Consider the following 287,535-nt stretch of genomic DNA (forward strand, 5'->3'; position numbering starts at 1 on the left):
GATCTTCTTTTTTGTCTTTTTAGGGCCGTACCCACGGCATATGGAGGTTCCCAGGCTAGGGGTCCAATCAGAGCTGTAGCCACTGACCTACACCACAGCCACAGCCATATCAATGCCAGATCCAAGCCACATCTATGACTTACACCACAGCTCACAGCAATGCGGGATCCTTAGCCCACTGAGTGAGGCAGGGATGGAACCTGCGTCCTCATGGATATTAGTCAGGTTTGTTTCGGCTGAGCCACAGTGGGAACTCCCCAGATGCTGATCTTGAGGCCTGAGGTATGCTCGTGTAGATGCAGTTTGACCAAATTAATTGGTAAGTTATTTGCCAAGCTACACTAAAAGTTAAGATAAGCCAAAAGTAAGGTAAACCAAAAGTAGGATAGTCCAAAATCCACAGGCTAACGCCTGAGGCATAATGTCGCAGGGGATTTCACACTGGCTGCAGTGCAAAGGAAGACGAGGATGAGTGATATCTTCCACATCACCAATATTTCTGCAGGACTTGCCAGTGTGGGAGGAGATTAGGAGTAATCTCAGAGATAAAATCTCCAGACTGGAGTCTGCTGGCATCACAGAAAGCTAAGGAATTAAATCCTGTTTCCACCGAAGGGAACAGTAAATTTAGAGGAAGCAATAACGTCTGGAATGAGGGATGGAAGATTAAATAAACTATTATTGGGTCAAAAGGTAGAAGTGAAGCAGAACATCCAAAGAGAGAAAGTACTTCTGCCAGATTTTCATCAGGTAACCCCAGATGACTTCTAAAGTCAAGGTGAGGAAAGGGACAGAACCAGAGGGTCAGAGGCTCTCAGGGTAGGAAGGGGCACTGTCCTCCTTCACACTTTAAACATTTGTGTACACCAGGCATTCTTTTGTTAAAAACACAATCATGTGTATTATTATTTAGCCATGCCCACAGCATGTGGAGGTTCCTGGGCCAGGGATTGAGCCAAAGAAGCAACCTGAGCCACAGAAGTGACAACACCAGATCCTTAAAGCTCTGAGCCACCAGGGGACTCCTATACCAGGCATTCTTAACTGGGGGTTCAAGGACACGTTTCACAGTAGAATGTAAAGATATGCATCAATGTGTGTGTGTGCATTAGAATGTAAAGATGTGCATTAGCATGTGTATGTGCATCAGTGTGTGCATTAGAATGTAAAGATGTGTGTGTGTGTGTGTGTGTGTGTGTGTGTGTGTGTGTATCTGTGAATTTATCTGGGAAAGAAAAAAGATCCATAGGTTTCATCACATTTTCAAAAGGCTCCTTGATCCTAAAAATGTCCACAATAGCTGTTCTTAAAGTTCATCCTTGAACAAACACTTTGGCTCCTTTCCTCAGGGGTGGTTGATTAGAACATCCTTCCTCATACTGATCTGGAATCTATCCTCTAGAAACTCCTACCCCTGGTCTTGGTTTTGCTCCCTGGAGCAACACTGGGTAAGTCTAATCCTCTTTCATCTTTCTAAATGGAAACTCATTTCTCAGTGTATTGAATTTTTTTTTTCTCATATGAGCTTAGTTGTTAAAGGAAATCCTTGGCATTTTTGATGGCTTCAAAGATTCTCATGAAGTCAGCAAATATTCTCATATTTTGAAAAGTCTGTAGGTTTAGCTACCTGGACCTTAAAAGTAACAGATGTTACTACTTTAACCTCATGTTTAACCCTGAGGCTAAATTTCCATGTTTGCTAAAATACTGGAGAAAAGATACAGAACTCTGTCCCTTCTCACTGTATGGAAAATAATGACTAATGATAGCTTCAAAGGTCTGATTTTCAGGCGAAGGGGTTTAAATAAGGAGGACATAGGAATTCCTGCTGTGGTACAGTGGGTTAATATTCTGACTGCAGCATCTTAGGTCACCTTGGAGGCACAGGTTTGATCCCTGACCCAGCTGAGAGGGTTAAAGGATCCAGCATTGCTGCAGCTGCAGCTTGGATTCAATCCCTGGCTCAGGAACTTCCATATGCCATGAGTATGGCCATTAAAAAATAACAAACAAATAAACATATAAATAAATAAAGAGGACACACATCCTGATTGTAAAAACAATAGAGCTCCCAAAATGCAAAATAAAAACTATTTACAAAGGCAAGGAAGAAGAGAGCTTTCCTGTCATAGAACTAAATTTTTAAAAAACTGTAACCTCAAACTTCTCTAACTTATTTACACATTTATTATAAATTATCCTATATATAGCCTTTATAACTCTACTTTAACCATTTTTGTGGATTTCTCTTCCTTTTTCTTTACAATCATTTTGATTTAGTTACCATATTGGAAATCAGTTCTCTGTCTCTTCATCCAGTATGGGGACTGCTCCAATTGAAAACAACTTCTAGGTCAGTTATCTGGAGCACCCTGAGCAGGTAATCACTAAATGTTTGTTGATACAAGATGAGAAGTAAATGCTCACTCATTCAGTGAGTATGTATTGAAAACCTACTGTGTACAATGCACACAAAGTCCAAGTGGTCAAAGAACTTACAGTTTAAGTTTGTACCCAAGTTAAGGCAAATACTTAAACTTATACAGTGACAAAATAACACAACAAAGAATTACAGCTAGCAAGGCAACAATGTAGATAAAATGGACTCATGAAATATATTCTAATGAATCAAGATAAGGCAGAAAAAAAGAAGAAACAAAGAACAGAAAGAACAAATATGAAACAAAACAATGTTAGATTTAATCTCAACCATATCAATAATCACATAAACTATAAATTGTCTAACCACCCCAATTGAAAAACAGAACTTGTTAGATGGCAGGGCGGGGGGAGACTCAACTATATATTGCCCAAAAGAAACTCATTTTAAATATAAAGACATAAGTATGTTAAAATATAAATTTTTTAAATGTAAAAAGAAATAACATGCCAATAGTTGTGTGTATTAGATAAAGCGACTTTCAGAGCAAAAAAATGTTACCAGGGATGAAGAATTCATCTTACAACAATAATGGAGCCAATTCACCAAGCGGACATAACAATCCTAAACATTAATGTACCTAAAAACAGAATCCCCAAATGCATGAAGCAAACACTCATAGAATGGCAAGAGGAAACAGACTAATCTGCAATTATATTCAGAGATTTCACCATCCCTCTCTCAATAACTGATAGAAGAAGCAAAATGAAAATCAGAGAAGATACAGAGTAATATAGTATACCTGAACATCACTATCAATCAGCTCAACGTAACTGACACAGAAAGCTCCCTCCAACAGCGGAGAACACACTCTTCTCAAGTGCAAATGGACCATTTACCAAGATAAGTCATATTCTGAGCCATAAAAAAAGTTTCCAAAATTTTTAAAGGAGTCAAGTCATACAAATCATGTTCCCTGAACACAATGCAAGAAAATTAGAACTTGATAACAGAAAAATACCTGGAAAATCCTTAAATATTTGAAAACTAGATAATACACTTCTGAATAATGCATGAGGCGAGGAAGAAATCAAAAGGGAAATTAGAAAGTTTATTTAACTGAATTAAAATGAAAGTCCCACATATCAAAATTTGTACAAGACTGCTAAAGCAGTACTTAGAAATTTATAACAACAAATGTCTGTTTTAGAAAAGGCGATGGCCTCAAATCAACGACCTCAGCTTCTACTTTAAGAAAGTGGGGGGTAGGGAGAACAAAAGAAACAAAGCAAGCAGAATAAAGGAAATAATAAAGATCATAGTGGAAATCAATGTATAGAACATAGAAAATCAATAGGGAAAAATCAATGAAAACAAAAACTGGTTCGTTGGGAATATCAATAAAAATGATAAACTTTTAGCCAGACTAATCAGGAAAAAAGAGAATGAGAGAGAGAGAAAGATGAAAATTACCAATCTCAGGAATGAGAAAGTTGGCATCACTATTGATTCTATGGATAGTAAAAGAATAATATGGGAGTATTATGAACAATCTTATGGCTATAAATCCAATTACTTAGATAAAATGGTAATTCCTTGAAAGACATGGCTACGAAAGTTCACTCAAGAAGAAATAAAAAATCTGAATAGCCCTAATATTAAAGAAATTAAAATTGTAGATAAAAACTTTCCCACAAAGAAAACTCCAGGCCCAGATGATTTCACTAGGCAAGTCTACCAAATATTTGAGGAAGAAATAATATAAATTTTACACAAACTCCTCCAGAAAATTGAAGAGGAAGGACTACTTCCTAACCTGTAAGAGATCAATATTACTCTAATGCCAGAAACAGACAAGGTTTTTAAAGAAAACTACAAACCAAAACACTTCATGAACACAGATGCAAATTTTTCTTTTTTTTTGTCAAGCCTGCACCATGTGGAAGTTCCTGGGTCAGGGACTGAACTCCTGCTACAGCAGCGACCCAAGCCACAAGAGTGACAAGGCTGGATCCTCAATCCTCTGTGCCACAAGGGAACTCCATACAATTTCTAACAAAATGTTAATAAATCAAATTCAACAATATTTGATAGCATGCCATGATTGATACATTGTCCTAGGTTGGTTTAACATTTGAAAATCAGTCAATATAATTCACCATATTAACAAACTAAAGAGAGAAACCAGGGCAGTGCTGACGCAGAGGAGGAGATCAAAGGACCCCAGGAAGATCCAATGGAGGGCTTCCAGGTGACCCTGATGGACAAGGGTGACCAGTACAACTGGGCAGCAGCCATCTTTGGGCCTCCCAACAACTACTACGTGGGTAGCTACTTCAAGGCTGCCTCATGTTCCCCACTGACTACCCTTACCCTCTGCTGGCCTTTTGGTGTCTGACCCAGAGGTGGCACCCCAACATCTATGCAACTGGGAACTTGTGCATCTCCATTCTCCACCCACTGTGTGAGGAGCTGCCCTCAGAGCCGTGGAACCCCACCCAGAACATAGGGACCATCTTCCTAAATATCATCTCCCTCCTCAACAAACCCAACATCTTCTCCCCAAAGAATCTGGACACCTCTGCGAAGTACAGGAAGTGGAAAGAGCAAAGGCAAGGACTGGGAGTACATGGACATCATCTGGAAGCACGTCCTGGGGACCAAGGTGGAGGTGGAGTGGGACACCATGAAGGTGCCCCCCATGCTGGCCAGAGTATGTGAAAAGACAAAGGACCCCGCACTGGACGAGGGCTTAGACTTTTCTAGGACATTACCATGAGGACGGCAAGGCCAGGCCAACAGCTGCTTCCAGGATGAGCTCCAGATGACTGCCTCTCTTATTGGCTGGAGCCAGAGACTTGGGATCCCAGCTCAAGTGGAAAGAGTAAATTAGGGTCACTCTTGGCTTTGCTTTGGTTTGTGTGGCATCTAAATTAAGTGACTTTATGAGAAACCAAAAAAAAAAAAAAAAGACAAGAAAAGAAAGGAAAGAAAAAGAAAAATCATATGCAGAAAACAGACTGACAAAATTTAACACTCATCTCTGAAAAAAATTCTTGGGGAAGTGGGAAGAGACCTTCCTCAATGTAATAAGGAATATCTAGTAAAACCTACAGCTAACATCACACATAATGAAGAAAGATTGAATGTGTTCCCCCTAAGATGAAGAAGATATTTGCTCTTACCACCTCTATTCCACATTGTACTAGAGGGTCTAGCCAGTGCAATAAGGCAAGAAAAAGGAATAAAATGCATTTAGATTGGAAAAGAAGAAACACAACTGTGTTTATTTTCCAAGGACATAATTGTCTGTAGAAAATCTGATGGAATCTACAAAAAAATCTATGAGAGCTAGTAAGTGAATTTAGCAAAGTTGCAGCATATACGATCAATATATAAAATTAATTGTACTTCTATGTAGTACCAATGAATAATCAGACTTTAATATAATTAAACACTAATTAAAATATGAAATACTTAGGAATAAATTCCAGAAAGGTGGATAAGACTTCTATCCTGAAAACTCCAGACCATTGTTGACAAAAATTATAGAGAACTGAAATAAATGGAATGATACACTGCATTGCAGTTAAGATGTCAAATTTTCTCCAAATTGATCTATAGTCAATGCAATCTTGAGCAAAAGCCCAGGGGGATTTTTTTGCAGAATTTGACAAGCTAATTCTAAAATTCACATGGAAAAATGCAAAGGACCTAGAATAGCAAAATCGATACTGAAAAAAGAAGAGCAAGTCAGAGGGCTTATACTATCTGACTTCAAGATTTATTATAAAGCTAGAGTAATCAAGACAGTGAGGTATTAGTGTTAAGATAGACAAAAAGATCAATGAAACAGAATAGAGAGTCCAGAATTAGACCCTTAAGACACCTGATTAATTGATTTCTGACAAATGTGCAAGGGTAGTCAGATAGTGCAGGAATAATTAGATATCCACATTAAAAAAAAAAAGGAACTTATATACAACTCCAAAAGCATGATCCATAGAAGAGTGAAAAAAATAAATCAGACATCATAAAAATTTCTGCTTTTTAAGAGACATTAAGAGAATAAAAACAACTCTCAAAACTGTATAATAAACAACCCAACTTAAAAAAATAGGCCAAAAAACCTGAAGCCACTTCATCCAAGAGCATTTCTTAATGACAAGCCCAATGCTCAATATCTTTAGTCATTAGGGAAATTCCAATCAAAACAACGAGATTACACTATTTATCTGTTAGAATGGCTAAAATGAAAGACCGACTATACCTAGTGCTGTCAAGAATGTGGAGCCACTGAAATTCTCACATACTGCTAGTAGGAATGTACAATGACACAGCCACTTTGGAAAGCAGTTTGGCCCTTTCTTAGTATGTTAAATATATATCTATAATAAGACTCAGTCATTCCATTCTTAGATATTTATACCCAAGAGAAATGAGAGCATATGTCTGCACAAAGACTTGCACACAAACACTCATAACAACTTTATTTTTAATGGCAAAAAACTGGAAATAATCTAAATGTCATCAACAGGTGACTGGATAAACAAATTTTGGTATATCTCTGCAATGAATATTACTCAGCAATAAAAGGGAAAGAACTATTGATAGACAACTGAATAATCCATAACAAAATAATTTCAAAATAATTATGTGGAGTAGAAGAAGCCATACCAAGAAAGTACATACTGTATGATTCCATTTATTTAAAATTCTGGAAAATGCAAACTAATGTACAGTAATAGAAAGAAGATTGTGGTTGCCTGGAGAGGGAGTGAGTGTGGGAGAGTGATGCATGGAGGCCTGGGGAAATTTTCGGAGGTGATGGGTTTGTTTATTGGTGGTGGTGATAGCTTCATGCATGCATACATATGTCAAAACTGTTCTCTCTAAACTTGCATTGTGTATCCTATTTCAAATATACCTCAATTAAGCTATTTAAAAATGTGTGTAGTGGGCACACTATTATGTGTCAGATTTGTGCTCTAAATGTGTGAAATGCTTTCTCCTCTTTAATCCCACAACAGACTTATCAGGTCGGTCCTATGAAAGGTCGGTCCCTTTCACAGACAAGAACACTGAAGCTTAGCGTTGTTCCCATCCACGGCTACCCAGTTAGTAAGTGGCAGCCCGACCATACTTTTTCACTCTTAACTGTGAATTCGTGGTAGAAATATGTAGAAGAGAGGCACAGTTAAAGAGCTGAGTTCTCACATTTATTACCTAGATCCTCGTAAGAGAGTGTGGAGTAAACAATTCAAATGCTCGTGCCTACTTTACAGATGGACAAACTGAGGTTCAAAAAGATTAAGGTGACCTTTACAATTTCAGACCTGGGGGAAAGGCTATCACCCTACTCCTCATACCATGGCCTTGTCCACTGAATCACAAGGTTCCTACTGCTGTTGATAGACTTAAGCGGTTTTTTTTTTCCACCCACAAGCGGCCAAAGATCGGATAAATTGAGTTCCTAGTGTTTACAGATGTCAGAAATCCCAACTGAACATTGCAATAACACTGGGCATTTCCTTCTGCAACTGCCGTTCAGAAGAAAGGAAAGATTTGGCATTTACAAGGGTCCCGGGGCCCTCGAGTCAACATAACACCTTTTGGGTTTCAACGCTCGGTCGCTGGCGGACCGCCCAACAGCGTCCCGCGGCCGCGGAGCGGAGCTCTGCCCGGGTGCCCCTCCCGCGCAGCTCCGCGGGGGCGTCGGGGAGGCGGGCCCGGGGACGCTCGCGCTGCTCTCCCGCGCGGCGCCCCCTGCCGGCGCCCTGCTCCCTAGCCCCGGATCCGGTCCGGGCGGCGCGGGGACGCCGGTCACACAGCCAGCGAGCGAGCGGGCGGGCGGGCGGCGCGGCGCGCTGCGGCCGAGCGGGCGCGCCCTGCAGGGGTAGGTGGGCCGTGGGGCGTGGGCGGGCGGGCGGGGGCGGTGCGCGCGCGGGCGGGGGCCGGGGGCGGGCGAGGGGCGCGCGCCGGGGGTCCGCGCGGGGGCGGGGCGGGCGAGGGGCCCGGTGGCGGGGGCGCGCGCGGCGGCGCGCGGCGGGCGCGAGTCATCAATTATGCAAGGCCTCGGGCGGTGCGGGGGGCGGGCGCGGGGAGCGCTCCAAGATGGCGCCCACCGCAGTCCCGCCCGCCGCATCCTCGGCGCCTCTGCAGTCCGGCCGCGCCTCCCGAGCCCCGCGCTAGGGCCGTCGCTGCCTCCCTCGCCGCCGCTGCCGTAAGTCGCCCCAGAGCCCCTGCCCCGGCGCCGCTCCTCGTCTGCGGGGTTCCCTTTCTCGCCTTGGGACCCTGCAGCGGGGCTCGCCCATCTCCAGTCAGGGGCTTTGCCGCAGAGTGCGCGGCGGGGCTCGAGGGACCGTGGAGCGGGGTTTCTGCCCTCCCTGTTTTGGACAGCCGTTTGGAAGTCTTGCTTCCTTCTACCGTGTTTACCGGGGGTAAACCTGAGGAGAATTGAGGACCACCGGTCCCCACCCCCATACACCCTCTCCTCCGCTCTTAGCTGCACTGGGGGACTCGGACACTGGCCTGCCCTCGGAGCCCCTTCCGTGGTGCAGCACCTCCACCCCCGTCTCGCAGGGCCGGAGCAGAGTCGGGACCCCTCGCCCGGTGGCACTGGAAGGGCAGCGCTGTCCGGATCTTCTCCAGCAGCTCCTCAGCTCTGCCCCCTCCCCCATGTCTTACTGCATCCTTCTCCCCCATCCGGCTCCAGCTTGTTACCAACTGCAGAAGCCGGGGGCTCCTGGGTTCTTAGGGCAGCCAGGACTCCCCTGTCCTTTCCTCGGATGCGTCCGTCCCCCTCTCGACAGGGTGTTCTGGGGCTGTGTTGCCCCCCCACCCCCACCCCGGGGACCTTCCTCCGCAGGCTAGGATTCCTGCATTAGGGAGTACATCACTTTCAGAATATCCCCTTCCCCCACCCCCACCCCTACGCCACCCGATGCAGAGCTTGCTCCTCTCCTCCTCTCTCCTTCCCTCCCCCACCTCACCACCAGCAGCACCCTGGGCTTCTTGTCAGTTTTGGGCTTACAGGACTGCCCAGCTCCACAGGCTTGGACCCCTCCTCTCTCCAGTTCTCTCTTGGTACTTAGCGGACCGCAAAGCCTCTGCATTTTTCCTGAGAGCTCAGCTCGACCCCGCTCCGTGCCAGCAGCAACCACCGGTGGAGACTTGGCTGTTAACTTTCAGGGGGCTTAGCCAGGGTTTTCAGACCCCTTCAAGGGCCCCAGCTTGGAGGTGGGATGGAGTGGGAATCATTTTCGAGCCTGATAAGTACGATTCTTCAAGCCATGCATCGCTTCCAACTACCCCACCCTGTGCCCTCTTTCTCACTTACACTGCAGTTTTTGAAACATGGGGAATACATTTCCTATCTGGAGATTCTGAGGGTCCATGGTTCAGCTTCAGTGTTCATAATAAAAGGATGTCATCTGTTTTGGGGTGGGAGGAGGGATAGAAGAAACTTTGTATTGCATCTGGCTTATTCAGGGGGAGGGAGAAATAATCAGCGTGGAGCAAGCTCTACCAAACAGGGAAAATTGCTTAGTGCACAGTGGGCACCAGGGAAGCTGAGATGGAAGCAGGAAGTGTGGGTGAGGGCTCTGGGGGCAAAGGAGGAGAGAGTGCTTTTTATAACTTTTCTCAAGTTTGAACCTGGAGAGCCTTTAGGGAGGTAGTGGTGTGTTAGGGCTGGGGGATGTTTTAGCTTTCCCAGCGAGATTTCAGGTGTGGTAGATTTTCAGTTTCACGGTCTTTCTGTACTTCTATTTTCCCCACGTGCGTTAGAAGATAATGGTGGTTGGGAGAGAAAAATTTTTTTGATGTGTAATGCAAATGGCTGGATAACATTACCACCTGGTACTCTCCTGGTAGGAATCTCTGGGGAATCAGACTTGAAATGCCGAAAGCTTTGTAGCACGTTGCCTGTAACCTGGTTCTTGAAATACTGCAGCATTTTTTCTTTGGCGCTTATGACCCACAAGGCCTTCAGTTCTCCCTGAAAGAGAATTTGATTGCTTGGAAGGGGGTGGTGGTGGGAGTGATGGTTTGGTATTCAGTGAACATTGACTGTCCTAGAAATTGGGGCTCTCCCTGGAGAGGGCTGCGAGCATGTTCTGTGTGTTCTGGACATCTGATTCTGGGCATGTGTAAATGTGTTATGTTTCTTAGTAGGGCTGGTGGTTGTTACTGCAACGCAGTTCTTGATAGTGCAGGCCAGTTAGTGGTTTCTCCAGTTCCGTTTGAGAGGCTGACTTAATTTGTTTTTGGCTTTCATTTGGAGTTTTCCAACTTTTTATCAGAATATTTGATGGATTTTATTTTGAGTTGATAAAGGATTATGAAGTCGAATACAGCGTACTTAAAAACAAGCAACCATACAGTCTCTTGTTGCTTTCTTTGTGGAAGCTTTAACAAATTTTTCTGAGGGCCCAGCTTTGGTTGCCTGTGTCCAGGCTTGCTCCAGGGTTTCTTGCCGTGGTGCTGAAAGGACAGTTCCCTGAACACTCTTGCCATAGAGTGCACACGGGCTGGACGTGATTTGGGTTTTTCTTGCTTTTTTTATCAGCAGGTTTTCCTGTAGATGTGCATGTGTGCATGCGCAGCTTGGTTTATACTTGAAGTTGAAAGCCTAGTTATCATATTTTATTACTCCCACATAACTCTTCATTTTGGCTGTCCCTCATGGAGACAGTGTTTTTACAGGCTGCAGCAGATCCATATGTAAGTCATTCACTGACATTTTGCTGACTGCATTATTTCAGCACATTTTGATAATTTCACATAGCAAGAAACTATTAATGTCACGGGAATTCGGTCTCCACAAGAAGTAATCGGATAGCTTATTAAGTTAAGCTGGATCAGAAGGGCATCTTCTTTGGGTTGATTTGAACAGTGAGCTGGGAAAACGACTTGACACAGCAGAGGCCAGTATGTGATCCATTGTTTCACTAAAGTAACTTGTCAAAAAATTATTTAAAATCCTAGAGCCATGAAAAGGCCATAAAATTTAGCTCAGACAAATCTCCCACCTAGCACAGGGATCCTCCTGTGCAGGTCACCTAAAGCAGCTCATTCTGTTTGGGTTCCACTGTGATCGAAGTACTTTTGTGTCATTGAAAAGGTAACAGCCATGAGTTAAAAGACCTATAAATTGGGGCTCTATCAGGGGCACATGTCATTCTTGTGCTTCTTACCAAGAAAAGATTGACATTTGGTCTTTGACAAAATGATTGACATTTCTATGGAGATGATATAAGAAATCTACACTTGCTTGAAAAGAATGCAAAGATAGAGACATAACCACCTAAATCAAGAAAAACATTCTTGAATGGAAAGAAAAATAATTATCTTAATGAGCTGAGATTATGTAATAAGTTCTTCTGGAAGCACATGCATGAATTAATGAATACCTAATTCCTATAGATTATATCTGAGAAAGAAAATAAAACCATACTGTGTAGAATATGTTAAAAATACAAAGTTTACCCAGAGTGAGATGTTTCCATAATTTTATAATTATGCGTTATAAGTATAATGGATGCTTATTGCAGAAATATTTTAATATGTAAAAAGCAGGAAAAAAGTCATACTTAGCAAAACAGTTGTTTTATTGTTACTTCAGTCTTTTTTTTTTTTTCTGTGGAGAGGTCAAGAAGCACTTGCACACGTTATTCAGAATAACAGTATTTTTAAATTGAGCCTTTTAAACTCTTAATTTTATTGTTCACTTGTGAGTCATTTAGGGACTTAACCACTAGGTTGTGATATTTCAACTTTTGTTTTCTGAATCAATTTAAAAAATTTCCAAGAAATTGTCTTTAAAGAATTCATACTTAGAATTGGTTTCCTTTAAAATGTTTTGGTCTAAAATATCAAGTTAGCTAGAGAATTAAGAACATTTTTCTCAGTCTGTGAATCAACATATATTCTCCCTCTGTACCTACCTTGTGTGAAGCTTTGCATTAAGCACTAGCACTCTTTAAATGGCAAGAACCAGCTTAGAAAATGATACCATGCTCAAAAACCATGGCGATTAAAGTATTAAAGGAAGGAAACAGAACTTTCACCCTTCATGAATAGTAATTGCTGAAATGTTACATGGCAGCCTATTGGGTTTAGCCCAGTGATTCAGTCTAAAAAGAATAATTTGTGGAGTTCCCGTCGTGGCGCAGTGGTTAACGAATCCGACTAGGAACCATGAGGTTGCGGGTTCGATCCCTGGCCTCGCTCAGTGGGTTAATGATCCGGCGTTGCCATGAGCTGTGGTGTAGGTTGCAGACGCGGCTCGGATCCTGCGTTGCTGTGGCTCTGGTGTAGGCCAGCAGCTACAGCTCCGATTGGACCCCTAGCCTGGGAACCTCCATATGCCACGGAAGCGGCCCAAAGAAATAGCAAAAAAATAAAAATTAAAAAAAAATAAAAAGAATAATTTGTGCAGGAATATGAAGCAAATGTACGTAAAGAAAAGGCAAAGAAGATGTCTTCTGGAAATTTTTCTCTTTCCCTTTGCGATATTATAGATGCACAACCAGAACATGTGGTTAAGTACATGTCAGGAATTAAGGTGAAATGAAAACCGTAGTTAGGCCATTGAGAAGAAGAACTCAGTCCTTGGCCATAACACCCTGAATGCGCCCAATCTCGTTTGATCCCAGAAGCTAAGCAGGGTTCAGCCTGTTCAGAACTTGGATGGGAGAAGAAAAAGTCAGAAGCGGTGTGGGCTTTGGAGGTAGGCCAAGCTAAGTTCGAGTCTTGACTCTGCTGCTTAACTGGCGTTGTGACCTTGGGCAAGTTATTTAATCTATCTGAGCTTCAGTGTTCTCATCTATAAAAATAGGAATAATAACACCTACATTGCAGGGTGTTTGTGGGGATTAAATGAAATCTCTGTTTCCTTATGGTTCTGACACATAGAGCTCAGTATATATTAGCTCCTTTCCCTTAGGGATTTAGCAGCTTAGTGTGTCTTTATACGTGTATTGTGATGGAGTATATATGTCCTGTGTTAAATTTCAGTAGTCTGAAAAGCAGGCACTTGCTTTATCTTCAGTCTGGCAGAGAGGATGTAATCTGTAGTTTCCTGACTGGATGGACATTGCTAGTCTGAAAGAAAATTTTTACTCTACAATTGCAGTGCTGGTCTCTACCACCATCACAGTGAAAGTGCAGTTACCAGAGTAACTCTTTCCACGTTCATCCCCAAACTATTCTAGACTAGGTCTCTTTACCAAATGGGAATGATCTGGCACTCACCAGTTAGCAGGTGTTTTTAGCGGTAGCTTGGGATCTGAAGGTGGAATGGGCCCAACGGTGGAGGCTTCCTTTTATTCTAATTTGAGTTGGTTGTTTTAATTGTGCTAAGTGATTCTACAAGTTTAGAGTTGCTTTTGCCATCATCACCATTCTGGGTTTTCCTATGATGTGGTCTTTTGAATGGCTTTATTTGAATAGGTCCCATACATTTAGGTCTTATGGCTGACCGCCTGTCTTTGGTAATTATTACTCTATGTTTGCTTGTTTATAAAAACTTTAAAATCCTTCTATCAGTTGATTTTTTTTAATATTGGGGTAAGACAAATATTATTCTACCCATTTTATAGCGTAGGAAACTGAGTATCCCAGAGCTTAAGTGAGTTGTCCAGGGCTACAGGACCATTAAGAGGTGGAATAGAGATGGGATCCAGGTTAGTTGACTCATGCTTAAAGATTTTTTCCTATCAAATGGTGTTATAGTCTGATATTCATATAACCGAGTAATGCGAACAATTTTGACTTCATTTTAAGAAATTAGGTAGCTAAACATATCTTAGTGAGTGGGCATAATGAAAGAGCTGGGATAGGCAGAAGGGAGGGCAAGAGTACCTTTGAAGGAAAGCATGTTGGAAGCAAGAAGGATGAGGGAAAAAGAACAGAAGCTATATCAATAAATAGAATGTGGATGAAAATTGGAGGCATTGAGGTAACACTCATTTTGCTTCTGCAGCTCTCCCAGCTACTTCTTTAAAGGTCATGATGCCTTGGTGTCTCTTATCTTCTTTCCTTTCTCTTGCACGTAAATACAGATACTTGGTACTCACACGTGCTTCCATGTTGCCAATATAGGTTATAACCAGGACCATAGAGGAATTATGGCCACTACCACCTGGGCTTTTTTGCTTATTCAAGGCTGAAATTGGTGTAGGACTCCAAGAAGAACTGGGGATTGGTGTTAGTGGGAACAGAGAAAGTTCTGGGAAGCTCTTGGTCTAAAAGAGCAAAGGTGAAAGAAAATAATAGTTCCAGATTTCCCTTAGGTTTATGGAGATATGTCATACTGAGGAGAGTGGAACAAAATAAAAGCCTCGGGGTCTAAAATGTGCTCTTCGCTTGGAACTGAAGCTCTCTTGACCCTGGAAGGAGTCAGTTGGGTTCGGAGAACTAACATGTTAGCTGGCGAAGTTTGGAGCACTTTTATGTTCACTGTTGGTGGTAGGGAGAGGGGTCTCCTGTGTTCACTGGGCTTGTCCCAGGATCTGGAAATAGAAAGCACTGAAATCCCTCTAAAGACACATTAACAGGCTCCTTTCATGTTCACTTGATTAGTGTGATTTTTATGCTGCAGAATCTTTTAAGTTCCTGGGGAGTAAGAACATTAGAGAAATACAGTGAATGCTTATTTATCCAGGGATGGATTACCTAGGCTATGAATTTTGCATGTCATTTATTTTCCTCCCTTTTTCTACATTTTGAGTATTTAACTGATCATTAGCATTTCCACCAGAGTGAACTCAGGAGAGAAAGTCAAAATGAAAATGTTCCTTTACATTTTTGGAGAGCAGTTGATAAAATAAGGGATCACAACTACTTTATCAACGAAAAGGCAACTCATTTTTTAATCTATTTTTATTCTCTCCATGTTTTAAATTTTTTAAAGTACAGTTGAAAGCTGAGCCTTCAGAAGCTTAATGTTCACTGGGAGCCGGTATGAAATAGCGTTTTTCCTTTCTTTTACTGAGTGACAGCCCTGTAAATAAATAGAGCTTAATTTATTACATGGTTAGTTTCTTGTTTCAAGAGGAATTCTTCTTCAGTTAAAGATAATGTAGCATGCTTTTGCTTCACATTCACTAGTGTCTTTTTGTCTCAGTAAGGAGCTGAATAAAATGCTTTTGAATGAAAACAAATTGATGCATTATTTTTAAATTGAAGAGAAAAATCGAGCAGGTTGCAAATGGGACTGGTAGAGCTTTCTTGGAGGTCAGAATACCCAGAAATCTCATTTGCTGCAGAATTCTCAATTGGATTTCCTGAGATTTTGGTGAAGACGAAAAAGGCGAAATGTCTTATTTCTAGGAAACATGCCTTGAAGAAAATGAAGCATTTAAAAAAGATGTATATTGTGATAGGGAAGAGAGTATTGGGAGTGAGGAATCATCAGAGTGGAAAGTGAGGAGGAAGTGAAAGGATGACTGCGGTGAAGACGAACAAAGGAATTTGGATGTAAAAACTTGGGAAGCTGCTTATATTTTAAGAGAAAGAGGTCTCTCTCCTTTGCAAACTCTTTTGGATGCATCTCCATGTTCCACTTACTGAACTAGAGTGATCTAGATCTTCTGGGCAGGGCACAGAGCCTTAGGAAGATGTTTTGTTTTAAGTGTTATTTTCTCTCTTCCTCTGCTAGAACTTTGCTGCAAATTGCTTACTTTATCTGATTTCTCCTTTGGAGAGGCTGGAGCATAGTTTCTTGCTTTGTAGCAAAAAAATTTAGGAACATTCTTAAATGTTTTTTTAAAATTTTCTTTTTTAAAAAAAAGATTTGATGTCATTTAATATATTTTATATAAATATTTGAAAATTTTTATATTTATATAAATAAAAATTTTTCTATTAAATATATATTTAGGTTATTGAATAGAAAATGGCTTTCTCAAAAGGCGCTATTGAAGATATCTCTCCATTCTATACATAACGTATATCTCTTGTTTGAATAGTTAACAGTGGCAAAGGGTTAAAAAAATCAGAAAGGTCAAAGTTCAGTCATCTTATACCATCACCCAGTCACCTAGTACACACTCCGTAAAGGCTACCGCTGTTGGCAGTTTCTCCTGTATCCTTTCTGCATACACATGCACGCAAACACATCCTTTCCCCTGCCTTCCAGACAATTATATATACCCGTTGTCTTTTGAGGAAGACTGTTAAAATAATTTGGAGATTTGAACTCTCATTCTAGATCAACTTAGATCACTTAATTCCCCCTTAGCAAAAAATTTAGTGATATTCTTAAATATTTTTAAAAACTTTCTCTTTTTTTTTTTTTTTTTTTTTTTAGGATTTTAAGTTGTTGAGTGTGAAAACATTCTCTCACAAAGCACTAGTGAAGGTCTTTTCCATTCATTGTTATAAATTAGGGGATCTGAATATAATTAGAATTATATCCAAATCAGAATAGAAATTTTGCTAAGAACAAGTCAGCTGGGCTGGGGTAGAATACCCCACTCCCTCCCTCTCCCAGGTGGCAGATGAGCCTGCAAAGATAGGGTTAGAGTTAGCCAAGGATTTTTTTGAAGTTGCGTTTGTCCTTGGCGACAGTGGAGAACGTAAGAGTTTTTCAGGGAGTGCAGAATGACGCATTATCAAGGCCATGCTCGATTTTAGGAGGATGGGGCAGCAGCGTGTATAAAATAGGATAGACTAGATCAAGGAGTGAAGATCCAGTTCATTGGCTGTTTGATTTGGTCAGGCTGTGTGGTAACAAAGGCTGGGACTCTGATAGTAGTGAAGAATATGGAAAGGAAGAAAAAGAAATATGATTTTGGGTATGTGGTCACGTGGATGTGTGTTTAAGTAACATTTTTGTAATGTAAGAAACAGTTTCTAGGAAGACTTCGTAGGAATTGGGGAATGACTTTAGTTGGGGAAAAGGGAGGAGGAGTTAAAGATTATTTAGCTGTTTTAAAATTTAGAGACAAAGCATCCTCTGTTTAGAAAAATCTGAGGAAGTAGGTTGTGTAATACATATTGGCCGTCTAGTCCATAGCATCTTGGTTATTAGCAAGCTACCTTAATTCCTAATTTTTAATTCTTTCTCTGCAGAGGATTTTTCCCCATGAGCTTTTCATATTTAAGGAAAACCTAAATTTTCCAACTTTTTATTCCCTGTACTTTGACTGATAAAGATTGCTTAATCTTTGTGGGTCTCTTTTTCTTATTTTGTGGTCTTTCATTCTGTCAATTTACAGACATTTAACTGGGTTTTTCCTTGATATTCTCAACTAAGCTTTAGTTTAGTGTATAAAGAAACAAGAATTATGTATCTTTTCACAGGTGGATGACTGATTTATCCTGACTGAAACTCAGAGACTTTCTTTCTTTCATCATTTGCTTATATTCTGTGTGCCTCATGGAAGCCATAGGAAGTTTGGAAATTTCGGGCTGAACTAAAGGTAGCAATTGAGAGGTGAAACCAGAGGGAAGGTGTTAGGCCCTATCAGCCAGTGATGCGGCTTGTTATTTCAGGTATTGATCTTGAGCTGTCAGTACAGAAGGTCAGACTTGACTTGCGTAAACTTCCTTGGTGTAGCTGGGGTCCAAGACAGTGGCCATTGAGCCCTAATGTGCAATGTAAATAAACAGTGATAATTGAGAGCCAAAGGTGAGCTCAGGGAGCTTGGGTTCTGTTCTAGCCTTTTGTAGTCAGTAAAGATCTTTGAATAAGAAAAAAATAAAGGGTGATTAGAACACTAGAACCTATACATGCAAAATAACAGAATTCTCCTAGAGAAAAGCAATTTAATTCAGTAAAATTTGTCATTTAATTTTCTTTCTTACCACCAAAGTTACTGAGTTTTTGCAAATTCCATTAACATTTGCTGCAGTTTGCATTCAGACTGTTGGCAGAAGTCCCCATGGTTTGTGTGGAACCAGTAGAGCAGGCAGAGATCATGTACAAGATGTTAATAAATTTAGCCCTCTATTTAGGGATGTGAAGCATCCTTACAGTAATCCCATTAGGTGGTTCTCTGTGCAAACACATTGTAAGTTTGTACCTGCTTCTTACTTTGAATGCTCTAAGCAACAGTGATTAAGAACAGTTAAATAACAGTCTCTTGGGAAGCCATTCTTAAAATAGTTTGGAATGAGGAAAGTCCATAAAGACCACTTAACTGAATGGTGGCAATCTGTTTTATTAATATAGATGCTCTAGTGCAAGTAATATTTTAGTGGGGTTATAGATTTTTTTTTTTTTTTTTTTTACTTTCCATCTAATTGTAATATTTCTTCTTCCTTGTCTCTGGAGAAAGGGGGTGGTGTGGTACCTAAAAAAGGCACAGACTGATTAATTGAGTGATTAAGTGTGGTGGGGAAACAAAGTAGAATGATCCAATGAGTATTTCACTTGCCTCATAAGGCAGTTTTTTGTTTTTGTTTTTTTTGTTTGTTTGGTTGGTTGTTTTTTTCTGACTCATGCAGGAAAATTTCAGCCCTAAGTACTGAAGGGGTAAAACTTGTTTTGGGATCTTAATGTAGATTCCTGGCATTAGAAATTGCTCAAAAGATTTATAGGTCAAGGAAAATAAGTCCATTTTGTGTGATGAATGGATATCAAAGGCTTGTTGTTAATTAGATGCCCGTGTTTTCCATCTTTCAATTTAATCAGCTTCTATCCAGCTTGACCGAGGTGGCGGGGTGGTGGTGGTGCTGATGTGTTTTGTTCCTAGCCACATGCTGCTTCCTGACCATTAGTAAGTCTCGGGTCTGTATTGTCCCTTGCAGTTTGTGGGAGTTGCACAACTTTTGCTTCCCACTCCTCAGCAGGCTGCCCCAGCTGATTCCCAGTGGTGAGGCAGAGCGGTCATATGGGAATGTGACTCCTCTGCTCTCTCCTTGGGCTCTGCTCTGCAGCCCTGCTTTGGCCCAGGCTAGTGCTCAGAGAAAGGGGTTTTTTGTTTGTTTGTTTGTTTTAAAGGAGTAATGCATTTATCACTCAGTGCAATCTGTAGCAAAATCTCAAAGAAAAATAATTCCTCCCCAGAAAGCAGTGTCACTTTTCTAGCAAGGAATCCAGAACCATCAGCTCCTTATAGGCACTGCTTCCCTTACAGATATTGAGTTGTCAAGGCCTTACCAGTTGTTGTTTTTTTTTTTTTTTTTTTTTTTCCTTCCATGATTTAAACTCAGAACCTAGTAAGAACTCTTATTTGTAAGAACTGAATGCTGACTTTTGGGGAAAATTATGAAAATCTAGTGGATCCATAGAGTTCAAAGTATTGGCTTTTAGACTGCATTTTGGGCAAGGGTGTCTGATGTTTTTATGGTAGAAATTTAGGCATCATAACCTCCAGTCTACTTGTGGCTTTGGGCCAAGACGCAGTGCCCCTGGGACAAACAGGGTCCTTTTCCCTGTTTGGAAACTTATTCCCGTTAGGATACTGTAACCAAATAGAGTACTCGCTCCTTCACAAGAATAAGTTCCATAGAACTAATATTTGAAAAGCTTTTGAGGTTCTAGCTAAGGTATGGCAAATGTATTTTTTCCTTTTTAACAGCTTTGGTTCTTTTTTATTGTTTTTTTTTTTTGTTGTTGTTGTTTTTTATAAATTTACAAGGAGTGAGTATAATTGAAAAAACTTTTGGAATATAGGTCTATGAGTTTTAACACATGTATATTCATGTAACTAGTGCTACAGTCAGGATACAGAACAGGTCCATCACCTCAAGAGGCTCCCCACTGCTGCCCCTTTGCAGTCAGACTCTCTCTAACCTGTAATCCTTGGCAACCTCTGATTGGTTCTCCATGCCTGTGGTTTTGCCTTTTTTAGAATGCCGTATGCATGGGATCATACTATAGTATACAACTTTTTGAGATAGGCTTCTCTCATTTGGCATGATACCTTGGAGCCTTATCCATGTTGTATTTACTATAGTTTTATTTTTAATTGTGGTATTCCATTGTACGGTTATCTAATAGTTTATCCATTCATTTGCAGAAAATTATTTGAGATACGGCTGATTTCAAGTGCCTATGAATACTGCTGCTCTAAATGTATAGGTTTTGGTATGAATCTAAATTTACATTATTCAAAGATATCCCTAAGAGTGAGATTGCTGGGTAATAAAGTTAAGTGTATGTTTACCTCTATAAGAACCTACCGAACTATTTTTGAAGTGGTTATACTGTTTTGCATTTCCACCAGCAATGTTCAGTTATTTAACATCCTCATTTGCACTTGGTATTGTCAGGGTTTTTTTAGTTTTATTTTATTGTGGTAAGAACACTTACCATGAGGTCTGTCCTCGTAAATTTTTATGCATAAAATAGATTATTGTTGACTATGGTACAATGTTGTATAGTGGATTTCTAGAGCTTATTCATCTTGCTTAATTGAAACTTAATGTCTTTAGTTAGTAAGTCACTATTTCTTCTAGCCCCTGGCAACTATCATTTTATGAATTTAACTATTTCATATACCTCATATAGATGGAATCATGCAGTATTTCACTTTTTGTGACTGGCTTATTACCTTTAGAATACTGTCCCCAAGTTTCGTCCATGTTATAGCATATGTCAGAATTTCCTTCTTTTTTTAAAAAAAGGCTGAATAGGGAGTTCCCATTGTGGCTTAGCAGTAATGAATCCTGTAAGTATCCATGAGGACGCGGGTTTGTTCCCAGGTCTCGCTCAGTGGGTTAAGTATCCAGCATTGTCGTTAGCTGTGGTGTAGTTCACAGATGCGGCTCAGATCCCAAGTTGCTGTGGCTGTGGTGCAGGTTGGCAGCTGCGGCTCAGATCCGATCCCTAGCCTGGGAACTTCCAAATGCCACATGTGCGGCCCTAAAAAGCAAAAGACAAACAAACAGAAATGGCTGAATGGCATTTCACTGTGTGTGTGTGTGTGTGTGTGTGTGTGAATACTACATTTTCTTTATCTGTTCATCTATTGCTGGACATTTAGGTTGTTTCCATATATTGGCTGTGGTTGAATAGTGCTGCAGTGAACATGGGAAAGCTAATATCGTTTTGAGATCCTGATTTTAATTCTTTTGGATAAATACCCAGAAGTGGGATTGCTGGATCATATGATAGTTCCATTTTTAATTTTTTGAGGCATCTCCATATTGTTTTCCATAGCATCTGCACCGTTGCCTTCCCACCAACAATGTGCAGGGGCCCCCAGTTTCTTCACATCCTTGCTAACACTTGTTATCTTTTTTTTTTTTTTTTTTTTTGGTCTTTGTCCTTTTTTTTTTTTTTTCCGGCCTGTGCCTGTGGCATATGGAGGTTCCCAGGCTAGGGGTCTAATCAGAGCTGTTGCTGCCAGCCTACACCAGAGCCACAGCAACGCCAGATGTGAGCCACATCTGCAACCTACACCATAGCTCACAGCAACACCAGGTCCTTAACCCACTGAGTGAGGCCAGGGAACGAACCTGCAACCTCATGGTTCCTAGTCAGATTCATTTCCTCTGTTCCACAATGGGAACTCCTGGGTTTTTTTTGTTTTTTTGTGGGTTTTTTTTGGTAATAGCCATCTGAGCATTGCATTTACTTGATGATTAGTGATAGCGAACATTCGGGTTTTTAATTTTAGCTATTTTAATGGGTATGTTGTGGTATCTCATTGTGGTTTCAATTTGTGTTTCTCTAATGGCTAATGATCTTGAACATTTTTTTTACGTGCTTATTGCCATTTATATATCTTTGGTCAAACATCTGTTCAGCAAAAGAGCCCTTTTTTTAAATTGGCTTATTTTCCTACTGAGTTTTGAGACCTTTTTAAAAAAACACATATCCCCATAGATAACTGAATCATAATTGCCCTACACCTGAAACTAACACACCATTGTAAATCACATATATTTCAATTAAAAAAAAACCCCACCAACCTCCCCCCATATATCCTGGATTCAAGTCTTTCATAAGGTAAATTATTTGGATATATTTTCTCCTCTTTCTTTTTCTCTCTTAACAGTGTCTTTTGTAGAGTTAAAGTTTTAAATTTTGATTAAGTCTAGTTTGTTAATTTCTATTGTGGGTCATGTTTTTGATGTTATAAATAAGAATTCTTTGTACAATTCAAGGTCACAAATATGTTCTTTGTTTTCTTCTAAAAGTTTTATAGTTTTATATTTTCAATTTAGATCTATGGTCCATTTGAGTTAATTTTTGTATAAAGTGTGAAATTTAGGTCAGCATTCATTTTTATTTTTGCAGATACATGTGTAAATGTTGTAGCATTATTACTGTTTAAAAGACTACCCTTTTTCTATTGAATTGACTTTGCATCCTTGTCAAAACTCAGTTTCCTATATTTGTGTGGGTCTTTTTCTAGATTTTCTTTTCTGTTCTGTTGACTTATGTGTCTATCCTACCACCAGCACCACACTGTTTTAATTACTGTAGCTTTGTAGCAGAACTTAAAATTATGTAGTATGAGTCTTCCAAATTCTTTTTTTTTTTTTTTTTTTTTGTCGTTGTTGTTCAAGATTGTTTTGGCTATTATAGCTCTCTCATCTTTCCGTTTACTTTCATAGTCAGCTTATTTATATCTACAAAAACTCCTGCTGGCATTTTGTTTGGAACTACATTTAGATCAGTTTGAGAATTGCCAACTAATCACATCTTCCAGTCAATGAACATGATATATGCCTTCATTTATTTATATTGTATTTGATTTCTTTCATCAACATTTTTGTAGTTTTCAGCACATAGATTTCCATATATTTTGTCAGATTTATACCTCAATATTTTTTAAGCTATTGTAAATTTTCCCTCACCCCATCCTGTACATTTTAAAGATTAGATTTCAGTTTCTGTCTCATTCCTAGTATATAGAAATATTATGGATTTTTGTGTGTTGAACTTGTATCTTACAACCTTGTTAAACTCATTAATTCTAGGAACTTTATTATAGATTTTTTGAAATTTTCTACATAGACAATTACGTTATCTGTACAAAGTGATAGTTTTATAGCTTCCTTTCTAATCTATATGCCTTTATTTCTTTCTCTCCTCCATCCTTATTCTAGACTTCCAGTAAGATACTGAATGAGAGTGATGAGAGTGGATGTTCATGCCTTCTTCCTGATCTTAGGGAAAAAGCATTTAGTTTTTTATCATTTTACCATTTTCCCATTTTCACCATGATGGTAGCTTTTAGTTTTTGTAGATATTTTTTCTCAGTTGAGTAAATTCTCTTCTATTTCCAGTATGTTGAGAGTTTTTTCATGAATGGATGTTGAATTTTGTCAAATGCTTTTCTGCATCAATGGATATGATTATATGATTTTTGATTATTTAATCTATTAGTGTTATGGATTATACTGATTTGTTTTCAAATATATTAACCTAGCCTTGCATTCTTGGGATAAACACTTGGTTGTGACATGTTATTCTTCTGTATTATTAGATTTGATTTCCTAATTTTTTTTTTTTTTTGGGCCATGTCTGCAGCATGGCCAAGGATGGAACTTCTGCCACAGCAGTGACAATGTCAGATCCTTAACCCATTAGGCCACCAGTGAACTTTTGATTTGCTAATATTTTGTTGAGGAGTTTTGCATCTATGGTCATAAGGTTATTAGCCTGTAGTTTTTTTCTTTCTTTCTTTTATCTAGTTTTGGTATCAGAATAATGCTGGTCTTATAAGTTAAAAAGTGTTCCCTTGAGTATTTGGGGGAAGAGAATTTGTAGAATTCCTTCTTTAAATATTCTCTGGTGAAGCAATATATGCCTAGGGTTTCCTTTGTGTGAGAGGTTTTTTTTTTTTGTATTTCTTTTATACAGGGCAATTCAGGTTGTGTGTTTCTTTTGGGCCGAGTTTTGGTACTTTGTGGCTTTTAAGGAATTGGCTCATTTCTTGTAAGTTGTCAAATTTATGTACATAGATTTGTTGGTAGTATTCCCTTATTGTCTTTTTGATGTCTGTGGATCTATAGTGAGATCCCGTCTTTCATTCCCAATATTGATAATATGTGTATTCTTTCTTTTTATTTGTTTGGCTAGAGGTTTATCAACTTTATTCATCTTTTCAAAGAACCAGTTTTTTTATTTTATTGATTTTTCTCTATTTTTTGTTTTCAATGTATTGATTTCTATTCTTATATTTATTTTCTTCCCTTTGCTTGCTTTGAGTTAATTTACTATCTTTTTTTAAAGGTAGAAACTTAGATTGTTAATTTGAGACCTTTCTTCCTTTCTGAATAAGCTTTTAGTACTATAAAATTTCCTCTAAGTACTGCTGTGGCTGCATTTTATGAATTCTGATGTGTTGAATTTTTATTTCCCTTGAAACTTATTCATTGACCAAAGAATTATTTAGAAGTGTGTTTTTTTGAGTGTTTGAAGTATCGAGAGATTTTCCAGAGTTTTTATTTTATTGATTTCTAGTTTAATTCCATTGTGGTTAGAGAACATACTTCATATGATTTCAGTATGTCTGAATTTGTTAAGTTTTGTTTCATGACCCACAATATGATCTATCTTGGTGAATATTCTTTGTGCACTTAAATAGATATGTATATTCTGTTGTTAGGTGGAATGTTCTATAAATGTTAATTATATGCAGTTGGTTAATAGTGTTGGTCTGTTTCTCTATATCCTTGATTTTTTTTTTCTCCCAGTTTAATTGAGATATTATTGACATGCGGCACTGTATAAGTTTAAGGTGACTTACATAATCATGGAATGATTCTCACATTAAGTTCAGTGAATATCTATCATCTCATAGAGCTATAATATCAAGTAAAAAAATTTTTTTTCCTGTGATGAAAACTCTTAGATTTACTCTCTTAACTTTCATATATTACATACAGTGGAGTTAATTTTATTTATAATGTTGTACATTATACCCCTAGTACTTATTTATGTTTTAACTGGAAGTTTCTACCTTTTGACTGCTTTCATCCAATTCCCCCTCTCCTCACCTCCTGCCTCTGGTAAACACAAATCTGATCTCTTTTTCTATGTTTGTTTATTTGTTTTTGAAATACAACTGACCTACAGCACTATGTTAATTCCTGTTACACAGCATAGGGATAGCTATTTCTGTACATTTCAAAATGATCATTATAAGTCTAGTTAGGATATGCCACCATTGACTATATTCCCCATATTGTATGTTTCATACCTGTGATTCATTTATTTTGCACCCAGAGGTTTGTTCCTCCTAATCTCCCTTACCTATTTCTTCCCTCCCCCCAATCCCCTGTATCCTTGATTTTTTTCTTTTTCCTTTTAAAAAATAAAATAAAATTGTGAAATTGAAACATTATATTCTGTGCTTTTATTTTCCAGCTTTATTGAGGTATTATTGATAAATAGGAATTGTATATATTTAACATGTAGAACTTTATGTTTTGTTCTTGATTACTATTTATTAGTTTTATTGATTACTAAGAAAGGAAGATTGAAATCTCTATAATTGTAGATTTGCCCATTTCTTCACTGAGTTCTATCAATTTTTGCTTCATATATTTTAAGACTCTTAGGTACATACACATTTAGGATTGTTTTATCATTTAGTGAGTTGACCCTTTTATCATTATTTTATATCCCTTTTTGCCCCATGTAATATTCCTTGCTTTGAAGTCTACTTTATCCAATGTTAATGTAGCACTCCAATTTTCTGTTGATTCATATTTTCTCAGTAAATATTTCCCCCTTCTTTTACTTAAAATTTTTTTTTGGAAATAATTCCAGATTTATAAATAAGTTGCATAAATAATACAGAGTTCCTATATGCCCTCACCTAGCTTCCCCTAATGTTAACATTTATGTAACCATGGTATATTTATCAAAACTAAGAACTTAACATTGGTACACTACTGTATTAAGTAGGCTACTTAGTAAGAGAATTTTATATGGATTTCACCAGATTTTATACTAATGTCCTTTTTCTGTTCCATAATCCAGTCCAGGCTGCTATATTGCATTTAACATTCTTTCTTTCTTTCTTTCTTTTTTCAGCCTTTATTTTATTTTATTTTTTTGCAGAATAAAATACATACATTTAAACACAATTACATTCACACAGATTATTATATCATGGATCTTAAGAAACAGGTTAAGTGACTCCCTCTGGAGAAGTGGAATGGAAAATATGCTGAGACAAATAGGAAATTTATTCTATACTTTATCCCATTTTGTATGGCTTTCATCTTTACTATTTAGTATTATCTATTACATTTCAATTTTTCTTTAAAAATTAGCATTATATTAAAATTGTGTACATTATGCAACTAAAATTTATAAAGAAGAAAGCCTTATATACCATTAAATATTTTATATAGCATAATAAAAAGAATAACTGGTAAGAATAACAAAAGTAACACACCCTCTGAAAATAAGTAAAATATAAAATGCATAAATTGGGTTAAAAAACTGTGTAACTATGTAAGTATGTCCTCACAATTTGTTACATCTTACTGATTCTTCAATATAGGCATTACACCATTCTAGGTGATGTGATAAACAAGACATTATAGATCTTACATTGTACCATGGAGAGAAATGGTTATTAATAATACAATTGTAGAACTGTATTATTTAATTGTGCAGTTGCGTTATTTAATTATAATTATCATAAATTCTTCGATGGAGGGGAAATCAGAATCAGATGTAAGACTTCAGCATTCCAAGAATGATGTCAAATGACCCCCTTCATGGTGGATCATGCACTTATTTACTATGAGATATATTTCCTCTCCAGAGATTCCTTGTTTGTGTATCAATTGCAGATTTTTGGTTTGAAGTTATTCTGAAGTTTTAATATAGGAGTCTATATGTATATGAGATTGTTTTAAGTTGTTGTTCTCTTAATTGCAAGTTCATCTCCAGTGTCCTGCATTTGTACCCACCTCTTCTCATCATTTCAGATTTGGTGGTATAATTGCGCATGGATGATTTTGTATCTTTACTGTATATATACCTTTACTGGTGGGCCTTGTCATTTGTGGAATTTTTGTTTCCTGTTGCTATCTTTTCTGCCTAGAGAAGTTCCTTTAGTATTTGTTGTAAAGCTGGTTTAGTGTTGCTGAATTCTCTCAGCTTTTGCTTATCTGTGAAGGTTTTGATTTCTCCTTCAAATCTGAATGAGAGCCTTGCTGGGTAAAGTATTCTTGGTTGGAGGTTCTTTCCTTTCATCACATGAAGTATATCATGCCACTCCCTTCTGGCCTGCAGAGTTTCTGCTGAAAAATCTGCAGATAACCTTATTGGGGTTCCCTTGTATGTTACTTGTTTCTTTTCCCTAGCTGCTTTCAAGATTTTCTCTTTGTCTTTAATTTTGGTCAGTTTGATGAATATGTGTCTTGGGGTAGTCCTCCTTGGGTTTATTTTATATGGTACTCGTTGTGCTTGCTGGATTTGAGTGAGTGGTTCCTTTCCCATGTTAGGGAAGTTTTTGGCTATTATCTCTTGGAATATTTTTTCTGTCCCCTCTCTCTCTCTTCTCCTTCTGGCACCCCTATAATACGGATGTTGGTGCGTTTAACATTGTCCCAGAGTTCTCTGAGACTCTCTTCATTTCTTTTCAATCTTTTTTCTCTTTTCTGTTCTGCATCCTCCGTAATTTCCACTCATCTGTCCTCCACCTCGCTTATTCGTTCTTCTGCCTCCTGTATTCTGCTGTTAGCTGCTTCTAGTGAATTTTTTATTTCAGTTATTGTATTTTGCATCTCTTCTTGTTTAAGTTTTATATCTTGTATCTCTTTGGTCAGTGTTTCCTGTAAGTTATCCATCTTTGCCTCCAGTTCATTTCCAATGTCTTGCATCGTCTTCAGCATCAACAATCTAAAGTCTTTTCCTGGAGGCTAAGAATCTCCTCATCACTTAGCTGATTTTCTGGGGTTTTTCCTTTCTCCCTCATCTGAGTTATAGTTCTCTGTCTTTTCATTTTTGTAGGTTTTTGGTGTGGTGACCTTTTGACAGATAATAGAGCTGTAGCCTCTCTTACTTCTGGCGTCTGCCCCCCTTGTAACATCCTTTCATTTTTAACCTATAATATTATATTTAGTGAGTTTCTGGTAGGCAAAATATAGTGTGCCTTTTAAAAAAGTTCTTAATCCTTTCCAGCAATCTCTCTGACAGTGTTGAGACCGTTTACATTTAATGTAAGTATTAATACTTTTTTTTGGTCTACCATTTTATTATAAGCTTTCTATGTTCCCCTTTGTTTCCCTTTCCTTACTTTTGGATTTTTTGAAATTTTTTTAGTTACTATTTTAATTTCTTTATTTTTTTTTAATTTTTATTTTTTGTCTTTTGTCTTTTTAGGGGTGCCCCTGTGGCATATGGATGTACCCAGGCTAGGGGTCTAACAGAGCTATAGCTGCTGGCCTATACCAGAGCCACAGCAATGCCAGATCCGAGCTGCATCTGCATCCTATACCACAGGTCATGGCAATGCCAGATCCTTAACCCACTGAGGGAGGCCAGGGATCGAACCTGCAACTTCATGGTTCCTAGTCGGATTTGTTTCCGCTGCACCATGACGGGAACTCCCTATTTTAATTTCTCTACTGAGTTTTTTACTATCTCTGCTTGTATAGTTATTTTAATGTTGACTAGGAATTATAATATACATATTCAAATGTTCAGTATACTTTGAATTAATATTTATCATTTAAAATGGAACATAGAAATTTTAGTACCATATAGATTGGTTTGCTCTGTTCCTTTTATGTTGTAATTATCATATGTATTACATCTGCATTCATTGCCCATTAGACATGTTATAATTTTTGCTTTCAATCATCTTTCATATTTTAAAGAGCTTAGAAGTAAAATAGGCTATTGCATTGACTTGGATGTTTACCATTTCTATTATTCGTCCTTCTTCCCTGAAATTCTGAGTTTCCCTCTTGTATCATTTTCCTTCCGTATGAAGAATTTTCTTTAGCATCTTTGGCAGGTCTACTGGTGGTAACTCTTCTTGGTTTTCTTTATCTGAGAATTTATTTCATGATTATTTTTGAAAGATATTTTCACTAGCTATGGAATTCCATGTGGGTAGTTGTTTTCCAGCACTTAAAATTCTTGTTCCATTGTCTTCTGTCCTCAGTGGTTTCGGATGAGACAGCCACAATTATTTGGATTATTTTTTCCCTGCGTAATGCATTGTTTTTCTCCGGCTGCTTTCAAGATTGTTTTCTTTGTTTTAGTTTTCACTGGGCAGAAATTTCTTTGAGTTTATCCTGTTTGCTCTTCATTGAGTTTCTTGAATCTATAAGTTTATGTCTTACCAAATTTGGGAAGTGTTTAGCTATTAGTTCTGCAGGTATTTTTTCTGCACCACACTCTTTCTCCTTTACTTACGGCCTTTAATGATACAAGTGTTAGACCTTTTGATTTTGTCCAGTGGGTCCTAATGGCTCTGTTCATTTATTCCCCCAATCTTTTTTCATTGTTCGACTTGGTTAATTTTTGTTAATTCACCTTCAGGTTCACTGACTCTTCTGTCTTCTCACTTACTCTATTGAGCTCATCTAGTGAATTATGAAATTTCTGTTATTGTATTTCTAGTTTAAATTTTTTCATTTGGTTCTTCTTTGTGCGTGCATGTGTTCTCTTTTATTGTTGAGATTGTCTATTTTTGCATTCACTTTAAAAGCATTTATCTTTGTTTCTTGGAGCATGAGTAGAGAGCTGCTTTAAAGTCTGATAATTCAGACTTGGGGTTGGTGTCTATTGATTATCTTTTCAAACCTTGCGAGATGTTGAAATTTTCAAGTCTTTTTGTACAGTCGACCCTTGAAAATGATGTGGGGGTTATGGGTGCTGATCTCTACATAGCTGAAAATCCACATATAATTTTACTGTTGGCCCTCCACATCTGCTGTTCCACATCTGCAGATTGAATCAGCAGGGGATCCTGCGGTATCAATGTACACATTTGTTGAAGAAAATAGGCGTATAAGTGGATCCGTCATGTTATCCGATAACAGTTCAACCCCATGTTATTCAAGGGTCACTTGTATATCAGTTTGGATTTGTATCCCGGACACTTTGAATATTATGTTATGAGACTTTGGGTCTTATTTAAATCTTGTGGAGAATGTTTTATTTATTTAAGCAGGCAATCAGTCCAGTTGAGTTCAAGCTGCAAGTACCTACCTGCTTTCTATGGGCTAAGGTTCAGTATCTGTTCAGTTTTCTTTCTCTTTTAACAATTTTAATTTTATTTTTAAAGTATAGTTGATTTACAATGTTGTGCCGATTTCTGCTCCATGTTCAGTTTTCAGAGTTGTGTTTGCCGTGCTGTTTGTGACTGTGGCATGTGCATACCAGCCAGTGGCTAGTCTCACACCTGGGCAGCACTGTACCCCATAGATCCAGACCCTCAGTATGCTGTTTAGGATCAGATACATGCCCGTGCAGCTTGGGAATGATTTCTGGAATTCACAGACAGCTTTATTGAGCTCCCTCCTTTTCCTCTTGTGCTCCCAGACTTTCCACACTCAAAAGGATTCACCTTCCTGCTCCTCTTGTTAGAAAGCTGAGAGTTGAATTTCTCTGTTCTGCCCTGCAGTTCCTGTGACTACATTTCCCTCGGGAACCAAATAACAAGAGGCTAGGGAGAGAAAACAATGCAACAGAGGTTCCCTCTATGCTCTTGGGATCGCAGTTCCTCTGGTCAGAGCAAAGGTTTTCCTTTCTGGCTGCTGTTACCATTGCTGCTGCTGCCTAACTGCCTTGAGGGCAGCGCTGGCGAGGACAGAAGAGAAACACAGGGACTGAATCAGGAGATTTCCTGCACTCTCTTTGACCTTCAGGGCCTGCCTTTGCTGCTTCTTGGGCCAAAAATGGAGATCTTCTCTTGGCGTTCTTTCTCTTTGCACCTGGTGCACACGTCTGGGTTTGGGCTGCCCTTGCATTCAGGCCAGGAGATACCAGAAGAGGCAAAAAGGGAAACTGCTGATTTCATGATACTTTGACTTTTGGTTTGTTTTCCCAACCCACGCTGCTGTCAGTCATCAGATAATGCGTGGAGCAGCCCTGACTATGCAGGTTCCCTGGCAGAGACAGGGTGGAGTGGACTTACTCCATCTTAGCTGGAACCAGAACTTTTGGTTATCTATTAGGTACATTCAAACAGAGGACTAAGGGGTGAGGAAGGTGGTGGCTTCAAGGCCTGAAAAATCAGTCCTGAAAGATCAAGTGACTGGGCTGACAAGCCTTAGGGTTCCTAGTAAAGACGATACCCCAAGGAAGGATGTTAGTGTTTTTGGTACAGAATGCTCTCTTCCTCCTTTTAAATTTTTACCTTTAATTTAAAAGGTTTTTTTTAAATACATTGTATTTGTACCCAATACCAAAATTGGAAAGATATAAAGGGAACAAAGCAGGAGAGGTAAGTCTCCCTCACTTACTTAACCCCTTGATACCCAGTTCCCTGGAGGCAGCCACTTACCAGTTTCTTGTGTGTCCTTACAGGAATACTGCACATGTCACCAAACATAAGATGGGGATAAGTGTGCATATAACAACAAAAATGGTAGTGTACTGTACACACTGCTCTCTGCCTTGCTTTCTCACTTAATATAAGCCCTGGAAGCCCTTTCATGGTGGTGTCTACAGAAGGCCTCTTTCTTCTTAGCAGCTGCATAGAATGTCATTAAATGAATGCACTGTGATTTATTTAATAAGTCCTTTATCGATGGTCATTATTCCATCAATAAAGGCCTATTCAGCAAATAAACATTTATTTCATCAATTTTAATCCTTTGTTATTATAGGAAAGTTGCATTGAATATCCTTGTACCTACATTTAACATATGTGGGAGAATATCTGTAGCGTAAATGCCCGTGAGTGACATTGCTGGGCTAAAAAGTATGTGTCCATTTAAAGTTGTCAAATTGTTAATAGCATATTGATATCTTATTTCCTATAACTGCCAGTAATCCATCAATTTTTTTAAGCCTTGGTAAGGAGAGGACTATTAGAATAGGTAATAGAAACCTTCATATAATCTTAAGACTTTTTTCAGATTCTGGTTAACATCTATCCCTGGTCCTGCCTCGTCCTTTACCCGAATAATGTGTGGAAAAAAGGAAAATGCACTAATGGCATTCTTCTCCCTTCTTACTCTGGTAAGGGGCTTGCCAACAGCTGTGAAGAAAACACGTTAGAAAATGACTACATAGGAAATAGCCAAAAGGAAGGCTCTGACAGCCAAGAGGATTTGGATAACCAGTTGACTGGACAGTTAGTTCCTAACCCTCAATTGCTGGTTTCCATGAAAGACTTTGTTCCAAGGAACATTTTGCCTATTGTGTTCTCACCTATGAGCCATGCAAATGAAAGCTATTCTCATTTACTGCACTGATGGTAGAATAGAAGCCCTACAAATAGAATAATCTTTTTTAAAAATTAAGCTTTATTTATTTTTTTTTTACTTTTTAAAAATTATAGTTGATTTGGGCGTTCCCATCATGGCACAGGGGAAATGAATCGACTGGGAACCATGAGGTTGCGGGTTCAATCCCTGGCCTCACTCAGTGGGTTGGGGATCTGGCGTTGCCGTGAGCTGTGGAATAGGTCTCAGATGCAGTTCAGATCTCGCGTGGCTGTGGCTCTGGCGTAGGCTGGTGGCTACAGCTCCGATTAGACCCCTGACCTGGGAACCTCCATATGCCATGAGCGTGGCCCTAAAAAGACCAAAAAAAAAAAATTATAGTTGATTTATAGTGTTGTGTCAGTGTCTGCTGTAGAGCTAAGTGACCCAGTCATACATAAATATACATTACTTTTTTTATATTATCTTTCATCATGTTCTGTTACAAGACGTTGGATATAGTTCTCTGTGCTGTACAGTAGGACCTCATTGCTGATAATCTTTTTTTGATCCCTAGATCAACACATCTCATGAAAAAGTTTAATGTGAAGTTGTCTTAGAGATATATTTAATATTATGGATACCAAAGAGTAGTCACTTAGGTGTTTTTTAATGGTTTATGATATTTATTTGAAAGCAAAGCTTTCTTGGAAAATCTGTGTATCAGATGGAGCATTTTACTAATAGCTATCCTTACAGCAGTACACCTGAAACCAGAAATTAGATTAGTGCAGTGCTTAAAAATTTTCATGTTTACTTGGCTTTAATTGTATTGGCATCTGCTTCAGTTAATTTTAATAAATAATAAGTAAAATTAGCTAGCTATAAAATTTATCTGAAAGAAAAAAGTTTTTTTTTTTTTTTTAAGTGAATTGCGTGTTCTTTCCAAGTAGGGCTCCTGATTGGGTAAATTACTAAGAAATAAAACTAGAGTTCCTGTCATGGCTCAGTGGTAATGAACCTGGCTAGTATCCGTGAGAATGTAGGTTCAATCCCTGGCCTTGCTCAGTGGGTTAAGGATCTGGTGTTGCCGTGAGCTGTGGTGTAGGTTGCAGATGCAGCTTGCATCTGGTGTTGCTGTGGCTCTGGTGTAGGCCAGTAGCTACAGCTCCGATTAGACCCCTAGCCTGGGAACTTCCATATGCCAGGAGTTTGGCCAGAAAGAAAGGAAGGCAGGAAGGAAGGAAGGGAGGAAGGAAAGAAGGAAAGAAGAAAAGAAAGAAAGAAAGAAAGAAAGAAAGAGAAAAAACTGGTTTGAATGGTTCTTCAAATAGTCATTTTGTTTTTAATTTTTTTATATTTAATCCTATGTTCAAAAAATTAGATGAGCATGTATTAGTTTTAAGAAATACAATGCAGTAGAGAATGTGAAACAAAGAAAAATAGTTATCTTGAAAGGCTGTGCACTTAATACGGTGAAGCAATCATTACACAAAAACATTGTTGGACTCTCTTGTTTGAAATTGCCCTTCAAACTTGTTCCATATCAGTCAGATTTTTTAAAAAGTCTCTAGGGTCAGACACCATTATGGGGCAAGTTGGAGAGGAAAAGTATCCGCTTGAGTGGAGCGGACTCATTGGAAGATACTGAAGTTGGCTCATGGTGTGTCTTTGGTCTTTCCTCAGATTGTGGCTTTTTTTTTTTTTTTTTTTCTTTTAATTTTTTTAAATGGCTGCACCTGAGGCATATGGAGGTTCCCAGGCCAGGGACTGAATCCAAGCTGCAGCTGCAGCAACACTGGATCATTTAACCCACTGTGCTGGGGATCGAACCCACAACTCTGCAGCTACCCGAGCTGCTGCAGTCCAATTCCTAACCCACTGAACCCTAACAGGAAACTCCAGATTGTGGCTTTACAGAGGAATAAGGTAGAGTAATACGGAGTTCCTTGGTGGTCTAGTGGTTAGGACACGGTGCTTTTACTGCTTTAGCATGTCCCATCCCTGGTCCAGGAACTGAGATCCCACATCAGGCTGCTGCACACTATGGCAAGAAAAGAAAAGAGAAACTTTTATTGCTTAAATGCTTTATCTTTTGCTTTTTATCCTCGTAAAGTTTTATGACCATCTCTTCTTAGCACATATATAGCAAGTTAATCAAGTGTGGCCCTTGCCAGCTCTAAACTTACTGTGTCTCTTTGGTTCTAGAAATTCTCTTTTGAATGCTATTTACTGAATTTGGATTTAGAGATCGGAGTCAGTGTACATCTTCCCAAGAAGACTGCTAATGAATTCTTAGGAGAGTGCTAATTTCATTTAGGAATACAAGATGCACTGTAATGATGACCTCTTTTAGATCATGAGCTCCTGAAATTGTGATAGTAGAGGTCACTGTCAGGCGTTACTCATCCGTTCTGTTTCCTTGTGCAGAGCCTGTGCCGTCATTTGGCTACAGACTAGGACGTTGCTATTATCAGTTCCCATGCAGAGGGATGCTTCTGGGAATAATCGAATCTGGACTTGGAGAGACTGGGATAGCTCAGATTTCTTTAGTACTATGTCAGACGCAGTCGTGAATAAGAAGGGAAGGGCAGAGTCTCAGCCACAACCCTAGACCTCTTATAGGCAGACCAGGGTCCAGACCAGACAAGGTAAGAGTCCAGGAGTGGTCAGTGTTTTGATATATAGACAGGAATGGCCAGGGAAAGCTAGTTCATCTCCTCTGGAGGTGTGGGAAGGAAGGGATTCTTGTCCAAGAAAGAACGTGTCGTCCTATACTGGGGGGGATTATTTCTACCTCTGGTCAAGAAGCATCTGACCATGATGGTGCCATGGAAATACATTTCTTTTCATCAGTGGAAGTATCATGACAGTAGATGCAGTTTACAAGACAGTATGTCAAGCACACTTCATTTGCTCTGTAAAAGGATGTGCCCGATAATGTGATCCTATACTTCTGTTGTACAGAAATCTTGCATGGTACTTTTTTTTTGGTCTGTCTTTTCTAGGGCCACACCCATGGCATATGGAGGTTCCCAGGATAGGAGTTGAATCAGAGCTGTAGCTGCCAGCCTACGCCAGAGCCACAGCAACGCGGGATCCGAGCTGCGTCTGCAACCTACACCACAGCTCACGGCAACACCAGATCCTTAACCCACTGAGCGAGGCCAGGGATCGAACCTGCAACCTCATGGTTCTTAGATTTGTTAACCACTGAGCCACGATGGGAACTCCCATTTTTAATTAGTTAATTTTTCCTTGCTAATTTGACCATACACCAGCATTGGATTGTTTAAAAAATCAACTTTTTATTTTTATTTTTTTACTTTTAGATGTACAGAAAAATTGCAGAGATAATACAGAAAGTTACTCTACATGCCTCACTCGGTTTCCCCTAATAGTAACATCTTACATCACGGCGGCGTATTTTTCCAAACTAAGAAACTAATGTTGGTGCATTATGGTCACATTGAAGACTTTGGATTTTGCTGGTTTTTACACTGATGTTCTTTTTCTGTTGGAGGATCCAGTTCAGTATACCACATTGCGTTGGGTGATCACATCTCACTCTGTAGTCTCCTCTGACCTGTGACAGCTTCTCAGACCTCCTCTGTTTTTTATGACTTTGGCAGTTTTGAGGAGTACTAGTGAGGAATTTTGTGGACAGCTCCTTAGTTTCATTTGTTTGAAGTATTTCTCATGATTAGGGCTGTGGGTTTTGAGGAGGAGTAGGTTGGAGATGCAGTGCTCCTTGTCATCCTAGCTGGGGATGTGATACTAACATGACTTCTCACTGGTGATGTTAGCTTCAACCGTTTGATTAAGGTGGCGTTGGCCAGGTTTTTCCATTGTCAGGTGACCATTTTCCCCTTTCGCGACTGTATTCTTTGGAAGTGAGCCACTAAGCGCAGCCTGTACCTGGGGGACGAGGGGTGAGAATTAAGCTCCACCTCCTGGAGGAGGATGTATCTGCATATCTTATTTGGAGTTCTTCTGTAAAGGAGGATTTGCTGCTTTTACCTATGTGCTTATTAGTTGTCATTAATTTATATCGATACGGACTCTGGGTTATAATACAGTACCATACTATTTATTTTATTGGTTACTAGGAACTATTTCTGATCGGCTTCTGTATCCCTTTGACATGCCCTCATCCTTTTGCCAGTTCCTTACTTTCTGGAACTAAAAGAAGGATCATCTTATATTTTCCCTTTTCTTGCCCTAGAATCAGCATTTTCTTCAAGAGCCTGGTTCTTTTCATTGAAGAAAACAAGATCTGAGCATTGGGTGTGTGCGTTGCTAGTAGGCCCTCAGTGGAGAGAGTTAGGAAATACACATCTGTATACTAACCCATGTGTGTATACATATTTATAATTATTTTTGTATGTATCCATCTACATGTTTATTAAGGTAAACATGGCTTCACACTGTTGTTTCCTTCTTACTTTCTTTTTTTTTTTTTTTTTTTTTTTTTTGCTTTTTAGGGCCGCACCTGGGGCATATGGAGGTTTCCAAGCTAGGGGTCAAATTGGGGCTGTAGCTGCTGGCCTGCACCACAGCCGCAGCAATGCAGGAACTGAGCCACGACTGCAACCTACACCACAGCTCATGGCAATGTCAGATCCTTAACCCACTGAGCGAGGCCAGGGATCAAACCTGTATCCTCATGGATGCTAGTCAGACTGGTTTCTGCTGAGCCATGACGGGAACTCCCACACTGCTATTTCTGACTCTAAGCCAGCACCACAGAGTTTATTCTAGCCTTCGCCTCTTATCTGCAGTCCTTCCCTGGCTGTGAGGTACCTGCCGTCACCATCCACCATAGCAGATGGTGGGTTTACTTATTTATTTAATTCTGTGTACATCTGAAGCAGGTTCAGATGTCCTCTGTAAGCAACCCATTTGCCAGCTGGAGTACAGTGTTTCCGTATAGTTCCTTTTGTCTTGAGCCCATTGAAACAGCGTTTCCAAGGTTACTTAGATCAGCTCCTTTTCCCTCCTCACTCCCTTCAGTGAGTTTATGTCATTCATTTATAGTATGTTAGAGTCATTCTTTGAAGTCCGCATTCTATCTTGGGATTCTGATTCCTTGCCGTCTTTTTGATTTTTAAAGAAATCATGTGTATTAAATTTCACTCTTTGCAAGGTATTGTTTTTTGGGTTTTGACACATACATAAAGTCATGTATTTGCCACCCCAGTACCATATAACAGTTCCATCAGGAGTTCCCGTCGTGGCGCAGTGGTTAATGAATCCGACTAGGAACCATGAGGTTGCGGGTTCCGTCCCTGCCCTTGCTCAGTGGGTTAATGATCTGGCGTTGCCGTGAGCTGTGGTGTAGGTTGCAGACGCGGCTCGGATCCCGCATTGCTGTGGCTCTGGCGTAGGCCGGTGGCTACAGCTCCGATTGGACCCCTAGCCTGGGAACCTCCATATGCCGCAGGGGCGGCCCAAGAAATAGCAAAAAGACAAAAATAAATAAATAAATTAAAAATAAAAATAAACAGTTCCATCAATCACCCTAGAAATTTCTGTGTGCACTGCCTCATAGTCGGTCACCTCCCATCATACTGTTTAACAGCACTAATCCATTTTTCACACCTGTAATTTTGCCTTTTCCAAAATGTTATATGAATGGAATCATACAGTGTATAGTCTTTCACTTAGCAAAATGCCTTTAAGATTCCTCCATATTATTTCATGAACCAGTGGCTTGTTCCATTTTGTCATTAAATAGGATTCCCTTCTATGGATATATCACAGTTGATCTATTTACCTGTTGAAAGACATCTTGGTTGCCTCCAGTTTGGGCCCTTTATAGATAACGTTGCTGTAAACCTTGTGTACAGGTTTTTGTGTGAGCATAATTTTCAGTTCACTTGTAAAAACCTAGGAGTATGATTGCTCGTTCATATTGTCATTTATATTTAACTTTATGGAAACTGCCACGCTGTGCAGCATCAGAGTTTAGTCACCCATTTTCAGGATTTTTTTTTTTTTTTTTTTTGATGGCAGCGAGGATAATTAGCAATTGATAAGATTTGGGCTAAAAAAAAGTCAACAAATTATTTATGTATCTTTGTAACATTCAACTTATCAAGTGACTCCTATGTATATAGCATTACATTTGGTGAGTGTCTGATGGAAGAGAAGGTCTTATTTAAGTCTTCAAAGGAGTTTACCACCTAAAAGGGGAGGTAAGATTTTGTAAACAGTGTTTTAAGCCAGAATTAGGCTTAAATATAGAATTAGGCTGGGTTGGGTTCTGGTTCTTTGTGCCTGGTGACATGGCAAAGATAGTAGCTGACTAATTTGTGCCCACGTCTTAATTTATCAAGGTGCCTGAGTGACAACATGGAGAGGTCAATGCCATTAAAAGAAGAATTTATCATTTACATTTCCCAAGAGAAGGGGACATGCCACATCACATGGCACCCCAGACGGAAGCATCGGGTTTGGTCAGGGGAAGGAATGAGGACAAAGCATGGCCCAGAGCCTTCGTGTCTTCGTGTCTTCCATGGGAAAGGAAAGGCAGGGCAGGGGAGGCAATTGAGGATTGGCTGGTTTGAATAATTCCTTGGGTCTCGGTGTAGGGGTTGTTCCTTGTTGCCAGGTACCTGGCTCTGGATTGATTTAGAGCAGGGAAAATACTGGCCTGGGGTGTGAGGTAAAGGAGGCGGTGGGCTCTTGCTCTGAAGAGGAGGTGTAAATAACGCTGGCCCTTCATTAGGCCCTGTGGTTAATGGATGCCAAATAGGCAAATACAGGCTCCAAGAAAACACAGAGTGCTAACACAACCTTCCCGGTGACACTCTTTCTACCCACCAGTTGCATAAGCTAATTCTGTGCATTACTGTTATTTTTATTATTATTATTTTTGCTTCTTAGGGCTGCACCTGTGGCATATGGAGGTTCCCAGGCTGAGGGTTGAATCAGAGCTACAGCTGCTGGCCTACACCACAGCCACAGCAATGCCAGATCTGAGCCATGTTTGCAGCCTACACCATAGCTCATGGCAACATTGGATCCTTAACCCACTAAGCAAGGCCAGGGATCAAACCCACAACCTCATGGTTCCTAGGGATTTGTTTCTGCTGTGCCATGACGGGAACTCCAATTCAGTGCATTACTGACTGAGTACTTTGAAATAGGGGTACCAAAGTGTATGTTCCGAGGTCTTTGCCCTCAAGGAACTCATGGCATACCAAGAGGAACAGATTGATTCATTCACTGACTTTTAGGGAACATCTGCCGTATGCCAGGCACTTGCTGGTCTTTGAAGATACAGGGTTTAATCTAACAGATGGAAAGTTCACAACCACATAGAACACATTACTCTCCTTTTTAAACACTAATATTTCATACAAAAATGCATCCTCCCATTTTGCTCTGTTTGGAACTTCTCCTTACCACCCCCTCCCCCACCCCACACTCCCATTGTTTTCTGAGTATACATTTACACTTAGACAAGCTTATTTTGTGGATTTGAGGTTTCCCATTGATGACAAATATAAGGAAAGGCACATGATTGACAGATTTTCTTTTAAGGATCTGGAGCAGTTATAAAAACTCCAAACTGTGTTGAGGTAATTGTCTTAATTTTTTGCCATTGCATCTAAAAAGCAGTTGTGGGGTAAGGAGCACAGTCATATGTGTGGGGGCAGAAGGGCTGTGGGAAGACAGTTAGAAACTCAGGACTAGGGGTCCGGAGACTTGTTCTGCTGCTGGGTTTGTTGTTAACATGTGCATCTGGGCAGATGTCTTCCTCTTTCTAAGCCCGGTTTCCTCGTTTATAGAATGATTATCTCTTTGCTCACCTTATATTGTTGATAAAGTTGAAGTGAGATAATAAGACAAAGTGCACTGCAAACGTAAGGAATGTCACAATGCCTTCTACATAAAAAACCTCAGAAAATATTGAGAGAATGAATGAAAGTATTTCTTGTATCTTTTTTTCTGACATTTACTCGAGGAAATGAGAACTGAGCGATCTTGGTCTTATTTTCTGAACTTTAGTGGTAACGGTCACCTATGGCTGTAATTCAGTAGTTATGTTTTTCTTATATTTAGTGCTTGTTTTGAATAAGTTAGTTTGGGCACTTCAAGTGGAGTAACTAAAGAATGTATGTATTTCCTATCTCCTACAGAATCTAGAGTGCACGTACATTATAGGTACTCAGTAAATTTTTGCTGATTGATTGATACTTGTTCAGTGTTTGGCATATTCAGGTAAACTGTTTGAGGACTAATTCTGAAGCATAATATATATGAGTGAGAAGTTGGTATACAGACTGGGAGAGCTCAATCTTGGAAAGGGTTTAATAAAAAAAGACTTGATAGAAGTTTTGAGGGAGAGCCTGATATAGACCTCAGAGGCCCTGGATGTTTAGTTTGGGAAACAAAAGAAGGGTGTGGCTGATGGAGGGTCAGAGATTGGAATGAGACTGGCATGATAGGAGGTGATTGACCTGGCGGAACAGTGGTAAAGACCAAGCTGGCAAGGTGTTCAGAATCATTTTTAAACTGCAGTTATTCACTCTGGCTGTAGATTCGTCAGAGTCAAAAAGCGATCTTCAGACTTTGTTCAGAAGTGAGTCCTTGTCGGTGTATAGACTCGCTCTTCAGGGTTGAGGCTTAGCTTCTGCAGAGCCAACCTCTCAGGCTGCTGATGTCTTTAATAATACAAGCCACATAGAGTGTCAGGGGTTTTTAGCAGTTTTGTAGCCCTGCTCAGCAGGTAAGTCAGGAATTAGCGGCATTTTATGGAGATGTTTGGATTACTTTCCTTCTAGAGGAAGAAGAGGATTCTTATTATATCAGGATTCTCACAAGCTGGGTGTGTGTGTGTGTGTGTGTGCATATGTGTGTGTACACATGCTGGCCTCTAGAGTAGACACTGTTTGAAGTGGAAAGAAAAGTTGAGTATTGGTATCAATAGGATTGTGTTGTGTGGGCTAGTGGCGGCACTTCTCCCCTAAAATAAAAGTACCTTATCCAGGATTTGAGGAGGTTGGCAGGTGTTGCTTCCTCATGTTCATCATCAACCTAATTATATATTAGTGAGTACTTAGCTGCTTACTACTAAGTACTTGTCTGGGTATTTTTACCGACAAACTGGGCAACACAATGTAGACATGTCACCTGCTCTGGATAATTTCAGTGCAGGACTCTTGCACTGAAATAATAACCTAAATAAACATCAAAACAAGTGTAGACAAGTATATAAATGTTCATCTACTATGTTGATATGGTAAGATGTGGTAACTATCTTCTGGTTTTGAGGAACTGCCATGTACAACAGGGACTTGGCTACCATGTGACCTCAAGCACGAGCATGAAGACTGAGCGCTTGCAGAGGCAAATTCTGATTCAATATGAGGAATATGCGTCTTTGTTAACAGAAGTGGATTGCCTCAGGTCACAGCCTCTGTCCACCATAACAGCAGAGGCTGTTGTCTCTTGCTAATTTGTAATGGGAGTGTGAGTGGCCTGGAGTTGGGCCGCCAGCATGTCTCAGCCTTGGCACTGGGGACATTTTGATTGCGGTAGTTCTTTGTTGTGGTAGGCCAGTCTGTGTGTGGTAGGATGTTTAGCAGCAACCCTGAACTACCACTAGATGCCAGTAGCACCCCCTGCCCCAAGTTGTAACACTCAAGCATGTCTCCAGGCAATGCCAAATGTTCCTTGAGGGGCAAAGCAGCCCCGTTGTAGGACCCCCGGGCTGGGGAAGTGAAGGTGCCTAGATCTCTGGGGATTTAAACTTTTTTTTTTCTTTTGCTTTGCAAGTGAATTCTGCAGTATAATTTTTTTCCAGCAAGTAAGGGTGATTCGAGGTTCTACATAATTGGACTGATTGGTATTCATTTACCTTCCAACTCAGGGAGGCTTTCAAGGATTGGAAGGTTTTCAGAATCTGTTCAGTGACGTTGGCGAGCTTGGCATATACAGGCCATTCCCGAAACAGGGCATAATCTTGGGAGAGGGCTTCGAGATGAAAATGAGATTAGACAAGATTTGAATAAAGATGCCAGAATGATTAATGTGAGGGAGAGCTGTGAATTAGTCCCTAGAGCCAGGGCCCCTGTGGTCAGGGGCCCATGGCGGTTCTCTTGCCGATGGCTGTCTTTGTCCTTTTCCTTCCCTCTGGAAGCCTGGATTTTCCGTGGTGGGGAGGAAGGAGTGCGCGAGGAAATGATAAGATTTAATCTTGGCTCCTTCATTTACTGGTTTTGACTTAAGTTTCTTAACCTTGTTTCTTGTGCTTTGTTTTTTTTCATTTTTAAAAAAATGGTGGTAGATAGATGTAACATAAAGTTTACCATTTTAACCATTTTCCCCCCTACTATTTATTTGTCTTATAACTAGGAGTTTGTACCTTTTGACTGCCTTCATCCAGTTCCCCTCCTCCCACCCCCTGCCTCTGGTAGCCACAAATCCGATATATTTTTTTATGAGTTTGTTTTGTTTTGACATTTAATTGACCTACAACATTATGTTAGTTTGTATTTCACAGAAGAGTAGTTCACTATTTCTATACATTTCATGGAGTTCCCCTCGGGGCTCAGTGGAAATGAACCTGACTAGTATCCATGAGGACACAGGTTCGATCCCTGGCCTCTTTCAGTGGGTTAAGGATCCAGCATTGCTGTGAGCTGTGGTGTAGGTCACAGACGTGGCTTGGATCTGACGTCGTTATGGCTGTGGTGTAGGCCAGCAGCTACAGCTCTGATTCGACCCCTAGCCTGGGAATCTCTATATGGCTGCATTTGACCCCTGGCCTGGGAACCTCCATATGAATGATCGTCACCTACCTCTAGTTGTATATGTCACTATACAAAGATATTCCATTGGTATTGACTATATTCCCCACCTTGTACATCGCATAAGAGTGACTCATATATTTTGCAGCTGGAAGTTTGTACCTGTCAATCTCCCTCACGGATTTCTTTCCTCCCTCCACCCCCTCCCCTCTGGCAACCCCCTGTTTGTTCTCTGTATCTATAATTCTGTTTCTGTTTTTATTGTATTTACTCATTTGTTTTGTGTTTTAGATTCCACATGTAAGTGAAATCATACAGCATTTGTCTTTCTCTGGACTTATTTCAGTTGGCACAGTACCCTCTAGGTCCATTCATGTTGTTGCAGACGGCAAGATTTCATTCTTTTTTATGATTGAGTGATATTCCATTGCATACCACATCTTTATATGTCTTTATCCATTCATCTATTGAGAGGCACTTAAGCTGCCTCTTTATTTTTAAGTGTGCTGTTCAGTGGCATTAAGTACATTCACATTGGTGTGTAACCCTCACTACCATCCCTCTCCGTTTCCTAGAACTGAGACCCCGTACCCTTTGAACAATAATGCCCCATTCTTCCTTTCCTCCAGCTCTTGGTAATTACATTCTACTTTCTGTCTATGAATTTGACTACCCTAGGTGCCTTGTATAAAAGGAAACGTGGTATTTGTCCTTTTGTGACTAGCTTATTTCACTTGGCATAAGGGTTCAAGCTTCATCCAAGTAGCTTGTGTCAGAATTTCCTTTTTAAGGCTGAACAAAATATTCCATTGTATGTATATGCTACGTTTTCTTTATCCATTCACTGTCAGTGGGCCCTTGGGTTGCTTCCACTTTTTGGCTCCTGTGAATAATGCTGCTATGGTAGTTTATTCCTTTAAAAATGGCAACAAATAATGCTTCCTTCATAGGATCACGGTGGCTGTGTGGAAAGACTTCTTGCAGAGTGCCGGGCATTGGCACATGATAAGTGGCACTTCCTTTCCTCACCTTTTTTTTTTTTTTAATGTCAGCTTCTTCACTTTTGTTCCTTTTATGTCTCCTTCCTAGTGCTTGTAATCAGTTCAAAGCAGGGGCTAGTGGATTTTTATCCTGCCAGTTGAAGTCCATTCTAGGACTGATACTTGCAATCACCATTCTCTGAACTCTTTCTGTTACTTCAAGGTTACTCAGTCTCTGGAAACTTGAGTTGATTTTAAGATTGCCTTAAGTGCTCAGGTTCTCCTCAGTGGTTCTGAGAGTCCTTCACCAAGCTCATTGTCACCTTTCCCCCCAAGACAATTTGTTCTAAAACTTTGCTAGTGGCAGCTTGCCATGCCCAGGATCCTGAGGTCCCTTCATCAAGGGTTTTGATTCATTTGTCATTCAAAAGACTGTTGATATCCTGAGGGTGAGTTTAAGATACACTTGGTGAATTTCATTGCTTTGTTGCTTTGACTCCTGCCTTTAGACACTCAGGCTCCCTCCCTGTGTGGGAAGGAATATTTTTGGCTGGCCCTTTTCTGTCTATACTGTGCCATCTGTCACAGGGGTCATCGCTCAGAGGCTAGCTTCCTCCCTGCTGGGAGCAGGTGGTCAAAACCAAGGGCTATTGACAGGGTCAGGTTGGGGCAGCTTACCAGTACACCCCCAAAGCTGTGCTCATAGTTGTTCTCTTCAGAGGAATACGAGGTCTTACTTCGGGGTCTTTTTTGCATTAAATAGAAAGAGATGCAGATGTGATCCTAAACTGTTAGTTAGTTCCTATGGTCCAGCCACTGATCCCCTGTCCTGTCTATACTCCTACCTCTGTCTACCTCAGCTGGTTCTGGGCTCTAAGATTACTACTGGAATCAACCTACAGCGTACAAAGAGGGTGACATCCATGAAAATTATGGACGATTTAATTACTCAAGCCGATTCATATCTAGGATGCGAGAGGAGACATCCTGATACTTGTTCAGACAAAATAAAATACCCTGAAATCTTTCAGTGCTCTCAGGTGGTAAAGACCTTGGTTTTAAGGTCTTAATTTAAAGAGATTGTGCTTCCAACCACTCAGGATTCTGGGCCTGACTCACAGGAGCGCCAGCCGGGTGCTGAGTCACTTAGCCAGCTTCATTCATTGATCATGTGCTCCTGCACAGCTTGGTTGCAAGGTGGGAGAGAATTACTATTTTCAAATGTTCCTTCCTGAGGTAGCATGGTCCAGAAGTGAACCAAGAGACAGGGCGCTGGAGTTCTATTCTGGGCCCAGCTATGCAAGATCCACCCTTCTCCCCACCCCTCCCCCCGTGTTAACATGGAAGGATCAGGGACATAAAACCAGCAAGACAGAGAAGAATACAAGAGTTTTTTATGGAATGGTTTCCCCAGTGGGGTTGAGGCAATACTGCCCCCCAGCCCGTGACTCCTGGTCGCCCAGGCTTTGTCCCCACCCTTGCTCAAGTCATTTCCAATAGCCCTCACTTGTAAGATAGTGAGGAATTTCTCCTTCAAGATAAAGCCCGACATGCATAGCCTTTGTTCTTTTTCAAACTGGTCTTGTCTCCTTCCCATAGGCCTAGCTGCATTGTGCTTGGGTACATTCAGCTGGTTTTTAAAAGTACAAATGATTTCTCTGTTAAGTGGGGAATTATTTTAGGACAATTTACAGAGTGAGTTAGTCCTCGGCATGTGGCCTTAGGTTACTGAGTCAGCTTGACCCAGTGTAGGGTGTGGCTGGATTCCTTGGCCTTTCCCCACTTCCCCTCTAGGTCTGCTGTTTGCATAATTCTCTTCTCTCCTGCTGGTGTACTCCTAGGTCTAACCTTGACCCGAGACAGAATTATACTTTCACCTGTTCTGATCCCCAGAGAAGTAAAACCTTTTCTACCTAGGCCTCAGGTACTGTCTATTCCTTGGCATCCTAACCTCAGTATTGTGGTATCTCTGAACTTTGCCCATAGAATTCTGGTGTTTTTTGTTTGTTTGTTTGTTTGTTTGTTTGTTGTTGTTGTTGCTATTTCTTGGGCCGCTCCTGCAGCATATGGAGGTTCCCAGGCTAGGGGTCCAATCGGAGCTGTAGCCACCGGTCTACACCAGAGCCACAGCAACTCGGGATCCGAGCCGCGTCTGCAACCTACACCACAGCTCACGGCAACGCCGGATCGTTAACCCACTGAGCGAGGGCAGGGACCGAACCCGCAACCTCATGGTTCCTAGTCGGATTCGTTAACCACTGCACCACGACGGGAACTCCCTGTTTGTTTGTTTTGTCTGCACCTGCAACATGTGGAAATTCCCAGGACAGGGATTGAACCCGAGCCACAGCAGTGACAATGCTGAATCCTTAATCCCCTACCCACCAGGCAACTCTGGAATTCTTGTATTTTTAATACAAGAATTTAAGTGTACAGCAAAGTATAGAGAATATTACAATATTTACTTCAGGCCTTTTTTTGAATGTAAGAAATTATCATGGGTTCCCGTGAAACCCAAGAGTATCCTGTGTACCCTCCCCCTGCCTCTTTTGAACCAATCTCCTTGGTCCCAGGCCCACTGCCGAGAGCTTGGCCTCCCCTCCCCGGAGGAGGTCTGCCTCCCACCACCCATGTTTGTTATTTGTTTCCTCAAGTGCTTTCACAGCTTCCCTCCCGACCCCTCGCCGTGACCTTGGGCAAATTGCTTGTGTTACCTCTGCGAACTTTATATTTCTCTTCTGTGAAATGAGAATAATAGGAGCACCCACCTTCTCCAGGTTATTTTGAGACTCAAACGTGGTGATGTATGTGGTAGTAAAGCTCCGTGTGTCGGTCATCTGTGTAGAGAACCCGCAGCGACGTTTTCAAGGCTGCAGGAGAGGGCGCCTGGGGAGGGGAGGCTGCCAAGGGGCATGGACGTCAGAATCCCCAGGGGCTTTTTCAGACTTAACATATCTGCCTTATACGTGTATGCGTGTACACAAATAACGGAAAGCCTTCGAAGGTAAAGGACAAGGGGAAATCAGCTCTCTGTTCCCGTCTACAGTTTTTAAGGTTCTTGGCTCTTTTCTGACCTTTCTCCCACATTGTTTTGCACTGGAATGTCTATTAAAAAAATCAACTTCTCTGTTGGCTCAAAAATCACATTTTCAGTAAGAATCTTGGCGTTCCTGTTGTGGCCCAGCAATAATGAACCTGACCAGTATCCGTGAGGATGCAGGTTTGATCCCTGGCCTCTCTCAGTGGGTTAAGGATCCTGCGTTGCCGTGAACTGTGGTGTAGGTCATGGACGCAGCTCGGATCCCTCATTGTGTGGCTGTGGTGTAGGCCAGCAGCTATAGCTCCAATTTGACCCCTAGCCTGGGAAACTCCATATGCCTCCGGTACAGCCCTAAAAAGACAAAAAGGAAAAAATGGAATCTTCACTATTTCTTTGCTAAGGAGGTTTGCTTTTACCATGGTGCTTTGCAAAATTCCTGCCACCAGTTTTTTATTACCCAGAATACTTCTTTGCGCTTTCTCTCTCTTGCTGAGTGTAGTCTGAAGGGAGTTCTCCCGGTATGTAAGAGTTAAGGGTGTCTCAACAATTCCTTTATAGTACATTCAACTGAAGATAGGTGTAATTACTGTTCAGTCATTTCTGTACCACTGCGTGTAGGTTCTCTGTATAGATCTGGTTGCTGGTCATTGTCTCTTAGTCTTCCCCATTTACTTAATTGTTTGATTTTATTTAATTTTGGTACCCTATTTTTAAAAAAAAAGTCAGACAGCGAAAGACAAGTACAAAAAAAAGAAAAATTTTTTTTGGTACCCTGGTCCAAATTAGAGGAGGGATACTTGGGTGAAGATATTCCTATATGATTGTATTGAAAACCTCTTCAGTTCTGTTATTTAAACTGTCTTTAAGATTCAAGTGTAGAGATTAAAAATGCTTATACTCTAGAACCCAGTAATTGAACTGCTAGACATGTATACCCAAGAGAAACTTTCCTGTGTGAGCACCTGGACAAGAGTGCTTAAGGCAGCATTGTCGATAATTGCACAAAATTGTTGGAAACAAAGATTCATCAAAGAAGAATGGGTGGATTGTGGTATAGTCCAACAATGACCCACTACTGTGAAGCTGTAAAAATGCATGAATTAGAGGAAAATATGTGAAAAGGAATAAATGTCAACCATAATGTGGAGGGAAAAATGCAAGTTTTAGGATATGATCGATACTTTGCATTTATATAAAGTTTCAGAACATGCAAAACAGTCCTTTATATTGGATATAGTTTGCCTGGTAATAGTATAAGAACAATATGTAAAATAATAACTTTAGAACACGCAAAATAGTCTTTTATGTTATAGTGGGTAGGTATGCTGATTATGTGGCAATATTATAAAATGATATTAAATGTGCAAGAATTTGGAGTTCCCCTTGTGTCTCAGCGGTTAACGAATGCGACCAGCATCCGTGAGAACACCGAGCGATCCCTGGCCTCACTCAGTGGGTTAAGGATCCGGCATTGCCGTGCGCGGTGGGGTAGGTCCCAGACGAGGCTCAGATCTCGTGTTGCTGTGGCTGTGGTGTAGGCCGGCAACTCTAGCTCTGATTAGACCCCTAGCCTGGGAATTTCCATGTGCCACGGGTGCGGCCCTAAAAAAAGAGAAAAAAGGCAAAAAAAAAAAAAAAAAAAAAAAAAGTGCAAGAACTTGAGAGATACCTAATTTAAAATAATGGTTGCCTTTGAGGAGGGAAAAGAGGAAGTGTATGGAAAGAAATACACAGAGGGCTTCAGTTGTATCTGTAAAGTTCTATTACTGTCTGTATGCTTTTTAATACCTGAAATATTTTCATAAAATAAGTCATCCATGGTAAAAAGGATTCAAAATGTATATCTTAGTTCATTTAGGTTGCTATAACAAAAATACCATAGACTGGATGGCTTATAAGCAATAGACATTTATTTCTCGGTGCTGGAGGCTAGAAAGTCCAAGGTCAAGGTGCTAGCAGATTCAGGCGTGGTGGGCACCTGCTTCTTGGTTCATAGAAGGCCGTCTTTTCACTGTGTCCTCAGGTGGCAGAAGGGGTCAGGAGGCTCTCTGGGGTTTCTTTTATGGGGGACTCTATCTGCTATAACTAACATGAATTTTGGAAGGAGACAGATAATCATTCTGTAACAATATATACAGAATAGGACCCCCAAGTTTGCAAAATTATGGACAAAGGAAAGAATGCGGAAGAACTTAACAGTCGTTTATCTCTAGATGGTTTTCATTTTTTATATTTTCCTGTATTTTTTAAGTTCTTTGCAGGAAAAATGGCAATATTTGTTATTTATTTAATATTCAGGAGTTCCCGTCATGGCACAGTGGTTAACGAATCCGACTAGGAACCATGAGGTTGCGGGTTCAATCCCTGGCCTTGCTCAGTGGGTTAAGGATCCGGTGTTGCCGTGAGCTGTGGTGTAGGTCGCAGACCCGGCTCGGATCCTGCGTTGCTATGGCTGTGGTGTAGGCTGGCGGCTATAGCTCCAATTCGACCCCTAGCCTGGGAGCCTCCATATGCCGTGAGAGCGGCCCTAGAAATAGCAAAAAGACAAAAAAAATTCATTTAAGAGGTCATAGGATAACAAAATAATATAGTAAAGTAGTATTGACAGCCACTCAAGAGTTTTTTTCCTAGTCTGGACCTGAGAGTGCATATCTTACAGTTACCTTAACTAGCTATAATTTTCAAACACTTTAATTTGATGAGTACTTTACTATTCTCTTTGCTTTAAAAAAAATTTTTTTTGTTTTTAAACAATTAGTTTTAGGGAGTTTCTGTCATAGCTCAGTGGTTAAAAAACCCAACTAGTATCTTTGAGGACGCGGGTTCAATTCCAGGCCTTGCTCAATGAGTTAAGGATCCGACGTTGCCGTGAGCTGTGGTGTAGGTCGCAGACTTGGCTTAGATCCCGCTGTGGTATAGGCCGGCAGCTACAGCTCCATTTCAGCCCCTACCCTGGGAACCTCCATATGCCTTGGGTGTGGCCCCAAAAAGACACACACACACAAAGAATTATTTTTAGAGGGGAAAACTCCTAGGATTTCTAAAGCCATTTAGTATTATGTAAAATCTTGTTAAGACAAGTAATGGTTTTCAAAGACTGAAAGCATGGTTAACAGGTTAACCATTTCCTAGTTAGAAGAGATTCTCATGGGGTCGAAGACAGGCTAGATCAGGCTGCAAAGAATTAATGTTAAGTTTTTATTCTTTTCTCTTTGTCTTATCCCTAGGACTTCATATTTCACATGTTCATAGAACGACCTTCCTTTTTCTTTTTCAGCTTAAATAATAGGAAGCCCTACCTCCACCCTATCCCTCACCCATGCTCATCTGCCCCTGATCATGGGTTATGTGGATCCCTAGTATTTTATCTTTAGTGCTGTTGTGTCACTACATTGTAATTGGCTGGTAATCTGTCTGTCTCTCCTAGATTTTAAGCTCCACAAGACTGGGATATGGATATTTTGTTCATTATTCAGTCAGCCCCCATATTTAGCACAAAATCTAGCACATAGAAAGCACTGGTAATACTTGAATGAATGAATGAATTGAATGATCCGATTAATAAGAAAGTCATAGTTGACGGGGACATTCTGGAAACTGAGCCCTTTGATAGGAAACTTTAAACTAGGTACAGGAAAAGTAATTAGGTTGAGTAATGAAAATTCCAGAATTCTCTCTGAAACTTTTAAGTGGAGAAATGAAAAGCCAGAGTTTAAATGCCAGTACCTTACTAGAAATAATGAATGAGGAAGTAGTAAAATAAAGGAAAGTATACCCAGGACTGAAATAAACAACTATTTTAAAAGTTTTAATTGGTTCCTCCTTCATCTTACCTGATTTTAAGTGTTGTTTTAAGATCTTGATTTAAATGATACAGGTTTTTTTTTTTTAATATCATGTAAGTGTTTTCATCAGCATTCATTTTATAAAAACTTATTATAGCATGTACATAGAAAAACGTGAAGCCATGGCTATGCTTGATAATTTTTCACTGAACATTCCTATATAACCAGCAACCCAGAAGTCTCCCCCTACTCTTCTAATCACTTGCCACCTTTCCCCAATGGAACTACAATCCTGAGTAATCCTTTTTTTAATAATACGGTTTTCATCGACTGCCTCAGCCCATCACACTATTGCTGTCTGGACTAAGTCAGCCTGTTGGGCCCAAGTATTCACATTGTTACCGTCGTCCACCTGGTGATCTGAACGTAGGCATTGCAGCTTTAGCCCAAAGGGGATGCTTCATTTTATTGACAATGAGTGCCATTTTCCCAAATGATCACTTAACTTTTATCACAGAGCTCTTAGCCTATGGGTATGCAGAAAGGTGATTAACAGAAATTTAATTATATAGTTGATTTGAGCCCTGGTTCTCTTGGATGTTGACAGTCTCAAAACTGCTGGATGCATTGTTTAAAAGGTCCTAGAGTCAATAAGCTTGCCAGTATAGCCATTGGCTTACTTAAGACAAAAACTGAATATCATTCTTTCATTTACGCCACAATTATCTGACATCATACTGTATTCCTCTTTGTGGGCAAAGCACAGTGCAAGGCAAGGCATTTGGAGGACGCAGTGATTAATAAGCATGGTCTTTGCCCTTGAGGTGCTTATGATCAAGTAGGGAAGATGAAACGTAGAAATACAAAACTATACCTTAAAGAAGGATTTTAGGAGTGACATAAAATACTGAGGGGAGGGAGAGATTGTTTTTGACCAGCGGGAATGTGAACAGCCATCCCAAGTGAGATAGCATTCTAGGCAAAAGGAGTGGCACAGCCAAAGGTGTGGGAATGGAAAAATACAGGAGTGAGGAATGCCTTTATGGAGCATAAGATACAAGCAGAGAATGTCTATTAATAGGCTGAAAAGGGCCCTGAGTGCTCATTTAAGGATTTGAAATTTTAATCAAAAGCCATGGAGAGTCTGATGGTTTCTGAGCAGAAGGAAGCCAGAGCCATCCAACCTAAACTCCACACCATCCGACTGTATCCGGCCAGTTTAGAATTACCGTACTGTCCAGAGGCTGCATGGGTTGTGCCAGATTTAAGGGTTAATCCAATTTATTTGTCATCACTGAGGTGGTTAACAATAGTCAAGGCCCTGTAACAATCGTGAATAATTTTCAGCTTTAGTTTTTCCTACTGGATTTTTTGCTTAGTCCCACAATCTCTAAGTAGATGAGAGACTGAACTTTGAACATTTTAGGGGAAAGTGTAAGATAAAGTTTTGTTAATTTACTACAGATGAGATTGGAAATAGATTTCTCATCTTGCTATCACTGCGCTTGTCCTATTATGACATTCTTTTCCTGAATAAGCACTTTCAACCTCCAGAAAAGCATACTGGATCAAGAGTCATATCCTGAGTTTAAGTCCTGGCTCTGCCACCTGCTATTTTTGTGACCCTGAAGGTGTCACTTAACCCCTGTGAGTCTGTCGTAGGGTGGTTTTGGGATTTCAGTTGGAAAGTAGTTGTGAAAGCATTACTAACAGGATTGGGATGCATGTTGCTGTGCTCTGTATTTGAAGATATTCATGGAGACTTCTTAAAAAACTGTCCATGTCATGTCCACGGTGCTTTGAGGCAGTGTGTTGTCACAGAAGAGCACCGGAGTAGAAAGCAGAAGTACCGAATCCCAGCCCACAGCCTGCCACATGCCTGTAATGTAGATGTAACTGCCTGCTTTTGTCAGCTATCCTGCTTTTTTCTTATGGCATCATAGAAACAAGATAGAATAGCAACAAAAACAGCAGGAACAAAACACTCAAATTCACCTCCAAAAGACTTGATGAGTAATGCATGTCTTTACTGACTGATTCTTGAGGAGATGAGCCAAGTGTGTTGGACATTAAACCACTAGACTTCCTAAAGAGTGTTCTTTAGCCACTCCATGTACTAGTTGGCCTATCTCCTCTTTTTATTCTCTCCTTTTCTTTCCGTCCCCAGACTCCCCAGCTGCGCTGACAGCCGTCTCCAGTAGCAGCCACATGCCCAGAGTTTTTCTTCCTGGCCTCTTTACCAGCGCCACCATTATTATTATCATTATTTAAAGGGTTTTCCCCTTTTCCCTTCTTACCTATTGTTCTCTTCAGCACAGGAAGATCGCTTGCTTCAACAGGAAAGGAACTCTCCCACCTTAGAAAATGGATCGGATGCATTTAGTAGTTTGTTCCTGTGTCACTGGCTGTTTGATGTGAGGCAAGTCAGTTAGCCTCTCTAACCCCAAATACTGTTTCTGTGAAGTTAGATCTAACAATATTTGCTCCTTGAACCTCACAAGTAAGGATGAGATGAGGTAAAGGATAAGAAAACGCTCTGTAAATGTTAAAGCACTATACAAATATGAGGTTGCATTAATTTGTAGCCTCAGCAACTGTTTGCAGAGTTTGCCACTCTGTCAGCTCAGTCTCCCAGGATTCCTGGCAAGTCTAAAATCTTGTTCAGGAAAGATCTGTTCTGTTTTCTAGTCATGCCGACCACACAGGATTGTTTGCTGCGATGACCTCCTCGCAATTCATAGCCAGGCTGCTGTGTATTGCTGTGTTTATATTTGTATAACACTTTGAGAGCTCTTGGCAGATATTCTCCCATCTGTTCTTGGTGGTAACCCCATGAGGAGGGTTTCATTATCCATCCCATGGTCGAAGCTGTACCTCAGGCCCCCCGTCGTGTGCGTCTCCGTGCTTGTAGTCAGTGTCCGAGAACCACAGCAGCGGCTTGGATAACCCATCTTCCCTTCCTGTGTACAACCTCATGAAAGTGTGAACCATGCTTTGGAGTTTGGTCAGTAGGTTATCTTCTCGTAACCATTTAGTGGATCTGCTCTGCTGCTCATTAGTGACTGACTCAGCAAGTGAAGAGCAAAGCCATGTGCAGTCAACGAGACCTTTGTGGTACCTGTGTTCTGACCTCCTGGCCACAAGCAGGGCTTTGGTGCACAGTGCTGCTTGAATGCCCAGGGCTTGATCCAGTTGAGGTGTTACCTTTTTTGACCAGTGGAGCAAACCAGTGAATTGCCTGAGTAGCAAAACTCCACACAAGCTATCCGGTCTTGTGTTGTCGTTCCGAATCTTCCTTTCATTTGTCGAGCTTCTTGGGAGTAGGCAAGTAATTGACCTAAGTCATCGTCAGAGGTTATGGGAAAAACTTTGTGGGTGTTCGAGGAAGGCTGTTTCCTATATGATCTTAGGAATTCATGTTTTTTCTTTGGGTCTCACTTTCCTCACTTGTAAAATGAAGCTGTCAATACCCGCCTGATTTGGTTGTTGTGAGGGTTAAAGGCAATGTTTATGAAGTGCCTGACAGTCGATCTTATCGGGATCTTTATAGACAGTGCACCAGTTTTGCATACAGACCCATAACCACTTTCATATATGTTTGCATCTCCATAGCAAGTGAACTTTATTAGTAAACCATCAAGATCCATTGCTGTAAGAAGGGCCCGTTGAATTCTGAAGTTGAAGGAGACCCTCTCATTGTTTTGCGTAATAGTTTTACAGCCATACTGATGCTCTGCAGGAATGTCGTTGGGGGTGACATGGGAGGAGCAAGATAGACTTCAGATTCACTCCCTGCTTCAGCCGGAGCAGAGATGCTTTTCACCATGTTGAAATTTCATCTGAAAAAGACTTCTGCTGGTTGAAAACAAAAAAGATTTAACATTTTCATCCAACTTTCTACCATCCAATGCAGGACTCTACAACATGACAGGCAGATAATGACTAAAGAAAATGTATTCTGCAGACTTGTGGTTGCCTAGAAAGAGGGGGAGGGAGTGGGATGGACTGGGAATCTGGGGTTAATAGATGCAAACTATTGCCCTTGGAATGGCTAAGCAATGGACTCCCACTGTATAGCACTGGGAACTATGGCCACGTGTGATGGAACATGATAATGTGAGAAAAAAGAATGTATACAGGTATATGTGACTGGGTCACCTTGCTGTGCAGTAGAAAATTGACAGAACGCTATAAACCAGCTATAAGGGAAAAAATAAAAATCCTTATTAAAAAAAAAAAAGGAAAATGTGTTCTGATATCAGCTTTCTAAGTTAGGAGCTTTTCAGTGCCTGCCAATAGGAGACACCTGAGCAGTGCTTACTGAATGAATGAATTTCTTTTTTTTCTTTTTCTTTTTTTTTTTTTTTTTTTTGTCTTTTGCTATTTCTTTGGGCCGCTCCCGCGGCATATGGAGGTTCCCAGGCTAGGGGTCGAATCGGAGCTGTAGCCACTGGCCTACACCAGAGCCACAGCAACGCAGGATCCAAGCCGCATCTGCAACCTACACCACAGCTCACGGCAACGCCGGATCGCTAACCCACTGAGCAAGGGCAGGGACCGAACCCACAACCTCATGGTTCCTAGTCAGATTCGTTAACCACTGCGCCACGACTGGAACTCCTGAATGAATTTCTTGGTGAAGGTTGTGGTAAGGACTTAACCTCTATGTTCATTCTTTTTTTTTTTTTTTTTAAGTTCTTTTATTATTTTATTATTTATTTATTTATTTTGGTCTTTTTGCCATTTTTCTTGGACCACTTCTGCAGCATATGGTGGTTCCCAGGCTAGGGGTCGAATCAGAGCTGTAGCTGCCGGCCTATGCCACAGACACAGCAATGCAGGATCTGAGCTGCGTCTGCAACCTACACCACAGCTCACAGCAACGCCGGATCCTTAACCCACTGGGCAAGACCAGGGATCGAACCCGCAACCCCATGGTTCCTAGTCAGATTTGTTAACTACTGCGCCATGACGGGAACTCCTCTGTGTTCATTCTTAATGGTAGATACTGAGTCAGGACACAATTCTTTCTGATTTAATCCTCCATACATTTAAAACCTTTGTAATTCTCTCAGAGAAGCCAACTTTGCTTAGGCTCTCAGAATCCACAGTAGCTAGTTTATTTCCATGGCATCAGAGTTGGAAGGGCTCTTAGAAGAGGTTCAGCGAAGGAGAAAGAGAGCCTATAAGAAGTAATAGAGTAAAAATGGTTAAGAACACAGACCCCGGAGCCATACAGCTTGGGTTTGAATCCCTCTCTGTGATCCACTTAATCTCTCTGTGCTTCACTTACCTCACCAGTAATATGGAATAATAACAGTACCTACCTCACAGGGTTGTTGGAAAGATCGAAAGAATTAGAATAAAATCTCTTAGGACTGTGCCTGGAGCGTGTGGTAAATGCTCCATATTAACTGTGGTGTTATGATTATTTTTAATACTAGTGGTATTATCATTATTATGATTATTATTAGTAGTAGTATGATAATCATTATTTATTTATTGAGACCTGCATCACAGACATCATCTTATATAACCCTCAAATGAGGAAACAGAGGCTCCATAATATTATGTAATTTGCCCTAAGTTGCTGGTAAATTGCAGGCCCATTTCTGTCAATCACTGCCCTCCTTTTATAAATAAGACTGAAGCTTGGGTAGGTGAATTGATTTATTATTAAGGGCCATGCAGCTGGTCAGTGACAGTATCTGAATTATAATATCAATTTCTTCTTGCTTGGCCTAGGATTGTATCTCTTAATTTTTTTAATGTCTTCGTGTTTTTAAAAGTCTATAGCAAAGGTGATGTCAGCTGTCCAAAATCATTATTTTGCCTGCAGGTTGTCAAACGTTATAGAATCCTGTGGGCTAGGGAATTACCAATTGTGGAGAGCAAAAACCTCATGATCCTTGTTATAGTCAAATGCCTTTTTTTTTTTTTTTTTGCCTTTTCTATGGCCACTCCCATGGCATATGGAGGTTCCCAGGCTAGGGGTCTAACAGGAGCTGTAGCTGCCAACCTATGCCACAGCCACAGCAACACAGGATCCCTGCCGCGTCTGCAACCTACACCACAGCTAATGGCAAACGACAGATCCTCAACCTACTGAGCGAGGCCAGGGATCGAACCTGCAACCTCATGGTTCCTATTGGATTCATTAACGGCTGCGCCACGATGGGAACTCCAAATGCCATATTTTGAAGATGGCAAAGTTAAGGATAGCCGTGAGAACTTCTGATTTAATTTCTGAATTCTGAATGCAATGAAAAAAGTACATGCGATGAAGTAATATAATTCTGTGATGTTATTGATGGTATCATAGGCCATACCTTCATCCTCGGTTGTGAAAGATGTTTTAAGTCCAACAAGCGTTTCTGCCATCTCTTTCTCTGATAGGAGTGAAATTGTCTTCATTCCTCTGTTGAGCTTGGCAAGCATGTCTCTGGCCGAGGATGGTTTGTGATGTCGTAGAGAATATCTACTACTTGTCTACGTTTGTCTTCTGTACTCATGATATATAATCATACCCCCTTAACTACCATTTTTACCCACATTTGAATTTTTTTGTATCAACTGAAAAGTGAACATTGATAGATCATGTTTCACGTCGCTGACTGCCTGCCAACAATGTGTTTCCCCAATGATGGCATCTTTGTTCAGCAGGATTTATGCAGTGATTTGCAGAAATTGTTACTGATTTTTATTTATTTTATGAAGGTTGTGCAGAATGGAAAAAATTAGACTGGTGATACAAGTGGTTATTAAGAGCTAATATTTGGGAGATCCCATTGTGGCTCAGTGGTAATGAACCTGACTAGTATCCATGAGGACATGGGTTTGATTCCCCCCTCCCCCCTGCTCTCACTCGGTGGGTTAAGGATCTGGCATTGCAGTGAGCTGTGGTGTAGGCTGACGACACAGCTCTAATAACAAATTGCTGTGGTTGTGGCTGTGGCGTAGGCCAGCAGCTGTGTGATTCAACCCCAAGCCTGGGAGGGTACAGCCCTAAAAAGACAAAAAAAAAAACAACTAATATTTATTGTGTCCTTTTTACGTGTGGGCACATGTTACATGGTATTAACCCCTGTGTTTTCTTTGTCGTATTAATGGGTCTTATATAGTAGAGGCAAAGGTGAAAACCATTGGATTTTTGGTCAGGAGCACTGAATCTCTCACTCAAATCATGTTTATTGAACTGAAGCTGATTAACTGTATCTAATTGCAAAGGAAGAAAACAACATTAGATAAGAAATTTGTCAATTTCCTCAGTTATAATTAGGAGTTTTATGGATTTTTTTTCTGCGTATGGCCACTTTCTTCCTTCATGCTCAACCATATTCCTGCATATGGAGGGACTTTTCTGTTTCCATCATGCCCAATACATGCTTATGGAAGTCCGTGTAAAGTGAGTTTCTCATCCAAGCTCTAGAGTAGTACCTAGAAGATACTTGAGATAAAAACCAGCTTCCTGGAGTTCCCCTCGTGGCACAGTGGTTAACAAATCCGACTAGGAACCATGAGGTTGCGGGTTCGGTCCCTGCCCTTGCTCAGTGGGTTAGCGATCCGGCGTTGCCGTGAGCTGTGGTGTAGGTTGCAGATGCAGCTCAGATCCTGTGTTGCTGTGGCTCTGGTGTAGGCCAGTAGCTACAGCTCCGCTTCAACCCCTAGCCTGGGAACTTCCATATGCCACAGGAGTGGCCCAAGAAATAGCAAAAAGACAGAAAAAAAAAAACCAAAAAACCCAGCTTCCTAAAGCCGTCTTTTGGTTTTGATCCCCCTTGAGTATGCACACCTATTAACTGACATGTCTCTTCTCAGTGTCCAGCATATGTCAGTGGTTTAGTTTAGTGGCAAATAAGACAACATTTGCTCTGTCTTTAGACAACTGCATAGAAATGGGAGGGAGAACTGCATAGGTGGGAGGGGAATCTCAATATTACTATGAAAGGAATGCAGGAAATTGAGGGTAAGCTCTAATGTGCAAGTTGGAATTGAGGCCAAAAGAGTCGAGAAGCACAAATGAAACCGTTTTCAATTATAAAGCAATGGGCAAGAAAAATTGTTTGCATCATAACTTGAATCAGAAGACTCTGAAGAGAACAGCCGTAGATGGGGCAACAAGCAGATTCCACAAAGGGTTTAATGTGTGGGATCGAAAGGGGAAAATCTTCTGTTCCTTGTGGAAGAAATAAGTGAAACATGGAGAGCCAGTTACATTTGAAAAAAGGAATCAGTGATAGGAGGTAGGTGACAAAATTGTGGAAAAATTTGACTTGTTATATCTGCAGGGCCAGGGAGATGGAATTCTGATGACCTCCTGATTGGGCTACATATTGAGAAGCAGATAGAAGACCAGGCTTGGCGGTTGTGTGGATACATAGACAAGATGGAAACCTATTTTCATTTTGGCCTTAGGGGACCTGCTCAGAGGGACTTTTGGATCTAATGATCCAGTGATTTAAAATCACTCTAATCACTGGTTTCACTTTCATTTCAAAGCATTTTTAGATCAAAATAGTCAAGTACTCTAAGAGTATGTGTCTCACATGTACCTCCTGATAGAGGTACTTATTTGTCATGGTTCATCTTAAGTTTATACCCGCATTTGAATAAACCATCCCTTCAGAGGGTATCTGTAGGAAGGCATATGTAAATCAACCAAGTGTGACTATCTCAGAAGGACTGGGAAGAGACCAGTTATTGAGAATCAGAGGTGAATAACTCAGCTTTGGGAAAGTTTGGTGGGTGTGTGGCTTAAAAAGAGCAGGCTTTGAGGTGGCCTCGAGGTGGAAAACCAGTAAGACAGAAGGATGCACAGGGCAGCTGTCAGTTAGCAGGGTGAGCATGGGCTGTACGGTCTTGTAGGAGGGAGAGCCAGATTATGATGTTAAGTAGAGAGGCTTAGGACTGCAGCTTTTTATGTTTCAAATGAGTAAAATTAAGGTTTGACAAAATTGTTTTTATTTCAATCTCTAGAACTGTTACATGATTTTCCGAAATGAAATCTGAAAGTGACAAAGTAGAAAATTGGCAGCCTAGCATCTAGTTGTCACTGGAGGAAGGAGGGGCACAGGGAGTGGGGACAGTGTAAACTCTATCCATCTGGCTGCATTTCTCTCTTCTCCTGTGATAAGAGCCGCCCACCTTCCTCCCAGTGCAGAGCTGCTCCTCTGGCTAATTCCAAATGAGCTATATATCAACATGCAGAGAGCTGCCTGGCAGTCCTCACAGCCTAGCTATAGTTCTGTACCAAGCTGCTCCTCTTCTTTTAGTTCTTGTTACGTCTTTCCCTTGAACTTCAGAACCACATAGCCACTGCCTATTCAGAGTCTCCACTGGGATGTACCAAAGAAGCTCAAACTCAACATGTTCAAAAGTGAAGTCATCATCTTAGCCCCCGAGCTGAGCATCACATCTTATTCCCTGTCTCCGAAGCTTACTACCTTCCATCCATTGCCCATGACAAAAACTGGGCATCTTTCTTGATGTTCCTTCTACCTTACCTCGCACCTCAGATAGTGGATCGTCCATTCCGTACATCATCCCTGTTGCTGCTGCCTAGTTCAGGCCATCATTATCTCTCAGCTGAATTATTTTAGCAGTTTTCTGCTCAGTCATTTTCAGTCTGATCTGGCTCCTCCTCATCTCATCTTCCTTCTGCCTGCCTCATTCTTTACACTGTAGCCAGAATAATCTTTTTAAAATACAACTTTGATCAAGTCTTTCAATTGCCTTTGGGATAAAGTCACAGTCACTTCCCATGGGAATGACTTTGCCTTCCTGATGTGGCCCTTGTTTTCCCATTAATTTTCTAAACTCTACCTCATACAAAACCGTTGCCAGTACCCAAGTGGCTTGATCTCCCTTGTCTGTCTTGGTCGTTTGTATATGCTGTTTTTCTTACTGCAAAGCTCTATGCATTTTCCTGCCATTGTCCGCTGCACCACCTCCAGGCTTTATTAGCTAAGATGTCACCTTATCAGGAAGCCTTCCCTGATCTCTCCAGACTAGATTAGGTGTCTTACTTGTGTATGTCTGTAGGAGCCTATTTTATTTTATTGGATCTATCACACTCTACATTGCCTGTTTACTTCTCTTCCACCCCCCGAAGACATTAAAGGTCCTTGAAGGCAGGGAGCTTTATTGATCATCAGTACAGTTTCTGGCATAGAGTAGGGGATACAGTAATAATCTCTTCTTCCCCCCCCCCTCAAAAATAATTATGGTAAAATATACAGAATACAAAATTTGCCATTTTACTCATTCAAATGTACAATTCCGTACACTGGTATTAAGTAGTACATTCACATTGTTGTGCAGCTGTCACTATTATCCATCTCCAGAACTTTTTCATCATCCCAGACTGAAATTCTGTACCCATTAAACAATGACTCCTCCATTGCTACCTCCCCCCTGCTCCTGGTAACCACGATTCTACTGTTTGTCTCTATGCCTTTGGCTGTAGGTACCTCACATAAGTGAAATCATGCAAAATTTGTCCTTTTGTGACTGGCTTATTTCTCTTAGCATAATGTCCTCAAGGTTCACCCATGTTGTAGTATATGTAGGAATTTCCTTCCTTATTAATGCTGAATAATATTCCATTGCGTTACATAGCACATCTTGTTTATCCATTCATCTGTCCGTTGATATTTGTGTCGATTCCACCTTTTGACTCTTGTGAACAATGCTGCTGTGAACATGGGTGTACAGATACCTGTTTGAGTCTCTGCTTCTAATTCTTTTGGCTGTGTACCTAAAAGTGGAATTGCTGAATCTTACAGGAATTCTATGTTTAACTTTTGAGGAACTGCTGTACTGTTTTCCATAGCAGTGCAAGGTTCCAGTTTCTCCACATTCTTACCAACACTTGTTGCTTTCTGTTTTGTTTCATTACAATAGCTATCCTAATGAGTGCAATGTGGTATGTCATTGGGGTTTTGATTTTTCATGTTTTTATTTGCCATTTGTATATCTTCTTTGGGGAAATGTCTATTCAGGTCTTTTGACCATTTTTTTAAATTAGGTCATTTTCTTCTTGCTAAGTTTTAGGAATTCTTTATATATTCTGAATATTAATCTCTTATAAGACACATGATTTGGAGATATTTTCTCCCATTCTGTGGTTTGCTCTTTCACTTTCTGGATAGTGACTTTTGGTGCACAAAGGTTTTTAATTTTGATGAAGTTCAGGTATATCTATTCTTTTGCTGTGCTTTTGGTGTCATATGCAAGAAATTGTTGCCAGATCCGATATCAGGAAGCTTTTCCCCTGTGTTTTCTTCTAAAAGTTTTGTAATTTTAGCTCTTATGTTTAGATATTTGATCCATTTTGAGTTAATTAATTTTCATATATGGTATAATAAGGTGAGAGTCCGACTTTATTCTTTTGCATCGGGTATCTGACTTTCCCAGCACAGTCCCATTTGTTGAAGACTGTCCCTTCCCCCATTGAATGACCTTGGCACCGTTGTTTTAAATCGTCTGACCACGTATGTGCGGGTGTGTTTCTGGGCTCTCTAATACATTCCATTGGTCTTTACGTCTACCTCTATGCCAGTACCACCCTGCTTTGCTTACAGTATCTTTGTAGTAATTTTTGATATCAGAAAGTATGAGATCTTCAGTTTGTTCTTTTTTAAGTCTGAGCCACATTTTTGATACTACTTGCTATTTGATCCTCCTCCTAACATTTTTTTTCTTCTGTACCCTTATCTGTGATATTTCCTTTAGCATCCCTCCTACATGACTTCTCTTCCTTCATCTCTGTTATAACATTACTCCAGTATCAGTTTTCCTTCCCTCTTCTACACCTTTTTCCTTAATTTGGGGTTACCTTCATCTGTATGTATCTAGTATCTAGGCCACAACTGACATTTTAAGGTCTTAATCCTCCTGGAAGACCAAGAGAAGGGAACTTTTTTTTTCTTTTAAGCACAGCCATACCTTTAGGAAAGTATCCTTTTATATATATATATATATATAGCATTGTTATTACTCAGTTACATTTATAGTTGTACAGTGATCATCACAACCAAATTTTAGAGCATTTCCAACCCAAACCTCCAGCACATCCCCCCACACCCCCATTTGGAAATCATAAGTTTTTCAGAGTCTGTGAGTCAGTATCTGTTCTGCAAAAAAGTTCATTGTGTCCTTTTTTTTTTTTAATTCCATATGTAAGTGATAGCATTTGATGTTGGTGTCTCACTGTCTGACTGACTTCACTTAGCATGATAATTTCTAGGTCCATCCATGTTGCTGCAAATGCCTTTATTTCTTTCCTTTTAATGGATGAGTAATATTCCATTGTGTATATGTACCACATCTTCTTTATCCACTCCTCTGTTGATGGATATTTCAGTTGTTTCCATGTCTTGGCTATTGTATACGTGCTGCAATAAACATTGGAGTACATGTATCTTTTCAAGTCTTGGTTTTCTCTGGATAGATACCCAGGAGTGGAATTGATGGATCAAATGGGTAATTCTATTTTTAGTTTTCTGAGGAATCTCCATACTGTTTTCCACAGTGGTTGCACCAGTTTACATTCCCATCAACAGTGTAATAGTGTAATAGGGTTCCCTTTTCTCCACACCCTCTCCAGCATTTATTGTTTGTAGACTTTGATGGTGGCCATTCTGGCCAGTGTAAAGTGGTACCTCCTAGTGGTTTTGATTTGAATTTCTCTAATAATTAATGATGTTGAACATCTTTTCATGTGTTTTTTGTATACCTGAATGTCTTCTTTGGAGAACTGTCTGTTTAGATCTTCTGCCCATTTTTCGATGGGGTTGTTTGTTTTTTTGGTATTGAGCTGCAGAAGTTTTTATATTTTGGAGATTAGTCCCTTGTCAGTTGATTCATTTGCAGATATTTTCTCCTATTCTGTGGGTTATCTTTTCGTTTTGTTTAGGGTTTCCTTTGTTGTGCAGAAACTTTTAAGTTTAATTAAGTCCCATTTATTTTTGCTTTTATTGTCATTACTCTATGAGGTGGATCTGAGAAGATGTTGCTCTGGTTTATGTCAGAGAGGTTTAGCCTATGTTTTCCTTTAAGAGTTTTATAGTATCTGGTCTTATATTTAGGTCTTTAATCCATTTTGAGTTTTTTTTGTGTATGGTGTTAGGGAGTGTTCTAATTCATTCTTTTCCATGTGGCTGTCCAGTTTTCCCAGACCACTTATTGAAGGGGCTGTCTCTTCTCCATTGTATATTCTTGCTTCCTTTGTCATAGATTAGTTGACTATAGGTGTGTGGGTTTAATTCTGGGCTTTCTATCATGTTCCACCGATCTATATCTCTGTCTTTATGCTGGTACCATATGGTTTTGATGACTGTAGCTTTGTGGTATAGTCTGAAATTAGGGACCCTGATTCCTCCAGCTCCATTTTTCCTTCTCAGGATGGCTTTGGCTATTCTGGGTCTTTTGTGCTTCCAAACTTTAAAATATTTTGTTTGAGTTCTGTGAAAAATGTCCTGGGTAAATTGATAGGGATTGCATTGAATCTGTAGATTGCCTTGGGTAGTATGGTCATGTTGATGATATTGATTCTTCCAGTCCAAGAGCAAGGTATGTCTTTCCATCTATTTGTGTCATCTTTGATTTATTTCATCAATGTCTTATAGTTTTCAGAGTACAGATCTTTTGTCTCTTTAGGTAGGTTTATTCCTAAGTCTTTTATTCTTTTCGATGCAGTGGTAAATGGTATTGTTTCCCTAATTTCATTTTCTGATCTTTCATTGTTAGGAGTATAGAAATGCAGTCAATTTCTGTGTATTAATTATGTATCCTGAATGCCAAATTCATTGATGAGCTCTAACAGTTTTCTGGTAGTGTCTTTAGTATTTTCTAGGTATAGTATCATGTCATCTGCACATAGTGATAGTTTTACTTCTTTCAGTCCAATTTGGGTTCCTTTTATTTCTTTTTCTTGTCTGATTGCCGTGGCTAGGACTTCCAAAACTGTGTTGAATAGTAGTGGTGAAAGCGGACATCTTTGTCTTGTTTTTCATCTCAGCAGGAATTCTTTCAGCTTTTCACCATTGAGGATGATGTTAGCTCTGGGTTTGTCATATATGGCCTTTATTATGTTGAGGTAGGTTCCCTCTGTGCCCACTTTCTGAAGGATTTTTATCAGAAATGGGCATTGGATTTTGTCAGAGGCTTTGTCTGCATCTACTGGGAGGATCATATGGCTTTTATTCTTCAGTTTAATATGGTGTATCACACTGATTGATTTGCAGAAATTAAAGAATCCTTGCATCCCTGGGATAAATCCCACTTGATCATGATGTTCAGTCTTTTTAATGTATTGTTGGATTCAGTTTGCTAGTATTTTGTTGAGGACTTTTGCATCTATGTTCATCAGTGAAATTGGCCTGTAATTTTCTTTTTTTGTAGTGTCTGTGTCTGGTTTTGGTATCAGGGTGATGATGGCCTCCCCTATCAGAGTTACAGTTCTCTGCCTTTTCATTTTTATTGGTTTTTGGTGTGGTCTCCCTTTTGCAGACAGTAGAGTTGTAGCCTCTCTTACTTCTGATGTCTGCCACCCTTGTGGCTGAAGTTGATACAGGGGCTTATTGTAGGCTTCCTGATGGGAGGGACTGCCCACTGGTAGGTGGGGCTGATTCCTATCCCTCTAGTGGGTGGGGCTGTGATCCCACCTGGATTATTGTTTGGCCTGGGGCTTCTCAGTGCTGATGAGTAGGGCCAGACTTTGCCAAAATGGCCACCTCCAGAGGAACATACAGTGATGAATATTCCCAAGAGCTTTGCTTCCAATGTCCTTCCCCCACAACAAGCCACAGTCACCTCCTGTTTTCCCAGGAGATCCTCCAAGAGCTGCAGTCAGGTCCAACCCAGATTCCCATGGAGCCTCTGCTTTGCCCTGGGACCCAGCACACACGAAAGCCTGTATGCGCCTTTCAAGAATGGGGTCTCCATTTCCCCCAGTCCCGTGGCGCTCCCGCACACAAGTCCCACTGGCCTTCACTGCCAGATGCTCTGAGGGCTCTTTCTCCCAGTGCCAGATCCCCAGGTGTGGGGACCTGATGTGGGGCTCAGAACTCTCACTCCTGTAGGTGAGTCTCTGTGATAGTTACTTTCCAGTCTGTGGGCTTCCCACCTGGCAAGTATGGGGTTGCTTATATCGCGTAATCGCCCCTCCTGCCTCTTGATGTGGCCTCCTCTTTGTCTTCTGGAGTAGGATATCTTTTTAGAAGTTTCCAGTCCATTTGGTTGAAGGTTATTCAGCACTTGGTTGTAATTTTGTTGTTTTTATGAGAGAAGGTGAGCTCCAGTCCTTCTATTCCACCATCTTTATCCCAAGAAGGGAACTTAACCATCTGTTTCTCCCAGTTTTGAGTCTAGTTCAATCTCTTTCAGAACTTTCAGGGCTAAAAGTCATTTTATTGTTAGAATGGACAAGGTGCATTGCCCTAGAGACTGTGTGATATAGTGAAAAGAGCATTATATTGGAGATCTGTGTCCCTAGTTCTGCATCTGTCACCAAGATGTTAGTAGTTAGACAACTCAGACTCTCTTACTTACCTTACTGGTAAGTTTTCTTATCTGTAAATTTAAGGAAAGCTGGACGAGATGGTCTCTAAGTTCCTTCTAAATCTAAAAGGTTTATTTTTACTTTTTGTGAGACAATTACCTCAGAAGGAGGAGGAATTTAAGGTGGCTTCATGGATGAAGAGAATTTAGATGAGAAGGAAAGAAAGACTTCAGGAGACTTAAAAAAATGAAAGTTTGGGGAGTTCCCGTCGTGGCGCAGTGGTTAACGAATCCGACTAGGAACCATGAGGTTGCGGGTTCGGTCCCTGCCCTTGCTCAGTGGGTTAAGGATCCGGCGTTGCCCTGAGCTGTGGTGTAGGTTGCAGACGCGGCTCGGATCCCGCGTTGCTGTGGCTCTGGCGTAGGCCGGTGGCTACAGCTCCGATTCAACCCCTAGCCTGGGAACCTCCATATGCCACGGGAGCGGCCCAAGAAATAGCAACAACAACAACAACAACAACAACAACAAAGACAAAGACAAAAAAAAGACCAAAAAAAAAATGAAAGTTTGTTTAGCCAATGAAAACAACTTCAGTCAATGAAAACAGCCTTATTAAATGATGCTGAGTCAGTTGGATCTCAATGTAGGAAAAAAAAGAACCTTGACCTCTATCTCACACAGTATACAAAAATCAATTCCAAATTATTTGAAGTCTAAATAAGAAAGGTAAGACAATAAAACTTCTAGAAGAAATATAGACTAATAGCTGCATGCATGACCTTGGGACAGACAAAAATTTGTTAGAATAAGACAACAAAAAAAGACATGAAAAGGAAGTGGATTTTTTTTTTTTTTTTTTTTTTTTTTGTTGGCTTTTTAGAGCCGCACTTGCAGCATAGGGAGGTTCCCAGGCTGGGGGTTGAATGGGAGCTACAGCTGGTGGCCTACGCCACAGCCACAGCAATGCCAGATCCAAGCTGCATCTGTGACCTACACCACAGCTAACGGCAACACCGGATCCTTCACCCACTGAGCAAGGCCAGGCATCGAACCCCGCAACTTCATGGTTCCTAGTCAGATTCATTTCTGCTGTGCCATGATGGGAACTCCAGGGAAGATTGATAGATTGGATTTCAGTAAAATTAAGAACTGCTGTTTATCAAAAGACACCATTAAGAAAGTAAAAAAGGTGGAGTTCCTTGATGGCTCAGCAGATTAAGGATCTGGTGTCACTGCTGTGGCACGGGTTTGATCCCTGGCCCAGGAACTTCCATATTCTGCAGGTGTAGCCAAAAAAAGAAAGTAAAAAAGGAGAAAAATATTTGAAATATATCTGACAAATGACTTATGGAGAATATACAGAGAAATCCCACAAATAATAAGGAAATAAAGATGCCCCATTAGAAAAAAGTGAGCAAAGACTTAAACTGACATTTCACCAAAAAAAAAAAAAAAAAAAAGAGGAAAATATATATTGACTAAGATGTGGAGAAATTGGAACTTTGCTTATATTGCTGCTGAGAATGCAAAATGGTTTAGCCACTGTGGAAAAATAATTGACATTTCCTCAAAAAATTAAACATAGAGTTACCATTTGATCCAGCAGTTCTACTCCTAGGTGTATATTTAAAAGAATTAAAAACAGGAACTAAAATAAGTACATGTGCATGCACTGTTCACAATAGCCACACAATAGATCCTGAATGTTCCTCAGTGGATGAATGAATAAACAAATTATGATACATACATATAATGAAACATTATTCATCCATAGAAAGGAGTGAAGTCTTTTTTTTTTTTTTTTTCCCCCCTAGGGCCGCACCCATGGCATATGGAAGTTCCTAGGCCAGGGTTTGAATCGGCGCTACAGCTGCCAGCCTGTGCCATAGCCACAACAACATGGGATCTGAGCCGCATCTGCAACCTATAGCAACACCGGATCCTTAACTCACTGAGCGAGGCCAGAGATCCAACCTGCATCCTCAGGGTTACTAGTTGGGTTGGTTAATGGCTGAGCCACAATGGGAACTCCAGATGAAGTCTTGATACATGCTACAATGTGGGTGAAAGAAGCCAGACACAAAACACCACATATTGTATGATTCCATTTATATGAATTTCCAGAATAGATCAATCAATAGATTATAGAGCTAGAACACAGACTGATGGTTGCCAGGAGCTGGGGGTGAGAGGCTTGGGGTTGGGGGTGCATGGGAGAGGAATCAAGAGAAACTGACTTACAGGTAAAGGGTTTTACTTTGGAGTGGTGGAAATGTTTTGGAACTAGGTAGAGGTAGTAGTTACACTATATCGTGAATATACTAATTGCCACCGAATTGTTCACTTTAAAGGTTAATTTCACCTCAGTGATTTTTTTTTAAACTATGAGATGTCGCTATATATATATATATATATATATTAAACTATGAGATATCACTCTCTCTCTATATATATATATTTTTTTTTTCTTTAAACCCACTAGAATGGGTAAAATTAAGAAGGCTGTCGTCTGTCATTTCCAAGTATTGTGAGGATGTGGAGCAGCTAGAACCCTCTTACATTGCTGGTAGGAGTATCATTAAAGTTAAATAAACACATGCCCAATGCCAAAACCAGCATTTCATTCCTGCCTATATGTTAAAAAGAGACGAGCATATATGGCCACCAGAAGACATGTACAAAAAGGTTCTTAGTACCTATTATTCATAATAGCCTTAAACTGTAAACAACCTAAATGTCTATCAGAGTAGAAGGGAAAAATTAATTGTGCTGCATTCGTACATGAACTATTACACAGCAATAAAAAGAATGAACTACTGCTCCACACACAATAAAGATGAATTTCACGGAAAAAAAAAAAAATGTTGAATGAAAGAAGTCAGACTTTGAAGAGTATATTTTTATTCTACTTATGTGAAGCCCAGGCTAATCTGTGGTGATGTCAGAACAGCTTTTGTGAGGCTGAGGCAGGGATGGTTATGACGGTTCTTCCTTTTTTTTTTTTTTTTTTTGGGCCACACCTGCAGCATAAGGAGTTTCCAGGCTAGGGGTCGAATTGGAGTTGCAACTGCCAGCCTACTCCACAGCCACAACAACCTGGATCCCCAGCCTGCTGAGTGAGGCCAGGGTTTGAACCCACATCCTCATGGATACTGGTTGGATTCTTTTCCACTGCACCACAGTGGGAACTCACACGGTGATTCTTAACAGAGGAGCTCCAATTGGTGTGCTGGAATTAAATCTTCTGTATTTTTTTTTTTAAAGTATCATTGATTTAATAATGTTAGTTTCAGGTATACAGCACAGTGATTCAATTATATATATTTTTTCAGATTCTCTTCCCTTATAGGTTATTGAGTTATAGTTCCCTGTGCTGCACAATTCTTCTGTATCTTAATCTGAATGATGGTTATGCAAGTGTGTACATATTACAAAATAGTCTGTGCACTTAAGATTTGTACACTTTATTGTTCTACCTTTAAAAAAAAAAAAAAAACTAGAAAATTAAAACAAAAACCAGTCACCAGAGTGGATATTCTTGTAGGGAAGCAGTAGAAAAGAATTTCGAGAAGTGTAAGGCTGTAGCTGAATATCTAAGAGAGGTAAGGTTGTAGAAGGCCTTGAATGGCACAAGTTTGGATTCTGTTCTATAAATCCAGGAGATTTGAGGGAGGGAAATGATGTAGTGTTTGTTTTTTTTGTCTTTTTAGGGCCGCACCCGCAGCATATGGAGGTTCCCAGGCTAGGGGTCGAATTGGAGCTACAGCTGCCAGCCTACACTTCAGCCACAGCAACCTGGGACCTGAGCCACGTCTGTGACCTACACCACACAGCTCACGGCAGTGCCGGATCCTTAACCCACTGATCGAAACTAGGGATTGAACCTGCATCTTCATGGATGCTAGTCAGATTAGTTTCCACTGAGCCATGATGAGAACTCCCAGAAGCAGATTTTTTAGGGAAACAGATCTTTGGAGATGTGTCTGGTGGATTGAGGACTGGTCCACAAGTGGGAGGCTATTGCAGTAGGACTCGAGTTAGGGTGATGCTGTTAAAAATGGAAACTCTGAAGGAAGAATTACTGAGGCTGGTGACCGGTTGGGCAAGGACAGCCAAGGATGATGGGCAAAGATGACTGAGGCTCCATGCTAGATGGCTAGAAAAATGATGGTCCCAGTAACAGAATTAAGAAAGTCAGGTGGAAGAATCCATTCTGGAAGTAAACATAAGTGGTTTTAAATGCTTTAATTGTGAAGTGGTGACAGGCAGTTGTGGGGCTCAGAAGAGCCGTCTGGGCTGGTGATAGAAATCTGAAAGTCATCCATATAGTGATCATTTTGAGTAGATGAGATCCCTAAAAGAAGGAGTTTGGCAGAGAGAGACTGCAGAAAGCCAGCCCATAGAGAAGAAAAAGTGGGTAGAGGAAGAGGAGATTGTGGACGTGGATAAAAGCAGGATACAAAAGAGAACCAAGAGTCTTGCTTGAGCCAAATGACAAGGGGCAGGGGGAGATGAAGATGTAAAGGGAAAAGCTAGAGAAGTAGGAGAGGAAACGTAGAGATTGAGACTCTGATGGAGGGCAGGGATCATTGAGGGAACGTGGTTTTGATGAAGGCAAAAGGAAACAAAGGCAGAGGACCGAGCCTTGGATGGTTTTACCTGTGAAGAGCCCAGGTGTGTACAGTCAGGTCACAGAAATTTGTCAGCCTCTGCAGTGACTTCCTCTTGCGGTATTCTTTGTCCTCAAAGTAGGAACCGAGGGTGACCCAATGAGTATGGCTGTGGGAGCCAGCGAGTCCCGGCTATTTGGACCTGTTGTGGGTTCCAGGCATAATCTGATTCTCTGTGAAAAGGACAGGAAACAAGTTTGACATCACTCATGCCCTCTGGAGACTTTGATGGTGCAACTGAATAATGATGGAGAGCCAGAGCAAGTGTGAAGAGGATGTTTTGAATTCTGATTTTGTCATTTTCTTGCGGTGTAACTTCGGGTGAGCTACATCAGGACTCTGGGCCTCTTTTTCCTCACTTGTTAGGTGGGCAGAACAATAATGATAATATCTACCTCACAAGTAGTTCTGCAGATTAAATGGGGTAGTACAAGCAAGGTGCTTGGAACAGTGCCTGAAACATAGCAAGTATGTGATAAATGTTAGATAAGATCCTGACAGCTCTGGGGATTCACAAGGGGGAACATTAGTAAAGGCTGGCGCTGATGAGAAGATTCTTTGGTGGAGTCAGAACTTACTGGAGGCAGTTGGGGGTTGGATGAGGGGAAAGGACTGAGAGGTTGGGGAAAACAATGCGAGTGAAGCCGTAGTGCAGTAACCATTGGCATTGGCCTGCGATTTACTCGAAGACCCAGACTCTTCCTCTGGGGGCGTAGTGGGGTCAGAGGCGGACAGGAAGGTGGGAGGCTGATACTGGTCGTGATAAAACAAGTCCAAGCTCTTTGGTTGTGGTCTTTTCTGGGCCTTGTAACTTTGGGCAGGTTGTCTTATCTCTTAGGACCCCGAGTTTCCTAATTCTTAAAATGAAAGGGACTGGATCTATAAAGCCCTGTGCCTCATACATGAAAATGATTTTTTTGACCCCATTATCTGCAGAACAGTGGTTTTTGTGTGAAGCATGGAGCTAACTTGTGGTTCTGGCCTCATCAGCGCCAGGCTGTCAGCGAGTGAGCTGACCCACCCGCGTAGATACCACGCACGGCCTCTGGCACCACCCGCTGTCTCCACCATTGGAGAAATCTGGGGTCTCTGCAGGGGTACTTATGGAAAGAGCCCTTGGGTATTTCATTCCCCAGTTATTTAGAGTTAACTCTACTACTGTTCTCTTGAATCGCCTCAAGTTTTATGGATACTCGCCTTGAAGTGGACCCTGAGGGCTAAGTAGAAAGGAAAGAGCAGCCTTTTAAAAAAAATTCCCAGACTGTCTTTGTGGCGCTCACAAAGCAGAAGGAGAAAGCAGCTGCACCAGTGCCAGGTGCACTGCCAGTGAAGCCCTAAAGCTTCCGTGGAAAGACTCAGCCGTCTGGGTCCTTCTGTGGCAGTAACCGGACACTGTTGCTTTGGCATTATGGAGTTTCCTATTCCAAGGTGTGTGTTTAAATAACCTAGGACTCTGTATAAACACAGATGGAGATGGGCCTTTCCGATACCGTGTCTGGCACTCCTTTGGTTTCTCTATTTCAAAGGGAATTTGCTTGTGTTTCTGTTCTCCTTCCTGTGCTTCTGGCTTGAGCCCCTCTCGGGCCTTTCCGCTGTCTTCACACTGCAGTGCTGCGGGGCTGTTGCCTCTGAGGAAGGTCTAAGGCCCCGCTCCCATGTGCTCTTCCCGTTGCTCAGCGGGAGGTGTGCAGAGCGACATCTGCCTTCTCCATGAGGAAAAGGGCTTTGTCTTCGCCCCTGGCGTGAGCTTGGTGGTCAGAGCAGGTACGCCTGAACTTTTATACCAGATGGATTTTACAACCTTGGTGAACTGAAAAAGAACTAGAAACGGAAGAGCCAAAGCATATGGAAGCTATTTTACCTCTATTTTCCACCTCCAAAGTCCTGAAGGGTTTTAGTGTTTTCAGAGACTAAAATTTAAAAAGAGTGATTTTGAGAACTATGTCTAGATACTTATATCACAACAGAACAAAGGGAGGGAAAAAAAGTACACATGTAAGTGTAACTTGGTCCCCATGCTGTACAGCAGAAAAAATAAATAAAATAAAGAGTCATAGTTACCCTTGTGTTCTTGGAAGGCAGAGTATTTTTTAGGGAGAAGAGGTCAGGAAAGGAAGGTGACTTGGGCATGTAAGGATTCCTAAGCTAATGTGTGCCCCGGGTATGTTAAATATGCCGTATTCGTTTAGAATAGAAGTTCCTTGAGGGTGTGGATTATATTTTTGTAGTTTCAAGTGGTTACTAACAGTGAGGTGCATCTAAGTCAGTAATAAAAGCTGGCGATTCAGTTTTGATCCCATGTTTTGATCTCCCTGGCTGCTCACTCCCCTCATGGGTGGTTATGAATATCACCTAGTCCATTCATGCCACAGATTTCCTGGAGAGGAAAAGAGCCATGTCATGGAAGAAACTATGTGTGGCGAAGGTTATGAATAAAGGTTGAGCGTGAGATGGTTTGGTCTGGCCTCTTTTTGGAGCAGTGATTGATTAATGCTGTCTGTGTTGCTGTTTCTTCCAGAGCTGACCTGTCCTGGACGCAGCATAACTAACGAAGCTGCTGCAGGATGAGAAGATGGCAGCGCGGCTGCTCGCACCACCAGGCCCTGATAGTTTCAAGCCTTTCACCCCTGAGTCACTGGCAAACATCGAGAGGCGCATTGCTGAGAGCAAGCTCAAGAAACCACCAAAGGCCGATGGCAGTCATCGGGAAGACGATGAGGACAGCAAGCCCAAGCCCAACAGTGACCTGGAAGCAGGGAAGAGTTTGCCTTTCATCTATGGGGACATCCCACAAGGCCTGGTCGCGGTTCCCCTGGAGGACTTTGACCCATACTATTTGACGCAGAAAGTGAGTTGGAGGAGGAGCAGCAGCAGCTTCAGAGAGTCCTTTCCTCACAGGCGTAGGGGAGATGGGGAGAAAGAGCTGTGTCTCTTTGCCAAAGTTTGGATAAGTAGTTAACGCTTTGTTTCACTTCTGGTTTATGGGGATTCTTTTTTGGCTAAATTGCTGCTAAGGGTCATTTGTGGATCTTGGCACATCTCGATCTGTTCATAAGACTTCTCTTTTTGGCTCCAGGCCAAATCAGAAAAAGATTGAAATAGATTTATTTTAAAAAGGGAGGGGGCATAAATGAAGCAATACGCTTTAATAGAGTACAAGAAAGATGGCCTAGTGAGAGATGGGACAGCCTTGAAGAATCTTGCTCACACACAGGTTTCTATATTTGAATATAGAAATGAGGTTACTGTTGCAGCATCAGCAGAGCCTGTTGTTAATGTAATGGAGATGATGGATTTGTACTCTTATCTAGCCCCCTTGGTGGCATTAGATCATAACTGTTGGGGACGGGAATAGAACAGAGTGAGCCAAACTGGGCCAATGAGGAGACTAGGTCTTTGGCCTTGTTACACAGTTGTCTGGGTTGAGCCAGCACTGAATCTTACATTAGAATCAATTCCTGCTGGTAAGGAGCATGAGTGAAAGAAAGAAATATATATATATATATATATATAATTTCCCTCCTCTTTCCTGCCCTTGTATCCATGGCTTTAGTAGAGGTAAAAAGAAATGACAAAACATAGACTTTAGGTTGTGCCTGTTTAGATCAATGTGGCCACCTGGTATAACTTTTTCAGGAAATACTCTTACACCAATGAGCAAATAGGTAAAGCCCTTTGGACTTTGGCCTTTCAGATGGCTAAAACCTCTTTGCTTTTTATTTGAACTATTTATTTTTTCAACTCAGATGCAAATTAAATTTCCTATTCTTAACCCTGACTTCATATATGAAAACTATTGGGATCTATTATTGTCAGAGCCTAGTACCTTTTCCCCTGGTTCCTGCACTGCAGACAGCCTGGTCCTAGCTTGGGAGGGAGGACCCAAGGACGGTGGGTCTCTGGCACTAATTAGTACCATTTTGGGGGGTAGGCCGGATGTTGATAGCACTCTAGTAGGGGGTTGGTTCTTCATGATAGAAAATCTGACTTCAGCCTTTGGCCTCACCAAAGGGACAGATAATTTATGGAAAGGATAACTTTATATTTTTTATTCCTTTTAAAATGTGAACTATACCGCCATGCAGAAAAGTTCATAAAACATAAATGCTGTAATGATTTTTATAAAACAAACACCTATGACAAGAAAGAACATTAGTAGCACTTTAGAAGCATGCATTGTATTTTTACATCAGGGTTTTTTCAGTTGATTAAAAGTAATATGCTTGCTGGAGTCCACCTGCAGATCTTTGCTGGCATTACTAATACTTCTTACTAACTAAGGCCTTTCACTAGGCCAAATGAGCAAGGTCTCCTTACACGGAAGCACACTGGGAATCAACCCACAAATCAAAACACACCGAGAGTAGAAATGACTTTAAGAGGACATTTCCTTCCATTTGTTTTTCTTTCTTTCTTTCTTTCTTTTTTTTTTTTTTTTTTTTGTATATGGTGTGTTTGTACCCTAATCCACTATTCACAAAATATGTTTATATTTGCAGACAACACAGGTTGGTTTGTTTGTTTTAATTGCCTGCACTTGCCATGAGTACCTATAATGTTTTATAGTTCCTGGTGTTGCTTTTTTTTTTTTTTTGGCTTTTGTCTTTTTGGGGCCGTACCCATGACATATGGAGGTTCCCAGGCTAGGGGTTAAATCGGAGCTACAGCTGCTGGCCTACACCAGAGCCACAGCAACACCAGAGCCACAGCAACGCCAGATCCGAGCCGTGTCTGTGACCTACACCACAGCTCACGGCAACGCCGGGTCCTTAACCCACTGAGCAAGGCCAGGGTTCGAACCCCGCAACCTCATGGCTCCTAATCGGATTCATTTCCACTGCTCCATTTGTTTTTCAAGGGCTGTCTTAAATAATCCTTGTAAAGTAGAATTTCTTTTCTTTGCTAAATGGTACAAGGGGCTTTCTTTTCCTCATAGGTCTCATTTTCTACCTGATTGATCACTTTCATGACTCATAGGAAACTGGTTTCTCATTTCCTCCCCTCTTTATTTTAGAGAGTGGAAAAAAAAACTTAAATTCACTCTTAGTAAAGTTCTGATTTCATCCCCTTGTGGCTCTCACACTGTCCACAGACACAGGGCCATAAAACATGTGTATCTCATCTTCAAGTTACTCTTAGACCTGGTGCTGGAGCTGGTTGGAGCTCGTAAGCTTCTTTGGGTCCTCAACAGCGGTGTCCGTGTTGCACTTAACCTGACTTTCAGATAGTACTGAAACCAATCCGGATCATCCTCTCTCTGGATTGTCTCTGACCTCTCAAGATTTCCTTTGCCTCTTGGTCCTTTATTCAAATGTCTCCTTTCTTTGACCTTCTTGTCTTTCAAGTATTACCTTCAAATACTTGAATTTAAAGGACATTTAAACTTTTACATGTATTTAAGTTTTAAAATAGGTACTATATTTACATGGTTAAAAATTCAGTAAAAAAGATATTCTGTGAAAAGTCTCCCCTTTACACCTGCCTACTTCCTGTCTTCCTGCACAGGTAACCACTGGTAGTAGTATCTTCTGGAGTTTTTTTATACTGTATTATGTACAAACAAAAACACATAGGTATTTTTAGGAACCTGAAGTGTCCTGAATGCCTTTGTGCTTGGTTTTCTTTCTACTCTTTTCTTAAGTCAGTTGATGTCTTAGTTTTGTGATTTGCTTTCCCTAGTTTTATACTACGAAATCTTAAGTTTTATCAGGATAAATCCTCAGTTCATTTCTCCCCCTTCCACACTTTTTTCTTTTTTTTTTTTTCTTTATGTATCATGATTTATTCATATTTCATTTAGGCAGGTGTAAGTGGGTCAAAGTTGAAAACAGCAGTCGTCAGTGTCTTTGACAGAGGGAAAATAAATACCGAGACTGTTTTTACCTTTGTTAATTACTGCACAGCTTACTTTATTTTTTTAAATTTTTTTTCATTTTTTTTTATTACTCAAATGAATTTATCACATCTGTAGTTGTATAATGATCATAACAATCTGATTTCACAGGATTTCCATCCCACAGCCCAAGCACATCCCTCCACCCCCCAAACTGTCTCCTCCGGAGACCATAAGTTTTTCAATGTCTGTGAGTCAGCATCTGTTCTGCAAAGAAGTTCAGTCTGTCCTTTTTTCAGATTCCACATGTCAGTGAAAGCATTGGATGTTGGTATCTCATTGTATGGCTGACTTCACTTAGCATGATAGTTTTTAGGTCCATCCATGTTACAAAAAATGCTGGTATTTCATTCTTTTTAATGGCTGAGTAATATTCCTTTGTGTATATGTACCACATCTTCTGGATCCACTCCTCTGTCGATGGACATTTAGGTTGTTTCCATGTTTTGGCTATTGTAAATAGTGCTTTTTTCTTTTAGTAAATCATATTAAGGACTTTTTCTCTTTTGTCCAAAGTGTCTTTCTATCTTCAGTACAAAAATACTCTCCAGTGCTTAATAATAACTCGTTGAATTTTAAATGGTCGTGTATTTTCCTAAGAACTGTCCTAAGTGGAGTAGCAAGAAAGTCTGTGGATTAGGTTGAAAAAAGGCCTTTTTCCTTTTTTTTCCTTTTTCTTCTCTTTTGTGTTTCTGAAAACCAATAATTGATATCTGTGTCCTTTTTGTTCAGTGCATATGCTCTCTTAAAAGAAAGTCCTATAAACAGAAATCCGAATTACAGGATTGATTATGTGCCTTTAAGTAGGCACATACTTAAATACAGTATGTATTTTTAATACATATTGTATTAAAAATTATATATGGTTTCCCAAGTTCATTTTACCTTCAAGTTTTCATATCTGTCTTTTCCTGCAATTGGAATCAGCCTAGAATCATAGAAAATTAGAATGTGGTAGTCTTAGACATCACCTAGTTTAACCTCTTCATTTTATGAATTTAATGGGGTGAAGTACTTGGTCAAAGCCAACACCTCCTCTCAGTTTGTTACAACATATTTTATTCGTTTTCCCCTTTTCTGATTTTTCATTAATCGATCCTCAGCCTCAGTTGGCTCACTTTTTCTGAAGCAAGGCACACAAATATGGAGACAAGAAACCTTGCTTTTTCATTCACATCCCTGATACCCCTGGGTTTTAGGTTTAGCTTAAGTTAGGTATGGCAGGGCACCCTGTTCCCAGCAATATTTACAATTTTTTCCTTAAATGTCTCTGTCTCTGTCTCTCTGTCTCTGTCTGTCTGTCTCTCTCTCTGTGTCACACACACACACACACACACACACACACACACACACACAAGTTCCTGGCAGAAAATCTTTGCTGAATCTATTTTCATACACTTTTAACAGGTGTGCAGAGCAGAGACAGGCTGTTAACGGAGAGTTTATGTCATTAGGTGTGATTTGAAGTATTGCTGATGAGGTGTTGCATTGCCTGTTTTTGCAGCCTAGATGCTGCTTTCTGTTGTGAATAAAAACTAGATGTTTTGGGGTTCCTGTTGTGGCGCAGCGGAAACGAATACGACTAGGAACCATGAGGTTGCAGGTCCGATCCCTGGCCTTGCTCAGAGGGTTAAGGATCCGGCATTGCCGGGAGCTGTGGTGTAGGTCACAGACGTGGCTCGGATCTGGTGTTGCTGTGGCTCTGGTGTAGGCCGGTGGCTACGGCTCCAATTGGACAAACCCCTAGCCTGGGAACGTCCATATGCCGCGGGTGCGGCCCTAAAAAGACAAAAACAAAACAAAAACAATTAGATATTTTAAAATTTTATTTTGGGGTTTGAAAAAAATATGTTATAACAATATGAAAAAATTAAATATTTCTATTATTTTACTCACCAAATCAAATTGGGGTAAATGCTTCTGAGCCATTGGGAGGAAGGCCATTCTCAGGGTAATGGGTTAATGATGTACGTGTAGGGGGTTCTTTTCCATTCTCTAAGAATTGTTGTCAGTGGAGTTCCCGTCATGGCTCAGTGGTTTATGAATCCGACTAGGAACCATGAGGTTGTGGGTTCGATCCCTGACCTTGCTCAGTGGGTTAAGGATCTGGTGTTGCCGAGAGCTGTGGTGTAGATCGCGGACATGGCTCAGATCTGGTGTTGCTGTGGCTCTGGTGTAGGCTGGCGGCTGTAGCTCCAATTAGACTCCTAGCCTGGGAATCTCCATATGCCGCGAGAGTGGCCCTAGAAAAGGCAAAAAGACAAAAAAAAAAAAAAAAAAAAAAGAATTATTGTTAATAGTGAAAGGAATTTAATTAACTTTTTTTTTTTTTTTTTTTTTTTTTTGTCTTTTTTGTCCTTTTAGGGCCGCACTGCAGCATATGGAAGTTCCCAGGCTAGGGGTTGAATCGGAGCTGCAGCTGCTGGCCTGTGCCACAGCCAGAGCAACTTGGGATCCGAACAGCATCTGCAACCTACATACACCACAGCTCACAGCAATGCCAGATCCTTAACCCACTGAGCAAGGCCAGGAATCGAACCCACAACCTCATGGTTCCTAGTCAGATTCACTTCTGCTGCACCACTATGGGAACTCCCTAATTAACATTCTTAAATCAGATTCCTCTCATATAGCCTTAGCAGTAGATCAGGAGTTGGAAAATCTTGCTTCTGATCCATTTCCATCTAATTCTGGATGATCTTGGGCATGTCACTTAACCATTCAGCATCTCAGTTACCCTAATCTAAAAAATTAAGATTATGCTAATAGCTAATATCCCATCTATCCTGAAGGTTGCGGTAAAAATTATTTCTTGCCTACGCTGTATGAAACAAAACAGCCTATTGTGCTAACCCTCCTTCATTTTTCTCCATTATACATCTGGCATATAATATATTTATTTGTTTATTATTCTCCCTCTTGTATGCTCATTAGCTGGAACAGTGCCCTCTAGTAAGGGTTCAGTTCATATTTATTGAATGAATGAGTCAATCTTATGAGATAATCCCTATGAAAATACTGTGTACGTTACTAAGTGCTTTGAACATGAAAGGTGACGTTATGGCTTTTTTTTTTTCCCATCTACCAAAGTGAAAGGAACTCTGGGGGGAAAAGACTGGTTACCAATATATTTTTTCCTTTTCCAAAGAATTAGTTTTCTTTAGGGGCTGAGGAAGTAGAGCAGGAAATAGGTTGTCTTATGTTTTAGAGATTCTTAGATAGGTGGGTTACTGTTGTTAAGTTCCACCAGTCTTATCTCTCCTCTTATGGAACCTTAGAATCAGAAGAGATTTTATCAAACATCATGGGATGGGAGTTCCCATTGTGGTGCAGTGGAAATGAATCCGACTAGTATCCATGAGGATGTGGGTTTGATCCCTGGCCTCGCTCAGTGGGTTGGAGATCCGGCAATGCCATGAGCTGTGGCGTAGTTCGCAGATGTGGCTTGGATCTGGTGTTGCTGTAGCTGTGGCTGACAGCTGTGGCTCCAATTTGACCCCTAGCCTGGGAACTTACATATGCCTTGGGTGTGGCCCTAAAAAGCAACAAAAAAAAAAAAAAAAAAAAAAAAAGGATAGTAGCTTCTACCTAGAGCTCTTCTTCTTCATTATACAAAAGATTTTATTTGCTGAATATTCTAAGTTGTTCTATCATGTCTACCTTTATTAAGTGTTTTGCTTTTTTTTTGGCTGTAGTTACACAGGAGTTGTGTAACCTTCCATATTAACTGACTATAAAGGAAATGAAAGAAGCTGACATGGAATATATATCAGTTTGGGTTGCCTCATCTAAAATATGATCTATTTAGGAGTTCTCATCATGGTTCAGGGGTTAATGAATCCAACTAGGAACCATGAGGTTGTGGGTTCGATCCCAGCCCTTGCTCAGTGGGTTAACGATCCAGCATTGCCGTGAGCTGTGGTATAGCTCACAGACACTGCTCGGATCCCGCGTAGCTGTGGCTGTGGTGTAGGTCGGTGGCTACAGCTCCTATTAGACCCCTACCCTGAGACCCTCCATATGCTGAGGGAGTGGCCCTAGAAAAGGCAAAAAGACAAAAAAAAAAAAAAAGAAAAAAAAAAGATCTATTTATTCAACACATACTTCCCGAGTATTTTCTGTATGTGATGCATTGGGGTATTGGGTTCTCTTGGGGGAATTAAAGATTAATAGAGTCCATTCTTTACCATTGCATAGCTTATAACATGGTAGTATATATATAGTGTGATAGTACTTTTGACAAGAGAGCTTCAGAAAGGGTCTCCATAATAAGAATAATGTTTGGGTTAGGCTTGGATTTTAGAAAATAGGGATAGACTGAAACATTCTAGGCAGAAAGAATAATACGAACAAAGATGCAGAAAACAAAGGCAAAGGCATAGGAAGAGAAAGCTGAGTAGTCTAGTTGGATTGGAATTTGGGGAGTGGGAAGGGAGTGCTGGAGCCACGTCATGGAGGACTTAGAGTGTTAGACTAAGAAGTTTAATCTTGGGGAGTTCCTGTCATGGCCCAGTGGTTAACGAATCCGACTAGGAACCATGAGGTTGCGGGTTCAATTCCTGCCCTTGCTCAGTGGGTTAAGGATCCAGCGTTGCCATGAGCTCTGGTGTAGGTTGCAGACGTGGCTTGGATCCTGCGTTGCTGTGGCTCTGGTGTAGGCCGGTGGCTACCGCTCTGATTCATCCCCTAGCCTAGAAATGGCAAAAAGAAAAAAAAAAAAGAAAAAAAAAAGAAGAAGAAGTTTAATCTTTACTTGGACCCAGAGGGACAGAGAGCCTGGCTGTGAAGTAAGGAGGGTCTCAGCTATGGTGCTGGAAGTGAAAAGTAAGGAGAAAGGGTGAAGTGAGAGTTACTGTAGAGGTAAGCTGATAGGAATTTGTGATTTTGGAGGCTTAAGGTAAGAGTTGAGCATTCATTTCTTCCTTTGATAGTTTGGTGAGTTGTTATTGAGTGTATTCTGTTCCATGCCCTTGGGAAGAAAGCAGGCAAGCTCTATACTCTTAGAACTTGGTTTTGGTCGAGGAGACAGATATTAACAAGTAAAGAAATAAGGTTTTTACAGATAACAAATGTTCAAAGATTTTGAAAACAAATTTATGGTCACCAAAGGGTAAATGTGGGGCAGGAGAGATAAATTGGGGCGTTGGGACTGACATATATACACTACTATATAAGTTTAATTAGGTCCCATTTGTTTATTTTTGTTTTTATTTTCATTACTGTAGGAAGTGGATCAAGAAAGGTATTGCTGCAATTTATGTTAGAGTGTTCTGCTTATGTTTTCCTCTAAGAGTTTTATAGTAGGTCTGGTCTTATGTTTAGGTCTTTAGTCTATTTTGTATTTATTTTTAGGCATGGTGTTAGAGAGTGTTCTGATTTCATTCTTTTATATGTAGCTGTCCAGTTTTCCCTGCACCACTTATTGAAGAGACTCTGTTTTCTCTATTGTCATGGATTAATTGACCATAGGTGCATGGGTTTATGAAATCTTTTTATTCTAGTAAGAATTAACTTGTTGAGTGGGTTATTTAATAATGACCATTTGAATGTTGGAGGGTGTTTCAGAATTACAGTGTTTTTTGTTTTTTTTTTTTTGTTTGTTTGTTTTTTGTCTTTTTAGGGCTGCACCCACAGCATATGGAAGTTCCCAGGCTAGGGGTCTAATTGGAGCTGTAACTGCTGGCCTATACCACAGCCACAGCAACACAGGATCCAAGCCCCATCTGTGACTTATACCATAGCTCACAGCAATGCCAGATCCTTAATCTACTGAGTGAGGCCAGGGATTGAACCTGCGTCCTCACGGATACTAGTTGGGTTCATTACCACTGAGCCATGATGGGAACTCCTACAGTGATTTTTTTAAATAATTTTTTATTGTAGTCTATTTACAATGTTCTGTCAATTTCTGCTGTACAGCAAAGTGGCCCAGGCATATACATATATATTCTTCTTCTCATATTATCTTCCATTATGTTCCATTACAAGTGATTGGATGTATTTCCCTGTGCTGTATAGCAGGACCTCATTGCTTATCCACTTTAAATGCAATAGTTTTCATCTACTAACCCCAAACACCCAGTCCATCCCACTCCCTCTTCCTCCCACTTGACAACCACATGTCTGTTCTCCATGTCCATGAGTTTATTTCTTTTTTGTGGAGAGGTTCATTTGTGCCATATATTAGATTCCACATATTAGTGATATCATATGGTATTTGTTTTTCTCTTTCTGACGTACTTCACTTAGTATGAGAATCTCTGGTTCCATTCATGTTGCTGCATATGGCATTATTTTGTTCTTTTTTTACGGCTGAGTAGTATTCCATTGTGTATATATATCACATCTTAATCCATTCATCTGTCAATGAACATTTAGGTTGTTTCCATGTCTGGCTATTGTGAGTAGTGCTGCAGTGAACATAGGGGTGCGTGTATCTTTTTGAATGAAAGTTTTGTCTGGATGTATGCCCAGGAGTGGGATTGCTGGATCATATGGTAGTTCTGAGATTACAGTGGTATTGATCATCTTCTCACTATAATTAACCATATTTTAAATCCTTTCTTAGTCAAGGAGAGTCAGACTATGACATCAATATACAGACGGATGCTTCTCTCAGATTGATTCCAAATTCACTTGAGTTGTGAATTCTTTACATATAACCCTTTTTGACACAATTCAAGATTAGGATTTCATCATTATTTGACAATTTCTGTCAGTTCTGATTCTAGCAGAATTTTTGCTGCCTGTTCTGAAGAAGCGCTCCTATTCCAGACACTTTGTTAAGTCTACAAAGTTTGGTCTATGGAATGAAGTTTAAATAAAAGATTCCTCCAGTTTTGTGGTGTTCCCCTTGTGGCTCAGGGGAAACAAATCTAACAGTTACGATGAGGACTCAGGTTCGATCCCTGGCCTCACTCAGTGGGTTAAGGATATGGCATTGTGGGTTAAGAATCTGGCATTGGAGTTCCCGTCGTGGTGCAGTGGTTAACGAATCCGACTAGGAACCATGAGGTTGCGGTTTCGGTCCCTGCCCTTGCTCAGTGGGTTAAGGATCCGGCGTTGCCGTGAGCTGTGGTGTAGGTTGCAGACGCGGCTCGGATCCCGCGTTGCTGTGGCTCTGGCGTAGGCCGGTGGCTACAGCTCCGATTCAACCCCTAGCCTGGGAACCTCCATATGCCGCGGGAGCGGCCCAAGAAATAGCAACAACAACAACAACAACAACAAAAGACAAAAAGACAAAAGACAAAAGACAAAAAAAAAAAAAAAAGAATCTGGCAATGCCGTGAGCTGTGGTGTAGGTTGTGGACATAGCTCAGATCTGGAATTGCTGTGGCTGTGGTGTAGGCCAGTGGCTACAGCTCCAATTTGACCCCTAGCCTGGGAATCTTCATATGCTTCAAGTGCAGCCCTAAAAAGCCAAAAAAAAAAAAAAAAAAAATTACCATCACCACCTACACTCCCTCACCCACCCCTTCATCCTTCCAGCCTGACTGCATCCTCACCTCTCTACCAGTACATTCTCAATGGAAGATCCTCTCAAATGGAAGATCCTCTCAAATGGAAGATCCTCTCAAACTGCCCTATTCTCCTTACATCTCCGGCTACTCCTTTTCTTTCTTCTTCATTTCCTCCACCTTTGCTTAAATGTTCACATTCTTTCGGGTTCAGTCCTCGGGCTGTGTTCCCCTCGTCTGGCGCAATCGCCCTGGCTCATCTCATCCATTCTCTCAGCACTCTTGAATCTGTATCTCTGGCCTACGATGCTCCTTAAATACTCAGTGCTTGCCAGGCATCTCTGTCTGGATTTCCCGTGGGTAACTCAGTGTATTCAAAATTGAACCCATTTTCTCCCCTCAAAGCTACTTACCTTCCTTCATCTACTATTTTCGTGGATGATACCACCCAAATTCGAGCTATCACTGACTCCCCAATTTTCGGTAGTCCTTGAGGATCACCCATATTAGGGTGCTGTCAGTAGAATGTTGCACATTTTCACAAGTGAGAGAAAAATGTGGGAGTTCCCGCTGTGGCGCAGTGGGTTGACGTGCCAGCTTGTCTCTCTGGAGGTGCCAGTTCAATCCCCAGCCCAGAGCAGTGGGTTAAGGATCCGGCATTGCTGCAGCTGTGGTATAGGTTGCAGCTCCGGCTCAGACTTGATCCCTGGTCTGGGAACTTCCTAGTGTGGCCAGAAAAGGGGGAAAAAAAGAGAGATAAAAAACTGTGGCTTAGATATGTTCATTTACTGCTCAGATTCCCTCCCCTCATGTGTGGTAGCGCCAGCTTTCAGTTCGCGGGATGCGTGAATGTAATATTCATGGTCTCTCGACTGTATCATACTGTCTCTGTCGAGTATATTTCAGGGCGATTTTTTTGATTTTGTGTTCTGCTCTCATTTTTAAATGATTTCTGTCATTTTTCGGTACATCAGCATGAATGTAGTACTCTTCAGTTTCTTTCTTTCATTCCATGTCTTTAGCATGATCTCTAAGGCATAGAAAAGATGAGAAGACTTTTCAGACTAAAATTAATGAATTTTTATGGGTAGATGAGCTGAAGAGTGGAAAAAGTAAGTCAGACAGCTGGCAGAAAGTTGGATATAGTTATAAGTTAGTTATTTTAACTGTACGATTTCCTCATGACTAGGAGATTCATTCGTACATTCAGCAAACATGTACGAACTACCTACCTTATACCAGATGGGCATCATCTTATATCTTCTGCTTGCTCAGCTGAAAACTCACCATAGTTGGACGATACACCCCTGCCTTTAAGGATCTCAGGGTCCAGTGAGAGGTACTGATGTGTAAATAAAAATGACCACACTATCTGAGGTGCTCTAACGGAAGTGAGTACAAAGCGTTGTGGGGACTCAAAGAAAGGAAGGATGATTCTGGATGATTCTGTTTGAGAGAGTTGAATGGAGGCAATATTTGAGCTGTACCTTGAAGAAGAACAGCGCCACTGTTGGAGAAGAGAAGAAAGTGCAGTGTAGGTTTAAAGAACAGTACCTGCTAAGGCAGAGAGGCGTGAGAAAAAAAGTTGAATTGCTTAACACCCTGAGTTTTGTTGTGGCTGGAGCTTGGGGCATGGTTTGGTGAGACAGGAGGTAAAAGCCAGGGAAGCTGGTTGGATCCCACTGTGTGCATACGTGGCAGTTTATATTTTCTCCTGTTTCTGGAATTCTCAGGTCTGAAATGACCTCTGGGCCCACTTTGAGCCTATGCAGGTGCTCCCTCCTGACTTTGGACTCTTGGTCTGGCTGATGCACAAGTGTCCTGCTGGCTTGTGCCAAGTGTGTGAATACTGAGTAACGTAATCATTAGCCCTTAGAGTCTTCTCCTGCCACCCAGTGTGTGGGGCCTGGAAACAGGAGCAGCAGACGTCTGTGTGCTGGCAACAGTGTCATCTTAATCGCATTGTTGAGTCTTTAGTCTGTGCCAGGCATGTAGTGGGGACTTTTTGTGAATTTTCATTTAATCCTCCTTTATCAGTAGTACTGATAAAGTACGTACTATCAGTCATTATCCCTGTTTTATCAATAAGAAAACGGAGCCTTAGCAACCCACGTTAATTGCCTAAAACCATGACAGCTAATAAGCAATGGAGCTGGGTCTTGCATCCACGTCTTTGTCACCTCAAAGCCTCTAAACTGCTCTACTCTGCTGCTTTCTAAGAGAGGAGAGGGAGAATAGATTCTAGAATGCGAGTGCAGTGAAGGGAAGCCTTCATATGCTTTACATAATAAACCTGCCTTTTGCTTTACCCTAGAGCAGCGGCAGGCTGGGTACCCCAAGAGCGGAAGGGGGAAGGAGATCAAAGGCAAACTCACACTGAAGGACATTGAGGAGGAATGGCCATGTAGGAGGTTCACAGTCGCCCTGCCTCGGGGAACGGCACCATGCAGGCTCAGTGCTGAAGCAGCTGCTGTCCTGCCAGGTGTGGCTTCCTGTCACCAGGATGTGGGCAGGAAGGGGGTGTCCCTGCTCCAAATGTGGGTTGGAGGGCATGGGGTTACAAGGTCAGATCAAGTGAGAGTGCATACAGAAGCACTAGAAAACAGAACCACAGACAGAATGTGATGCTAGCATTATCCTCATCGAGCTTAGCCTGGGAGAATTCTGTTAATAGCTGCTGGTGATCTCGGTGTCATACGCAAGGGCTGTTCCTTTCACCAGAGTTAAGGATATTAAGTAAACGAGATTTCTTCATTGGTCGGAGGTTTGGATCGGATGACCTGGTGTGCTGAAAAGAGTTCAGGACCAGAAGCCAGGCAACTGGACTTCAGGAACCTTCCGTTCCGGCTCCGCAGCCAGTGGTCTCGGCCTGGGCAGAGCCCTCTGTGCTTGCTTTCTTGTCTGCAAAGTGAGGAGTTAGATTTGATAAGTAACTTTGAAGCTTTTTAAAAAATTCCAGTGTAGTATAATAATTAAGAGGCTTTGGAGTTAGACTGCCTCAGTTCAGTTCTGAGTTTTACCACTGAATAACTTTATGGTTTGGGGCAAGTTCACCTTTCTGCCACTCTTTCATCATCTGTAAATTATACCTACCTCTTCAAGTGGTTGCTGCGAGACAGGTATTATATAAGGCATCTCAGCTATTAGTTCTTTAAACAGATTCATGGGTACAATTATTAGTGAGTAAAAGGAATAACAAAATAAATACAGGATTTAGAGGTCTCTCTTGCTCAATCCTCGGTGTAGGAAATAGAGGCTTGGAAGATGAGAGCTCTGAATATTCATTCGGTTCAAACAGAAGTATAAGCCTAAAGGGGAAAAAACTGCTTGCCTCCTGATGTCCTGCTTTTTAGTTGAGTATTTCTAAGCTGGCTACCAGGGCACAGATATTCTGGAAATTCAGGCCAGTTGTGCCTTTGTTGGAGCCTTTCCTGGGTCACATTGGGATTATAATTGTAATTTTATTTGAAGGACCACTAAGCTGATTAACATTCAGAAAAGCATCAGGACTCCCTTTAACTCGGTGTAGTCATTTTGACAGTGCAGATCATTTATCGAACAGCTTCCTAGTCTGAGATAGAACCTGTTTAGCATTGTGTTTCTCTTTATTAAAACAGGAAACTTTTGAAAGGACATTTATCTGTTGCCTGCTTTATTGGCTGCATAGTTACTCGGAAGGGAATGCCAAAGATCTGTGGATTTGTGGACACTTGGCTACTGCTGTTATCACTGCTAGAGCTGTTTTTCAGATCCACTTAATTTGTATTATTGTGTAGAAGAGTATTTCTCTGTGTATGTATGCTCTGTTAAACCAATAGGCAGAGAGGATTTGTCCTGGTAGACGGTACCAGAATTTATAGTTAGGCAAGAGAGAGCTAGCAGCTAATATAAGTCAAACTGGCCGGTTGCCTAGATCAGAAGAGGTACATGAGTCTGGAAGAATAAGATGTGTGTGTGTGTGTGTGTGTGTACACACATACATGTATACATATATATGCTTGGCAGGCAAGAATTTAAGGCTAGAGAGGTCAGCTAAAATGAGAGAGTCAGGCAATTACAGAGGTCAGAACAGTTAAGATCTAGGGTCCAAACCCTGGGAGACAGTCGTAAGTCAGTGTGGGTAACAGTTCTAGCCAGATAGAGCCAAAGGGGATTGGTTCCCAAATGCCCCCTTGTAGATCAGTTCCATCTCTGAGCCCCTAGGTGTTCATTACAGCAGAGGGTCATCAGATGCCTGCAGGTTACCTTTGCCCTAATTGAGATGATGACCTCTGAGGAGAGGGAGGGCTGGGTTGAGTGGAGAGCTGCTCTCCTGGGCCTTGTGTCCCACAGAAAACCAGGGGCTGGATAATAAACCTTTCTCTAAGAAGTTTTCTGTTCTGTGATGGGCTCCGCCTTGACTTCTCTGGAATGTCTTTTCATATTTATGCACCATTATTGTAATTTCTATATCTTGTATGATTTAAAAAAATTAATCCAGTCCTGGGGTGAGGGTGGAGAAATGCTTATGAGTCGGCTTATGGTAACTGTATGCGTTTCATGTATTGTGTTTGCAATGTGCTAGGATTTGTTCGGCATGAACGTAAATGTGCTCGTACCTGGCCTTGCACGATGTCCCTGCTCCTTGTCGTGGACCCTGAAGGGAAGCAAGGGCCAAGCGCCTCCATCATGTGCTTCAAGCCCCACAGTGCTAATTAGAGATGAAAAGCCTGTGCTTTTCAGAAAGCTCAGCTTATGCCAGCTTGACACATTTATTAATACTGCATGCCACGACTCGTTAAGAGCTGTTCCGCTGCTCCTAATGGGCTTCTGCTGGCTCACATTCAGTGGCTGTTGTTATAAACTGATATTTTCCCTTGGGCCATAAACCGCAATTCAATTTCCATTTCCCCTTTAACTCGTTTACCTCACAGAGATCTAATTTAAGACAGATGAGGTAAAATATTATTGGACTTCATGGGTACCAAATGATTGTTGATTAAAAAATATTCTCTTAAGAATCCAGAGCTTGCTGTCTTTCGCACTCCTCCTGGGCTTTAAAGGATGTGGTGTGGGAGCCCAGTGGCAAACAAGGGGTGTATCTCCTTTTCTGGATTCTTACCCACAGCTTAACGATGCGTACCGGGATTTTATCAGCCATGCCTATGACTTTAAAATGCTTTTGTGTATCTGTTTTTAAAGTCAGCCCATCACCAATCATCCCTATTCATTCTTTCTCCCATAGTCACTGCTCTGGCGAGAACGGGGATTAAGTAGGGGATGGGGGCAGGGAGAAGCAGCCAGTGGTACACGTCTTCCCCCATGCTGCCTCCTGCCCAGTAAGTACAGCTGTCAGGATAGTACTAGGCACTGTTGACCCTGGATTTGAGAGTTTCACTTGAGAGGGCAAAATAACTAATTCAGCAAGAGTCCTACCAAGATTGAATGTGAAAGAATGAGCAATGGCTGGCATTCCTCCTCCAAAGTATGGTTTGCCGCTTTGTTGCCATTAATATTGGATGCTTCTGCGTATTTTCTAAATTGTAGATTCATAGATGTCAGAGCTGGAAAGGACCTCAGCATGCCCACCAGGCAGCCCCCTGTCTCATGTTATAGATGAAGAAGATGAGATCCAGAGAGCTGTGGGTGTCCCCCCCCCCCGCCACCGCCCCGCCCTGCCCCCCTGCCCCAGGCCATACAGCCAGGTAGAGGCAGGTGAAGGTGGACATCTTAGGAGCCTTAATACCTGACAGGTGATGTGACAGTTCCCCAGTCCTGGTGAGCACATTCCTCTGTAGCTTATTTACAGAACCTCTGGGGTGAAAATTGTGAATCTGCATTGAAAAGAAAGAAAGAAAAGCCTAATCACATAAGTCTTAAGCAGCCAGACCAGTCTGGCCTAGGTCAGAACTGGTATTGGTGTATAACAGGGATCAGCCAACCATGACCCATGGCCTACATCAGCTCTGCCATTTTTGCTTTTGCACACGGCCTATGAGTTAAGAAGGGTTTTTACATTTTTTAATTGTTGGGGAAAAGTCAAAAGAATAATAATATTTGGGGAGTTCCTGTCATGGCTGTGGTGATGAACCCAATTAGGATCCATGAGAACGCAGCTTCGATCCCTGGCATAGCTCAGTGGCTTAAGGATCCAGCGTTGCCATGAGCTCTGGTGTAGGTTGCAGGTGCGGCTGGGATCCCACATTGCTATGGCTGTGGTGTAGGCTGGTAGCTGTAGCACCGATTCGCCCCCTAGGCTGGGAACTTCCATATATATATATATATATATATATATATATATATATATATATATGGCGATGAGTGAAAATTCCCTTGTTCATAAATAAAGTTTTATTGGTGCACAACCACTCTTATTTGTTTACATGTTGTCTGTGGGTTACTTTTGCACTACAAAGGCAGGGTTAGTTATTGCAAGAGAGCCTGTGATTTTTCCTATCTGATCCTTTACAAAAGAGATTTGCTGACCCTAGTATATACTCTTCTGTCTCTCAAATAAAGCACTATAAGCCCCAGTGTTAAAAAGGAGGTTCCTAAGCTTTGAAAACTTGTGTGGGTCCAAATACCATCTTGCTTTATGCAAAAGATGAAGTTATGAAAAACTGCATGTAAAGTAAGCATATGTAAATCTAATTCTTTTAACAATAAAGTATGTTTTATTGTAATACGACTTGCTACTTGCAGTATGGCAGATTCACTTTCATTTCTGGAGGTTTAGTATAAACTATATATTTATTTCTCCTTGAATAGAAAATAAAAGGTCTGTTTTTATACTTGATAAAAATATAAGATATAAATATTTAGAAAGGGGTGGTGATAAACTATTCTAAATGCAGTGTTCAGTACCTAAATTAATTATAAAATTTCTGCTTCACATATAAAACATCCTTAGGAAAGCCTTTATACCTACAAAACCATAGTTTTAAAATTCACTAAAGAGCCCTAGTTTCCCTCAGGATCATCGGTCCCCTTCTTGCCGACTCATCACTGTACTCATTCAGAATCCTAGCTGCCTCCTAGGTTTTTCTTCAGCCAAGGTCTAACAACTTCCGTTTCCTAACGTCTTCTTTTCCTTTTTCTCTTCTCTGTTCCCCTCACCTCAGACACACAAGCATTTGTTCGCTAACCAGGCAACAGGCATTTACTGAGCACCTGCTCTGGGCCAGGTCCCTGTAGGCGCTAATCCTCAGATAGGAAAGACCCTCAGTGGTTCCTCTAGACCCATCTTTCCGTCATGGCCAAACTAAAAGATGAGAAATTTGGAAAGTACAGAGGATGTTACTTTAAAAAATCCTGTTGCCTGTCTTCTTCTAAGGCAGGTAGGTGATTTCCTAGAGGCCCAGTCCTGGTTTTAGATCCTGGGACAGGGGCCAGTGCTTCTTTCATTCTTGCTTAGGCTTTTATGCAATGTACCCCAGGGGCTCAAATTTCTCATTCACCCGAGAATCCATCCCCCACACCAGGTTCATTCTCTGCCCTATTGCCATAGAATTGCCTCTCCATCTGGCACAATAGAAGCTGTAAAGAGGCTCTAAACTTGGCATAATTTGGTGCTCCTTGCTGCCTGACCTTTGATGGGTGGTGGTCCCTCTCCTGAGCTTTTGTGAAATGCATAGAGAATAATAACCCCTCCTTCACACATACTTCATGGGAGTATTATGAGGTTGAATGAGGAGGTTATTTAAAAGGCTTGGCATTTTCATAGAGAGGGTTGCTATAGAAACGCAGAGTACAAGTACTTCAGAGAGGGGACTTCGGGAAAGTCCTGGGCTCTTTGTTTCTTTGAGAAGCCAGAATATGGAAGAGTCTCAGTTTGGCCCTGGACCTCTTTCAGCCTCACCCCAAGTCTACCACTTCCTCTTGCTTTTGGAATTAGGCTTTCCCTGCAGTGTCAGTACTTTCCCACCAGAGCCAGTACCTTCTAGTATAGGAGGAATATTATCGCAGTGCAGTCTCACACACCAAGGTGGTGCATTGAGCATTTCCAGAATGTATATGGCTCAATACCGGCACTACTTTTCTACCATAGAGAGAGTGGTGTGACTCTGCCAGATCAAGAAAGGAAAGAATAGAAGATGAGAGGAGAGGAACTTTAAAAAAAAAAAAAGAGTCTGCCAGCAGCTGTTTATTGTGTTGAGCATTGTGTTGGAACTGTGGGAAGAAGTGTGAGATTGGTTCCTGCTCTCTAGCTTTAGGAGCAAGGGTAGAGGGGAGGGGAGGAAGAAGCTTGGAGAATAATGAAAGACACAAACTCTGAGTGTTAGTAGGAGTTCAGAAGAGGGGAGGCTCAGAGTAGTTGGAAATATATCATAGAAAAAGTGGAAGCTCAGTACCAAATTCAAAATAACGCTGACGTCTGTGGGAAAGAGGGCATGTGTTTGGAAAGAGGTGCAGAAAGGAGCAGCATTGGTAAGACATTATTTCTTAGGCTGACTGATGGGTACGTAGATGCTTGTGGTATCATCCTTCAGACCTTCTTCTTATATGCCTTACAGCTCTCATGTGGTTCATTTTTTGGTTTGCTCTTGTTTTTGTGGTGTTTTATTTTCGTTGAGGTGTGATTCACAAGTTAGAAAACCCACCATTTTAAAGTGTACAATTCATTGGCTTTTTTTTACAAGGTGGTGCAGCCATTGCCACTAATTTCACAACCTTTTCCTCACTATAAAGAGACCCATTAGCAACGACTCCTTAATCCATCCAGCCCTAGGCAGCCACTACCCCACTTTCTGTCAAGATTTGCCTATTCTGGACATTTTGTATAAATAGAAGCATACAATATGTGGCCTTTCGCATTTGAATTCTTTTATTTTAAATCTTTTCGGCCGTATCCAAGGTATGTGGAAGCTCCCCTGCTGGGAACCAAACCCATACCCCAGCAGTGACAAGAGCCACAGCAGTGACAACACCAGATCCTTAACCTGCTGTGTCACCTGGGAACTCCTTTTGTGTCTGAATTCTTTTCAAGATTTTCAAGGCTTACCCATGTTGTAGCATGTATAAGTACCTAATTTCTCTCTCTCTCTTTCTCTTTTTCTGGGCCCAGATATCTTTATTTTTCTATAAGTTGCTTAAATCAGAGTTCCCGTTGTGGTGCAGTGGCTAACGAATCCCATTAATAACCATGAGGTTGCGGGTTCGATCCCTGGCCTTGCTCACTGGGTTAAGGATCCGGTGTTGCCGTGAGCTGTGGTGTGGGTCACAGACGTGGCTCGGATCTCGAGTTGCTGTGGCTGTGGGTGTCGGCCGGCAGCCACAGCTCCGATTTGACCCCTAGCCTGGGAACCTCCATATGCCACGGGAGCGGCCCTAGAAATGGCAAAAAGACAAAAAATAAAATAAAAAGTAAAAAAAAAAATAAAAGTTGTTTAAATCATTCCGAAATTCACAATGGGTTAGGAACCACTTTTAGCTATTACTATTCTTAATTCTATTATTTGGCTCGGGACAAAGCTTATTTACAAAAAAAAAAAAAAAAATTAACAGCAACACTTTATTGGGAGTTCCCTGGCAGCTCAGCAAGTTAAGGATCTGGAGTTGTCACTGCTGTGGCTGGGGTCACTGCTGTGGCACAGGTTTGATCTCTGGCCTGGAAACTACCACATGCTGCAAGCATAGCCCCCCAAAAAGGACCTTACTGGACACTTTTCAGCTAATAATATACATTTGACTCTTGAATAATGCAGGAGTTAAAGGCATGGACCCTCAGCATAGTCAAAAATGCACCTATAATTTACTGTTAGCCCTTCATAAAGGTGGGTGTTTCCCCAACACCAATGGTTCCTTCCTTAATACCTGCGATTTCTCTGTATCTGTGCTTCCACAGCCCCAGACTCAGCCGACTATGGCTCGTGTATTACCTTGGTATTTACTATTGAGAAAAAATCTGCATGTAGGTGGACCTGCGCAGTTCGAACCCATGTTGTTCAAAGGTCAACTGTGTATATATATTTTTGTGGTAAACTACACATAACACAAAAATTACTATTTTGACCATTTTTTGTGCACGACTCAGTGGTATTAAATACACCCACCATGCTGTACAACCATCGCCACTATCCATTTCCACAACGTTTTCATCGTCCCGAACAGAAAGTTATACCCATTAAACCACAACTCTCCATTCCCCCGATAAACTCAATTCTACTTTCTATGAATTTGCTACATCCAGCGGAATCATATAATATTTGTCCTTTTGTGTCTGATTTATTTCACTTAGCATAATGTCTTCCAGGTTCATCCGTGTGGTAGTATGTATCAGAATTTCAGTCCTTTTAAGACTGAATATTATTCTGTTATATGGATATAGACCACGTTTTGCTTACCTGTTTGTCTCTTGATGGGCATTTTGGTTGTTTCCATTTGTACAGTGTTTTGAATAATGCGTTTGTGAATATTCGTGTATACTTTTTTTTCTTGGCCACCCCGCGGCACATGGAGTTCCCTGGCCAGGAATTGGATCTGAGACACAGTTTCGACGTAAACTGCAATTGCGGCAACACCAGATCCTTGAACACACTGTGCTGGGCTGGGAATGGAAACCCGCATCCTTGGTGCTGCAGAGATGCTGCTGATCCCCTTGTGCCACAGTCAGAATTCCTGTGTGTGCGTGTTTTTGTGTGAACCTGTTTTCAGTTCTCCTAGCTATATAGCTAAGGTCATATGATAATTCGATGTTTAACTTTTGAGGAACTGCCAAACTGTTTTCCAGAGTAGCTGAACCATTTTGCATTCTCACTAGTACTACATGAGTGTTCCAGTTTCTTTATATTCTTGCCAACATTGTTATTTTCCATGATCTTTTTTTTTTTTTAATATTACCACCCTAGTGGACATAAAGTGGCATCTCATTGTGGTTTTATTTGCATTTCCCCAATGACTACTAATGTTGAATATCTTTTCATGTCTTACTGGCTGTTTTTGTATCTGTGCTTTGTAGAAATGTCTTTTCAAATCCTTGCCCATTTTTAACTTGGATTATTTGTCTTTTTACTGTTGAGTTGTAGGTGTTCTTTATTCTGGCTGCTAAACCCTTTTTAGATACATGTTTTGCAAATATTTTCACCCATTCTGTGGGTTGTCTTTTCACTTTCTGAGTAGTGTCATTGTTGTACAAAAGTTTTGAATTTTGATGAAGTCCACTTTATCTGTTTCTTGCTTTGGTTGCTTGTGCTTTAGAAAGTGTCACATCTATGACACTATTGCCTAGTCCAAAGACGTAAAGATTTACACCTCTGTTTTTTTCAATGAATTTGATAGTTTTAGCCATTGGTCCATTTGAGTTAATTTTCATAGAGATGGTGGGATAGAGGTTCCAATCCATTCTTTTGCATGTGGTTGTCTAGTTGTCCCAGCACCATTTATTGAACTCTTTCCCCTTTGAATTGTCTCGGCATCCTTGTTGAAAATCACTTGACCCTAAATGTATGGATTTATTTCTGGACTCTCAGTTCTGTCCTATTGATGTGTTTGGCTATCCTTATGTTATTACCACAGTTTTGATTAGTATAGCTTTGTGGTAAGCTTTGAAATGGAAAAGTGTGAGAGTCCTCAAATCTCAAGTCTCTCAAGATTGCTTTGACTGTTTTGGTTCCCTTGAATTTATTTATTTTTTTCCCTTTTTTTTTGTCTTTTTAGGGCCACACCTGTGGCACATGGAAGTTCCTAGGCTAGGAGTCAAATTAGAGCTGCAGCTGCTGGCCTACACCACAGCCACAGCAACACAGGATCCAAGCTGCCTCTTCGACCTACACCATAGCTCATGGCAACGCCAGATCCTTAACATACTGAGCAAGGCCAGGGATCATATCTGAGTCCTCACAGATGCTAGTGAGATTTGTTTCCTCTGAGCCACGACGGGAGCTCCAGGTTCCCTTGAATTTCTATACAGATTTCAGGATCAACTTGTGAATTTCTACCCCAAAAAACAGTTAAAATTTTGATAGAGATTGCATTGAGCTATAGCAGTGTTGTCTCTCAATCCATGAGCACAATGTCTTTCCATTTATTCATTTTTTTGTTTTGTTTAATGATGTTTTATAGTTTTTAGTGTATAGGTCTTATACTTCTTTTGTTAAATTTATTCCTAGGTATTTGATTCTTTCAGATGCTCTTGTAAATAGGATTGTTTTCTTAATTTCATTTTCAGATTGTTTATTGCTAGCGTATAGAAATGCAGCTGATTTTTATATGTTGATCTTATATCTTAGAACTTCTTATGAGCTCTGATAGTTTTGTGTCTGCATACTCCTTAGGATTTTCCATTTACAAGATCATTTCATCCACAAATAGAAATAGTTTTACTTACTTAATTGCCTTGTCTAGAACCTCCAGTACAATGTTGAATGGAAGTGGTGAGAATGGAATTCTTGTCTTGTTCCTGATCTTAGGGAGAAATCTTTTAGTCTTATAACATTAAATATGATGTTAGTTGTGGATTTTTCATAGATGCCTTTGATCAGGTTAAGAAAGTTTCCTTCTATTTCTGGTTTATTGAGTGCGTTTATTATTAAAAAGCGTTGGATTTTGTCAGGTGCTTTTTCTGCACCTATTGAGATGATTATGCAGTTACTGTCCCTTATTTTTATTAATATGTTGCGTTACATTGATGGATTTTCATGTGTTAAAACCATCTTTGCATTTCCAGGATAAGTCCTACTTGGTTGTGGTGTATAATCCTTTTTTAAAATGCTGCCAGATATGGTTTGCTGGTATTTTGTTGAGGATTTTGTATCTATGTTCATGAGGGATGTTAGTTTGTAGTTTTCTTTTCTTGTGATGTCTTCGTCTGGTTTTGTATCAGGGCAGTACTGGCCTTACAGAATGAGTTGGGAAGTGTGCCCTTCTCTTCTCTTTTTTGGAAGAACTTGTGAAGAATTGGTATTAATTCTTCTTTAAACATTTGGTCGAATTCATCAGTGAGGCCATCTGGTTCTGGGCTTTTCTTTGTGGGGATTCATGTTTTTAATGCAAGGTGCAGAAGAGTATTTATAGTACAATCCCATTTGAGAGAGAGAGAGTGTGTGTGTCTTTTTAGGGCTATATTTATGTGCTTATACTTACACAGAAAAGTTTTCAAAAGATACACAAGAAAAGACATACAAGTAGCAAAGTTTATCTTTGGGTAAGAGATGAAACTTGTCTTCTCTCTTTTTTATACTTGTGGCCATGTATTGATTTAAATTAAAAAACAAAACAAAAACAAAAACCTACTTAAAACGGCTAGCATTTGTTTACTTTTTTACCCACACAGTGAGATACTGTGTACTTGCCCCTGGCCTTGTATCCTCAGGAACTCAGTCTCCTAGGCCCCTCCATCTCTCTCCAGCTTCATGGTCTGCTGCTCCCCCCCGCCCCCCACCCCAATTTTATCCTCCATCAACACTGAATTACTTGTCAATTCCCTGAACACACCCACAGTTAATGTGCCACATCCTTTTGTAAACCCTGTGTTGTTCCCTTTCCTTGCCAACCCTTCCCCCTTAATCTGCCCAGTTAATATCTCTTAATCTCTACTTATCCTTTATTTTTTTAATTTTTTAATTTTATTTTTTGCTTTTTTAGGGCTATACCCATGGCATGTGGAGGTTCCCAGGCTAGGGGTCCATTTGGAGCCACAGCTGCCAGCCTACACCACAGCCACAGCAACATGGGATCCACACCATAGCTCACAGCAACACTGGATCCTTAACCCACCAAGCGAGGCCAGGGATCGATCCCGCAACCTCATGGCTCCTAGTCAGATTCGTTTGCGCTGCGCCACGATGGGAACTCCTCTACTTATCCTTTAAAACCCCTTCTTGAATATTTAGTTACCTTCCTTTATCAGCAGCCCCCAGGTCACTCTCCTCCTGTGCATTCCCCACCCAAGGAGAAAAAAATCTCTCCCTCCTGCTGCCCTCATACATTACGCATATTTTTGTTATTGAACTTCGTATTTACCCTGCATTGTAATTATTAGTTCACGTATATGTCTTCCCTAAAAAGTACAGTTTTATTCCATCTTGTGTCCCAGGAGCTTAGCACAATGCTTGGCACATAACAGATGCTCAAATATGTTTTAATTGAATTGAATTCATGAGACAAGAAAAGGCATTCCATGTAGCATGAGCAGTGTGAGCAAAGGCCAAAGTTTGAAGGACTGTCACTTGCGCTAGTTTGTCAAGACAGGAGGATTCATGTTACGAATCATAGTTGAATGATTTTGGCAAAATTGATAATGGAAGCTCCTAAAAGTCAGGCAGAGTAGACTTGGTAGGTAAACCTTGGAATGAAGAACTCTTCTCACCTCCTTCAAGTCTTCGCTCCAGTCTCTCTTCTCAGTAGGTTTATCCCCCACCACCTCCCTTAAAACCGTCCTCTCTCCCTTCACCGTCCCCGGACCCCAGCCGTCTAGGACTCCCTTTCCCGGATCATCCTCCTTTTCCCACCACATGCCTCACATTCTGCGTAATTTACTTACTTATTATGTTTATTTACTTATTTATTTTTATTTTTCATTGTTTTGCTTTTTAGGGCCACATCCAACGGCATAAGGAAGTGCCCTGGCTAGGGGTCATATCGGAGCTACAGCTCCCGGCCTACACCACGGCCACAGCAACGCGGGATCCGGGATCCGAGCTGAGTTTGCAGCCTACATCACAGCTCATGGCAACAACGGATCCTTAACCCACTAAGCGAGGCCAGGGAGCGAACGCGCATCTTCATGGATCCTAGTCAGGTTTGTTAACCACTGAGCCACGAAGGGAACTCCTGGTTTTTATTTATTGTCTGTCTCCCCTTTTAGAATAAAAGGCTCTCACACTAGGGTAGCCTTGTTCACTGATATTTTCCCAGCACCTAGAACATTGCCTGGCACATAGTAGGCACTCAGTAAACATTTGTCAAATAAATGAATCCTAAACTAATAAATTTCAGCATCTTATCCAGAGCTGGCAGGGATAGCTTAGGTATAATCAAATGGCTTGTTTCTGAAAGAAAAGTTTCTGTAAAACTGCTGCAGTAGTGTCATCCGTTTGTAATAGAATCTGAGGCTGGGTGGGGGAGGGTGATGAGGGAAAGAAAAATATGTTGATTCTGGTTTCTTGCCTTCGACACCAAATTGGGGAATAAAACTTAGAAGTATATCTGAGCTGATTTTATTTCTCGCCTAGAAACATGTTGTTGCATATGGTGATTAATTTCCATGCTTTAATAATTTCTCTCTTTCTTTTTCCACAGACCTTTGTAGTATTAAACAGAGGGAAAACTCTCTTCAGATTTAGTGCCACGCCTGCCTTGTACATTTTAAGTCCTTTTAACCTGATAAGAAGAATAGCTATTAAAATTTTGATACATTCATATCCTTTTCTGCAAATGTGGATGAGTGCAGCAGTTGCATGGTTGCTGGTGTGTGTTTCTGAATGTTGACAACTTAATCGTGTATTAAGTATGTTACCAATAGTGTAGTGGACTATCCCACCAGTCAGGAGATTTAAGAGTGAACTTCTGCTGACTCCTGAGCTGAACTTCGGCAAATTATTTTTTCTTAGGATGATATCAGGGGAGTCTGGAATTTTGTGGGTATCATTAAGAGGGACAAATTAAGGTGGTAACCTTTTACTGAAATCTTGCTTTTTAAAGCACTCAGACTTTAGTAATTTCATAGTGAGTTAGGTTATTCAGTTTTTTAAACATATTAAAATCCTTTTTAGTATTTTTGAAATGCTGCTTCTTGAGTTACAAATAATTGAATAAATGTTTTAGTGATCTGCCTTCAGTATTTGTGATTTCGTGAACAGTGAGCTTAGGAAGTATCTAAGACAGTGTCTCAGACTAAATGGCCCCCCTTGGTACAGAGTCTTAGATCTTTTTTTTTTTTTTTTTTTTTTTAAATGGCCTCACCCATGGCATATGGAAGTTCCTGGGCCAGGGATTTAATCCAGGCCTCAGCTGTGACCCAAGCTGCAAGCTGAGGCAGGACTAGTTCCTTTAATCCACTGTGTCAGGTCAAGGATCAGCCCATGTCTCTGCAGTGACCCAGGCCGCTGCAGTTGGATTTTTAACCCACTGTGCCACAGTGGGAACTCCCAGAGGCTTAGATCTTGATTGCAGGATTGATATGAATCTTTTTTGGTATTTTTGCTCCCATTAAACAAAAAATGCCAATTTATTCATGTGGTTTGACTTCTATATGTCTTATTAATATAGGAGAGCATAAGACAGATTAAAAATTATGTGGTGGGTTTAGCAACTTTGCATAGTGACTTTAAACTTTCATGGTCGATATTTAATTTGACAGTCCTTAGTCCCGTGCTTCAAAGAGTTTTGTGTCCTTCAAGTAGAAGGAAGAAACCAGCAGATGCTACTTCATAAATAGGCGTGACAAGCATTTTCATATTTTATTAATGCTAGGAATTTAGCAACCTGATCTGAAATCTGTGATTTACAAGTAATGTAATTCTGACATCTAAAAGTTTATAAGGAAATAAATAATGCACAATGAACTTCTTCCCTTTTTGTTGGATCAGAAGATGGTGTGTTTTTTCCCTCTTCTAACCAGAACACGTTATTATTTCCTGAAGAGAAATCCAGCTATAGTAAGAAGAAAATCCAGCTATGAGAGGTATTTTCTCTTTTTAAAACTCCACTAGTCAAATAAAGATGGTGGATGCCATTAGCAAGAGAGAGTGAGTTAGCAGCAAATGAGATATGGTTTCTGTGCTTGTGATGGTGACACTGTGAGTCTGAGAACTCATGCTGACCTAAAGCAGTTTAATTTTTCTCAGTAGATAAGAACTAACAGCTGAGAAAGATCCTAGGTGGAATTGAAATGGCAACAAAATGGTTTGCTACTCTTCATCATTCCCAGGCATGTTCAGAATGATCAGCTGAAATTGCCTCGTTACCAAAGTCTTAGGACTATGATGATGCAGATGTCTTCGAAATCCTTACCCAAGGTACCACAACTGGTTTCCCAGATGGGACAGATCCAGCACACATTGGCCGTTGCCTTGCCTGATAAAGGCAGTCGGCTCTTTGGAGGACTAGTGAAAGTAAATTGTTGGTGACATGCACATTTCCACATAACTGGTTGTGCAAGATAATGAACAATAAATGACTACTGAATAATATAAATTAGATTTCATCTGTTTTCTCACCTGATGACTTTGGCAGTCTGGTTATCAGGCAGAGAGGTATTTAGAGGCATAAGTGGTAAGAAGGAGAAATGTTTTATCCAAAAGGAGAACAACAGCCACAGCCCTTCTGAAAGAGAGTGGTCATCCTGCTGTGTCCAGGCACATTCTTTGGCCGGGTGTGGGGACATATGGTGGCGTTGTGTGTTCATGGTGGCGGCCACAGTTTTCATTATCACCTCGCCTTTTCCTCCTCTCTGTGCTTGATCTCCTTTCAGGTTACTGATTTAATTCTTGCGATACCCAATGTGAAATGTGTTTGCTTCTTGAGGATAAAAACAAGCCAGATTTTGTGTATTCTCCCTTAACTCTTTCCTACAGTATTTAGCATGATCATTATGTGCACTATTTTGACCAACTGTGTATTCATGACTTTTAGTAACCCTCCTGACTGGTCGAAGAATGTGGAGTAAGTAGCTCTTTTATTTATTTTTCTGCTCGCTTGTTTTTACTGTTTTTAGTCACTGAATCTTGTTTGCACAGCTTACCCATTAAGGAAGAAAACTATTGCCCCCTTTTCATGTCACAGAGATGTGGCATTTAAGAAATATCCTTAGACATCAGCTCTAGAAAGAGAAAGTGTGCCCTGGAAGTTACCACCCTCACCTCTGCCCTTTTCTGAGTTAACCAGGGCCTGTGACTTGTGGCCCCATCACCTCCTCGTACCCTCAGTTCCTAACCATACCGCCTTCTTCCCCAGCATGAGCTTTCCCTTGCTTTTGGACTTGTCGAAGTTAACATTAGCCCAGGGGCCTCTTTGGCTGCTTCAAAATGATCATGTGCTCAGTGGCAGTAGAATTATTAATTTCTTTGCAATACCCTTCAGGGCCCAATGCAACATTGCAGAGCTCTTGGTGTGTGCGTTCCAGTGAGTTTCATTCACCACATCCTTTTCTCTTCCTCACTTCCTTTCTGCTGCATCCTTCCCATTTTGTCTGTGTTAGAGCTGAAGCCACACATCAGCGTTGTCTTAAAAGATTCATTTGAAGTTTCTGTCTGATCAGAAATTACCTCAAGCTGTCTATTTCTTTGACAGGTACACGTTCACAGGGATTTATACATTTGAATCACTAGTGAAAATCATTGCAAGAGGTTTCTGCATAGATGGCTTTACGTTTTTACGGGATCCATGGAACTGGTTAGATTTCAGTGTCATCATGATGGCGTAAGTTCTCTGCTTACATGATTGGTGTCCTGGGTGTGATTGTATGTGTGTGGTTGGACTCTTGGGTGTGTTCGTAAGTGTGAGTTTGTGGACATAGTGGTATGAGGAATTCATGAATAACCAAATAAGGTGGTATGGACTTAGGTCTGTGATTCTTGCTTATGAGGGCTTCTTATGGTTCAGGCAGTGACAGCATGTATGTATGGGGGAAGGTGAGCAGAGGTTTTATAGCTGGGACAGAAAGTAGGAAGTGATTTCCCATTTCCTCATATTTTATTCTCCCTTGTAACACTGACCAAAGTTTGCACAGTTATCACTAGGGGGCCCAGTGAAGAATTCAGATTTTTTAGATACAAACCTTAGGCTGGAAATCTATTTCCTAGGTATGTTATATCACATGATTTCATGAGGCTGTCCAAATGTTTCAGATTTCAAAGTCAAAACATGATCCAAGTGTCCAGTCTGTTCACTTGGTAAAGAATTACTGACCAGATCCTCAAACTATTATTATCAGAGAGCAGCGTAACGCCACTTTGGTATCCGAGCTACTCTCGATAATTTGTGTTGATTTGACAGTGAAAATGTATCTCTTTGGAAAGCTTAACTGGTGATAGAAGAGTTATAGCAGACTTTATTTTTATTTTCAAGTTGGGAAAGTGCTTTGTGGCTTGGTAGAGGGTAACAGTATAAATCGTGTGTGTGTGCGCGATGTGTAAGATTGAGTGCAATATGTATAAGATTGTGTAAATGGATGAGTCTGAGCATCAGATAGATGTATTTCAACTATAGAATGTGAATGAGTGCTATGCATTGAATATCTGAAACTGGAACTTTGACTTCCTGTTATATTAAAGTTATTTCTAGCTTTCTAGCACTGTGACACATTGGTGTTCACTTATTTGAGCTGGTGATTAAATGAGCACTTAACACAATATTTGCTCTGATCCCACGATCTGGATTTTTCCTGAGCCCTGCTTTTTGTATGTCCTGGGCTGAAATTTCATCTGCAGGCATAACTGCAAAGATATGCGTACAACTCCTGTCCCAGTCATCTATGCAGACAATTTGGGCATTTTTGCCATTGTCAACCAGGGAGTTATTTTAATGTAGATTTGTTTTTATGGGGTTCCTGCTGCAGAAATTTGTCTCCTGCCCCTAAGAAATTGTTCTCAAAACTTGGAGACATAAGCCTTTGATACCTCCTGGCCTGCCTTTTCACTAAAGCAAGGGAATGGATGAGAGTAGTCATTCTGGTTGGGATCTGCACATCACGATGCTGAGTAAGAGAGAAAGCCCAGGAACCTTCTGGTGGTATCACTTCTTTCAAATATACTTTTGACTTCTCCTTGTCCAAATGAAAACAAAACAAAACAAAACAGTATTCCCTAAATGTTTATATTTTGAAACTTTTCTTTTTTAAGGAAAAAAGTGAAATCATAACTTGTATGTCAGACCCTTTCTTACCCCCATTCTCAAACCCTCGCCCAGTGGTACCATTACAAGTTAACTTTGGTTTGATTCTGCAGGTATATAACAGAGTTTGTAAACCTAGGCAATGTTTCAGCTCTACGCACTTTCAGGGTACTGAGGGCTTTGAAAACTATTTCGGTAATCCCAGGTAAGATGGCCCGGGGTTGGTGTTAGGTGTTGGGTTAGGGCCCTGACGTGACGTATTGTACTTTTTGTTTTGCTGTGGTTTTGTGTTTTTTTCCTTTGGTGTTCGTGTTTGTGTCCGTGTTTGTCATTTGTGTCTGTGCGTGACCTCCCTTACTGCAGATATGTGACAGAGTTTGTGGACCTGGGCAATGTCTCAGCGCTGAGAACATTCAGGGTTCTCCGAGCTTTGAAAACTATCTCTGTAATTCCAGGTGAGAAAATTTAAACGCAAGACTGACTTCGCCTCATCTCCTCGTTCCCCTCCATTCATTTTGTCCACCATATTCTGAGCGGCGTCAGCACAGCTGATATGGCCTTGCATTCCGCATGTTTTTTTTCCTGGGAGACGTTCTCTGGAATGGCTCTTTGGTCCTTAGGCACTTTTTCTGACGGTGCTTGCTAGGCATGCAGCCCTCATTCCATCCATGCTTTGAAAAAGCACGTGCTTAAGAACCACTTGGATTTTACAATGTCTGAAAAAATGGTCACCGAGCTAGCTGTCTCTCTGAACATAAATCATTTGCTTCCTGGCCTCATGGAATTACAGTAATCTTAACATTCGCCATCATGCCACTGCTTGTGATTTCTAGGCTTCCTATAGCATGGTTTGCTGATGGGATGTTATTCGAAGAATTGTACTTTTATTGTTATTGTGTTAATGGAATTATTTAATCACAGAAGAGACCTTACTAGGTAAGGTCAACTAGTCCACTATTCCAGACAAATTTCAGAGCCTTGGTGTTAGTGACCTGAACTTTAATACTCACTGAGTATCAACGTTCTATTGCTCTCTGTTGGATTAGAATAAGAACCAGTAGACATCTACTACATGTAGATTCAGAGACCGTTCTCAAGCATAAATCCCAATGAAAGCTTATGCAGGTGCCATTTAAAAAAGAATCAAAGGTAAGATGCAACTAAACGCATGGGCAGACAAAACGTACAAAACCTTTAGATGAAAAGAAAGGAATTTGTGGGTGGTTGAGAGAGAGTTGATGGACAGTCCCTTTAAAATTTTTCCTTTTTCTTCTTGATTCTGGTTGGTAACCTTTTGAAGGTTTTGGATCATTTTGAGAATCAGTGAAAGTTCACAGACCCCACCCCACCCCCCACCCCTAAGCCCACCTATGGCCCTCAGGTGGGGAGCCGTTAATTGACTCAGATCTTTGCCACCGGCTAATACTTACCTATTTTTCTAAAGACCAGTCTTGAAATCTGGAAGAAAAGATATTTTAGTGAGTCTGCCCACTAAAATATCATTGCTGGGAATGTGGCAGAAGTCGGGACTGTGTTGCTGGATTGGACTTTGGTTGTGTTCAGAAGTGTTCAGGGAAGACTCCCAAGAGACCAGCTTTCCGTTACAGTTTTTGTAGAAACAGGGACATGAAGAACAGAGGCATCCTATTCCCGGCATCACATGGCTCTTCCCTTTGTGGCTGAACCAGAAATACTCCTCTTTTCCCCTTGTCAACATTATCTGGATTATCTGCTACAGAGAGAGGGAAAAACAGGGAGAACCCCAGAGGGGGCAGACTCTGTTGACACGTTTGGGCCATGAAGAGGGCCAGTAAATTATGGCCCTATCCAACAAGAATTCCTTTATTTTTAGCAGTAGTAGCTTATACCTTATCAACCAGAAGGTAGGTGTCAGAGTATATTCTTCTTGGCAAAAACACTGTACCCCTGACTTAGCAAGATTTAGTTCCAAGCTGTTTTAAATCCATCTGACCGAAAACCCAGCTCGTTCTCCAGGCGGCTTCATGAAGTTTGTTCATGGAAGCCTAACCCTAAGGCAGGGCCTGTCTTTTTTTTTTTTTTTTTTTAAGACAGCTGGAACACCAAATCTTTACTTTCATTTTTCCTTTGGTCTCTTTCCTCCTCTGGCCTCTTTTAAATATGATCCCATGTTTTCTGCTCACTTCCCCCAGCGTACTCTGCAAGGCATCTGTCTCTTTATGTGCTTGTGATCTCAGAACTTCTCTTCCAGAATTAAATTGGAAAGCTGCGTTCTGCTCACTAACTAGGGCAGCAGATGCTATCTCTGGTATAGCTCTTAGCTTCTGTCTCTGTCTCTACTCTGTGATTAACTTCTGACCACAGCATTTCTGCAAGATACCTCGTGCCTGACGTCACATTAGTTATCCTGAATACTCTCGTTTTATAGATACATATCAATATCTGATTTTCTATTATATATGTAAATATAGATTTATAAGCACAATGCATGGCCCGTAGCGGTCCTCCATAAGTGATTTCGGCAGAAGCAATTATTATTGCAAAGAAGAAACCTAAGCCCAAAGAGAGGGTTTGTATGAAGATTTGAACATCAACTTAACAGTTGGAAATAGAATCCTGGATTCCTGTTTTTAGAAGCACTCCCCCCAGTTGAGCTGGCTTTGGGAGGCTTTGAAAAATAAATTTAAAGGATAATAAAGCCAATAGTAGATCACTGTTAGTGATGATATAATGGGTACTTGAATTCAAGTGTGACTTTCAATCCCAAGTCCTTTTGCTTCTCCTTCTGCTCGTAGAGGACTATTGCCCTCTTCCCACCTGCCTGTTACCCTGGTCTCCTTCCAGGAGGGAACACCAGGATGTGAGTCAGTAGACCTGGGCCGGCTCTTCATTGGAAATCTGAGTTATTTTGTCTCCACTGTGACAGAGCTGGGCCACACTTCCCTCTGAGTAAAAGCCACTGCTTTGCATACCAAGTTTTCTCAGAGGCTACTTCAAGAGAAGTGAACAGTTCACTTCAAGAGAGAATCGTTGTTCTCTTGGCCTTCTCCTGTTCCCAGTTTGTTGTTGTTGTGGTTTGGGGCTGAACCTGTGGCATGCGGAAGTTCCTGGGCCTGGGATCGAACCCATGCCACAGCAGCAATCCGGAGCCTCGGCAGTGACAGTGCCAGATATGTAACCCACCGAGCCCCACGGGAACGCCATCCTGTTTCCAGGTGATTACAGGCTTTTGCCAAAGCTGTCAAAAACAGGCGTGAGAGCAACCGCAGAACTGACCTGGGACCTGCAAGATCTCACCGAGCTCAACTCCCTTTATGAGAGTTTCCCTTTTAGCACTTGCCCTGCTCACCTGGGCAGGTGCTCTCCTCCCTCTTAGCACCTTTGATAGATATTCTGAATGCGTTAGGGCAGCCAGGATTCCCTGAGGGTGGAGGGTACCTTGGTCGGTTAGCTCCAGCCTTTTGTGTAAGAGATGCTTTGATTTAGTGCCTTCTTAGAAAAGATCAAACCGAATGCTGGCCTTTTCAGTTCGCTAACTCAGGACCTGGATACCTATCCTTCATGGTTTCCCTTTTGCTTCAGGGGAGTCGAGTTGAAGAACAGAGACGCACAAACTGTGCTAAAGAGTCACTTACAGGAAAAGACCCTTTTATAATTTTCTTTGGTCCAGAACTTGTTGGATTCAACTTGGCATTGAAGTAGAAAGTCATATGTCTTAAGACTTGGTTTTTACTCTGTGTTTATCTAGGTACAGCAATGAACTTCTAAGTGACTCTGTCAGACATTTCATCCTCTGAGAACTTTGACCATGTGCCCCAGAGACAGGGTGACCATCTCAAAGCAGGCGTCTCACGGTTGTCCTAGAGAGTAGTACTTAATGGCGTAAATAAAACCAGTTGGCAGGGCCTCTCTGCCCGTCCCGTTTCATTTCCGTCGTCCTACCCATGGCCCCAAAGCACTACTTCGGTACGTCGTTTTGCTGGCTCTATAGCTGTGGTTTCTGGTTTTATCTTGGATTCATTTCTTTGCTTTCATTTCTGTCACCTTCCTCTCTTTCCTTGTGGTATCAGATAAGAAGCAGGGAAAACAAGAAGCCTTTCCCCCTTCCCACAAAGGGAATATTTACAAAGAAAGCATTTTCTTTCAGTGTGTCCATTGTGAATGTGGCAATTTCTGCCGAATAGCGAAGGGCGATAGAAAGTGTTGTAAAACTATATTCAGGCTCACTGTTTTCTTTTAAAATATTTCTGGTTATTAACCCAGTTGTATTTCTCCTTTTCCGCGTTGCTTCTCAGAAAAGACAGCTGCAGTTGACCACAGTGGCGGAGCTAAGTGGAGCAACACTGGAGACTCACAGGATCCCAGTGACCCACCTCTGAGAGCTAGTTAGTTTTGGTCATCCTTTGTGACACGAACCTGGTCTTGAGTAATAAATTGATGGCCCCCAAGTCTCTATCACATTACTCTTGATCTAAAGACCCTCCAAGAACTATCACTGTGGGGATTGAATCTGCAGCAGGAGTTGATTTGGCATGACTTTCCTTCCCCTAGGACCGGTCTGGATCAAGCCAGACTGAGATGGAAGCTGTTCTTTCCCTGTTGTGAGAACGCCTTGTTAATGCTGTGGAGGCCTGTTCTGATGTTAATTTTGTAAGAGAAGTAGCTGATGTTGCTTCAAACCACTTTGATTCTCAACCTGAGCCACAAACTAGGAAAGACAAACATACTTTATGTATGATCTGGCGTCAGCATGGGGGAAGGTGTTGATCCCAGTATGCGTGGCCGATTCTCTGGACTTAGCACATAAGCAGACTTTGTTCATTTCTTCAAGGGATTGCTGGGCAGCATGAACGGTGACAGGAGGCTCAGAGGTGCCTTTGGACACAGAGTGGGGTAAAATTCCGTGGCAGCGGCTTCCCTTGCTTCTCAAAATTCCTTAAGCGTCTGATTTCCTCTCTGTAGCTGACCTTTCTGTGCATTGGGTCGCACTGGCTTTTCTTGTTCTGTAATAAAGATATCAACTGCTTCTGCTCAGGCGCATCCCAGTGCTAGTTCGTGTTAGCCGTTTCCAAGAGTTCTCGCTGTCCAATTTGCCCCCACGTGGCTTCTGTCGCACACTCTGTTGTGTAGGAGTCGTATGAAGGAGCATTCTGCTGCGTTTTGGATGATGGTTTTCCTTGCTTGTTCTGGTATGCGGTGTTGTGAACCAGCAGAGGAAGTAAGACAGCTTATCCTCACAGCCGGAGCAGTGGCATTCTCCATTCTTGCGTGCATCGGGTCAGGAATTCTACCAGCTACTTCTTACTTTTTTTGACCTGTGTTGCTGGTAGCAGGGGGAGCGCTTTTGCCTGGCTGCATTCACATACTAGTCTGTGGCAGCCACTGCTGGCAAGACTGCGAAGGTTGAGCTTAAGCAAAGTGTCGATGGCGTCATCCCCATAAATTGGCATTGATGTCTGCAAATACGGTCCTTGGCAATTATCAACCCTAACGGAAGGAAGAAGAGTCTGGGCGGAGACCTGTGTATCATTCAGTGGCCATTTACATTTCACGCTGCTGAGTAATTGTGTGTCTGCCCTCACGTGCAGACATTGTTACGTCACCTTTCTTCTTCCCGTGCTCTCTTCTCATTTTCTCCCAACAATCCAGAAGAGGATCTTGGAGAGTGAACTTTTTGGATGCCCATAGTTTGTGTTATTTAGTGATTATTTTTGCTTAATTAAGATTTGTTTCGGAGTTCCTATCGTGACTCAGCAGAGACGAATCTGACTAGTATCCATGAGGACACAGGTTCAATCCCTGGCTTTGTTCAGTGAGTTAAGGATCCAGTGTTGCCGTGAGCTGTGGTGTAGATCACAGCTCGGATCTGGCCTTGCTGTGGCTGTGGCGTAGGCCAGTGAATATAGCTCTGATTCGACCCCTAGCCTGGGAACCTCCATGTGCCATGGATGTGGCCCTAAAAACAAACAAACAAACAAACAAACAAAAGATTTGTTTCTTTGCCTGTGAAATATAAGCATCCAAATACCATACCCAATTTAAGTTTCTACTTTAAACTTCTTGAAAGCTGAAAGAACTCCACCAAGATTTAAGCCTCTGACTTCAAAGCAAAACACTTGAGGTTTTTTTCCCTAGCATTCTGGACTCATATTTACCGATTTCTTCAGCAACAATGACCTCTAATTTCTGGAGGTGTTAAACCAGCTGATTGTGCATGTTAAAAGTGAGCAGTTCCACATATGTTTGGTGTATTTGTTGAGCATCCCTGGTTGCAAGTAAAAAGATACAGGAGTGCTTCAGGGAAAGCTAAGGGCTGGAATGCCTTGGGGCTTCTGGAAGCCAGTGAAACCAGAATGCAGATCCATAAAGCCCCAGGCACCAGGAAGTGCCTCATCTTCATCTTTCTCCTCTCCATACATCTGTTTCCTTTTTCCATCTCTTAGCATGCTGTCTTTATCTCTCAGACATATCCTAATATAATGATAAGATTTGGCTACCGCTTAGCTCCCAATTTTATGTATTATCATTCCCACCACGTGAAAAGATTACTGGACAGTCTTCTGTCCTATACCACATTCCTAGAGAAGAGGCTCTGTATTTAGGTCAGATGTCCATCCTGACATTCCTACAAACAAGGCTGTGGGGAGCCCCCCCCACCCCACCCCCCGCTTATGGAACAAATGATAGTTTGAGCTCATAGTCTGGCATGTCCAGTTATATCAGTTTGGAATGGTCCAGAGAGTTCCCAGGCCAGGAAAATCAGATTAGACTTAAAATTGTATGCTTTTTAAGAATTAATATCACAAATGTATTGGTTTGACGATTTTTTAGTATTTTCCTCTTGTTACTGGTAGAAATAACAGCTCCTTTCTCAGGTCATTAAAATGGAAATGGAAAGGGCCTTGAACTGTCGTCCAGTGTTCAGATAGGCGATTGTCTGAACCAGTCAGGAGAGATGGCTGCATAAGCTCTTCATAAACAAGTCCGGGAGAAGAAACTGTGCACCCATTCTTCAGTGAATATTCAACTACTCTTTAAAAAAAAAAATCTCTCTTGAACTTTGGAAACAGAACTGTGTAGTTTTAGGAGCTCAGAACTGACTTGTCTACCCAATATACACCTGCCTCCAGCCAGCCAAATATAGGGAAGGACTTTTCTATTCCTTAGCACCATATGAAATTCAGTTCCATCACACTGGAGCAGTTTTTCCTTCTTTATAGCTGCCTTTTGTTTTATACCACCAATATACCTCCTTACCTGGCTGTGTGATTATGCTACAATTTCCTAGGACTTTAGGCATAAAATATTGAAATTGCAACTATTTAATCACGAAGGAATAAATATCTCTCTGCCCTGTTGTGAAGGACTTCTAGAGATGATTCTTCAGCTTCTCCACTGCCCACTGCCAACTACTCCTGTGTGTATCCACATTCTGTGTGTGAGAAAATGAGCCTGGGAGGTGACCTTAAATTTGTTCCGAAATGCAGTGGGTCATAAATAGCAGCTAAGCTGGGACCAGAATTCCTGATTTCTGATTCCCTGTCTGGTGCTCTTTCTGCACAGCCCTATGAGGAGAAAAGCAATCACTAGAAGTGCCTTGTGTCCTCAAGCCCAGGCAGGCTCTTCCTAATCCCTTTGGGACCATGGTCTCCACGGAAGGCCCACCCTGTGAGAAACATAGGCCTCTGCATACTGTCATGCTTAATCCTCACCATAGCCCTGTGATAGTCGACTATAATTATCCCCATCTTAAAGATGAAAAAGCTGGGAGTTCCCATCATAGCTCGAATCTGACTAGTTTCCATGAGGACGCAGGTTCGATTCCTGGCCTCACATAGTGGGTTAAGGATCCAGCTTTGCCATGAACTGTGGTGGAGGTCGAAGATGCAGCTTAGATCCTGCATCGCTGTGGCTGTGGTGTAGGCCAGCAGCTACAGCTCAGATTCATCCCCTAGCCTGGGAACTTCCACATACCATGAGTATGGCCCATAAAAGACTAAATAAATAAATAAAGATGAAAAACTGAGATTCCAAGAGGGGTATTGCTCAGGTTACACAACTAAGTGGTATAACTTTTTAAGATTCCTAATTATCGGGAGTTTCTGTTGTGGCTCAGTGGTAACAAGCTCAACTAGTATCCTTGAGGATGTGAGTTCAATCCCTGCCCTCACTCAGTGGGTTAAAGATCTGGAGTTGCTATGGTTGTGGTATAGGCCAGCAGCTGCAGCTCTGATTTGACCCCTGGTATGGGAATTTCCATATGCCAGAGGTGAGTCCCTAAAAAAAAAAAAAAAAGAAAAAAAGAAAGAAAGAAAGAAGAGAGAAAAACAAATTAGTATTTATTAGTAGTTATCTACCCAGACTCACACTTCAGGGCCAGGATTAGGCTTTCTATAGACTTGCAGTCCAGTGTTACCTTAAGAAGTAGATTAGAGATAAGATCCTCTTGAGGCCCATGTTTCAGGGCTTATGTCTGCCTCCTGTCCATCCTGGTGTTTTGGTACCCAGAAAGAGCTCAAGGCTATCTTTGGCACGTCTTAGGGGTAGCTGGTGCCTGGACATGCCCAGGAGAACCATATGTAGACTGTTTTGATCCAGACATCATGAACCCACAGACATAATTTTCTTTGTCTCCTATCACTTATCTTTCCCTGTGCAGTTAGGAAATCTGTAGCTTCATATTTGAACCAGTGGCTTGGACTTAAACCCAAATATCAAGTGGATTATATGGAGTTTTTTAAATTTTTGGTTTTTTTGGAAGTTCTCATCATGGCGCAGTGGAAACAAATCTGAAACTAGTATCCATGAGGATGCAGGTCCCATCCCCAGCCTCGTTCAGTGGGTCAGCGATCTGGCACTGCCGTGAGCTGTGGTGTGCCACAGACACAACTCAGAGCCCCTGTTGCTGTGGCTGTGGTGTAGGCTGGCAGCTGTAGCTCTGATTTGACCCCTAGCCTGGGAACTTCCAGTTGCCGTGGGTGTGGCCCTAAAAAGGAAAAAAAAAAAAAAAAATTGTTTTTTAAGGTCCCTTGTGGAGAACAGGGCATATATATGATACAGAAGAAGGTACATTTTTTTCATGGAAAGACAAACCATAAATACTGGCTTGATAGTAATTAACCTTACTAAGACATCAGCATTTCCAGAGCTCTTGGAAAATATTATTGTCCTTGCTCACGTATTATCGGCTTCTAAACTTCCTCATAGTTCTCTTTCCAATCTGAAAGCCTCCTCAATTCCTGAATTTCCATTTATTTATTCAGCTCATATTTACAGAATACCTGCTGGGGGCTAAGCCATGTAGATAGAGCTATGAATCAGATAGACATAAATAATTAATTACAACCATGATAATGCCACAAAGGAAAGTAACAGGTGCTATTAAAATAATAATAGTAGAAGTTCCCATCGTGGCTCAGTGGTTAACGAATTTGACTAGCATCCATGAGGATGCAGGTTCAATCCCTGGCCTTGCTCAGCAGGTTAAGGATCTGGCATTATCATGAGCTATGGTGTTGGTTGCAGACACGGCGTTGCTATGGCTGTGGTGTAGGCTGGTGGCTACAGCTCTGATTCAACCCCTAGCTCGGGAACCTCCATATGCTGCAAAAAAAAAGCCAAAAAAAAAAAAAATTAGTAATAGTAGGGGAGAGAGAAGAGTCTCAAAGTCAGAGAAGGCTTTGTTGGAAAATCGGGCAGGGGGAACAAGAGAATGTGAGGAAGCATGTCAGGCAGAGGACACGGTGCATGAAGACCCTGAGGCAGGTGAGAGCTTGCTTGACTCCTCTGAGGAGCTGAGAAGCAGTCAGACAGGAAGGTACCTCTAGGAAGAAAAGAGCCACAGGTTGGAGAAGGAACTTTCTTTTACTTTTTAAAAAAGGATTGACCTGGGAGTTCGCATTGTGGCTCAGCAGTAACGAACCTGACTAGTATCCATGAGGACACAGGTTCGATCTCTGGCCTCCCTCAGTGCATTAAGGATCTGGTGTTGCTGTGAGCTGTGGTGTAGTTTGCGGAGGCAGCTCGGATCTGGTATGGCTGTGGCTCTGGCGTAGGCCAGCACTCACAGCTCTGATTAGACCCCTAGCCTGGAAACTTCCATGTGCCCCTGGTGTAGCCCTAAAAAGATAGCAGCAACAACAAAAAGCATTGGCTTAAAAATCGATGCTCCTGGAAAATGCTAATATCACCGCCCCATTATTATTCTCACGGCATAAAAGACAAAGTGGCCATGTGTCTGGGGGGCACCATGGGGAGGAGTAGAGGCCCTGGTTGGAGGGGGAGGCTGGGGGAGGTGGGGAGGGCTGTGGGGCGAGGCTGATTCGGGGGGCTCTCTCCCTTAGGCCTGAAGACCATTGTGGGCGCCCTCATTCAGTCCGTGAAGAAGCTGTCAGATGTGATGATCCTGACGGTGTTTTGCCTGAGTGTCTTTGCCTTGATCGGACTGCAGCTCTTCATGGGAAACCTGCGGAACAAGTGTGTGGTGTGGCCCATCAACTTCAACGAGAGCTATCTTGAAAATGGCACCAAAGGCTTCGACTGGGAAGAGTACATCAACAATAAAAGTAGGTGGCCCCTTCTCAGATGCCAGGGACGGAAGAAACGTCTGTCTCTGGTGCACGTGGTCAGAAGCCACCACTGGGCTGTGCAAAGCACGTGGGGCCAGAAAGGAAGGCCAGGACTGCTGGAAGTAGCCTTGTGAACTTACTCCCTTTCCTCGTGGTGGGATTATGTTCTCTCAACTGTCAGCCCTCTCTCCCTCCCTCTGTCTCTCTTCCCTGCCTTTAAAAGCAACTGTGAACCTTTATGTTTTTATCACATGTACCCCTAAATTTTGCTTTGAAAATCAGGCTTAGAAACTTGGTAAAAATCCTTTTTCCCTTGTTGAGTTACCTGAGATATTTAAACGCTTAGGTCAGAGTATACCGGTAAGCTTTCTTAGTACTCCTAAGACCTTGGTAATAACTCTGTTCTAGGGAATCAAGTCATCTCTAAGTAACCATTTGACGCTGTTAAGGAGTTTTATCAAGTTCATTTTAGGAACTTGCGTCTTACCCTTAGGGATGTTTGGTGTAGTGGTACTTCAGTAAAACAGTAGGGGACGTCAGCACTGTCACTGTTAGTCATAGAGGCAGTTAAGCAGCCGTAAGGAAGTGTTGCAAAGGGGATTTCAGGGACACAAACAGGAAGGGAAAACATGCCTTCTGATTTAAAGTAGAACGTGGTAACTAGTGATCTATATAATAGAGTGATCTTCTATAAAGATAGAAGGGTAACATTGCGTAAAGGGGTGAAAAACTCAGAAAACTCTCTTTTACACCCTTTGATTGAAGTACCAGAACATGGCATATGGATCTGAAGTACAAGTAGAAGCCAAGTGTCTGAAAAAAAAAAAAAAAAAAGTTGCATTAAAGGCTCTACAGCAGCACTTTTCATTTTAAATATGTATATATAGGAAAATAGTTAATGGGAAAGAATTCTTATCAAGTTTCACCGCTGTCAGAAAAGATGTATATGAGCTAAAATCAATAACTGTTTCTGCTGGGCTAGTTAGGAACAGTGTAACCTTATTCTCTCATTCACTGAAATCTGCCTTCTTCATTTCCTGCCTCTTCAAACTTTTCTAGCAAATTTTTACATAGTTCCTGGCATGCTGGAACCTTTACTCTGTGGGAACAGTTCTGACGCTGGGTGAGTAGCTCACCTAATTTTATTCTTCTAACTTAATGTGTCAGACAAAAATGGACAGTATTTGCATTCTTCTTTTTGCTCAGGTAGACGACCCTAAGTGGGTTCGGTGTATTGGTTGATCCAGATTTTCTTTCTAATTTATATTTGTCCATCCAAAGCTGACATTTCACTAGTAGGTGAAGGTGCCTAGCGTCTCAAGCCAAAATCCAAGATATAAAAGACTGAAGGTAGGATCTATAACAGCAGATGGCTTCCCTGTCCCTTGTAGACTCTCCTCATTCTGTCGTAACACAGTTAATAAAACGTAGAGTAAGAACACTGCCTTCGTGATAGGTTAGGACCCAAGGCTGACCCAAAATATACTGGGCCTGACCGCATCGGGGAGGGGAGAATGTTACAACATAACATCCCTTTCCAATTTTTTTTATTGTGGCAAAAATAGACATAACATAAAGATCTGGCCTCTTAATCATTTTTAAGGGTACACCTCAGTGGTATTAAGTATGTTCACATTGTTGCACAACCATCACCACATCCATCTCCAGAACTCCTCATCTTCCCGCACTGGAACGCTGCACCCATGAAGCAGTAACTGCCGTTCTCCTCTCCCTCCACCCCCCGGCAACCAGCCTACGTTCTGTTTCCGTGATATCAACCACTCTGAGTACCTTATATAAGTGAAATCATACAGTGATTTTCTTGCCGTGACTGGAGTAACACCATGTCCTCAACATTCATCCATGTGACATGTCCCAGTTTCCTTCCTTTGATACGTACATGCCACATTTTGTTTATCCATTCGTCTTTGGATGGATACCTGAGTTGTTTCCATATGTTAGTTGTTGTGAATTACGCTGCTGTGAACATGAATGTACAGCAACATAATGTGAGTCCCGATTCTGCTCCTTCTAGCTCGGAGACTTTTGGCAAGCCCTTTCACTTCTGTGAGCCTCCATTTCTTCCTCTAAAATGGATTTAATCATGGTCTCACTTTCTGAAAGGGCTATGAAGGATCCAGTTAGATAACACACATGAAAATGGTTTGTAAACAGGAGTTCCCGTCGTGGTGCAGTGGTTAACAAATCCGACTAAGAACCATGAGGTTGCAGGTTCGGTCCCTGCCCTTGCTCAGTGGGTTAATGATCCGGTGTTGCCATGAGCTGTGGTGTAGGTCGCAGACGTGGCTCGGACCCTGCGTTGCTGTGGCTCTGGTGCAGGCCAGCAGCTACAGCTCCGATTCGACCTCTAGCCTGGGAACCTCCATATGCCGCGGGGGTGGCCCAAGAAATGACAAAAAGACAAAAAAAAAAAAAAAAAAGAAAGAAAATGGTTTGTAAACAGAAGACTATATAAATGTAGGGTGTAGGGTTATCATTTAGAATATATTGGTCTCCTAGAAATTGGTGATTTAAGATGACACGGCTACTAGAAGTCCATTTAATTTCTGTATTGAAGTTAGACATTAGAAATTACATTGAAATAAATATCAGGGGACTATTAAAGCAGAACTGTTACAACTGAAGTCACTGAGATCCACAGTATGACACAGGTTGTCACGATGAGTGTTAAGAGAATAGAGATGACTAAGAGAAACTTCTGGCCATTTGTCATTTAGGATAGTAGCTGAGTTAAATTTGGTTGAATTGCACATTGATATGAATCTAGGACAGTGATTCTCAAATTTTGGCATGATAGGAATCATCTGACATGCCTCTTAAAAATGCAGATTCATGGATCTCATATCCAGAGCTTTTATTCCTAGGTCTTGGGTAGGACATGGGAATCCACTTTTTTAAGGTGACTGATCTGATCCTAAGCTGTACCCAGGACATCATTTTTTTTTTTTAAATGACCTTCTACTTTGTGTCTTTCTTTTTTTTTTTTCTTTTTTAAATTCCTGCTTGATGATGTGCCTCTATAGATGGTTATTTATTGTCTCCAAGGTCATAGAGATGACTTAGAGCTGATGACTGGATAGGATTACATTGAAAAGCCCTGTACTTCCCTTTCTTTCCTTAGGCAATGCCCAGAGGGATACCAGTGTATGAAAGCAGGAAGGAACCCCAACTACGGTTACACAAGCTTTGACACTTTCAGCTGGGCCTTCTTGGCATTATTTCGCCTCATGACCCAGGACTACTGGGAAAACTTGTATCAATTAGTAAGTAATGCCTCTTTTGTGAGTGCTCCCTCTTTTCCCTTGGTGATAGAATTTACATGAGGCTAGGCAGGGCTGGGGGCACGCTGTGCAAGAGGCCTTTAGTGAAGACATTATACAGGATCTTAGGATGGTGTTTCTCAGAATCAGCTGGATTACAGAATTGAGTGAATGTACCCAGCTCTTGGCCAGTTTCTTTATTGCTCATCATGTAGAGCTGTAGAGGCTCACAGCCTCCAGGGCATCTTGCCTGACCTTGGAATCTGCTGCCTCCACCTACCTCCTATCCTTTCACCAGAGCATCTGCAGTATTTCTCCTTTGGGATACTTGGGCTTAGGGCATCTTTTGAAGAAATATTAATTAAATGTATTATGCAAGGCACTGTGCTAGACATTATAAAGATGAAATGTTTATCCACAAGGATCATGGAGCCTAAATATACCCACATTTTGAGATTTATAACACATCTGATGTGCTCAAGCAGGTCGTGACCGATTAAAAAGAAAAAAGGTCAGTACCTTCTGTTGAGCTACTTTGGTGACTCCAGACAAGTCATTTGACTTTGTTGATTGTGATGGAGAAGTTAGTCTAAGTGGTTACTGAGGGGTTTTCTACTTAGAAATCTGCTGATAACCCACTGTTTTCCATTTGACCCTGGCATTTGATGATGCCAGTTAGATTGAGAACGAGGAACATGTCCCGCTCAAGCATGAAGGAGGCTCTTTAAGGGAAGTTTCTTATTCATAGCTCTTAGACCTCTTACTTCCTATTGTACAGCCTAATATTCCCTCGGCTTTGTATCTTGACCATGAAATATTTGTGACTGGTGCTAAGTTCCATGAAATAATTGTGGTTGAGAAGAATAAGAATGAAAACTGAACAATAGTGGGTCCCATGTACTTAACCTAAAAACCCAGTTGTTCCTTGATGTCTGTTTGTTTGCTGCTCCTGAAAGGTATACACTTAGAATCCTCCTTCCTTTTTCTTTTCACCCCACTATCCTTTATGTCATATCCCTCCTTAAAAACTCATGCTGTTGCAAATGGCTAAGGAAGGGTATCACTCAAGAGAGAGACTTCCTGTGACTTGGACCCGATCCCAAAGATGGAATTTGTCTGTTGATGCTCTTTGAGGACCAGCAGATAAATGAGCTGAGGCCTTGTATTCATTTCTTCAAACTTGTTTTAGAACCAACTGACAAAGTCAAATGTAATTGTTAGCCCAGAGAAGTTTTTCCCGTTAAAAAAAAATTAAGCATTTTTCTATGAAAGGCATGTATTAGGAGCATTTGGAAATGGAAGATGGCTTCTTTGTCACAATGAGTGGGAGGCACTACTGACATTTGCTGCAGACGGAGGATAGGGAAGGCCGTTGGGCTGTTGGAGATGCTGCATGTTCTGCAGTAGGAAGAAGTACCCCTCTATGAAGGACTGTCCTGTTCAAAGTGCGCTAGTGCCCCTACGGAGGAACAGTAGCCTACGAGTTGTTTTCAGCCTGATTTGCTGATGCAAGCCACTCAAAGTGATCTTTGCCTTTACAGACCTTGCGAGCCGCTGGGAAGACGTACATGATCTTCTTCGTCTTGGTCATCTTTGTGGGTTCTTTCTATCTGGTGAACTTGATCTTGGCTGTGGTGGCCATGGCTTATGAAGAGCAGAATCAGGCAACACTGGAGGAGGCAGAGCAAAAAGAGGCTGAATTCAAAGCAATGTTGGAACAACTCAAGAAGCAACAGGAAGAGGCACAGGTTGGTGATCGATTCCTTGTACCGTCCTTCCTGCCAGTTCACTGTGACTCAGACCCCATCTGACTGCCACTCCGATTCATCTTTCTAGGCACGCTGTCAAACAGAAGTCATTGATCTGATTAAAATAAGCCAAGTAACAAATGCAGGTGGTTGGTCCAACTATTCCATTTGTCTTAATGGCCAAGTTATTTGTTAATGTGATCTTTTGCTACATTTCTTGACTCTTCAGTGTCCAACTGCTCTGACAACTGGAGAGAAAAAAGGTGGCCAGAGCAATTTGTATAATGCTTCGTGTAAGAACAGTCTTTTTGTTGAAGAAGACATTAGGAGCTCCTTCATAGATTCTCTATGGTCATGCCAAGTATTAAAAAAAATATACATGTAAAATATTAAAGACAAAATTGAAAAACAAACTTGTGATTTCCCCTCCCCAACACTTTGCTTTTTAATCCTTATCCAAATATATATATATGTATTTTTACACTGTTGGGCTCATAATGTAGAGTTTATTTTCTTAGCACAGATCTTCAGAGTTGCCCAAAAAGGATCATGTGGTACCAAGAATGAAGCCAAGTTCTTGTCTGAGATACTCAAGAGAATAAATCCCAAAGTTCTCACTACACAGTTCTCTTCTGATTACGCAGGGCTGTGCCTCGATACAGATTCAACTTGGAAAAGATCTAACAAGGCCCTGGCCACAGTCTCTTCTGATGGGCTGGTTTTCCTTCCTCCTTCTTTCCCTCTTTCCCTGTCTGTGGGAAGGGAGGTGATCTGCACGGTTGCTTGGCTCTGGGTGGCTCCCGTTCATTGCTTCTGATCTGGTCTGTTGCTGTGGCTCCTTTCCTAGGCGGCGGCCATGGCCACTTCAGCAGGAACTGTCTCGGAAGATGCCATAGAAGAAGAAGGTGAAGATGGGGTGGGCTCTCCCCGGAGCTCATCTGAAATTTCTAAACTCAGTTCCAAGAGCGCCAAAGAGAGACGTAACAGGCGAAAGAAGAGGAAGCAAAAGGAGCTCTCTGAAGGAGAGGAAAAAGGGGATCCTGAGAAGGTGTTCAAGTCAGAGTCCGAAGATGGTATGAGGAGGAAGGGCTTTCGGCTGCCAGACAACAGAATTGGGAGGAAATTTTCCATCATGAATCAGGTAAATTGTTTGTGCTGGGCCAAATACACCTAAGAACTTCTGGTTCTCCTACTCTCCTTGATTCTCATAGTTTCGTTTGGTTTTACATTTTTCCAGACCCATCCTTGCATCCTCAGGCCTGCCTCTCAGTGCTCCTCATTGCAGCCCCCTGGGACGAGGTGTTACAGGTGTATTAGCATGTCCTGCGCTCTGATCTTGCCCTCCCCTCCCTGCTCTAAAGCTAGCCCTGGGACAGTGTGGCCGATTTTGGCAGGCGTACTTAAGGAGCTAAGTCTGTGTTACACCAGCAAGCCTCGTGTTCCAAAACATCCAGAAGAACTTTTCTCTTCTTGGCATCTGAACTTCAGAATTTAGATCGAATACCTCTGTTTAAGAGTTGCGTAGGCGTTCCCATCATGGCGCAGCGGAAACGAATCCCAACTAAGAACCTTAAGGTTTTGGGTTTGATCCCTGGCCGGGCACAGTGGGTTAAGGATCTGACATCTCCGCAGCTGCAGCTTAGGTAACAACTGCGGCTCAGATCTGATTCCTGGCCCTGGAACTCCATATGCCGAGGGGGGGCCCAAAAAAGAAAAGAAAACAAACAAACAGAAACAAAAAGAGTTGCATATAACTGTAGGTTAAAAAAAAAGTCCCGGGAGTTCCCGTCATGGCACAGTGGTTAACGAATCCGACTAGGAACCATGAGGTTTCGGGTTCGGTCCCTGCCCTTGCTCAGTGGGTTAACGATCCAGCGTTGCCGTGAGCTGTGGTGTAGGTTGCAGATGTGGATCGGATCCTGCGTTGCTATGGCTCTGGTGTAGGCCGGAGACTACAGCTCTGATTTGACCCCTAGCCTGGGAACCTCCATATGCCGAGGGAGCGGCCCAAAGAAATAGCAAAAAGACAAAAAAAAAAAGAAAAAAAGAAATAGCAAAAAAAAAAAAAGACCAAAAAAAAAAAGTCCTGAAACTCTTTAGGTCTCCTTATTTGAGTGTGGCAAGTTCTACTAATTAATTATTCTAGACAAGTAGTGTCATGCTGATAAATTAGCCTATGGTAGATTTAAAGCCTCCAGTTTTACCCAACTTTGATAAATTGGAAAACTAAGAGAAAGAGAGGGGAGAAGACTTATGGTTAATTATGGAGAATTTAGTATTACTGTAAATTTCATCACATAATAGATATTTTTGATTTCCAAGAACACCACCAAAATCCAATACTTAGGCGATTTAAGTCCCCATTTTAAAGAAAGTTTGTAGGAGTTCCTGTCTTGACACAGCGGAAACAAATCCGACTAGGAACGATGAGGTTGCAGGTCCGATCCCTGGCCTCACTCAGTGGGTTAAGGATCCGGCGTTGCCATGAGCTGTGGTGTAGGTCACAGACGAGGCTCGGATCTCTCGTTGCTGTGGCTGTGGCATAGGCCGACGGCAACAGCTCCAATTCGACCCCTAGCCTGGGAACCTCCAATGCCACAGGTGCAGCCCTGAAAAAACAAAAGACCAAAAAAAAAAAAAAGAAAAAAGAAAGTCTGTAAGGTATGGAATAGAATAGGCTACAGTTACCAGCTATGGCAGTGTAGCCAGTGTCTCTTCTTGTTTCCAGAGATGCTTCATTGTGCCTCTTCCTTGCCTGCCTCACCTCCCAGTTCAGTCTTTTACTGGTCCAGTTCATTTTATCACAGCAAAATCTTTCATGTCCACCCCTCTCTTTCTATTCCTGTTAATCCTGTTTTAGTTTAGACTTTGTATTACTTTACTCTACTGCACTTACCCAGTGCCATTTCATTTCCTCCAGTCCTTCTCTCCTTTGTGTTTTGTGTATTGTCAGCAGATCACTTCCTAAACATATCCCACACTATTCATCACCAGACATTTACAGAGTGCCCGCCATGTGTCAAGGATTGAGCTAGGGCCTGGAGATTAAAAGGTGGTTAGAACACCCTCCCTGCCATAGGGAGCTCACAGTATAGTGGGGCAGCCAGATACTTTAAAACTTTATTTGTGTGCCAGCATTGATGATGTTATTCCATATTTGAGATGTGCTAGGATGTTTTGGAGAGCACAGATCTGTCCTGACCTGGAGGTTCAGCTAAGATTTTCTGGGGAAAGTCAATAAAGGATAAGCAGGAATTAGGTAATATATGTGTATATTGGTAAAGGAGGAGTTCCCGTCGTGGCGCAGTGGTTAACGAATCCGACTAGGAACCATGAGGTGGCGGGTTCGGTCCCTGCCCTTGCTCAGTGGGTTAAAGATCCGACGTTGCCGTGAGCTGTGGTGTAGGTTGCAGATGCGGCTCGGATCCCGCGTTGCTGTGGCTCTGGCGTAGGCCAGTGGCTACAGCTCCGATTTGACCCCTAGCCTGGGAATCTCCATATGCCGTGAGAGCGGCCCTAGAAATGGCAAAAAGACAAAAGGGGGGGGGCAGTAAGACAGAAGACAGGATGTTCCAGGTTCGGAAGAAAACTATGCCCAGTTTGGACATCTCAAGTGTGATTGGAAAACCAAGTAGAGAGGTCTCCTAGACACACGGATAGTCAAGCGGTAGCTCATGGAAGAGGGCCTGAGCCGAGGGGTGGTGATTGAAACCATGACACATGATGAGCTGACTCAAAGACATTGTGTCAGCTGAAAGAACAGCGGGCTGACGACACGACCTCAGGATGGGTCAGACGGAGCTCGTGAAGCGGTCATTAGAGGTGCTGAGAGAACCAAGGCCTCAGGCCAGGAGAGCACAAGGGCTGGAGAACTTAAAAGACATGTTTCAGGAGTTCTTGTCATAGCTCAGTGGTTATTGAATCCGACCAGGAGTCATGAGGTTGTGGGTTCCATCCCTGGCCTTGCCCAGTGGGTTAGGGATCCGGCGTTGCCGTGAGCTGTAGTGTAGGTCACAGATACCGCTTGGATCCAGCGTTGCTGTGGCCCTAATTTAGGCTGGTGGCTACAGCTCCAATTAGACCCCTAGCCTGGGACCCTCCATATGCCACGGGTGCAGCCCTCAAAAAGACAAGGGTAAGGGTGGATGTCACATTGAGTGGGAAGGGGAGACAGTGAGTAGAGACTTCTATTCATACTTCTTTAAAGAATATGGGTGAGGAAGTTCCCATATGTGATGCAGTGGGTCAAGGATCCAGCATTGCTGCAGGTTCAATCCCCATCCCAGGAACTTCCACACGCTGCAGATATGGCCTAAAAAGAACAACAAAAAAAAAGAATATGGGTGAAAATAAGCGTTTTTATAATTTGTTAAGGGGGGAAATCCAGAATAAGGAGAGATGGAAATGGAAAATGGCGTAGAATAGAAAATAAAATAGAACAGTCTTGGGAGATGTGAAAATAGATGTGATCTCTAACAGGAAAGGGGCACCTTGTTCCCCAACACATCAGGACAGTAGAAGTGGGTGTGTGTGGATAAGTTTGTAGCTGGAGTAGGAAGATGACACTTGACAGTCTGTAGTCTTCAGTAATGTAGGAAATTAAAAATCTCATCAAAGGGAATGAGAGGTCGAGTCGGGGGGGATTAAGAAAATATTGACAGTTTAGAACAGTTATTAAGAAGGATAGGAGAGGAGTTCCCATCGTGGCGCAGCAGAAACGAATCCCACTAGGAACCATGAGGTTGCAGGTTCGATCCCAGGCCTCGCTCGGTGGGTTAAGGATCCGGCGTTGCCGTGAGCTGTGGTATAGGTCACAGATGTGGCTTGGATCCCGTGTTGCTGTGACTTGGGTCTAGGCCTGCGGCTACAGCTCCAATTGGACCCCTAGCCTGGGAACTTCCATATGCCAAAGGTGTGACCCTTAAAGCCAAAATAAAGAGAGAGAGAGAGAGAGAAGGATAGGAGGGAGAGGTGGATAAGCAATGAAATCCTGCTGTATAACACTGGGAACTCTGGCTAGTCACTTCTTTTTTTTTTTTTTTTTTTTTTTTTTTTGGTCTTTTTGCCATTTCTTGGGCCGCTTTCGCGGCATATGGAGGTTCCCAGGCTAGGGGTCTAATCGGAGCTGTAGCCACCAGTCTACGCCAGAGCCACAGCAACTCGGGATCCGAGCCGCGTCTGCAACCTACACCACAGCTCACGGCAATGCCGGATCGTTAACCCACTGAGCAAGGGCAGGGATCGAACCCGCAACCTCATGGTTCCTAGGCGGATTCGTTAACCACTGCGCCACGACGGGAACTCCTGTCTAGTCACTTCTAATGGAGCTTGATTATGTGGAAAAAAAAAAAAAAGAATGTATACATGTATGTGTGACTGGGTCCCCTTGCTGTACAGTAGACAATTGACAGAACACTGTAAACCAGCTCTAATGGAAAAAAATAAAAGTCATTAAGAAGGATGGGAGAGGGAATTCCCCTAATCAGATTCACTCTTTTTACTAATCAAGTCCCAAGCCTTTAGCATGGAGTTCATAGCACCCCTCTTCCCCGGACACAGCCTCCCTTTCCCATCTGCAGTCACTGTGCCCCTCAAGCACCCTGTCCTTACACTAAACTGAACTATGAGATGCTCCTCATATTTGTTTGTTTTCTACCATCTGTTTTGCTCCAGAAACAGCCCCTTTAAGACCCCCTGTGTTTTCATTTCCGAATGTCCGCATCATACTTACTCTTCACATCCTTCTCTCAAGACACCTTCCCTGCTCTTCCCCCATCTCACATCCAACTGGAAATTATTTCATCTTTCCATTATGTTTTATGCATATCTCCGTATGTGTTGCTTTTTACTCTCTGTGGTTTTGTATTTACTCATGTTCATATCCTCTCCTCTCTCAGATGAAGTCTAAGAGCAAAGCCTGCTTCTCTGCACATTCAGATATTTGTTGGAAAAATGAATGGAAGACTCTTATCCGCTTTAACCCCTTTCAGGACTTCTTTATGGCCTGGAGCCCTCTCTGTCTCACCTTCACCTCCCCTTTCTCCTAGTTCAACCTCTTTTGGGGAAAAGGGCAGTTGCAGCCTTGTCGTAATCCAACCTGTGTCTTGAGAGCCCTGGCTGAGCTAGCTGATGAATACCTTAATGCCCTTAACACTTTGCTGTGAATGGTCTCTGATGAATCTATAGGCTTCAGCACAGAGTTGCCCTGATTGCACCCTCGTTCAATAAATAAAGCCGGGCTTTCTGAGATGTCCTGCTTTGCATGAAAATGTTCACTTCTTCTAATTTCCCCATCTGAAAAAAAACCTGTAGATTCCTAGAGGCCGTGGCTGACTGCCAAGACTTGCTTAAAAGCCTCACACCATAGTAATAGTCTTTGTCCAGGACTTGTCTGCAGTTTCTCTGAAGAATGCTTGAGGAAACTGAGAAATTAACTAATTTCTCTAAGGTTGTATGCTAGTAGGTGTTAGAGTCAAGGTTTGAACCAGGTCCTTCTGACTGCAAACCTGGTACTGCGGTCTCCCGCCACTGCTTCACGTTCGTGTCCACACGTACGTGGTCATCTCTTCCGTCGGCTTAACCGTGAGTGTGGCTTCAGTGTTCCCGCCACATAATTCAAGTGTGTTTCAGTTTCCTGTACCGCACATCTGCAGAGATCCTCTCGAAACATCTGCCCAACCTTTCTTCTGCCCACTTCTCTGTGAATTACTGCTGTGTATTTAGGGTTTAGGTGAGTTTATAAATATTAGGTTGAGTCACTTTTTGCAAAGTATTTTAATTGTTCTATTTCAGCAGTTCTCAAAATTTTTGGTCTTGGGCCCTCTTCATATCTGTAAAAATTACTAAGGACCCCAAAGAACTTTTTTCTTAATGTGCTTTTAATTTATTATATTAGAAATTAAGACATACTAATTAATTAGAATAACAAATTTAATCAATAAGAAATTTAAGTATTTGTTTACCTATTTAAGAAGAATAATGATAAGCCCATTATATGTTAAACACAAATCATACATATTTTTTAAAAAATAAACTGTTCCCCAGATTTTAAAAATGTGGTGGAAAAAATGGTACGGTTAACATCTTTGCACATCTCTTTAATCTGTGGTGTGATAGAAGATAGCAGGAGTATAATACCTACATTCAGTCTGTGGAAATATGTTTTTTGGTTGAAGTATTTAAAGAAAATCTAGTTTCATACAGATGTAGAAGGAAAAGAGAGGAATATTTGAACAGGCTTTTTAGATAATTGTGAATATTCTTCCTTGATGCTATTCCAAAACTGGATAGTGTTAGATTTTAAAATGGTTAGTTCCAGGGAGTTCCCATTGTGGCACAGTGGATTATGAACCCAGCTAGTATCCAGGAGGATGCGGGTTCAATTCCTGACCTTGCTCAGTGGGTTAAGGATCCAGTGTTGCCATGAGCTGTGGTGTAGCCTGGCAGCTGGAGCTGTGGTGTAGCTCACAGATGGGGCTCAGATCCTGCTTTGCTGTGGCTGTGGTTTAAGCCGGCAGCTACAGTTCCGATTCGACCCCTAGCCTAGGAACCTCCATATGCCTTGGGTATGGCCCTAAAAATATATATATGTATATATTTTTAAATGGTTAGTTACAGTATGGAATGTGAAACTATTTCAGTAACTTGGTACTCTGTTACCTGCAAATCCTTTGCTATACTTTGCACCATAGATTTTTAATGATCATGAGTAGCACCCTGCACTGATCATTTGGGAAGTACCAGTTCACTGAGTTATGCAGGTCTTCCAAGTACTGACACACAATGTTAAAAAAAAAAAAAAAATCACGGAAATTATTGTCACTATCAGTCTCATCAGAAAAGCCTATAACTTCTGTGAAACTCAGGCTCACAGAGTCTGCTGTACTTCTGTGAGAAAATGTGAATGATAAAGGCAGATATCATCTTAGAATCTTGTAATACCCACCCCCCAAGAAAAGGATCACAGGTACCCCAGGAATTCCCAGACCATATTTTAAGAACCACTGCTTTGTTAGAAAGAAAAGGTGAAAAAAAGAAAAAAAAAAAAGGTGAAATATGGCATGGAAATAGAACATTAAATCATCAGTGTGTTACCTTCTAAACTTCTCAGTCGTTGTTAAGCCTCATCCCAGTAGAAGCGGACATGGATGCCCTGAACCCAGTTAATTTTTCTGTGTAATGTGAGGGCCACCCCCTCAAACCAAGAACACTCCAGAGCTATTTTCCCAAGCAAATACCTCGTTAGCTGTGATGTAACTGCCTGAAAAAGAGACCAGAAGCTCCTGGTTTGTTGACAGGAAAGATTTTGAAAACAAGACCCATCTCATAAACTAGCCTAGTCTTGAGTCATCACTGAAACCCTTCCCATCCAGAAGGACTGAAGTCGGGGAGGGGCTGGGGTGGCAACCCACCCTCAGGAAGTGTCTCCTTATGGAACTGGCTCGATCAGGATTAGACACTGGGTACAAGGAGGAAGGAGACAGTCAGCTTTTGCTCCTCCACAGTTACTACAGTCAGCTTCCTGGCCAGGAATGGGACAAAGAATTAAAGGATAATAGATAAATTGTTTCTTTTTAGTGTCTATTGTCTCAGGATCCTAATTCCTAAGTGTTTCTGGGTCACTGAATTGGTCATTATCTTTCTTATCACTGAGTTGATCTTCATCTTGCTACCACTTTCCTATCAGTTAAGAATAGTCAGGTACGTTAGAGCTCATACAGTACCTAATATTTTCTACTAGGCTGCAGGTCTTGAGAGGACAGGGACCATATGTGTGTCTTGTTTCCACATCAGTGAGCATACAATGAGTATTTAATGATCATTTGTCAGATAAAAATCAAACCTCTTTCCTAACGTGGAGACCTAATATGCCAGGTAGTATCAGCACCCAGAATTGGCCTAATGACAATCACAGATTCAGTCCAGGGAAGCTTTCTGTGAGAAGGGAGACTTTTTTTTTTTTTTTTTTTTTCTGTATTTTATGGTGCTTTGACATATTAGGGGCCTTGCTGGCTGGGGAGAGACTGCCCTTCCCAGTGCTAGTTTATAAAGACAGCAAACAACTTGCCAGGAAGTGTGCCTTGCAGCTGGAGATCAACAAGTCTGAGACCCTTATCCCCAGCCTCTTTTTATCTGATTCACACACCCAGCCAGAATTTCCCCTGCCCTCGGTCACTCCAGGGCCAGAACTTACTGGACCACCTTATAGCTCAGAGCCTGTCTGAAATTATTCAGTTGTCCAATTCTGCACATATTTAAATGTGCCTACTCTGCCTCGCCCGTTCCTTCCTGAGGAAAACACAGCGAAGTCTCTGGACCATACTTTTCCCCTCGCTCCTTCTGCCTCCTGACTGACCCCCGTACCTCCCCACGAGGGCCTGGATGACGTGGTGAGGCACAGTGTGGCACACCCTGCCCCCTTCTCCTAAGAACTATAAGTAATAAACCTCTTTCAAAGGCAGTTATCTCTGTGTCTGTCACCTTACGATACCTGATTAAAACAATCGTAGGTACATTCTAAGACATTTACCAATCCTCTGGCCAACCACATTGTTTAGAGAAGTGCTTCTCAAACTTTGTATAGAGAAGGACCAGTTTCTAGTTTTCCCAATTCTTCATGAACTGATACTCTTGTAAAATATAGTAACAATAAATTTCTAGAAAACTTATCACATAATTGGATGTTGTAAAAATGTCTAAGTGCTATTAAAATTTTCTCAGTGCCTCCCTCGGTTTTTTACTGTACACCATTAGGCAATCATATCCTAGAATTGATCTGTGAGTTTCGCCTTGAACACTGGCTCAGGGGAATGAATCAGTGAGGGTGGCCAAACATATATGTGAGAGCATAGCAAGCAATGAGCCGGAGGAGGCCCCGATCCCTTTACCACTCCAACAACATGGAGAAGGACGTATAAGAGCTGGCCAGGTGACACCATCCACTCATAAATGAGACCCAATGAAAATTCTGGAATCTAACCAGTGCAGCTCCTCCTCTTTGGTGCAGGGATGGGCAGAAGCGTAAAACAAGTCAGAATGATTAGGAAAGGGGTCAGAGATGTTGCATACCTGAATCTTTTCTAGAGGCCTATATATAGCCTATGGTATATATTTAATGATAACATTTATATAAAATGATCTATGATTGGTGGTTTTCTTGATGTCATTCCCAGTGATCAAATTCATTTATTATCTCAGAGATTTGTGAGTTGCTTTGAGCCAAGACAGAAAACGACTACACGCCAAGGGAAATACAGACAAGAGAATGAAGCATGATGAACCTAGAAATATCCAAAGAAAATATACCCCTCTCTGCACAGGAGCTTTGTACATTATAGAAAGAAAGTAGAACTGGGATTATTTTGAGTCTAGAACTAGAAGTGGAGTTATAGGTAGCAAAAAATATGGGCAGAAATATTAAAGAGGAGTCCCACAGCCATTCCAGGATTATCATCAAAAAGTATTATTTTAAAAAGATTTATTTAGCACTTTCAATATTTGCACTCTATTGGCAGAGTCCTAGCCCACAAAAACCTTTCACATGGAATCATTTTACAAGAAGGTTAAGGCCTAAACCCTAAGGCAAGAATCTTATATAGTTAAAAATTATTTTGAAATTCCTTCGCAGTCATAATTGGGCAGACTAAGTATCCCAGAGTAGCAAGAAGGATTATCCGAGGTCTGTTGTTGGTCAAGTTTCATTCTCTTGGAGCAGTGGTCCTCAAACTGGGATTTGCATCCCCTGGGATGCAAAGGCACAGGTTTTTTGGTTTGTTGTTTTTTGTTTTTTGCTTTTTAGGGCAAAGACTTCCCAGGCACAGGTTTTTTTTGTTTGTTTGTTTGTTTGCTTGCTTTTTAGGGCCATATCCTCAGCATATGGAGGTTCCCAAGCTAGGGGTCTAATCAGAGCTGTAGCTGCCACCCTACACCACAGCCAGAGTAATGCGGGGTCCAAGCCATGTCTGCCACCTACACCACAGCTCATGGCAATGCCAGATCTTTTAACCCAGTGAGCAAGGCCAGGGATGGAACCTGCATCCTCATGGGTGTTAGTCAGATTCGTTAATCGCTGAGCCACGATGGACACTCCCCAGGCACAGTTTTAAGGAACCTGATTTCTGGGTCTCGAAGTTCCAGATTCCTATGCTGGGTTAGCCCTGTGGTCCAAAGTCACACCAGTTGTCCTTTTCCACTTTTTCATAGTCGCTCTTTTCCCACTTTTCAGAAGGAAGGCGTACCTCTCTGTCATCCCAAATCCCGAGTAGTGTATTACCCTGAAGTCTAAAAGTCTTTGGGGATGCCAAACAAAAGTCGAAAATATTAGTGTCTACAGAATTTAATTTAGGAAACTTAAATCCATTGTAAGGCTTTCTGAATTCACCTATCTCTTACAAACTTCTAATAAGAGTGAAATATAGAGTTATGATTGGGGCATTGGGATGTTTTAAGTTCAGGAGTGGGACGGATGTCACTAGGATACATATTAATAGACTTATTAAAAGTGAAAAATGAAGTCATACTTTTTCCAGTGAAAGTAAGTCTAATTTGGCCAATTGCTTTGATGGTGGAGACTGGCTTTGCTAATTAGATCATTTGGTGGGCATTTTTGTAAGTTAAATGCACTTAATCTGTGACTTTAAGGTTTTGATGAAAATATCTTTAAAGCATATGATAATGTTGGCAGTGATTATAGAAATTGACAATATTTTGATTATTCCAACATTTTCTGTTGAGTTAAATTAGGTTCCTTTAAAGCAAAAGAATAATCCCTGTATGAGGTACTGATATAATTATTAGTAAATAATAAAGCGTTTTTGGTATCCTCAGAAATCAGGAAATGGAAGATGCAAACAACTGGATAACAAATCCTTTGTCTAGTTGGGTGATTTTCAGTTCTTTGCTTTCAATAGAATTGAAAGAGGACTTGATTTAATTGTCAGCCGATGGATCATTAAGATAAATTTTGCTGATAGCTTGCTTACTATGTAATTTTGGCATATAACTTGGAAGCAATTCAAAGAATTGAGTAACGTTACTATCACAAAATTCTTCTGTTCCAAGATACCATTTACACAAATAAGGTTTCTCAGCACTTAAAATGTAATGTTAAAAGGAGGAGATGGAGGGTTACTGTTGAGCTGTGTCTGATTCTTTTTTTTTATTTTTATTTTATTTTATTTTATTTTTTTTTGTCTTTTTGTTGTTGTTGTTGTTGCTATTTCTTGGGCCGCTCCCGCGGCATATGGAGATTCCCAGGCTAGGGGTTGAATCGGAGCTGTAGCCACCGGCCTACGCCAGAGCCACAGCAACGCGGGATCCGAGCCGCATCTGCAACAGCTCACGGCAACACCGGATCGTTAACCCACTGAGCAAGGGTAGGGACCGAACCGGCAACCTCATGGTTCCTAGTCAGATTCGTTAACCACTGCGCCACGACGGGAACTCCTCTGATTCTAATAATAAATTATACTCTCTACAAAATTTTTTTTTCCGCTCTACAGCATGGGGACCAAGTTACACATATATGTATACATATTTTTTCCTCCCATTGTTGTGTTGTTGTGTTCTCAATGTTACACAGCAGGATCTCATTGTAAAGCCATTCCAAGAGCAATACTTTCCATCCGTTAACCCCAAGTTCCCGATTCCCTCCCACTCCCTCCCTCTCCCCCCGGGCACCACAAGTCCATTCTCCAAGTCCATGATTTTCTTTTCTGTGGAAATGTTCATTTGTGCTGTATATTAGATTCCAGTTATAAGTGATATCATATGGTACTTGTCCTTCTCTGACTGATTTCACTCAGTATGAGAGTCTCTAGTTCCATCCACGTTGCTGCAAATGGTATTATGTCGTTCTTTTTTTATGGCTGAGTAGTATTCCATTGTGTATATATACCACATCTTCCTAACCCAGTCATCTTTCCATGGACATTTGGGTTGTTTCCATGTCTTGGCTCTTGTGAATAGTGCTGCAGTGAGCATGTGGGTGCATGTGTCTTTTTTAAGGAAAGTTTTGTCCGGATGTATGCCCAAGAGTGAGATTGCTGAGTCATATGGTAGTTCTGTGTATAGATTTCTAAGGTTCTTCCATACTGTTCTCCATAGTGGCTGTGCCAGCTTACATTCCCACCAACAGTGCAGGAGGGTTCCCTTTCACTCTCTCCAGCATTTGTTCTTTGTGGACTTATTAATGATGGCCATTCTGACTGGTGTGAGGTGGTATCTCATGGTAGTTTTGATTTGCATTTCTCTAACAATCAGTGATGTTGAGCATTTTTTCATGTGCTTGTTGGCCATCTGTATATCTTCCTTGGAGAATGGTCTATTGAGGTCTTTTGCCCATTTCCCATTGGGCTGTTGGCTTTTTTGCTGTTGAGTTGTATAAGTTGCTTGTATATCCTAGAGATTAAGCTCTGATTGTCGGTTGCATCATTTGAAACTATTTTCTCCCATTCTGTAAGTTGTCTTTTTGTTTTCTTTTTGGTTTCCTTTGCTGTGCAAAAGCTTGTCAGTTTGATTAGGTCCCATGGGTTTATTTTTGCTCTTATTTCCATTGCCTTGGGAGAATGACCTGAGAAAATATTCATGAGGTTGATGTCAGGGAATGTTTTACCTATGTTCTCTTCCAGGAGTTTGATAGTGTCTTGTCTTATGTTTAAGTCCTTTCAGCCATTTTGAGTTTATTTTTGTGCATGGTGTGAGGGTGTGTTCTAGTTTCATTGCTTTGCATGCAGCTGTCCAGTTTTCCCAGCAGTTATTGCTGAAAAGACTTTCTTTTTCCCATTTTATGCTCTTGCCTCCCTTGTCAAAGATTAATTGACTGTAGGTGTCAGGGTTTATTTCTCAGTTCTCCATTCTGTTCCAGTGGTCGTAGGTCTGTCTGTTTTGATTCCAGTACCACACTGTTTTGATGATTGTGGCTTTGTAATATTGCTTGAAGTCTGGGAGAGTTATGCCTCCTGCTTGGTTTTTGTTTCTCAGGATTGCTTTAGCAATTCTGGGTCTTTTGTGGTTCCATATAACTTTTTGGATTGTTTGTTCTAGTTCTTTGAAAAATGTCATGGGTAATTTGATAGGGATTGCATTAAATCTGTAGATTGCTTTGGGTAGTATGGCCATTTTTACAATATTAATTTTTCCAATCCATGAACATGGGATATCTTTCCATTTCTTTATATCTTCTTTAATTTCTTTGATTAATGTTCTCTCTACAAATATTTAAACACCAAAACACCAACTGGAAAAAAGAAGACTCATTCATCTCATTGAGATACATTTTAATAAAATGTTCTTTTTAAGCTTAGTAATTACCTATTAATAAAATGTAGAGTATATTTGTAATTAATTGTATTAATGAGATTTGTAATAAAATCCGGGAATTTTTTAAATGTCTTAGAGATTCCTGGTGACAGGAAAATTTAAAAAATTTTTAAGTACAGTTTATTTATAATTTTTTATTGCAGAAAAGTATTCAAAGGTGATCCGTAAAATACATTAAAGTGTAAAGATATATATTAGCATAAATTTCTCTAGGGAATGTGAAATGGAATATGAGCTGAAGGAGAAAAAGAAACGAGCAAATTTTCTAAATAATAAATGAGAGTTTGGAGTTCCTGTCATGGCACAGTGGAAACGAATCCAACTAGGAACCATGAGGTCATGGGTTCGATCCCTGGCCTCGCTCAGTGGGTTAAGGATCTGGTGTTGCTGTGGCTGTGGCGTAGGCTGGTGGCTACAGCTCTGATTAGACCCCTAGCCTGGGAACCTCCATGTGCAGTGGGTGCGGCCCTAAAAAAGACAAATAAATAAATAAATGATAGTTTGATTTTAAAATGTTGATGCTGGGAATTATATAGTTTACAGATACTTAAACTTCTGATTAAAAAAAAAAAAGTTGACTTTAAAATGGAGTAGGAGGGGACAGATACCGTTTTTTTTTCAACCGGACTGAAAAATGAAGACCACTACCGGAATAGTTCTTAACCTCCAGGGCATGTAGTTCCTGTTGAGAGCGCGACACTTCTAAATTCTCTCCTTTTACCAAGTGTGGCATAGAGTCTACCTTGATGAATTAAAGGCACGCGCCATGTGAGTGCATAGTAAAGAGAAAGAGATGTATTTCCCTGTGGATGCCCTGCATAGGGCATGGGAAAAGCATCATTTCAGTGCATGGGTGAAGAGTGCATAGAATTTGTGGATAGTTAACAGGTCACAGAGGATGTATCTCAAAGGCATGAAGCAAGAAGTGGGTAATGATGGGTGTTGGACACCAGTAGAAATTCAACTTCCAGAAGTGCTTTCTGCAAACACTGGTGTTCTGATTAACAGGGATGCAAGGATGGGGCCAAGGCTTCGGAAGCTAACAGCCTCTGCTCAGTCTCTATGGGGGTCCCTTTCCTGTCTCATGCCTGCCTCTCTGTCTCTCTCTCTCTCTTCCCTACAGTCGCTGCTCAGCATTCCGGGCTCCCCGTTCCTCTCCCGCCACAACAGCAAAAGCAGCATCTTCAGCTTCAGGGGCCCCGGGCGGTTCCGAGACCCGGGCTCGGAGAACGAGTTTGCGGACGATGAGCACAGCACCGTGGAGGAGAGTGAGGGCCGCCGGGACTCGCTCTTCATCCCCATCCGGGCCCGCGAGCGCCGCAGCAGCTACAGCGGCTACAGCGGCTACAGCCAGGGCAGCCGCTCCTCGCGCATCTTCCCCAGCCTGCGGCGCAGCGTCAAGCGCAACAGCACGGTGGACTGCAACGGCGTGGTGTCCCTCATCGGCGGCCCCGGCTCCCACATCAGCGGGCGTCTCCTGCCAGAGGTGAAAATAGATAAGGCAGCTACTGACGACAGTGTAAGGAAGTAAACTAGTAGACCGAGGCTGGGCATGGCCGTCTCTCCCGCTCCCTTCCTCTCCCCTCCCTGCGCTGCCCATTCCACCTGCTCTCCCTCCTGCTCTCTGTCCCCCACTCCTGTCTCCACCCCAACCCCTTCTCTTTTCTCCCTCCTGGTTTGTTTCTCTTTCTCTCTTCAGTCCTCCTCTTGTATCCATCCTCTTTTCCCTTTTATGTTATTCCTTGCAACATTTTCCCCCCTTTCCTTTCTTGTTTCTGACTCTGGCCCTTCCTCCATCAACTCTCCTTTATCTTACCTCTTCTTCTCTCTGTCTCAGCACGTCTTTGCCGCCTCTCTCTTTCCCTCCCCCACCTGCTTTGACTGAATGCCTCTGGCCAGCCGATCCTGCCTGGATGGAATGAGAAGGGCCTCTGCCATCACCAATGACCAAGTCTGAGTGGGTTTGGAACTACCTTGCTTCTCTCTCTCCCCACATCTTCCCTCCTCATAGGGAAACAGCTTGGAATTTAAAGCTCTTATCTTTCTACTTAAAAAAAAAAAAAAGTAACATAGCTTTGAATAATTTTCTTAGTCTCCTCTGCAAGAATGAGATGTGATTTTTCCAAAGAGGAATGGGTATCAGGATGCTGAGGGTAGGAAGTGGGCACTAGGAGGGCCAGGCAAGGAGAGGTTAAGGAAACCAGTGGGGAACTGGACCTAGACATTTAAAAGAGATTGAGATGGAAATAAATCAAAGGAGGGGAAGGTAGGAGGTGGGGGCAAGAACACATGGTATATGGGGGAGGAAGGAAAAGGGAAACAAAAGATGAATTTTAAATGTAATCAGATGTCAGGCTCTGGAGGAGTTGCATGTAATAGCTTCACAAAATCATTTGTCTAGGGGTTAGGATAATGGCTCCCCTCTTTGGGAAAAGCCATCTCTTAATATTTCTTTAGATTCTAAGCTGTTTATACCTTTTTTGTAGTTTTAAATTCTTATAACCTCAGTGACCCTAATCCTTTCTGCCTCAATTCCTTAACTTTGCTCAGTCCTTCCTTAGCTGGTCTAAGCTTCTTAAGATAGCATGTTGGTCTGTTTGGTTCTAACACTTGAGTTTCTTCTAACACGGCATGAAGATAGCCAACCCTTTAATTAGCATGATGCATGTGTGAAGGAGAACTGGACAATCAAGGATGGAATTATTCAGAATGAGCTGTTTTTAGCAGTTGAGGACAGTTGTTGACAGTACAGATAAAAATTTGAAAGGCAGTTAGGCGAGTCGACGTTGTCCTTTCTCTTCCAGCCTTTTTATTTAAAAGCAAAATATTTTCCCCTTACATTTGTATAGCTCTTTACAAGCCACAAATTACTTTTACATGCATTATTTGCTCTGAATAAAAATTCCATAAGGTTGACAAGGTGGAGCTGATTATTCCTGTTTTTGAGGTGATGAAAAAGTCTCAGAGAATTTGTACTCCTTGAGGTTACGCAGTTCATCACCGATAGAACCAGAATCTTAAACCTTTCAGAAGCCTCAGTCTTTTGTTTCCCAGAAGATTGAATGACCTCTCTGCCTCATCACATGGCCGTAGCTCTTCTGGAGAACTGTTTAAGATCAAGAATAATAGGAACACCTTTGCTGCACAGCAGAAATTGATGGAACATTGTAAATCAACTGTAATTTTTTTAATTTAAAAATTGATTAAAAAAAAGAATAATAGGAACAGTAATAATAACAAACAGTGGTTCCAAAGTGCCGTCCCTGCAAAACCAGATTTCTGGCCAAAATGAATGTTATAGATGGCTATCTTTCAGTATAAGCTTTGATTTTCACTAATTCTTTGTCTAGATATAAATTTTGGGCTCCACAATTAGATAATTATATTCCCTGAAAAAAACAAGAGGTGACAGCAACAGAGAATGAGTGGGTCAGCATGGATAGTACAGTTGGGATCATTCAGATGTTGAGAAGCAATGTAAATTTTGATATTCTGGCAGTTTTAAAAAATATTTAACCCAAATAATATATCTTGCTCTTTCTTTGAAGAGAAGGTATTAGACAAGGTGTCCAGGAAGAAGGAGCTTGAACTTCAGCTTAAAGGCAAATGAGCAGGTTTGCGGGTTTTGTTTTTGTTTTTTTAGCAGCTTCTGTTACATGGTGTGGGAGAAAAATTTGAGAGGCACTTGAGCAGATGGCTGTGGAACGTAAGGCTATCTGCACCGCCTTACGTTGTGGCCCACGGAATGCTGCCTTTTAGGTTTGGGGGCTCCTGCACACCGAGTGCCCTGTAAGCACAAGGAGATTTTTTGCAGTGTTCCCAAGTGATGATGGTGACAGACTAGAGGATCCCCAAGGGCAGACGGTCGGATTCCAGAGAGGCAGGAAGATGGAGTGGGCAAGACAATTTCATTCCCAAGGGCTTCATAACTAGGAAAAAGGATTTTGTTAGAAGCCATAAAGAAGTACCTCCTAGCTGTTAATGGTGTGGGGAAATAGCTGTTATATTAATAGGCCTAAAATACAAAACAAAAACAGAATGGGTATAGTTTGTGTGGTGTGATATCAGATCTATGTAAAGACAAATTGCATGCAGTAAAAAGATGACTGACAGTTAACAGTAGTTGCTTTGGGGAGGGGAAATTATTGGAGACTTTCTTCCTTACACTTGCTTGTTCTTTCTAGCTTTCTACAGTGGGCCTAATAATTATAGCCACCATATACTGAGTTTTGACTACACAATGCAAAAAGCATTTTATACATATGATCTCATTTCATTTCCTTTTTTTTTTTTTTTTCTTTTTAGGGATGCACCTGTGGCATATGGAAGTTCCTAGGCTAGAGGCTGAATCAGAGCTGCAGCTCACCACAGCTCACAGCAATGCCAGATCCTTAACCCACTGAATGAGGCCAAGGATCAAACTCTTGTCCTCACGGATACTCGTCAGATTCATTACCACTGAACCACAACAAGAACTCCCTCATTTAATTCTTACAACCTCCCCATTCAGTACAAACCACCAGGTGGTTTTATACAATTAATATATAGACTCAGAGTTCCTGTCGTGGCTCAGCGGAAACGAATCTGACTAGTATCCATGAGGACGTGGATTCTATCCCTGGCCTCACTCAGTGGGTTAAGGATCCGGCGTTGCCTTGAGTTGTGGTGTAGGTTTCAGACGAGGCTCAGATCTGGCGCGGCTGTGGCTGTGCCTGTGGCATAGGCTGGTGGCTACAGCTCCCATTCCACCCATAGCCTGGGACTCTCCATACACTGTGTGTGTGGCCCTAAAAAGACAAAAAAATAAAAGATACACTTAGAGATTTAGTGACTTGTAGAAATGGGACCAAGGTCTTCCTGATGCCAAGAGACCTTCCTGACTCCTTACTTGGAAAGTAAGAAAACAGTCATTTATCATAGGGAAAATTAATATGTTCATTATATGCAGCCCAGGCCAGGTGAGCAGTTAATACCTCTTTGGGCTAGAAGATAGTGGTTCTTACTGTCTGAACATTTTTATGTGTCTGCAGCCACAGATTAACTTTGTCTTCGCCCAAACCATCAGAATGCTTCCAGTTACATACTTGTGCTTTATGGAGTGGTATAGGAGCCACAGAGGGTCCACAAGCTGATTGCACACAATATTAATGCTTGGGCTGTGCCACGTCTATATTTTTTCTTTAGGCTCAAATTAAGTAATATAATATTCCTGGAGCTCCCATGGTGGCTCAGCAGGTTAAGAACCCAACATAGTGTCTCTGAGGACTTGGGTTTGATCCCTGGCCTCGCTCAGTGGGTTAAGGGTCTGGAGCTGCTGCAAGCTGCAGCATAGGTTATAGATACAGATCAGATCCAGTGTTGCCGTGGCTGTGGCATAGGCCAGCAGCTGCAGCTCCGATTCAGCCCCTAGCCTGGGAACCTCCATATGCTGCAGTTGATGGCCGTAAAAAGAAAAAAAAAAAAATGTAATATTCTCTATGGAAAAAAAAGACATCCAGATATCACCTCATTAAACTCTCATCAAAAACTATTTCACAGCTTCATTATTTTTCAGTTGTGATTGACTGGTGATGATTTTTGGATAGTTTAAGAATCTTCACTTTTGCTTTTTGCTGAAACAGAGTGTAAGGGGCCCTTTCCCATATCTTCATCTCTGAGCTGGAAAATCATTGCTCTTCACTCATAAAGGAAGCAGGTGTCACTGACCATCCCAAAATCACACATAACTTAGAAATCACATTGCAGGTATAAGCGTTGTCTCACTTAATGCGCAATCCCTGCCTCTGAGTTAGACACCACTGTTGTCTGCATTTTACTGAGGAGGCAGCCACGGCTTACAGAAATAAAGGAACTTGTCCAAGATTGCCCAGTAAGCAGTAGAGTTAGTATTTGAATCCAGGCAGTCTAACTCCAGAGTGTTAACCAGTAACCATTACACTATGCTAACCAGAAGCCCAGGTTCTTTATTTACTCTTGTGATCCTGAAACGTTAACGTCTTTAAGCCCATTTTCTTAACTGTAAAAAAGAGATGAAGGGACCTTTGTTTTAAGGCTATTTGAAGATTAAACGTAGTAACATTTGTAAAATGTGAAATGTATTACTTGTTCCATCCTTGGTATTCAGAAAGGCAGTTTCCATTCCTTTCCTTTCCTTTTTGGGCCTTTTTAGCCAGAGAACTAGACAGTGGAATTTCTACTGAATTACTGGACTTGGAGAGAGTCAGATTTCTTCTAAAATTCTAAAGATTCTTTGAGAAGGAGAAACTATTGTACAGTTATTTTAAGGCAGACTACAGCAGAATTTTTGTAGAATACCATAAAAATTTTAGAAAGGCTTGAACAAGAGATAAATGGCTAGGTTCTAAGGCCACTTCTAAAATGCTCTAGATTTTAGTTCCAAGAAAGGTGACTGGCTGATAAATTTCCAGTTACATATTTCTGTGTGAAAGCAGTTTAGATCAATCACAAATTGAGGTTCCTTGGGTAGATCTGTGGAAATGTGGGCAAAACCTATCATCTGCAGATATTTTGGAATAGCTCTTTGAGAAGGACAGCTGTAGTTTAGGAGCTTGGAAGTCAGTGGCTGAATGCCTAATAAACTTTTATGTTTAAGATGAATGAAACAAATTCATACTGGCTTTAAGGTAATTAAGGTTCTTAGTTGCTTTCTGTGTTACTGATAGTTTTGCACGAAGGCTCCCTAGAGGCTGGATTTTAAAAAGGCGGGAGCTCCTGTCTTTAAAAGTTGTTCACTCTCCTCCTCCCTCCTCATCAAAATAAAACAGAAACATACACCTTCATTTGGCCCCCCAAAAATGACCTGAGGAAATAAAGAAGGGGTGAAAACTAGTGTGTGCTCTTTCCTTTGGTCCTGAGGTCTCAGCATGCTTGGAGAAGGATATACTCTCACCTCCTAGGAGATGAGAATTGGGCAGCCGAGCCAATAGCAGACACATACTCACAGAATCCTGAGCAGATTCTAGGTGGAAGGTGACAGTGAAGCTGCTTTACATGGAGGGAATCTGTTCCAGGTTTTCTTCCCTTCAGTTGGCCAGAGTCCGACGCAAGGAACAATAGCCAAGCATTGCTGGTAGGAAAGTAAAATGGTGCATAGACCTTGGAAAACAGTCTAGCAGTTTCTCAAAAAATTAAACGTAGTTTCCATCACCGGTGGCCCAGGAATTCTACTCCTAGGTGTATACCCAAGAGAATGTAAAACAGATGTTCACTAAAAATTTTATACACAGATATTCTTAAAATCATCATTCATATCAGCCAACAAGTAGAAACACCCCAAGTACCCATAGCTGATGAATGGAAAAACAAAATGTGAGATAGTGGAATCCCTATAATGGAATATAATTCAGCCATAAAAAGGACTTGATGCATCAAACAACATGAATGAACCTTGGAAACATTACGCTAAGTGAGAGGAGCCAGGCGCAAAAGGACACATAGACAGATGTTTTTTTATTTAACTGAAATGTCTAGAAGAGGCAAATCCATACAGATAGAAAGCAAAGTCTTGGTTGCCAGGGGCTGGATAGAGGCAGGGATTGGAATCAACTGCGAAAGTCCTGTGCTTTGCTTTGGTATGAGGGAAATGTTCTGGGGTTAGACGGTGACGCAACGTCATAAATACACCACAAGCCACTGAATCATGTACTTTAAAATGGTCCAGATGGTGAATTTTATGTTATGTATATCTTATCTCAATTTTTTTTTAATTGGAAAGAAACTCTAGCCAAGAACATGGACTTTCAGTCCCAGCTTTCACAGCTTCACCTAAGGGAGGAGGGTCTTCCGGGAAGGACCCACCCATCCTAGTACTGTGCATACCCTGATTTCAGTGGATTACATTTTCTTTTTCTTTTCTTTTTTTTTTTTTTTTTGTTTTGTTTTATTTTTCTGCCTTTTCTAGGGCTGCTTCCTGTGGCATAAGGAGGTCCCCAGGCTAGGGGTCTAATCAGAGCTGTAGCCGATGGCCTCTGCCACAGCCATATGCAACACAGGATCCAATCGGCATCTGCGACCTACACCACAGCTCACGCAACGCCAGATCCTTAACCCACTGAGCAAGGCCAGAGATCGAACCCACAACCTCATGGTTCCTAGTTGGATTCGTTAACCACTGAGCCATGACGGGAACTCCGCAGTGGATTACATTTTCTTAATCAGTCTGATCTGATGAGTACTGAGAAATAAACATACAGATGGACAACAAATAGACAATATATAAAAACAGAACTGTCACATACAACCTGCCCAACATCTGTTTATCTACAATAATTTATTTATCAACAGTAAACAGCCCAGAGAGCCAGCCTGCTAGAAGCCAAGTTTGTAGGGATCCAGACTGCTCTCTCCAGTGATAATCCAGGAAGCTAAACAATAACTTCTATAACAGTCAGCCCAAAGTGACTAGGAGTTGATTACTTCATTAATAACTGACAACAATTTTTGTCCCTGTTTCCAACTTAGGGCTGATCAGGGAAAGCCAAATATGCACCCCTAGCCAATCACATAGTTTGCCCTGTTGCTGGTTAGCCTGCCTGCAGCTTCCTGCTGCCAGCCTTGAATCCGGCACACCTGAAGCCTTTTCTCTTTTCTGTCTAAGACGTTCCTCCTCCTCTGCCTGCCTTTGAATGTCTCCCAAAATGCATGCGATCCTGGCTGACTCCATCACTACGTCAAGTCAGAATAAATAGCCTTTGACTTTCTCATTTAGTTGACCTTTGTTTCCACAATACAGGTAGCATTTTATCCCCCTTTACACACTCTGCCTTCCACATTCCTTCGCAAAGGAATTCCACTGCATGGTCAGTGTTGCAACAGTACACAGGTGATCAGCACCCAAGAGTCACTACCAAAGATGTAGGTAGGAGAGAGGTGGAGAAGGAGCCCCCTGACCACTTGGGGATTGTTTCTTCAGCCCCTCTTTACCACGGGACTCTCACCCTCACACCCCTTCACACCCCTTTCCAATCCATTTCCCAACCTCCAAACAACCACTTCTGATTTGCATCATCGTAGATTAGTTTTCCTACATTTTTGCAGACTCTTACAATACATGTTTTCTGTTTGGTTTGCTTCACTCAAAATGTTTTAGAAATACTCTATGTTGTTTCGTGTATCAGTAGTTCATTCTTTGTTATTGATGGGTGGTATTTTATTGTATAAATATCCCCCAGTTTGATTTTCCATTTTCCTGTGTTTGAGCATTCAGGTTGGTTCCAGTTTATGGTAGTATAAATAAGCTTGCTGAGAACATTCTTGTACAACTCTCTGTAGATAAGTGTTTTCACTTATAATGGATAAATACTCAGAGTGAAATTCCTAGGTCATATGGTAAATATATGTATAACTTTCTAAGAAACTGCCAAACAGCTTTCCAGAATAGTCATACCATTTTTTATACTCCAGTCAACAATGCATTAGTGTTCCAGTGGCTCTGTATCCTACCTAGTAACTGGTGTTGATTTTAGCATCTTAGTGAGTTTAAAATGTTATTATGATTTTAATTTGCATTTCCTTGATGACTAATGATGACGTGCATCTTTTCATTTGCTTATTGGCTTCTCATGTATCTTTTTCTATTAATTGTTTATATGCTCTTTTGCCCACTTTGAGTTGCACTATATATCTTTTTTTATTGATTTTTTTTTTTAGTTTTTCCTGTGCTGTGGATACAAGTCCCTTATCAGATAGATAAGCTTTTAATTTTGATGAAGCCTAATATATAATTTGTCTTCTTTTATGTTTTTTCATCCTAAGAAGTCTTTGCTGACCCCCAAGATCATGAAGATATTTTCCTTCTATAAGTTTTATGGTTCTGAGTTTGGCATTCAGATCTTTGATTCAGCGCAAATGAATTTTAATTAATTTCCAATTTAATTAATTTTTGTGTGTGCACTTAGGAGGCAACCTGGATAGGTATCTAGTTTTTTCACTGTCTATTTGTTTTAAAGACTTTCCTTTCTCCATTAAATTGATTTGGCACCTCAGTCAAAAATCAATTGATGTACATGTGTGGGTCTCTTTCTGGACTCTCTTCTGTTCCCTTGGTCAGTTTGCCTGTGCTTATACCAATACTATATTTGTCTTAATCATTGTAACTTTATAATAGGTCTTGAAATGAGATAGTGTAAGCCTGCCAAACAAAAAAAATAACAACTTTTAAAGATTATTAAATAATCTTTTAAGAGATTATTTTGCTATTTATAGATCCTTTTTAAACAATCATTTTTCCTATTCTAGATCCATTGCAGGTCCTTGTAAATTTTAGAATCATCTTCAGAAAGAGCTAGAATTTTGATAGTGATTGTGCTGAATCTATAGATCAATTTGAGGAGAATGGCACCTTAATTACATTGAATCTTCCAATCAATGAATGTGGTATATTTCTCCATTTATTTAAGTCATCTGAAATTTCTCTCAGGAAGGTTGTATAGTCTTTAGTGGGAGTTTTGCACATCTTTCACTAGATTTATTCCTTGGTATGTGATATTTTTGATACTATTGTAAAAGGTATAATTAAAATTTTTTATTTTCAGTTGTTTATTTCCAGAATATAGCAATACAGTTGATTTTTATATACTGACTTTATATATCTCATGCCCTTGATACATTAATGTACTGGTTCTGTTAACCTTGGAGAGTTAGGAGTTTTGATCCGTTTGTTTGTTTGGGTTGACAGATTCCATAGGACTTTCTACATGTACAATACTTTCTATAAATAACAGCAACTACAATCTTTATGCTTTATTTTTCTTACTTTATTGCACTAGCTAATACTTCAGATACAAATTGAAAAGAAGTGATGAAAACAGACATCCTTCCTTGTTTCCAATTTTAGAGGAAAAGGATTTAATGTTTCACCAAGAAGTATGATGTTGACTGTAGGTTTTCATAGATAATTCTTTATCAGACTGAAACTGCTACAGTGGTCTTCATGGCTTGATGAGAAATTTTATTTTTATGCAGAGGTGTTGAATTTTGTTAAATGTTCTTTTTCTGCATCTGTGAGATGATCATATGGTTTTTCTCTTTAATCTTTAATGTGATGAATAACACTTTTTTTATAATGTTAAATTGACCTTATTTTTTTTTGAGATAAACCCTATTAATCATGATGTAGTATCCTTTGTAATATATTGCTGGATTCTGTTTATTCATATTTTGTTAAAAACTTCACATCTTTTTTCATGGGGTATATTGGTCTTTAATTCTCTTTTCTTGTAATGTTCTTGTCAGGTCAAGTATCAGGGTTATGTTAGCTTTATAAGACAGGTCGAGAGGTATTCTCTTAGTCTCCATTTTCTGAAAGAAGTTGTGTAAAATTAGTATTATTTCTTCCATAAACATTTGGTAGAATTCACTTACGGAGCCATCTGGACCTAGAGGTCTCTTTGTGATAAGATTTTTTATTATAATTTCTTTAATTAATATGGGCTATTCAGATTTTCTATTTCTTCTCTTGTCAGTTTTGATAGATTGTGTTGGGATAAGTTTGTCCATTTCTTCCAAGGTGAGATGACATAAAGTTGTTCACAGCATATCCTTATTAACTTAATAACACTTGTAAGATTTATAGTGGTGTCCCCTTATCATTCCCAAAAATTATAACTTGTGTTTTCTCAATCTTTTTTTCATAGTCAGTCTTGCTAGGGGAATTATCAATTTTGTTGATCCTTTTCAAGAGACAATATTTGAGTTTTTTTGATTATTTATTGTTTGTTAATTTATTAATTAATTAATTTCCATTCTTATTTCCTTTCATCTACTTACCTGGGGTTTAATTTGATCTTCTTTTTTTAGTTTCTTAAGGTGGAAGCCTAGAGCATTGATTTTATATCTTTTTTATTTTCTAATATAAATATTTAAAGCTACAGAATTTTCTCTAACAATTTCTTTAGCTTCATTCTATAAATCTTGAGGTATTGTGTTTTCATTATCATCAGTTATTTATTTTTAAAATTTCCCCGTGATGACCTCTTTGATTCATGGATCTTTAGAAGTCTGTTGTGGGAATTTTTCTGGCTATCTTGTTAGGATAAGACTTTTTTTTTTTTTTTTTTTTTTTTTTTTTTTTTTGTCTTTTCCACCGCCGCATCTGCAGCATATAGAGGTTCCCAGGCTAGAGGTCTAATCGGAGCTGTAGCTCCTGGCCTATGCCACAGCCACAGCAATGCCAGATCTGAGCCATGCCTTTGACCTACACCACAGCTCAGGGCAATGCCAGATACTTAACCCACTGAGTGAGGCCAGGGATCAAACCTGCAACCTCATGGTTCCTAGTCAGATTCGTTAACCACTGAGCCGTGATGGGAACTCCAAGACTTTATGATGGAACCTGGTATTTGCATCTATGCTAAATGCTCTTGCCTTTGTAAAAAGGTTAGTTAGTGAATTCCTCTTTTTGCCCTCTAAAATTCCCTAAGTGTGGTCTTTGAAATTTTCATTTCTTAGCATTTTCTTTTATTTGTTTCTGTTTTGAAACTTAAGCTTTTGTACAATATAGATTATAGTTCTGTAAGACATTATGGATTATGAAACAAATTATAATGTTTCAGAAATTGTCTCCCTGCTATTGTTTACTTTTATTTTACATAGAAGGATATAAATGATAATTGTTTCATCTTATTTATTTGTTTATTTTTTTAACCTCCTATGACATGTGGAAGTTCCCAGGCCAGGGATTAAACCCATGCCACAGCAGTGACCTAAGCCATGGCAGTGACAATGCCAGATCCTTAACCCACTGTGCTACAAGGGAACTCCTAATTGTTCCATCTTTTTTTTTTTTTTGCTTTTTACGGCCACACTTGAGGCATATGGAGGTTCCAGGCTAGGGGTCAAATAGGAGCTGCAGCTGCCGCCTGTGCCACAGCCACAGCAACATGGGATCTGAGCTGCGTCTGCGATCTGCACCACAGCTCATGGCAATGCCAGATCCCCAACCCACTGAGCAAGGCCAGAGATCGAACCGGCATCCTTATGGATACTAGTTGGATTTGTTTCCTCTGTGCCATGACGGGAACTCCCTAATTGTTCCATGTTAATATTAAGTTTGGGGATAAATTTTTCTTTAATTTATATGGATTTTTCAAATCCAAGCTCAAAATTATATTTTGAATAGGTTTCAATAAATGATAATCTAATCATTTGGCTATCTTTTTAGACGGTATTTTCATTAATTTTGTTTTTTAAAGCTTATGTTTTAAAGTCTGAAGAATTTATATCTTACTGTATCCAGCATGCCCAGAAAACAGTAAGCTATACTAGTACCAAAGCCATGGTAAATGCAATTTCATTCTTCTTTGATGAATCAGCCAGTTCATTAGATCTTACAGTACCTCAGAAGTCAGCATTATGAAACTATCTACTGTAGAATTATAGAAGGGCAGCGCAGTAAAAATATAGAATCAGTAAATGCCAGAATGTCCATTATATTGCGACCTTCTGTGTTTGTTTTTAGATGATCATCATTTTTTAAATGTAGTAGTTTAATCATTTGTTGAATACCAGGCTAGAAATTGGAGCAAAAAGTGATTTCTCAAATACGCCTTATCATGACCTGAGGCAATGGTTAACAAGTCATTCTTACAAATACAGATGTTTGTATAATAATGCATCCAGGAATTCCCAGGGAAACCAGTTCTTTTTCCTTTCCATTTCTTCTGCAATTCCATCCAACAAACAAAACAAAGCAAAGCAAAGGAAATAAAACCCTAAAGCGAACCAAGTCTCTGAATCGGTGAAACAGTTTGATAAAATGCTATGATGGGGTGAATTATAATCTGCCAGGAATTTTCTTCAGTACAGTTCTTAATCTTAATATATATACAAGAATAGAAAGGCTTTCTGATGTAGCTCTCCAGAAGCAATTGTTTCCTTTTCAAAGTATCCTGATACTGATCAGACAGATCCTTATCTGGCTTCAAGCAAACATGTGTCTTCCCTGTTCTTTGAGGATTGCTGACTGTCTCTGCCCTCTTACCTTCACGTGGAAGGAGCAGCCAAGTTTCTACAGATGAAGCAGTAACAGTGGACAACATAGTTACTAGAAAGCTAGGTTTTAAGCCCCCCCACTAGGTCTGATCTGACATAGAATATTCAGGTTGGCACAAAGAGCACAGTAAGGGACATCAAGAAACCCTTTGCCATAGTTTTCCATACTGATCTTGCCCAGGGTGGAGCATATAAAAAATACTTTCCTTAACAATCTGATGGTGTTTTCTACCCTTTTTTATTTGATTGAGAATTTGAACATTGCAAGTTAACTCATAAAATAAAAATGTAGCAAGGCCAGATAAGCATGTATTATTTATATATAAATGCTATATAAGGCATTTAATTAAGGTATAAGGTATTTAATTAAGATAGCAAAACCTTACCATACTTCTTTACAGTGGCTCAGAGGAGATTTGGGGTAAAACTTGAACTTGCCTTTGTTCAGGTAGGTCCAGGTTTGACATTGGGAAGCAGCAGTTAGGTAGAGTGACGGTGCTCCTACACGTGGAGGAAGCCGTGTCTGTAATACTCTGTGTGATCAGGGACTTGGCCCTTCATGTAATTTCAAGTAGAGGTGAATTTATTTCATCACATGATCCAATTCTAGCCAAATGCTATGGCTGCGAGGCCAGAACAGGCAAACTCAGGGTCTGCTTCTCGTGATGTTGCCCCCAGGAGTCTTGGTCTTTCTGCTTAGGTTGAGGGTCCCAGCCAGATGCTTGGGTTCCTTGTAGATTTTGGACACACTGAAATGACTTGGTCACGTATCTGCAGAACTAAGGGTGATCCATGGCCAACTCGTTTCATTCTACTTGTTGAGGTGTAAAGAGGCTTGTAGGATCAGCGTAAAAAGATGCGATGCAGAGCATATCCTCCCGCTCGCCCTCCGGACTATATCCAGCAAGGCCCAGCCTTCATGTGTAGGTGACCTTACTCACCCCACTTGCTTTGTTTTGTTTTGTTTTGTTTTCCAGGCTACAACCGAGGTGGAAATTAAGAAGAAAGGCCCTGGATCTCTCTTAGTCTCCATGGACCAGCTGGCTTCCTATGGGCGGAAGGACAGGATCAACAGCATATTGAGTGTAGTTACCAATACGCTAGTGGAAGGTATGTGTCCTGCAATGTCAGTCCACACCGCTGAGACAGAGATTCGTAGTGTGCATGAGAAATATAGAGTTCCTGGGTCTGAGTTTTGCCACAATTGTCTGTGAGCTTTAGGAATGGAGTCTGCTGGTTGTAGAAACCAGCATCCCCAAATCTCCTCGCACAGAACCCAGTAAGGACTTCAGAGCTGCTGCCAGCATGATGCACCGATAGTAGAAAGTACAAAGAACAACGGGAGTGAGCTAGAGGATCTCAAAAAGCCTCTGTAATCGTCACCATGAGGAGCCGGGGGTTGGTGAGAGGCAGAGAGGGACATGGCCTGAGACCTGCGACAGTCTAAAACCGTGGAATCCCATCCGCACCCTTGTGCCGCCGACCGAAAAATACACCTTCCTCTTTTCCTTTTCAGCTACTTAAAAATCTTTGGTTTTCCCTTAAGGGATGTACTGTGCCTACATTGATGCCACCTAATTCTGCCTCTCTTTAAACACCCCCACACATCCATAAATATATTGGACATGTGACTAGGTAAGCTGAAACCCCTCTTACGTCAAAGCTCTGGGCCACGGGGGAGGAGCAGCTGCAGTTGAATCACAGCACGTCTGCAGTGGCGCAGCTGTCAGAGCCAGAACTCGCCATCAGGGGGCCCCTCCGAGACACAGCCTGGCCTGCCGAGGACAGCGGAGGATTTTCCATCACACGGCAGTCCCCAGCAAAGGTCTGCTTTCTGTCCCGCTCTGGTCTGTGCTCCAGGCTCCTCTTGATCTCTTCGGAGGTAACTTCGGTGACTGGGTTTTCTCTCCCAAGGTTTTGATTGATTCCACATGCATCCTCGGAATTTGATTCGTGTTGATTTAGCTAAGTCATCCCGTTATAGATCCTTACAGTTCCTGCTGTTTTTCGGAGTCCGCACACCCAGGCTGACCCAACGATAACCAGAGTCTCCAAGATAGGCAACTCAAATTATTCATGTGTCCTTGGAACAAGTTACTAATTTTTTGAGTCGCTGAAGCGAAATACCACTTACACTGGCAGAGGGGTGCTCTGTGGTAAAAGGAGAATCCCTAGAAAGGAACTTTAAACTCCTTGGGAGAGCTCATATCTATGCATGTGGGCAAGGAGTTGGACTGATCTTAAGAACGTATCAAGGAGTTCCCGTTGTGGTGCAGCAAAAACGAATCCGACTAGGAACCATGAGGTTGCAGGTTCAATCCTTGGCCTTGCTCGGTGGGTTGAGGATCCTGAGTTGCTGTGGCAGAGGCCGGCAGCTATAGCTCCAATTGGACCCCTAGCCTGGGAACCTCCGTATGCTGTGGGTGTGGCCCTAAAAAGAAAAAAAAAAAACATATCAAGTGAAAAGAATGCTGAGCTACCTGCCTTCAGCTCCTGAACACCCTCATTTATTCCTGTTTTCTTTCATTCCTGTTGAGGTCATTGTCTGGGTGAACATCTTTACACTTTATCATTTATACTTTGAGATGACAGGCAAATAACTGCAAATCATGAGACTGCCAAGATGAACTATATTAGCTTAAGAACCTTGGCTTATTCACTTGGAGACCAAGACAAGATTTCCCTGAATATTTATGACAGTTGAGAAAGAAAAACTCACAATCTCCAACAGCCCTGTTCTATTCCTGGTAAAAAACAAAAAAACAAAACAAAAAAAAACATCAGAACAGGAGAACTAGCCATGCAGTGCAGCACTGCACTCATTAACCTCGGTGGCCTAGCATGGGGTCTGGCAAAAGGAGATGCTCCACAAATATGTATTGAGCTGAAGTTTGTTGTGCCTGGAATGGGGGCTACAGGATTCCTTTTGGAGGCCTTGGTGCTCCGCCCTGCGACTAAGTCAGATATAAACCACTGGATCATGACTTTGTCTTGTTCTAGTCCCTTTTCTTCCTCTTCTTTTTCTTTCTGTCCTGCTGTCCTCGTTCGTCACCCTCTACCCTCCAAGACACACGAAAAAGGAACAGATGCAAAGGTAGCTTGGGGGCCAGAGCACTGCAGTCGTGTTCTCAAGCAGGAAGCCACTCCAGTTCTTCTCCCGTTCCCGAGCCCGCTGCTCACGTGGCCTGTGTCTGTCCTGCCTTTCCCCGCCCACACAGCCTCCCATCCCCTCTCCTGGGATGTGCCTCCCTTTGTTAAAGCTGAGGAGACACAACTGCTATAAGCAAAGAACAATGAATGGCTGGAGCTGAATGATGTGAAAGGGAATTAAAGGACATTAAGAAGGATCAATACTTGCTGGTCCCTCGGTATTTAATGATTGCTCCAGCATGGAAAGCCAGCATTGAATGCGTAACTGTTTCTGCTTCCCAGGCCTTTAGTTAGGAACCTCGGGCATTATTTTCATCCAGAGTTTTAAATAATTATTATTTAAAACCAAAGAAGCAAGCCTCATCTAATAGTTTAGAAACCACAGTGGAGAATTCCAGAATTCTGTAAATAGAAAATCCTGCCTTCCCTGACTCACCCCTGTCCTATTACAAACCTGCTCACAAGGCTCCCATAAACTCAGTGGAATCCGCAGTCAGCAGAGCCGTAAGTGCTGGGCATATTTCAGAGGACAGGATGCGAGGTGTCGGCAGAGTGATATGGTCTCACTTCATCTCCTCAGAGCAGTCCAGCTGTGGGAGAGGGGGGGAGAGTTGAATTAAGAATGAGGGTGCGGTGATGGCACTCAGCATTATTGACTCTCAAGTAAAACACTTTCATCAGTGTCAGTACAATTACTTATCAGGTATCTGCCTTCCCGGGTGCAGCTACGAGCTCTGTGGGTTGGCGACTCTTGCTCACCAGTGTATTCCCAGTGCCTGGCACGATGCTGAATTGAACCAAGAGAGGCCTCTGCCTTCAGAAACCTGATCTGCTCACACCACCATCTTGGAGGAATCATGAGGCCCTCTCTGAGGATAACTCCCTACTCCTGAGGTTAGGACTCCAGCAGTCTCTCTGTCCAGGAGCAAAACTAAGAGAAACTCTACAGACTTTTGGACGTCCTGTCCCAACACGTTAACCCGTTCCCCCCAGACCACATTCTTGGGGGCCCGTCACAGCTCGCAGTTTCGAGCCACTTTGTAAACCTCCTTATTCGCCTAATTGATCTTTCCAACTCCCAAAGCTCCACGTGATCTTAGTTTTTGTGCAACAGAAAAGATCATCCTGAGGCTTCTTGGGTCTCGGTAAATGGGGATAAGAGCTATCTCGTCCCCCTTTTTGGTGCCGCACTGGGGAGGGAAACCTGTCTTCACCATCTGGCAAGGACTCGGGGCCCAGTTCATGGTAAAGCATGACAGTTGTGTCAACTGTTAGAAACGTGAAATAGGCACTGCCTCAACCTCCACGTGCCGGTGAGCGGCAGACATTCGGAGAAAGGAGGGGATTAAAAAAGGAACGGAACCAAATTTCCAAATATGTGCTATAAGAATTTATGGAAATAAGAGAACCTTTTCATTTTCTTTTTTGGGAAGAAAACTAAATTTACCTTGGGAAGGAAGGGAGTTCTAGGAGGAAGAAGCCAAAGCAAATTTTCTTCACAGACTTCCTTTCCCACGCAGACTCCCACGTGGCACTTACTGTGGCCCTTAAATCAGGAAAACCAAGGCAACCATTTTCTTAGCAACCAGGGAGCCAATCAGAAATCCCACCAAAGCAACCATCTAAAATAAAGCCATCACCATGGGCACCATCCAGCTGGTTGGGAAGAGGGAAAGTAGACTAAAGCGGCCATCTTGTTCTTGGTGAAATGTTGGGAAACTTTTTTCTATTCCCTGAATGATTTGGTTTCTGTTAGCGGATTTGAGTAGAGCCAAGGCCGTGGGAGATGCAGTTATATCCAACCCCACAGAGCCTAGGCCTTGCCTGTGAGGATCATCGTGCTGACAGGTGTTCAGAGTTACACCCCTTAAAGCACATTCTTCCCGATGAAAGTCCTTGGACTTTCTACACGCTAGTTGTTATACCTCATTCTCACTAGGAGGAGGGCCTTGTCACCAAGGGCCTCACGCCTTGATCGTGGTAGCTGGATGTCTCTCTGCCTTTGGTGTCTAATCGTCCTTTCTAATCTTTGCTTGGTTAACAGCCTTAGAGGTCATCTAGTGCAGTGATTTGTAGTCTGTGTCTGTCAGAGTCCTAGGATCCTGGGGAAGTACCTCAGGGGAGGAAGCAGTGAATTGGACTGAGCACCAAGCTCCTCTTCCTGCCTCAACTAGAACAGTTCCTGGTTTGTCTGTTTTATACACTGGGGATCATATAAGATCTTTTTTGCAAAAACAGGTTCCAATTCTAAAGAGAGACAGGCAGACTAAAGAGACAGAATAAGACAAGAGAGAAAGAAAGAGGAAAGAAGGAGACCAAGGGATGGGGAAAGGAAGAAGATAAAGAGAGAAGGGAAGGGGTGAAAACGCAAGAAAAGGAGAAAGAGACGAGCGCAGAGATGAGAAAAGAGGGAGGAAGGAGAAGAAAAAGAACGAGACCTCTGTTCTGGCGGCATTGTGAACGCATACGTCTTGGAACATGAGAGAATCCACATGGCAGCTCGTTTGATGATGCTGGTTCTGCTGTAAAGATAATAAATAAGAATAGCCAATACCTCCATAGCTCTTGCTATATGCCAGGGTGTTCTGAAGCACTTAGTGTTTGTTTTAGCTCATTTAATTCTCATGGCAAATTGAAGTAATTTACTCAAGATCCCACAGTTAGCAATTGTCAGAGCTGGTATTTGCACCCACGTATTGTCTGGCTTCAGAGTTTGTGCTTTTAACTGCTTCTCCAATAAGCATTTAATATACAATGTGTAATAAGATACCTCCTGTTTATTGAGGTCTTACCTCATGCCAGACACTATGCCGTCAACCACTTAATCCATAATCAGCGGATGAGGATTATAGGGCTCAATGAGTCCTATAACCTAGAAAGTCGGTGTCCCTTCAGAAGGGACAACAGAGGCTTAGAGGAGTCAGTCAGTATTTGCCTGAGGTCACACACACTTGTGTGTGTTGAAGCCAGTTAAACTGTGGGGTCAGACTCCAGAGGCCAAACTTGCGACCACTATTCTCTACTCCCCAAAGGGATGGATTGAGTTTTGTTTGTAGCTAGATCAGTGTTAACAGGGATGTGACCTGGTTTACGGAACACGCCTCCTCTCTGCCTTCAAGAGAAGGAAAACTGAGGGAAACCCCCGCTCAAGAAGGTTCGCACTCCAGCCGCCTTCTTTCTCGTGTCCATAGCTGCAGCATCCCAACCAAGCCCAGCCCCTTCGTTTTCTCGCAGTGAACTGAGGGGCCGCCTTTGTTCTCTATTCCCCACAGAGCTGGAAGAGTCTCAGAGGAAGTGCCCGCCATGCTGGTATAAATTTGCCAACACTTTCCTCATCTGGGAGTGTCACCCCTACTGGATAAAGCTGAAAGAGATTGTGAACTTGATCGTCATGGACCCTTTTGTGGACCTGGCCATCACCATCTGCATTGTCCTCAATACGCTGTTTATGGCAATGGAGCACCATCCTATGACCCCGCAGTTTGAACATGTCTTGGCTGTAGGAAATCTGGTAAGATGGAGCACTGTCTCTTGATTTTACGATCTGAACGGGTTTTGCCTGTAGGACCTCTTTTGCTGATCCCGAAAGCTAGTGTTTAGTTGAAAAGAAAGGAATAGTTAATTGGAAGACACATGCTTCCACATATGCCGCAGCCCCAGCCGCTCTGCCCACCGTTGTGATCCCTTGGCTGTTTCCTCTTTCTGCAGAACTTTGAAGACGTCATTTAGGAGCTCTTGGCAGAAAACTACCCATGGTGACAGAATGGGAGGCATGGTACAGTGGGTTGGTTTCAGCAGCCTGAGCCAAGGACTCGTGGATTTTTTTTTTTCTCATTCTGTTCCTCACATTGAGTCCTGCATTACTCCAGCAAATCGCTTCCCCTTTCACCTTCAGCAACGACCACCACAGAATGGGGGAGCTCTTCTGGTGCCCTAAATGTAACGATGAATTTGCCCGTAATGTTATATATTAATTCTCCATATGGGGACTGTCTATGGGAAATTTTAAATTCTAGGTTGATTTCCCCCTCTGAGCTCTTATCCAGTTTTTACCATTAGTTGATCTGTGCCAAATTTTATTTTAAAGTTAGCCTAAGTCATAAATTTCTTATGTTATTTAGAAGATAAGTATACAGTTTTAAAGGATAGATTATATGGTGTATTCTGAAGTCAAGGAGTGGTGATTTGGGGATTATCTGTTTTACTTCATTAGTACAAAAACAGGAGTTGATTGAATTTGTGTGTGTGTGTGTGCGTGCTCGCGTGCGTGCATCTTTTTAGGGCCGCACCGGAGGCATATAGAGGTTCCCAGGCTAGGGGTCAAATTGGAGCTGTAGCTGCTGGCCTAGGCCACAGCCACAGCATCTGCAACCTACACCATAGCTCCCAGCAACGCCAGAGCCCCAACCCACTGAGCAAGACCAGGGATCAAACCCGCAACCTCATGGTTCCCAGTCAGGTTCGTTAACCTCTGAGCCACGACGGGAACTCCTGACTGAATTTTGGTAGACAGTAAAGAGTTAGAAAGAATCCTGTAGGTCATGTAGCCTCGTTTATTCCTTAGAAGTTACACCACAGGCACATCACATCTAGTTGTTACCATTTAATTTGTGTGTGATCTCTGCCTGCGTTCTCTTTCTCTCTCTCACACACATACACACACACAGATACACACATGCACAGGAACACACGCACAGGGACACACAGAGAGAGTTTCTACCTAAAGTCTGAATACACTATTAAAGTGTTATAATATTTTGACCTCTGACTCTGAAAACACACATAGCAAAAGGGATCTTTTATCTGGTTAGTCCTTATAGCTGATTTTATTCCCTAGTCCACATCCAAGATGATTCTGTGATGTTTCCGGTCTTCCTGTCTGAGTTAGTGACATCCTTCAGGCTCACTGCTGTGATGTGTGGCTCAATGAAGTACCTGTAGTCTTAAGACAGGACAGCCGTGGACTGTCCAGGACATCGCTAACTGGCTCCGAAAGGAGCCTGTGTCATCGGCTAACCCAGGGGCTTGGCAATCAAGCTGCATTTGGAGGCAGTCAACAACATCACTTAAATATCATCTTTATTTTATTAGTCAAAGCTTCTGCAATGAGAAATAGGACCTGTTGTTGTTGTTGTTGTTGTTGTTGAGGTGGCAGCAGTGGTGTTTTTCCTGCAGTGTTTTGTTTTTCTCAGAGTGTTTACTTTTACTTGCATTTGACAGAACTTGTTTCCGATTTCCAAGGGTTTTTGAGAGGGCTGTTCAAATACTACCAGCAGAATTGCCCTTAGACCAGGCCAGCAAATAATGTTATTTTCCCTTCTTAAAAATCTAGACATTTGGCGTCATACCTCAACTAGAGTGGTGAGCCTTCAGAAGACTGCTCAGAGGTGTTAGTGGAGACAGAGGGAGGAGGAGAAGTCAGCAGCTAATGTTCAGGGACTCCCTGAGCCAAATCACTCTGGGGGCGGAGCTTCGGGGTGGGGGGGGAGAGTAGGTGTGATGAGCGGTGGTGATGGAGAGCAGCGAGAGGCTCAGGACACTTTGGACTGGCCAGTGGCTTGGAAGTGAGGGTGGAGGGAAAGAAATCAAGAAGGGGGACTAGATTTAGGGCATCTGTTAACCGAGGGGGAGATGGGGACGACTGAGCAAGGAAAAGGTGTGGAGTTTAAGATCAAGAGTTCCGGGGAGTTCCCTTCATGGCTCAGCAGTGAACGAACCCGACTAGGATCCATGAGGATGAGGGTTCGATCCTTGGCCTCACTCAGTGGGTTGAGGATCCAGTATTGCTATGAGCTGTGGTATAGGTCACAGATGCGGCTCAGATCTGGCATTGCTGTGGCTGTGGTGTAGGCCGGCAGCTGCAGCTCCAGTTCAGCCCCTAGCCTGGGAACCTCCATGTGCCGTGAGTACGGCGCTAAAAAGCAAAAACAATAAAAAATAAATAAGTAAAATCAAGTTCTGTTTTGGACCTGTTAGCCTAAAAGAAGCCATTGATTTCTGTCCAGAAATGGTTTGCATCTACAAAATGAGGATAATACCATGCCCTTAGTAGTTGGGAAGATAAAACAAGAACCGATGCAGAAGTTTGGGGACGGTGAAGAGTCCTCTGCTTGTTTAGGACCCGTGTGAGTGTAGCTCAGTGGGAGAACTTTCAAGGGCCTGGAGCTGTAGATCCAGCCTTTGACTGAACCTGGGAATAAGAGAATGAAAACAATGGATGGACTCAGGTTTTCCCACAGCCGGGACAGCGAATTAAGCTGTGCGTGTCCATAGATGTGCAGATGGGTGTTTGGAGGGAAGGGAGAACAGTGTTCTGTAAATCGGCAGGCCCTGCCTCTTCCCACCTCCCCTCAGGAAAAAATGGTCCTGGTAGAAGGAAGCTTAAAGATAATTCAATGCAACCCCCATGTTTTATAGCGGAAACTGAAGCCAGGGAGGCTAGGTGACTTCTACAACTTTGTATCGCTTAGTAGATAAAGGTAATGACTTTTTTTTTTTTTTTTTGCAGCCATTTGAATACAGCAGTGAGTTTATAAGGTGGGGTTTTTTTAGGGAGTTCTCTGATGGCCTAGCATTCTCACTGCTGTGGCTCTGGTTGCTGCCATGCAGCATAGGTTCAATCCCTGGCCCAGGAATTCCCACATACTGCTTATGTGCTGAAAAAGAAAAAAAAAAAAAAAATACGAAAAGCAAAACATAACAAAAAACAAGAGAACCTGAAATAAATGTTGCAACGCTCATTTTTTTTTAAAAAGCAGTTGTTTTTTTTTTTAAACAACTCAATCTTACAGACGTTTCAAGTACAGTACAAAAAGCTATTTTTTGAGAGTAAGTTGCTGACACAGCCTGTCACCCCCAAATACTTTAGCGCGTTTTTTATAAACACGCACATTCTCCTACACAACCATGATATAACTGCCAAAATCGGGAAATTACCATGGCGCATCCCTGCCTTCTCATTCTCAGGCCCCTTGAAATTGTGCCAATAATCCCAGTAATAGGGAGGAAGCTGTTCCAGAGTTACCCCTGCATTTAGCTCTCATATCTCTAACTTTCTCCAGCCCAGGAGAGCGCCTCTGTCTTCAACTTCCATGACCTTATCAAGGTCAAATGTATCACGTTTGAAGATGACGAGCCAGTTCTTTCGTAGAATCCCCTCAATCTGGGTTTGTCCAGTACCTCCTCCTGATTAGACTCAGGTGATGCCTTTGGCAGGACTGTCCCACAAGCGAGGCCATCTTCCTCTCATCGCATCTGCCAGGTGGCACGATTTCCTTCCGTCCCATTTCTGCCGCTGATCACTTGATGACTTGATTAAGGAGAGGTCTGCCAGGCTTCTCTCCTGTAAAGTTATTCTTTTCCTGTTTATAATTAATAAGCATTCGTGAGGAAGACACTTTGAAACGATCTCAATTTCTTATTTTTCGTTAAATGTGATTGATTCTTTTATTTACTAATGTCAGTGTGGACTCGTGGTTTTCGGTTTTAGTCAGTGGGTTTTAATCCGTCCCCATCATGTACTTGGGTGTTTAAACGGTTCCCGATCTGGCCAGTGGGAGTCCCTTCAAGGTGGCTTCTGTGTCCTTTCAGCATCTCCTCCTTGCTTCTTTGTTTTTGCAGATATATTCCAGGCTGACTTTATATCTTTCCAGTCTCAGGCCTGGAATCAGCCGTTTCTCACGCAGCCCTTGTTTTAGTGGAAGCCGACATTTAGAAATCCAGGTCTGCCAGAGCGCGATGCCTCTCGGCACAGGGGCACTACATGGTTCTTTCTGGTTTCCCCTTTCTGTGTTTGTAACTCCTTCACCAACAGAAAGAAACCTGGTCGCCACTGTCTTTAGTAGGCGACCTTTGATCGTTTTTTTTAAAAAGCCACCATTACCTCTTCCAACGTTGGGTGTCCTCTCCCCGGGGCAGGCTCTGAACCCCATGCTGGGCCTCCGGCATCCACACAGCATCCTTCATGTCGACCCCTCCTCACACGTCTCAGGCCGACACCCAGGCCGGGCCACCCCACACCCCCTCGTTTTCCATACCCCACTCGAACTCCTTGAACGCCTCTCAGTATACCCCTCCCCACCCTACACCAGGGTTCCCCCACCATAGAAGCTCTCTGCATCCTGCTTGGACTCAGACACCCCACGCCGGGCCTCCCCCCTTGCCCTGCTCAGGCTCTGACTCTCTGCTCCCTGCTGCCCGCCTGCAGGGACCCGCCCCTCCCCACCTCCCCCCACTCAGGCCGTCCTTCCACCCGGAAGCTCTCCTCGCCTGGCTCTGTAGCTAACTCCTGATGCCAGGCCACGTGCCCCTCACCCTGCTTGGCTCTGACACGCCTCCCTGGGCCAGCTGTCTGTGTGGACACTTTCTTGAGCCCTCTCAGGCTTTGACACCCCACATCAAGCCGTCCTCCCCCTGAGGATGCCCTCTCCACCTGGTTAAGCTCTAACCCTCTCTGCCCAGTCTCCTACCCGCTCCAGCGTGGGCACTCTCCAGCCGTCCTCAGGCCTTCGCACCCTGTGCTGGGCAGCCATCCCACGCAGACACTGGACTGGCCCCCAGTGGGCACCCTCCATGGCCTACATAGGCTCTGACAGCCCACCCTAGGCAGCCCTCCTTCTCAGCTGCCCCAGGCCCCCCACCATGTAGATAAGAGCTTTAGGACTAAATCTCTTGAGAGGAGGGGGTCTGGAAGGAAGGGTGAAAGCTTAACCTGACATGTAAGTTTAATTTCCGAGAATCTAAGCCAAAAAAGAAAAACAGGAAGTTGTTTTTCCTCCTTTACCAAATACACATGAATGTTATGTGGTAAAGTAACTACAGTTTAACTAGATTTTCAACCAAAAGGAATTCTTTCCAGATTTTAATTTTTCTTTGATCTGTGTCCCTGTAGCCCCTTATACATACGCTTTTTAGAAACCTACTTCCTGATATTTTAGTCTTTGTGCCTGGATCTTTCATTTGGATAAGCAGCCATTCTAGTCTGCACAGATCTGACGGGGCTCCTGGGACATAGAACTTTCCCTTAAAAGTGGGGCAGTTCTGAGCAAGCCAGTACAAGTGGATCACCTTGTCCACCCAGGATGGAGGACTTTGAGCACTAAAACCAGACGAATCTCAGTATTACAACCACTTGGGTCACCCGACCTCAGGGTGACCGAGTTCCCAAGGATCTGCTATTTTTCATGGTCACATGTTGGTTTTTCCCTGTCTCCACTGCAGTACACACAGGGCTTTTGTCAAATTGAATTTCATCCTCTTTGGAAGGACTACAGAGCAGGAGCTCCTCGGCCTCCTGGGAGGAGACAGGGGCAAACAAATCCGAAAGGCTCCCAGAGGAGCCTGATTTGTCTGCAGACGCAGTTGTGGCAGAGGACAGAGGAGGTGTGCTGCTTCCCCCTACCCTTCCCAGGCCCCAGGCTGACCCCCAGTCTCAGGGCACCGGAGACCTTGCCTGCTGCCCTGGCATTATGTTCTCAGGCCGGTGCCAGGGGCTTGTCCAAACTAGAAACATATGCTGCCTGTGAATTCAGAGCATTTGATTGGAACAGACTTCTCCATCTTTTTTTGGTTTTAGGGCCCTGTTATTCTCTTAAAAAGAGCTAAAGCGCTTTCATTTATGTGAGTTATCTTTTCATATTTACCATATTTGAAATTAAAACCAACAAAAATCTTAAATACTTATTTTTAAATCACAATCATATATCCATTACACAGTTATGTAAATAACATTTTATGGGGGAAAATATTTTCTGAAGGAAAAAAATGGATTGTTTGGCATTTTTGCAAATCTCTGTCATGTCTAGTGTTTTGTGTGTTTGAGTTTTTGGTTGTGTTTTGTTTCGGCCATGCCTGCGGCATACAGAAGTTCCCAAGCCAGGGGTCAAACCCACGCCACACCAGTTACCCAAGCCACAGCAGTGGCAATGCCAGACCCTTAACTGCTAGGCTACCAGGGAACTCTTCGTGTCTGGTTTAGTAGAAGATACCTAGATTTATCTGCTTCTGTACTTAATCCATCGCTATATATTATTTTGCTTAAAGTGAAAGATGAAAACCTGGCCTCACACAGATATGTAGTTGGAAAGAGAAGAAGACTTCATACCCCATGAGGGTCTTAGGGACCCAAGGATCCCCCAGTACACTTTGAGAGCTGCGGTACTAGAACATAAATTCTCAGGTGAATACTTGATGACATTCACAAGAGTGACATTTATATACAGTTATTGATGTGCTGCTTGTAATTCCTTTTTCTCCTCCTCAAGAAGCATATCACGGTGCAAATAAAAATAACATCAAAGGGAGAACCTTAAATCTAGTCTCCTCTGTTTTTAAAAAAGTAATTCTTTCATGCAACCAATAGTTACAGATTTATTTTCTCCCAAGCCCCAAACGAGGGCAGCCCACTGTGTGTGTTGAAACAACACAGTTGCTGGTGTCAGTCTCAGGCCTTCCTACCAGGCAGCCAGAGGCCAGTCCACCCTTTGAAAGGCCACACCACGTGACCGTGTCATTGATCTTCTCTCAGGAGCCAGAGTTCCCACAGTATAGGTATTCTCAGGTCATTCAGCTCGTGCCTGTTACTAAGCACTTCTGTGTGTTCGCCAGGAACCAAGGGGACAGCACATTCAGTCTCTGCTTAGTGTGTATAAAGCGGGTTCATGTTGCTCCGTAAAGAAACCTTTGATGGGCTCACGCTGAGGGTAAACTGTGTGTCGGGAGCTGATGAGCTGCCCCTACTTTCCTGACTCACTGCGAGTGATATCCCTTCTGTAGAAGCTTAACTTGCACTATGAACTTTGATTTAGCTTAACAGAAAAGGACATTAAACAGTAGCATTAAAATAATAAGCGTTTGTAAGGTGGTGAGACTATGAATGGATCTCCTGTAGTTTGCACATGTTTAGCTGTGTCCCATTGCTTTTACCACTGAAAATAAGAAACCCTGGAGTTCCCGTCGTGGCTCAGCGGTTAGTGAACCCAACTAGCGTCTGTGAAGATGCGGGTTTGATCCCTGGCCTTGCCCATTGGGTTAAGGATCCAGCTTTGCTGTGAGCTGTGGTGTAGGTCAGTAGCTGCAGTTCTTATTGGACCCCTAGCCTGGGAACCTCCACATCCTGCGTGTACGGCCCTAAAAAGACAAAAAAGAAAGAAAGAAAGAAACCCTGCAGCAGATTATGTCTGTGTTTGAGAAGACGCATAATGTCAAGTCAGGACTAATTCTCATATAGTTATAACACAGAGAGTGCAATTTTTTTTTTTTTGTCTTTTGTTGTTGTTGTTGTTGTTGCTATTTCTTGGGCCGCTCCCGCGGCATATGGAGGTTCCCAGGCTAGGGGTCCAATCGGAGCTGTAGCCACCGGCCTACGCCAGAGCCACAGCAACGCGGGATCCGAGCTGCGTCTGCAACCTACACCACAGCTCACGGCAACGCCGGATCGTTAACCCACTGAGCAAGGGCAGGGACCGAACCCGCAACCTCATGGTTCCTAGTCGGATTCGTTAACCACTGCGCCACGACGGGAACTCCGCAATTTTTTTAACAACATCCCAAACATACCCACTCAGATGCTGGCCGACCCTTGAGGAGTCAGTCACTTGTGTGATATTCCCCGTTGCTTAGAATCATGTTTAAACTGCAGTCTTGAACGACGTGCATTGAGGAGTTCTGGCAACAAAGATGGGGGCGCCGGGCTGAGTACTTGATTCAGGGGAAGTAAGAAGACTTTCCCGCATCGTGCGGCGTGGTCAGGGGACATCTGAGTGTTGCTGTCCTCAGATGGAGGATTTAGTCAAGGCTGGCTCTTGCGGCTTCTTGGATGTGTCGTAATCAAAGTTAAATGATAAAGGCGTTTTCTTTCTTGTGCTTTTTCTTACGCCTGCCTTCTGCTCTTTAGGTTTTCACTGGAATTTTCACAGCGGAAATGTTCCTGAAGCTCATAGCCATGGATCCCTACTATTATTTCCAAGAAGGTTGGAACATTTTTGACGGATTTATTGTCTCCCTCAGTTTAATGGAACTGAGTCTAGCAGACGTGGAGGGGCTTTCAGTGCTGCGATCTTTCCGATTGGTATTCCATATTTCTCCCATTTCTTTTTACATTTCCTGTCTTGCAGCTGCTAGAAAGAGTTTTGCATAAGTTAATCTCGTGATTTTTTTTTTTAAGTCCTTAGCTATATTCTACTCTCAACTTCCGTTGGCTGCTTATTGGCTTAGCTACTGAAATCTTGAAAACTTTTCTGCTAACTGCCTAATGTAGAGAGTCGTTTTTAAAATCAGTCAACAAACTGGAGTCAGTTTTAGGATGTTCCTCGGAAGATAGTGGTTCATCTAAAAGATGAGGAAGAAGGATTCCCAGGGGCTCTTCTGAGGTCTGCTTGGGATTTGCTGGTGAGCCTATTTCTGCATCGGAGCATTGCCCTGAAATGGCAAGAATTTCTCCGTTTTTAAAAATGGCTCTCCTCATTTCTTCTATCCTTCCAGAAAACAAGAATAAAATAATGTTTTAAAAAATTGTATTGACATTAGTTGTTGGACATTGGTCATAAGTTGAGGATGATTTTTTAATGTATTTAATGTAATTTAATACTACAATGACTCTGAAAGGATAATGACATCCTCAAGTAGCTTCCCGTAAGCATCGATATAAGCGATGTCCTGATTCAGTCCCTTGAGAAGCTGAGTTACCTGGAGGATATCCCACTCAGAGCCTCAGAAATGGCTTCGGTTTTTCTCCTTATTGGGAAGGTATCTAAGCATCTCGACTGAAAGGATTTAAGGTTTTTTAATCAGGATATTCAAAATATCTAAGAAAGAGAATTGGATCAGAGGGAAACAATTTGTAAACCAGAGACTTCATTCAATCCAAGTCACAAATAACATCTGCCAAGTTTCTGGAACCTCTGCTTACTAGTCATTGGTTAGGATCCAGCCCGCAGTAGACTTTTTGAGAATAGTTCTTATTACCTAGAAGATGAAGAATTAAGAGAATGAAGCCTTAGCACTAATATTCTTAATAAATTAAAAGCCACTCAGAAACGGAAAACATACAAAGAACCCAGATTATACACAGAGCAACAACACCTAGGAAACTGTGAACTCTCAGATAAGACTCAAGTTTTCAATAGGAAAAAAAAGTCCGAATCCTTCTACCAGGATTCCTATTACATCATGTGTTAGTTGTTAACTTAAGGCATATGATGATGGCCTCTAGTCATGGGTTCATGCATTATAATTCTCAGTCTATTAGCCAAGACCTTGTAAGCATTCATTGCAGAATACAGAAAGTTCGTGATTGACAGATACCAGAAGTTCTGTCCTCTGAATTAACATCAGCATAGTCCCTTTTCATAAGATGTATAGTCTCTTTTCAAAAGATGGCTCCACTTGGGAGTTTTGTTTTTCCTTGAAGTTATTCCAAGCATATCACAGAGTTCCCTGTCAGCCATTGATTATTTATTGGCAAACGAAAGGAAAGCTAGGTAGAATGTTTAAATGCTTGCTTTTTTAAGGAGACAGATGACTTATTTTCACTATCCTTACCAGACTGATCTTTTGCAGATCACGTTTTCCCTGATACGTCTCTTGAGAAGTCAAGAGAAAATTAATGGGAAAGGATATGTTCATGTATTGCTTGTTTTTTGGTTTTGGTTTTTGTTTTTGTTTTTCTTAATAGATTGACCCAGAGACTAATACAGGGGGCTAGAGGCAGTATTCTTGGTTCTTAGTTCTAAATCTCTCACTTACTGTACAGTTATTCAGTTTCCCTCTCTATGCCTCAGTTGCTCCCATTTTAGTCTAAAACACTGTTAGAAGGTTCTGGGAATTTCCCAAGGGTGCTCAATAAATTTAAGCTGATCTTAACTAATTTTATACGTTATTATTACAGCCGTGTGGTAAGAATAAATGGACTGACTACCATTTGGGTTTTATTTGTTTGTTTGTTTTTTCCTTAGCTTCGAGTCTTCAAATTGGCCAAATCCTGGCCCACCCTGAACATGCTGATCAAGATTATTGGAAATTCAGTGGGTGCCCTGGGCAACCTGACCCTGGTGCTGGCCATTATTGTTTTCATCTTTGCCGTGGTGGGGATGCAGCTCTTTGGAAAGAGCTACAAAGAGTGTGTCTGCAAGATCAACCAGGACTGTGAACTCCCTCGCTGGCACATGCATGACTTTTTTCATTCTTTCCTCATTGTCTTTCGAGTGTTGTGCGGGGAGTGGATCGAGACCATGTGGGACTGCATGGAGGTGGCCGGCCAGGCCATGTGCCTCATTGTCTTCATGATGGTCATGGTTATTGGCAACTTGGTGGTTAGTACGAACTTGTAGATCTTTTTGTTCTTTGCTCTGAACATCTTACCCTTGACCCAGAAGCCCGATCTGCTTAGTCCTTCTACTACCTTCCATGTCTGTGTTGGTCTTTATTCTTTCTTGGCCCGAGAACCCTAAGATACAAATGAAGGAAAGGAGACTGCTGTTTTCAGAGGCCTACTGGATCATGAGCCACACAACCTTCTGATGTTTTTTCATAGTTATGGAAACAAAACTCAGCCAATTTAGGGACTTTTCCAAAGTCACACCAAGTAGATGTCAGGGCTTGTGTTAGATCCTTGACTTTAGAGTCTGTGGCTCTTTCTGCTACAAAAGTTTCATTCATCTGAGCCAGAATTTCTCAACCTTGACGCTATCGATCGTTTGGGCTAAATAATTATTTGTTGTGGAACTGTCCTGTGTGTTGCAGGAAATTTGCAGTATCCCTGGCCCCTACTCTTTACTGGCCAGTCGTGTGACAACTAAAAATGTCTTCTCACATTGCCACCTGTCCCCAGGGGGCAAAATTGCCCTCCACTAAGAACCATGGGTCTAAACCACGTTAGAGTTTTATCTGATTTGTGTAGATGGCAAATCACTTTCTTGCTTCCCTCTGATCTGTCCACCTGCTGTCTTCTGTTTCTCGATATAGAACATTCACCCACAGGAATTTAACACTTTACTTTTCAAAGTGTCCGCTGAGGACTAGTGGCACTGAGATGGCGTGAGAGTGTCTTAGAGATGCAGACTCTTAGGGCCCTCCCCAGAACCACTGACTCAGCATCTGCATTTTTAACATGATCCCCAGGTGATTCACAGACACTACAGTTTGAGAGGCGAATCATCATTCAGATCAGGCCAGAGCCCCCTTGCAAGTGTAGAGCAAGAAGGGCTGGAGGAAGACAAACTCGGACGACCCCTTGTAAGCTCACCCATGGTTGTTCTCTTCCTTTTCCTGCCACACGGAAGCATCTGCCAATAGAGGTTCCTACTCACCAGCCTCTGAACCTGCCACGGCCACCCTGTTCTCTGTAAGAGCTGTAAAAATAGACACTGCAATGTGTCTTAATACTCCCGTTCTCTATTTCTAGCCACTTTCCTCTCAGTCCTGGTCCCTCCAGTCTTTCCACTCCTTCCGTGAATACAGCTACTGCCTGCTGGTCCACAGCAGGATCAGCACCAGAGCCCTGAACTCCCACCCTTCCTCTAGTCTCCTGTCCTCAGTTGTTCCAAGGACATCTCTCCATGACTGTCTACAGTTACCTGAGCATGTGGTAAAAGCCACTATTATTTCTGCCTCTGATGACACCTTTCCCAGTCCCCCTTGGCTCAGGCCTTCTGCCCACCTAGTCTCAGGAATCTGTAAGTCTCTTCTGACTTTTCTCTCTACTCCTGGTGAGTATCTGGCGTCCTTCCTAAGGCTTTCTTCTTGGCGTTTCTATACCTGCATCTTTCTCTGTAGGAGTTCCGAGAGCCACCCCTTCCTCCATTTCTCTAACCCACCTAGTATTTCTAACAGTGTGATGAAGGCCACCTTTGTCTCAGTCACCTAAGTGTCACTCATTAATGAAGGCTGAGTCCCAGGCCCTACACCAGATGGGACCCGATGAGGCAGAATCTTTCAGGCGAGGCCAAGGAGATGCTTGTTTCTAACAAGCATCCCACCCCAGGAGATTCTCTTGCATGCTAAGGTCGGAGATTACTGTAGCCTAATCCAGACCCTTATCAACTCATGCAAGCAACAGCCCCCTAACTCCCAGTGCCCCCTGTGTGCGTAGCTAGAAGGAATGACTTTCTCAAATCTCTGTCACATCTGCGACTCCTTTACTCAAGGACTAATGGTAGATCCAGTTAAATAAAATCCAGATCTTTTAGCCTGGCCTTCAAAGTCCTGTCCATCTCACCCCCATTTTACTAGCTGTATTCCTCTAATTCTGCAAACGGCCCAGGTAATCCAGTGACGCAAAGCTCATTTACTGTCTCCATCTCTCCCACTCTGCACACATGATTATCTCCACCTAAAATGTATGCCTTACTCTTCTTCAGAAGTGTGACAAAGTAAGGGCCAAGTGTAAATCAAGAAGTGAACACCTCTCCCACTTTTCAAAAGTAAGTCTTAATAAAAAATTAATTAATTAATCATAATGCGCAGTGTGGTAAAGTAGGAAAAAAAAAACCCAACATACATAAAGCTTGTTTCTGATGGTTTAACACTTAGATAGACAATAGAACACAAAAATCATCATCACTGTCTTGCAAAAGCTATTTTATTTCAATAAATGCTAGGAAAACACAATTAAAATAGGATGGCATAAAATGTATTTCAGGTCTACCTTCTGTATCTGTTGTATGAAAGTCTGGCTCTCCAAGCCTCATGTATTTTTCTAACCTGGATCCTCCAAGAAGATAACTACTGCTTCTGAACACATGGCCTTGCTGCATTCTTTGATCCTCCCCAGTAATCCATGCCCGCCTTTTTGTTTTTATTTTGGGGGCGTTTTCTTCCAAAATGCATACAGCCTTTGTTTTTGTTTTTGATTATAAGAAAATCAGTATAGGAATTTCCTGGTGGTCTAGAGGGTTAAGGATCCGGTGTTATCATTGCTGTGATTGGGTCACTGCTGGCACAGATTTAATCTAATCCCTGGCCTGATATGACTGCACCTCATCGAGAGTACAGCCAAAAGAAAAAAGAAAAAAAAGCAATATATTTAGAAGTACATATATATGCTTGTAAAGTATAAAGGAATCAAGAAAAGGAGCGCTAAACCCCTTGTATTAAAACCAAACAAAATGCCCACCTAGTGACACGAGCGTTTAAAACATTCTGCAGATCCAAGAAAACACAAAAGAAACTTGAGTCTTTTCCCATAAGTCCGTGGGCTTCCAGTTTGCACCCCTAGTTTAGTGGACGATATTACCTAACACCCTCTACATTCCCTCTCCTTTTTCCCAATGCCACTGGTACAGGTGCTGAACTTGTTTCTGGCCTTGCTCCTGAGCTCCTTCAGCGCCGACAACCTGGCGGCCACCGACGACGATGGGGAGATGAACAACCTGCAGATCTCGGTCATCCGGATCAAGAAGGGTGTGGCTTGGACCAAACTCAAAGTGCACGCCTTCATGCAGGCCCACTTCAAGCAGCGCGAGGCTGACGAAGTGAAGCCTCTGGACGAGCTGTACGAAAAGAAGGCCAACTGCATCGCCAACCACACTGGCGCCGACATCCACCGGAACGGCGACTTCCAGAAAAACGGCAACGGCACGACCAGCGGCATCGGCAGCAGCGTGGAGAAGTACATCATCGATGAGGACCACATGTCCTTCATCAACAACCCCAACCTGACCGTGAGAGTGCCCATCGCCGTGGGCGAGTCGGATTTTGAGAACCTCAACACGGAAGACGTCAGCAGCGAGTCGGATCCTGAAGGCAGCAAAGATGTAAGGTCCCAGCCGAGACACCAGTCCTCATCCCGCGTGAGGACAGACAGGGCTCTGGCAGCCCCTGGCAGCGACTGGTTCAGCCATGGGCCTGGCAGAGAGATTCTGGAAGAGCCACCTCTCACCTTTTGAGAACCGGCCCTGCCCATCGGGGTTGTTCTCAATGATCTAACCTCCTGAGACGTTCCCGAGTCTGTCTCCACTGCTTCTGGATCATCCGGATCAGAGGCTGGAGGAAACCCTTGAGTACTTCCCTGCCCTGTAGCAGCGAGGCCAGCCTGTGGCCACGTTCTGTTGAGGGTGGATCCCTGGAACCTGAGAGTGGGTTTTCATGTTATACCCCATCCCGACAGGAGTTTCGAGGGCTCTGGGGTCATTGTTGGCCTGTGATGCATTGGGTGGTGACCAGTTTGTAATAAGAAGTGTGACTGGTGCATCGTCTGTACCAAAGGTAGCTTGTTCAGCGTAGAGTGGATGTGTGGCCACAGTGTGGCTTATCGCCCCCTTCCTTGTGTATCTAGAAACTGGATGATACCAGCTCCTCTGAAGGCAGCACCATCGATATCAAGCCGGAAGTAGAAGAAGTCCCTGTGGAACAGCCCGAGGAATACTTGGATCCGGACGCCTGCTTCACAGAAGGTGAAAGGGGGCAAGGACAGGGGACGGGCGTGTGGCACTTGTGCTGCTCACAGAGAAATTTCTGCCAGGGTCCGTGGTTGGCTGGGGAGGGGGGCTCCGTGGCCAGCTTTAAGAACTTTGTGCCCCACCTCATCCTTTTGAGGGAGGTTGATACGGCTTTCTCTGTCAGATTCTTGCCGTAACAAGTTTTTATTCTCAAACTGTTCTTTGTCCGTTTTCTCTCGACATCAGGCCTGTTCTGTCGTGGCCGTTTCTGCCCCCTGACTACACTTTCCTCCTCCCTCTCGCTGCGTCTTTATGGGACATCTTCCCACCTCCAGAGGGCCTTGCCCTGGTAGCCTGGCAGCATGGCCTCAGCCCTGCCACCCTCTCCATTTCCAAATCACATTTTCTGATTCAGCCACTGTCCTCTTGGCTGTGTGGTGGGGAAGCTCCCACAGGGGCCCTGGGAGAAGGAGAGGGCAGGTCTGGGTGGGCACAGCCCGCCGTCTGACGCGCCTCTCCCACTGGTGCCAGGTTGTGTCCAGAGATTCAAGTGCTGCCAGGTCAACATCGAGGAAGGGCTCGGCAAGTCCTGGTGGATCCTGCGGAAGACCTGCTTCCTCATCGTGGAGCACAATTGGTTTGAGACCTTCATCATCTTCATGATTCTGCTCAGCAGCGGCGCCCTGGTGAGGCCCGGGGCAGAGCACCCGGAGGGGCTGGCCGGGGAAGGGGTCTGCGGACCCGTGGGAAGGACCGGATGGGCCCAAGCCCGGTTTCTCTGAGAACACAGCTCGGCTGTGGACCCGAGGGTGACGATCCGTTAAGGTGCTTTGGGCTGTGTTTTGAGCCTTTGGGATTGGAAGTCTCATTTGCCCACATGTTCGTCTTCAGACTCAGCATGATCCCTCCTAAGCCTAAGACGCCCTTTTCATCAGAATGAGAATACGAATTACCCAGTGTCTTCCCCGCTTGGTTTGCCCAGTTCTAAACGGCTTCCTAAAGTACACTTCCATTTCTCACCTAATATCCCGAAACTCTCGCTTGACTTTTTGGTTCCCCAAGGTGGGAGGGAGGTGCCCCTGGCACTGCAGACACTCAGAGTCAGATCCCCGCCGGGCCTGGGGCGCCCCTGGCACTGCAGGCCCTCAGAGTCAGATCCCCGCCGGGCCTGGGGCGCCCCTGGCACTGCAGACCCTCAGAGTCAGATCCCCGCCGGGCCTGGGGCGCCCCTGGCACTGCAGACACTCAGAGTCAGATCCCTGCCGGGCCTGGGGCGCCCCAGGCACTGCAGACACTCATCGTCAGATCCCCGCAGGGCCTGGGGAGCCCCTGGCACTGTAGACACTCAGAGTCAGATCCCTGGTACAAAGATTATTTATGCGCACGTGGTTGTGAGTGCTTAGTGTTAGTTAGTGAGACACACAGGGCACTGAACACATAGGCTCCCCCACTGCTGGGGCTCATTATCTTAGCTAGGCTGGGCTATAACTGAGGAGGTCTGGACAGGGTCCTGGTTGAGTAGATAAGAAGACAGCAGGGTCCAGTGACACTACACATTTTCCTCCTTTTAATTAAGGGAAAGGTGAAGAGTACAGGATTTTGAAATGTTTTGAAGAAAGTGGGCACATTCAGGTAGGTGGGGTATCCATGCCTGATCTGGAAGCAAAAAATAACAAGAGAGAAACCCCACCTTTAGTGTTAAAGATCCCCCAGAGACGGGAGCTTTCGCTGACTTGCGAGGTGAGAGCATAGGAGAAGCGGAGCCAGGCAGTCACCTGTATCAAGAAGAGCCCTAGAGCCTGAAGAGGGCCCTGGGAAGGCAGGGCGAGGGCTGTGCAGGAAAGCAGCCGGCTGGAGCGGGAGGCAGAGAAGGTGGCTCGGAAGCCTTGGTCCGAGTGAAGGGGAGCCAGACTGTCCTGCCTGCCCCCAGCCACTTATTGCAACACAGGCATTCACGCAAGGCTTGCTGAGACGCTGTGGGGGCCGCAAGGTGACAGTATGGGCTCTGCCCTTGGTGGGGGGCGGGGGGGGGGGGAGGTCAGCCTCAGGCCAGAGACTGAAAAAGGTCTTTTGTTATTGTTCTCAGCGTTTTTCTCCAAACCTAGTAAGCAGAACCCTAAAATCAGAGAGGCCATGCCTCCCACTGAGATTCTTCTCTTCCCCATCGCAAAAAAAAAAAAAAAAAAAAAAAAAAGAATAAAAGCAGCAGTGAAACAAAATTATTGAAATTTTGCTGCTACCTGTGTCAGCTCTTGTTTATAATTAGTTAATAAAACACTGGGCTCTGGACTCGAAGGCCCTGTGCATTAGTCAGCATGAGACTCACAATAGCCAAGCGCGGCCACAGCTAAAGTGTCCAAGGAGAGACTAGAGTGTGGCTGGGAGGAGACCTCAGAGGGGCTCAGAGCCCCCACGGACAGGAAGACCAGCCTCAGGCAGGTCGCAGGTGCTGGGCTCTAGGGTGGATTTCTGCAGATGGAGGTCAAGGAAGCTGTAGTCTTTCCCATTGAGCAGAGAGGATGTTTTTGTACCGAGACCCTGAGCAGGACTGTGGACCCACGACCCTGGCCCCACTGCCCAGCGATAAAATAGGCACTGTTGTCCACATGCATCCATGTTGGAAGAAGAGTCTGTGGGCAGTCTGGCTCTGTCCTGCCTCTGGAACTGTCCAGAGCAGCCACCTCCGATGCAGAACAGGGACCTTTATCTACGTCCTGTTTTTCTCATGCCTCAGGGACTCCCTCCACTCAGCACAGACCTTCTGCAGCCTCCCCCACCCCGCCCCGCTCATGCGTGAGGGCACTGCCCTTTGCATCACTGAACCCCCGCATTTAGGAGTTCCAGAGAAAGAAGGGAGTGCCGAGAGCCTCTTCACTCCCAGCTCTGTAACCCTCCGCCTGTGTCTGTGGTGTCAGGGGCTGAAACGAGAACTTCTGTCGTATAAACATGTGTACAGTGTTAGCGAGGATGTGGGAATATTGGACCCTTATATGCCGCTGATGTAAACTGGTTCAGAAAACAACTTCCTCGAGAAAAAAAGGAAAATGGGAGTTCCTGTCGTGGCTCAGTGGTTAACAAATCCGACTAGGAACCATGAGGTTGCAGGTTCGATCTCTGGCCTTGCTCAGTGGGTTAGGGATCCAGCATTGCCGTGAGCTGTGGTGTAGGTCGCAGACGCAGCTGGGATCCCGAGTTGCTGTGGCTGTGGGTGTAGGACGGCAGCTACAGCTCCGATTCAACCCCTAGCCTGGGACCCTCCATATGCCACAGAAGTGGCCCTAGAAATGGCAAAAAGACAAAAAAAAAAAAGAAAATGAAACACAGAATTAGCTACCCTGTGACCCAGCCATTCCACTCCTGGGTATATACCTGAGAGGAATAAAAACATGTCCACATGAAAACTTGCCCACAGGAGTTCCCGTCGTGGCGCAGTGGTTAACGAATCCGACTAGGAACCATGAGGTTGCGGGTTCGGTCCCTGCCCTTGCTCAGTGGGTTAACGATCCGGCGTTGCCGTGAGCTGTGGTGTAGGTCGCAGACGCGGCTCGGATCCCGTGTTGCTGTGGCTCTGGTGTAGGCCGGTGGCTACAGCTCCGATTCAACCCCTAGCCTGGGAACCTCCATATGCCGTGGGAGCGGCCCAAGAAATAGCAACAATAACAACAACAACAACAACAACAACAAAAGAGACAAAAGACAAAAAAAAAAAAAAAGAAAAGAAAAGTTGCCCACAAATGTTCATAGCGTCCTTACTCAGCAATGGCCAAAAAAGTAAAAACAGCGCACATGTCCATCAGTTGATGAAGGACAAACCAAACGTGGTGTAGCCGCACCGGCATAGTTTCCATCCGCAGAAAGAAAAACGAAGGGCTGAGCGTGCCACGGCATGGACGGGCCCTGAGAATGTTCTTCTGTGGTAAAGAAGCCAGTCACGGGGGACCGCCTAGGATATCATTCCTTTTCTACGAAATGTCCAGAAGGAGCAGACCTGTCACTGGAGACAGAAAGTCGCTTAGTGGTTGCCAGGACTCGGGGGAGCCCAGGAGACTAGAGGGTGCGGGATTTCTTTGGGGGGTGATGGAAATAGAACTCGCCTCTGGCGACAGCTGTATGATTCTGAGTATATGAACAGCTCCTGCACTGTATACTGGAAGTTGCTGAATGGCGTGGCATGTGAATTACATCTCAAGAAAACTGGTTTTTTCAAAAAAGCCACATGTAGCAGGGGATAGCGCGAAAGAGACAGGAAGCCGATGAGGGGCCAGCCACAGGCGGGAGGGCTGCCGCGGGGCTGGCACCTCCGTGTTGCATGCTTGCCTGTAGGCACCCTGGGCAGCCGCTGCCTCTCTTTCAGGCCTTCGAGGACATCTACATCGAGCAGAGGAAGACCATCCGCACCATCCTGGAGTACGCGGACAAGGTCTTCACCTACATCTTCATCCTGGAGATGCTGCTCAAGTGGACAGCCTATGGCTTCGTCAAGTTCTTCACCAATGCCTGGTGCTGGCTGGACTTCCTCATCGTGGCTGTACGTGTCCTGCTTTCTACTTCCCACCCCTGGCGGCAGGAGAGCAGAAACGGGGATTGTCTTTCCTCTCATGGCTGGACGTGCCCAGGGGCCCAGGGTGTAGGGCAAGATATTGATGTGGGTTTGGGTGAAGTTCCTTTCCCAGCCCTCAGATCGTAGCTTTGGGAAAGGACTTTGCTCCTGGCACTAACTAACCAGCTCTTGACGCTGGTGGTTTGGCTTAGACGTTTCAGAGATGAGGAACGGGAAGTAGAATCATTGGTGCCAAAGCCTCGTTCCCAGGCCGGGGTCAGGGAGGTTCTGGCCCCAAACCAGTAGGGTGGCCTCCTGCTGCTGCCAGGAGAGGATGAGGGGGTGCTCTTGGGAGGGAGCTGCTGGTGGGGTCTCGGTAGACTCTCCTGACGACCACTGCCACAGACGCGTGCATCCAGACTCCTCTGAACGAGGCCGTCTGCCAGGAAGAGGGGGCGTTTACACCGAAATAACCCCTGCTCCCCCCGCTTCCCACACATTGCCGTTTCCACAGTGGTGATCAAACTTAACAAAAATCCTCTTCTCCTCCAGGTTTCAAGACTGTCTTCAAGGCTTGGTGGCTTTCACTGCCGTGTTGCTTTTCAGGGTGGAAGCTGCATCACCCGTAACTATTTCTCACCCACCAGCTCTGGTCCCTTCGTAGGTTGTCTAACCATGATGAGTGTTTCTTATTCTGAATGATCACTAAAGCCTTTTTTCTTCCAGCCAAAGCAGTATTTGAAAACAAAAATGGATGGGCATTTCAGGAGCAGAGCCTGTGGCGGCTTCACTTTCTTCTGAGGGCTGAGAAGCGCCTAGAACGTGGAGTGTTTGGAGGCTGGGTTGGCCCTTTTTGAGTACAGGTGTCATTGGCTAGGGGCTGAGCTGCCCATAGAGTGCCGCTGGGGTCTAGCGTGGAGCCACGTGGGGATACCTGGAGCCCGGCACTCTGCAGCAGGGACGATCCCTGCCCTATTCCTGCACTCCTTTCCCAGCGTGCTGTCTGCAGCTCCCATGGCTAACAGCTCCTTCCAAGAGCTGTCACTACGCTCCCATCTCCACTCCCCACTTCTAAAATCAAGCCTTCGGCAAGATCCCTAAATGAGGTGAAGCCGTCACCATCGGCCCTGAAAGTGAACCAGAGAGGCATTGCCCCAGAGGTCACCAGGGTGAGACCCTTGTAGCAAGAGGTTTCAGCACTCCCTTCAAAACCCATTGACAGTGCCCTGCGATGGAAGGGCCTTGACCTCCCAAAGATGGAAAGCTTGAGTTCTAGGAGTTAAGGAATGGGCTTGGGATAAGGGCCAGAGCCTCCTTTCCCTGTAACTCCTAAGCACCACTCAGGCAGGTGGACACCCAGGGAGTCCTGGAAGCCCCTCATCTTCCTACCTTCCGAGACCTCAGGTAGATAACTGCCACGACCACACTTCCGACCACACTTCCGACAGCCCTGGGGAAGCTGCGATTTGGAACAAAGCACCCCCACTGTGATCTGCCCCATCTACCCTGACCTGAATTGCACTCCTCCTCTTCCCTCTGGGGTGGGCAACCCCAGAATTCACGAGTGTCAATCAAAGTACCCCACATTCCTCTGGTACCCAAGTAAGCTGCTAAAAGCATTCAGGGATTCTGCACGCCACCATTTATTTAGCAAATCTTTTAGCACTTTTTATACTAGATGGCAAGGTAATAAAAAGCATGAGAAAGGTATGTAGCCAACTAACAGTCATCCTAAGTCCCTAGCTTGGGGGAGTTGCTGGATTCTCACATCACCATGAGACCTGACACTGGCTCCTGAGAACAGCTCAGAACCAGTTATTAGTGAACAAATATAAATAAAATACCATTCTCTGTGTAGAATTGTCCCAGAAGCCATAGGGAGTTGCAGGGGACAGGCAGGCATGGTCCCAGCCCCTGGAAGCTCACACTGGCTTGCCAGGCCACTCTGATCTGATTTCAGGCCATGAAAATGCAGCTTCTAGGCACAAGATTCTCCGAGCACCCTCGTATATTCCCTTGGATGGAACGGTGCATTTATTCTTCCTGTATCAAAAGTTTGTTGAGTGCCCACAAACACAAAGCCTCCTGTGGGGTGCTGTGGGGGATTCAGAGAGTAGGAGCCAAGGGCACGTCTCTCAAATGGCCGAGAAGATGAGACACATAGGCAGATAACCACAGGTGGGCTCTGGGGGGCAGCCCCAGCCCATCCCAGGCTACACCATTTGCCGCTTTTGAGTTACGGATGAAGAATAAGGCTTACACTGACACTTGGCCTGCTGGAACCGTCAGGGTTTTCACGCTCCTTTTGGATAAATGTCTAGTGCCCTTGGCATCTTATATATCCAGCAGGTGTAAGTTTTAGGTCCTAATTTGGCAGTATCTCTGAGACTCTCTTCCTCCCGTTTCATTCACCAGTAACTCGATGTCTGAATCTGCTAGTCATCACTATGTTTGGTTTCCCTAATGAGTGAATGGTCAGTCTTCCTTGTTGCCCTGTGTGGCTGCTAAGAATGCTTTTTAGAATCATGGAGATGATGTAGACAACTTCCAAGGTCAACTCTCCTTGTTTACAAGCCACGTGAGTTCCCAGACAGAGACAACATTTTCTTTCGTGCAGGTTCTTGGCTGCACTGGGGATCTTGTCCTGTGAAAGAACTGTATCATCTTTTCCCAGGGAAGTCGACCCCAGCAGATTTGGAGATTAGCCAGCCTATTGGTTCCAGGGATGGGAACTTCCAGAGATCGCTCACTGCATCCTCAGTTCAGACTACTGAAGACATTCTCCACTTGAAAATGTTCACATCATGTTGAAAAAGTCAACCAGTGTCCCTCCCTTTTTTCTGTGCCTGCAGCTACGGATACCCTGGATTTTGACTTCTGCTCAACTCTTTTTTTTTTTTTTTTTTTCCCCTCCAGGTTTGATTCTTTCCTTAAAGTATACTTTTAAGCAATGTTCTGGTTATCCCACAGAGACTCAAAAAATTATAGAAGTGCCCTTAACTGCTAAAGAACAGCCTAGAAAGGACCCTTACTTACTGATCCTTAGGAGATCTTGGCCAGGTTGACCAGTTGAGCAGCAGGCTCTCTCAGCAGCGTTTGGAGCCAGCCTGAGAGTTGGCATCTGTGCCTCCTCCACCCTTCTCCCCACTTTCGTCCTATTTATTATCAGATAAATCCTACCCCACCCCCACCCCAGCTCGAAGAGCTGGCATCTTCTTGCCTTGTATGGGGCCTTTGGCCACTAGAAGCTTAGTTTTTTAGTCTTTTTCTGCCGTAGTTTCACAGGATGAAGTTGACTTGGGTTCTTTGAACGCAGGTATTTGGTTGAGATAGCCTACCTTCAGATATACCTGTTAAGCTCTCACCAAGAATATGGCAATTTTAAGAGTTTCCTGGTGGCTCAGCAGGTTAAGGATCTGGTGTTTTCACTGCTGTGGCTCAGGTTGCTCCTGTGGTGTGGGTTCTATCCCTGGCCCTGGAATTTCTGCTTGCCATGGGCATGCCCCCCCAAAAAAAGGATATGGCGATTTTAGATTCTTTAGGGTGAGAGTTGGCTGTACTTGACAATAGTAGGCAAAAGATGCCTCCGTGTAGATTCTTGCTGTCAGTGACGGAGGGAGGAAACGTGATTGGTGGGTACTACGCTGTCTTAGATAAAGTCTTTGGACTCTTGTTTTGAAGAGAAAGTGAACTCTGAACCATCTACTTTCAAAGAACATGAGCAGCCTAATAGGACAGCATCTAATTCCAGATTTGCTTTAGATACTGCCCAGAACTCCAGAGAAGAGACCCCCACTAATGGATCATGAGGACAGGCATAACTGAAGGTTCACACCCCTTTTAAAAACTGAAGCCTTTGAGCCTGCCCATCCCCGACCCTCACTAGGTCACTGACCTACTACTTCTGCCCTTGCCAGCCTGCTGCTTAATTATAAATGTCTTCATTTAAGTAAAAAAGAATTTTGTACAGTCCAGAGATACAGAGTCAAAGAAATAACTCCCTTAGCTGGAGTTAAAAAGTACCAAATGAAACTAAGTTATGGATGGTTCCTTTTTTTCACCTCAGAACACCCTAAGCTGGGGCTCAGCCCATCTGTAACCACCACTTCCCAGTGGAGGGAATTTAAGAATTGTTGGTGGGAACATCTTAACCTCTCCCAGGAGCTGCAGTGCAGTGTGAGGAAAGACCGCTCTGAGAAACGCAGAGCGCAGACCTTCTAACTGAAGGCATTTCAGGTCCGGTGCCCCCGAGGAGCTCCGTATCTCTCTCAGGCGAGGCCCAGGCAGACTTTGGTGTCGTGACAGGATGAGCACAACTGCTCTGCGAGCTCTGGTAGAATATGGTGAATTTACCTCTGGAAGAGCAGGAAGGCCTATGACCATGACTCTAGGCCTAGAGACCAGACTGCTGCTCCCCAGCACAATATATGCCCCTCCAGACTGGTCAGATACCATAATCTTTATTGGGATTTCGTCATCCAGCCTGCCGTGGGGGAGGTGCCCTGTCCGTGGAAGAAAGCGCTCTGGCCTGGGAATCAGCAGTGTGGGTCTTTCATCCTGACTCCTGAACGGCCAGTGGGAACACTGGGCACCTTCTTGTGTATGGGTCTCAGGTTCCTCATTGATAAATCCAAATGTAAAAATTCTTCCAGGAACCCTACCAGCTATGATTCTGATGATGAAGGTAGTAGGACACTGTCCCAGGAAGGAGAGACCTGAGGCCAGTTCTTTGGGGGCTGTTCCAGAGATAAATAATGAGGATTACAAAAGAGAATATGGATTCCATTGTCCAGACCCACCCGAGTTCTCATGGCCACGAAGGAGTCAGGGTTTATAGTTAAACCTGGAAGGGGCATTGTAGTTAAAAGTGAGAGGATTACTTAGGTGAGTCCTCATGGAACCACAATTCTGTCCAGAAGTTTCTTGGTGGGAACTGCAAGGGCAGCTGTGGTAATTAATATGTTTCCTTGTTGATGTAGTAACTCATCCGATTCTCCAGCAAATGGTTTCTTGTCGACCAGGAGTAAGAGAACTTGTCCCTGTTGGAAATCCATGGTGAATGAGTGGAGGAGGGGGCAGCCTGTGTGGAGTGTGTGTATTTATCTGTATTCTTTTCCATAGGTACCATTAAATTTGTCTGGCTTAATTTAATGGGAACTTCTGGGACCTGCAGAGACTATAAAGGGCGAGGGTAAGGTTTTTGTCATCTGTTCAGGCTCCTCTCCTTCCAATGGAACTTCCTCATTCTCCCTCTCCCTCCGGCCTCTTCCCTTTGCCAACTTGTATGTCTGGTCCGCGCCCTCTCTCGACCTTCTCTTCCCTTTGTGTTTTTTCTTCCGCCTCTCAACCACCTTTCCTTCCAGGTCGTTTGAGTCCAAGTTGAAGTAGGCAGCTGGTGTTACCCACTTCCTCTTCCGGGGGGAGGGGCCCCGTCTGTATAATCAGTGCTAGGGGCTTTATTCTAACACTCTGGAACCTCTGTTTTCTTTTTTCTTTTTGTTTCCTTTTTTGTTTTTGTTTTTCTTTTCTGTTTCCGTGTAGGTCTCCTTAGTCAGCCTTATAGCTAATGCCCTGGGCTACTCGGAACTAGGTGCCATAAAGTCCCTTAGGACCCTAAGAGCTTTGAGACCCTTAAGAGCCTTATCACGATTTGAAGGGATGAGGGTAAGATACCAAGAGCAGCTGATCCTTCTGCATGCCAATGGAAACTGTTTCAGCATGCTAGAACTGATCACGTGGTGGAAAGATCATTCAAACACAAACTCTGTGATGCAGCTGCTGATTTGATCCTCCACTCCTCCCCCGCACCTGCCCCGTGCGAAAGGGAGTCGCCTTCAGCTGCCTCATCACATTATTATCGCCCCCCCCCCCCAACAACACGCCATCGCAGAACATGTTAACATTGGCTACTCTCATTGGCCTGGCTTACCTGTAGCACTTGGGGCGGCTTTCTGGGCTGTTGATTTAATAGGGAGAATCACCAGGTGCAAAGAAGGGGAATTATAACCCACGGACCCGCTGAAAAGCAGAGGCCACAGGCAGGGAGAGTGCCGTGTAGGGGCGTCAGCCAGGAGGGGACTGTGGCCTCGGAGTCAGAGAGACCAGCTGAGAAGGGGCTTGAAGACGGGATGGCAGGCCTGCAATTGGGGACGGAGCAGAATTTGGCATGGCCCCGGGAAAAGAAATGCTTTTCTTTCTATTCTGATTCCTCTCATTGCACCTTGTTGTTCTCAGCCCAGTCCCGTAAGGACTGGCAGCCTCTGTCTGATAGCAAAGCTTTCCTCCTCACCCCCTACGCCTCTGCCCACGCTGTACGGTCCCCTATCCTAACACTGTCAAAACCACAACCAGGTACGATGTTAGATGACTGTCAGCTAGTTCTCCTGAAATTTCTCAACACCGGCTATGCCTGCTTTGCCGATCCTCCACTCAGATCCAAACAGTGCAAGGTGCTGTCACCCTGCCAGCTTAGAAGTAAGGCTCCCTCTTTTGGTGCCTTTTTGCTGTCTCTTTTGGTTTAAAAACTGTCCATGTGTGCACCCACACACAGACACCCAAAAACACAAGTCAGTTTCCTAAAATCAAACAACCAACTGGCTTTTGGTGGTAATAGTTGTCCTGTGATAATCAGAGAGGTCTGTTATACTTAACGAGACCAAGAAAACTCATTTTAATTCAGGTGTTGAATACATGCAGGAGAGCAAACCAGAGGATGTATTTTTAAATGTGCAAATATTGGAATGTAAGAATAAGAAACTCTTGCGGCAGTCCGCGTGAAGCCAGACTGACGGGAGAAATGAGGTACCAGGACGGCGCCACTTCATTCAGTCCCCTCTGTGGTCTCTGGCCACTGGCCCCTGAAGCCACCCACACCTGTAGAGGAAATGAAAATTTCACTGGGACGTGGGAATTTCATGTTATTACAGTTTACTCAGGGAAGTGCTCTCTGCAGGAAATTTGCATTTCTCCTGTAGCACAGTCACAGTTTGGTTTACTAAGTTTGGTAAAAAGCTTGGTGAACGCTTTCTGCAGCCCACCTGAAACCATCTCTAGGAAGGTCAGTTCCACAGCAGCATAAATGTAATTTAAAAAACAAAACTTAAGAGAGTTCCCGTCGTGGCGCAGCAGAAATGAATCTGACTAGGACCCATGAGGACACAGGGCCACCCCCTGGCCAAGCTCAGTGGATTAAGAATCCGGCGGTGCCTTGAGCTCTGATGTAGGTCGCAGACGCAACTCGGATCCCGCGTGGCTGTAGCTGTGGTGTAGGCTGGCGGCTACAGCTCTGATTAGACCCCTAGCCTGGGAACCTCCATATGCCGCGAGTGCAGCCCTAAAAAACCAAAAAACAAAAACAAAAAAATTTTGGGATTCTAAGTCTTGGTCCCACAAGACAAGAGAGATTTCAGAATGTGTACGGTCAGGTGGTTGTCATGCTCGGAGCCAATTTAAGGAGAGACTGTATTGCAGAGGGCTCAGTGTTTGGGGTGTCCGTGGGGTCACTGAAAGTAGGATGAATATGCTCTTTCCTCCTCCCACCATCCCACTTTTTTCAGAAGGGGTTAGTTAGATTTTTTTAATAAGTCATACTGGTTTTGTTACAGAGTTGATAGTCCATTTTGGTGATTGAAAATTGAGAGCTAAAAGAAGGCTGTTGAAGGCAATAATTGCAACGTTGTACCTCAACTCAGTAGCCTGTGATCCCCCACCTGCCCCACGAGGGGTCTGGATCTCCTAAAGGGAGACTGCTGATACCCAAAGAAAGCCTAAAATAAGATGCCCACCTGACGCCTGCTACCAGCTTTCGCTGTCTGGGTGCCCATTCCTGCCAGCCCCACTCTGAGGTCCTCACAGACGGACCCGCTGCCACCGGTTCTTTGACAAGGAAATGATTTGAACAGTCTGAACACAGGAGCGGTTCTGGGGGCCGCGCCTCTTCCCTTGAGCTCTTCCTCATTTCCTCACCTTTTCCTGGACTTGCAGTTTCCATTTCCTCAGAACTTGTCAGCCTTCAAGCAGTTTAGGAGCCCAGAGGGTCCGGGGTGGGTGACCAGAAGCGCAGAAATTGTTATGAAAAGCATTAGGAAGTGAAGGTTTTTTCCAAATGAGTTAATGTGGGCAAGAACAAGTTTGAATCCATAGCTGGGTTTTCAGACAACATTCAGTTAGGGAAGCTCTGGTAAAGGATGTCCCCTCATTTGGTTGGCTGCAGTCAGCGACAGTGCAATCCCTCTTGCAGGGGCTGGTGATAAAAGCTCAGGACCCGTCCCTGTCCAGCAGTCTTGCAGCCTTTCTATGCAAGAACAACTGCCGGAAGGAAACAGTGAATTTGCCTACGTTTATAGTGAGTCCCCCAAGGACGGGATTAAGCACCTCCATTTTACTTAAATGTTAACGCTTCTACAGGGGTGTGTCTCCCACTTCTTGTGAATGCCAACACTTGAGAGATTACCCTTAGAAAACTTTAAACCAGAAGTCTTCTCCACCATGAATGCAGATGGGCTCAACTGTCACTGTGCTGCTCCAAAGACAGGCTCAGACCTTGACTTGAGAGGGGACACAAGGCCCTCGCCTGTCCTGGGACACTGCCTTCAGTCTCTTCCTCTCCTTCCTCAAACCAAAGACCAGGACACCGAAACACTCATGCTATCGGCAAAGGAATACTTGACGTAGTTCTTTGCTTTTCTCTCCTCCATAGTAATCTTCACTGAAGGATTTGGCTCCGCTATTAAATTTTCGAGGGCACATGATAGTAATGCTATGAGACATGCATGCATTTTTGGTGATTGTCAGTACGTAGTTGTCCATTAAAGCCATGTTCCCTCTGCCAGATATTAAAAGCTGTTTGACAGATTGTATAATATTTCATGAGCAGTAATGTTTTAGGCATTGTAGAGAAGATAAAAACGCTGAAAGAATCAGTATCCACTGGAATTTTTCATCAAATGAGATTTGTATCAATCGCTAAATATAAACTTCCGTTGAAAAAAATAACTTTATAGGTTGCTAGATCCTAGCTTCAGGTGATATTTCTGTACCTAACTTTTAACAGGAATGAATTTCATCATATTAAAGGTGATGTAGAATAACCTGAGTTAGGAGGGAGAAGAGGACATCCAGGTTATTAAGTCGCTCTCCATAGAAACTCGAATTATCATTTATGTATATATATCTCTATAGTGTGAGAGCTCCGCATAAGAAAGCATGGTTCTTGCCCTCTGGCTGCTGAGCATATTAGCTAATGTTCACAGCAAGTGAATCAGTAAATTTCATCAGCTTTGTTGAGTGTTTTATTCCTGACAGGAAGCTAAGGAGTTTTTCTTTGGTTATAATGAAAAAATACATTTCATTATAAACAAAAGTAGGTTTACGCCTTATCAGTACATTGGTGTTTGTAGGATTTTTATGCCATACATATCAGAGAACAAGGCCCAGTAAATACTTTTGTGTATTGATTCCTTTGATCAGATTTATAAGAGTACAAAGAAATCCCCTAGACAACTAGCTAATCATTCTTCCTGCTGTGAATATTACCACATATTTAACTGTCACACACAGACACTGCAGGACAGGTTAGACAGGTCGCCCGAAGAGTTCCTAGGGAAGGCGTATGCTGAATTGAGTAAAAAGCAACATCTCTAGGTTCCAGATCTTTGGGGCCCACTTCGCTGTTGCACACCTGTGATGATCTAACAGGTCACCATCTCTCACCTAAGCTCTGTCACAAAAAGCTGTCACATAGACTTAAGCCTTTGAAACTTTACTTACCCTACCCTCAACTTTTGAGAAATAATGATTCCATTTGTGGGTCATCCTCCTTTTGCCTATCCTTCCGCACATTTCCTTGCCTTGTAGTGCTCCTCCCATCCAAGGGTGAGAAACTGTAGACAGAGGAGGTAAAATTCAAATCTAATCATCTGACAAGTCTGGTAACAAATAAATATAAATATCAGTCTCCAAAATAACATTGGGGATTTTCCAGGCTTCAGATATTCTGCCTTTCCTTGCTCAAAGTCATGAACAGTGGAAGTATAATTATTTTATACCAGTGGCAGAGCTATTAGGTCTAGAAGAGCTTTCTTGGTCTAAGAATTAACACATAACTGCCTCTCAATCTAAAGGCCTTTGTACATGAATTGGAGAAACGCAAAATGAATATTTTAATCTAAGGAAGAGTAACTCCTTAGCAGAAAATCATTGCCTTTTTTATATAGGACAGAACAGCCATGTGTTCGTTGAGTGACATTGAAATCTAAGGCAGAAAATGAAAACCTGATTGCAAACCGGGCTCAAATTAGAGCTCAGAGCTGCCCCCTGGTGTCCCTTCTACAGCACAGCCCTTTCGGCCCCTTCTGTGCTGTGCTCAGTTGGTCTGTCTTCTCTGCACTGAAAAAACGGATCAGGAATATGGTGACACTTGTTACCTCCTTCTAACAAAATATTAAAAGACTTCATCTATATCCAGGGACTTCATTTCCATTTATCCTCCTAGGATGCTAGAAAAAGGAAGAAACATGCTTCCCATTTTAGGGTCGCCTTTCTGGACCTTAGGAGTCCTGCTAAGACAGCAGGAAGTGAGAATCAAGGCAGAAGTGAACACCAGCTTTGCTTCTTGCCCCATCACCTGAAATGCTATTTTTGTAAGCATTTGGAACTCCCCTGGTGAATACTGCCACCGCAGTGGAAGTGCTGTCTAGCTATTCTCATCTATATTGCGAAGCAAAATCAAAGTTGAAAACAACCCCGAAACTTTGATTCCCAAGGGTTTCTTTTCCTTTGCTTTTTTTTTTTTTTCCTTTCATTTCTGGGCTTACTGTATTCAGAGATTTTTAACCATATGCCAATTTTTGGGTTTCAAGAGCAGTGGTCTAACGCAAACTCCAAAATACTTAAGTTATTCCTTTTTCTAATAATAATATCGTTGAGTCAAGTCAAGCCCTGACTGAGCAGAGAGACATCAGCATTAGCCAATAGGGGCAACTCCTAGATCTAGAAGCCTACAAAGTCAGGAGAAAAAAAAAAAAAAAAAAGGCTGAAGTAGAATAACTAACCTTGTGTGAAAAACACATCTTTTCAGATTTGATTGTATACTGTTTGGTAGAGGGAATATAGCTTTTTTTTTTTTTCTTGAGCCTGCAAAATATGCATGCTCAGCTATTGCCTGAAATAAGATAACTGGCCTTGCATAGTCATACAAGAGACTTTATGTACATTGAGTGATTCACTGCTAACCCCAAAGAGTAGTTCTCTGTGATTTTGAACAATCATAGCTTGCTTTGCAGAGGGGGAATGTCTGTTGAAAGGCAACTAGTGAGCTTGAAGTCACTCAGATTTTTCTTCTGGAGGCATATTTTGAGTTGGTGAGGAGGGAGTCTAGACAACGAAGTAATTTGGGGGGGCCTAAGTTGATGCCTAGGAAAGAGACCTGGCTCAACTTGGGCAGAGGAATTTGCATCCAGTGAAATAAATTTTAAATTTTTAGAATTCCTTCATAGTTTTAGAAAAATTTGGTCCTGTTTATGGATCTGTCTGGTTGCCCTAATTCCAAAGGAATGTTTCCATAATGGGAACAAGCCACACAATGTCATTCCCCTCCTGGAAATCAAAATTGTACTCGTGCTGGTACTTCTTCCGGACACTCAGCAACCTCCCCCTTCCAATGCAGGTGGTGGTGAATGCCTTGGTGGGCGCCATCCCCTCCATCATGAATGTGCTGCTGGTGTGTCTCATCTTCTGGCTGATTTTCAGCATCATGGGAGTGAACCTGTTTGCGGGAAAGTACCACTACTGCTTTAATGAGTCTTCTGAGATCCGATTTGAAATTGAAGATGTCAACAATAAAACTGAGTGTGAAAAGCTCATGGAGGGGAACAATACGGAAATCAGATGGAAGAACGTGAAGATCAACTTTGACAACGTCGGGGCAGGATATCTGGCGCTTCTTCAGGTGGTAAGGAGTGCTGTTTTCAGTCCTATAAAATCCAGGCGGCCAGCAGAAATCTCATTTGGTTCCTTCTCCCTGTGTCCAGAATCAGGATGACTCTTAATAGGTCAGAAAGCTGGTATCATTTCCCAGACCAGTTCCCAGGAGACACCTTTTCCTCACTCAAGGTGAGGAAATAGTACCTCACTCAAGGGGATGTCTCGTGTGCTCAGAAGCAGAGTTCTGCTTAGCAGCAGACAACAATTCCTGAAGCATGATAAAGATGCAGAGAGCTCTCTCTCTTTCTCCAGGATGGAGTATGTAGTTAACGAGAAAGAAAAAGTAAATAAAGAAGGTAAGTGCACAGGCCCCCCGCCGCCCCCCCGCCAAAAAAATGACAGCTGAGCAATCCTACGTAACAACTCCGTGGAAGTTACCTAAGCGATGTGACAACTATGGCAGTGCTGTGACGCTGTCCTCATGTCAGCTCAACCCCAGAGAGAGGCCTCAAGTTCATGTATCACAGCCAGAGGCGTAGCATTCCATCCGGTCTGCTTCTCTCTCCCTCTGGCTGATCTGTTTTGGAGTGTTTGACAAGACATTATGATGCGATGACATCTCCTAGGCTTTGGAACTGAACATATGGTGGTTTGAGCCACACTCTGGTATTTCTTGGATATGTAACCTTGGACCAGTTACTCCATGAGTCTGTGTCTTCATCTGTTAGATTTGAGTAATGACACCTTGCACGATGGTTAGGTTGCATGATGGTTAACGAGATTTGGGATAATTTATCAGCATCTCTGAGCACAATGCCTGGCACATAACAGTGCTTGATTAAGTACAGCAGTGTCTGCATCTTATAGGTGTTCAGAGTATGAAATGTGATGATGCAGGGGAAGCTTTCAACTTGGTCTTGCATGTAGTTAGCACTTACCGTTGGCTAGGAGAAGGCGGCGGAGTACATGGCATCAGCAGTGGTTTATCCCACTCCAGAGGTCCTTTGTTGTTCTCTCCCAGTTCAAGAAACCGGACCGGCAGGTTCATCAGTTCAGTTCAGTTGAACCTGAAAGGGAGGCGGGGGGTGGGGGGGGCGGTTTCAGGAAACTAGTGCACATCAACCAGCCAAACACCGTACTGAGTCCCTACCACGTGCAAGACACTGCGCTTGGCACTGCTAGGGCCAAAAGATGCACAGAGAGCTGCCTGTGCCCTGAAAAATACTCAGAGCCTGGTTGAGTAAATAAAGCATAAATAGAACAAAAGAAAAACACAGAGATTATTAGGTTGGTTACCCATATTTGTTTCCAAAATCAGCTTAGATATCGTGGGAGGATTGAGAAGGGGCTGCTTAGGATGAAGCCAGTATTGCCATTACCCTAGGCTAAACCTGTGTTATCTTGGTAGGGGAGGTGGTCTGACCTTGTTTCGGGGGAGGGGTTTGTTTTTCAATGCAGCTATGAATTTTTCAGGACCCCCCCCCCATCATGGCTTGTTTAACACCTTTTTAAAAAATGACTCCTTAATGGAAGAATAAATTCTCAGTACCCCAGTAGATTCCTGCCACTCATTCGTAATGACTTTGCCCTAGCTTTAGGTGACCATCAGTCTCATTTTAAAGACCCTTTGTAAAAGTATTGATCCAGTTACCATTGTCAACGTGTTTCTCTGCCAAACTTAGATGTTATATTTAGGGACTTGGACAAAGCTCCCTTGGGACCTGTATTAACATAAAATTCCGTGTCCACGTGAGGCTGCACCCAAACCCCCCCGCCTTGTGTTCTCGGTGAGCCTAAGCTTGCCTTTGGGCCCCTGGCTAGACTCCCACCTACCCCCAAACAGGCACATTCTAATGACGGACTCTGTTTGCCAGGCAACCTTCAAAGGCTGGATGGACATCATGTATGCAGCTGTAGATTCCCGAAAGGTAAGGATACACCGGATGAAACTACAACCTTCTTAAATGATTAGAAAGCAGAGCAGCATGGTGGAGCTCATCCAGAAAGGATGGGGTGGGGGTGGGGGGGCGTCCAGAGCATTTATTACTTGTCTTATTGATTATAGATCACTTTCCTCCTCTCAGTGAGTCGCCACACTCTTGCAGAGGCTCCAGATGATTCCGTGCTGATGTGAAATAAGCGTGGCTCCTAGCAGACAGCCCTCCCCTCCCTTCCCCTCTGGCCTCGTGACTTGCATATTCTCCGGATAAGTTATGGCAGGAATAATGCCTTCTCAGGGCTGGAGCCACCATGAAGGAGACAGGCAGAGAGAATCTAGGGCTGCCCACCCCGGCTTGCTCAGCAGCTCGAGCCGTCACTTACGGCTGAGGCCCTGTGGCAGAATCCCCCACCTGATCCCCAAGCTAGGAGCTGACGCTCTTTTTCTCCTGTCCTTTGACAGCCCGATGAGCAGCCTAAGTATGAGGACAACATCTACATGTACATCTACTTTGTCATCTTCATCATCTTCGGCTCCTTCTTCACCCTGAACCTGTTCATTGGTGTCATCATTGATAACTTCAATCAACAGAAGAAAAAGATAGGTCTCCTCCCCGCCTTGCCAGTGGCCAGAGGTCCACCCAGATGAGAGGCGCCTCTGTCCCTCCCTCTTGAGACAGGGTTCCCTGGTGGCTCAGCAGGTGAAAGATCTGGCATTGTCACTGCTGTGGCTTGAGGGTGATCCCTGGCCCGGGAACTCATGCCACAGGCAGGACCAAAAAAATGAAAAAACAAATCACCTCTCTAGAGAACAAAATGCCTCTTTCTCTAACTCCTTCTATCACCTCACGGTGGCACTGGCCCCTTTTTACCTTAGACCCAACCAGCTCGTTCTGTCCTGCTGAATTTTGCAGTGCGTAGTTGACCACTTTTATTAGACCAAACCAGCAATTTACTAGTAGCAGATTTCCTAGCTATTCTTGAGGGTTTTCACTGGGTTTGGCCTCCTACCAGAGGGAGGTAGGGTGGGAGAGGGTCTCGTGACAGATGAAAGGAGAGCAGCAAATAGCTTTAGGGAGAAGCTGAAATTGTGGGCGCCCGGGCAGCACTAGTGCACTGAGATTTGAGGTCATCCTTGGAAAGTTCGTCTCCTTTCTTGTCCCAAACGGTTAAGTTTTTCAAAAGCAACTTGAAAAGATGAGACTAGTCCTTCATTTTATAAATCAAGTCTGTCCCAGCAAGCTCCAAAGAACTCCCCAAACTGTTGGCTCCCACCAAGACTTCTAACTTTTTAATATTGTCCAAAATAAACAGGCCATAAACCCAGACTTGGAAATCCTTTCATTTTAAAATGTTCTTTCTAGAAGTGTATCAGGAAAACAGGCCTCCCAAAATTTATGAGCCAGATGTGTTCCCGGCTCTCAAATTTACCCTCCCCTGCAGGCCTGTGAGTCCCTTGCCTTCCTCTTCTCCTTCCTTCCTGGCCCCTAGCAGGCCTCAGAAATCCCAAGCTGAAAGCAAAGGCAGGTATCTCTTTGAATTAGAATAGTTGTCCCAGGTCTGCCTCTAGAACAACTATTAGCTACACCAGCCCGTGGAGAGAAAAAGGGGTTAGGTCCCCCTTGGTTCTCAGATTGCCCCTTAGGTCCAAACCTGCAGTACGTGAGAGCCAGTTGTAATTTTGTGATCTCTTTTCCGCCCTTTACTTTGGAGGTCAGGACATCTTCATGACTGAAGAACAGAAGAAGTACTACAATGCCATGAAAAAGCTGGGCTCAAAGAAACCACAGAAACCCATCCCCCGCCCCCTGGTGAGTGCCCCATGTGGAAAAACACCTGGCTAGGGTTCCCGCAGAGCGGGGAAAGGGGCAAGTGCCCTCTGTCCTCTCCTCACTGTCCATCCAGAGAGGGGAGGATGGCAGCAGAGGCATGGGGGACGAAGGTGTGGGCAGCTCTTACGCTTGGGCTGACCTTCCTCCGAGCCTGCCTTGGCAGCAGCAGAGAATTGGCACATTAGCCACATTGGCTTTGGTCCTGGCTGGGAGATATTTAGAGAGACCACTAAAAATTAACAAAGTGAAAATGAAAGCTGATCTCTTTCATATCAGTACAAGGTAGGATCTGGTGTTATTTTCCTCTCTATGTAACAAGTCTTTGCAAGGATATGTCAGGAAGCCAAAATAATACTGCTGCTTTTGTGTGTGTGTCTTTTTAGGGCCCCACCCGCAGCATATGGAGGTTCCCAGGCTAGGGGTCTAATCGGAGCTGTAGCTGCCGGCTGACACCACCGCCACAGTGACGCTGGATCCAAGCCATGTCTGCGATCTACACCACAGCTCAGAGAGACACCGGATCCTTAACCCACTGAGCAAAGCCAGGGATCGAACCCGCAACCTCATGGTTCCTAGTCAGATTCATTTCCACTGCCCATGATGGGAACTCCCTAAAATAATGCTTCTTCCTGGTTATTTGTGGGAATGGGAGGAGTAGAACTAGGAGAATTGGGTGGCCTGATTTCCTCCCTTGACCTGAGCCTTTTATAAAACAGATTTGGGGGCTGGACTCTGCCCCACCCCTGGGTTGGTAGTTGTCTTCTTGCTTCAGAGGAGGAGATGCTCTGCCTGAAGCCCCACTCCCTGCCAGGCGGGTAGAACTTGACCCTTACAAGCCAGGCTCAGAGTTCCTTCTTCTATAACTTTAATTTAAAATAACTTTTATTTAAATTAAAAAAAAACAAAAACAAAAAACCACAGCAGAACTCTTAAAAGCTTACCTGGCAACCTAATTTGTAGAAATAAAAATGGAGCTACTTTGTTTGAATCAAGAGTAGGAGCCCCAGAGAGTTTTCCCAGCTTAGCTTCCATGCCCACTCCCATGCCTAGCATGCCCCCCTTCACCAACTTCTGAGGGAAAGGAAACCCTAGGGCTTTGCAGAACTGTTCCAAAACCATCAAGTTAAGTAACCCTGAAAGTAAGCATGAGCTCAAGGGCCAAGGTACCTTAAAAAATAAAAAAATTAAAAAAAATCAGGGAGATCTTGAGAATGTTTCTTATATTCCCTTGCTGTTAATTTCCACTTTGTGATAGAAATGCAGCTGGAGGGACTGTTAGAGTCTTGACGTTTCCAAAGTTCTGTTCAGTACTTTGCACACAGGAACCTGAGGGTATTTCCTTCCACACTAACATATAAATGCTCAGTGTGGTGGGAAGCATTAATAGTTATTCCAGGAGTTCCTGCTGTGGTTCCTCGGTTCAGCAGGTTAAGAACCTGACATAGTGTTGATGAGGATGCAGGTTCCATCCCGGGCCCTGCTCAGTGGGTTAAAGATCCTCCACTGCGGTGGTGGGGGCCAGCAGCTGCAGTCTGATTCGACCCCTAGCCTGGGAACTTCCATAAACCCCAGGTGGGGGCCTAAAAAGCAAAAAAAAAAAAAAAAAAAAAAAACTGTTTCTCGAATAGTTACAGATCTCCTGCTGTGAAAAGTCGATGAACAGGGAGAGTTCCCTGTGGCCTAGCGGGTTAAGGATATGGCATTGTCACTCCTGTGGCTCAGATTGTTGCTGTGGTGTGGGTTCGATCCCTGGCCCAGGGTGTGGCCACATCCACATGCTACGGGTGTGGCCAAAAAAAGAAAAAGAAGTGATGAACAAAATTTAGACACCACCGTCTAGAGCTTATAATATAGTGGGGCTACAGATACTAATTAAGCAGTTATAAAGTGGGGAATGTTGTGAGAAAAATTACCTGGAGGGCCATGACAGAAAATAACGCAGGCTGGGGGTGGGGGATCTCCTTCAACAGAGAAAGCCTCACTACTGAGGGTCTGTTCGAGTGGATGAGAAGGAGCCAAAATGCTGGGGAGAGATCCTGGAAGAGCAAATGAAGCTCTAAAAGCAGGAGACTTGAGTGTGGCCAGGTGGTGATGACCTAGGGGAGAGGTATGAGGTGAGTGGTATTTTTCAGCCAGGCTGAACTGTAGGAATTTTGTTGCGAGCCCAGTGAGAGACCAGTGAGAGGTTTTAGGTAGGAGAGTGATGTAACCACTTAAGGTTTTTGGGGGGTTTTTTTGTTGTTGTTTGTTTGTTTTGTCTTTTTGCCATTTTCTAGGGCTGCTCCCATGGCACATGGAGGTTCCCAGGCTAGGGGTCTAATCGGAGCTGTAGCCACCAGCCTACGCCAGAGCCACAGCAACACAGTATCCCGAGCCGCATCTGCAACCTACACCACAGCTCACGGCAACGCCGGATCCTCAACCTACTGAGCAAGGCCAGGGATCGAACCTACACCCTCATGGTTCTTAGTCGGATTCGCTTCCACTAAGTTATGACGGGAACTCCACTGTAGCAAGTGTGATTATTTAAAATCATAAGTGGGGGTTCCTGTCGTGGCTCAGTGGTTAACAAATCCGACTAAGGACCATGAGGTTGCCGGTTCGATCCCTGGCCTTGCTCAGTGGGTTGAGGATCCGGCATTGCCGTGAGCTGTGGTGTAGGTCTCAGACAAAGCTCCGATTAGACCCCTAGCCTGAGAACCTCCATATACCATGGGTGGGGCCCTAAAAAGACAATAAGTGAATAAATAAATGAAATCACACTTGCTACTGTGTGGAGGCTGCACTGGATGAAGGCAAGAGCAGAGACTCTTCTAGAAGTGCAGAGGGACAATGATGGTGGCTTGGGCTAGAGAAGGGCAAGAGGAATGGAATGAAGTAGATGAATTCAAGGAAGGATGAGCAGGACATGCCATGGGTTGGGTGGGAGACGAGGCAGAGACAAGAGCAAGAAGGGCCCTCAGACTTGTGGAGGCTGGATGAAGAGCTGAGGGGAGAGGAACCAGCTGGGAGACAGGCAGGGGGAAGGACGGAGCTCGGCTTTGCACTTGCCCGAGCTTGAGATGCTGGCACGTCGTCCGGAGAGATGAGTGAGCGGCCCGGGAGTTCCGAGGAAGGATGATGGGCTGGCGAAGAAAACGCTTGGGAAGCATGAGGACATAAATAACGTGTAAGCGGTAGGAACGGGTGGGAGCTGAGCTCTCCTAGGGAGAAAGACGAGATGAAGCGAGAGAAGAAAGAGCCAGCGAACGAGACTAAAAAGGAGCCGCGGGAGAGGTACAGGCCCAGAAGAGTGGTCATGTTGGAACACTCGGGGCGGGGTGTTGGCGTTGGCCCTTGGCCCAGCTCCCGACACCCTGACAGAGCAGCAGCAGACGGCTGGCCGGCATCCCGGCAGCGCAGGCACAGAGGCCTTGCGTCAGCAGGGCAGCAACGTCCCGTTCGCCGGCAAGGTTTTCACGAAGGCTTTTCTCTCCTTCCGCCCGCCCTCCCCGCCCAGAACAAAATCCAAGGCATCGTCTTTGATTTCGTCACTCAACAAGCCTTTGACATCGTCATCATGATGCTCATCTGCCTGAACATGGTGACGATGATGGTGGAGACCGACACGCAGAGCAAGCAGATGGAGAACATCCTCTACTGGATCAACCTGGTCTTCGTCATCTTCTTCACCTGTGAGTGTGTGCTCAAGATGTTCGCCTTGAGGCACTACTACTTCACCATCGGCTGGAACATCTTCGACTTCGTGGTGGTCATCCTCTCCATCGTGGGTGAGTGGGGCGGGCGGGGAGGGGACAAGGGCCCGACGGGCCCCGAGGAGGGGGCTCCTGGACCTGCTTAGCTGAACTGAATCGTAAATTCTGTGGTTGAGGATGGGGCGGGGCGGGGCGGAGCAGGACAGGGCGGGAGGGATTTGATTCGGTTCTTGCTGTCAGTGAGTTTCCCTCCCAAGAGGGGCGGTTAAAGAAAGGTATTTTCAAATACGGCTACAGTAGCGGTGTAGAGTGGAAACAGGCCTGTGAGAGATTGTGAAGCTGGGTATTAAGGAGACGGTCTGGTGCTGGTGGCAGCAGTGGTGCCGTTGGTGGAGGCGGTGCTCATTTACTAGGAATTGATGGTGCCAGGTCGTTTGAGTTTCTTCACTGGCATTACTATCTCGTTTGATCCTGATGACAGCCCGGGAAGCAAGGGATTTTATTATCTTGCTGTAAAGATGTCCAAGATCACCTAACTAGGAGGTGATAGAAGTGGAACTCCCATTGTGTTTTAACCGTGACTGTATGGCCAAGTTCCCATTGGGCTCAGTGGGTAAAGGACCCAGTGTTATCTCTGTGAGGATGCGCGTTCGATCCCTGGCCTCATTCAGTGGGTTAAGGATCCAGCATTGCTGCAAGCTGTGGCGTAGGTTGCAGGTGCGGCTCGGAACCCATGTTGCTGTGGCATAGACCTCAGCTGCAGCTCCAATTCAACCCCTAGCTCGGGAACTTCTATACGCCCCAAGTGTGGCCGTAAAAGGAAAAAGAAGAAGAAAAGAAAAAAAACACAGTGACCGTGTGGCATCCGCTTCAACCTAAGGACATGGAAGGGCTGATGTCCTGGCAGGCAGAGGACATGGTGCATTTCCCTTTGAAGGGTCATAGGGCACATTAGCCTGCAGGAGGCTCTTGGAAGTCCTGGAGTAAAGGATTCTGTTTGGTAGAGTTCCTGTTGTGGCTCAGCAGGTTAAGAACCAGACATAGTGTCCATGAGGACGCAGGTTTGATCCCTGGCCTTGCCCAGTGGGTTAAGGATCTGGTGTTGCCGTGGCTGTGGCATAGCCTGCAGCTATAGCTCCGAGTCAACCCCTAGCCCAGGAACTTCTGTATGCCACAGGTGCAGCACTAAAAATTAAAAAAAGAATTCTGTTTAACAATCCATCCCACCTTTTTTTTTTTTTTTTTTTGTCTTTTGTCTTCTTAGGGCCACACCCACGGCACATGGAGGTTCCCGGGCTAGGGGTTTAATGAGAGCTACAGCTGCTGGCCTACACCACAGCCACAGCCACACAGGATCCTTAACCCACTGAGCAAGGCCAGGGATGGAACCTGCAACCTCATAGTTCCTAGTCGGATTTGTTTCCACTGCACCATGACAGGAACCTCTCCATCCCACCTTTATTTGATCACAATACCCTGTTTTGAAGTAATAGTGATGTTTCTCATAGTTCAGTGGGACATACTATGTGCCTGTCGCCACTCTAAGTGCTTTATGTGTTTTAATTCACATAATCCTCGCAACAGCCCTCTAAGTATCACGAGGAACTAAGGCACAGAGCCCAGCCCCCTGGCCTCAAGTCCACACTCCTGACCTCCCACAAAGCACACCCTGGACAGTGCTGCCCTTGTCCATTGTTCTCGAACTTTCTGCCCACCCATCACTGAGTGGGATGGAAAACCCACAGACCCAACCATGCACCCTCTTCTCAGACGGTACTTGAAAATAAGGAGAATTCCTTTTGATAACTGGGATTTCTTAAAATATCATTAAGTTGTTCAAAAACAAAAGTATAGAAAAAACCTTTTAAATTAAGAGGAGTTGGAATAAGACTCACCCTGGAACCTCCTAGAGGACCCTTTAAATGCTGATTCCCACCACTGCCTGGGTTGCTGTCTGCCCACCTCTCGCCCCTCTTCTCTGGGCACAAATCCGCATGCATCCTGCAAAACCTCACTCGGGCATCACCTTCTCTCCAAAGCCTTACCTGCCCCCCATGTACAGAACGCAAGTGCTGCGTATATTACCTGACGTCTTCCGGTCACTGGTTATGACTTGATTGAGAAACAAAAGGAAGGGCACTGAGAAATCACCTTGTTGGGTCCTGGCTGAGGTAGAGACTTTCTTAAAAGTTCAAACGCCTGTGGAATTCCAGCTCCAGAGGAAACCCTGACAGGTTATCCGGCCAACTCCAAACTTCCTGCGTCTTGTCCCTTCCTGAAAGTTAAGATGCTTTCGTAGCTTAAAACCTTCAAATAAGCCTTCTGCAGTTCACTGCCCCAGTGTTTATGAATCTTTGCGGTGGGAAGCTGTTTCTTTATTTAAATCAACTCTCTCATCCGCTGAGACGCACACCGTCTCGTGGGGGCCTCGAGAGCAAGAGAAGGCACTGAAGGAAAAGCCATGTCACTTCGGCCCCTTCAGCTGTCACGTTCCAACCTCTTCAGCTCCTCTGAGGCCCTCACTGGGCTCCCGTTATCACTGTAGTTTTTAAAGGCAAGTCATCTGCTGGAGGCGGACTCCTGGGTGAATGTGAACAGCAAAAGGCCCTCTGGTGTATGTGTTTCACCCTCTACTTTTCTATCCAGTTACTGCCTTGACACTTTTAGCTGCTGATACTGGTTTCTGATTTCTGGCTTCAAACGCAACACCTAGAAACTCTCAGTTAAAAATCACTCCTGAGCGTTCCCTCTAGTTGGTAGGCTAGTTTGGTAGGGTAGGGCCACGGGGCAATGAGAAACCAAAAATGAGCCAGGAAGAGCCAGAAAGAGCCAGGAAGAAGATGCTTTGGGAACTGGTGATAGCGGGGTGCGTAAGATTTCGCAGCCAGAGGGCAGCGAGGTCATGGGGTGGAGCCGAGACTTCTCATTTACTTGTGTGTGTGAATGTAGAAATCTGACGGCATTTCGGAGAAGAATCCATAACACCTCAGAAGGTCACGCGTGGACAAATCTGAGAAAAATGAATTATCCTTGAGTGGGAAAACGGATGGATAAGGACCTAGTCATCAAATGAGTTAATTAAAATTATTGTAACATCAGAGCTCGGTCTCCCAAACATAGTGTAAATCTCAAGAGGAAGTGGGGAAACAGAAAAACAGATAATGGCGTGATGCCTTCCACCTAGCAGGAGGCTCTGTGTCGTCTGTGGGTTCCTCCGTAGCAACACTGGGACGACGATCCCGGGATGGACATTCCATCTTCAGGGCCGTGGTTGCTTCTGGGGCTGATGAGTGGAAGCAAGTTTGGTAAAACGCTCCCGTCCATGTTTTCATCTGGGTGTTAGGGACGCAGGGGTCCATTTTATCGTTGTTCCTGCTTCTCTGTGTGTTTGAAACATGCGACTTTCTTTTCTCATTAAGAGCTGAATAACGAGCACTCGTTCCCTCAAATCCTTTGAAGGCAGGGGTCCGGAGTGCCCGGCGACCCAAGGAAAGGGAAAGGGCACCTCCAGTCTCAGTAACTATCTTCTGTTCCTCTTCTTAGGCATGTTCCTGGCTGATATAATTGAGAAATATTTTGTTTCCCCAACCCTTTTCCGAGTCATCCGATTGGCCCGCATTGGGCGCATCTTGCGTCTGATCAAAGGCGCCAAAGGGATTCGTACCCTGCTCTTTGCCTTAATGATGTCCTTGCCGGCTCTGTTCAACATCGGCCTCCTGCTCTTCCTGGTCATGTTCATCTTCTCCATCTTTGGGATGTCCAACTTCGCGTACGTGAAGCACGAGGCCGGCATCGATGACATGTTCAACTTCGAGACGTTCGGCAACAGCATGATCTGCCTGTTCCAGATCACCACCTCGGCTGGCTGGGACGGCCTGCTGCTGCCCATCCTCAACCGGCCCCCCGACTGCAGCCTGGACAAGGAGCACCCGGGCAGTGGCTTTAAAGGCGACTGCGGGAACCCCTCCGTGGGCATCTTCTTCTTCGTGAGCTACATCATCATCTCCTTCCTGATCGTGGTGAACATGTACATCGCCATCATCCTGGAGAACTTCAGCGTGGCCACGGAGGAGAGCGCGGACCCCCTGAGTGAGGACGACTTCGAGACCTTCTACGAGATCTGGGAGAAGTTCGACCCCGACGCCACCCAGTTCATCGAGTACTGTAAGCTGGCGGACTTTGCGGACGCCCTGGAGCATCCCCTCCGCGTGCCCAAGCCCAACACCATCGAGCTCATCGCCATGGATCTGCCCATGGTCAGCGGGGACCGCATCCACTGCTTGGACATCCTTTTTGCCTTCACCAAGCGCGTCCTGGGAGACAGCGGCGAGCTGGACATCCTCCGGCAGCAGATGGAGGAGAGGTTCGTGGCGTCCAATCCTTCCAAAGTGTCTTACGAGCCCATCACGACCACCCTGCGGCGCAAGCAGGAAGAGGTGTCGGCCGTGGTCCTGCAGCGCGCCTACCGGGGACATTTAGCCCGGCGGGGCTTCATTTGCAAAAAGACACCTTCCAATAAGCTGGAGAACGGAGGCACGCACCGGGAGAAAAAGGAGAGCACCCCGTCCACCGCCTCCCTCCCATCCTATGACAGTGTAACTAAACCCGAGAAGGAGAAACAGCAGCGGGCGGAGGAGGGAAGAAGGGAAAGAGCCAAACGACAGAAAGAGGTCAGAGAATCCAAGTGTTAGGGGAAAGCTAACTTCGACAGTGTGCAGATGTCCAACGTGCAAGCGAAAGATTGTTTACAAACTTCCTGAATATTATCAATGCAGAACAGCTGTGGAGACACTTTAACCCGAAGATCTATACCAAACGTAGTCTGCTTACCATGTAACACGGTTGCATCTTGAGCAGTGACCTGCCAAGGGCAAAGGACCCTCCTCCCTGGACTCAACAGATTTTCTAATGCTTGGGCAGGTGGTTACTGCATGTTCCACATCAGTCAATGCAACTTTTAGGACAAAACTAACAGGATACAAAAACAGAGGAGAGGCTGCCGGGACCAGTGTATTTCCGTTGCAGCCAAATGGATTTTATTTTTTCATTTTGTTGATTCTCAGAAGCAGAAAGCATCTCTTTCAAAGTTTGTTTGTTCATGCAAACTCTCTTTGCATTCTTACATTAGTTAAGCTAAGCGGCAAAAAGGAAAAAACACACACACTCACATTTAGCCCGTGTCATTTAACGGTCACTTTCTTTGGCATAAACCGCATCTTCTCCACATGGGCTTCACGTGGTTTGGAGATGGGTGGGGGAAAACAAATCAGGTTTCTTCAGGCTGAGGAGGACTTGCTCAGGCCGATTCCAAACATTGTGCTCGTTCAATGCGTAGAAATGATTTGCATGATGGCATGCCGTGATCAGAAGTCATGCATGAGAACCATACACCACAGGACACTACCGATCCTGTCCCCTGCCCTGGGTCAGCCTTTGGACAGGACCCAGCCCTGCACCATTCACTGTATTTGGAGAAAAAAATGGTAAGCGTTCCATACCCGCTGCAGTTCTTGACGAATTCTTAGAGGTCTTTCATACACCTTCTGGGTAGGGAAACACAACCAACCAGTCACCACCACCACCACCACCACCACCACCAAACAAACCCAGTCCAACAAGCAGATGGATCCGTTGTGTGTATCTGTTTCACAGACATCTCTAACATACAGCCGTTGTTGCACATCTTGAAAGATGAACTGTTTAATGCTGCTCTGTGTCCCATCCACGGGGCAACTTTGATCCCGAATGGCTTGTATTAACGTCACTGTAAAACCAAATCCTAGGGCTAAAAAAAAACAAAACAAAAAGACAAAAAAAAATGTTCATTTGTATCCTGCAATATTTATGATTTGTTGAGCCTTCATACTGGAGAACTGACACTTTGGGGGGACAGAGATAAAAGTGCTACTGTTCAGAGTAGCATGTTATCTCTAGAGGGTCATTTGGGGGAAAGGGGTGCTCACTTCATCAGTAGCGTGCCCGCGTTGTGGCTTTCTCCGGGCTTGGGTCCGTGTGGAGCAGGGTCCGGAGTCTGAGCAGACCGTCTTCCGCAGAGAGGTGGTGGCAAGCTCACACACAGCGTGATTCATGAATGCCTCTTGCCTCCATCACTTGTTTCCACCACGCAGGGCTTCCTTTACCCACAGAGCTGGGTAAGGGCAGCAGCCTCGGCGCCTCAGCTCTGGTTCTTTCGTGTCTTATGAGAATCAGTCGTCACTGGTGGGACCAGTCGAGACAGAGCGGCCTCTGAACCCAGCCCACTTGGTTTCTTTATCGCACTGGTTCTCATGGGAAAGCGATTCAGTGTGAATTCTTAAGAAGTCCCAGTGTCCCCCAGCGTATTCCCTTTTGGCCAGTTTTGCTCTCTGCTTAGTGACCTGCCCATTGTCATTGGAGGGTGGCTTGGGGGGGAACGTCATTGCTTCCATTCCATCTCCTGCTTCAGGGAAGACAGCTTTTAGTCCAGGGGTTTCTCGTCTGCTGACTAGATTTCAGAGCTAAGATGCTGCAGTTGAATGTGTCAGGAAGTCTATACAAAGAACAAGGAGAGACTTCAGCATGCAGGCCCAATCAAAACAAATTCTTCCCCAGCCACACAGTAGAGGGGGGAAAGCCCATAATCAGACACACCAGTCTGCCTTGCAGTAGAAGCACTTTGGATGTAATTTCCCAGCCCACCTGACTAGTTTTGCGTAGAACAAACCACAGCAAGTCAGTGAGCAGAGCTTTCTACCTTGTTGGACCACGAGAAACTGTCCAGCTCTCATAAGCCTGCTTCTGCAGCACCATCCGTAGAACCTTTTGTACTCCACCCAATAGCAGGTTGGGAAGGCGTTTTTCCATCGGCGACCCCGCTAACTGCTAGGATGAATGTATAGTAACATGTACAGGCTACATCGTAAACAGCACAAAACAGCTGACATGTGTGGTTATTCTTTTTAAGAGAATTATAAATACTGTAATATATCATTTTATTTTATTAGCATGCCTTTTTGTAAATACAAATTATTAACTTATTAAATAGGAAATGGCTTCTGGCTTATGCCATTGTCATGTTTATTTTTATTTTTTATACTTTCCTTTCTTCTTAGAACTTAGACGCTGTCAGCCAATGTACATCCCCAAACCAGACAGACAGACAAAAAATTTTTTATTGCTAATGGTCTTTTCCAAAACGACAACAAAAATATATTTTTGTTCCAATGTGCAATAAATTCTAACCACTTCTATGCAAGATTTGGCTAAACTTCATAATTGTTCTTGTTCTTAGGTCTTGAGATGGGCAACAGAGCTATGAGATTCCCGCTCCGTACTCCAAGCGCTCGCGCTAGTGACTGTCATTAAGCTCCTAGAGCCGAGTCATGAGATTTTTCTGAGACCTGACCTCTTTCCTCCCCAGACCCTGCTCCCGGCCCAGCAGGCTAGCTCCTCCATAACTCGTAACTCACACACCGGCCTTGGTATCTGACACCCATCAGCCAGCTTCACAGGGAAGAAGCCACCTCCACTCTCTTTGAAGTTGCTTTTTTCTTTTTCTTAACTTTTCCCACCTTCTTTTCCCTCACCCAGCGCCCCTTCACACACCGGCCCACTGACTTGCTCGCTCGCTCACTCACTCGCCCTGCTCCACACTTCGTTGGTAGTCAGTGACACCATCACCAGCAGTTTACACCCGCAGTTAACAGGCACTGAACGGAGTCAATGATGACGTTTTTGTGCGTCTTCACTGAGGGGGGAAGTGGCAGCGCTTTGCCAAATATTAACGAAGCCAATCAAAAAGCAGCAGCAGCCACAGTATCACTGCACATATATATATATAGATATATAAATACAATATAAATATTTATTTTTTGTAGCCGGGTCCTTGGTGCAGTATTTATACTCCACAATCCACCTTTAAAAAAAGGACAAAAAGCAAAAAGACACGTGTGATGCTGTTAATTTAAAACGCAGAGCCAAAGCCACTGAGCAGCAGCTGACGCAGTTGCTGGTTTGTGTGTGAAAACACTTTCCCCTCTTCTTTCCTGAACCTCCGCGTTAGGAGGAGACTCCACAATTTAAACCCGAGGGTGAGAGCAGCAAAACCTCCCCAAGGCAGCGGGACCTACTCCCCTCCTCTCCAGGTGAGCCGCTCTGGGCATCAGAAGTTGACTGAGGGGGAGATAAACAGAAACCCCCAGGCAAAGCCCCTGAAACAGAGTTCTTTTATTTTTCATCGCAACCAATGTCAGCTTGTACAAGCCCAGTAGTGAAGACGGGTGTCTTAGTGACTGCATGGCGGCCAGCACTGCTCTAGACGAGGCGTGATGCGAGTCCGTCACTGCTATAAGCCAAAAGGAAACAAAATAAAAACCACCCTTTTTACCGTGCAAGGGAAGCCGGTCTTGGTGTGCGTTTGTTGCTTGACTCTCCCGATTTTCGATTCCTGGGCGGGGTCTGAAAACTGGGACCTTAGCACAGGTGGAGAAAGGAGGGGGAACGAAGGGAGAGAACGCAGAGGGTTTCTCCAAAAGTTCTGGCTAAGGAATAGCGATTGGAGAGAAAAGCAAGGTCCGGGCCTCCCCCCCCCCCAGGTCCCCGCTTCTTTCCCCCCCCCCCCCCCCCCGCCGCATGCGGCACCCCTCCTCCTGCCGGCCCCCAGGAAAGCCCTTCTGCGCTGGTCCCCCTGGCAGCGCCCCCAGAGAGGATGGCAGCCAGCCCAGCTGGGCTGGCCTCACTTCTGCCTTTTTCACCAGTGTGTTAAGAAAACCATTCCAATGCCCCACAGCCTCCACGCTGCAAGCTATTGCTGGGCCCTGCCCTCCATCACCCCGACCACGAGCCAGCAGACTAGGGCTGGTCTCCCTCACGTTCGTGCAGGGAAGGGGGGCGCCCCTCCCTCCCCTTGCCCCGCTTTGGGGACATCCCTCTCTAGGCCACGTCTCCCGGTCCAGGAACACTCAGGAGGATTTTGAAGTGCCCACTCTTGTCCGCTCCAGTAGCTCCACTCTGGAGACAGATGGCGGGTAGGTCAGTCCCCATCCTCCTCCCCTCGGCCCCCAGCCTCCAGGCCTGCTGTGGAGGTGAGATTGCCATGGGTTATGACTTTGTGACTTGAGTCCTGGGCATCTTCTGTAAAGATGCCTCTTTCTTTTCTCAGATGTTGCCCAAAGTTTTGCAAAAAGCTTCGTTCATTTTCAGGTACCCCCACCCCCTAAAGAATCGGCTGCAACGAGCCAGCCAGGGGGACATCAGGAGAGGAGAGGAAGTCTGCGTCCGGAGGGGCCCAAGGTTTGCACAGTCTGTGTTGGGGCTCAGCTTTGTGCTTTCTTGGATTCTCCTTCCAAGAGTAGCAAGATTTCCTCCATTAAAACACTCCTGAGGCGCCCCCTGCCCCTGCCCCCACTGCTGTTTGCTGTACATAGAGGCTGAGTGGGGTGGGGTGGGCGGGTGTGCACGTGTGGTGTGTGTGTGTGTGGAGAATGTATATAGGTAAAGGGGAGCGCGGTCCAGTGGTTCCAGAAGAGGGACAGAACTCCTTTGTTCCATCCCCGGCTCGACCACTGACTCGCTGTGTGGCCTTGGGCAAGTCACTTAACCTCTCTGTGCCTCAGTTTCCCCATCTGTAAAATGGGGATAATAATACTGACCTACCTCACAGGGGTGTTGTGAGGCTTTAACTACATGTTTTGTAAAGTGTTTTTGAGATACAGAGGCCAAGGCACTAGGGAAGGGCAAAGTACTATTTGGACTTTCGGAAGATGAAATGGTACCATAAATGCTGCTATTCTGAGAGCCATTTTAAACTGCACTGCTCCAACCACCCCCGCTTCTCATCACCAGGACAGCAGGTCGAGAAAATGTCTTTCCTTTCACTTGCTTCTGGGGTTTGTGATTATTCTAGACACTTAATTTCTTTCCCTTGCTGTATCTCCTTTCCTCACCCCCCTCGACTTGTTCCCTGTTCCGTTTATGCGGAAATGGCAGAAATGCTTGAGAAATGAGAATGTATAAGTGGATTGGAAGTTTATAGTCTGAAATTTCAATTTTACTTTGTACTGTACATCTTTTTACTTTAGAATTTGCAATAAAGGGTTACGTCAATCTTGTTTTCAACTCTCCTCTTGGACTGGCCTGTCATTCTGTCATTGCTCTTACACCAAAGCCCCGGGGGCGGGGGGGAAGAGGAGTCAAGCACTCCCACCCAGCGGGACCCTCCAGCCAGCCTCCCACCTTCGGCAGCAGTCTGAGCAGAGTCTGAGAGGGTTCACCCCAGCCCCGCTCCTCAGGTGGCCTGGCAGTGCCCCAGCCCCTCCTCAGGTGGGTGAGAATTGGGGGCTCCAGATGGAGCCTCAGGAGCCCTGCCTGAGTGGAGAGCAGCTGGGAGCAGCAGCCCCTGGAAGTGGGCACACTTCTAGCTGTGCCACCCAAGGCAGGGCCTCAGGGTAAGCAGAAGCTCCAGGGCTTGTTCTGGTCCCCATGGTGTTTCTCCAGCTCCCTACCCCTCACAGATCATTCCCTCTGAGCTCAAACTTTTGGCTCAAGCAGCTCGGGGTTCAAAAACCTGGCTATGCCACTAACTAGCTGTGGCCAGTTTCCTTATGTGTAATGGAGATACGACCTTCCTTTGGGGGTTTTGAAGATTGTATCAAATAATACATGTAACTGCTTTAGCCTAGGGCCTGGCACACGTTAGTGCTCAGTAAGTGGTAGCTCTTAGTGGAAGAATAAGTTCGAGGTAAAGAAGGAACTAAAGCTGACAAGAACTGCAAGGGCCTGCCTCCCCCGCCAGCCCCAATGAACGGACACCCAAGCCCCTCCTCCTCCACTGGCAGCCCCTCTGGCTGTGACGGTCACTTCCAACCAACAAACCGATCACTCCCTCCATTGCGCATTTCATAACTTGTATAATACGTCGAAGGCAGCATCCCTCCCGCACTGTGCGCCCACTTCACAACCGGGCGCAGGGAGGCGAGGGACGGTCTGGCCCACCTGCCGCCCAGGCCCCCAGCGATCCGAGGGGCTCTGCAGTCAAGAGCGGCTCCGCTTCCCTGGCGGGCCCGAGAAGGAAAGGGTCGGGCAGCAGGGGGCTGCCGGGCCGGGCTCCGCCACCGTCTCCGCCGGTGATCCACGGCATGAGCAGGATGAGCAGAGCCCCGGCGCCCAGCGCCCCCCCGAAGCCTGTGAGGAAGCCGAATGCCAGCGGCCCGGCCCAGCCAGTGGGGCTCCGCTCGTACGGCGCCTGGGGCAGTCGCTCCACGATCAGCTCCAGTTCGTCCCAGTTGGGCTCGGGGATCGAGGAGCGGCGGGGGCGCAAAGCCGGGGCGGGGGCCCGGGCAGGGACCACAGGGACGGCGGGCGGCGGCAGGTAGCGCTGCCCGTACTTGCGCAGCTGCAGCGTCGCCTGCTGGTGGAGGTTCTTGCCCAGCTCCCGGGCTACGTCGGGGCGGCCACTGCGCCGCAGGGCCCGGGCCACGCGGTCCCACGACAGAGACGGGGCCTCGGCAGCCAGCCAGGCCGCCAGCCCCTCCCGGCAGCCGTCGGACACGTCCGCGGGTTCGGCCTCCCGGCCCGCCAGATCTCCCGCCGCCTCGCGTCGCCGCCGCCGGCCCGACGACGCCAGCGTGGGCACCGGCTTGGGCCGCGCCAGCCGGTCCTCGGAGAGCCTGGCCAGCTCGGCCTCGAGGTCCGGCTCCGGCGCCTTCAGGAGCGACTGGAAGTGGCCGCACTCCTCCGGGGTCAGGAGCTCGGCCAGGCGGACGGCCGCGTGAGGGCCCATGGCGTCCACGGCCCCCGCCGGAGCCAGCGCCCAGCCCCAGAGCGCCAGGGCCCCCATCAGAGCCCGCGCCGCCATCGCCGGCAGGGACGGCGCCCCACGGACTGTGGGGGAACGAGCTCCGAACGCCCGCGGGTGGGGGAGGGGCGCCCAACACCCACAGCTGGTGACAGGGAGGAGGTGCCGACATCCAGGGACTGGGGGCGGGGTGGGGGGCGCACAGGGACAGGAACCCGGGCCTCCAACACAGGCGACTTTTTATTGGAGGAGGAGCTCCCAACTCCCAGAAACTAGGAATTAGGAGGGGCGGGGAGGGGGGTGTCTCACAAAACCCAAGGACTCGAGTGAGAATGTCCCAACACCCGGGGATTTGGGTGGGTTGGGACTCGGTCCCCCAAGAAGTTAGGATCCGGGGCCCTTACACTGAAATGCCTCCCCAGGCCCCCCGGCTGTTCCACTGCCGTCTCAAACTTAGCAAGTTTCCAACACCTCTCCTAGCGTATCTCCTGCCGCTCAGCCTCCACCAGAAGCGCTAGACCCCTTGCTCTCCTTCCCTCTAATATCCAAATTCTCTTGCCACCTACTAAATACTAAATATACACAGACGCTACCGTTTTCCTTCCTCCCACAGGTGCATCCAAACCCTCGGCCTCTCTGCTAAAGCTCCAGTCCCCGCCCTCCACACACTGGCCGAGGGAATTTATTTCCCTTCCCCAAGCAGGCGTGGCTCAGGCGCTCCTTAGCTCTTGGACTGCACTCTCTGCTCTGCTCAGTCACTCCTCAGCTGACAGGTCCCTTCCGGGAAGCCCTCCCCGCCTTCCATCCACACCCTTTGCTCCCAGTCTCTCATCTACTCCCTTAGCACGCTGCAGCTCTGCCTTTTTACTCTCCTCCATTAGACTGCAAGGTCCATCTACTGTCGCCATGGCAACTAGTGCATAATAGGTGTGCAGTAAAGATTTGTTGAATCACTGAGTGAACTCTTAACTTGCAAATCAATCCCTGTCCACCAGCCACTAACCCTCTCCCCGCCTCACACAGGCAGGCTTCACCGTGGAGCCTCAGCCCTCCCCAGGGCACGAAGGTCCTCCTGCTGCAGCCGTGCCCTCCCCATGATCCCTCCAGCCTCATTCCCCCCAACTCCTGCCCTCACTTTCTGCTGCTTTAACTAATCACAGGTATGGTGCAGCTTTCAGCCTCCATAGCTTTGTCTGGCTGTACACACACAATCCGGTTTAGGAAACTTTGCTGACACACGACCACCTCGAGTCAGGATCTTTTCTGGGGATTCTTAAGATAGCCATCGGGACACTTATCTGGAAATTAACCAACTCAAGGATTTAGTCAACATTTACTCAGTGTCTTCTATGCACCAAATACTGCACCAGATGTGAGAGTGTGACAATTTTGATATGGCCCCTTCTCAGGCAGCTTTATCCAGCTGTATTTCCAAGGGATCCACTTTTGAGCTTTTCCCATCCCGTATTGTGGGCTCTCCCAAACAGTGGCTGTGCTTAACCATTTCTGAATCCTCAGCACTATGCAGTATCTGCACAGAGAAGGTGTGCATTCAACCAACTAAGGTGAGAGCGAGCAGGGTCTGGACCTCCAGGGGCAGAGAGGGTTGGGGGTCGCTGAGCCCTGGGCCAATGTCCTGGAGCCCCCACGGCCAGGCGCACCAGTTATTTCTCTCAGAGAGGAAAGTGCTCTGCACGGCCTGGCCTTGGGCTGGCTCTGCCTCCTGAAAATCTGGGGTACGCCCTAAGCCTGAGCCTGAAGAAGCCAGGGGTGCACCTCATGCTCTGGTGCTTTTTTGATAGTTTTGCTGAGAACATTCTTTTTTCTTCTGTTCTTCTTAGGCCCGTGCCCACAGCATATGGACGTTCCCAGGCCTGGGATCAAATCAGAGCTGCAGCTCCCAGCCTCCATCACAGCCACAGCCACACAGGATCCGAGATGCACCTGTGACCTACGCAACAGCTCATGGCAACGCCAGATCCTTAACCCACTGAGCGAGACCAGGGGTCAAACCTGCCTCTCCAGAGATACTAGTCAGTTCCTTACCCAATGAGCCACAATGAGAACTCCTTTACTGAGGGCATATGAAACCTCAGGAAGTGTGGGCACCTCTATAGAGTTTTCAGCAAGACGCTCCTTCCTAGTTTTCTGTGTCCCAGTTTATAAGCTGTCAAGAGTTTGGGGATTGAGAGATGGTGGTGGACAAAGGATCCCATGTGACCTTAAAGCCTGGAAGTCACTGTGTCCACACCTTGCCATCTGTCCACTTTCCCTTCATCCAGGGACAGAGTACATGTTCGAACCTAGCTCTGGTCAACAAGGGCTGCTGTGCAGCTTCTGAATGAACCTTCCTCTTCAGCCCCCCTTTCCTCCATTCATTCATTCATTCATCCATCCACTCATTCAACAAGCATATGAGCCCCTCTTCATCCCTCATGCTTCTGAGCTCTGGGGACATCAGTCAGCCCCAATTCCCAGCCTCTACGAACGCAGAACTGCAAGCTGGCCTTCCCTGTCCAGGGGCTTTTCGCCTGGTGGCGCCCGTGCCCAGGGCATGGCAGGTACTTGCTGTGCCTGAGAGCGGAACAGAGTCTCACAGCCAGGTTTTGCTGAAGGAACAGAAACAGCCCCCAGAGCCACACCCATGGCACACGCAGACCTGGAAGCCCAAGAATTCCCCCAAGGGTTCCCCACATCCTGCTGCCCCCAAGAAATCCTCTGGAAACCACGTGTCATCGCTTTAATACTGTGTAATACTTTCTTTTAAAATACAGTCTCTTCTGAGGTAGACGGACCAAACTGCAGAGCATCGTCAGACAGGAGATAAATACATCCACGTACAACACGCAGCAAAATGAGGTAGAAATGGTTACAGCTGGAGGAGAGGACCCCAACCCCAATCTGGGTAGAGGAAGGAGAGGGCCAGCTTGCCCTCACCCCACCCCTGCCCCCGGATTCTTTGGTATGCTCCCTCAGCACTGCCGGAGCTGGACCTGCCCTTCCCCCGCCCGCCCCAGTGCCCGTGAGGTAGGTGCTGGCAGATTGGGGGCTGTCTCTTGTGCAAAGCTCCCCAAGGCCAGGAGAGGCGGCGGTGGGGGCCCTGGGTGCCGGTTGGTGAGCGCTTCCCCCCAGCCCCCAGAGCTGCCTGCCCTTTGAAGGGAAGGCTGGGATCCCAACCCCACCTCCCCAACGCCCTCCACCCCCCCGCAAAATACACATACACACCTGAGAGAACCTGCTCGCTCCCTGCTTCCCCCAGACCCTGCGCCCACTGCTTCTGAGACACCAAAGCCCTGCAACCGGCCCGCTCCAAGGAGAGGAAGGCCAGGGACCAAGGGGGAAAAGGGGAGAAAATGAGCAGCTTTCCTGGTAGCACTCCGAGGCCAGCGCCGGCCCTCAGCACCTTGGCACCTGAAATGTCCCCCATGAAGGCCTTCCTTCCAGCTGGGAGTGGGAGGTGGTTCAGAGACTGCAGGAGGTGGGGGGGGTGGCGACAGGAAGGGCGGCTGGGGTGGGAGGGAGGGGGGGTGGCGGCTTGTCCCCCCTGCCTTTAGACCACAGGGCAGAGTTGTGAAATGGGCTCCCTGAGGGCGAGGGGCAACCTGCAGAAGCCCCATCAAGGGCAAGGTGATGGGGAGGAGAGGAACAGGGCGATGGGCCTGGGCTTCCTGTGGAAAGCGGTGGGGGGAGGGGGAGAAACACACCCCCAACGTGTATTCAGGGAAAACAGCCTGCCCATCTCCTCCACTGCCTCCTAACCCCTGGAGCTCTAGACTTAGGACCCTGGCAGAATGGAAGACGAACAAATCCCCACAGAAACCTATCTTGTAAGGGACACCCACTGACCCCCTCCTCAGGGCCTCCCACCAGACCAGGCAAGCTGAGCCCATTTTGTGCCCAACCAGACTTGTGGCCAGACCACCTGCCCTTCGGGGGAAATCCTCTTAGCCTTAGGTTACAGGGGACTTCTGCCTGGGCCAGGGCCAGGTGAGATGATCTTTCTGAGGACTCTCTGCCTGCGTCATCTCCTCACCTGGGCCCTCTCTGCCAACTTTCTGGGTCTGGGGCAGGCAGTGGCAAGGGCATCCCCAAGCCCGGATAACCAGCCCTCCACAGTAAACACCCTCCTAAGCTTGGGAAGAGCAGCAGGAAGTGAGCGAGTCCCACCTCTGCTCACATTCCACAACCCCATCCCTCTCGCCCCCACCTGTACCCTTGGAGCAGAGGAGGAAGCCCTGGCAATACATTCTGCTTCTGTCTCAAGAAGCACAGGGGTTTAGGCGAGGCCTCTAGGTCTCCCTCGCCCCTTCTCCACAGGTTTCACTTTTGAGTCTTTTGGGAGAATTTGCTTCCCTAGGGATGAAGGGGTGGGGCCGTGGGACACACACAGGAGAGCAGCCAAAATCTAACATTCTTTCTGAGGTCAGTTTCTTCCTGAGTTGTCAAAAGAAAAACAGCAAATTCTACACATCTTACAAAAATAAGAGGCCTAAAATATTAAACAAGCTACATTTCTGGGATATCCCCCCCTTGAAAACAAACAACCAAAAAACCCTTCTTTGGGTGGTCTTTTTTCTTCTTTTGCTTGTCTCCCACAGACCCAAGGTTCCAGCTGGGTGAGGGATACTGGGTGGGAGAGGGCTCCCTCCCCACCCACCCCCAGCTCCTGGACCTCCAGATCTGCAAAGGGACACTGCAGTCGGATTGAAAGGGGCAGAAGCGGGGCGAGGAACCAAAAGACCAGGAGAGGCTGGAGAGCAAGGGACGGAGACAGAGACACAGAGGGTGATAGATGGAGAGACAGAGGCGGGAGGGGCAAAAGAGAAACTGGGCCAGCGCGGGGGGTGGGGAGGGGTACGGTCTGTGACAAAGCGACGGGGAAAGAAAACTACAGGCAGAGAAACGGGGAAGTGGGGGAGGGGGAGGGAGCCATTCAGAGAGCGAGGGGACAAAAGGATTGTGGCGAGAGAGCAGGAGTTCCTTAGGCCCCGGGCCGGCGTCCGCGGGGCGGAGATGGCGAGCTTCCCGTCCACAATAAATAGGAAAAACCTGAGTACACAGCGCATATGGCATCTATCTGCCTAGCAGAAGCATTTTCCTTCCCACGAAAAAAAAACAAGAACCCACCGGCAGCCCACACTTGTCCTCCACCCCACATCCCTCACTCCGGTACCCCCCAGCCCGGAGGGGTTAAAGCCGGCTCTCCCGAACAGAGGGGGCGGGGAAGGGGCAGTGGCTCCCACGGCCTCCCGGCGCGCCATTAGTGTCCGAAACCGTACATTTTGTCCCACTCCACGAAGGAGTCCAGGTCCTTGGGCGAAGCCCTAGGGCCCACCTTGGCCAGCGCCGCCTCCAAGTCCTTGTAAGAGAGGGGGCGCTGCAGCCCCGGGAGGCCCGCCCCGGCCGCCGCCTGCTGGCACAGCTGCCCCAGCTCGCCCCCAGAGAAGCCCTGGGTGCCCTGCACGAGGGCCGCCAGCTCCCGCTCGCTCAGCGCGCAGCCCTGCTGGGCCAGCACCCGCTGCAGGATCTGCCCGCGGGCCGGGCCGTCGGGCAGCGTCACGTAGAAGCGGAGAGCGAAGCGCCGGCGGGTCGCCTCGTCCAGGGCCGCGGGACGCGAGGTGGTGCCCACGACCAGCACGCCGTCGGACCCTGCGCCGCAGCCGCTATCCAAGCAGGCCAGGAGTGGCGCCTGCAGCGCGCCCGCGGCGGCCGCGCCGTCGTCCCGGGCGGGCAGCAGCGCGTCCAGCTCGCTGATGAGCAGCACCGCTGGCGGGCGGCAGCGCGCAGCCGCGAAGGCAGCCTGGAGGAGGCGCGCGCCCTCGGCGGCGCCCGGCGCAGCCAACGTCGCTCCGCGCAGGCGCAGCAGCGTGGCGCCCAGCTGTGTGGCCAGGCAGCGGCCCAGCAGCGCTTTGCCGGCGCCCCGCGGCCCGAAGAGGAGCACGGTCCGCGGCGGGCGCGGGCTGCCCGGGTAGGCGGGCGGCCTCAGCAGGGGCCACACCAGCTCCTCCTCCAGCGCCGCCTTGAGCGCGCCCTGGCCCGCCACGTCCGCCCACTGCACGGGCGGCCCGCAGTCCACCATTTTGCTGGTCACCAGTTCCAGGGTCCCCGGGTCCACACCTTTGGGAGGCTCCCCCGACGGCACTGCGAAGCCGCCGCGGGGAGCCGGCGCCGGGGCCCGTTCCGGGAATTTCTCAAAGGGCTCGAGTTGCGGGCCGTAGACAGGGGAGCCCAGTACCTTGAGGGGGACGCCGCCGCCGTACTTGCCCGACGCCTCCTCCGCGGTTCCCGGCTGTTTCGCCCGGAACCCGTTGCCCCGACACTCGCCGTTGTCCGCGGCTGGGTAGGAAGCGCCGTCGGCCGCCGGAGCCTTGGCGGGCTCGTAGGCGTACTTGCGGTAGCGGCCCTCGGCGCCCTCGTCGGCGGCCTTGCGCTTCAGCGACACCCCGGCCTCCGCGGCCGCCTGGAAGCCGTAGGAGGCGGGCGCCGGCCGGGGCGGGGCGGACGCGGGGAGGGGCGTGGGCGCCGCCAGGCCGGAGGTCAGGTAGGGGGCCGGGGGCGGGGCCGGCGGCGGCGGGAGGGCCCCGTAGCCCGGTTGCGCGGCGTAGCCCCCTGCGGGGTAGTTGTACAGAGGCCCCGAGGGGCCATAGCCTGGCGGGGGCGGGGGCTGCAAGAGCGCGGCTGGGGGCGGCGGGGGCAGCGCGGCGCCCGTCTGCGCGCAGTAGCCGGGCGCCAGGTACCCCCCGCCGTAGCCCGCCGCGTACTCGGGCGCCGACGACGGGCCGCCACATGTGTTGCTGGCGTAGAGGGATTCAGGCAGGTTCCCTGCTAAAACGGGCGAACCCCCGAGGCCCCCGGAGCCGCCCCCACTGCCCGACTTGGTTCCCGGGAGGCCCTCGTGGAGCGAGGCCAAGGGGTAGGGGGTCTCCGGCCCCGGCCAGGGCTCGGGGTCCCCCTTGGCGCCGTTGAGGAAGGCGGCGTCGCCGTAGCCGCCCAGGGTGGGACGCTCGTAGGGCGAGTCCAGGACCCCTGAGTACTTCTCTGCGTAGCGCTTGAGGAGGTTGGAGGCAGTGAGGGCAGAGATGTCGTCGTGTGCCCAGGCATAGTGGCAGCGCTGGCGACCCCCAGGGGGCAACTCCAACTTGTGGGCCGGCGACGGGGTGGTGGAGGAGACGTCCAGGTGCTGCTCTGGCCACTGGTTGAGGGGCTGGGCGTGCTCCGGTGTCCAGTGCATCTTCGACAGAGCTGCAGGCAAGAGAGAGATGCGGCCGGTGAGGTCGTGCAGAGCCTCTGAGCACCCGCTGACTGCCAGCCACAGGCTGACCTCCGCCAGGCTGGTTTTCCAACATCCACCACCCAGACGCTTCCACCCTCCCGGGGCACCTGTCTTCCGGCCCCCAAAACACCATATTTGACTTGCTCCTCAAGTCCAGTAATTAAAGTTATCTGAAAATACTTTGCTCAGAGCCAAGATAAATGACACGTTTGGCCCTAACTTCACTTTCTAGGCAACGACTATTATTTTGCTCCAGCCCCTCCCTCTAGAACACATGGTCCGTCCTTTTACGTTCTGCCCTATTGTAGTGAAGGATCAGGCAATGGGTGCCCCGGGCCGGTCCTGGGACTAGTCAAACCCAGGTGGCGCTCATTCAGTAACAGATAATTGCTGCACACCTGCCACGTGTGATGCACTAGAAGCTCTGGGGTTGTGTAAAGGCCCCTGGCCTAGGGGGAGCCCAGCAGTTTGAGGGTCCTGAGGGCTCTCTACACCTTAGCCTTCCTGAGGCTCCAGGGCCCCCTTTGGGCCTGAAGTGAGGGATGCCAGTGAACCTGGCGGTGCCTCATGGTCCCTGGGAAACCCAGAGGCTGACCCAGAAGAATTCACTCCCTTTCCACTTGGTCTCTTTTAGTCTCTGCCTGATGAGCACCTGGATTCCAGACCCAGCTCTGTGTGTCCAGAACAGGTGCTGCCACCTGCTTCGTTCCCAAAGTGATCCATGGCAACCCAGAAAGATTGTTTAGAATAGACAGAAATGTCTTCTAGAAAAGATGGGGCAAAGTTAGTACACAGCTAGGCAGGGGTAGTGCCCATCATAGAAAGTAGGTCACAGACTTTGAGCTTCACAGGAACGAAATAACTCACTTTGCAAAGTGAAAAACACCATCATATGCAAAAGAAGCCAACATGTCCCTGGCATAGAGATCACAGAACTTTTTCTCATGGATCTCAAGAAGATGACCTGTGAGATGTCATAAACAGTGGCCCCCTTAGATGGCCATGCCATAAACATGGCAGAAGAGTTACGTGGCTCTTTCTTACACTGTCCCTCAGCACCAGTCCAGGCATGAGCCGAACTGGTAAAAGGGACCTGGGGCCTGGGGAACAGCACTCTCCAGGCACCTGGCTGCAACTGGCTGGCCAGATCTGAGGATAAAATTCTCAAAGACTAAATGGGTCCATGACATGCTCGAGATGGTTTTTGCTAATAATTATTTCTCAAACCTAAGATTTGGATAGGACTTAACCTTACAGATTGAATGTTCTTTCTTCAACAAAATTTTATTGCGCCCATACTAAGTGCTGTGCTAGGCATGGGGGCCGAAAGATGAATGCAGTGGTTCAGCCACATGGAGGAGACAGACAGCATCCTTTATGAGGTAGGAAAATGGAGATGTGTGCCAAGGCTGGCTCAGAAGGCCTCAGCAGGGAGGGGTGTCTTCACCAGCCCTTGAAGCACAAGAGACCAAGTTGATCAGACAGACTAGAGGGTTCCAGCACCTTCAAAGTGCACTCACAAAGCCAGGGCAGGAGCTCCCGCTATGGCACAGTGAGTTAGGATCCACTGCAGTGGCTCAGGTTGCTGCTGAGATGCGGGTTCAATCCCCAGCCTGGCACAGTGGGTTAAGGATCCGGCATTGCCACAGCTGGGGCAGAAGTTACAGCTGTGGCTCAGATTCTTCCATATGCCCAGGAACCTCCATATGTCTTTGGTGAGGCCAAAAATAAATTTAAACAAAGCCAGGGCTGGACTAGTTCATATGCCCTATTCCTTACTGCCACCTTATGGAAAATTGTCATAATAAATCTGCACATCTGCTATGTCTGTGATGTGAACTATACCCTGTTAGAATTAGGGCTCATGTGCAGTGCACAACCTGTGTAACCATACACTGCAGGCCTAGAGGAGCACCAAGAAATGCCAAGTCAGCAGAGCCTTGGAAGTGGGTATATGTGGGGGAGTGGTAGAAGAAGCTGAAAATGATGATCAGGTTGCTTCTCAGGCTCTCCACAGTTGTCCTTACTTGCAGCAGCTTGACTGCACCACCTCTTATGGCTGTGACCTGACAACAACGGGAGAGGACAGTCTTTGAAAATAAAACTATTTACTCTCATCCCCACTGCCCTAGGGAAGGCATGAGCCATAGATACTAAAGCTTTAAAAGAGTTCTTAGGAGTTCCCGTTGTGGCACAGCAGAAAAGAATCCGACTAGGAACCATGAGGTTGTGAGTTCAATCCCCGGCCTTGCTCAGTGGGTTGGGGATCTGGCATTGCTGTGAGCTGGGGTTGCTGTGAGCTGGGGTCCCGCAGCTTGGATGCAGACGCAGCTTGGATCCTGCATTGCTGTGGCTGTGGCTGTGATGTAGGCTGGCAGCTACAGTTGTGATTAGACCCCTAGCCTGGGAACCTCCATGTGCCACAGGTGCGGCCCTAAAAAGACGAAAAGATAAACAAATAAATACATAAAAGAGTTCTTAGAGTTTTTGGCCACCATCTGAGAGTCAATCCTCCACCACTGGCAAGAGAGCAGAGCAGAGACAGCAGAGCTGGGGGTGACGTCTTTGGGAAGCAGATGTGTGGCTCTCCAGCTCCCACTGAGGGCTCTCCAAATTACAGAAGTTTTACCTGGTGTCAAAGGGGGTCATTTCCTGGAACGTCAGAAATCTCTAGAGGTTCTGGTTGCAGGATCATATGCAATAACGTCACATTCATGCAAATGCAAATACCATTAAGACATGGAGCCTAGGCGTTCCCGTCATGGCTCAGTGGTTAGTGAATCCGACTAGGAACCATGAAGTGGCAGATTCAATTTCTGGCCTTGGTCAGTGGGTTAAGGATCCGGCGTTGCCGTGAGCTGTGGTGTAGGTCGCAGACTCGGGCTCGGATCCCGCATTGCTGTGGCTCTGGCGTAGGCCAGTGGCTACAGCTCGGATTAGACCCCTAGCCTGGGAACCTCCATATGCCACAGGAGCAGCCCTAGAAATGGCAAAAACACACAAAAAAAAAAGAAGACATGGAGCCCAAACTTTTTTTTTTTTTTTTAAACAACAGAAATTTATTGTTTTACAGTTCCGGAGGCTGCGATTCTAAGATCAACGTGCCCTCACGGTTGGTTTCTGGTGAGACTTCCCTTCCTTGCAGATGGCTACCTTCTCACTGTGTGCTGACATGGCCTTTCCTCTGCCAAACTTTTTTTTTTTATTATTCATTATTATCTGTACTTTGGCTCCTTAATATAGAGAAAAGAGTTGACCTTGATGATAGCGCACTCCCTGAACTTATTAAACTGGGCATGCTGGGGGAAAGAGAGGGCCTTCCCAGAAGGACATACGGAGCCAGTAAGGAAGTCCTCCCCGCCCCTCTCACCCAGCTTCTGCGCTGACCTGCTGCGGTCTCCACTCAAGACCAAGCACTCAGGCCCTGCTCCGCGCTGCAGTGCTCCACCTTTGCCACGAGGGACTCCAGGAACCCCCCTCCGGCCCTCCAAACCTGTCCTCCCAGCTCCCCACTCACCTATCTCAGCCGCTCCAGGATTAGCCCCTTCCGGGCTGTGCCTTGTCCACTGCAGCTCATCCCACCCACCTGACTTCCACCCTCAACCCCTGCTGATTCTAGCCTTGCACTGCGGGCAGTTCCCTCCCATTCTAGCGCGGGGGGCGGGTGGGGCACATCTCCCTCACCTCTGGCCTTCTGTTCTCACCTTTATCTACATCTGCATCTAGTTTGCAGGCCAGGAGGCCTGAGGTCCCTCCACCTCAACCCATGACCCCATCCGGCCCAGGCTGGGACCCTGCCCCGTGAATTAACTGTTCTTCCCCACTGCCATGCCCTGTCCGGTCCCCACTGCCATGCCCTGGCTCCGTCCCCACAGCAAGCCTAATTCTTTCCCACATTTCAAAAAGACCTCCTTGTCCCTAAGTCCCCCACAAACCACTGGCCCACCCCTCTTGCCCTCCCCTTCATTACCACCCTCCCCCCCTCCCCCCCCATCACTGTCTACATACTTTCTCCCTGCCCCCACCCTTGAGCCGGTGACTGCCCTCTCCTCTCACACGGAGATGTGGGACCTGCCTGGGGCCCTGTCCAAGCTCCTGCGGGTCAGCCTCCTGCAGGAGGGCTGTTCCCTGCAGAGAGGGACCCCACCTCCTTCCTGGCTTCATAGGCCACACTCCGGTCCCCACCTCAGCTGAGCTTGCTGTGAGGAAAGGCCCCGGGGACTCAGGGGAAAGTGTGAGTTTTGCATTAGAGACCTGGGTTTGAATCCAGGCTCAGACACTTAGAGCGTGAGCGTGGGCAGGCCGCCCGACCTCACTGCAGCTCCATTTCTCCTTCTGCTAAAGGGCATAACACAGGCCTTACAGAGTGGCTGTGCGGATTTTAAAAGATGGTGCAGATAAAGGACACAGTCCAGTGTCCAGTACAAAGTAGTATAAGTGGTACAGTTAGGAACCTGAGCTCTGCTGAGTGGCTCCAGACAAGTCACTTCCCCCTGGGGTCGGGGGACTGGGGAGGGATGTTCTGTAAGAGAGGTGCCTTCTAGCTCTGCAATTTCAAACGGGTCTTTATGTCCTTTCCCCAGCATCCAGCACCGGGGGCAGAGCCAACCCCTGCCCTGTGCTGTAGGTGCTACCTTGTGTAGCCCTCACAACAGCCTGATGAGAGAGAGTATTATCGTCATGCCCATTTGGCAGATGAAGAGACTGAGGCTCAGAGAGATTAGCATGGTACCAAGGTCACACAGCTGTCACACAGGGAAGCAGCTTGCAGACCCCAGCAGTCTCGCCCACACCCTTACCTCTGCCGCAGGGCCTCCCTGACCCAGCCCTTGCAACTCACAGCCAGAGAAGAGCCTGAGGCTATGGCACAGCCTACGACAATGCTAAGGCTTACTTCCTTGCCCTATGGAACTGTGTTTGCCTGGGAATGCGGCTACGCCTCGGGTGCTGTATGTTTACCCTTCAAACCTGCAATTTGAAGCACACTTCCCCCCCACATGGGATCCCATGTCACCTGTACATAGACATGTGCGTGCACACACACCCACACCCATGCCACCACCACCACCACCCCCAAGCCAGGAGAGTGTGTGTTCTTTCACTGCAAAAGAGCCCAAGTAGAGCTGTCTCCTTCTGGGTAAACTTGCCATCTGATAAGCACTCGCACCCAGGCTGGGCAGACACTTCCTTATATGGGTCTGTGGCCTTCACTGGGGGCGATGAGACTGGGCGGAGAGATTGCCTCTCTTTGAAACTGCAGCCTTTGGGGAGCAAGGAAGGGCAGGCTGGTGAAGCAGATCTTTCTCTGCAGACACTTGAAGGCTGGGACTGCGCTCAACCCCACACACAGAGTGCAAGATCCCAACTCAGGCGATCAGTAAATAGTAACAGAATTACTGGATGGAAGGGTAAGGAGAGAATTCTTAACCTCCTCCCCTCGTTTGTAGGAAGCCTTCCAGGATCGATGGGGGAGTGACTTGGCCTTCACAAACGGCTGACTTCCCTCCTCGTGGGCCTCTCCTATCCTGCTGGACCAGGCCAGGACACAGGCTACCAGAGTGTGACTTCTAAGTGTGTATAAGAAACATGGAGTTCCCATCATGGTGCAGCAGAAACGAGTCCGACTAGGAACCACGAGGTTGCGGGTTCAATCCCTGGCCTCGCTCAGCGGGTCAGGGATCTGGCATTGCCATGGGCTGTGGTGTAGGTCACAGATGCGGCTCAGATCCTGCGTTGCTGTGGCTGTGGCGTAGGCCAACGGCTACAGCTCTGATTGGACCCCTAGCCTGGGAACCTCCATATGCTGCGGGTGCGGCCCTAAAAAGCAACAACAAAAAAAGAAATATATACTTAGTTTTCGTCCACTATTGCTGGCTCACAGTCCCCCAAACCCTTGGAATTTCCTAAGCATAAAAGCAATGGGAGCATCTTTCATTACAACTTTTGGTCTCTGTCCTCAGTTCCCAAAATAGCTTCAGAACAATCAAGATGAAATGAGTGTCTGGTTATCGTAACAAGCCCCTTCCAATCACACCGGAGTTGGAGTTCCCGTTGTGGCTCAGCAGTAATGAACCAGACTAGCATCCATGAGGACCCGAGTACGATCTCCGGCCTCGATCAGAAAGCTAAGGATCCAGCGGCGGCGCCGTGAGCTGTGGTGTAGGTCGCAGACTCGACTTGGATCCCGTGTTGCTGGGGCTGTGGTGTAGGCCATCAGCTGTAGCTCGGATTCGAACCCTAGCCTGGGAACTTCCAATATGCCACAGGTACAGCCCTAAAAAGACCAAAAACAAAAAAAAAAAAAAAAAAAAAATCACACCTGAGTTTATGTTGAGGAGGTGATTTTTGGAAAGCTCCTAGGTAACCAAAGGATGACGGCTGGTTGCAAGGAGAACCAGCCATGATTAGAGGACTGGAACTTTCGGCCCTCCCCCACAATCCCCCACATCCTGGAAAGAGAGAGGCTGGAGATTGATCTTAATTGACAACGGCTAGTGGTTTAATCAACAGTGGCTAGGTAACGAGGCCTCCACAAAAGCCCAAAAGGATGGGGTCAGGAGAGCTTCTGGGTTAGTGAACAGGTGGAGGTGCTGGGGGGGGGGCATACAAGCTCCACCCCCTTCCCACACACCTGCCCTGTACGTCTCTTCCATCTGGCTCTTCCTGAGTGATGTCCTTTTAGAATAAACCAATGATCTAATGAGTAAACTGGGTTCTTGAGTTCTGTGAGCCGCTCTAGTAAATTAGTCGAACCGAGAAGCGGGTCATGGGAACCTCTGATGTACACACGTCAGAGTAACAACACAGACCTGCCAGAGGCTTCTGCAGAGGGCAGAGTCTTGTAGGACTGGACCCCTATCCCGTGGGATCTGATGCCACCTCCAGGTAGATAGTGTCAGAATTGTCGGATGTGTAGGACACCCAGCTGGGGTCGCAGAACTGGTTGGGGGGGGCGGCGTGTGGAAAACCCACATGTCTGGTGTCAGAAGGGACACAGGGTGAGAGGAAGGGGTGACACACAGGAGGAATGTGTTTCTCCCCCACATGGGCCTTCGACACGCCTCCACCCCCACTCTGACCTCAAGGGGCAGCAGACAGGCTGGGCCGCCCCTGTGTGACCCTGGGCGAGACACCCCACCTTCCCTAATCTCACTTTCTTCACTTGTCAAATGAGACAGTTGGTATAGCTGGTGGACCTCAAACTGTCTCTCCCTTGGAACGCTTTAAATAAGTTTGATGCTGAAAAGTGGGAAGGGACCCCCAACTCTGCAGTGTCAACCCCCCTCCACCTCCCTAAGGAGGCCCCTGACACCCCTTCTCCCTCTATTCAGGAATCCCTCCCGCACAGGGCTGGGGCGGGGCAGGGAGGAGGGGCAGCTGCGGGGCGGCTCCAGACCTGTGAGAAGGACCGATGGGGATGTCGCCCTCCTGGGCCAGCTCCTCGGGCTCCATCATCTCAGCCTGGGACAAAGGAGCTGGAGTGGAGAATCCCATTGTTGGGCCTCGTATGGAAATCTCATTAATCTATTCACCACGGCTCCCACAGGCCTTTTGTCCCAGGCTTTTTGTCTCCTGCTCACAACTGGTGCCCCCGGGGGGTCTCTGGCTGCCCGGCAGAGCTGGAAGGGGAATGTTCTCCCATCCGCTGGGCCCTGTCCCCTTGAGCCAACCCCCAGTTACTGTGAGAGGAGGGGGTGAGGGAGGACGCCCAGGGGACTCTGCAGGGTAGGCTGGATCACTGGGCACAGCCCTGACACCCACCACCCAGGAAGCTCTGCCCCATCCAGCCAGAGAGCAGACCCCAACACAACTGGACCCCCAGCATCCTGCCAGGGAGACCCTTGGGGCTTGGCACGGGGCCTGGCATGGGTAGAGATCAATAAATGTTTAGAGAATGAGCCACAGGAGGCCGGGAAGCAGCTGCAAAACTCTGCGTTGCAAGGGCTGCAGCTCATTTTCTACAGGTTCCATCCGGGTGGCAAACACTTTTATACACCTTCACGGTGCTGGCCACGCAGCAGCAGCTGTCAGAGGGGCAGCGTGGATCAAACTGCCACCCAGCCTCACGTTCTGTCATCTAACAGGGAAGGAAAGGTGTGACTGGTCACGGCCATGAGGAAGGAAAGCAGACCTGATCCCTGGGCTGGGAACTCCACGTGCCATGGGGTGGCCAGAAAAGAAAGGGGATCGAAGGGAAGTTAAGGAAAAGAAAAGAAAGAAGGAGAGAGGAAGGAAGGAGAAGAGCGAGAAGGATGGAGGTAGAGAAAGAAAGAAGGAAAGAAGGGAAGGAAGGAAGAGAAACAAAGAAAGAAGAGGTAAGTGAGAAAGAGCAAGCAAGAAAGAAAAGAATAAATTCTGGACATCAGGAAGCAGTGGAGCCTCTTTTGGGCAGCAGGGTCAGAGCGGCACCTGAAGTGGCCTCTGGGGACATAAGAACTGGGGTGTGTCCATGAACCGGCTCAGCAGACAGTGCTGGCACATCCAGGTCGCCCCACACTGCCCAGCGCCCCGCCTAGGTAGGTCTGATTTGCCAATGATAAAATCCGAGGCCCAGGGAGGAGGTGCCCTTGCCCAAGGCCAGAATGACAGTCTCCTTCTGCCAGTGGTTCCCCACCTCGGCAGGCAGGCCGTGGGAAGGCAAGATTGCAAACTGAGGAGCAGAGCCCAGAGGGGAGCAGAGGCCTAGCCCACAGACCTGAACACTCCCCTCTGTGTCCCTAAACTTATTCCTTGGCTGGAGAAATGGTGGCGAACTTGGAGCTGGGAAGCGGGAAGAGAAGGCCATGGAGATGAGGAAGGGGCCTCATGCCAGGAGCCCCAAGGAATGGGAATAGCCAGGGTCAAAAAAAACCTAGAAAACAACCAGTCCTGGAGTTCCTGTTGTGGCGCAGTGGTTAATGAATCTGATAGGAACCATGAGGTTGTGGGTTCGATCCCTGGCCTCGCTCAGTGGGTTAAGGATCTGGTGTTGCCGTGAGGTGTGGTGTAGGTTGCAGACGCGGTTCGGATCCCGCATTGCTGTGGCTCTGGTGTAGGGCCGGCAGCTACAGCTCCGATTAGACCCCTAGCCTGGGAACCTCTGTATGCCACGGGAGTGGCCCTAGAAAAGGCAAAAAGACAAAACAAAAAAAAAAAGAAAACAATCAGTCCTGCTCATCTGGCCTACAGGCCTTTGCTCCACACATTAGAAAGCCCTCCCTCTGCCTCCCAGCTCTTTCCTGAGCTTCAGGGCCCACACAGGTCCTTCCTCCTGCAGGCACCCTCCTTGGCCGCTCCAGCCCTAACCCTGGCCTTTTGGAGGAGCTGGAGAAAGCCCCTCTTGGTAACAAGAACAGAGGGGGTTTCTCCCCTTGTGCCTGGATCCCATCCCTTTTCCACACTCAGGGACAGTGTTCCCTCAAGTCCCCCCTCTCCTGCATGATCAACTCCCCCTCTCCTGGCTCATCCTGCTCGGCCAACAAGCACAGGTGTGGGGAGCACCAAAGAATCTCCTGATCCCCTTCCAACTACCTCCTATTGCTCTCTGCTTGCAAAAGAGGAGTTTCCTGGTAGCCTAGCAGTTAAGGACCCAGCGTTGTCACTATTGTGGCTCAGGTCACAGCTGTGGCACAAGTTTGATCCCTGGCCCAGGAACTTCCGCATGCAGCAGGTGTGGCCAAAAACAAAACAAAGACCAGAAACAGCTTAAAAGGTGTGGATACTACTATTTGTTTCCTGCCCCCCCATTCTCTCTTGAAACCCCTCCAACCAGGCTTTCACACCTAGCACTCCAGCCCCTCCCCGTGGGCATGCTGTTCGCTCTGATGGCCAGTCCTCAGCTCAGAAGCCTTGGACTCAGCTACCCCCACCTCCTCGGGGACGCTCCTTCCCTGGGCCCCCCACCCCCTCTCGTTCTCCCCCATCTTTCACGGCCTCTTCATCCCTCTCCTCTGAGGCTTGCTGAGCCTAAGGCTCAGGTTTTTTTTGTTTTTGTTTTTGTTTTTGTCTTTTTGCCATTTTCTAGGGCTGCTCCCTCGGTATATGGAGGTTCCCAGGCTAGGGGTCTAATCGGAGCTGCAGCCACCGGCCTACGCCAGAGCCACAGCAAATCAGGATCTGAGCCGCATCTGCGACCTACACCACAGCTCATGGAAATGCCGGATCCTTAACCCACTGAGTAAATCCAGGGATTGAACCTGCAACCTCATGGTTCCTAGTCAGATTCGTTAACTACTGCGCCACGAGAGGAACTCCTAGGGCTCAGTTCTTAGAGCCTTCCCTCCACATGAATTCCTTGGAGACCCCATCCAGGCTCATGGCCTTGACCATCAGCTGCGCACGGAGGACTCCCCAGCCTCGTTCTCCTCCACGCGTACCCCACTGGCAGAGTCCACCTTCCTCCCGACACTTCCACTTGAATGTTTAACGGGCATGTCTGACTTACTCGCCCCACCCCAACCCAGCCCTCTGGGTCTCCAGCTCAGGAAATGCTGCCTCAGCCTTTCTAGGTGCTCAGGCCAAAAACCCTGGGGTCATCTCTAACGTCTCTTTCACACCTCGAACCAGCAAATCTGACTGGCCCCGGCTGCCACATCTCTCCGAACTGCAGCCACCTGCAGCCACCACTCAGCACGCGGGCGACGGCTCTCACCCAGATGAAGCAGCAGCTCCCATCTCCCGTCCCACGCCCGCCTCGTCCCCACCCCCACTCTCTTGTCGCCACACAGCAGCCACAGTGACCTTTGCAAACATGTGTGATTGTGTCATTCTTCTACCCAGAAGCTTCCAGGGGCCCCTATCTCCCTGAGAATCAAAGCTGGAGTCTGCACAGTGGCTGACCTCGTCCTACTGATCTGCTGCCCCCTCCCCTCCGGCCAACGTCCCCTGCTGCCTCCCCTCCAGTCACACTGGCTTCCTCACAGCTCCCCCACACTGGCTGTGCTCTCACCTCGGAAGTCCTGGCCTGGCTGCGCCCTGGCCCTGGGACACTCTTTCCCCAGATCTCCACATGGCTCACTCGAGCACTCACTTTAGACCTCTGCTCAACTGTCACCTCATCAGCCGTGCCCCCCCCCCACCCGATGGTCTCTGCGGCACTCACCCTAACCCAACCTGCTTGTCGCTTTATCTTCTAGTACCCACTGGAAAGTTGCATGAAAGCAGGTCCTTTTTTTTTTTTTTTTTTTTTTTTTTTTGGTCTTTTTAGGGCCAGCCTGTGGCCTATGGAAGTTCCCAGGGTAAGGATCAAATCAGAGCTGTAGCTGCCGGCCTATGCCAGAGCCACAGCAATGCAGGCTCTGAGCTGTGTCTGCGACCTACATGACAGCTCATGGCAACGCCAGATCCTTAACCCACTGAGCAAGGCCAGGGATCAAACCCACATCCTCATGGATGCTAGTCAAATTCGTTTCCACTGAGCCACGATGGGAACTCCAGGTAATTTTTTTTTTAATGGCCGCAACGATGGCATATGGAAGTTCCCGGGCCAGGGATTAAATCTGAGCCACAGCTTCGACTTAGGCCATAGCTGCAGCAATGCTGGAATCTTTGACCCACTGTGCCAGGCCCGAGGATCAAACCCACACCTCCACAGCAACCCGAGTCGCTAAAGTTGGATTCTTAACCCACTGCACCACAGCAGGAACTTTGCCCCTGTCATAGTCCAAGCACCTAGGACAGTGCCTGGCACACAGTAAGTTCTTAATAGATTCTGTAGAGTGGATGGATGGATGGATGAGCAAAGAGGCTGTGTCCAAATAAAGAAAAAAAAGTCCAAGTGACAAAATTTGAGCCCACATGAGATGCTGAGGGTGGCAAGAGGCAAAGCCAGGGAATTCCTTCAGGAGTAGACAGGGAGGGGGTGCCTGGAAGGGGAGCTGCTGTCTGTGAACCCCAGAGGAAATACCCAGCCCTGGTCTGGTGGAGCTGAAGGGCACCCAGCCCAGCCCCCAGGAACCCCCACCTGGCCTCCTTTCTAAAAAAAAAAAAAAACCTTCCTACTTCTCTCTCCCCCGCCAGGCCTCTGGGAGAGGACAAAAGGGGCAATGGAATTCCCATCAAAGGCCACCGGACACATGGTAAAGAGATCAGGGCCCTGGGGATCCTGCTTCCTCGAGGTGGTGAGGCCTCCCCGCCAGCCTGGCTCCTCTCTGGGATGGGGGTGGCCTGGGGGTGGGTGTGCTCTGGCCCTGGACTCCTCATATGTCAAATGCCAAACAGCAGGAGGCTGGCCAAGCGGGCCCCCATCTGGGCTGTGTGCGCACACGCGCTGGGGGGAGGGGAGAGTGCAGAAATCCCTGCCTGTGTCCGCGGTCAGGGCCACAGACAAGCTGTGACCATCTGTTGTCGTCTTGAGAGGCCAGGCCAGGGGCCCAGCACCCTTGAGGATAAACCTTCCCTTTCTCCCTGCCTTCTAGTGTCTGCAAAGAACTTTAATAATTACCATTCGGTTTCCTCCTTGCAACTACCCTGCAGGAGAAGCATCTTCTCCCCATTTTACAGAAGAGGAGATAGAGGCTGAGGCGGGGGAGTGATTCTCCCAAGGTCATGACAGCTAGTAAGCGGGGAAGCTGGGACTCTCAGCCCATTCTGCCGGCCCCTCCCTATAGCCTTGGCCTAGATGCCTGGACACCAAACACAGGGCCCTCTCAGGGCTAGGCTCTCAGGCATGGCTCTAAGCCTGCCCCTGGCTCCCTCTTCCAGGAAGCCTTCTAGGACTGACACCCCCAAGGAAGTTCTAAGATGCCTCAAAGTCTAGAGCTCTGTACAGCCACTCCTTTCCCACCCTGGGTTGTTGGTCTCTCTGTCCCAGTGTATTGGGCCCTCTCACGGGCCAGGACCCCTCAAGGGCCACTCAGCCACCCACAGGAGCAGATGATCTGCCCTGGGACAGGGGCGATCTGACAGACTGGGAGGGGACACTGCATAGAGAAGCACCCTGCCCAAGGTCACACGGGCAGGAAGGGCTCTCCATCCAAGAGCCTGGCTTCCAGGCCTGAACACAGCCCCTAATCCTATGCTGCCCACATCACTAGCCACAGGGAGCTATTTAAATTTAAATTCATTAAAGTGTATTAATTACTTACAAGTCAAATCATTTATGATTACTTATTCACTATTTAATAATTAAAATGTATTATTAAAGTGAAATGCAATGAATTCACTAGCCACGCTCGAAATGCTCACTAGTCACACGTGGTGGTGGTGGCGGTGGCACCCACACGGCCAGCAAGGACACAGAGATCCCTGTCACTGCAGAAAGTGCTTCAGGACAGCGCAGCTCTCATCCCAACCAGGACTCAGTTCTGCAGCCCGGGGTGCCTCCCACTGCAGCTGGAACCCCCGACACGGCTTTCTCTTGAACTTGAATGGAGTCTGACTTCTCAGGGTCTGCAGGTAAGACATCCCTAGGACTCATCCCTCAGGACTCCAGCTTGCCCGGGAGCCAGGGAGGGAGGGCACACGAGCTGCACCAGCCGCTCCCCCAGCAGCCCAGCCCCCCAGCAGCCCAGCCCGTCCCGCCGGCCACCGGGAGAGGAGGGGCAGGCTGAAGAGGAGCAGAGGACAGCAGGACAGGGCAGTTTGTCATCTGGCCCTTCAGGCTGTGCTCCGTCCCTCCCCCATCAGCTGCTCAACCCCCATCCCCCCTCGCCCACCATCCTCATCCTCATCAGATCCCAAGGACAGATGGGGGCCGGCCGGGAAAACGTGACCACAGAGAAAGCGCTCTCAAGTGGCCACAGCGTCTGGGGGTCACAGCTGTGTCCCCTGAGGCCTGGCCAGTCCTTCATGCCTGGCCTTGTGTCAGCCCAGCCTGGCCTAAAGCAAATCTCAGCGAGGGGAGGGGGGATACTTGGGAATCTTAGGGGGAGATTTCGGCATCTACAGATGCTAAATTATTCCAGCAGACGCAAGCCAGTTAAAAATGCAGTCAGTCGTGTGGTCACTCATCCATCCAGCCACTCAGCTCACACTGAGTAAGTCCCACTGCTTCAAGAGGTAATAAGATGATGCAGAGATGGTGGGTTCCCGAACCAGCTTGACCAGGTAGGGTTGTGGCTTGTTCTGGACTTAATCCTTGAGGCAGGCTGCACGAAGATCCTTTGTCTCTGCCCAGTGGTCTGGGCAGGATGGACACCCCCAACCCCCTCCCCTCAAACAGGCGCTTAGTGCAAGCGTGTACACACACACACACACACACACACACACACACATACACACACATTCTCCCAGCTGCTGTCAGGCACCCCCCCCCCATGGTCTCTCTGACCAATCACAGCACCGAAGGGTAAGTCCCACTGCCCAGCGGCCCCCAGGGAGTGTATTAGCACATTTGAACCGCTCAACCTGCAATGACAAAGCCTGGGGCCTTGGGAGGAGACACAGCAGGAGGGGTGGGGGCCTGTGGGGAGCTGTCCTCCCTCCCCTCCCAGGGGAAAGCTCAGGACTAGATTAAGCATTCTGGGGCACAGAGGAATTTGGGGGCCCCAGCTCCAGCCGTGAATAAGCGATCCATAAAATCCCAATTTACACACTCACTGATCAAACGGCTCATCTACTGCCCTAGGAGGTTGGGGATGGCTCCTGGGCTTCCCCCACTCTCGCAAAAGGTCCTGGGGTGCCAGACCCAGAAAGAAGCAGCCAACACTCTTGCTGTATCTGCAGACTCAGTCCCTTCCCCCTGCCCCCATGAGGGGCATCCATTCCTAGTGCTTTGGAACCTGCCTGTACCCCTGTGATCTGGCTGCCTTGGGGGAGGGGGGAGCTCATCAGGTCTGTCCTCCACGAATGACAGCTCTTTTTCTCTCCCGTGCTGCCCCGGGGGCTGCCAGGCTGACTTCAGCCTCATCAGAGCCGCTAATCACTTTTCCAGCTCTGAAGCCCTACTCGCCAGCCCGCCCCTTTCTTTCCAACAGCCCCTCCACGTTTTCTCTTGACCCTCCTAGGGGTGGCTGTCACTGCAGAGAGATGCTCAGAGCCCTTTCCTTCCAGCCGTCCCAGCTCCCCGCTTCCCCCAGCTGGGGGAGATCCGGGAAGATGGGGCAGGGATACGGGTTTCTATCCCCAACTCATCTCCCTGGACAACCAGGTACGAAGAACTGGCCTAGTCATCACCCTTGCCCCTTCCCCCAAAGAAAACCCAATTTGTCTCCACCTGCCTCAGTTTCGTTTGCTCCACTTAGGCTGCCTGAAATTTCAGTAACAGAAAACCATTCTGGTTAACAGGCATCCTCTTTTTTCCTTTTCTCTTTATTCTTTTTTTTTTTTTTTTTTTTTTAAGAGCCGCACCTGTGGCATGTGGAAGTTCCCAGGCTAGGGGTCCAATCAGAACTACAGCTGCCAGCCTACACCACAGCAACAACACCAGATCCAAGCCACACCTGCGACCTACACCACAGCTCATGGCAATGCTGGATCCTTAACCCACTGAGTGAGGCCAGGGATCAAACCCGCATCCTCATGGATCCTAGTCGGGTTCAATAACCACTGAGCCACAAAGGGAACTCCCACTTTTTTTTTCTTTATGGCCGCACATGAGACATAAGGAAGTTCCCCAGCCAAGGACTGAATCTGAGCTTCAGTTGCAACCTACGCCGCAGCTGTGGCAACACTGGATCCTTTAACCCACCACACTTGCACTGGGGATCAAACCCACACCTCCACAGTGACCCAAGCCACTGTAGTTGGATTCTTAACCCACTGGGAACTCCAACAGACATCCTATTTTATTTTTGTGAGAGTTTTTTTGTCCTTTTAGGGCCAAACTCGCAGCATGTGGAGGTTCCCAGGCTAGGGGTCTAATGGGAGCTGCAACTGCCAGCCTACACCATGGCTTGCAGCAAGGCCAGATCTTTAATCCACTGAGCAAGGCCAGGGATGGAACCTGCATCCTCCTGGATACTAGTCGGGTTCTTAACCTGCTGAGCCACAGTGGGAATTCCTATGTAGGTTTTTTTGGCCACACCCACAGCATTCAGAAGTTCCTGGGCCAGGGATTGAACACACACCACATCAGGGACAACGCCAGATCCTTAAACTGCTGAGCCACAGGGGAACTCCTAGGCATCCTCTTTTAAACCACCTATAGCTCCGGAAGGTTCCAAGCTATCAGCCACTTGCCCCTCAATAAAGGTGAGCAAAACCGATTTGCTTCTCCCCATGCCTGCTTGAGATGAGCCATACGGAGCAAGTAGAGTTTTCATCCAGGCCAAATAAGGCGAGTCTTCAGGGCTGGTAGCTGCTTTAAGGGCAGCATAGCCCACCCCGCTACGCCCTCTTCTCATGACTTGAGCTGCTTTAGAGAAGGTAGAATGGACTTGAACTCCTGGGTCCTGAGACAGGACAGAAAGGGCTGGGGTAGGGTGGGGGCTCACCCTATGTCTGTGCTTTCTGAGGGCTCGGTGGCTCGGGCTCCCCCCCCCCCACCCAGAGACCACTGCCTCCCGGGCCGGGGGCTTGATCTCCGCGATGTCATTTAGTTCCCCAGACAGGCTGCTAGGAGGGGATTATGACCTGAGCCCAGTGGATAGCAGGACCCCCCACACACTCACTTCCTCACCTTCACAGGCTGCTCCCAGGGACCCTCAAACACAGGCTGGACTCACTGGTGATTTGAATTAGGCGGGTGTCTGAAAACTGGCCCAGGGCCGGGGTCTCTGGGCCCACCCTGGCAAGCCTGGGGTCCATCTGGAGGACTTGGCCCTGCATGGCTGAGGGAGGGGCAGGAGATCAGGGCTATTTATTAGCTTGTAGGCAGACCCCTTGTGCAGTCTGGTAAACCTGTGGCTTATTCCCTCTTCAACGCACAAGATAAAAATACACAAGAAAAAAAATTGTAGCTGTGTATCCTGACAGATGTTAGCCAGACTTACTGCGGTGATCAGTCCATAATATACACAGATATCAAATCATTATGCCGTACACCTGAGACTAACACAATGTTACATATCAATTATATTTCAATTAAAAAAATAATACATGGGACTCGTTTGCCACTTATATCTCAATAAAGTTGGGTAGAGGGATAAAATTATTTAACTCCCTGGGGCTACAAAAAAGAATTAATAACATTGGAACACAGCTCTGCTCATGGATTTCCTGGGGATCGTGGACCACAGGTCTCAGCCCAAGAGATAAGCCCCCCCGGCTCGGATCCCACCCCCTCCTCCCAGCCAGATTTAGGATCCAAAGGTTGCCCTCAGTCACTTTGGTGGCCTGTGACCTCCAAAAAGCTTAGCTTTAAAGTCTGGGTGATCCTATGTTCCGAGGCCCCCAATATGCCCCCTCCCTGAGTGCAGGGGTAGGTGAGAGACACACCCCCACAGGGCCAGGCCTGAGCAGAGGGAAGAAAGCAGGCCCGGGCAGTCCACCCAGGCGTCCCCAGGCCCCAGCGTCTGCCTCTGCCCTCTCCTGGTCCCTTCCCAGCCCCGGGGGTGCCGAGCTGAGTAACTCCAGCTATGCAGCCTGGCCGGTCTACCTGGGCGTGAGTGGGCAGGGCTGTCCTCAAGTGGGTGGCCCCCTACACCTGCAGGGCCACAGGAACCGAGAAAGAACGAGAAATTGGAGGGACGGTGCCAGGCAAAAGCTGAACAACCACAGCAGCTCTTGTCTGCTCGGGTCTAGGGCCCCAACGCACGTGCCACGCGCTGCTGTAAGCATTTGACACACGCAAGCTCATTGTACCCTCGCAGTAACCCCAGGAAGGAGGGGTGATGGACTCCTGTGTTACGAGGAGGAAACTGAGGCACAGTCAACTTGTCAAGGATGCCAAGCTAGGGCATGGTGCCACCCGCCAGGGCAGACTGGCTCCAGATGCTTTTCTTCCTCTTGCTTAAGAAATGGATGTTGGCCGAGTTCCCGCCGTGGCGCAGAGGAAACAAATCTGACTGGTAGCATCCATGAGGACACAGGGTGGATCCCTGGCCTCGCTCAGTGGGCTAAGGATCCAGCGTTGCTGTGGCTGTGGTGTAGGCTGGCAGCAACAGCTCCGATTTGACTCCTAGTCTGGGAACTTCCATATGCCATGGATGTGGTCCTAAAAAGCAAAAAAAAAAGAAAGAAAGATGGAGTTCCCGTCGTGGCGCAGTGGTTAACGAATCCGACTAGGAACCATGAGGTTGCGGGTTCGGTCCCTGCCCTTGCTCAGTGGGTTAACGATCCGGCGTTGCCGTGAGCTGTGGTGTAGGTTGCAGACGCGGCTCGGATCCCGCATTGCTGTGGCTCTGGCGTAGGCCGGTGGCTACAGCTCCGATTTGACCCCTAGCCTGGGAACCTCCATATGCCGCGAGAGCGGCCCAAGAAATAGCAAAAAAAAAGACAAAAAAAAAAAAAAGAAAGAAAGAAAAGAAGAAGAAGAATTGGATGTCACTGTTCATCTACGAGCTAAGGAGAGAGAGGTCTGTGGATTCCCACCACCCTCATCCACCCCCCTGCCCCTCCCCCACACCCAGCCACAAATCCCAGACCTTAGCGCGTCTTACTCGTGGCATCAAGTAAGTCCGTGCAGGTCTGAGACCCCAGATCCTGGTTACAGTCACAGCTATGCCCTGGTCAGAGAGGTAGGGCAGTGCAGACCATGACTAGGAAATGGGGGGTTGACTCAGAGGGAGAGAGACTCCTGGGCATCAAATATCTCTGAATACTGGAACCACCTTTGGGTGGTCAACTTTGCAGCTCTGCAAAGGCCCTCCCCTCCTTCCCCTTCTGCCCCGTCCTCTCCTCCAACAAGGTGAATCGACCGTGAGAGATTTTTGGCTTCATGTTAGCTGTCGGAGAACATGTAGGTTGTCTCTAGAAGTGATGAGCTCCCCATCAGTAGAGGCATTCAACACAGAGAGGCTGTCTACTAGGAGGGGCACTCCCGGCAGTCACTGACAGACCCCGCCCCCCTCTCTGCAGTTTTTCTGGTCATCCCCACTTAGGGTCTCATAAGCAATGCAAAGCCAATAAGTCCCAAACTGAGCTCCTGAATACCCACCCCAATGAGACACCTCCGTCTTTCCCAATCAGGAGCCCAGACCCCAAAACTCTGGCCAGAAGAGGGCTTCAGTATGGAAGATGATGACATGAGAATGGCCATCCCACACAGGACACGGGCCATCTGGAAAAGGAGCTCCATCCTAGAGGGCGAGTGCCCAGCCACCAGTGTCTGCTGTCTCTCTGAGGAGCTGGGTGGGAGGGGCAATCCCCCCTGGTAGCCCGGGTGGGGTGGAAGCACATGGTAGAGGAGGCGGGGTGTGTGTGTGGGGGGGGTAGGGGGGAGTAGCACCTTTTTTCAGTGCAACCCTAATCTCGCCAGTTTTCTTACCCCACTGGTCTAGAAAGAAGATCACACATCCCCAGACTCTCAAGCATCCAAAGGCCCAAGGGGCCAGTCAGCAGCAGGTGGACCCTCCCAGTTTCCTCATTCCCACTGTACAGGGCCTCTGTCACCTCTGAACAGCCTCCCTCAGGAAAAAGAAGCCTGCTCGGGACTCTGCCGATGACGCAAGGCCCTGCTGTGACGGAACTGGTCTTTCCCCCGAGTCTCTCCTGTCCATCCCGTCCTGGGTCCTGCCCACTGCTCGGAGTGTGCCCCTCACCAGCTCGAGCACCCTCAGCGGCTCCCTTCTACGCAGGGAAAACAAGGAGAGGCGTTCTAAAAGCCGAGCCCGTCCTTTTCCCAGGTCGCTGCTCCCTGACTGTCTTGTGAGCCACTTGAAGATGGGACCACATCAGAAATCAGGCTCGTAGGAAGAAAGGCCAGGCAGATAAAAGAGCTGGGCCTGGCTCAGCGCCCTGCCAAGTGTGCGGTGAGGGTGGCAAACAGCGCCAGGGCGGGGGACGTGCTCTGCCCCTCCCCGGCCACATGGGAAGCCCAGGGTTAGTTACAGGAGATCTGAGGCAGGAAAGCCCCACTTAGGACCTGGCATGCAGATGCCTGTGGGGAGACTCAGGGGCCCAGGAATCCCGGCCCTGGCTGGGCACCCTCTGGAGCCTGGCTGAGGTACACCCCAGACCCGGCACAGTGCTGGGGCCCGGCAGGTGCTCAGCAGTGGTTTATTAGAGTAAAATGCAGCCTCTGTGCCCCGTCTCCCCATTCACTCTGGACTGCTTAACCCAGCATCTGGCTGGGGACTGGGTGGCCTGAGTCTGCCAGGCAGAGAGGGGAGGTAGGGGGAGGCGGGCTTCCACCCACCCTCTCACCCCCGGTTCCAGAGGCAGCCAGGCTGGCTCTCCTCTTGCCTGTCTTCTGAGCCTCACTCTCTGCCTTGACTCTAGTATGGAGACAGCTTCAAGGATGGCCTGGGCCAGCCCTGCCGTGGCCCAGAACGGTCACACACATGTTCTCTTTCTCTCCCTGCTCCTACACTGGGAGGTGGTTTTCTGCAGTCCCTGGGTTCTGAGTCACTGCGCAGGTCACTGGAGGCAGGCATGTCCCTCAAGGACAAAGGGCACGCTGTGTGGAACCACGGCCTCTATGGACTCGCTCACTAGGGTTCTTATCCCCATTTTGCAGATGAAGATGTTGAGATCCAAACTTGTCCAGGGCAGTGAGATCTGATTAGGGGCAGGGTCACTGCAGCCCAGGGCTTGGCTCCTTATAAACTGGGGTTGGGGCCTTTAGAGGCTGGCCCGGGGCCACTGCCCAATGTTCCCATTCGCTGAGCACTCCCCACCCTACCACCAGTTCCCAAGGTGAATTGCCCAGCTTGACTGTCCATCCCCTTGGTACCAAAGGAAAAGAGAGAGAGGTGTCTGGGTAGTTCCCATCACAGTCCCCTCTCCTTGGCTGGACCAAGCAGGAAAACGCCCACATCAACAGCACTCACGGACAGTTCCAACTCACGATGGTTTGATTTGAGACAGTTTGACTTCGCTATGATGAGATACACATTCAGTAGAAATTGTACCTTTTTTTTTTTTTTTTTTTTTTTTTTGTCTTTTTGTCTCTTTAGGGCCACACCTGCAGCCTATGGAGGTTCCCAGGCTAGGGGTCTAATCGGAGCTGTAGCTGCCAGCCTAGGCCCCAGCCACAGCATCTGCAACCTGCACCGCAGCTCCCAGCAACGCCAGATCCCCAACCCACTGAGCAAGACCAGGGATCGAACCCACAACCTCATCATTCCTCATTGGATTCATTAACCACTGAGCCACAACGGGAACTCCTAGAAATTGTACTTTGAATTGTGAATTTTGATCTTTTCCTAGGCTAGCGAGGTACAACCCACGTGTGATCCCCTGCTGGGCCGTGGCAGTGAGCTGCAGCTCCCAGTCAGCCGGGCAATCACGAGGCTAAACAGCAGAAACACTCACAGCCATTCTGCACCATCAAGCCATTCTGTTTTTCCCTTGCAGTACCGTCTTTCATGACTTATACGCAATATCGACCACTTTATTATAAAATACGCTTCGTGTTAGATGATTCTGCCCCGCTGTAGGCTAATGTAAGTATACGGAGCACCTATAAGGTAGGCTCGGCTAAGCTCTGAGGTTCAGTAGGTCAGGTGTATTAAATGCATCTTTGACAATATCTTTTCTTTTTTCTTTTTTTTTTTTTTTTGTTGTTTGTTGTTGTTGTTGTTGCTATCTCTTGGGCCGCTTCCGCGGCATATGGAGGTTCCCAGGCTAGGGGTTGAATCGGAGCTGTAGCTACCGGCCTACGCCAGAGCCACAGCAACGCGGGATCTGAGCCGCGCGTCTGCAACCTACACCACAGCTCACGGCAACGCCAGATCGTTAACCCACTGAGCAAGGGCAGGGACCGAACCCGCGACCTCATGGTTCCTAGTCGGATTCGTTAGCCACTGCGCCACGACGGGAACTCCATACCTTTTCTTTTTAATGGCCGCACCTCTGCCAGATGCAAGTTCCCGGGCCCCGAATGGAAGCGGCTGCTACAGCCTACGCCACAGCCACAGCAACGCCAGATCCGAGCCGCATCTGTGACCTACACCATAGCATGCCACAACGCCAGATCCTTAACCCAATGAATGAGGCCGGGGATCGAACCTACATCCTCACAGAGGCATCATCGGGTCCTTAACCCACTGAGCCACAATGGGAACACCTGACTTATAATATTTTCAACTTCTGATGGATTTATCAGGACAAAACCTCATTATAAGTCACAGAAAATCTCTAGAGCCCTGAGCACTGTCTCTGCACTTCCGATTAGGGCCTCACAGGCCCACAGTCTTTCAAGACTAGGACACAGGGCTCCCAGCGCCTGCCTCATTTCATCCCCAGGATAATGCTTATGAGGACGGCACCAAGATCAGTCCCATTTCACAGATGAGATACAGAATATGCAATAAGCGCTATGAGTTAGCCATGCTTCATCAAGACACTTAAAAGAAGGCTCAGAGAAGAGCTAGACTTTCTTGCCCTGCAGCCTTGTTCCTGGGAATGAGTGGGTCCTAAAACAAACAACCCCGGACATCCTCTCTGCAGGGGACACAGAGATGAGACGACTAGCCCATACCCAACCCAGGCAGCCTGAACCTTTCCCACTCAAAGCCAGCCCCGACAGCTCCGTCTGATACCCCTGGTCTCATAGCTCATCCTGTCCACCTGCCACAGAGGAGAGGGCAGGAGGCCCGGGCTGCAGGCCCCACTCTGCTCCCGGCACTTCAGGGGGACCTGGACTAGGGCGAGGGTTTCTGGACGCGGGGTTCCTGTGGGTTCAGGGGGTCTAGGAACCCTCCAAAGTAGAACACAAGGTCTGGTATTGATTGATGGAGTGCATTTTTCTGGGGACGGCTTTTGTCCTTCCTCTAAGGGGTCTGTAAATCAAAAAACAGTTATGGACCCAAGCCTGGGCAATCTTGACAATCCCTTCCACTCCTAGTATTCTTGGGCTTTCTGCATTTAAACATAAATTCCATTCCTCATCCTTCAAGACCGACTCAGCAGCCACTCTGGAAACTTGGATTTCTTGCTTCTTTGACTGCAGCACATGGCTCGGGACCCACACAGCCCGGCAAGGTCTCTCCTGCCTTGCTCTTGCTCACTAGTCTGCTAGCTCCCAAAGGGAGCAGGGCCAGCCCAGGGCTGAGATGGCAGGAGACACCACTACACCCCATGGTCGGCCTAGTGGGGTTCACCCCAGCCCACTGGAAGGCCGAGGCTCTTGGTATTGCTGACCGCAGGTGTACCTGGCCTCAGGGCCCCCTCTCCCTGTGGCAGCCCTGGAACGTCACTGAGCCAAGGTCCTGCGGGGAACTAGGTTTTCGTTAAATCAGGTAGAGGCATCATTAACTGCCAACCGAGTCCACAAGCGGCAAGTTCCACGAGAAGGCACAGGGAGAGTCAGGAGACCAGCCTAGCCCCTGCCCTCCCTGACGGACCAATGGTGGGGGAGGGGGAGGCAGGGAGGCTGGGCTCCTAAGGGTCCAGCAACTGCAGCAGTAGGAGCTGGGGGTGGAGAGTGGGGGCAGCCTTGGCCCAGATAATAAGCAATTGTTAATGTGATCCATATGGATCCTGACTGGCCTCTCTGTTTAACAGGATGATAATGGCAGGGAAAGAATGCTGGCCTGTGGGGAAAGGAAGGGGCAAAGTCCTCCCCGGACTTGGGGTGGGGGAGGGTCAGCAAGGAGGAGGAGGAAGAGACCCACCCAGGGGTCTCCACCCACCCAGGAGCACAGAGCTATTTGCCTGAAAGTGTCCGGATGCCATGCTTCGCAGGCTGCCCTTAGAAAGAAAGAAAGAAAAGAAAGAAAAGAGAAAGAAAGAAAGAAAGAAAGAAAGAAAGAAAGAAAAGAAAGAAAAAAAGAAAACCCTTTCATTCAGCCAACAAATATTTACGGAGCACCCACAAGGTGACAGGCCCTGTGCCAAGCCCAGTGGGGATGGGGGACAGGGAAGTTTGCGCTCCAGCTCTGTCCTCCAGGAGGCAAAGCCTAGTGTGGACTCAGCCACAGAGGCTGATGGGAGGCACAGGTGCAGGGCTAGAATGTGCAGAGAGGAGCAAGTGACAAGAGCTGGGGGCTCTGGGGAGGCTACATGGGGGAAGTGTGGCATCTGAGTTGGGCCTTGAAGAATGAGGAGGTTGTGGAGAGACAGGGACAATGGGGAAGGCATTTGGCTGAGGGAACAGCAAGAGCAAAGGCAGAGAGGCGTGAAATTGCGTGGAGAGTCTGAGGTCTCAGCAATAAAGCTGCAGCCCAGGGAGGGGAGGGGAGGGGATGCTTGCTCCATAAAAAGCTGTGGCCATGGATGACCAGGAGGAAGGCAGGAAAAGGCTCTGAGAACAACACAATCCGGTCTGGTCCCTCTCCTGCCCCCCTCCAGTCTGCGCACTGGAATTGTCCACCCACGGGATCCTCAGCCCAGCCCACCTTTATGCCACAGCCAGAAAATCCCGCAGGCCCCCGCAGGCCCAACACATCCCTGTGTCTCTCTGCCCTCCTCTTCTGCTCCCGGGGAGATGGGGGTCCCCTGAAAAGTGGGGGGTGTCGGGCAACTCCACTGCCCCACAAAGCTAATTCCTTTTAGCCCCAAGAGGGCTCTCCTGAGAATATACTACTGGGAGAGCACGAGGGTCGCTCCTGACAGGGGTGGCTGTTGGGAACACCACTGGAATCAAGTGGAAATTAATGAAACGGCGCTAAATACGGGAGAGGGGGATTTACGAGGCCTGTCACCAGCGGAGTGAGGCCGGCGGCAGGCCCCGCCCCTTTCTCGCCCACCCCAGGAAGTCCCGCCCCGCCCCCTGCCCCGCCGCTCCGGCGGCCGCCTGGTACCCGCGCGCGGCTGGGTCCCGCAGCGCCAAGTACTGAGCTGCCCGGTCCGACTGTCCTCCCAGGGCCACTGCACAGCAGAGAACGGCGTTTGCTCCCGGCTCGGAATTCCTGGATGGGGGCTCGGGAGAACCCCAGTCCGGCCGTTCCCAGAAGGACGCACGGGGATTCGGGTTGAACTCTGGGTGGGTCTCGGGCTCCCTGTGCAGGGTCAGAGTTCTTTGGACCACGGCACTATCTGGCCCACTCCAGCGACTCCACAGGGAAGGCTCTGGAGCCCGAGCACCGAGAAGGTCTCCTGCCCCGCGGAAGGCCAGAGTGGGATTCGAACCGGCTTGCCATTTCTCGCTGCCTGGCCGAGGGCTGAGGTCCGCTCAGCCGCTGCGGCCCTGGCGGCCCTGGCGTACGACAACACAAACATTCTTCCGTCCTCTATTCTCCTCCAAATTAGGTATCCATGGAGACAGGGCCTGGCAGCCTGACAGCCCCACGGCCTAATCCTGATTTAGTGACCGTCCCTTTAACAGCCCACCCACCCGTCCACCCACCCCTGCGCTCCAGGCTCCCGGCCGCTGCTGGGCGCAGGCTCCAGGCCGCTCACGCTCGCCCTCGCACAGCCCCTTTTCCAGATCTCCTCCGCCGGAGAGGCCACGGGGACTGGAAGGGTCGAGAAGGCAGACCTACCTTTGCTGAGCACCCAACCTTTACTGTGTGCCCAACCCTTACAGAGGACCCTCTATAAAGCGATTTCCTTAGCAAGGGAATCACTGTGTAGACCAAGAGTGGGGAAGTTTAAAGGGCTCATGAGAGAGAGCTGGGAGCTCAGAGGGTCCCCCTGGCAGCCTATAACCCACGGGTGAAGGTAAATGTGGCTTCCTGCAACACTCTGACTCCGAGATGGGGGCTAAGCTCTCTCGGGCCAGTAGAGAAGAAAGGCAGGGTGTGGGTGTGAGGGTCGCAGGGCCCGCAGGGCCCCAAGTGGCCTCAGTCTCCTGTCACTGCCCCGTCACGATGCTGGGGAATCTCCGGGCCTGGAACCCAGTCCCCACCCCCCCCTCCCTCACACACAGGGGCCGCTGGACAAAGACCTGACGGAGTGGGAGGGGCCTCGGGCCGGCCCTCGGGGCTCCGGACACTGGATCCTTCTGGGACCCGAACCCGCAAATCCTGGCTCCCCACCCCCAATCCCGCAGGCTCCCCCCAGAGCCTAGTGCTCGCTATTGCTGCAGCCTCCGCACCATGGGGGACGGCGAAGAGGGTGCCCGTTGGCGTCAGAGAGAAGAGCCCCTTCTTTGCCCGCCCCCTCCCCCCCCGGGGAGTGACCCTCGGCTCCCACGCACCCGCCCGGGTCTCTCGCTGGCCTTGCCCTTCGACCCCCGCCTCGTTGAACCCCGCGACCCGCAGCCCCCGCCCTCTCCGGCCCTCGCACTGCCCCGCGCCCGCGGACAAAGCTCCGGACACCCCGACCGAACGGTCACCACCCCTTGACCCCGGCCCGCCCGCGCGCTCCCGCGCCTGCCCCCGCCGGGGCCGCGGTCCCGTACCTCGGCATCCCGGCCGGGTCCTAGGTGAGTGTGCGCAGCCTGGGGGGACGTCCGGCCCCAGGGCCGGGGCGCAGGCCGGGGGCGACAGGCCGGGGCTGGGGGGCAGCGGCGCTCACCATCCTGGAGCCGCTACTGCTGCGGCTGCTGCGGCCGCCGCGGGCGGGAGCGGGACTGGGCAGTGGGGGTGGCCGGACAAGGGGCCGCCCCGGCTCCCCCCGCAGGCAGGACCCCCACCCCCACCCCCGCCTCCCCTCGCCCGCCCCCAGTGCCCTCCCTCGCAGGCCTTTGCTCCCCTCCCCTTTCCCTGCTCCTCCCTCCCCGAGTGCCCCTCCCTTCCCCCAACTCCCGCCCCTTCCCCGGCCCTCTCCACCCGGGCCGCTCCCCCGCCCTCCCCTCCTCGCCCCCGCCCCGCCCCGCCCCGCCCCCACCTCCCCTGGGCTCGCCCGGCCCCTCCTCTCAACCCGCCCGGCCTGGCCCCGCCCCTCTCCTCCCCGAGCTCTAAAATAAATTAGCCACAGAGGGGAAAAAAGAGCAAATGACCCTTGGTGTGGAGTGTCCTTGCGCCACTCTCAGGCCCGCCCCCACCTCTCCCGGGCCGTCGGAGCGGGAAGTTGGGGTGGGGGTGGAGGCCGGGCAGGGTGGGGAGCAGTCCCGGAGGGGGGAGACCGGGACTGAGCAATAGGGCGGCCGAGCGTGTCCGCCGGGTGTGAGCGGCTTCCTGGGTCGAAGGGCAAAGGGGAAGACAGCCGGCCCAGCCTGCCCCGTCCGCCAGCCGCCTTCGATCCCCTCTCCCTGGACTGCCTCGGCCTCTCGGCCTCTCGGCCTCTCGGCCAAAGCCTGATGGACTCACGCGTTCATCCCCCACCCCCCAGGTGAACTGTTGGCTGCAGCCCGGGACGCAGGGGCTGGGGCACGCACAGCCCAGCAAGTCCACCGCTCTGCGCTGATGCCACTCCGGGTGGGGCTGGGTTCAAGGGGGGACGGAGAGCCCTGAACATGGGCAGCGGAGAGTGGAATGTGACGTCTAAACCGTGGACTTCACTGGAGGGCTTCCCCAAGAAGGCAGCATTCACACTGGGCCAAGGATGACTCTCAGACCTGTGGTCTGCTTAGAGGTGCCCAGGGGCATTCATTGATCCGTGCATTCATTCAACAGATACATAATTCAGCCTCTACTCTGCCCCAGCCTTGGGCTAGGCACTTGGGACACCCGACAGAGTCCCAAAGGCACCCCCCGCACACACACACTGGTGCTGCCATTCAAGGGCAGGTAGAATTCTATCAGACACACTGAGGCAAGACTTCAGCGGTGATCCAGGTGGGAAAGGAAGACTGCCTGGCAAGTAGCGCATGGCAGAACCCCCTTTGCCCCCAGGATGTTGCAGGAGAGGGAGGCGGGCTTAGGTGGGAAGATGCAGATACATTTCCTAGAGGAGATGCTGAGCACCTGGAGGGTCCCTAGTCCATCTTTGTTCCCGCGCAAGGGCAATGTGTGTGGGTCCTCTTCTGAGGAGGTTTGTTCGGTTTTTTCCCTGCTCAGCCTGAGTACTAGCAGGACAAGGTGGCCCTTGCACCCTAACCCCCACCTGCAGGGTAGTGCTCTCTCTTCTGTGTTTTGCAGAACTCTAACTCTCCCCTTCTCTGGGATCTCCCTGGCCCCCTCTGGAAGCTCTGAGTTCTGATCTCCTGGGCACTCCTACAGGTGCCGCCCAGGGGTGGGGAAGGGGGAGGTTCCCATGTTTTTTCCAACCCACATACAGGAGCAGGAGTAGCACTCAGGCAGATTCTGGAACTCCCCAAGGTCAGAATCTTCTCCAATCCCAGAGTCTTCTTTCCTCTCCACTCCATACCCCTAGGACCCACAGCCTGGCACAGGTCAGAATGACAGGGCAGGCTTCAAAATCAGAAAGGCAGGATAAAGGGAGCCACATCTGTCACTCTGGGAGAGCTGAACCCCTAGCTGAAGGGACAATCCCAAGAAAACAGAGGGGGAAGGAATGTGTTGAGGATTTCTTTACTGATGGGGTATCTGAGGCCCAGAAAGATGAGACATGCTTGGGGTCACACAGCAAAGCTGGATCTAGGGAGTTCTTGCTGTGACTTAGCAGTAACGAACCTGACTGTAACTATGACGATGCGGGTTTAATCCCTGGACTCTGTCAGTGGGTTAAGGACCCAGCAGTGCTTCAAGCTATGGTTTAGGTCACAGACACAGCCTGGATCTGGTGTCGCTGTGGCTGTGGTGTAGGCCGGCAGCTGCAGCTCTGATTTGGCCCCTAGCCTGGGAACTTCTATATGCCACAGGTGCGGCCCTAAAACGACAACAACAAAAATGCTGGATCTAGAATCCACTGTACTTTTGCCACTCTGTCAGGCAAAGGTGAGAGGCAGGAGCTAAGGGAGAGGCCAATGTCCACATGAGCTGAGTGACACCAACTAGCAGGATGAGAGCCACGAGGCCAAGCCCCACATTGCCAAGGCATTGTGGCTGGGTGTCGCTGGGGGCCATACTCCACCAGGCTCAAGGTGCGGTAAATGAAGGAGTATAACAGGAGGTGGCAAGGTGCTCCCCTGGAGCAGGCATCCAGTTCTCCTGCACCCCCCGGGCCCCTCCAGCGCTGGTAAGAGGGACAAGGTTAGACCTCAGGAAGGCCTTCCCCGTAAGACAGAGCAGGTCAGGAGTTCCCTTCGTGGTTCAGCAGTAACGAACCCGATTAGGATCCACAAAGACATGGGTTCAACCCCTCGCCTCGCTCAGTGGATCAAGGATCTGGCGTTGCTGTGAGCTGTGGTGTAGGCCGGCAGCTGTAGCTCCGATTTGACCCCTAGCCTGGGATCTTCCATGTGCCTCACATTCGGCCCTAAAAAGCCGAAATACAGTAAAAAAGACAGAGCAGGTGAGCACACTGAGAGGCCTTTGCTGAACTCCACAGAGAAGATGCATCTTCGAGGCGCCAAATGGTTTCTGATGGACAGACTGGCATGGGTCACACAAAGGGGTTTAGTTAGCAGGTGGAGCTGAGGTTGGTCTCCTCGCCCCTCTGCCCACCAGTGCTCAGGCAGTGAAGTGTGGCTCCCCCGCCCCGAGCTCATTAAAGTCCTGTTAATTCATCATCCACCTCCTGGGCTGACAAATCCTCCATCCTGGCAAATGGCCCTTCATCATCATGTCTGCCCTCCTGGGCGGGGCCCTGGGGGTCTGTTCTCTGAGGACTTCCTGCTGACCCCTCTCCTGGCTGTCCCCAGTCAAGGGATCTGTGCCCTGAGAGCCCCCTGCTGAGGACAGGCTTCTGGCCGGTCTTGTGATCATTCCGGAGTAGGTCAAGTGCCTGGCAGTGGATTGGATAATAACAGTGGTTTCAGCTGAGGGCCCGGCATTCTTTCCCAGCCCTTTTGCTTGTTTCTCATCCAAGGGGGAGGCAGGTGCTGTGCTTGGTGTGCTGCTGAGTGCCCTGCACATGTGTGAATGTGGGTGTGGGGCATCGGGATGTGTGCGGATGTGTGTGTGTGTGTGTGTGTGTGTGAGTGTGTGATCTTCCTGGCCCACAGACTTGCAACAAAGCCTTGAAAACATCAAGAAAAACAACCCAGCTGGCCCAGGGGGACTCAGCATGAAGAGTTTTGAAGGGAAAGAGGAGAGTTTGGGAAGATGTAGAAGCCAGAGAGGGAGGGAGGGAGGAGCAGGTGGGTGAGGAGGAAGGAAAGAAACGGGTCCGGGGAAGGAGGGGGTGGGGGGAGGATGGGAGAAAGAAATGGACCAGAGGAAGCGGAAAGGGCGGGAGAGCTCTCTTTGTGGTCCTCTAGATCGGCCGCTCCGGACTCATTAAGAAGCAGGAAAGGAAGGAAATGCGTCCAGGCTGGGGGATTGGGGTGCGTGCCCAGAGCGCACCACGCCCAGCGGGCTGCCGCACCCCCCACTCGCCCCAGGCTCAGGCTGCTCCCCCGACGACAAGGGGCGGCCCTAGCCCTTCTCTTTCTGGCTGTTTGGGCTTCAAGGTCCCATTCCCAGTGCCTCCCCCACCCGGCTCACCCCGCACTCCCTTACTCTGTGTGCTTATACCAGCTTTGCCTTCCCAGTGAGCTACAGGCTGTGTCCGGGTCCAGTCCCCCACCCCACAGCCAGCCAGGGGCTCTTCAGATGGAAAGAAAGCATCCCTTCCTCTGGGCGGACCACACAAGACTTGGGAGGAGGAGTTGGGGCTGACTCTCCGTCCCCTCCTGTCCTCCAGGGCCCAGCACTTGTGGACCCTACTACCTGCTTCCCAGATCCTCACATCTCTGGTTCTGCCGTTTAGACCATGAGCCAAAGAACGCCCACCCCACCCCCATCCTGCAGCACAGCCTTTGGGCCAGCACCCCAAACTCAACTGTCATCCATCATGCACCTTTATAATATGGCCCATAGAACCTCTTGCTAAGCACCAATACCTATTTATTTATTTATATTTATCTTCAGCTGCACCCAAGGCATATGGAAGTCCCTGGGCCAGGGATCGAATCTGAGCCACGGCTGTAATCTACACATCTTCGGCAGTGCCTGATCCTTAACCCTGGGCCAGGGATCGAACCCCTGCGCCTCAGCAGTGACCCAAGCCGCTGCAGTCAGATTCTTTTTAGGCCCACATCTGCAGTATATGGAAGTTCCCAGGCTAGGGTCAAATCAGAGCTGCAGCTGCTGGCCTGTGCCACAGCCACAGCAACATGGGATCTGAGCCACAACTTTGACCTTTGCCACAGCTTGCAGCAAGACCGGATCCTTAGCCCACTGAGTGAGGACAGGGATCAAACCTACATCCTCATGGATACTTGTCAGGTTCTTAACCTTCTGGGCCACAACGGGAACTCCCTGCAGTCAGATGCTTAACCTACCGTGCCACAGCCAGAACCCCTCCATACCCTTTCAATACTGCAGAGTTTCTAACCATGGGGCTTCTTTTTCCCTATTTTACCTGGGGAACTCCTATTCATCCTTCAGAACCCAACTCAGATATGTCCTCTTTTGTAAAGCTGTCCCTAGCCATCCCCTACCCCCAGCAGAGCTGGTGGCTCCCACCCTAAAATTCTTCTAATCCCTTTTTCTAGGTTCCAGGGGTTGAGCCCAATACTCTGCTTCCTAGAAGAGCCCTCCCCTTCCTAGACCTCATCCAAAGGCAGAAGACTCCACCCAAGCCCATCTTGTTCACTGCCTCACATGCCAGCCCCCCTGGAGCCCCACTGGCTTCCCCCTTCCCTAAAGCTTACAAACTCGGGGCAGAATGGGGAACTGGAAGTCCAAGTGGCTCAGAGATCTCCCCACCCCCACGCTGCCCTCCCTGGGGCTGGGCCTGACAGGAGATTCCCAGCACATCTGGTTGTACTTAAATCATCCAGCGCCCAACTACTCAGGCATGTTCCCTACTTTTCTCCCCTCTGCCCTGGCCTCTGCCTCTTCCTAAACCAGCCTCCCAGGTCTCTCCTCCAGGACGCCTTCCCTGATTGGCCCAGCCTCTGTAACCACAGCCTACCCTTGAACCTCCACCTCGCTGGGTCCGAAGTCTGGGAGAATGTGTACTCGGTGTATGGAGAGCCATCCTCTTCAAGCACTGGTCGCGGATAGAAAGCCTTCCTCCAGGCAGGGAGGCGAGCTGACCAAGAGCCTCTCCTCTGTGCCCTTGGCTTCTAGGGTGGCTGCCTCCAGTTTCTCCAGGAGTGGGGAGTAGGAGCCTTTTTAAAGCCCTGGTTCAGATCCAGACGGAGAGTTCTTCCAGGGGCTTTGCTAGTGTTAAAGAACAAAAGGGAAAGAAATACGAAAACTACAGCCAATATCAAAAGACACTGGCTACGAAGAACAGGTCTGTGGAACTACCAAGACCTGCTCCACCAGGGCTCCAGGTTTGAATGTTTAGTCATTCATTCATTCCACCATTCAATAGCATTTACTGATGCCTAAGTGTACTAAGTTCTGGGAACAGGGACTTGAATAAGATCCCAGTACTCCCTAGAGAAACTCAGTCAGGGGAGGAGAGGGACAGGTGGATAAACAAATGCAAGATGCTGAGATGGCCACAAGTGGGGAAGCAGTGGGGTACGCTGCTATGGTCTGGGGGGTAGGGACACTTAACTGCTGGGGCCTGTCTCCTTACCTGTAAAAGGTGAATGAGGGTTGTGGTGGAGTTCTAATAAGGTCATGCGTGTGGATGCGCTTTGTGAAATGCTAAGTGAATTGTTGTGACTATTACTGGGCTCAGGCACATTGCTGTCCAATGGTCATGGTTCATTTTCCTGATGCCTGAACAGCTGTCCCTGCCTACCCTCTGAGAGCTGGAGAAACTTCTCCTGTGGGGGACACTCAGCTCAGAGCAGCAAGCAGTTGGGATACACACACACAATACTTTTTTTTTGGTTTTTTTTTTTTTGCTTTTTAGGGTTGCACCTGTGGCATATGGAGGTTCCCAGGCTAGGGGTTTAATCAGGGCTGCAGCTGCTGGCCTACGTCACAGCCACAGGAACGCAGGGGTCTGAGCCATGTCTGCTCATGGCAATGCCAGATCCCTGACCCGTGCAGCGAGGTCAGGGATCAAACCCTCATCCTTATGGATACTAGTCAGATTCATTTCCATGGCATCACAACAGGATCTCCCCACAATACTTTTTGCTACACAAGTAAAACACCTTTTTAAAGTACCTTTAGGAGTTCCCACTGTGGCACAATGGAATCAGTGGTGTCTCTGCAGTAATGGGATGCAGGTTGTGCCAGGATGGGCTGGCACAGTGGGTTAGGATCAGGCATTGCCACAGCTGCAGCATAGGTTGTACCTGCAGCTTGGATGTAATCTGATAAAGAAGATGTGATATACAGGTGTGTGTGTGTGTGTGTGTGTGTGTGTGTGTGTGTGTGTATAATGGAATATTACTCAGCCATAAAAAAGAATAATATAATGCCATTTACAGCAACATGGATGGACCTAAGTGAAGTAAGTCAGACAGAGAAAGACAATTATCATATGAGATCATTAATATGTGGAATCTAATAGAAATGATACAAAACTACTTATTTACAAAACAGACTCAAATATTTTGAAACCAAACTTATGGTTAGGGAAGGGGAAATGCTGGGGGGAGGGATGGATTGGGAGGCTGGAATTGGCATATGCACACTACTCCATGCAAAGTCAATTAGTAACAAGGAATTGCTATATAGCTTGGTAAAATCTATTCAATACTCTGTGACAGCCTATATGGGGAAAGCATCTAAAAAAGAGTGGATATGTATACGTATGGCTGATTTACTGTGCTGTACACCTGAAACTAACGCAACATGGTAAGTCACCTATAGTTCAATAAAATTTATTTTAAAATTAATAATCAATTCCCCTACCTTAGAAAATACTAATAAGCACAAATCCAAAAAAAATTTTTTTAAATCAAAACACTTCATCCCACCAGAGATAAACCTTGGTAAGGTTTTGGAGTAAGACATATTTTTCTAGATATTGATATAGAGAGAGCCACACTGTCTTGTAATCTGCTTTTCTCAATCGACAAGTATTGTGAATATCTTTTGGGGTCTATAAATATACATATACCACACAATTTTTTTTTTTTTTTTTTAGTCACAAGCGTGGAGTATGTAAGTTCCCGGCCAGGATGGAACCCCAGCCGCTATAGAGGCAATGTGAGACTTTTAACCTGCTGCACCACAGCAGGAATTCCTATACCACATAATTTTTTTTTTTTTTTTTTTTTTTTTGTCTTTTTGCTATTTCTTTGGGCCTCTCCTGCGGCATATGGAGGTTCCAAGGCTAGGGGTCTAATCGGAGCTGTAGCCACCGGTCTACACCAGAGCCACAGCAACACGGGATCCAAGCCGCATCTGCGACCTACACCACAGCTCACGGCAACGCCAGGTCCTTAACCCAGTGAGCAAGGCCAGGGATCGAACCCACAACCTCATGGTTCCCAGTCAGATTCGTTAACCACTGCACCACGACAGGAGCTCCAATACCACATAATTTTTAATGACAGTTTAAATTAATTTAACGTTTCTTTTGTTGTCCCTTTTTTTCTCCCAGAAATAAAATGGTGACGAATAGACCTGTAACGTCCACTTTTGTGCATGTGTCTGCAGAGGATAAAGTCTTAGTAACAAGAGGCTGGGAAGGCATATTTTTACCTTTGACGAGTCATTAACAGAGGCTTCTGGGCGGTGCTCTCACACCTCCTCCAGGCAGCCCTCCCTGACTGGCGTTTCGGGGCCCAGTGCATCTCCAGAGGCCCACATTTTTTTCCCAGTAGTTTCATCCTGTAGTGACCTGGCTTGGAAGCCAGGAAAAACGCTCGGGGGAGAAAAAAAAGCCTGGCTGGTGAAGGCCAGGAGGGGCCCCGGCTGGAGAGCACAAAGCCGGCCTGTCTGGGGCAGTGAAAGAGGCCCCGCCCCTCGGGGCTGCTGGTCGAACATTCCTCCCGGGACAATGGCTGCCTCAGGGCATCCTAAGCATGAAGGAGGTCCGGTGGCTTCCCCAGTCCACCCCACCTACCCCCACCCCCAAGTTGAACTCGTTCCCAAAAAGGAAGGAAGGGGCGCCTCGCCTTGGGGACGGGGTAGGGAGGGGCAGTGCTTCCCGGGGTCCAGGCCGCCCTCCGGCTCCCCCTTCTTTTACTGACTCTGATCCACGACTTCCGAGCACCCCCGCCCAGCTCCCCCTTCCCTGTGGATCTTGGGCAAGTCCTGTTCTCTCTAAGCCTCTTGCTTCCTCAGCTGTTAAATCAAGCCTTGAGTTCACTGGTGGCCAAATTCCCCACGGATCTAAAATGCCATAAGGTAGTGGTGTGCTAGGGCACCTGCAGACTCTGGAGCCAGATGCCCTGAGCTCACATCCCGGGCTGCCCTTTACCCTGGGAATTTAACACTCCTGCCTCAGCTTCCCTTTCTGTAAAGTAGGTTAAAAGTATATGTCCAGGAGTCCCCGCTGTGGCGCAATGGGATCTTGGCATCTTGGCAGCACTGGAATGCGGGTTCCATCCCCGGCCCTGGCACAGTTGCTTGTGGATCCGCGTTGCTGCAGCTGCGGCTTGGGTTGCCACTGCAGCATGGATCTCATCTCTGGCCCTGGAATTCCATATGCGGCTGGACTGCCAAAAAAAATAAAAGAGAGAGATGCCCAGCCCTCCCGGGGCTTTCCTGAGGAAGGATGAGGAGACGCTCATGAAATAGACGGCGGATTTCGTCAGAATCTACGCGTTGTGATTCACACTTAACTCTAAAGCTAGCCAACCCCGGTCCACTGTCCTGCATAATCTAGATTTTGGTCCCTGGACATTTACTCCAACCATCAGTCACAGTCTGGGAGATGAGGGGCAACTGATAGCCCAGGAAAGCCTCCCTCTCTCTGCTTTCCCCTTGTCTTTGTGTTGAGCTAAAGCCATAAAGCTGTAAAACTGTAAAGGCTTGGGGGGGGGCAAATAAAAATTTAAATACAGGAAAACTCCTATGTCAGGTCACGGGTCTTCACATTTGTTTGGCAAATGTAAACATTCCCACTGCAGCCAGCAACTGCTGGAACCATGGGTGACATAGGATTCCGGGGTAACACACTGGAGGATTAGGACTGACGCCTTTTTTTTTTTTTTTTTTTTTTTTGGCTTTTCAGGGCCACACCTGATACATATGGAAGTTCCCAGGTTAGGGGTGGAATCGCAGTTCAGCTGCCTGCCTACACCACAGCCCCAGCAACGCTAGATTCAAGCTATTTCTGTGACCTACACCACAGCTCACGGCCACAGGGGATCCTCAACCCACTGAGCAGAGCCAGGGATCAAACCCTGTCCTTGTGGATCCTAGTCAGGTTCATTACCAGTGAGCCACCATGGGAACTCCTGAGACTAACACACTTAAACAGTGAGCAACATGGGCTTCCTGTAGGAGTTCCTGTCGTGGCGCAGCGGAAACGAATTCCACTAGTATCCATGAGGATAGAGGTTCGATCCCTGGCCTTGCTCAGTGGGCTGGGAATCTGGCGTTGCCATGAGGTGTACTGTAGCTTGCAGATACGGCTCAGATCTGACGTTGCTGTGGCTGTGGTATAGGCCAGTGGCTACAGCTCAGGATTTGACTCCCTAGCCTGAGAACCTCTATATGCTGCAGGTGTGGCCCTAAAAAAGCAGAAAAAAAAAAAAAAAAGACTTCCCGTAAATTTTTCATTCTTGTTGCACCTGTAGCATGCAGAAGTTCCTGGGGCCAGGGATTAAACCCATTCCATGGCAGTGACAACACCAGACCCTTAACCTACTAGGCCACCAGGGAACTCCTCTGATAAATTTTTTTAAGCTGTATGACACAGACCCCTGCCCAACTCCTCCCATTTTCCCTCATATGCTTGTTCTCTCCTTCTTCTCACTCACCGCCTTCGCAACCCAATCCTATGCTCCCGAAATAAAATCCTCTGCCTCTAGTACCAGAAAACCCTCCTCACAATGGCTTATACAGTAAGGAAAATGCATTATCGTATTTCATCCAATTTAGATGCCACTGATATTAAGAAGCACTGATACTTTATGTACCATTAGAAAGAAAAAGCCCTGCCAGTTAAACTGACAGAATGATTTCTTATCACTTAGAATTTTTATTTTATATTTATTTTAAAAGTTCTTTTGGACTTATGGGGAAATATATATTTTAACATAGTCTTGCATATATATAACAAGGAAAACGAGTGAAATAAATTAGCTATGATTTTTTAATGAATTGCATGTTTCCTTTTATTTTTTTATTATTTTATTTTATTTTATTTTATCTTTTGTCTTTTTAGGGCTGCACCCGAGGCAGATGGAGGTTCCCAGGCTAGGGGTCTAATCGGAGCTACAGCTGCCGGCCTACAGGACAGCCACAGCAACGAGGGATCCGAGCCATGTCTGCACTCTACACGGCTCATGGCAATGCTGGATCCTTAACCCACTGAGTGAGACCAGGGATGGAACCTGCATCCTCATGGATGCTAGTTGGGTTTGTTAACCACTGAGCCACGATGGAAACTCCTATGATTTTCTTTAAACTTTATCACATTGAGTGTCTGATTCTCGGAATCACTTTGCAGCTTTGAGCTGTCAATGTCTGTGTTTTTCCACATAGGCTCTTCACTGGGGCCCATTCGAGGGTTGGCGAGACTGCGTGTCTTAAGAGACAGCTCTACTGAATGAATTACCCATTGCTGTGTAAAAAACATTACCCCTGATCTTAGTAGTTGAAAGCAACCAACATTTACTAGGTTACAGTTTCTATGGGTCAGGAATCTAGAACTGGTTTACCTGGGTGGTTCTGAGTCAGGGTCTCTTATGAGCTACCACTCCAAACGTGGGCAAGCAGAATCCACTTCCAAGCTCAGGTACATGGCTCTTGGCCGACCTCAGTTGTTAGCTGGGTGTTGACTGGATATCTCACACACAACTGGATACCACATGGGCCTCTCTATAGGCTGCCTGTCTGGCTTCATGACACGGCAGCTGGCTTCCCTGACAACAAACAATCCAAGGGAGAGCACAGTCAATCATTTAAGACAGAACCACAGTCTTGTTATAACCTAATATAGGATGTGACATATCATGATGTATCATGATTTCTGCCCTCTGCCACGGATCACAAAGCCCCACCCAGAATGAAGTGGAAGGGGCTACAGAAGAGCATGACTAGCAGGAGGGCAGGACCCTTAGGAAGCATTTTGCAGGTTGCCTACTGTTACCCTGGCAGTTTCCCTCTGAGCCGCTGACATTCATTCTAGAAGTTTTGATGCCAGCAGATGATCTTGTCAGATAACCAATACAAATTTCTAGACGTCAGTCTAGACTCAGTCTTTACATGGCTTGTGTCCTGAAATTTTATAGCGTGATAGGTGTCCCGTCATGACAGCAGGAAAGTCACCAAAATGTGCAGGAAGGACAGCTAAGCACGGCTGCTGTCTGATTGACAGCAGGTTAAGATACTGTGGATGGTAATGTGTATACTGATTTCAGAAATGTTTTAATGTGACCAAAGGTGCATTTCAGAATCCATCAAATACAATATTCTATTTAAGAATAAGCAGTAGCTGCAGACTGGATTGATTCAGGGACCACATTCCTTTCATCTTCATATCTAACTCCCTCAGCACATCTGCTGTGTCCCTGGATGGTTCCCCTCAAGTCACAAAATGCCTGACTGCAGTTCCAATCATCCCGTGTGGGCCCAGCTATGCCTCCTTTTGAAAGCAAAGAAGCCTTTCTCAGAGACGTCAGAAGATTCTGCTTCTTATCTCGTTGACCAGAAATTGTTGCTGCCTGTGTTCGTCAGCCCCATGTGTTGGCAAAACTCTGAGTGATTTAAACAAGATTGAACTTTATTCTTTCTCATATAAAAGAAGACTGAGCTAGGGGGCACTGGTGTGCTAGCTCCATAGTTTCAGTGTCCTTGGAGACATGGCATCACCTATCTCACGTGATTCACTCTCAACTTCACCCCATGTTCCAAAATAGCTGCTGGGGTTCCAGCCATCGGATCCACGTTGTAGACCAGAAGTAGCAAAAACAAAAGGTCAAAGGCTGTTCCTCAGCAGAGTCAGATCCCTTCGGCAAACTTGTCAGATGTTCTAGGAGCAATTCTGTTTACATTTTATTGGTCAGAACTTGGTCACCTGGCCCTATCCAGCTGCAAAGAAAGCTAGAAACATTTTTTCAGCAGGGCATGGTGTCACCCTAAATAAAACATGACTATTATTAAGGAAGAAGACAGGAGAATGGATGTTAGGTGACTACAACCATTGCCTTCCACAGTTGTCATGCTTAAACCAATCCCTGGTTGCCAGGGAGGGGCGGGGTTACAAAGATTGATGTAGAAATGTTAGGATTTACTCCTGGGGTGGATACAGGTTACATTTCTTGAGAGGTGGATCCCTGAACCAATCTCGAGTGGTTAACTAGGAAGAAGCAGATAACGCAGTCACTGCTGGTTATTAACTGACAGTCATTGCTTGCATTTCGTGCTAACAGAACCTTGATTTTGTACAAACTGCTCTGTTCTTCAGGGGAGACTGCGCCCTCTCGAGCCTCAGGGGTGCATCTGGATTAGTCTGAGATATCTGTGGGCATTCCATTCCCTCTGCCAGGGTTTAGTTTCAGAATGGGCATGTAACATGAATCTGGCTTATGACACAGGAGGGAATGTTTTCTGGGAGATTCTGGAAAGACTTCTTAGAGGCTGAAAGAGAAGCAGCTTTTCCTGGATTCTGGATGTGTTTGTCGGCATGTGATATCTGGCAGAGCCAGCTTGTGATTTTAAGAGAAGTTAGGGTACAAGGACAAAACCCAACACGATAAAGACGGCAGAGAAGAGAACACCATATAGCAGAATATTCATAGACTGGACTCCTACTCAGCAATAAAACTGAACAGCAATAAAATTGAATAAACAACAACAAAATGGATGAACCTCAAAAAAATTGTCCGAAGCAAAGGGAGCCGGCACAATAGAGGATATATAATATGGTTCCGTTCATAGGAAGCTCTTAAACATGTAAGCCTGATCTATGCAAGTAGAAATCAGATCAGTGGTTACCTGTGGCAGGGGTGAGGGAGGGACTGACCACTCACGGACACGAGAGAAGTTCTGGCATGACGTCAGTGTTGTGCTTCTTTTCTTTTTCTTCCTTCCTTCCTTCCTTTCTTTCTTTCTATTTTTTTTTTTTTTTTAAGGGCTGCACCCTCAGCATATGGAAGTTCCCAGGCTAGAGGTCAAATTGGAGCTGCAGCTACCAGCCTACACCACAGCCACAGCCACCTGGGATCTGAGCCGCATCTGCGACCTACACCACAGCTGGTGGCAACACCAGATCCTTAACCCACTGAGCGAGGCCAGGGATCGAACCCACATCCTCCTGGATTCTAGACAGGTTCGTTCCTGCTGTGCCACAATGGGAACTCCAATGTTCTGTTTCTTGATTGGTATGGTAGCTACCAGGTATATATTTGTCAAAACTCATCAAACTGTATTTGTAAAATCTCTTCATTCTACAGCACGTAAGTTATATTTCAGTGAAGCTGACAAAAGAGGTAAAGAAAGAAAAAGAAACAAACAAGGAAGGAAGGAAGGAAGGAACTAAGTCCTTGATAATATGGTTGAGTCACTGAATTAACCAACAGCTATTCTGTTTTGTCTTGCTACATAATAAATAAATGTCCTTACTGTTTAGGGCATTTTTAAGTTGGATCTTCTGTAATTTGAAGCCCAGTTCCTCGAAGTGGGGAGAGGCACCCAGAAGTCAGGGCACAGAGCCAGCCTGGGAAACTGTGGGCTTCGAGGAACAGCAGAATAGGCCAAGAGACGGGAGCTCTGTGTGTGTGATCTGGTGGGGTCTGCTCCCCACCCCACCATCACAGTGAGCCAGTACCCCTGGGGGTTTCTTCCCACTGTTTCCTGACCTTCTTCATCCCGTTTGTCACAGGGTGACCTCGCAATCAAAGGACCTATCCCCAGGCTCTGGTGAGGATTAATTAAGAGAAAATGCAGGGAGTTCCCTTTGTGGCTCAGTGGAAACAAATCTGACTCGTATCCAGAGGATGCAGGTTTGATCCCTGGCCTCGTTCAGTGGGTTAAGGATCCGGCACTGCCATCAGCTGTGGCACAGGTCGCAGACAAGGCTCGGATCCCATGTTGCTGAAGCTGTGTAGCATAGGCTGGCAGCTCTAGCTCCAATTCAATCCCTAGCCTGGGAACCTCCATATGCCACGGGTTCAGCCCTAAAATGACAAAAAAAAAAGAGAGAGAGAGAGGGAGAGAGAAAGAAAATGCAGGACAGCTCTTAGCACAGCACCTGGCACATAGTAAGGGTCCCCTAAGCCTCCTGTCTCACCTCACCTGGGCCTGGTGAGGACAACCCAGGCCTGAACCCCGCCATGGGGAGGTGGCAACAGAATTCTGAAATCTATAGGAAGAAGATCCCGGAACTGTAAATGATTGATGACACCAAGGACTCAGGCTGGAATGACATTGTAGATGGGATTGTTTCTCAGGATTTGGGCAAAGATTACCTGTGGAGTCTGTTTTTATCACCAGGTAGCTGCTGGTAAAGGGAGATAAGAAACACGGGAGGGGGAGTAGATTCAGAAAGTAAAGAGAAAAGTAGAAGTTGACTTTGAGATGCCTGTGAGCAGCACGGAGTTGTGGACAAGAGCAAGGGCTCTGCCACCAAGAAGCTCTCTGATCATGGGCAAGTTACTGCCTCTCTCAAAGCCTCAATGTCCTCATCTGTAAAATGGGAATTCTATGGATGCTTATCTCATCAGGTTGCTATAAAGATTGTTAGGTCAGGAGTTCCCGTCGTGGCACAGTGGTTAACGAATCCGACTAGGAACCATGAGGTTGCGGGTTCAATCCCTGACCTTGCTCAGTGGGTTAATGATCCAGCGTTGTGGTGAGCTGTGGTGTAGGTTGCAGATGTGGCTCAGATCCAGCGTTGCTGTGGCTCTGGCGTAGGCTGGTGGCTACAGCTCTGATTCAACCCCTAGCCTGGGAACCTCCATATGCCGCGAGAGCGGCCCAAGAAAATGGCAAAAAGACAAAAAAAAAAAAAAAAAAAAAAAGATTATTAGGTCAAACTAGACATATATTATATGTAAAATATACATATTTATTATTTTTTCACAGCAGCACTTTGGCCTATGAAAGTTCCCAGGCTAGAGGTCAAGTCGGAGCTGCAGCTGGATCCTAGTCACATCTGCAACCTACACTGCACGCACCTTTCAGCAACACTGGATCCTCAAACTCACTGAGCTAGGCCAGGAATTGAACGCACATCCTCAGAAGACAACATGGGGTTCTTACCCACTGAGCCACAACAAGAACTCGGAAACAATATATTTAAAGTGCTGAGTCTAGTGCCTGGCTCATAATAAGTGCTCATTAAATAGTGCTACTAATTTTCACCCTCCCTTCACACTCTGCTTAGGCAGTCAGTCTCACACTGAGCAACTGCTGCTATATACTAACCACAGCTGACACGGATGGATAGTTTTTGTTTTGGCTTTTTAGGGCCGCATGTGTGGCATATGGAAGTTCTCAGGCTAGGGGTCAAATCAGAGCTGCAGCTGCTGGGCTACTCTACAGCACAGCAATGCAGGATCTGAGCTGATTCGGCAACCTACACCACAGGTCAGGGCAACACCAGATCCCCGACCCACTGGGCAAGGCCAGGGATTGAACCCGTGTCCTCATGGATACTAGTTGGATTCCTTACCGCTGAGCCACAACAGGAACTCCCAGGATGTAGAGTTTTGAGTTTCCATTTCACCTTCTCCTGATTCACACAGAGTGCTTCCCTGCAGAAGATTTCCTCTATTTTTTCTTTGACCCACCCCTCCCTTCCCTCCAGGTTCTACTTTGCCCTTTCTCTTCCAGGAAGCCTTCCTTGACTAGTGCCTCCCACTTTCCTACCAGCCCCACAAACCTCCCCATAGGGACTGGCTTCTCAGCCCAGAGCTCCATCGCCTCCCTTCCATTGGCCCTCCCTCCATAAAGACCACTCCAGCGCAGATAAGGCCCGGACTCAAGGGAAAGGATGCCAGCCCTCCACCACATCCCCAGAGGTTGAAAGACAGGGGTGGGGGCTGCGGAGGAGGAGGCCACCTGCCAGAGTGGCAGCAGACAGGCCAGCTAAATCCTTGACCTACGATTTAAGGGGTCGGGCACAGTTCAATAGAGCACTCCAGGCTGAGTCCCAGCTCATTCACACAGGTCAGGGGGATGAGGGGTAGGGAGGGGAGGAGGGCTATCTCCTCCAAGAGCCCGTAGGATTCATTCCCAGCCTTCTGAGGCCTAATCCGGCACCAGGAAAGCCCACAACCCCTTTCTCATCAGTGCAGACCCCCCCCTTCCTCCCCCAGGCGAAGGGGGGACTGGGAACTGGGAACTGGGAGGTGGATCAGGGAGGTGGGAGAGCCATGGAATGCATGGAATCACAGTGCCTGGCACACAGTAAGGACTCCATAAGGCTCTTCTTGTCTCCATTAACCCAGAGTCTTTTGTTAGGTCCTGAGACCCGGCAGCTCTGCCCAGAGTTCCCAGGTCAGCCGGGTCTGGTCTCTGCCCAACTCCTCCTCCTTTGGAATCCCATGCCCCCGCCGCCCCCCGAACTGGGCCCTACGAGTATTTGGGGAGAGGCCCATCGAACAGCAGGGCAGTGCCGTGGAATCCCGCGTGCAGGATTTTCCCAGCCATAAACGCAAGTCCGGTCCCTGGAGGAGGGATAAGCCTGGGTGCAGCTCTCAGCCAGTAGCCCCTGCCGCTGGGTTTCGCCAGGGCCCAGGTTTGTCTGCTGGGCGTGCTATGCAAATGAGATGCAAAGCAAGCCGAGACAGCCGTAGGGATTGGCTGATGCGGGAGACTTTGTCTGCCCAATCCGGGGGCTCCTGGCAGCTTGGGCTCCCCCGCACCGCCTCGTCCCGCCCATAAATCAGCTCAGTCAGCGTTAATGGCTCCTGACTAATTGCCTGGACTCGGGCTCTGGGCTCGGGTCGCCAGCATTAAAATTCAATCAGGCCCAGCGCTGAGCTATTAAATATTCATTGGGAGAGCTTCCCGAAACCAGGCTGGGGGATGGGGATGGATTGGGTTTTAAGGACTATCCGAATCTACAGCTTCTGAGGAGGCCCCTTTCCCTCCCCAGCACTCTCGGCTCCTAAAATTGCTGCCTGGTTTCTGTTCTGCTGGGCCTGATTTCTCTCTAGAAGTCCTTAAGCCCTCTCTAGAGACTCCTGGGAGATTGGGCTGCCCTGCAGAAGGAATGTGGTGTTAAGTTATGGCAAGAAACTACCCCAGTCCTCTGCCCTGCATCTTCTGCATGCCTGCACCTCTTCCTCAGTGCCCATTGCGGGCTGTCATCAATGCTGGAAGCTTAGGTACCCCCAGGAGTGGAATAGCTCCAAAGCACAGATGGCTTCATCCTTAGCAGAAGCTGGGAGAGGCCCTTGGGTCCCTGGCCCTGCTGCCTTTGCCAGGGGCTTTGTTGGCACCACTCTGGCCATCTTCAGCAGGCTGGAGAGAGCTCCAGGCTGGGCAGCCTGGGGTCTGTGCTGGAAGGGAGGAGGGGGCTCTGTGCGGTCCTCTCCTCCTCTCCCCTTCCTGCAGGAATGCCGCCTGTCCAAGCTCCTGGGCCCCCAGCCTGATGCTGAGCAGGCTGCCTGGAAGTTCTCAAGGAGGGTACCGAGGGGGAGGGGGGCTGGACCTGAGGGCCTGTAGGGGGCCATTGGGAGGGTCCCGGATTGAGCCAGAAGTGCCTCAGCACCCCCAGCATACATACGCAGTATAGTTGGAGGGTTATGAAGAGGGTTTCACAGGTGTGAGGACAGCCTTGGCCCAAAGGCTGGAGTGAGCCACTCAGATAGGGACTGGGAGTTTTCCTAGACCCTCCATGTTGTATTGAGACAGCTTGTGACACAACTCCAGTCCTTGGGCCAGAAGGTGATAAGAGTTAGGGGGACAAGAGAGCACCAGGAAATATGCTAGGAGGGACCTGTTCCCCCTCCCCAGTTTTTACAGAGAGTCCTCAGGAGCAAACCACCTGCTCACAGGACTCTTCCCTTGCCCTTTGGACTGCTTCCTGCTCCCGGTGCCTGAGGTCCTGCAAGAAATTAACCCTGTGGGGCATGGCAGAGGCTAAGACAGCCAGAGCCACAGAGTGCCTCCTAGATGCTGCAGTGGAGGGGATGGAGGCTGAGAGCACCAGTTTCTACAAGGCCAGAGCAGCTCAGGGCTCCAGGAGGGGTGTGAAGTTCAGGGTATGCAGTTTGGGGGAGACACTGGCAAGGACTTTTTTTTTTTTTTAAGGGCTGCACATGCGGCACATGGACATTCCCAGGCTAGGAGTCCAATCGGAGCTGCAGCTGTTGGGCCTATGTCACAGCCACAGCAACACCAGATCTGAGACCTGTCTTTGACCTACACCACAGCTCACAGCAATGCCAGATCCTTAACCCACTGAGTGAGGCCAGGGATCGAACCCACATCTTCATGGATACTAGTGGGATTCACTTCCGCTGAGCCACAACAACGGGAACTCCTGGCAAGGACTTGTTGTTCTGCTACTCTGAGATCATTGACCCTTGGGCCAATGGATTCTGGTTGGAGACCCCTACTCCTCCAGAGCTTAGGTGGTCTCCTAGCAGGAAACGGAGGTAGGGGGAGCTGAGAAGCACCTCCTCTCCAGGACCCAGGCAGGCCCCAGAGCTGAGTGCAGGGCAGAACAGGTCTGGCAGCGATTATGAAGGGAGCTTGGACAGGGAGGCCTCAGACTTCAGCGGGTCAGGAGTGACCTGAGCCAAGTGTCTGATTCCAAAGCCAGACGTCACAGGCAATCCAGGATTCCAGCTCACCCCACGTGTGGTTCCCATTAGGGCTGGCTGGGGTCTTCCTGAAGGCCAGGCGGATTCCTGGGCCCCTCCCCCAACACCGCCCCTCCCTCTGGGGGCTGTTTGGAATGTCTTACCCAGTTCTTCCGGGTGGCCTGCCAAAGTGCAACCTTGGGGATTTTCTGGGGCATCCCACTCCACACAGGCTCTCCACCCACAAGGTGAGGTTTTTTGCAATGTCTTAAAGGGGACTTAAACCTTTACACCACCACCGACTTAGCCCCTCCAACCCCCTCATCCCCTGCCAAGGAGGGCTAATCCCTGAAGACCCCTACCCTGTGCCTGGGGCCTCCCTTCCTCTCCAGATCAGCTGCTTTTGTTCAGGCCTCAGCCCCTCTGGTCCTGACACTTGCAACTGCGCCCCCTCACCAGACGGTTCATCCACAATGCCCCTTGAGTGGGCGTCCTAAAACCCAGGCCTATTATTCGGATCATTTCCCTCTTAAAAAACTTCCAACGGCTTTCCAACAACTCCGCAGCCATCACTTTTTCTATTCTCAGATATATCTGTGCTGTGCCTTTTTTTTTTTTTCCTTCGTCTTTTGTCTTTTTAGAGCTGCACTCGCAGCATATGGAGGTTCCCAGGCTAGGGGTCTAATCGGAGCTGTGGCTGCCGGCCTGCACCACAGCCATAGCAACACAGGATCCGAGCCATGCCTGCAACCTACACCACAGCTCATGGCAACGCTGGATCCTTAATCCACTGAACAAGGCCAGGGATTGAACCCGCAACCTCATGGTTCCTAGTCAGATTTGTTTCCGCTGCGCCATGACGGGAACTTCTGTGCCGTGCCATTTTAAAATTAAAAAAAAAAAAAAAAAAGTTGTCAACATTTAAAAACCAGGAGGCAACTCATAAAAATCTACATTTCTAATTTTTCTTGGAAATAGCTGATAACGCTAAACTCACATGCTGGCATGGCAACAACTGGCCGCAGCTGAGTAGCAACTGTGATCTTCAGAAGGGATCCCTGGCGCTTACGTGAGTGCCACAGTCCCCACCAGCCCCTATTGTCTCCCAGGGCTGAGGCCTGGATGAGTGAATGGGTGTTTTTAATCACTGGGCTGGCACGGACCTGTTTATCTTACTTCCTGTCAGCTTCACTCCCTCCAGCCCCCTACCTGCCTGTCTGTCCCTCCCCGTGCTGACCCTTCAATTTGCTACGACAAATCCAAGTCTAAGGTTTATGTCTCTTCAGCATCCTTTCACTCACCCCTCTGCTCCTTTGTCCAGTCAGCTCCTCCTCTCCAACACTCCTGCTCCAGACACATCCCAACCTTCACACTCGCAAGCCTGTGCGCATGCTCTTCCTCCTGCCCCAGGAACTATTTCTCCTTCAAGCCTCAGCCTGGAAGCCATGGAATGTGGCATCCTGCTGAAGCCTCCAGAACGCTCGCGCTGTCCAGTGGTCTCTAGGATTCTGGAAACGGCTCACACTGCAGCCCCACCCTGCAGTGAGAGCCCCTCCAGGGCTGGGAGCAGGCCTGCTGGGCATTCCCGAGGCTCACCTGTGTTGAGGCATCAGGCCATCAGGATGGCGGTGGGAATGGTTGGGAGGAGGGGCTTAGAGCTCCGCCCCTCTGGAGCTGGCCTTAGCGGCAAACACAGTTCTGTTGAGTGGGCAAGGTTGCGAGGTTGCTGGAGGGGAGGAAGTAGGCATTCTGTGCCTCAAGGTGAGGTCCTGGGTCCTTGGCAGAAAGGACACCAGCGCTGTCTGGGAACCTTAACATGAGGAGGTGGGGTATCTAGGAGCCTAGTCTTGATCAGCATCACCTGTGCATCTACCTGGGTGTGGGTGTGGGTGTGTGGATGTGCAGGCATTTGGGCAGTGGCCCCCTGCACCAGGGCGGTGGGATACTCTGCCCTGTGACACCCCCAGTGTCCCCAGAGCTGCCATCACCAACGGGATAGAGGTCAACCCGACAACATCCTTACCGCCTGAAGCGGATGCGGCAAAGACCCAGGAGATGCACTGGAAACCAGCAAGGCGTCTCCCATCATCTATGCTCCAGCCTCCTGTCCCTAGCCCAGCCTCCCTCTTCCCCTGAGACCCTGCAGTCCCTGCCTTCTCAGGGTCCCCAGCTGTCACAGCACCTTTCACAGGGCCCAGTCAACCCCTGTCCCAGGCGCTCCTCAAGACTACGGACAGTCCCAAGGCTCCAGGGCTACAACTGGCCCTCTCCGGAATTACCCAAGAAGTAGACACTGGGGTGTCTCCTTACAGAGGAAGAATCCGGCTCGGCTTGGGACTGGAAAGGAACATATTCAAAATCCCCCCTCCGCGAGGAGTAACCAGACGGGAATTTCAGCCCAGCCCTAGGAAGGTATCTGAGAGTCAAGTTCCCGCTTCGGCGGCCCCGGTCTGGCCCCGGTCTGGGGTTTCTCCCCCTCCCCTCCTCCCACACCAGTCACGTCCGTCCTGTTCGGAGATCGATGCGTCAATATCCTAGAACAAGCCTTAACCACGGCCCCGTGCGTGCGTCAGTGAGAGTTGAGGAGGGACAACCCCCAGGATGCTTCAGAAGTCCCCACCCCACGAGGAGCAGAGCACTGAACGCTGGGATTCTGTGTCCTGTAAAGCTATGTCTCCAGGAAGGGATCCCCGTCTCGCGCCAAAGAGAGGCGGGGTGGGGGCCCTCTCAGTGCCCCCCCCCAGCAGTCGCCCGGGAGTGTTTGCTGGTGACCCCCGAGCTCCCGCCCCCAGGTGCCCGGGGAGCGCGTAGAAGGGGGTCTTTGGCACGCCTCACCCCTCCCCCAGGCTGGGGGAGGGGGAGAGGAGGAGGGAGCAGATGGCAGCAATTACGGCTCGGACCCTCCCCCGCCCATCGCCCGAGGCCGGAAGATCAGCTTCGCGAGCTTTCGTGGACGGGAGGGGCGGCAGCCTCCTCGGCCGGGAGCCGGCGGGCGGGGAGCTGGGTGGGGGGCGCAGGTCCGGGAGGAGACTTCCTTCCCCCGGGAGTGGGGCTGGGAGAGTCCCTTAGGAAAGGCTAAACCCTCCCTTCCCGCTTCCCGCTCCCCGCCCCAATCTTCTCTGGCCGGTGTGCCAACAGTTCCGCGCTTTAGGGTCTCAGCGCTCCGAGGCTTTTCAGGTCCAGGCTGGTGAGAGGGGAGCTGTACGGTCGTGCAGGTTGCGGTCGAAACAAGAGCCGTGGTGCATGGCGTCTGAAACCCAAGCTTGGGCTTTGGCAGGTGTTGACTCTGGAGGAAGGCCCCGGGGCGAGGGGTGGGGGGGGGGACACCTTCTCTCACAGAGGGCTCGATGCCCCAAGTCTGGACTGCCCCTGATTTAGGGTGGGGGAGAGTAAATGGCTAGAGCAGGCCTGTGTGGGTCAGGAACAGAGCCAAAGAGGCCAGGAGGACTCTCAAGACCCAGGACACAGCTCAAAAAGCTGAGCTTCCTAGGCTTTTTCTCTCTTCCCGAATTCCTCTCATCCTTTCCTCGCCTAATCCATTAGCTAAATGTGTCCTTTCTATTAGATATATCTTTGGATCAGCCCCTGCTCCCCACCCCCTGCAGCGTGCAAGCCTGTATTACTACTACTTCCTTGCATGACTGCAGAGGTTCCCATCTGCCCACCTGACTGCTACCATTCAATTCACACAGCTGCCAGGGGGCTCTTAAAAGATCAGAAAAACCTTTGTAAATCAGAGGAAAAAATCAGAGTATGTCCCTCCTTGCTTAACAGTTTCCAGGCTTCCCTTGGACAAGAGCTCCACCATCGCACTTCGGGCTCTGCCTATACTGACCTCTTCTCCCTCATTCTCCCCTCTGCCCACATGCTGTTCACAAGGCTGCCTCTCTGTTCCTTGAACTTGACAAGACTTTCCCCACCTCTGGCCTTGGCCTTGCTGGTCCCTTTGCCTGGAATGCTCTGCCTGGATCCTTCACAGGGATGTCACCTCCCCATCAGCCCTAACCACAATCCTGAAGCAGCTCCACACCCATCTGCCTGGTGTCCTGTGTCACTTAACTTTATGTCTTCCATGGGACTTACCACTTTTTATAATGATCTTCTTTTTTCATTTGGTTTGTGGTCTGCTTCCCCTACCAGAATGCCAATTTCATGAATGTAAGGTTTTATTTATTTATTGTCTACACACGCAGGATGCAGAAGTTCCAGAGCCAGGAGTCAAACCTGTGCCACAGCAGTGACAATACCAGGTCCTTAGCCCACTGAGCCACCAGGGAACTCTGAGTGTGGGTATCTTACTTGCTCTTCGCTAGCATGATGCCTGGCACAAACCTGGAAGGTGCTCAGCATCTCCTTACATTTCAGGAAGGTTGACATTCCTGGAAAATGAATTGGATACTAGTCCATCTGGTCACTTCCAAGGGGGGGCTACTCTCCCAGGGAGAGGTCAGCTGCAAACCCCCATGTTCACCCAATGCCTCATATATGTGGATAGGCCTGAGGTTTCCTGTAACATAGTCTTAGCAGCCCATACTTATTGAGCATTTATCATGTGCCATATGTCTACACATGGCTTAACTATTTTATTATTTTTTTTTGTCTTTTGTTGTTGTTGTTGTTGTTGTTGCTATTTCTTGGGCCGCTCCCGCGGCATATGGAGGTTCCCAGGCTAGGGGTTGAATCGGAGCTGTAGCCACTGGCCTTCGCCAGAGCCACTGCGAAGTCACTGTGAGTCACTGCGCCACGACGGGAACTCCGGCTTAACTATTTTAATTTGTAGGATAAAGTCCATAGTAATATCCTCAGTTTACAAGTAGAGACACACCAGGGCACACACAACCATTCAGTAAACACACACACACACACACACACAAGCATCATAAGCATGGATTCATTATTATTGTACAATAGAATGGTGAGATGAGTAAATACAGTGGAGCCTGGGGTATTTATTTATTTGCTCTTTAGGGCCACACCCATGGCATATGGAAGTTCCTGGGCTAGGGGTCGAATCAGAGCTGCAGCTGCTGGCCTACACCACAGCCATAGCAACATGGGATCTGAGCTGCATCTGCGCTGACCTACCCTGCAGTTTGCAGTAACGCCAGATCCTTAACCCACTGAGTGAGGCCAGGGATCAAACTGCATCTTCATGGATGCTAGTGGGGTTCATAACCTCCTGAGCCACAGTGGGAACTCTGAGCCTGGGGCATTTAGTAACTACTGTGGGAAGGTGGACAGAACAGGAGAACAGAACACCGGGGAAGGGTCAGCATGAGGGCGCAGGGCAGGTGGGTAGAAGAGGAGGTTTAGGTCACAGCCCATGCCCTTGCTCTGGGACCCCAAGTAGTGAAGGGTGCTGCCGTGATACAGAGGCAAGGACCTGGGTCCTCGTCTTTTTATATATTTTTTTTTAGCTTTTATTTTTATTTATTTATTTTTATTTTTATTTTTTGTCTTTTTGCCATTTCTTGGGCCGCTCCCGTGGCAGGCATATGGAGGTTCCCAGGCTAGGGGTGTAATCGGAGCTGTAATCGCTGACCTACGACAGAGCCACAGCAACGTGGGATCTGAGCCACGTCTGCAACCTACACCACAGCTCCAGGCAACGCCGGATCCTTAACCCACTGAGCAAGGCCAGGGACCGAACCTGAAAACTCATGGTTCCTAGTCGGATTCGTTAACCACTGTGCCACGACGGGAACTCCTATTTTTATTTTTTTATATAGCATTTTTACTACTCAGTTACATTTATAGTTGTACAATGATCATCACAACCAAATTTTGTAGCATTTCCAACCCAAACTCCCAGCGCATCCCCCACCCCACAACCTGTCTCATTAGGAAGCCATAAGTTTTTCAAAGTCTGTGAGTAACTGTTCTTCAAAGAAGAACAGTTCTTCAAAGAACTGTCCTTCAAAGAAGTTCACTGTGTCCTTTTCCTTTTTTTTTTTTTTTTTTTTTTTTTTGTCTTTTGTGCCTCTGCGGCATTTGGAGGTTCCCAGGCTAGGGGTCAAATTGGAGCTGTAGCCAATGGCCTGCACCATAGCCACAGCAACACCAGATCTGAGCCACATCTGCAACCTACACCACAGCTCACAGCAACGCCAGATCTTCAACCCAATGATCGAACCCACAACCTCATGGTTCCTAGTCAGATTCGTTTCTGCTGCGCCAAGACAGGAACTCCTGTGTCCTTTTTAAAAATTCCACATGTAAGTGATAGCATTTGATGTTGGTGTCTCACTGTCTGACTGACTTGACTTAGCATGATAATTTCTAAGTCCATCCATGTTGCTGCAAACACCATTATTTCTTTCCTTTTAATGGCTGAGTAATATTCCATTGTGTATATGTACCTTGTCTTCTTTATCCACTCCTCTGTCAATGGACAATTAGGTTGTTTCCATGTCTTGGCTATTGTGTATCGTGCTGCAAGGAACACTGGAGTACATGTATCTTTTCGAGTCATGGTTTTCTCTGGATAGATGCCCAGGAATGGGATTGCTGGATCAAATGGTAATCCTATTTTTAGTTTTCTGAGGAATCTCCCTACTGTTTTCCACAGTGGTCGCACCAGTTTACATTCCCACCAACAGTGTAATGGGGTTCCCTTTTCTCCACACCCTCTCTAGCATTGATTGTTTGTAGATGTTTTGATGCTGGCCTTTCTGGCTGGTGGGGTCCTGGTGTTCTGCTCCCCACCAGAGGGCAACCATTTACCCTCTCAGGGCCCTATTAGCAAAGTGTCAGAGAAGACTTACTCAATACCTAACTCCCAGAGCTCTCAGCAAGATTACATTTTAAAATGCTCATGGAGGAGTTCCTGTCGTGGCTCAGTGGTTAACGAATCCGACTAGGAACTATGAGATGGTGGGTTCGATCCCTGGCCTTGCTCAGTGGGTTAAGGATCTGGCATTGCCGTGAGCTGTGGTGTAAGTGGCAGACGCAGCTCAGATCCCGCGTTGCTGTGGCTCTGGGGTAGGCTGGCAGCTGCAGCTCCGATTCGACCCCTAGCCTGGGAACCTCCATATGCCACGGGAGCGGCCCAAGAAATGACCAAAAAATAAATAAATAAATAAAATGCTCATGGAGGAGTTCCCGTCATGGCTCAGCGGAAATAAATCTGACTAGCATCCATAAGGATGCAGGTTCGATTCCTGGCTTTGCTCAGTGGATTAAGGATCTGGCATTGCCATGAGCTGTGGTGTAGGTTACAGATGTGGCTCGGATCTGATGTTGCTGTGGCTCTGGTGTAGGCTTGTGGCTATAGCTCCGATTGGACCCCTAGCCTGGGAACCTCCATATGCCATGGGGTGCAGCCCTAAAAAAAAAAAAAAAAGATTAAAAAAATGCTCATGGAAGTGCATTGGGCTGCTGAGCTCTTGCTGAGGAAGGAAATCAGGGTGCAGGTTGTTAGCCTGAAAAGCTGGGGTTAGAGCTATATTTGGGCCCCTCTGAGTCATAGTCCTCTGCTGGGTGCCCCTCCAGGGTCTGCCAATTGTTACATCCTTTGTCCTTGGCCTGGCACAGTTAGTACTCAATGAGTGTTTGTTGAGTGAATGCTTGGGTGAGACAATGACCAAGTACGAGAGGGAGAGTAAACAAATATAATGATTTATCGACACTGGTACTCTGAGAGTGAATAGGAGTTCCCTGGTGGCTCAGCAGGTTAAGGATCAGGTGTTGTAACTGCTGCGGCACAGGTTTGATCCCTGCCTTGGGAACTTCTGCAGCAAAAAAAAAAAAAAAAAAGAATGTGAATGAAGCAGGGACAACAGACACCTCTGCCTCTGAGCCTCAGTTGCTTCATCTGTCCGTGCAGAAAGTCCTGGCCCACCTTTCTCTCTGGGCCCCAGAGTGGACCAGAGCAGCAGAGGCAGGATGGTGGAGGCCCCCCCTTTGCGGTCTCCGCTGAGCTGAAGTGACCGGCGCTCCCCTCCCCCACATCCCTGTCCCCCGGAATTTATAGATTCCTCACTGTGTGCACAAAGGCCTTCTTGGGGAGGAGGCGGGGTGGGTGAGGAGGCTGCAGAATGAAAAAGTCAGGGGCTGAGTAGCAGCCAGCCACACCCGAGGCCCCATAAATCCGCCCCAGCTCCCTGTAGGATGGACTTACTGTGCTTCACCCTGAGCTTTGCAGGCTCCAGCTGCCAGGATCAGCTCATCCTCTCCGCAGCTCAGGGGACTCACCGAGGTGGAGGTGTGAGGGCCCAGCGTGAAGATAAGACCCTGAGAGGGTGTGTGCCTGTGCACGGGGGGTGGGGGGGGAGATGGGGGCACGGGATGACACTTCTATTGTTTCACCCCTCTGACGTCAGAAAGCCCTTTCCCCCATCTTGCTCCATTTCCTCACATGCCCCTGTGATTTTAGTTCTCAGCTGTTGGTTCTGAGCAGAAAAATGAGCTTTCTGTGGGTATTCTGAGTCCCTTGGGGAAGGGGCCCGGAGGTCCAGACCCCAGGAAAACCACCTCCTCCCCCTACTCAGGCCTCTCAGGGAGAGAGTCGGGGCTGAGAGTGGAATTGGCAGATGGTGCAGGGTTAACAGATGACATGGAAAACAGAATTACTCAGCTGTTCTGTCCCTCTGTCATCCCCTCAAAAGGGATGGCCTTCAAACTGGAAAGAGACAATGCTATCAATCGGGAGGGTTGAGGAGGAGAAAGAGAGAAGCCACAGGACATAGGGGACCACAGACCAGCACAGGCAACACCTGGCTTGGAAGCCCATCCCTGCCACTCACTGTCTGGGTGACCTCAAGCAGGTCCATTAACTTCTCAGAGTCTGTGTTTCTTCATCTATAAAATGGGTCAATGGAGAAAACCCTGCTGGAGCTCCCTTGCGGCTCAGTGGTTTAAGGATCTGGCATTTGTATGATGCGGCTTGTGCTGCTGCTGTGGCGCAGGTTCCATCCTTGGCCCAGAACTTCCGCATGCCATGGGCACAGCCAAAAAGGAAAATCAACAAAAAAACTCTGCCTTACCTCCTCACTGGCTTTTATGAAGATAACATGGATTTTTCTGTTTGTAAAATGCGCCTTAGAACTTGTGAAGGCATAAACATGTAAACGGTTACTTATCAACTGTCAGCCCCTTAGCTGTTTGTAAAATTATTTTTTAAACTTTTTTCCCCTTGCAAAGAAATAGAGTGGAATAGAAACCACTACAGTATGTCACAAGGTTTTATAAAACTTTGCTTTTTGTTACATGTATGTCCACGTGTCCTGGGGCTGGAGGTGGATGTGTTTACAGTGGGTGATAGTCCAAAAAAGTTTGAAACATTCCAAGTGGAGGAAATTCTTTAGCAGTATCTCCGGAAGGGAATAGTGGATGGATGGAAACTAACAAGATGAAATGTACCAGGTGAAACATACATGAAGTGAGCTCTGACTGTGGAACCCCAGGCTGGGGAGACTGGCTCTGAACAGCTTGGTGTAAATTGGCCTTGGTGGTGATTGGTGGAGGGGCTTAAGACCTACCTGACTGCACTCTCAGTGGGTAAGGAGGCTCTTTTTGCTTTGTAAGATGCCTGGACTTTGCTCCTTCAACATGGCCTTGAGCTGGACTAGCGAGAATGGGCTGGTCACTGCGAACCTTGAACTCCTGTGCCTAGACCCCTCCCCTTACAAATCCACTAAGAGTGCAACAGGTATGATGTAGTGGTGGGCAGGACCCCCCCCCTGCCTGAACTTCACCCATGACCCTTCTCCCCACCCCCACCCCAGAGGCCATAGTCCAGTGAGGGTGAACTGGTCAGAGGGGACCCTAAATCAATCGCAGACTTCCCTGGCTGGCATTGAGTTACGAGCTGTGGGTTTTGTAATGTAGATCGTGGTTGAGGAGGCGGGGGCATGACCTATGGTAGGTCACACAGGACCCCCAGAAGGGGCCAGAGCTGGGGTCAGAGGCCACCTCCTCCACTCTCCACCCCACCCTTTTGAGTCCCATCCTGGGTCAAGTCCTTAAGCTGAGTTGGGCCATTTCCCTACTCACCGCTGCCCTCAGCTGTACCTGCCACCAGGCTTGTAGGGTGGGAGTAGGGGGGGCTCATACTGGAAAAAGATCCTGGAAGAAAGGAAAAGGATGAGATGACAGGACATTGGGCTCCCGACAGGTGACTTGTCTGTGCCCCAAACTGGACCCAAGTATTTGCAGAGCTCTCTTTCTCTACGGATTTGCCATCGTGCTCTCCCCAACCCCTCCCCCCCCTTTTTGAATGAATTCCACAAGACGCCTGCAAACCCCAGCCCAGAGGATTAGATGGCTGGAGATATGGCATGACAGACAGAGAGCAAGATAGAGAATCAAGCCGTGCTCCAGACAATGCGTATTACCAGGGCTTAAGAGAGTTAGAGGGGTAGTAAGATGGAAAGTTCCAGACAGTGAGATGAGAAAGAGCAAAAGCTAAAATGATGGAGAAAAGGTGAAGTCAGGAAGAAAGAAGACAGGGAGACAGAAGGGCAGTGAAGAGATCTAGGTTGAAGAGAAATTGGAGTGGAGAGTTTCCGTTGTGGCTCAGTGATAACAAATCCAACCAGCATCCATGGGGACTCAGGCTCCATCCCTGGCCTCGCTCAGTGGGGTTAAGGATTTGGCATTGCCGTGAGTTGTGGTGTAGGTCACAGGCTCGACTTGGATGTGTTGCTGTGGCTGTGGTGATTCAACTCCTAGCCTGGGAACTTCCATATGCCGCAGGTGCGGCCCTAAAAAGAAAAAAGAAAAGAAAAGAGCATTCTAGTGAACTTGCATCAGCAGCTCAGAGATCAAAAGAAGGATAACCTGCGTAATTCCTTCGATGTTAATCCTGAAGGCCGTCACCTAGAGACTCAGAAGGAAGTGTACCTGATGGAAAGGTACCTGTATCACTCAGGATGTTATCCATTACTTTACACATTAACCCGCAACCTCCTCTCCCCCACTGCCGCAGTCATCCCTATCAGCAAAGATACACACAGGAAGGGTCAAGACCCAGGCTGGGGAACTGGGCAGGGGGTGGGGAGGGACTGAGAGTCCTCCCAAGACCAAGAACCAGGCTTGGACCGGCACCTCTGAATTGGGGCATCGAGGCAGGTGGAAGGTAAAAGAAGCATTACAAAGCTTCTGGGGGTACTCAGCCAAGTTGGCTAAAGGTGATCTATGAAAATAATTCTCCTGTCCTTTATGCTTTGGGCCAAAAGTGGAATCCCAACACCTCCCCCCCACCTCCCGCGCATGCATCGGCCTGCCAAGACCCTGCCCCTGCCCAACCCCAGAACCCTCTGCTATAGCCTCCACCCTCATGAGTGGGTTGGCCTGGGGGCGGGCACCGCCGGCGGGATGCTCTCCCAATTCCTGCACATGGCTGCCACCTGCTGGCTGAAAGTGGCCTTGCAGAAACAGGACCGTTGCGGAGGCTGGGAGTGGTCTGGACTAGACTGGAGGCAGCTTCTTTAGGCTTAGGGGTAGAGAATTTGAAAAGCCAAGTGTGAAATCCCCTGTTACCCAGCTACATGTTCCTGAGGCTTCTCAGCACAGGTTAAAGGCTCCTATCCCTCTACAGTCACTGTATGGTGCTGGAGGGTTCTCTAGGCCAGACAGTCTTGTCAGGAAATTCACATTTCCTGAGTGAATGACACTGTGCCAGATGTAGGACACAAAGGTGACCAGCAAAACAGCCAGGCTGGGGAGTCCCCTTTGTGGCTCAGGGGTTAACGAACCCGACTAGGATCCATGAGGCTGTGGGTTCAATCCCTGGCCTCGCTCAGTGGGTTAAGGATCTGGCATTGCTGTGAGCTGTGGTGCAGGTCTCAGACCATGGCATGGATTCCAAGTTGCTGTGGCTGTGGCGTAGGACAGCAGCTGTGGCTTTGATTCCACCCCTAGCCTGGGAACTTCCATACGGCCAAAAACAACAAAAAAAGCAAAATGTGATGGTCCCCTTTCACCTCATTCCTATTTCCTTTCTTAAGTTAACGGCTGCCAACATTTTAATGCGCCTCATTGTTCAGGATAGTCCTCGACCTTGGCTGCTCACTAGAACCACACGGGGAGATTGAAAAAATCCCAGGGCCCAAGATGTGTCCCAGACCAATCCCCTCCGAATCCTGGGGTGGGTTCTGGCATCACTATGTTTAAAACTGTGCAGCCAGTGGTGTGAACTACTGTCTCAGAACTTCCTATGCTTTTATATACATGTGAGCAGACACCCAGGAGAACGTGTGCATAGCTGCGTGCACGCACATGGATTACGTATATATTACACAGGGCTTTTTCTTTTCTTTCTCCTTTCTTTCTTTTTTTGCTTTTGAGGGTCTCACCTGCAACACGTGCATGAAATCTTTAACTGTGTTTTGGTTAAATTCATAAAAGTTTCTCCTTATACTTTGTGCTTTGGGGTCTTGTTTACAAAGAGTTTCCCACCCCAAGATCACAGAGATCTTCATTTCTTTTATTAGTCTTGCAGTTTTATTTTTAAAAATTTATTTTCATTTATTTATTTATTTTTGCCTTTTGGGCTGCACCTGAGCCATATGGAAGTCCCCAGGTGAGGGGTCGAATCGGAGCTGTAGCTGCCAGCCTACACCACAGCCACAGCAACGTGGGATCCAAGCTATGTCTGTGACTTACACGGCAGCTCAGGGGAATGCCGGATCCTTAACCCACTGATCGAGGCCAGGGGTCGGACCCGAACCCGCATCCTCATGGATACTGGGCTTTTTCTTTTTAATTAACATTTCTCAGAGATATTTTCAGAGCAGTCCATATGGATCAAATTATTTTTTAATGAAGACAAAATCTGCATGTGCATATTTTGAAGCCCTTCCTTCACTGGTGCACATTTAGTTTGTTTCTAAATTTTTTACTAATACAAATAATGCTGAAAAGTGTATACAATATATCTTTGTTCACATATGCAAGTGCTGTTTTGGGAAAGAGTTCTAAAATCAGAATTTCTGGGTTAATGTGTATGTGCATTTGTTGTTTTGATAGATAATGTTAAAATTCTTTCCAAAAATACTTCACTAATTTACATTGCTCCAACTGTGTAAGCACTTAATATTATTAATGTTTAATTTTTGCTAAGCCGATGCGCCAAAAGTAATATTTCATTATTGTTTTAATTTGCCTTTTCCTGCTTACTTGTGAGGTGAAGCATCTCTTCATATATTTATTTTTGATATTTGTACCTCTTCTTTGAATTAATCACCATGTCTTTTGCCCATTTTCCTAGTGGGTTGATTTTTAATTAGGATTAGAGGAAATTCTATTTCCAATACTATGACTGGCTGGACTCTGGACTGATCTGAGTAAAACTGTAAATTGCCAGTTAAAATATACATGCAGATTATTTCAAAAGCACAGAAGCGCAGGCCAGATAGCAAGCATTTATTAATTTAAAATTGAGGGAAGGCAGGAACTCAGAGAAATAGGGCAAGAAAAGTGCTTTTCTCTGAGGGTAGCTGTTGAATCAGGCAAACTTGGGCTTCAATCCCCATAGCCTTTGTCTATGCAATTCCTCACCGCTCCATATGCCGTGGGAACGGCCCTAGAAAAGGCAAAAAACCAAAAAAAAAAAAAAAAAAAAAGAAAAGAAAAGAAAGTGGTTCAGGACTAGCAGTATCTCTGCCCAGCAGAAGCAAACTCACATTCTCTGAAAGAAGACACCTGCCTCTTCAGCTTCAAGGAATGTCCAATAAAATTTTCCTTGGAAGATAAACAGCTCACAGTTTAAAGCAGAAATGCTAAATGCAAAAGGAAAAAAGACTATCAGCAAGATCTAGCCCACCCAGGTAGTTCAGGATCATCTCCAATCTAGAAATCCTTCATTTAATATTATCTGTAAAGTCTCTTGACCATGTAAGGTGACATCGTCACAGGTTCTGAGGACTGGGATGTAGACATCTTTGGGGGCGCCTATTGTTCAGCCTATGATAACAATGTTATTTCATTTCAAAAAGCTTGAAATCATAGAACTTTAAAATAATTAAATAGGCTTTGTGTGTGTGTGTGTGTGTGTGTGTGTGTGGTCTTTTTGTCTTTTCTAGGCCCGCTCCTGTGGCATATGGAGGTTCCCAGGCTAGGGGTCTAATCAGAGCTGTAGCTGCCGGCCTGTGCCAGAGCCACAGCAATGCAGGATCCGAGCCACATCTGTGACCTACACCACAGCTCATGGCAATGCCGGATCCTTAACCCACTGAGCAATGGTTCCTAGTCAGATTTGTTAACACCGAGCCACAATGGGAACTCCTAATTAGACAATTTTAACAGCGGGTTAGACACCTCCAAAGAGAGAATTAGTAAAGTGGATGGCAGTCCAAAAGAAATTACCCAGAGTGCCTCACACAGAGGGAAAAAAAAGACAGAAAGTTTAAGGAGATGTTAAGACATATGGATAACAGAATAAGTCAACCTATGTTGAAATGGAGTTCCAGAAAGTGAGGAAAGAAAGAATGAGACAGAGGCAGTACTTGTTTTGGTTTGTTTGTCTCTTTTTTAAGGTCTGCATCTGTGGCATATGGAGGTTGCCAGGCTAGGGGTGGAATTGGAGCCATAGCTGCCAGCCTATTCCATGGCCACAGCAACACAGGATACTTAACCCACTGAGCAAGGTTGGGAATTGAACCCACCTCCTCCTGGATACTAGTCAGGTTCCTAACCCACTGAGCCACAACAAGAACTCCTGAGACAGAGGCAGTATTTGATTAAAAGACAGGGGACTGCAGGAGCTTCAGATTCTGGAGAATTGGAAACAGGCAACCAGAAGATCACAGGCAGCTGTGCAAGAGCAGGGCTGCCCCCAGGTGAAGGCAATTCCCTGGCATCCTGGAGCCAGAAGGAGCTAGAATCTCAGCCCTGAGGCCACCTCCCCACACCGAGGCCAGGCTGCAGTCAGGAGATACCAGGTATGGGGATTCCTCCAATCCGTGGAAGGAGCTCAGGCCAGCCTTGCTCCAGGTAGACATTTTAATCATGTAGAGAATCCTTAGAAGATGCAAGGAAGACTCCAATTGTGGTTTCAAACCTTGCTGTGCCAGTGAATGTAAATTTCTCATGGATGGGTACGTGGGCCCACCTGCTCAAAGAGCAGCCCAGTGTGTCCTCTCCGTCAGGTAATCCCACTGTCCTCTGCCAGAGCTCAGAGGATCCTGTCACTTCAGAAGACCCTCCCAGTGTCATCACTGCACCTCCTTTAAAATGCATCTTGCTTGAGGAGTCCCCTATGGCTCAGTAGGTTAAGGACCTGGCATTGTCAATACAGCAGCGTGGGTCACAGCCATGGCTGGGATTCTATCCCTGGCTTGAGAACTGCCATAGGCCACAGGTGCAGCTGAAAAGGTCACTCCCTCAGGTCGTCATACACACTGCAAAGTTGGAGTGATAAAATCAACATTGTATCTTGGTGCCTGCAAGGCTGGATTCTGGTGACAGGTCCCTCCCTGGCTTGTAGTGGATGGCTGTCTTCTCACTATATCCTCACATGGCCTTTCCATTGTGCCCACATGGGAGCAGGCGTGGTGGAGGGAGAAAGGAGAGAGAACACATGCTCTGGTGTCTCTTCCTTTTCTTAAAAGGACAGCAGCCCTGGAGTTCCCGTCGTGGCACAGTCGAAACGAGTCCGACTAGGAACCATGAGGTTGCGGGTTCGATCCCTGGCCTCGCTCAGTGGGTTAAGGATCCAGCATTGCCGTGAGCTGTGGTCTAGTTCGCAGACGTTGGTCGGATCCCGCGTTGCTGTGGCTCTGGCGTAGGCCGGCGGCTACAGCTCCGATTCGATCCCAATCCCGGGAACCTCCATATGCCATGGGAGCGGCCCTAGAAAAGACAAAAAGAAAAAAGAAAAAAAAAAAAAAAAAAAAGAAAAAAAAAAAGGACAGCAGTCCTGTCAGATCAGGATCCTGCCCTATGACCTCATTTAATAATAAGTACCTCTCTATCTCCAAGTACAGTCACATCAGGGGTTAACGTTTCAACATATGAATTTTTATTTATTTATTTTATATTTTATTTTATTTTCACCTTTTTAGGGCAGTACCTGTGTCATATAGAAGTTCCCAGGATAGGGTCGAATCAGAGCTGTAGCTGCCGGCCTACATCACAGCCATAGCCATGCCAGATCCAAGCTGCATCTGCGACCTACACCACAGCTCATGGCAACGCCGGATCCTTAACCCACTGAGCAAGGCCAGGGATCGAACCTGGTCCTCACGGGTGCTAGTTGGGTACTTTCCACTGAGCCATAACAGGAATTCCAACGTATGAATTTGAGGGGGGCACAATTAAGTTCATAACAGATCTCTTTCTCATACCATATAGAAAAGTAATTTCCAGATGGATTAAAGACTAAATATTAAAAATAAGGAGTTCCCTGGAGTTCCTGTTTGGCACAGTGGTTAACAAATCCGACTAGGAACCATGAGATTGCGTTGCCGTGAGCTGTGGTGTAGGTCGCAGACGCGGCTCGGATCCTGCGTTGCTGTGGCTCTGGCGTAGGCTGGTGGCTACAGCTCCAATTGGACCCCTAGCCTGGGAACCTCCATATGCCATGGGAGTGGTCCTAGAAAAGGCAAAAAAAGACAAGGGTTTATTATCTAGAATATTAACAGAAATTCCTGAAAACTCAATAAAAAAGACAGGATAGGGAGTTCCCCTGTGATGCAGTAGGTTAAAGCTCCAGAGTTGTTACTGCAGCAGCTCCAGCCACTGTTGTGATGTGGGTTCGATCCTTGGCTCAGGAAATTCCATATGTCACAAGTATGGCAAAAAAATAAATAAAATAAAGCATGGAGTTCCCACTGTGGTGCAACAGGATTGGTGGTGTTTCTGCAGCGCCAGGACATGGGTTTGATCCCCAGCCCAGCACAGTGGATTAAAGGATCTGGCATTGCCACAGCTGCAGCATAGGTCTGATCCCAGGCCTGGGAACTCCATATGCCTCAGGGAGGCCGAAAAAGAAAAAAAAAATCCTTTTATAGTTCTGTACCATCAGACTGATAAAAACTAGAAGGCTGAATAAGTTCAAGTGTTGGCAAGGATTTGAGATACTTTTACGCACTCTTGGTGGGTCACTAAAATAGGGAGCAATCTGGGAGCAGGTGGCCAATAAAAATGTATGTACCCTATGCCCTATGACCCAGCAGACTCTGAGATGCTCTCTTTTGGGTCCACAGCTAGATATATACAAGGATGGTCCCTGCAGTATTTGTAGTGGCATGAAGTTGGAGGCAGCATAGGGGTCCACCTTTGGAAGAGCAGATAAGTCAGATGTGATGGATGCACACTATGGCATCCTATGCAGCAGGAATAAGAGGGAAGAAAGAAAGGTTAAAAGGGACACACCATACCTTTTATTAAGAGAGCAAAGATTTTCCAAGGAGCCTCCCCCATCAGACTGCTGCTTGCATTTCATTGGCCAAAACTGTGTTAACTGGTCACACCTGACCAAAAGGTGACCAGAGAGAAGAGGGTTATGGATAGGGAGTGTATCATTTAATCAGAGATGTCTGACCCATCATCTCGTAGATTTCTTCCAACTGCTGCATAGAGTCCACAGTGTCCCTTCACCACATTTTACTGTGATGGCTAGAGGTACAGCAGCTATATTGTGACCATGAGGAAAAGCCAAGAGACTCCCAGAGAAGGCCCTGACATCATCGAGTTACTCAGTCAACACCAACAGCTTCTTATCTTTGAACTTTTTATCTTGTATGAAGAATAAACCTCTACTTGTTTAAGCCACACATGTCAGTTAGGGTTTAATTACTGGTAACAGAAATAAATCTGGCTAGTTTAAATAAAGAAGCAGGCTCTAGGTCTGGGAACAACTCCCAGCTTTGAGAGGCACATGACCTCTGCCTGTGATCCAGAAAACAAGTCACTACTACAGGAAGCTGACGAATCAGGAAACTGCTCACTAGACCCCCCCAACCGTATCTGTCACAATTTGTGACAGCAAAACGGATGTCCCATGCTACTTAGCTCTATTCCAAATTTGTGTCTTACACAAAAGCAGAACTTAAATCACAGATTCCTAGCTCACAAGAATCTGGGAAGTGTCATTATACCTTTCCAGCTTTTACAGTTTTGGAAGCAGGTTGAGCAGCCAGCCTATGGCAGCAACCACACCCCTGAGGTCAGTTTTTGGTTACAACACCTGACTGATACACTGCATAAAAAGCAGCAAGGACCAACCCCCAAAACAGCACTGAGTGAAAAGAACGAACACAATAAGCTCTGTAGCACAATCTAAGGTGTGAGTTAAAATAAAACAAACCACCACTACTTTTTTCAATGAAATGTATGTTGTCACGAATATATGTGTCATCGAGTTCCCATTGTGGATCAGTGGAAATCATGACTAGGAACCATGAGGACGCATGTTCCATCCCTGGCCTCGCTCAGTGGGTTAAGGATCCGGTGTTGCCATGAGCTGTGGTGTAGGTTGCAGACGCAGCTCCGATCCCATGTTGCTGTGGCTCTGGTGTAGGCCGGCGGCTACAGCTCCGATTACACCCCTAGCCTGGGAACCTCCATATGCCACTGGAGCGGTCCTAGAAATGGCAAAAAGACAAAAAAAAAAAAAAAAAAAGGTAATTTAACTTAAAGAATAATTTAATAATAATTTTATTAATTTAATAAATAATGGGAGTTCCTGTCATGGCTCAGTGGTTAACTAATCCGACCAGGAACCATGAGGTTGCAGGTTTGATCCCTGGCCTTGCTCAGTGGGTTAACGATCTGGCGTTGCCGTGAGCTGTGGTGTGGGCCAGCAGCTACAGCTCTGATTAGACCCCTAGCCTGGGAACCTCCATATGCCGCAGGTGCGGCCCTAGAAAAGACAAAAAAATAAAATAAAACCTTCCATTAAAATAAATAAATAAATAAATAAATAATGAAAACCATAGTTTGATTTGAATAATCAAAATAATTCATTTACATGTGAATATAATTTAAATATTTTATATTTAATGTACCACATCAAACTAATCCATTAAACTGAATATATCATAATTTCTGTACCCTAATTAAGCAATTCTTTATGCTTTAATTTCCCCAGAATCTAAAAAAATAGATCCAGGTGACCCCTGGGGCCCCTATGCCCGTCCCAGTCACCCTCTTTAGAGAGGTGTGTGACTTACAGCCTCTCCCACCCCTACCCCCCCTGCCAAGCCCGGCTCCACTCTTCAAAGCGTGGGTTTGGAGCTGGTCTCCGAAGGGGGCCGAAGGTGTGAGTTTGCAGGAGAGGCGGATCTTACTCTCAGAGCCCCCTCCTCGGGGGAGGAGCCACTCGGACTCGGGCCCCGCCCACTCTAGGCAGGCTCGTGGGGCGGGGCTCTGTCGGCTTGGGGAGGGGAGAGCACCTGCCCCGCCCTGCACCTCATCCCTAACTAACCCGGCTTGATCCAGCTCAGCCCCGAGGTGTTTGAGGCAGCTCTTTCCGTTAAGTCGAGCCATCTGTTACCTGCGTTGCTTCCTGGGGGGGAGAGTCCACCTTGAGGCGCTCCAGAGACCCGGTGAGTGCTCTCAGGAGTCTGGGGCTTACTGTGAGTCCCAGCAATGGCTACCTCCTAGGGAGCCTCCAAACCCCAGGTAAGGTCCCCTGGGAAAAAGGGAACTGCCGCTCTCCCTGAATCTCACCAGGATCCTCACTTATAGTGACTTCTACCCTCTTAGGGCTCCTGCCACTCTGCTTCCCTGCCACCGGCATGTCCTTTCTCCAGGGTGAATGGGATGGGACACTCCAGTAGGAAAGGACTCTTCCTTGGGCCATTGGGGTGAGTCACAGATGCTGAGACATGTCCCAGGATTCAGAGGGACACCATTCCCCTCATTCTGTGTTATAGATGCCAGCTGCATTGAAGGGGGGAAACCCGCCTTCTTGCCCCCAGCATGGAAGAGGAGGAGCTGCCATTGCCGAGGGGAGGGCTGGACGTGTCTGATGCCTCTATCCCAGGCTGCACGCTGGGGGCCCTGTACTGGGCCTGTGTCCGAAATGACTCTGCCCAGCTCCAAGCCATCCTGGATGATGGGGTCTCCCCAGAGGAGGCCACCCAGGTGGACGGCAATGGGAGGGTGAGTCACCCCACTCGTCCTGGGAATTTCAGGATGGCATCCACTGCCTGGGTCCTCAGGAGGAAGGGAGAGAGTGGGTCTTCACAGGAACTGGGACATCCCTGGGTCAGATGTGGATTTAAAGGGCCCAGGGCCCCCAAGAAGCTCCAGGAGGGAAGCACGGGGGCTGAGCTGCCCCTCCCCCAGACAGGCCTCATGGTCGCATGCTACCATGGCTTCCGGAGTGTCGTGGCTCTGCTCAGCCGCTGTCCTTTCCTGGATGTGAACCAGCAGGACAAAGAGGGGGACACAGCCCTCATGCTGGCTGCCCAAGCAGGTAAGAGGCTGCTGACCCCACCCTCTACCCGCCAGACCAAGGCCACAGCCCACACTCTTTGCACCAATGTTCTCTCACTCTGACACTGCCACTGCCGTGTTGGGTGGAGAGTGGATCTGGGGCTTTGTCATTCCTTTCCTGGGTAGCCAAGCTCTGCCCTTGGTGCCCTGCAGGCCACGTGCCTCTGGTGAGTTTCCTGATCAACTACTACGCGGGCCTTGACCTGGAGCGCCGGGACCAGCGGGGGCTGACAGCGCTGATGAAGGCTGCCATGCGGGACCGTTCGGAATGCGTGGCTGCCCTCCTCATGGCAGGTGCATGGGGACCAGGATGTTGTGTGGCCTCCAGTTCCTCCCCCACACCTCCCCACCAGGCACTAAGTCAGCTGTCATAGTTGCAGAGAGGAGAGAGGTGGATGGAGGATCAATCTAGGCTGACTTCCTGGAGGAGGAGAGTGTGCTGGAGCTTCTCACCAGCAACAAAGTCCAGCTCCTGATAGCTCTGTTTAAGTGGTGAATGGCAGTCCCAGAAAAGAAAACTTGGGAGGATAACCTAGACTGGCTGGAGAACCTAATACAAAAAAAAAAAAAAGATTGTTATCTGGAACCAGACTCTTTGGTGCCCATCCTGGCTCTGCTGCCCGCTGAGTGACCCTGGGCAGGTGGCTTTCCTCTCTGGGCCTCACCAGTGTAATGAGGTCAATGGCCTTCTCTGGGCTGATCTCCAGCTCTGACAAACCAGGGTTCCAGGAATGCAGGGATGTGTGATTGAGACATGTGACTGTGACAGCGTTGTCCTGGGGTGAAGTCCACACTGTGGAGTCTCCAGGCCGTGCTACTCTCTGAGCTGGGGGTTCCCTCTGTGGGTCACCCTGGGGGACCCCAGCCTCCGGCTTTGCCCTTTCCCATCCTATTCGGTTGGGTTTGAGGTGAGAAGGGAGGAAGCTCTACATCCCCTCCTTTGTGGAAGAGTAACTGCTACTCCCCACCCCCAGGACTGGGGGGTGTAGTGATGAAAGGAAGAGTCAGAAGAGGGAACCAGCAGGACTCCCTCCCTCCACCTGCCCCAGAGGGTGCAGCTCGGACCTCCCCCCATCCTGAGCAACCCCCACACACCTTCTGGTCAGCGCCTTGGTTCAGGAGGTCTCTAGTCTGCCCCATGTTTGGAGACCTGGAGTAAGTATCCCTGGTCGGTCCCCCTCACTGGACTCCTTTCGCCAATCAAACCGGAAGTTGGGATCCTAAACCGGAAGTTGGGGTCTGGGGCTGGTACTGTCCGTCGGTGCTACTGCAGCCCCTGAGGGCCTGATTCCAGCTGCAGCAGGGTGGGCCTCTGGTTTTGCATCTAACTCAAATCAGTCCTGCTCCTAAAAGCATCTGTCCTTCTGCAAGGCACCGATCCCACCCCATGTCACCCCTGTGCCCTCCCCAGGTGCTGACCTGACTGCAGTGGATCCTGTCCGAGGCAAGACGGCCCTGGAGTGGGCATTTCTGACCGACAGCTTCGACACAGTACAGAGGATCCGGCAGTTGCTGCGACGGCCCCAAGTGGAACAGCTGAGCCAGCATTACCAACCCGAGTGGCCAGCTTTGCCCGGGCTTGTGGCCCAGGCCCAGGCTCAGGCCACCCCATCTCTCCTAGAACGACTCCAGGCCACCTTGAGCTTCCCCTTTGCCCAGTCTCCTCAGGAGGGGGGTGTCCTGGACCACCTTGTGACCATCACGACCAGCCTGGCCAGTCCTTTTCTCAGCACTGCCTGCCACACCCTGTGCCCTGACCACCCACCTGCACTGGGCACCCGAAGCAAGTCCGTGCCAGAGCTGTTAGGCACTGCCCCACCCCCTCCTCCTGTACCCCAGCCCCCCCAGGAAGTTCCTGGCCCCCGGGCCTTCACCCCCTACCAGAGCCCTCACGGTGTGTTGAGCATGTGCCCCCAGTGGCTCCAGCCCAGGGGTAGTACCAGCTCCAGGCCCCAAGCCCCCAAGATCCTCCTCTCCAAGGCACCCTCATCTGGCATCCAGTGGAAGCTGGAGCCCAGATCTGCAGGGAATCGAAGCCTGGCCCTTCCTGTCTGGAGATACCAGGAGCTCAGGATGGAGAGGAGGAGGCAGGAGGAGTCCAGATTGGCAGAGAGCCAGGGGAAGATGGGCTAGACCAGACTGGGAGCAGGTAATCAGGCCCTTTCCTTAGGCTCCTTTGCTGTCTAGAGCCCCTTCTGCCTTCCCATCTACCTCTGTCTAAGTGACTCTACTCTCAGCCTGTGCACCAGGTCATTCATACAGCATCATGTGCAACAATAAAAGAATGGAAATGACCCACGTGGCCCTCAATAGGGGACTGGCTAAATTGATTCTGGGTGTAAATACTGTATACCTATTTGACGTATTCTCTACAGTGGGAAAACAAGAAGAAGGAAGCTTTCAGAGTTCTCATTGTGGCTCAGCAGTAACGAACCCAACTAGCATCCACGAGGATGCGGGTTCAATCCCTGGACCCACTCAGTGGGTTAAGGATCCGGCATTGCTGTCAACGGCACTGTAGGTTGAAGATGCGGCTTGGATCCCTTGTGGCTGTGGTTGTGGTGTAGGCTGGTGGCTACAGCTCTGATTCATCCCCTAGCCTGGGAACTTCCATATGCCTCGGGTGTGGCCCTAGTTCTGTTATGAAACTATCTTCAAGATGTATGAAGTGAAAAAACAAGGGGTGGAACAGTGTATGAGGCATGCTACTATTTGCCAAAGTAAAATTTGTCTTTTTTTTTTGTTGTTGTTGTTGTTGCTATTTCTTGGGCCACTCCCGCGGCATATGGAGGTTCCCAGGCTAGGGGTTGAATTGGAGCTGTAGCCACCGGCCTACGCCAGAGCCACAGCAACGTGGGATCCGAGCCGCGTCTGCGACCTACACCACAGCTCACGGCAACGCCGGATCGTTAACCCACTGAGCAAGGGCAGGGACTGAACCCGCAACCTCATGGTTCCTAGTCGGATTCATTAACCACTGCGCCACGACGGGAACTCCCCAAAGTAAAATTTGTACCAAGATAAACTTGATTAATATACATAAGTAGTGAGTACCAAGATTCATTTAACTACTTAAGTATAAGAGCAGGATGAGTCAAAGGGAAGAAGTGAAAAGCTATTATTGACATTCAGGGGAAAAAAAAATGCTCGAATAAGATCACAAATTTAGATACAAAAAACGTTCATTCTTACCTGGTAATAAAACCATAGCTGTTTTTTTTTTTTTTTTTCCTACCAGACAAAAGTAATTTGCTATTTATCAATCTAGAGGTTAACCTCTGAACTTTTTAGAGTCAGGGCACTAATCAATAGCAAATCGTGTATCAAATGCGTTGTTTCCTCTAGATGACCCATAGGTGGGGTTATTAGCCAGTGATCTAAAATGTCTTTGAAAAGGCACCTAAGAATTTTTTATGTGCCTTATTTATAAGTTTTGGACTCTTTTTTTGCCCCAGCCGTGGCATATCGAAGTTCCCTGGCCAGGGACCAAACCTGCACGGCAGTTGCAGCCTGCACCACAGTTGCAGCAACGCCAGATCCTTAACTCTCTGTGCCACAGGAGAACTCCCCAAATATTTTTTCTGAACATGTTTGTTGCATAAATATATTTGCTTGTTTATCTGTAATAATAAAAGCAACCACTTTTAAGGTGCTTACTCTATAATTAATACACTTAATGCTCCCAATAATCCTATGAGGAATTTATCTTTGAGGACATGGGGCACAGAGAGGGTAACGAATTGCCCAAAGTCACGCAGCTGGAAACTGGCAGAGACCAAGACTGAGACCAGCCACCAGTTGTGGAGGCCAGACTCTCATCTGCTGTCTCACTGGAACCTTCCTGGAAAGAAACATGACAGTTCTTTGAAGAAGAAGACTGAGCAGTTGATCCAGAGTGGAAGGGAGACTTTTCACTGAGTATCTTTAAATTGTAGACATTTTTACAAAATCGTACTTAATTTGTTGAATAGCTTTAGATTTATGGAAAAGTTGTGAAGATCATGTAGAGGTCCCCTATACCCTACACCTAGTGTCTTCTTTTATTGATAAGTGTAGTACATTTGTGGCAATTAATGAGCATTAATACATAACTGTTAACAAAGTCCATACTTGAGTTTCCTTAGTTATTTCCCAATACCTTTCTTCTGCCTAGAATTCCTTCCAGGATACCGCATTACATTTAGTCATCCTGTTTCCATAGATTCCTTTTGACTGTGATAGTTTCTCAGATTTTCCTTGTTTTGATGACTTTGACTCTTTTTAATGATTTTTATTTTTTCCATTGTCATTGGTTTACACTGTTCAGTCAGTTTTCTTTTTCAACCGTACAGCAAAGTGACCCAGTGACACATGCATGTATACATTCTTTTTCTCACATTATCCTCCATCGTGCTCCATCCTGAGTGACTGGATATAGTTCCCAGTGCTATACGGCAGGATCTCATTGCTTATCCATTCCAAAGGCGATCGTTTGCCTTTATTAACCCCGATTCCCAGTCCACCCCACTCTTTCCCCCTCCCCTTTGGCAACCACAAGTCTATTCTCCAAGTCCATGAGTTTCTTTTCTGTGGAAAGATGTATTTGTGCTGTAGACTTTCTTTTATTTTTTTTGGCTATTTGCTTTTTAGGGCCACACCTGCAGCAGATGGAGGTTCCCAGGCTGGGAGTTGAATTAGAGCTACAGCTGCCAACTTACACCATAGCCACAGCGACATGGGATCCGAGCCGTGTCTGCGACCTGCACCACAGCTCATGGCAACACCAGATCCTTAACCCACTGAGTGAGGCCAGGGATGGAACCCACAACCTCATGGTTCCTAGTCGGATTCATTAACCACTGAGCCACAACAGGAACTCCTGTGGCTTTTTTTTTTAATTGAAGTATTGTTGATTTACAATGCTGTGTTAGTTTCAGGTGTATGGCAAAGTATTTCAGCCATATATATATGTATTCTTCTTTATATATATTTATATTCTTTATCATAAATATATATATATATTCTTTTTCAGATTCTTTTCCCTTATAGGTTATCACAAGATACTGAATATAGTTCTCTGTGCTAGGTCCTTGTTGTTTATCTATTTTATAAATAACCTTGACAGGTTTTTTTTTGGCCACACCCGTGATATGCGAAGTTCCCAGACCAGGGATAGAACCAGCACCACAGCAATGACAATGCTGAACCCTAAACCCGCTGAGCCACCAGGGAACTCCTAACCTTGACAGTTTTGATGATTCCTGCTCAGATATTTATAGGCTATCGCTCAATTGGGATTTGTCTGATGTTTCCCCCAGTGGGGGGGTTATGACTTTTTGGGAGGAAGGCCACAAAGGCAACGTGCCATTCTCTTTGCATCATTTCCAGGGTACATACTGTGACCATGACTTGATTATCTGGCTGAGGTGGTGTTTGCCAGGTTTCTCCATTGTAATACTCTCTCCCCATTGACCCCCGTCTATAATGTAGTCTTCAGAAGGAAGTCATTATATGAAGCCCACACTTCAGGATTGAGGAGTTAGACTCCATCTCCTTGACAGTGGAGTATCTACATCAATTATTTGGAATTCTTCTACACAGGATGTTTCGACTTGTTAGTCATGTATTACTAATGAAATTTTAAAAACAAAAACAAATCTTCTCTTGTGTCTATCAAAAGATGAATAGATAAATAAGATGTGGTACACACACACACACACACACACACACACACACACCAGAATACTATGCAGCTATAAAAATGGACTTTTTGTCATTTGCAACAACATGGATAGACTTGGAGGGTGTTATGCCAAGTGAAATAAGTCAGAGAGAGAAAGTCAAGATACTGTATTATGCTATCACCTATATGCGGAATCTAAAAAAATACAACAGGAGTTCCCATCGTGGTGCAGCTGAAATGAATCTGACTAGGAATGATGAGGTTGTGGGTTTGATTCCTGGCCTCGCCCAGTGGGTTAAGGATTTGGCATTGCTGCGGCTGTGATGCAGGCTGGCAGCTATAGCTCCCATTAGACCCCTAGCCTGGGAACCTCCATATGCCCCAGGTGCGGCCCTAAAAAGCAAAAAGAATAAAAAATAAAAAATACAACAAACTAGTGAATATAACAAAAAGAAAAAAAAAAGAAACAGAGTCATAGATTATAAACTAGTGGTTAACAGTGAGGAGAGGGGAAGGAAAGGGACAGTATAGGGTAGGGGATTAAGAGGTACAAACTCTTATGCTTAAAACAAATAAGCTAGGCATGTCGGTCGTGGCGAAGTGGAAATGAATACAACCAGGAACCATGAAGAGCCATCCCTCGCCTTGCTCAGTGGCTTAACGATCTGGCATTGTCGTGAGCTGTGGTATAGGTCGAAGACACAGCTGGGATCTGAAGTTGCTGTGGCTGTGGTGTAGGCCAGCGGCTACAGCTCCAATTCAACCTCTATATGCTGGGAGGTGTGGGAACCTCCATATGCTGCAGGTGTGGCCCTAAAAAGCAATAAATGAATAAAGAAAGAAAGAAAGAAAATAGGAGTTCCCATCGTGGTGCAGCAGAAACAAATCCAACTAGGAACCATGAGGTTGCTGGTTCAATCCCTGGCCTTGCTCAGTGGGTTAAGGATCTGGCGTTGCCATGAGCTCTGGTGTAGGTGGCAGATGCGGCTCGGATCTGGCGTGGCTGTGGCTCTGGTGTAGGCCGGCAGCTGTAAGTCCGATTCGACCCCTAGCCTGGGAACCTCCATATGCCGCAGGTGCGGCCCTAAAAACACAAAAGACAAATAAATAAATAAATAAATAAATAAAATAAGCTAGGAGTTCTCTGGTGACCTCGTGGTCAAAGGATCCAGCATTGTCACTGCTGTGGCTTGCGTCACAGCTGCGGGGTGCACTGGATCCCTTGCCCAGGAACTTCCGCATGCTGCAAGTGTGGCTAAAAATAAAAAATAAAGCAAAATAAATAAGCTATAAGGACATATTGTACAACACAGAGGGTATAGCCAATATTTTATAATAACTATAAATGGAATATAACCTTCGAAATTATGAATTACAATGTTGTACAACTGAAACATACATTTTAATCAACTATATCATTAAAATTAATTAATTAAAATCTGTTCTTTGAATGGGGAAAACACACACACACACACACACACACACACACACACTAAGGTGACAACGGCTACTAGGGTTAGATAGTGTGTGATTTCTCCCAGTGGGTTCTGAGGGCAACTGTGGTAGACCAGAAAGAGTTCAAGGCCAACTTTTCTATTTCCTACCTGTGTGATCCTGAACAAGGCATTTAAGTTTTTCTTGCCTCAGTTTTCTCATCGATTAACTGGGGGCAAATAGGGTTATTAGAAAGAGCTGTTAGCTGCTAACATGGGTTAAAAAAAAAGCCTCTGTAAACCATGAAGTCCTGCCAAGAGTTGAGGGGCTCTGGGAGGGCCCTGGGGAACCAAGTTTGACTGAGTCGCTTCTGAGCCTCCAGGATGGAGCCAGCGTTCTTTCCTCCCCACCTGCTGCTGAAATCAAAGCACATGAAGCCAGCCTGGGCACTGGGCACGGCAGCCGCGGAAAGAAACTACATCTACAGGCTTGGCATAGCATAGCATGGAGGTGGTATGCTCCAGCCTGGGAGCGGGCCTGTGACCTCAGGCAAGTTCCTGGATCTTTCTGAGCCTCAAGGCTCTTATATGTAAGAGTGGAGCTAATAAAAACAGGGCTGTTGTGAGAATTCCATGCGGTGAGGCAGCCCTTTGCACGGTGGCCAGCCTTGATGTCATCATTATCCTGTTTAGTCCACACAACCTTCCTTTTAACCAGCTGAGGAAACGGAGGCCATGAAGGTGAAGCAACTTGTTCAAGGTCACCAGCTGGTAAGTGGCTAAGTGCTGCTCGGAGTTCCAGCCCGAGAGACTCAGAAGCCTGTGTCCCCCGTACACAGCCCGGTCTCTCTGATTCTCTGAGTCCCTCCCTCCACGTCCAATCGGCTCGAGTTTCCCTAGGGTGCAGGGGCGACCATGGCACCCTCTGGGCAAGGAACTCTCCCTCTGTGGCTCTCTCCCTCCCCGCTGGCTGGTGCAGGGTAGAGCTGGGCTGGGAGGCTCCCGGGACAGGCGGTAAGGCCTGGGCCCTGGGTCAGACAAGATTTTCCAGCAGAGGGAGCCTCTCCACCTCGAAGAAGGCCCGCCCCTCCATCCCAGGCCTTCTCCAGGGCAGCAGGGGTCCCAGGCCAAGCCGTGTCTCTTGAATCCCCTAATGGCTCTGGACGGCCTCTAACAGGCCACCAGCGAGGAGAGAGGCCTTCATGGGCTTCTCTGCCTGGGCCGCCCTAAGGGAAGCTCTCCGCTAGCACCCCAGCCTCTCCACACCCCCAGTCCAGCTCCTGCGGCTTCCAACCCGAGTTCCTATCAGCAGAGAACTAGGTCCCTGACCATGCAGAACACAGGCCACATCGAAGCCGCCCTGCTCCGGCCCACAGACCTGGGTTTGAATCCTGGCCCTGCCTCTTATCAGCTCTGTGACCAAAACCTCTCCCAGCCTTGGTCTCCTCATTTGAAACATCAAATGGTGATGATATATAATTGCTACTTGCCATGGTTGTTGCGCGGCTTAAACAGTGGGAGGCCTGCGAGGCGCTGAGCCTGGCCTGGCACGGAGTCAGCGCCCGGTAAATGGCAGCTTTTGTTACTGTGCTGGGTGGCAGCGGGTAAGGAAAT

General features: G+C 46.1%; 3 protein-coding genes, 1 long non-coding RNA gene and 1 pseudogene across 20 annotated transcripts; 3 read left to right on the top strand and 2 right to left on the bottom strand.

Annotated features, from left to right (window-relative positions):
• The first annotated feature begins 760 nt into the window (after positions 1-760).
• On the top strand, positions 761-5,159 carry LOC100521191 (ubiquitin-conjugating enzyme E2 R1 pseudogene; annotated as a pseudogene).
• Positions 5,160-8,173: 3,014 nt separating this feature from the next.
• On the top strand, positions 8,174-200,872 carry SCN8A (sodium voltage-gated channel alpha subunit 8). Of its 15 annotated transcripts, none has more exons than XM_084955570.1 (27): positions 8,174-8,276; positions 73,894-74,223; positions 99,942-100,059; positions 102,215-102,305; positions 102,933-103,061; positions 104,838-104,929; positions 114,797-115,018; positions 116,081-116,144; positions 118,164-118,305; positions 119,844-120,050; positions 120,898-121,191; positions 135,493-135,888; positions 149,357-149,489; positions 154,802-155,040; positions 163,423-163,596; positions 165,482-165,838; positions 168,809-169,279; positions 169,801-169,918; positions 170,435-170,589; positions 174,258-174,431; positions 179,985-180,107; positions 186,109-186,393; positions 188,240-188,293; positions 188,767-188,904; positions 190,010-190,114; positions 193,635-193,905; positions 197,374-200,872. In XM_084955570.1, the coding sequence occupies exons 2-27, from the start codon at positions 73,948-73,950 to the stop codon at positions 198,519-198,521; spliced, it is 5,976 nt and encodes a 1,991-aa protein (XP_084811696.1). In that variant the 5' UTR covers positions 8,174-8,276; positions 73,894-73,947; the 3' UTR covers positions 198,522-200,872. The 15 variants fall into 15 exon arrangements, 12 of the variants coding, with proteins under 12 accessions (XP_084811696.1, XP_084811697.1, XP_084811699.1 ...); XR_014803177.1 differs by lacking the exons at positions 8,174-8,276; positions 179,985-180,107 and adding exons at positions 8,482-8,603; positions 179,565-179,634 and having other exon boundaries at positions 135,493-135,855; XM_084955571.1 differs by lacking the exons at positions 8,174-8,276; positions 104,838-104,929 and adding exons at positions 8,482-8,603; positions 104,588-104,679.
• LOC106507485 (uncharacterized) lies at positions 198,848-212,071 on the bottom strand. Its single transcript, NR_201397.1, is given in 3 exon segments — positions 198,848-199,615; positions 199,794-200,359; positions 211,839-212,071. It is a non-coding gene; the product is annotated as an uncharacterized LOC106507485 (long non-coding RNA).
• On the bottom strand, positions 204,697-205,798 carry TMDD1 (transmembrane and death domain 1). The gene has a single exon (XM_084955708.1). The coding sequence runs from the start codon at positions 205,661-205,663 to the stop codon at positions 204,761-204,763; it is 903 nt and encodes a 300-aa protein (XP_084811834.1). The 5' UTR covers positions 205,664-205,798; the 3' UTR covers positions 204,697-204,760.
• Positions 212,072-277,839: 65,768 nt separating the features above from the next.
• On the top strand, positions 277,840-281,120 carry ANKRD33 (ankyrin repeat domain 33). 3 transcript variants are annotated; one of them, XM_084955718.1, is made up of 5 exons: positions 277,840-277,931; positions 278,262-278,490; positions 278,681-278,806; positions 278,980-279,120; positions 280,238-281,120. In XM_084955718.1, exons 3-5 carry the CDS (start codon positions 278,686-278,688, stop codon positions 280,957-280,959), a joined length of 984 nt encoding a protein of 327 aa, XP_084811844.1. In that variant the 5' UTR covers positions 277,840-277,931; positions 278,262-278,490; positions 278,681-278,685; the 3' UTR covers positions 280,960-281,120. The 3 variants fall into 3 exon arrangements, 2 of the variants coding, with proteins under 2 accessions (XP_084811844.1, XP_084811843.1); XM_084955717.1 differs by lacking the exons at positions 277,840-277,931; positions 278,262-278,490 and having other exon boundaries at positions 278,677-278,806; XR_014803232.1 differs by lacking the exons at positions 277,840-277,931; positions 278,262-278,490; positions 278,681-278,806; positions 278,980-279,120 and adding an exon at positions 279,429-279,981 and having other exon boundaries at positions 280,238-280,375.
• The last annotated feature ends 6,415 nt before the right edge of the window (positions 281,121-287,535 follow it).

This window comes from Sus scrofa, chromosome 5 (genome assembly GCF_054392235.1).
Source record: "Sus scrofa isolate SSC_HxYL_T2T_F1_AM1 chromosome 5, Sscrofa_HxYL_maternal_Yorkshire_Landrace_v2.0, whole genome shotgun sequence".
In the NCBI taxonomy this organism is placed as follows: domain Eukaryota; kingdom Metazoa; phylum Chordata; class Mammalia; order Artiodactyla; family Suidae; genus Sus; species Sus scrofa.

Excerpts from the sequence above, each read along its gene's own strand:
- ANKRD33 (XM_084955718.1), top strand. The coding sequence starts at position 278,686 with ATGGTCGCATGCTACCATGGCTTCCGGAGTGTCGTGGCTCTGCTCAGC. Across the intron at positions 278,807-278,979 it reads CATGCTGGCTGCCCAAGCAG|GCCACGTGCCTCTGGTGAGT; the intron begins GTAAGAGGCTGC and ends GGTGCCCTGCAG. Across the intron at positions 279,121-280,237 it reads GGCTGCCCTCCTCATGGCAG|GTGCTGACCTGACTGCAGTG; the intron begins GTGCATGGGGAC and ends TGCCCTCCCCAG.
- TMDD1 (XM_084955708.1), bottom strand. The coding sequence starts at position 205,663 with ATGGCGGCGCGGGCTCTGATGGGGGCCCTGGCGCTCTGGGGCTGGGCG.
- SCN8A (XM_084955570.1), top strand. The coding sequence starts at position 73,948 with ATGGCAGCGCGGCTGCTCGCACCACCAGGCCCTGATAGTTTCAAGCCT. Across the intron at positions 180,108-186,108 it reads CACGATTTGAAGGGATGAGG|GTGGTGGTGAATGCCTTGGT; the intron begins GTAAGATACCAA and ends CTTCCAATGCAG. Across the intron at positions 193,906-197,373 it reads GGTCATCCTCTCCATCGTGG|GCATGTTCCTGGCTGATATA; the intron begins GTGAGTGGGGCG and ends TCCTCTTCTTAG.